This window comes from Coturnix japonica, chromosome 6 (assembly GCF_054131305.1).
Source record: "Coturnix japonica strain WE chromosome 6, WE-NBRP24, whole genome shotgun sequence".
In the NCBI taxonomy this organism is placed as follows: domain Eukaryota; kingdom Metazoa; phylum Chordata; class Aves; order Galliformes; family Phasianidae; genus Coturnix; species Coturnix japonica.
Window position 1 is genome coordinate 34,755,558 of NC_140668.1, and position 288,358 is coordinate 35,043,915.

The window sequence follows — 288,358 nt, forward strand, 5'->3', positions numbered from 1 at the left end:
AGACATAAGGCTGACTATACTTTGGGATCAGTGTGTCACATCATCCCTTAGAAAGACTGAGCTTTCAACATCATCACATTTACATGTTGTCCTTGAAGTATGGCTGTGGAAGTTCAAAGTGGAATATTCACCTGATTATGGCCTTAATATCAGTTATTATTATTGCTTTTGAACCAAAAATGTGAGCTTTAGTCAATATGTTAATAGTTTTCTTTCTGTCAGGCACTGAAGTCTGTAAAGTCCCTATAGCTGAACCAAAAGGACTTTTCCTCTCCACAGAAAAGAGCAGTATGTTTCATGAAACAATTTATTTAAAGAACATCTGCTTGAGTTTTCAGAATGTTGCTGTAGGATACAGTTACATTAAACTGTAAGACAAAAATGTCTGGTTTTACTGTGTTCGGTATCTCAGTTATTAAGTCAATTTTATAGGACCACTTATGTAGGCTGAAAGTTTTCCTAATAAATCATTATAGGATACTTAGGCCTCTCTCTCAGTTTGTGGTCTTTGTTTGTTTTCCAGTAACCACAAAACATCTGAATTAAATTATCTGGCAAATTTGATTACTTGTATTCCAGAAGTTGTACATCCTCAAGATATGTGGATGTCATTGCTACATCAGCAATCTTGTTTTTTGACTGCATTTAAATCACTGAGTTTCTCTTTCATTGTGTTGCTATCACAGAGGTGTTAAATCATGTATAGCAATGTAGCATGGCTTTAACTTCTTCTAAAACTGAACATATAAATTAAAAAGGAATACTTATACATGGATTACGTCACATTCCGTTTGACCCTGTTTAGCCATGACCCACTGCTCCTCCAGCTGAAGCAAAAAAAAGTCTCACCTTGTATAATGATACAGACTGTGTGGTTTCATCAGGAATGGTTATGAAAAAAGGTTTGTGACAATACCTCTGTGACAGTGTTTTATCTATTTCCACAAATTCTCTAATGAAACTAGAACAGTTACATTTATAAGTGCCTGAATGATGTGTCTGAATATGCCTTGCCTTAGAGAGACTTGATTTTATTGGACATTTTGAAATGTTTTGAGGAGAACTCAACTTCTTACTTTTCAGAATTTAGATTCCTCAAATTAACTAACAGCCTACATTTTCACCTTGATTTAAAATGATCTTCTCTTCATAATTTCAATATGTTTACCATATATTTATGTTCCAGACGGATGTTTGTTTGCTTGTTGTTTGCATCCATGGTGTAGATGAACTAGCACAGCAGGGATGGCAAATGCCTCAACATGGGACAGCAAATAGCAAGTAGTAGTCCACCTTAATTTACTAGAATTATGATATCTTGATTTAAACATTACTTTTTTGGAGAAAGTTTAGAAAAAAAAAATACCCTTTTATTTTTCTTTCTTTTGCTTTTTCTGCTTGATAGTGAGCTATAACTCTATGCAAAAACTCTTAAATCTAAAACAAAAATCATCATTTAAAAACAGCTTAAGCCTCCAGAGAACAAGCATAACCTATGAAATTCATTTGCTATATCCTGGGAGGTGTCTTTCCATGTTATCTTAGGGTATACAAAAGCTAAGTAAATTAGTTATTAAACTAAGCATAGTTTTGACACAATACAGTGCACTGGAATTTCATACAATAAGCTCCCGGAATTACTCAGGGTCAATAAATAATTACCTCGGCAGTCCCCCATGGCACACACATTGTCCCATCAGGCAAGAGAAGAATGCTCCATACATTCCACAATTCAAACTGGGCTTTTAAATGTTTAGATTTTTTGGGTGGGCTACAAGGACAAAGAAAAGGAAAATGAACAGTCTTTCAACAAAACAGTTCGATATAGCATAATAGGAGCAAAGAGCCTTTCTACTCCACTTTGCTCCCCTGGACCATACTGCCAGACAAATGGGCTTTCAGGCACTCTGTCACACTCCAAGCTACATTCCACATTTCCTTGCTTTGGGTACCATCTGTAGTTCACGTATTCCTTCAGGACACTGAACATCCCAAGGAAAACAATGGCTAAAAACCAGTCACATGTAATGCGTTGCTCATTTTCACACAGCAGAAGCCTCAGTTGACAAATCTAGACAACAAAAGCTTTAAACAAAAAATATTATCTCTAAGCAGAACTGTATTTATCTGGTCCCCTAAAGAATTTTTCTTCTTTCTGGCTTTGGATTTTTTTTGCCAGTGGGTGCTCTGCTTCCCTGTTGCTTGAGGTAAAGAAATCTACAACAATGTCTCTTTCTCCATTAAAATGTCCCTGCAAATGTCTAGAGATAAATTCACAGTATTTTTAAAAGCCTAAGTGGATGCAGAGCTGGAAAGCTGATGTTGTTTTAGTGCCACAGCAAGGATGTTACACAGCATTAGAAAACCTAATGAATCTTCGTTCAGAGCACACAGGTTGCTTCATTGCGACACAGCTTGCCTGCAAGCACAAAGCCCAACAGCTTTGCCCACGTCGATCTGCCTGTGCCAGGCCGAGGTGCAGGGGGAGGCTTTCTTCCGTATGCTCAGTGTTTGTAGAAGCTTTGGCTGCTTTCCCACATGCATTTGACAGCTGTTTTATCTTACAGATCACTCGGTGCTTTCAGGATAAGGGAATGTTTCTAAGGAGGAAGTTGGTGAAAGAAAGCAGCAGAACACCCTTCCTTAAAGCGTCCCCGTTTTCATGCAGTTCCAGAGGTAAATTGTTGTGTATTACATATATTATTCACCATGTTCACATCCTGGGTTTCCCAAGCCTTTAGCAATGCTCCACTCTGTGAGAAGCAGAATTCCTGCATTTTACATGCGTTCTTTTTTTGTTATTATTTAATGTTCATAGCGTACAAATTGTAGAACCTGTGCCTGTGGCAAGTCTGCTGCAGGTCTGAGCTCTCGTGGGTCACAGTGGGATGTTATTGCAGCCTATTAAGTCTTTCCTTCAGAATAGGAACAGTGTGGAACTGCTTAAAAGTGGAGTTTTCAGAATAGCAGCAGAATATAGTGTGACACCTCAGTTATTCTGCGCTACCAGGGAAGCAGCAGCAAGGAATGTGGATCTTTAGCAATTCATGAGGACCTGGAGGTACTTGTTCTGAACCCTTTGCTATTTAAGCATGGCTCAATTCAAGGCTTGTCATAACTCAGTTTCATTAGTTGTCTTGTTTGAAAGTATGATCAGGATCTTAGTTCCTTCATTTGGTCCTCTGAGGTGCCTTGCACCAGCTCTTTCCATTCAAAGATATCTCACAGAACAGTACCAGATAAGCTGATCTCAGCAAGGGAGCCTGTACTTGACACAGGAGGGATGTACAGATGGGTGTATTTTTAACATCCAGGGTATGTGCGCTTCTGTGTTTCTCTTCCTATGGGCGCACGTTTTAAATCACGCTTTAAAAGACTTCTTGCAGAGGAGAAAAACGAGAGTTAAGAGGATTAGAGGAAAAGGAGTAATAAAAATCTGTGTTAAGTCTTACTTCTGTTGTTGCTAAGAAAAGCGAATATGCATAAGAAAGCAGTCTGCATGCAGTTTTATCTGTCTTCTCTCTGAAGCTGAGCTTCACTTTGTACTTCATTATGAAAGAACTGAAGAGGAGGAAAGACAAAGATCTGTTTTACTTTGTCATGTATTTGGTCTGGCTACAGCAATAATAGCCCCACAGAAGAAACTCAGTCCGCTGACTTGCTGCAGACATGGCTCTCTGTTTACATGTCCTACAGAACATTAGGGGGTTGCTTTGTTCGATTGTTACAGAGTTCACCACAGCCTAGTTCTGAAGCCCACCAACATCGGAATTTTTGTTTTTCAATTTGCACCAGGTTTTCCTGCAGCTCTTTGACTTGTATGGATTTGTATTTCGTTGTTTTCATTGGTCAGGAAAAGCACAAAAGGATTTCATAGGGAAACTTAAGAAGGTCTCAAGAATCTTTGGTTTCAAAGATATTAGTAGGGTAGTTCTATTAAATTTTTGGGTGGCTCCAGGCTCAGAGCCCTCCTGTAGTAGGCACCCTATGGTATATTACTTGTTGTTTCCAGTGCACTCGTAGGAGGTGATTTATTAAAGAAAATAGTACTGTAGAAAAAGATGCTGTCTTGACTAAAGGATCTTTAACCTGTTCAGTATCAGTATAAATCTGGTGCTGAGCAATGCATTAACTAATTGCATCATGTTAGGTTTGGTATGGGACAGGGGAGATCACTGTAGCACATCTCTGAAATACACTTCTCTCTCCATCAAGTATTTTGTTATATTTAAATTACATTATCATCAGTCAGGGATCTGCCTTTATTACAGATTTGCATTGGGGCCAGTGGAACAAGCTGCTACCTCTGGAGTGTTCTACAATGCAACTCAGTGATGGCAACTCTCCTAAAACCTGGACACAAAAGGACATTATGATTTGCAGAAATCTAAGTCTATAACCCAGAGTTAGGTTATAAAGCAGGTATGTTTTTATTATGTCGGGTGCAAGGGGGATCGCTCCTCCTAACCTGCACACCTACAAGCAGAAGCACTACATTTTTTAAAAGCCGAGCTCATACATAATCAGCAGATTTCCAAGAACTCATTTGCATATTCTATCCTTTTCCAAGAAATCATTTACATAATGTCCCTTCTCCTGGCACGTGTTGTAGTCTTCTCTGGTGGTCATTGGATGAAGGCTCGATGTCTTCCTCCCCATTTGGTGGTTGATCTTGGATGAAGTCAGTAGTCTTCATCATCACTGTGTCCTTCCAACCTTTGTCCCTGTTTAGAGCGTTCCCCTTATCTTGCATGCCTCTGCAACTCCTTATCATGTTTGTTCCCCTTTCCATTGTTCTCTCATTGGTCCCTTCTCTGCTGATGGGAGATAACTTTCCTTTGGGGATAGCTCATGGTGGTGCTTCCTTGGGCCAACAAAAGTTAAGCTCATCAAGTGCTTCTTTGGGCTAGCAAAAACTAAACTAACCAAACATTTTCCTGAGCTCGCAAAAGCTGAACTAAGCAATGCTTTTAATCTTCCAAGTCCTGCATCCTCTAACTCCTTACTTCAGTTATGTTTGTGAAGGAAGTATTCAACAGCCAGGCTTGAAGTTTCCTCTGTACTTGCCCATGCAGTCTTATTTTGGCATGAATGTCTTAAGGTATGAACTTACTGCAATCTCATAGGCCTTGTAGAGAAACAGGCAATGCTCACTACTTGACCAGGTCTCTTCCTTCATTGCATAACCTCCTACATTCTCTGCTGCACCTCATCTGTACTCATGCAGTGCCAAATACACTCTCTTGCTTTGATTGCCTGGTTTGACTTTTAAAAGCAATTACATTATCCAGTTAGAACAGATGACAACAGACATCTTGACACATCTGCAAATCAGAAATTTTAGCTTAGATATCTCAAGTTGGATACCCAGAAAACGAGGAACACAACCTTGCCATCTCCCAAACCCTAGTTTAAATCGCTTACTTGTATTTATTACATGAAGTGTCTGCCAGACCTTGAGAATCCAGTTCACTAGACAAGCACTGAATTGTCTTACTACTTGAATCCTCTGTGCCTGTTACTGCAGCCATGACACATCTCCTCAGAGATCTCTTTGAGTTGTCAATTATTACGTAGCTTCTTCTCAGGGCTAAAAGCTTATTTTAGTCTGTGTAAACTGAGCAGCTGAAGATAGGTGCTCATTAGATTCCTATCTGGGAGGAGAATTTGGCATTCATTTACTGCTTTGCCTCAGTTTTCAAAGGAAGTACCTGTGTGATCCTGTCATATTCCTAGTCCAAACAGATTGGAAAAACGTGGCCTTAGAGCATGTTCTGTCCCATACCTGTGGCAGGTCCAGATATAGCCTCAGTAATAAAATCAACTGCAGCACTCCAACACTGAATTCTCATAAACTGATGTGACGCAAAATGCATAGGAGTCCTCTTCAGTCCACCAGAGATTGATCTTTTATAATTCTGCACAGCTCTAGGACTTCGCTTGGACCTTCAATTTCTTTGACCTGAATTTTAGCCTGCCATTTACCTACTTGTTTTATTCTCCCTTTCTGTTTCAGGCTGTATGTAATGATCACATAGTGATGTTACTTAGATATCCACAGAGCAATGCTCTCCTACCAGCCTGATCTGCCTCCAAATGTAATCAGCAGTTCCCTTTCCACAGTGAGTGTACTATGCAAAAGAAGCCTGATACCTACCCTGTCTGCTTTCAAGTCCCATCCTTGCAAATCTTTTCATTTGTTCAGCTACTTTTTTGCCCTTGAGCTCTATATTCTCCAAAGCTGTCAAGCCAACTCTGAGGATGAGAAGAAAAGAGCCCCAGTTACATGCTAAATTGCCTATGCCTGCAAAAATAATACATATGGGCAGAAGAGTGCTTATGTTTTAAAGCTTATGATATTGAGAGAAAGATTCACTCTCCCCTGAAGGAGATGGAGATAAGAGTATCTTCCCGTGAAGTTTATGTATTAATTAAAGAGAAAATAGCACTCCACTGGAGCAAATCCTTTGTGTTACTTCCTAATCATCAATTTACAAGAGCAGTTTCTAAAGCGAGACCACCCATGGATGGCTCTGAGATCATTAACAAGATATAAATCTTTTAATAAATCTCATAGGCATGGCATTTTAGGAAGACTGGTACCAATTTCTACACTATGTTAAAGCCTGCTGTGAAGTTAGGCTGGATGCCAGTGCTGGAAAAGAACAGCCTGGAGCTTGGCATGGCAAACTTCCAACGAGCAGCTTTAGCCTGTGCGTGGTCATATTGTGCTCTTCTGGGGCACTGCTCTGCGGATGTTATCAGAGGAAGAGGCCTATATACTGTAGTGGATTCTTCGTGATGTGTAAATCCAAGTGTTTTCATGCTGTCAACTGAAGCCTACTTAATACAGATTGTGCACATAGCATGTAAAATAACAGGGTGAGCATTTCCCTTCCCCATGTGCTACAGGCAAGTCCTTGCAGCCAGAAGTGGGAAGAAAAAATAACTCCCCTGTCAATTTTGTTTGAATTTTTTATTAAAAATATGGTACAGCGTCTTCAAGGGCACATGTGTCTGTAGCAACAGCAAAGGAGAGAGAACTTGAGAAGGAACATAATTATGTCTGTGCTTTCCCTGCTTACACAGCTTTAAGCGTGATGGGTGATCTCAGAGGTAGCTGAATACAGTGCCTTTCTGACTGGAATGATAATGCCAACAGGGAGATAACAAATGAGATGGAGTATCCAAAATGCCTTTCATAGGGTGTGAGCAGTTGCCAGAAGAAGCAAATATATAAGATCTGCCTTTCTGCTGCTTTGTGTATGGAAATGCAGTGCTGGAGCAAGGAGATGGGTGTGCATATGTTAATTCTCCTCGAGTGTGCCAGAGTAGGTAGAAAAGAAGCCAGGGAGAAGAATTACAGTAGCCTCCCTTTTATTTTTGTGATTTCACTTGTAGTCAGCCTTTTTCTTACAGTCAGTTATTTATAGTTGTGTTGTTTTTACTGTTGTATTTACTGTTTATACTAGGCCCATAGTCAATGCATTTTGCATGGAAAGTGTATCTTTCTGATGTCTTTTAGCAGCCTTTCTTTTCTCTGTTCTAAACTGCTTGGTCAGGCTATCAGGTTTGAATAGTTAACATATAGTTAGTCTATTCTAGGGACACTAGCACAAGGCCTAGAACAGCTTATTGCGGTGTATTACAATCTAAAAAGACCTGAACCAACTTAAACAGGATGCTTTGTGTATTCCCTGCTCCAGCTGACTTAACTGTTCGTTAGGACAGAAGCACAGCATGTGGTCAGCCTCTTTATATGCTTCACATTGTCTTCCTTGAGACTGCTAACACTATGTTGCTGAGTACAAGGGTTCATTTGTTTATGCTCTCCCCCTCACCTCCGCCCTGGGAATATATATAATGGAAGAGAAGGACTTTGACCTATTTTTACGCTTCCCAGTATTCTGGCACCAGCCAACCTTCCAAATGTAGCTGTTATGGTTACAAAAACACTGTTAGACCAGCACCTCAGCAAGTAAAAGAGGTAATGAAGTGCTGGTACTGTAAGACATGCAGTCCCCATGCAGATGACTCTGACAAGCCCAGCTGTAAAAGATGCTTTTCTTAAGGAATATACGTCGAGCTCTCTTCAGTTCTCAGACTTTGGAACTTCAACGTTTTGCCTACTATGGTAGCTAGAAATTCAATCTATTACACTTATTTTATGCTGGTAACACTTTTTCATTTAATGCTGATCAGAGATTCATTCACAATGTTATAAATGGGTTTTGTTTTCAGGCAAACACAAATTCAGTGGCTTAGTTCAAATACTGTAAGACTTAGTAATAGACATGAGGCTTTAAAACCATAGGAATTTAAGTTTCAAAGGAACAAGACCCAGAAATCGTATGACCTGTAGTCTGTGCTACACGCTACAAAAAGACATCTAATTTTATCAACAGGATCCTGAAGCTGAGTTCTGAAAAGGCCTATGAGTAGTAGCAAAAAAAAAAATACTTCTTGAACTATGAGTGTGCTCTCTTGTTTCCTTAGCAGCTAGCAAGTACATTCATTATATTTATTATTTTGAGTTATTTACATTCTTAAACCTATTACATTTATTGGGATGAAAAAGGATGGACCTGACTTCGTTCTTACTGATAAGTTGGTGAAATGGCTCAGAAATAAATGGGCACTAAAAGTGTGTTTCCCTATACTAATCTCATCAGCCATATGTCTTCTGTCCTACAACACTATGTAACTGTTCAGCCCTTGGAAAATCAGTCATTTCTTATGATGAGTTATTTAACCATTTTCACCACATGCCCTCAAGATAATCTCTCCAACAGGATGTGCAACTGATTTTGTTTAACAGTAAAGTATTCATAAGGAAGTGTTCAATAGTGATGCATTACAGGAGTTGTCAGAGCAAAGTGAAAGAAAGGAATAAATGTATCTCTTCTTCTATGTATGTGATTTAGTTCAGCATATTCAATAGCTATAAAGAATATCTAGATTCATTTTGCAGACTGCACTTATAGAACTATGTCCATTTTTCACCACTTCAGCACCTGGATGGACAAAAGCATACAAACCTTGTCTTAGAATGGGTGTTTATTTCAGGTAATTTACTTCTGTCCTTCATAAATATCCTTCTAGTTTGAGAGGGGATAGAAATAAAAATCATCCCGCATATTGTATAATTTTTCTAATTTCCTTTTCCTTGCAGGAAGCCTTAACAGAAGAGTTTGTAGAAAGCATGACAGAAACCCACTTGAGAACATTCTCTCCTGCAGATGTTGTCGTCCCAAGGGTAAGAAAATATCAGAAATTCTTTTACAATCCCATGTGATTATGTGACGAGCTTCTAAATGCATCTATCTCAGTTAGCCCACAACTGCTGAAGCATAAGATAAGAAAGATTAGTTTAGCTGAGAGCAGACACAATTTGAGGGTCTGCTTGTATACTAGTCATTGGTTCTGCTAAACTTGTGATAACAAAAAAGTCTTACTGTACTGCTTCAGATGTACTACAATCACTGCACCTGAATATGGCAACATATTACTTTACATTGTAGGATTTCAGCAAAACAATCCTTTCAAGTATGAATGGTGTAAGTTAAGTAAAATAAGGGTTTGTGGAGAAATAAACTTGAAGGACTAACATCTGCTTGTACAGTGTTACACAGCTTTCTGGCTGGCACTTGATTTGGGCCAACTCACATCATAAGATGTATTAAGTAAAGATTCAGGAGAATTAGGAGACTTGAACATTTATTATAAACCAGACTTGTCAAAAATGCAGATTATAGTTGTTTAAATGTGGTCTGTGATGTCAGCCTATACAGAAAAAAAAAAGTCAGTGACATGTAGACTGGATTTGCATGTGGGGGTTTTTAGCCAAGCAACCATAAGTTATTTAAATCAGCAAACTTAAACATGATTACTCCTGAAAGGCAATGTAACTGTTCTTCAATGAGCCATCATCAGCTATTTCTTCTTTCCACTCATATCTGATATTCTCAAGTCTGGGGCAGTACAGTCAAGACCCATCTGACCCTCCTGCTTGGAAATCTGAAAGTGAATGAAAAACTTGCAGCTTCTTTGCTCCCATCCTTCTCCAGTAGCCAGGTTTTCTGGCTCATTTCTTCTTTGAATCAAGAAAACAGGATTCCTTTCCTAACATTCTATGGTCAGCAGACAGAGCAGTCATGAATCCCAATGAATGCCAGAACAGAAAAAGACCTGGTTCTGCCCAGACTTCTGCCCAGAACTGCAGAGATGAGCAATGTTTGTAGACCAGTTGTAACATTTGGTGACAAATGTTTCAGTACTCAGTAGGAGGTTTTCTCACTGGCCATCCCAAACCACAGTGCTAGCAGAGGAGAGTATACTCCTAATTATTAGGTCAGTCTCTCAATTTTTCATTAGATATAAATGATAGGGTCCTTATAATTGAATTAAGGATTATTTTTATAGGATTAGAAACTAAGATGATCTGTGATATATGTATTTTTATATATATATATACACACACACACACGCTCTCTCTTAGGTGCCAAATGCTTTAATAACTATGAGAATCCCTTCTTTGATGAGAGATTTTAGCTATATGATCTCTTCTGAAAAATTTGAACCAGCAGCTCCCAGAAAAAGTAATTGACAGTGCTTGTTATAAGGAATTTTAACTGAGTAAGAGATAATGATATGTGGTTAAGAAATTAAAGCAGGTTATCAGAAGAAAATTCAGAGTGAGATCTATTAGACAATGAAAATATTGTTCTCAGGAAACGACAAAAGCCACATCATTTAAAATATTCAAAGCTGGTTTGTTTAAAGCCTTAAAGAGGATAATTGTATTGAAACAATCTCCATTCACAAAGAATGAAGTCAGCTTCATTCAGGGGCATGCAATAAATTACATGTCTGGCCATAGTAGTCTGTAACCGAGGTGATTCCGTGTTTTTGCTTATCTTTGAGGAGTGCTGCATCATTCTGTCTCTCTGTTCTATCAGTGTTAATGTGTTCATTCTATCTGTTGCAGTTTCTGTGGAAATAAATAGGAGACATTACTTTCAGAGTGACCTACATATATGTGGCCTAAGACAACTCCTTTTAGCTCAGTGGGGCTCAGGCAAGCTCAAAGGTTGGACAGCCATGGTCTATGCTGTGTTCTCCTTCAGTAAATTTCATAGGCTCATCTGAAAGCACTTTTTGCTTTTCCATAATGTTAAGTCTGAATTCTGCTATATGGATGATCACAAATTAGGCCCACCATGTCATTATATCACTCGCTCACATCATAAATTAGCCACAGATGGAAAACATTGAGGAGTAATTTATAAGTTTTCAACTCAGTTTTCAACAGTTTCCTCACTGAGATGTGCTGTAACTGTTTTGCAATTATTTGTTGGAGGAAATATATAAGCATGTTCATAGCTGGGGCATCAGTGTGTTCCTGTCTGAGAACAATGAAAATTATAATTAATATACAGGAGTTGTTTGTATGCTGTAATAGAGACTTCACATTGAGGGCTGATATCCAAGTGGAGGTTTTTGATGCAGACATCTGTTAATATAATATTTACTACTTAACTTTGATATGGAAATAAACCACCGAGTCTGGTTAATCCCTAGACAATCCATAGGGCAAAAAGCAAAACAATACGTCCCTCCCACCCCTCGGTATTAACTAAAATGAACAATTACACAACATTTTAGTTACAACAAGATTTCCACTGTAAAGTCATTTTCCAATGGCCCTAAGTGCCATGTAGCAAAATGATCAAATATTGCTAGAGTGTGATCAAATGTTCTAAGTAAGATGCACATCCATTCAAGTAAATGCTTATTCATTATCATTTAACTCACACATATCCCTAATTCTGGATGCACGTAGGCTCATATTTAAATAAGTCTTGGTGACAACTCATTGATAATAATGATTGTATTCACAGTGCAGTGGTTTAGGCATATGCAAAAATATCTACAGAAAAGGAAAATTAATTTTCTGCATAAATCTAATCCTGTGTTATATAAAAGTATTAAGGAGAATAGCTCGACTTTCCTAAAATGATTTCAAAAGGATTCTATGTCATTTTACACAATTCTTAGTGTCTGCATACACACATGTTAAGTATACGTGATGTTACCTTTTTAAGGAGAGATGTATATGTAAATGCTAAAATAAATGCACGTTTATCCACATACTTATTACTTAATTTCTGCATGGTCAGTGTGGCTGTGGCACACCTACAGCTGGGTACAAACAGATGATTCAGCTGGCATTAGTTATGTACACGAATAGTTTGTTTTGGAAAATATGCATTATCAGTTTGAATGGAATTCAACCTACACAACTCCTTTGGCTTAGAAGAATTCCAAATATAGTTTCTTTCACAGCCAATGCAATTCTATCATAGTTAACAATGTACAAAATGTGCTTCCTAGTCTAAATCAGTAATGGTACTAAAATAATACGCACTAGATCCCTGTTAGTGATTTCTGTTGCTAATATTATTGTACTCCTGTATCTCATTTAAGATGCAAATATGCCATGTACTGAAAGGCAATATGATTTGTCCACATTAAGACAGATGTTTGAATAGAAATCTGATTCAAACCCTTTAAATGTGCTCTAGATCCTAAACCATCATAGACTTTTTCCTGCAATATCTTCTGGCACAGCAATTATATGACATCTTTAGAGAACATTTTGCACACAACATGAGTAATTATTATATATAATTGCATAGCGTTTCCTCCAATAATTGCCTAATTTTTTAAAAACTAATTTGTTTCCACAGCATTTGGGGAGGAACAGAAGAGCCTAACATTTCTGGCCTACAAATTAGAACAAGCTGCTTGAAGTCTGATCATTTAATAAGCCATGGTAAGCCATTTTTAGATTTTGGCATGCAGAATTGGGCTGAACTATAAATTTTCCTTTTCTTTTGAGCTTCATTTTTTGTCAGTACAAGGCCACACATGTCTGTAAAAGTCATAAATTCAAGTATGGCTCTGTGTATTTGGAGGAGTCAGGAAAGATAAAATAATATGTAAACAGGGACAGAACGCTCGCTCTTTAGTTCTGGAAAACCCTAGAAATGCATCAAAATATATATGACTCCCATTGCTCTCTGCACATCAGCATGAGAAATGCAGAACTCCACAATTATCTGTGCTAACAGGCACTTGATGTTTCTTATTTGCATAAAATTTATATTTGATTTACAGTTTCAAAACACAAAGGGTATTACTGTTGTTCAGTTTTTCCATTCCATATTTAAAGGAGTTAGATATAAAATCCAGTATGAAACAGCATTAAAACAGGACTTTTGATGGAACTTATTTCCAGTGCTCCTTAAAAGTTGCAGCTGAGTTTATTGAATTCACTAAGGAGTACGGTATTACCTAATATGAGAAAGTGGGTGGGAGAGGGAGTCAGAATCTAAGCTAAATATCTGCCATCAGAATAAGCAGTGGTAGGTATATAATATGCAGTTAGCTTGTATACAGTGAAGTACAATCTTTGGAAGATATATGTGCCACACCCACAGGATTCTCTCCCAGCATCCCTTCAAGAAAGCTGTCCTTTTATATATACAGCATAGCCTCAGTGTTACTGTTGTATCCAACCAGGCTGGTTCTCATATTCTATGAGAAACCTGATGGATGCTTACAGCAGTTCCCCTTCATAGGGTAAAATAATTACCTGGCTGATATACGGGCTTCTGTTGTGGTTACCAGCACTTCATTTTTCCGTGAAATCATAATCGCTATTTCCCAAAGCACTCTGAAGCAAATACCTATCATCAGCCAGATAATTATATTTGTTTCTGGAGATTGCTAGGCTTCCATGTCACTCACTGTAACTGCCAGCCCTGGTGGAAGTTCAGGGTCATGAGAAATCTATGCAGGGAGGAATAGCTGAATTCACTGTTTAACAATAGTTCTTAACAGTTGGCTTTGGCTGTGTCCTGAAATGCGCAGCCAAACGTAGCTCCAAGAAAACTCTTTATAAAGCTTCCCCTTTTTCAGACAGGTGGCAGCTGCAATGCAAAGGCTCCTTTTTCAGCTGAGAAACAGACCACATTGGGAGCATATATTTAAAAATTTTAGACGTACTTTTTCTGCTTTTGCAGTTTCTGAAGCAACAGCTGCTTCAGCTGAGCTGCTGTGGTCAAAACTCTCAACATCCTTCTCACAATAACAGATGCATTATTAAGCAATATGAAAGACTCTCTCCAGGGAAAGGAGTCTGCTCTTGAGGTGCCAAAACCCACAGATATTAGTAAAATGATTTGTGAATTTGAAACTGCTTAGTTCTGTCTCTCCCTGTGTTAATAATGAATTCATTACAGGAGAGCTGTAGTTCTCTCCACTGTCCAAGTGAACTGCCTTTCTTTGTCTGGCAAGCCAGCAGTTCCTAGCAGTTCTGAGCTGATACTTAAAGAGATTGGAGAGAGATTCTCTGTGCAAGTAGCCACCAAGCTCCTGTGCAACCCAAAGGCTTACAGTAAGGTTTCAGTGCTACTGAATTCAGGTGGTTTCAGATTGTGCCATCTGAGATGTGGACAAAAAATATGCCTGTATACTCCAAATGGTTTGCTACCAAGCACTGCTTCTAGCCTGAATTAGGAACAATGACAGTCAGACCAAAGTGTAAAAGGTCAAGAACTGCATTTCTTTTTGGTCTTGCCAGTGATACTGCACTTCAGTTACTGAGTAGAACTACTGCTTTATATAACTTTAAAGTAGCTTGTCAGTCTATTAGAACTGGACATCCCTAAGGTTTATTCAGTGAATTGGCTTTGTTAATCTCATTACAAGTGGCAAACAGCAGTCTAAATAATAAAAGTTACTACAAGCAAAATGTTCTAATGTAAAGAAAGGGGTCTGGCAGGGATTCATTTTGTTGCTCATTCAGCTGTTCAGATCCTACTGCAAAATGGTAATGTGCATTGATCATTAGATTATAATCTAAGGAAACAGATGGTGTGGTCTTATAGCATGATGATGATGATGATGATGATAACATCCTTCCTTGTTGATTACTCAGAGGAATCAGTTGGGAGCCTGGTCATTGGACGGTCTAAGTTTTGGCTTTTCTGAACAACATATATGTGTGATGTTTTCTTTTTTCCCCTCTCAAAGACTGGTAAAGTCCAAAAACAATAGACACTGGTAGCAAAACATCTGGGAGGGAGTTTTATTTATTCATTTTTCCAGCATCAAGGTAAGGACCCCATCAAAATTTCCGTGAAAGATTAGTTATGGCCCATGAAAACTAGATAACTGTGAAAGGCAATATGGACAATTACAGAACTTGCTCTATAACAACATCTAAATGTTTCTTGAACAACTCCAGGAGCAGTGAGTCCACTGACCTCCCCCTTGCCAAAATCTCCTTTCAAAATAGTTATGACCCAAATGCGGGATGCAGCACTTTGTCCTGCTGAGCTTCATTCCACTGGCCTCAGCCCAGCAATCCAGCCTATCTAGATCTTTCTGAAAGGCTCTCCTACCCCCAGGCAGATTGATACTTCCTCCCAACTTGATGTCATCTGCAAACTTACTGAGGGAGCACTCAATTCCCTCATTCAGGTCATCAATAAAGATATTAAACGGGACAGGCTTCAATAAAAACTCCTGGGGAAAATCAATGTCTAACATAATGAAGTAATCCCAAACTATAATCTGTGTTGCTAAGGATATTGTAAATGGTCTGCAGCTGATCAACAGGTCACCTGTCTTACACACATGGAGGCCCTCATCTGTGAATGCATCGTAACATCTGCAGATACCAAGGCTTGCAGACTAGTGACCAACCATATGACAAGCCCCTAATATCATGACATCATGTGACACAGGCCACATGCTATCATATTTGTGAAGAATATTCAGTGCAGCAGCCCTATCCCTTCTCTCTAATACGTGTGGAAACAGATGCTGACTCCCATGTCTAATTGCACCATCTTATTAATTTAATGAAATTAAATTATTTTTCCTCTTAGAAAATATTCTACAATCAACTTGTCAAAATACTGAACTGCTTACTTAATGGATATGATACATTTGGATCTGAGTATTACCAACATACAGCCAAACATGTACAAAGTGTGCTGTGTTGCAGTAGCACAGTTGCAATGACACTTGCTTATTACATCTTTAAGAAATAAGAGCTTATTAGTGCATAATTTGTGACTATAAACAAGTATTCTTTTGGGATGTATTGGTAATATTAGGAAAATACTACATTAAGATCAGAATGATAACATGTATTATACTTGATATTTTGCATGCAGTGATGAAAAGTTTTTATTCTTATTTTTACACAGACATTCTCTTCTCCTCAAGCGATTTTCCTAACTTCTTTTGAAGGTCAGACCAGCATGGAAGCAAGTTGGCCTGAGTCAGCACAGATAGTAGCTGTATCATTCTTTACGCTTTAAAGCCTAACTCGTGTATTTTTTCAATTACAGAAAAAGAGTTCGCAACAGCTTTTTCAACATATTGCATTTCAGCTTTCAAAAATAAGCCTTCAGATATATGCCCTTTTAAAAACACAAAAGGGAGATTTCAGTTCAAAATGAAAAACCCATCATTCCAGTTAATAAAAAACACTTGTTAAAGCAAAGATGAGACTTGGTGGAAATGTAAGTTTAAAATTATTTGGACTACATGTATGTGTAATAAAAAACCTCCCAACAGAGAGGATACATTTTTACAACATATTTCTGTCATTTCTTGTTTTGTAGAGCACAGAAGTACTTGTAGAACTGAACAGACAGAAGATCCCCTGGCAAACTACTACATGGAATCATACTGAATACTAATGTAGCAACACAGAATTTGCTCAGAACAGAAAGAACAACACATTTGCAGTCACTAAAATAATAAGCAATTTATTGTGATTTTGCTAATTAGAAATATTTCTATTTCTATGATGACTAATGTGAAAGTAGTTACAAAATGCTACCGTTGCTATTAAGAATAGCTGGGTTAATTTACTAAGGAGATTTCTAGCAACTTCAGTTCAGTCGAAGTGCTTTCATAATAACACAGAGTAATTTACTTAAACCTTTATGCTGGCATGCTGTCAATATGTTTTCACAGGACTTGACTCATGACAGTCAGAAAAACAGTTTATTTAATTCACTCAGTTTTTTAGAATGCTTAAAAGTGACAGCTCCTCTACATGACCTTCAGTATTATATTCAATATTTACCCTTTTTTCCCTTCCAATTTTCTTTTCTTGTCCCCATTAAATCAAAGTAAGGTAGCAGAAAATAACAAGGTCAGTGATGGCTCTTACCCCAAAGAGTAAGATCTACTCTCTTCTTGAAGTACTGTTGGCTAAGGACTCTTCTCAGTTAGTGAGAATACTTTAGGCATCTTTCATTCTTTCCATTCTAAAAGTGGAGAAAAAGACCAACTGCCCTTGAAGCAGCAGGAAGCTCCATCCCAGCTGCTAAGACAGACAGAGATGATAGCAGCAGGGGACCTCACTCACTCCAGCAGCTGGGAAACATCTATTTGGGTGTGTGGATTGGACTTGTGTGACTATTTGTGGAATCTGTTTATGTGCAGCTTATGAATCCTGCATTGATATTTTGAATCTGTTGCTATTAAATTTCTTGAGAACTGGAATGCCATGGTGGACCACATCCAGACTTTAGGTGGACTTGAACTCTAACGATGTCTCCCCATTATCTATACAGGCAGCCTACTTATATGCAGACCTAACTCATAAATACAACATGGTTGCCTCAAGGTAAGTAGAAAAAAACTGTGTCCTCATTTGTTGCCAGAATTTCTACCACAAGATCAGGAACAAGGGCAGATGGCTAACCTGAATTTTGTCAGAACAATTAGTGTGTGAAGGAGATGAGGTTAAAAATGCTGGTGATCAGAGCAAATAACTGAAAACAAACTTTTTTTAGTTCAATCTTGCACTGGAAAGTGTAGTATCTCTTGGAAGGTAGATACATGCATGCTCTATGGCATAGGATTCAGAGAAAAGATGATAACATATTTTCCATTCATCAAAGGCTTATATTTCATAGTAGAGTTGTATTAGAAAGCAGGGCTTTATCTTGTGCTCAGTCTCTCAAAATATACTCTCATCAGAAGAGAATTTATGGTATTCAGGTACATGCAGAGATGAGAAAGGGCAACTGTAGGTGAGGGGCTGCTATCACTCTCAAAGCACACATTTTGACTTTGAATCTTCTGAGGGATTCTTTTTCTGTTAAAAACACTGTTTCTTTCATTCTCCACTTCCAGATTAATTAGGTGCAGCACTTATGTTGATAACAACAGGATTACAAGTTAGTTATTTATCTCTCTTTTCTTCTTACTCCACATTGTTGCACACTGAAGCTGTTGTTTTATTCAAATTCACCTACCTTAGTAGTTAGCTTTGTAGGGGCCTTTCTTTCTCCTGCCTTTCAAACCTCAGTTATCTATTTATCGCTCCATCTCAGTCTCCACTTTTTCAGTAAGAACTCTGTTGGGCAGAAACTATTTTTGGCTCCACAAAGTGCTGAACAGTCTAAAGGTGCTTGAGACAAGGAATTTTTGATTCTCTGGGGGTCATGCTGTTACAGCAATATTATAATTTATCAAAATATGAAATCCAAATCTCAGTTCATTTAAAAAAAAATGCAGCACAGATGCCCAGTTGCATGAAATGTCTCAAACCACTTATGAATTTCTTACAGGAATATGTACTGACCTGTCAGAATAATATTATATCTAAAATTATGAACACAGACACATAAGTTAGATCTCCCTATTTATTGTATCTAAACATCTCACCTTTTTACTGCATTTTGCAGTAAAACAGAGGTTATATCATTTTATTGGTGAACTGAGCAAGAAAGTTTTGGCTTCAGTCCCATGGTGACCAACAATAATTCCCCAAGTCACAACTTTCACAATGTTCCTCAATTTCAAGGTTAAATTATAGACAGGAAAAATATCAGCCCCATCTTTATTCAGATCATCTTGAATAAAAAATTATGGTAATCAATCCTTCTCCGAGCTCCAATCCACAGTTTTCAAAGGAAAGGGCTGTTTTATATTTAAATATTTCAGATTTACAGACATACTGAAAACACATTTCAGAGATTTATTGCTCTTTTTTTCTTGCTGGTCTTATGAAGATGGGTCTGTGTTGCTGACACCACAAAGATGTAAACACTCTGGATAAGAAATAAAGAGTAACCCCCATCAAGAATGAGATCCAAGCCACAAGACCTATAAAATGGTTTTGGGTGTTGCAATGCTAAAAGCATGCTTGCTTGTAGACTGCTAAACTTATTTTAGCAAGAATTTGAACTGGACTTTCAAAAGTTTGTTGTATGACATGTACAGTACAGTTCTGTGCTCGTGCTCTCTGAAGAATATTTACAAGCTTTTATCAACCAAAAAATACAACATAGAAATTAAATACTACATGACTGCTTATTTTCATTTTGTTTTTTTCCCTCTTTCTCTTTCTTCATTTTCTGCTTCATTATCCTTGCTTTTCCTCAGTTTTCCATCTTAAAGTATATATCTTTGCTCAATTTTTCCCCTTTGTAGTGTCAGCTTTGAATCTCTGCCTGGCAGACTGACTGGGAGCAGAGTTCCTGTGCCATGTATGATGGCTGTGAGTACAGAACAAAGATTCTTCATAATTTCAGAAGAACTGTGTAATTCACCTTAAAAAATTACATGAACAGGTACTCCCCAAAAGATTATTTATGTTTGACTTTTGCTTTATGGGCACTGAAAAGATTAGTGAACATAAAAAAGCCTGAGGCAATGTGTGCAATGATGAACAGAGAAAAAAGAAAGGGAAAAAAGAGAGAGAGAAAGAGAGGAAATCAGACTTACTAATTAAAGTTGATTAATGATCAAACTTCTATTGTTTTGGGGACAACTCTAGGACAGTTTCAAAAAGAAGCAGTAATGAATTTTTATTCCAGAATCATTCAGACAACTCAGCTGAAGTCAACAGGGTGGCTTCATGAAAGCTTGTCTTAAATATCTTTTGGATACCTCTTTGGCACTGTGAAAAGTAATACGCTTTCTCTCAGATAAGGCTATGCATTGCTTCTTTAACAATCTGGTATAGTCCTGATGCTTCCAGAATTGCAGAAAATTCAGTATTTTTCAAGAGCAACATTTAATTCCTGTGCTAAAATATGGACATTTCTTTAGCTTCAGAAAAACAGCTACTGCCCGGAACTTTGATTTCCTCTCAGTCCACTGCAGCATGAGAACTAGCACACTGTATTGAGTTGATGTTCTGTTCCTCCTAAAAGGATTGAGCTGTATATTCTTCCTCTACTAAAACTGGATGATTTCGCTCCTGATTATGAGCAAGTAGAGTTTTCTTGCTTTCAGGAAACTGAAAAGAAGATAAGCTTCAAAGACCGTGGTTAGCTTTAAAAATGACCAGCTGGTAGTGAGGATGAAAAGAAAAGCCTTTACTCCTGCCCCTTGTGTTTGGCCAGGGAGAGAAACTATCCCTTCAACCAAGCATCACCTGCCCCAGCTTTCTTTAAACAGTACATAGACAACTCAGTGGTACTGCTTGATTGAGTCACCTACAACTGGCATTACAATTGGTACCATTTGGGCTGTTTTTTCTTCCTAGTAATGAACAGCTTTTCTTGCAAAGCACAGTCTAATACTCTGTGTTCAGTACTGTGCCTATTCTTGGAGCTTAACAATCTCTTCTCAAGATTTATGTAATCAAATGGCATCTGCTACATTTCAAGAACAAATATGGGCTATCCAACACTTTAATTTAAAGATGATGCCTTCAGCTGTGTAATACTAAATAATGTCATGTGTCTGACATACCCGTTAGAGCATGTGGGATACACCCTATAAACATGTTTTAAATTAATTTATGCTTATGGAGAAAAAATTGCTTCCTTGCTTGTGAGAATTTTTTATTATTATTAAGGAATTTCCTGGGCCAGACTTTTTTTAACTATAGAGCATGCTCATTTGCCTGTTGTTGGAGATAAGGTACATCTGACTACGTATTCACTCTGCATGTCAATATCATGCCAAGATCTCAAAAGACAGGATAAGGCAGAGAAAGGATCAACTTCACATTTTTGTATTTTTTTTCTCATGTCATAGCAGAATTTCACCTTGGTGCAACATTCTTAGTACCGGCATTAGTAAATAAGGATTAAAATGAAGGTAGAGTGCAAAGCAGGAGTTGAAGGAAATTTAATATAAATGCCTTATTTATCCTACATAGATTGGTAGTTCTTTTAAGTAAAGATACTTATCCATTTTAACAACTATGGGGTTAACTCAGACTCCCTTTTGCCTCTTCTAGATTGAGTATCCCCAGGAATGTGATCAGAAGCCACTGATCTTGATTTTCAAATGCTAAGAAGCAAAGGAAACATTTGAGAAGATGGGGTGGCTGTTGACTACCAAATTCAGTCTACTTCTGATAGCTTCTTAGAATACAAGTCCTCAGCTATTTGCTTACCCCTTCAAAGTGTTGCTGTAATATAGTGTAACACAGGTACCATTGTTCCTCTAATCTCTAGGATAAAACTATTTGAAAACTTCAAAAAGAACACTGATTTAAAATAACAAAGCAAAAGCTCTCAATCCCAGTACACTTTGGGTAAAGAGACAAGTCGATGTAGGGTTGTTATCACAAAGTTACTTCCTCTGACTAGTTTTTACAATGCATGCCTGTGATATATTGAATTATTCATGTAATTGACTTCACTATAGGGTACTACAAGGTTGAAAATTACCCTATTACCCTTTTACTTTGATCTTTAAATGTTATTCTTTGTAATCATGAGTAAAAATGCACTTGCAGGAGCTCAGAGTTGGTAAGACCCTTTGGACTAGTTTATGACCCCTTGCACTAACTTGTGAACAGGAACCTTCCTGTGATTAAATTGGGTGCAGCTACACAAAGCAGCTTGCTTAGCAAGGGTTTTGGTTTTGCATGTACTTTAGAAATGAGTTACTTGTGCAGCAGCAACCAACAGTATTGTGTTGACTGTCTTGTACCTACTGTGGAACTAATTCAAATACATTTAACAAATAAGAGTTGAAATTAGAATTATGGGTGAGAAAGGAACAACATAACTAGGCCCAAGAAGAAAACTGTTTCCTTTTCATAGAACCATAGAATACTCACAATTGGAAGTGACTTTTGAAGGTCATCCAGTACAACTCCCTGCAATGAACAGGGACATCCACAGCTAGATCAGGCTAGATCCTGGCCTTGGAAGTTTCCAGGGATGGGGCATCTACCACATCTGTGGGCAACCTGTGCCAATGCCTCATGACTCTTACTGCAAAAGGCTTTTTCTTATGTCCAACCTAAATCTCTCTTTAAGTTTGAAACCATTTCCCCTTGTCCTATCATCACAAACTTTGATCAATAATCTGTTCCCCTCTTTCCTGTAGGCCACTATCAGGTCACCTCAAAGCCTTCTCCAGAATGAACAACCCCAGCTCTCTCAGCCTGTCCTCACTGAGAGGTATTTGATCCCTTGGATGACTTTTGTGGACTTCCTCTGGATGTGCTTCAACAGATCCATGTCTCTGCACTGAGGACTGCACACCTGGCCACAGTACTCCAGGTGAGGCCTCAACAGCACAGAGTAGAGGGGAAAGATCGCCACCCTTGCCCTGCTGACCATGCTTCTTTTGATGCAGCTCAGGATGCGGTTGGCTTTCTGAGCTGCAAGGGCACATTGTTGCCTTATGTTCAGCTTACCATCCACCAGTACTCCCAAGTCCTTTTCAGAGGGCTGTGCCCTCTACCCCAGCTTGGTGGTGGAGATTGCCTTGACTCAGGTGCACAACCTTGTTCTTAGATATATTGAATCTCATGAGGTTCTCCTGGGCCCTCTGCTCAAGCCTGTGTAGGTCTCTCTTAAGCTTTCTTTTCAAAACTTCCCCATGCCCACTGGCTGTGGAAATTTCTGTCAGTTTTGAAGACACTGCATGGAACTGTTTATATCCCAGAGTTGTATTATATTGGAATAGATTAAAAACACTTCTATATTTTGAGAATTAAACTACTACTATTGTTCTGTCATTACTGAATAATTACTGATAACAAATATAACAGTCACTAGGGACTACAGCTTTTATGACACACACAAAGTGGAGCAGAATAGCCTTCCTACCGGGGCCACTGTAATAGCATAAATAATTACATATTTCTGAACTGCAATAAAATCGGTAGTAACAAAGTTTGTGAAACAAAAACAAGATTCTGCAACTGATTAAGCAAAAAGAATTGTGTTGAGACTACGATGTAAACAAAATGGAGTTCTAGCTTGGTAACATGACTCAAATCTGTACATCAAGAGATGGCTGAAGGTTCACATTTTTTCCCTCATTTTTTTTCTTTCGTGTTGTGCAGAAGCATAAAGAGTGGTTTGGTTCGTTTGAAAAAAAGGGAAACATATTGTATTATCTTTTCTATGATAATATTATGACCTGGGGCAGACTATCCTAAAGCTTTCTCAGCATCTAAGAAGCAGATGGATTTGTATCATTCTGCTCTTAGTAATCACTTCTTGTTTCTGATAGTTCTGAGCTAAGATGGCAGTTTGACTGAAATCATTCAGTCTTATTCAGAAAGGACCAAAGATTTACTTACATACACTTGCCTCTTTGTATCATAAATGAGCTAACTGTAATGACCAGACTGTTTCCCACTGACAAGCCTAATCCTTACACATGCACTTTAGCTTGCCCATCAAGTCAATCCCCATGAAACCCTGAGTTATATTTTCCCATCAATATCAATGACATGATCAAATCTTTTCTGGTACTTATCTTTGCAATCAGGTTGTCATTCCTGAAATGTCTTTCATACTTTCCCACAACAAAGACAATCAACAAAGAAACTCAAAAAAATTCACTGTTTGATGAGTGCAGATTTGCCAGTATCTTTTAAAGTTAGCTTATCCACTAAAGCTGTAATTAATTCTTATACACGATTATGTTTTTTCTTCTGATCCCAGCTTAAAGCCAAATCTGTGCAATAGGACCAGCCACATAGAAAATCCTTCAGCTATTAAACTAAAAACACACTAAATCCACATCTTAAAAGATGAAATTCAGGAACGTGTAATGACTACTAGATGAACAGCAATCCGAGTACATTTAGTTTCAGCTCAAGTGCCAGTAATTTCAAATAACCTAATTACGCTGGACTTTTTAGCATGTATTATTCTCTGACCTTTTTGATTGGACTAGGAAACATTGGGAGTCAGAATGTTAAATACTAAATCACGATGGCGAATGATGAGTCATTCTGAAAAATGAAAAGAGATATTGATGCAAACACTAAAATTCTTGAACCCCCCAAAACTTACTAAGAATCTCTCACACTAAAACTTCACAGTAAAGTATTCACCTGTAACAATAAAAATTCAACACAAACAAAAATTCCAATTGCATTCTTAAATATTAGACATCTTAGGTTTTGCTAAAAGAATGCCAGTCTCTTTTAAGTCAGTCTGTGTGGAAGAAGAAAATTACTTGTAGCTTTTGTTTTACCATTTGTACCAGAAGAACAAAATATATAAATTGAATAACAATCATATCAAGACTCCAGTGTTTCCTGAACAGAGTATTTTTATCCATAGACTTGAAACAGCGTGTTAAAGACCTGAAACAACATACACCGAGAAATAGACTGCAATGATATGACTGGGCTAAGAATTCTGCTTGAGTAGCTCTGTCAGATTAGTAGGACAGATAGGTTATTAAGTTATCATCTCTCAGCTACTGTTTTCTCATGATTTACACGTAAGTTTATGTTTTACAAAATAAACACAAAATGTAAGTTTAAACTCTGAGTAGAATTATATTCAAGTGGTCTCTTGGAGACGGAGGAAATCAAACCTCATTAACATTTCCTGCCTCTGAACATAAATAGTGACAGGGTTTCAAAGAAAGACAGATCTTTGAATGAAAGACTACAATAGTTATTGTCATCTTTCAAATGTGCAGAAGCCATTTTGAAATATAGGGAAAAAGTTTATACTTTCGCAGAATGGACACTAAGGCTGAGAGCAGCCTGTGTTAGGCCCTTGTCTCCAATTTTCTGCCCTGATTAACTACAAAGGCTGCTAACTGTGTATGGATGTTAGTTAAAAGCATTTGGTATTTGGTATCTGTCTAGTCATGTCAAAATTAAAAACTTTCAGTGTAAATATTGGGTCAAGGAAAGCACAATAGTGGTTTTTGCTCATTCATTTTTGTTTATAAATCCTTTCAAGTACAAGGATTTGTATTTATATCATACCAAATGTGAATGCAGCCAGTTAATTGTGCTTAAGAAAGCACAAATTAGAAAAAAATCAATTATAAAAATACTCAGTGGAAATGATGATTTCTGAATGTCATTAATCTGAGACACAGTTTGTAAACAAACAGATCTGATTTTCAGCAAGTTGAACAGACCATTATTCACGCATTGCACATCTAATTTCTGTTTGCTGTTATTATACATCAATACACTAGTGAGAAGCTAAATTCTGTCTTCTTTTCCTTGCCTAGTAACACTGACTTTCTTACACAGACCTTTCCAGGCATGATATAGCCAGTATCCTGCACAGTGACAGGACCATCTTTGTGCCTTACAGTCCACTGAATTTCAAGTTCCAATTCACATTTTTATATTGTTTGCCTTTTCATTCCTGCTTTTACACAACCTGATTGATTGGATGATTATTCCACAATGACTTACACATCTGGGAGTCCAACATCTGGATATGTTCCCATTTAGTGCATGTTCCCAAGAGCCATCTTATATTGTCAGTGGTGAACTGCATTTGCCTCCTTCTAAATTACATGAAATAATCCAGAAGCTGCCGAGTCCTGGGGGTAGTACTTCAGTAATAGTTTTACCTCCAGACTTAGGGTTTAATTTAGTGCCACTTGCATGATTGCAAGTCATCTGAATGGGCATTAAACCAATATATTAATTTTATTACAAGATTCAGAGATTCACCACAATTACTTGTGGTAGAAGAACAGAATATGAATTTGGTCCATAAACTTTAAATCTACCTGGAAATGACGCGTATGCACAGTAACTGTTTATTAACTGTTTAATAACTGATGTTTTAAGCTTTAAACTGATTTCTTAAAATCAATTTTTAACAACCTCTTTCCATTGCAACAAGTCTTAGTCTAGAGCCTTGAAATTACCACTTGAAAATATTCTTAATGCATTGCACAATGAAGTCCAGTCTCAAAGCCACCCTCTCAAAGCTCTCCATGTCCCTGGGACTCTAAGACACCATCATGGTGCTATTTGTCTGCTCCTACAATGTACCTGCATTCTATTAATGTCTTTTTTAATGTTTCTTGGTGCTTATTGATTAAAATGTTCATTTGGACTTAAAAGGATCTGTGTTTAGCACTCCTATTTGTGGAGTATATTTTTGGACTTTGTAAAATAGCTTGTGTTCTGACATTCCCAAAGGGCACTTTCACACATCCCTTTTGCTCTTCACCCTCTACACTATTCATTCTGTTGTTTATAATTGATCCCTTTACCTTTCTCCTACTGCTAAAATAATTTCTGCCGCAAATAGTCATCACATTTCCATTTGGGTCCTTTTGCCTATGCAAATTAATCTTGCTCTTAGAAGAATCAAGACATGTTTTTTAGGTTTTCACATGCAGCTGCTTAAAGGGAAATGAGCCCTATGAGGTTTCCTGAGTTCCAAATTAGATGATTTCTGAAAATTCAGATGGAAGGGAAGGTTTGTATTTATTATTTGCTAGTAATTTTCTCAAGTGTTAGGAGTTCTTTGACTGAATTTGAAAATGATTAATTGGTAAAATGAAAGTAAAATCTTAGAAGTCGCTGTCTTACAGCCAGGTTGTATCCACTTTCAGCAAGGACAGGGATTTCAATGCAGTTGCAGAAAACTATCAGCAGTTCATATTGAGATCAGAATACTTGTTATATGAGGGCAAATCAAGAAAAAGTTCAGAAAGCAAGGCCAAAAATATTTGAGTTTAGATGGCCGAGAGACATACAGTCATCAAAAGTGTTGAGCTATGTTGAAGATAAAATACAAGCATGAAATTGTAATGTATCAAAGTAAGTATAATGGCAACTGAGATAATTGTTTTTAATGCTGTGGCAAGGAGGCTGAGAGCATTTAAATGAGTTGTCTCTCCCTTCTGTATCAGAAGTCATTGCTAGGAATCTGCAGGAGGTACAATTCTTAGTCTTAAGGACCATTATAACAGCATTATCCAAAAATAATATAAATTCCACTTATGCTTACCTGAATTCTCTTCATCTACTGTCTGTTGTCCTGAATATTAGGACAGTCACTTGGCAGCTTTCAGATAAATATCAATCTTACGTCAAGGAATTACTTTTTCAACAAACCAACCAATTGAGGACAAAAGACTTCACTGTTTTAAAGTAAGCCAGGTTAATTGAATAATGGGATATGGATTATACTTTATGTCTCACCAAAGTACAGATGAAGAAATTCTATTCCTTCAGTTCCAAATATACATCTCCCAAGACTAAGAACAAGAACTGCCGTTTACCACAGCAGATATGCTAACATGGCCTACAAAAAAATAAATGCTTAACAAAAGATTTGGAGTCTATTGAATTCTATAGGGAAGTCAACATAATATATAACAGTAACTTCTTGTGACTACCTCACTACCTCCTTGTGACTCCAATTCCTACAGATTTAACTAAGTATGACTTAAATATGTAAGATTATTGAAATATAAAGGCATTTAATTTCCAAATTATCTCTATATTATTTTATTAAACTTATTTTTTTCCCAAGTTTCACAGGGGAACAATTTAGATAAACAGCTCATCTATCTTTTTTCATACTGTTTTTTTTTTTGTTTTTAATCACACAGAGATAAACAGATTAGTGGGATGTGTCCAAAATACACCATAAAGTCTCATAAAAGCCTAAGAATAGAGCCACATACACAGTCACACGCACAAAAGCTCAATTTGACACATCTAAGCAGAAAATAAAGGGGCAAAACTAATGTAAGCCACCATTGTTTTCCCTTAGAACAGGTGAGGTCCCCAAGGGGTTCCCAGAATTATTTAGAAGAAACTGTAGGATGCTCTTAATTTGTCTGTTAGACTCCAGGGCCACACCTGCTTCTAATGGCCTGCAGCACAGCGTTCCCTTCCCTCTTTCTTCATGTAATGGTATAAGAGAGATGTTGGCAAGGAAATGTGGTTAGAAAGCTGCTGGAGACAGGAACTGCTGGAGCGCAGCCAGGCCCTTGGCCATAAGTTTTCTTCCGCACAGCCAGCACACCTGAGAATCTGTTATGTTGACAATGGGAAATAGCTGTTGCTGGTGAAGAATGCTGCTGGTGATACAGAAAATCTTATTCTTCTACTTTCTACTGTTATGCAACATAGATCCATACTCCTGCACTGAACATACAGCAAAATTCTAACAGCAAGGTCATTATCAGTGTCCAAAAAAACAAAAAAGCGAAAGTGGTTTGTTTACATAATTTCCTTCCTTATTAATGCTTCTTCAGCAATCCCCTTGCAATTAAGTGCCAACTCATGTCACTTAGCAAAATTTAACAAAACAAGCCCTTGAAGCAAAACATTTTTTGGATGTTCTTTACACCATTTAAAACACACAGAAGCTGGCTTAGCGTACTCAAAAGTCAAAATGAACTATTGTTCACAGCAACTCCCATATAACAATAATTTAACGGATGTCTATGCTGAAATGTGAAATTACACCTAAAACACTGTAGACTTCATTGCCATTAAGTTTTCCAGCCGCTCAAATGATATAGAACTCCAGTCTCCATGATTATACTGTCTGTAACATAGTACGTGACAAGAAGTGCATTTAATTGTTTGAGTGGAACTGAGCAACCTGTATTGATTGCTCCGGTGCTTGAAGTGCAAGATGATATCAGGGACTGACACATAGACAGGCAATCAGGCTAGCCTGACATGCATGCTGGTTACCTGGAGAGACAACAGACACTCAGCCCACATTTAAGCATTCCATCTTTGGCCCTGTAGAGACAGTTTAAAATGAGGCATAGATTGTTGCCTGTACTATTACCATGCTTTCAAAAATCATTCCTTACTGAGATTTTGCAATTCAGTTCAGATACATGCACACAATAGCCTATGGATTCCAGATCTCTGTTGTAGCACTCCTGGACTTTATTTGGCAGTATCTGGCAAAAAACCTCTATCAAGCAGGACATGATTTTACTTTATGCTGTGATAACTTCTCTAGAGTGCCATTGCATAGGTTCTTCACCTTACACTCAGAGATGCTAGTGATACTAGAGAATCTACAGTCGGATTAAATGATCATAGAGGTCTTGGCCAACCTTAATGAATCTATGATTCTGTGATTCAACAGATAAAAGCATGCATTTCTTTCATGTGCCAGTGTGCCCTCTTGAAGGCAAACAGAACTCTGCTTTCTGAAAATGAGAGCACGGACTTGTCACTGTCCTTTGATTGGAAATGTTCTTCTAAAATTTCAGTGTTATGATCATTCTTCTTTTTTGATACTTAAAAATTCTTAACAGCTAGGAGATAACCATCATGCCAAGAGGGTAATGGTGTTTGTTCTAGCATTAAGATAAATTTGAACTAGAAAGAATTCTTCGTTAATAAATGAATGTGATGAAAGATACAAACTCTATCGTTTTAAATGAGGTTCATTTAGCAAGTATAACCTCTACCCTAGACATATACCTTACATCTGTTTAATTTAATCAGAAAAGACAGACAGTGTTAATTACTTTCTGATGGCTGTTCTGTACTATGGCTTTGGCAAGTGAGAAAAGACAAATTCCCATGGCTTAAAGCTAAAGGAAATGGTTTCTAAGGGATAAAAACCACTTAGGCTGCATGGCAGTACACTATTTAAAGTGCAAAATCTTTAGGGTTTGTATTTACAATATGTATATTATGATGCAAAAAAGTGCTGAGATAAGCAGCACCTACTTCTTCATTATATTTTTGTATGAACTCTGATTTAGGGGAATATAGCAAAGAAAGTATCTGCAGTTCTGAAAGGTGTACAGTTTGACTACAATTGTCAGAAGTTTGCCACCACTTAAATTAAATCTTCAAGAAGTCATATTTGAGTGAAGACTGGATTCTGAGTTAATATTGCAGAGAGATTTGTATTTAATGCATTTTGAGTTAGCAATAATGAAGCATTCATGCTGGTCTTGTTTCAAAGAGTCAGGCTTACCAGGAAACAGAAACATACTATCTGGTATGTGCCAAACTAAAGCAATGTGAACTATTAACTGTTCACAAAGACTCATTTGTCAAATGATTTCAAATGGAATTATCCATAATCATTCCTGTGTCTCACAGGAATTTGGGTCTATTGATACTTTGAGTCTATTGGTAAACAGAGTTCTTCACAATTTGGTCCCTGCAATTTGTGAACAAACAGGAAAAACAGAATGAACAAAGAACACTGAACAAGGACTACTGATGCCAAGACTGCAGTATTTCCACATGATGAAATATTACACTGCAAATTTAGGATTGCATTTGCTTCAGTCACTACAATATGCAGTTGAACCCTACTAATATGTTACATGACTATAACTTGTATAACAACTTAAAAATAACTTTTTTTTTTTTTTTTTAACTTTAATGGGCATAAATTTAGATATGTCACCCTAGAAGATGCTACAGTCCCAGATATAAAAGTGTGTTCTGTGATGATGTTTCATTATTTGTCATATGAAGACCATGGACAGGAATCTGACTTTTCCATCTGGTTCAACTGGAATGCTTTTATTGTCTAACAAGTTTAGAGGAATGTATGATTCAAATAACAGAATATAACAAATGGGAACTTCTGTGAGGAACAGTATATTTATTGTCACAGATTGTATCCTTAGCAATCTATCTGCTACCTCTATGAACAATTGGATAAATACCTTCTGACACATCATGCACATAGCACGTGCAAAATTCTGATTCAAACATAACATTTCCCCCTCATCCCCTACTAAATACGACACATTTGTTGTCTTGTGCCTTTGATGGTAGCAATGCTTCTCTTTATAGCAGTACTCTAAATCAGAAAAAAAAGTCATGAGTTTTTCTGCACTGCATCTTGAGATATCAGTTTTTCAACAAGCTCCGCTATCATTCATTTCATTATTCATTGTTTAGCTCTCAGCCTTCAGAAAAAACAAAACCAGCTTTTTCCATAAATTTCCCAGTCTATATTTTTCTTCTCATGAACGAAACACTACAGTTTAAATCTTTAGATGCAGCTGCAATATTTGGATTTACTAACACTCTCCTTTTTTTCTGACTGCTGATCACATGAATCCAGATGCTGTGCTGAAACATCCCAGAGGACTGTCATTGATTTTCTTTCGTCTAGCCTTTCCTTTCAGCTTGCCGCCAAAAGTTTCACTTGAGCTTCTAACTCTTATTCTGATAATTAGACTTTTATGACATTAGGGCCTCACCCTAGTGAACTGCCTTGACTAAACATGTTTGATTTTCTGTAGAAACAAAGGACTGGAACAGAATTCCTAGATCTTTAAGTCTTCTGCTATTGTAAGCAACACATCCTATAATATTTGTCATAAGCTCTTCAGGTTACAGTAAGAAAGAACAATGCTACAGGTTTCAATAGGCCTTCGTTCTGGGATGAACATCTCAAACGTGTGCCATGCAGTCACTAAGTCACTAGGATAGGCTATCTTTAACCTCTTGGCTTTAATAACCTTCTCCCCACAGAACTACAGCTGCTGTAAATATCCAGTGATGGATATTTACACATCACATCATCTGTTCCCCATGTGGCCACAGACCAAGAAATTACCATCAGTCATTCTTTGTTAGCATCTTACAAATGTGGAAGCTGCCTGATTAAAGAGAGGTCATCAGTGCTATTTCCAACACAGTTATGTTAGACATTTTTTGAAAGAACAGTCTCTATTCTACTCTTAAACAAAGCAGCATCTTCCACAACTTTCATTCTGGCTGCCTGGCAGACTCACTGCAAAGTGTGCACATGCTCCTTCAAACAACTACTTTACTTTGTATTCTTGAGTATGTGGGGTCTCCTGTGATACAGAAATTACTTTCTGACAGACGTTTGTAGCTTTAGTAGGCTTAAAGGTTTGCTGCAGGTATAATGCTTACATGTATATAGGCAGATTGGTCCAGTTAAGATGAAACCACAGACTGACACTTCATGTAACAATGTTTACTTCTGTGTAAGTACCTAAGATCTAGTAACAGTAAGGAACAAACCCCAAACAAGGCAAGGTGGCCTATCTTTGTGGAACTAAACAAAATCTGTGTGGCAGTAAGAGTTGGTGAGCACATAAGTCACTGTCTAAGAACACAAACACATTTTTTCCTAAATTCACACAGGTTTTATTATTTTCTATTTAAATACCTTGGGAGAAACTTTTTTCCTATTACATAAATACAATTACAAACATGACAAATTTGTGTTAAAAAGACATAACAAGAAAAAAAATGTATGTCAATCCATGAACACAGAAGTTTTCCTACTTGCAGAACTAGGTCAACCTAAATCTTAATAGAGAAATGAAGTGTTTAGTAACTTCTGTGATAAATACAAACAGGAAACTATTTCATCATTCCAGCACAGTTTGTGCTTATTTTGGCACATTCTGCCATCACATTCAACAAAACAGAGCATTTTCAACAGCCATTGGCTTTTTGAAATCTGTGCTGAGTCAGAACTATTCAGAAGCCAAATACAGCTTGTACAATACATGATATTTATAGATTTCTTCTGGCTGACAAGATCTATTAGAAATACAAAATGAATGTTCCAGAATGTAAATGTCTATACTAAAAATATTTAAAATATGCTTAGTAGAAACATTTTAATGAAATCAACAAGACATTTTTTTGATACATCTGGGAATTTACAACAGAAAAACATAATTGTGATAGGATCTGATCCTTACAAAGATCAAAAATGTGGCTTTCGACACTTTTTAAATTTGCAAAATAAACCACATTTCAGGAAACCTCTTTTTCTTAAAAAAACACTACTTTCCAGTAGATGCCAAGACAAAATTGGCCTTTGCTCAATCCTATGATAAAATATACATTAGAGCGTATAATCCAAAATTGAAATAGCACAAAGTTAACTAAAAGCTTATCTACACTCAAAGTGAAAAGTACCTATACACTTAAGTTAGTACAGTCTAGAAATAATCTGTGACTAGTGAAAGCAAATACAGAATATGTTGAAACTGCTTAATGGATAAACAATACTGGGCAAAGTCCATTCTCGCCTCTATTCTTCTTGTTCAACTGGACCTGATGCTCATAAATTTGGGCTCTAAATAAAGAAGGAAAATGAAAGATATAGAACATGCCTTTTTAAAATGTGGAAATGAAGGTATCCTGAAAAATCTATGTGAAATCAAATTCTTGCTAAGAAAACTCCCTGGATAAAAGCAAAGGTTAGTGACTCTCCTTAAGCTTTCACTATAGCACTATGTACACCACAGCATACAGAAACAATTCATCAAGATATACTTAAAATTTAGCTGTTCTGTTTTATAAGCCTGGTTTAAATTAATGTGGTGTATTCTCTAAAATATCTTAACTCAGATCTAGCTAATGAAAAAGAAAAATCCTTCCACTAAGTTGAAAAAAATATTATCCTGTTTTGTTGTTGTAAGAGGAAATGTTGAATCACGACCTGAACCACTGATTGAGCACCTGGGGAAAGGACCCAGTCAGCCCCAGGAGCACAGGTGAAGGCAGTTCAGCCATGTGACTAGAAGGGCTGCAGCCTGGCTGCACCTCTCTGAGATGCCATTTAAGGGCTGATTGCCACTGGAGATGGATGTCTTTCTGGAAATTCCTCCTTGGTGAAGTTTTTCCCCTGTGAACCTGGAATCTTCTGATACAGGTGAGTGATCTTCTTCCTTCCTTTATAGCACCTTTCTACGGTGTACAACCTTCTATCATCGTACCTCTGTTACAATGCCTTTCTCATTGTATTGTTCTGTCCAATTGCTTCAGTTGTATGTTACATACAACAGTTGGAAGAAGTGTGTGTTTTCCATACACTTGAAACCCATATATTGTTTGGTACAAATCTCTTTAGGAGGTGATATGTGAACAGTAATCTCTGAGGTGGTATTTATTCTAGGGAAAAGGGGACATATTCCAGTTCTGGATGGAGATGTTGATTGTTTTGTACAAAAAATGCTCAATAAGCAAGAACATGATCATTAAATACACTGAGCTCCTGCCACTTCCAGTGAAGTCAGTGGGAGGTCAGCATTTCTTGGTGCAGTGATCAAGAAACTCATCACTCAGAGGATTTTAAACAGCTCTGTGGGCTCTCAACTGTGCCATAGCATACCTGATAATCTTGTCATGCCAGAATGCCATTTATGAGTGTTTGCACTGCTGTGGGATCATTTCTGCTGCACACAGCGTTCTCAGTGGTCTTCCAACCACATCAAATACTCCTAATAACCATGTTAGTTATGGGCTACAGACACAGGGTAGGCCTCTAGCTCTGACTCAAAATGTGAGCCAGTTCAAAACTTTACATTGAAACTAGGCTAAACTAACAAATGATAGGATTTTTCACAGGAGAAAAAAAATTACTTAATTTTAGCTATTGCTGATTCTGATATTTTTCATTCACTTGAAATAGTTTTCAATATAATATAAATTATATAAATATTTAAAAAATTATAAAGGATAAAGAGTTTTAGTTATTTCCTGTTTATGCAGACTATTTCAGATACTACTAACTGTAATAAGCTACGTATTGAGTTATTTCTATATTCATCTTATTTATGATATGGAAGTCAAGACAAAATATCTGTTGTTGTTTGTGGACTAAAATATGTAACACTTCTAGTGTATTTTATATGTGGGGTATGGAAGACTGTTTCTTTACTTACAACTTTCTTACATTTAATGGCTAATGTCTGGTTTTTGTAACCAAAGTAGATCTAAACAAACTAGTTTGCTAAGCAGTTGAACTAATGAAGTCCTGGATGTCTTTAGATTCCATTGAATTTTTACCTCAAGGTTTATGTTCTGGGTTTATTTTTCTTATGTTTAATGTGTACTGATCTTAAACATTTGACAACAGTGTTTTTTCTTATACCTGGTGTACCAGTCACACAAAGCATGTATAAGGGCTGCCTCTGCTTTTCTTCCTACATCTAGCTGTAATTGCACATAGTTCGATGTCTGATAGTGATGAGGAACTTGAATATGGCCAGTCTATTAAGAAAATGGATTAAGCCATAAGCAAGACTATTTGTTAAATATGGAATGGAATGCTTCTCATTCAGCAATATGACTGTTAGCATGAAACAATTGATATTCCTACCATTTTTTCCTTTAACCAATAGTCCCTTGGCTCTTTTTATTTTGACACAAATATTTGATCACTTTAAAATTACAGTGGATAATATAAGACACATGTGAGAAATTCACCAAGAACACATTCTACCTTTCCAGGCTCAATCAGTAGCATTTATTTTTCAAATCTGTCTGTTTTTTGTTGTCTCCATTCTTTGCAATTTGTCAACATTTTCTTTTAATCAGTCACAAGTTACGGTTTTTTGCAAGTATTCTGACTCAAGAAACCTAAGGTATCTGGTATTTATTAGGTTAGGAAATTTCACTGAATTCGATTTTAATTTAATGCAGAAATCTGGTATTACGTTATTCTCCTATGTGTGACAATGAGCTATCCAAAAAATGCATTCACTTTAGAGAATGAAACTTTCTTTTTAATTTAGCCTCTTGAAATACAGCTTTTTAAAAAATGATGTATGTTTGTGATGCACATTTGAAAGCAATTTTAAACTAACACACAACCAAAGCAGTAGTGTATGGAAGCAAAAGCACTGTGAGTGTCCCATGGCAATAAGTGATGTGACAGACCTGCATGATTGGAAGCCAAATTAAATGATTTATTACTTCGGAATTGAGAACAGTATGCAGAAAAAGGAAAAAAAGGGTATCTTGACTTTAAGGTATTTACATCAGGAGGAAAACAACTCAGTGCTAACTACATTAGTTGATTAATTAGTTGGGAGTGTTACATGTGTTCTTTTGTGCAGCTTCACAGAACTAGACTTCAGAAATCATGTCTTGGTGTACCCAGTTGCTGACAATGTTGCAGCACTTCCACAGTGCTGCTGACATCAGTATATGAGAGGTTTAGGCAAATGAATATATGCTCAATAATTCCAGACTTTGCTATCTTTTTTCTGCTCACATCAGCAACTATTTTACTAAGTAGCAAGTTCCACAACTTGGAATCCTGTGAATGTGTAGAACATGCCAGTATTCAAGAAAATTAACTCTGAAATACATTTTCCAAGATGTGAAGGAAAAATTTGCTGAGCTTATAATGAACACTAACAAGCATCTAAAATATTCTAAAACATGCCTCAAGCAGTACTTCCTTTAACCTCTGCGATAAGTGATAACACAATCTTTCTACATATCCCTTTACATTTTCCTACCTACTTTGTGTCTGAGAAGTCTGACAGTCAGATATACTCCAAAGAGTAATGGTTTACAGGACTTTCTTTGAAGGCAGGTGTTTCCTTAAGTTCTAAACATGAGCATAGAATTTGTGAGACTTGCATGCAGGGTTTCCAACAGAACAAATAACTGATTATTGAAAGTAAAAGTCCTTTATTTCCCTTTTGTCTTCCTTGGCCTGATTTCAAGTGATATACTTCTCCATTGGCCAGAACAGCCAATTGCCAGAACATCTTTGTTTAGGTCCCCTCATCTGCCATATATACTGTTGTGGGAACTCCAGCTAAACAAACAGGTTCCTGTGTTTTAGCTCCCTCTTAAAATAGATACATATAATATTCCTTGTTTGGTTTATTTAGTCTGCAAATTAATCAGGACAAGGAGATTGTCTCAATCCATTTTGTGAAGTGCAATGTGAATACACGATGGTATGTACATGATTGTTATTAATAAGAAATACTTTTAGATTTGGGAGTGAAATCTGATTTTTCTTGGCAGAACTGCAATTTCAGGGATATTGCATTCTTTTACCATATTTCTAAAGTCAGCACCCCAGGATAGGTGATATCCCTTTGGGGAGGGGCAAGTCATGATGGTTTTGGTCCTTAGTAAGTTTAAATGGAGATGTTAGCAAAATGAAATGCTGTAAATAAATGAAGTTGATTAAATACAGAAGATGGCTTGAACTGCCTGGTTTTTGCAGGCCTTTCAGCTTTTCAGCCTAGGAAGGTGATTTACATATCCCATTCCATGGTGTAAAATGGATAATGATATGCCCTAGTGGCCTTAAATTCTATATTCAGCACTCTGGGGCTTTCCTCATGCCCTAATTGGCTCCCACTGACCAGTTCATGGCTATAACAAAGCCAAAGTCACTCAACTCATTCCAAAAGACTAAACTGAACTCTGATAAGAGGAATTCACCATCTGGATTTTAAAATGGATTTACTGTGCTTCAGAAACTTCACAAAATGTTCAGTGCTCCTGCTTTGTAAATAGGAAGCTGCTGCTTGTGATCAAGTTTTTATTTGTGTGTATTTCTGGTTTGGGTTTGCTTTTATTTTAAGACTGACCCTAGTATGCATTTTAGTTCCGATATGTGATTTATTTTTATTTTTTTTTGTTTAAGCATCATAGAAGCAATGTAAGGCTGGCCCACTCTAATTAACATACTCCTCTTTTGTTCCAGAGGTTCACACTTTTCCTCAAGATTAAGAAATGGTTGTGTTTTGGTTGGTTTGTTTTAAGTTATATAGAATCTAATGCTCCCCTCAATATGTACTTGGCATACACTGAGTTTGTCTTTTTGTAAGAGATGCAAGTTGGCTGAATAAATAAGTACTCCATAGTATTTCTCTATCTGGCCCTACTGTTCTGTTGATGGGTATCCCAAAAAAAATGTTTCTAGAAACTGGCTTCCAAAGCCTGTTGGCTTGCACCACAAATTAGCCAGTTTCTGAGACTTCTGTTTGAGTTTGTCCTGTACACATGTGGAGAATAACAGTCTTAAACGATGACAAATTAGAAACATAACTGAAGATGCAACAGGTCATCTATAGCTGTCAGCATGTGTAGCTGCAAAGCAAATGAGAATTCTTTGTAAGTACGCAGCTCTTTATTGAAAAGAATGTGCAGATATGTTTAATTTCAGAGCCCCATGAATCATACTTATTTTCCAGCAGCTTAATACATCTTTCTTTATTGCAGCTTGATAGATAGTCCAAACAATTTCATATTTTTTTCTTGCTAACAAAATGTGGACTGATACTTAATTATAAAAAGCCTGAACAAACTTAATCTTTCTCTCCATCTCTTTCCGTCTCTCTTTCTCTTTTTCTTTCTTACTCTCCTTCTTTATTTCTTTCCTTTCTTATAACCATTACAGCCAGGACAGCAGCAGGGAAATAAATAACACAGTCTGAATATTTAACATTGGTTCACAGTAGAAAACTGATGATAATTAATCCACTGAAGTGAAGGATCAGTCTCTCACTTCAGAAATATAAAGGAGACTGCAAAGCATCCATCAGCAATGCAACAGGCTTTTTGTGCAATATTTTTTACTAGGAATTATTTTCTCAGATTTCAGTATGAATTTGGATTTAACTTCTTGTACTTATGTGTTATCCAATGAAATTCAACAGCACTGAGGATCATGTAAATTACACAAACTGCTGATGACTTATGAGAGAATGTGCTAGAGGAGACTGGCAGCTGAAACTACCAAATAAGGGATCTGTGCCGTCACTCTTAGAAGGTCATGAAAAGGGTTTAGAGCAAGCAGAAATTACCTGAAAACAGACCTGTATCTTGTAGTTGCTTCTTGTTATGAAAGACCTCACCTCCCTGACTCGGTTTACAAAGACATGAAGCATGAGCACTATTTCAGAATTTAACTATGCCCTGAACCCATTTCACGGATACTTAAGTTCCTTCAACTTTCTATGTTCTCAGTTTAAGAGACTATTTGAATCAGGAGGAGACATTAAAATAGTAAGCTTAACTTTCTTTCCTCTGAATCTTGATAGGAATGAGAGTGTTTGGCCCAGAATCTCTAACTCCTGGTCATGTAATTCCATCAGAATTAATTCCATCTGTAATTTAGAATTGCATTCTAAACAATTCTTGTTTAGGATATTAGTTTCTACGGTGTACTTTGGGGAATATGGCCTTTCACATTTAAGATCAGATGGATTATTCCTGATGATATTAAAATTAGCTGTAATTCTAAAATGAGTAGCAATTCATCAAAACCAGTATTTGCCACCTATGTTTCCCTATCAAAATGTGTATGTAAAGTACATAGGGTACAAAACAACAGCATGAGATCCATTATTCAATTACAGGGCTGCCATTAAATCAGGCAGATAATCTGAGATTTTCAGTTACTGTGGGAATTTTCAATGTAATTAACGGGGTTTGGACAACATGACATCATTGCTATGACTGACATTTGGTTGAACTTAATATGTCACTTAGCGTTCACTGCTAAGCAACCAGGCTTCTGGTATGCTGAATGTCTGAGACATGAGGTCAATGTCTAAAGTATATATGCAACACAATTACAACTCTGTAACAAAAGTTCTCTGACTTAAGTCATTATTTCAATAATTCTCTTGTTTCAGGAAAAATTTAATCTTTAAGATTGCCTTTCATACAGGCAAGTACATTCCCCGTAATTCATAGTTCTGCTCTTGTTTGAAATGTAGGTACCTTCCATTTTTGATCTGTGCTAGTGCTTGCTGCTTAAATACAGCGAGGTATATCCTGCAAGTAATAAAGACAAGCCAAGATTAGCCACTTTAATTTGGATGCTAGTTATCTTTAAGTTTACTTTAACTAAGGATTGAACTATTGACCAAGATGGATTTTCAGGAGGAAAAGGAAAATCCAGTGCTTGTTTTGATGTTAAGCTTCCTCAGTAATGGACTGAGGACAGTGATTCAGGCCTGTTTGGTGAAAAATAATTTTAAATAGACTCTATAATGCAACAATAACTCTGATCGTATGATCAGAAAGTCATATTTATTAAGGAATGAACTGGACTTACTTCAACCTAATATTCCAAATGAAGAGCTAACTTTGATGGATTCTCCTTATGACATATGTTCAATTTTTACTTCTTAGTCTGCCTATTCTCAGGTCTTTCTACATAGCGCTGCCTTATAGAAGATCAGTGAAATGTTACAGCTTTTCATCAGATAATTTTTTCCAGTCACAGCATGTTGCTTCAGGAACTGGTCTCACCTTTTCCGGGAGTCATTTGGAAAAAGTCCCACCTTGGCCAAACTTGACCTCTGACTGATTGCTTCAAAACCTACACACCCCAAATGAGAAAAACTGTCCAGGATAAGACATGTAATAATGATCTCACCTGACAGAATGAGAATGGTACAACTGAAGTAGAGGCTAGAGTAGTGGAAAACAGGTCATTTTCTTACTTGCTTATTTTCTTTGCCAAATAAGCTCAAACAGGAAGGATAATATAACAGATGATGGTCTGAGCTCCAGAAGCCAAGGACAAAAGTATGTGATTCATACATACTGCAGCTAGTTAAGAAGAGATATATTAAGTAATTCTGGAAGGAAAGCAGCACTTGTCAGTATCATTTTAGTGCTCATACAAGAAATCAATAGCTCTGCTTAAAACGTATGAGACAATTAGTGTGATATACCTTCCAGGTAGTTATATGTGCTTCTTTTTCAGCAATATTACTATAAACTTATAGGTATTTTTAGCATTTAGTTATTATTAAGTTATACTTCAACCATTCTAAAATATCTATAAATGTCAACTTGATTCATATATAGATTCATATATAGCTGTCTGGCTTAGCTGCATCTAATACAAATACATCTATCACTTTAATCTTGTCAAAAACAAAACAAACACTGAAGACATTATTTACCGATAGCCTGATCTCAGCAGTCTTATCTAAAACTGGGGCAAGTGCTGAGGTACTGAACAAGTTGCAAATGTAAGAATTTTGCACAGAAATATGTGGGTATTATATGCACATTCCTATATTCTTCATCTTTATATGTATTCTGCCCTCAGCTACTTATTCTCCACTGAGCCTTAAATTCTGGGTCTTTAACAACCATCTTAACTATACTACTGACTTTGAGTGCAGTTTTTCATTTTCTGGAGAATTTATATCAATTTAAATAAGAGTTGGATATGCCCAAAGGATTAATTTTAACCTCAGGTTTGTGTCTGTTTCTCTGCTTTTTTTCACAGTGTAGTTGCTTTTCACTGTTAAATACTTACAGTGTTGTCTAAAATTTTAAAATAACCCAGATAAAAACTGTAGAATTTCCATCGATGGGGTAGGACCCAAATAAGCACCCAGTTATACCCTAAGCAAATGGCAAAAGGAAGCCCAAAGTTATCTTGCTATGGATGGGGTCTTCTCAGTTAAAAGACAGTTGTGAGGCTTTGAGAAGGCCTTAGAATTATGTATATGGGTCAAGCATGACTGATATGACTGATTAATCACTTTTTAATGGATAGAGAATTGCTTTCAAGCAGCCAGCCTTCATGGAATGGGTTAAGTTTCAGTTATTGTTCATCCTGCTTTTTAACTTGCTGATTTTAAACTGGATTTTAAAAAGACGTTTTATGTGGTTGGACTTTATAGGTCATATTGCAACTGCACTTTTAGTTCACTTCTTAGAACATAAGAGGCTCTCTTGTTGCATATTCTGCAGTCCTCAATGAAAAAATGTACTCATGGCTTACAGAGAATCAGATTTGGGTTTCAGGACTCCTGGGAACTCTTCCAAGTTCACTCCATATAGGCCACATGCTTCCATGAAGATGACTTGTGCCCACACAGCTATGCAAACAATTTTGCTATGATTGTTGCAAAGGCTGTCTTTTAAGAGATCATAAAAGCATCCATGCATCCAGCAAGTCTTTTCATAGTTGGCTGCTAACAGGGAACTTTTTTTCTGCTCTTTAAAAATGCTTCCATGTTGATATTGTTCTCTCAGTTTTGCACACAATGGAAGGTTTTAATTCTGTTTGCTTTGCAGCTCAGTATTCATATTTACTTGCTGCAGTTCTCAAACACGGGAATGTTACACTTGTCAATAATTGCAAAATGTTGAAAATCATGTAAGTCCTGCAGTTTTGGGGACTCATTTTACCAAACAAGAGTTTTCTAATATCACCTGCTTCATTTCTGGGGGCATTTCAGTTGGATTGAGGAAGAAACTGGGCCTGTTTCATTTTAGCAAGTCAGAAAAAAATGTGGTTGATCTTATCGATAAACATTTAACAGCTCGACTGAAAGTATCCTCTACACACAGAGAAGATTAAGGCTATGCAGCAATCTTAATCACAGTGATATGAGCTGCTCACACCACAGCACCCTGTTATTAGGGAAGTTGTTTAGACACTAAACAGCGTGGGCACAGTATGAACTGGTCTCATAAGTAGAAGTATTTGCTTAATTGCAGGGTTATAATCTAGGCCTACATGTTTTGCTTAACAAAAAGGTTAAATTATAAAACTGATTTTAAACTCTACTTCAAAAGTAAATAGATATCACCTCATCAGTAGTTTTTAGAAGGCAAGTGTTCTATATCTCCAGCCAGCAAAGTCACATATCAGATGCTAGCTGATAAACTGGACTTTTTTCATTACTGAATGAAAATGGGAAAGCTTATTCCATTTTGTTTGATTTCAGGTTTTCCCTTCAATATATATTTGTGCATATATAGTCAAGGATGTTTTAGTCTTCATGTTCATCTTAATATTAGACTGGGAGGTTTATTGTTCACTGTCCATTGCTCTTGTTTCCAAGGTACTTCCCTTTGTCAGCTATTTGTATCATTGCTTAGCTTTGTAAGACAACCAGTGTCAGTTATATGCACGGCTGAGCAGAAATGTGAACGCTTTGAACGCTCTTCTTTCACAGCGAGTTGTTTAATGTCTATTACGTTGCTTTTTAGCTTAATTAGGTAAAGTTCAATACTCAGACAGCTGCATTTGTTTGGGACAATGGGGACATCTGCTGGTCAGTGGGACAAACGGCCCCACATCCCAACATCATGGCAAGTATCCCTGTGCCGTTTTTAGAAGGCCAGTAACAGCTTGCAGTAATGTAAATCCATTCAGGTCTCCATCACTTACAGGATTGGTCGCCAAATCACTACTTCAAAATAATACTAGAAGTATCCTAAAAATCATTTGAACTAGTATATCAGTAAAAATTGATTGTATACTGCCAACGGAGCAAGTTGGCAAACTCCGTATTCAGGGAAGAAACTTGAAATCATTCAAGCTAAAGCCTTACAACTTCCAAACAATATAAATTAATTAGGAGAGGATGACATGTGAACAGAATTGTCCAGAGTAGTAACAGCAACTAAAGTTTCATCCCAGACAGCAAAAGGGGTAAGAAAAAAGTCAAAAGAAGCTCATTCACATATTACACCCATCCTTGAGCAGCTCAAAACCTTATTCTTTAAAAGTAGCCATAAATATTCTTCATCTTTTTCAAGGAATTGTTGCTCAAGACTTCTGGATCCAGCACAGCATTTACCGTTGTTACCAGTAGCAAGAGCAATCAGGGGGAAAAAAAGAAGGCAATATATGTACTTTGTTTGTCTTTTGGATAAAATGGCACATAACATTTTTGACTTGCTGTACTATATCATAATTTCCCTCTTGACTTCAGCTGTCAACATGTCAGATTGTTCTGATCTCCTTTCAAGCTTTCATGACAAAAGCCCCCAAGAGATTAATTCTTTTCATTCATCAGTTTTCTACTTTAAAGTCTTCCATGCCTTGAGGGAAGGAGAGCAAACACAAGGGGGTCAGTAGGGGGTTAAACATTCTTCGACCATATGAAACTAATGTGCAGGCCTACTAGTTGTCATAGGCTGGTAGAGGGGAGAATTGATTAGCAAATGAAAGAGACAAAATGGCTAACTAATTCTGCACATTTATCTGTGAGAGTTCAACACTGTAGGCTACAGCTTTCTCATAAAACATTTCTATGAGCCTTTCTGATTTTAACTGCTTTGACGCACTTTCCACCAGTGCTTTGATTTTTCAGCTAAGTGGTTTCTACTTCAGTGAAACATCTCTCCCTATGGAGCAGCAGCAGGTGTTCTGTTACTGTTTTCCATGCCTTGACCTGCTGGATAGTTTTCTTTTGATTTTCATAGTGTAAATGCCTCAGAAGCGTAATGCTTCTCACAGTAACTAGTGCTAGGAGGAGAAAAGGAAGCAGGATCCAGGAGTTCCTACTGTTAAAGTGTTAAGTTTTAGCAAAATACATAAAAATAATCTAACATAAGTCCTACCTTAAACTGCTCTGTAGGTTAGATGTTGTGTGTGAAACATTTCACACAGCTTCTTTTGGAAATGTAAACTGCCTGCAGTAGCTCAGAACAGGAGAACTCAGGGGAATATCCTTTACCAGGTCTGCATTAAGAGCATTTTCCTTTCCAGATGACTGAAAATGATAGCAGTTTGTATTTGGTTTGAACTCTTGTACAAACTGAACTAGTTTTTGACATGCAGCAAGATTTAAGTCATTTCTGAGAACTGGTACCAATAAGGAGTCAAGCTTCATGCAGCTCTCTGATTGATTTCCATTAGTCTCAGGTTTAGAGAAGATCATTACTGTGATCTAACAGGTATTTGACTCTTCAAACTGTCTTGACACGTATGTTCTCAGCAACTTGTGCATGACAACTAAACTTCTACTTCAAAATGAACTGTACTCAAAACATTGTTAGAGTGTATGTGATCAAAGTGAAGTGAAAAGTCAGAAAAACAAGACAGAAAAGACAGATCAAAGTTTTTTCTTCTCCACGATGCCTACCCAAATAGTAACTCAGCATAAGTGCAGCTACAGTCCTTTTAGACTTCTTAATGTATTCTGCTAAGAATGTGGCAAACAGTGTTCTTTGCATTGTTATCCTTTTTAATGTCATTTGGCATCATCTCTGTGATCTTGGAGTGCAAGCTCTTGTGAAAACCAGTATCACCTTGATTCCCTGTTCACTTAAGGTCAGATGTTTAAGGAACGAAAGCACTTGAAACTGCAATTACGTAGGTGGTACAATTCCAAAAGGTGTCTAAGTTCCTAATTTTCTCTGTATTAGAATCCATGTCTGGTTTGAAAATTCTATTAAGTCTGTAATAGCAATTTTATGTGCCTTTCAAAGCTGGAACTTTAAAATTGGACTATTAAAACATTTAACTGTTGTTCTTCTCTATGACTGGAATGATATTGCATGCTATAACTCATTCTACTCTCTGAAATTTTACAGAATAGAAAGAATGACAAGTAAGGAGGAGACTCTGAATGCCTCACCTGGAGGCAACCTATCTTGTTATGAAGGAGCAGCTACTTGGTAGCCACTCCATAGCATTTTCATTAGTGAAAGTATGAATGGGCAAGTACCATAGGCATGAGATTTTAGCATGTGCAGCTCCAGTGATAAGCACATGCTCTCTGCAGTACCAAGCTCTGTCAATAACTTATCCACCCATAGATAACATCTTTGAACTTTGCCCGGAGAATCCCACCTGAGCTGCATTTGCTCAGTTCCAAACTGCCGTTAGCTGAATCTGTCCCCTGCGTGGTTTGTAAAAGCATTTATCTGTTATCACCATTTCCCTTTTGATGTACATTATAACTGAGACATTTCTGGTGCTTTGCATGAACTTGCAAAACAAGAAATTCTGGAAGTGAACTGTATGAACAATTCACACATGCATAACTGGAAAGGCAATAGTTACAACAAGTGCTGCTCTAACAGTCTGTATGGCTGTGTGGACTTCCTTTGAATATAATGAATTTGTAATAATGATAACTGCCTGCATACAGAATATAACTAGCGTACTCTTGGCATGGGAACCCATTCAGTATACTAAGATATGATAAGAACAAATTTATTGCTTGATTTTCATGTGCACTCTGGAAAATAATTATCACAAAATATTAAAGTGTGCAACAGTAGCAGTTTGATTTTCTGTCTTTGCAGAAACATACAGCCTATATACCTCTAAAAGCTAAATATAAACTAACATAATACATTTGTTTAACTATTAGTACAGAACATACATAGATGTGGAAATGCAACAGGTATTCAGTGCTCCAGGCAAGCAAAGCAAGCTCTATGGATAGCTATGGCACAATGACTTTAGCTTTTCTTTTGTACCATCTTGTGGATGGTAATTAAAACTGCACCAGCACTCCTCAAGACACCATAGGTGAATGAATTGCTTTTGGTATCTTGAACTCTCTGATCTTGATCTGTTTATATCCATGCAAGTCAGAGGCCCTCTGTACTCTTCTGTACTTCAAACCTTAGAGATCATCTGTTACATTATGGTTTTTACTTATAAGGACTCCAGGATAGAATGAAAGATATTCATTCCTGGGTTTGGAATAAATGATGAGCTTACTATTGTCAAAAACATTCTGTCTCTTTCTGTGCAGAAAGGTTTGCAAGTGGATATGTTAATATGTTTTTAGATTCTGCTTGAACAGCTGACAAAGACAAAATAATTGATAACAGATGCAAAGCTAGAAAGTGACAACTGAAAGTATCACCATAAGCCTGGAAGACTTTGCATGGGGAGTTGGAGGAAGATGGGTAAAATAGTCTGATTTCTGGGACTGAGTTTCATATGTATCTAATTGTTAAGAGAGTCAACCTCAGACTGCTTTTATTTCCATTTAACACCATGTGGAGTGCTGGAACTATGATAACTGGTTCTGGCTGAATGATCTTTGTTGGTTAAAAGGCTAAAATTCAAAGCCTGGAATCAGTGATTTAAGAAAACTAGAGATTTTACTTGTGGACAGAAAACACTGAAGACTTTACAATTATTTTTTAGTTTAACAACAGGTCAAATCAAGTGACAATCTGTAACAAGTGACTGTTATTTGAATGCAGAAGATGCATTCAAGACAGACAGACTTAATTTTCATGAAAAGTTCAGATGAGATGACTGTGGTTACTTTTAGTCTTGGGAAATTCCTCTTATGCTGTAAACAGTTCATAGAGGAACATTCATATAGTGATCTTTAGTTTTAATATATTTTTGGCAGATCATAAATGAAATATATACTGTCTAAACATGTATAGGTTTCTAATAGCAGAAGAGCCTATACAGATTGCCTACAGCTGTCCTAACCACATGAAACAATTGAACAACTTCCAGTAACCTTATTTTGCTGTAAATTCATTCATCAAATGTTAGATGTTGGGCCACAGATAAATAATGAACAGTTTGGCTGCGTGATATTGTCTGTTAGTACAATCTTTCACTTCTACAGCAATCCAGTCCTTTCTGTAGGTTGTAGAGGAGAAAATATCAAAGACATGTTTTCTTCAATTGCTCTTGAACTTCATAAATGAAGATCGTGTTGTGGAAGAAAATGCCTTTGTGTGCACTGATTTTACAATATTCATTTAATGAAATTCTATGTTCTATCATCAGAGCAGATATTGGCAATAACATTGCCCATGCATAGGAATCAACATTACCATCCTTAAGTGATAAATTTAAAGCTTTTTTTGGTTGGGAATTATTGTATGTAACTTAAATCTGTATAAGTCTTTTAACTGTCTTCACAGGCAACTCTTACAACTGTGTTAGTTGTTAGTGAAGTGATTACTGTGTCTCAGACTTGAAAACATTTCCAGCAGTTCAATATTTCCAGTCTCAAGTTCAAAACCAAGAACAAATTGTGAGCCAAATTTATTCTGATGTAATTCAAGTGGAGGATAAATCTGGTCTCAAGATTCCAGATCATGTTTTGAGCAAGTTTGGAAATGCCCCCATTTCTTTCAACTTACATTTGTTTATAATGTGAAGCAGGATAATGGGCTGTGCAGTTTTTCGGTGTAAACTGGAACAAAATTGTGTATTATTCTTGATGACTTTTTATACCATCTTCAACAGGTAATATATAAGGCATAGAATGCACTGTTTTACCATAGTCTGATTTAACGTTTGCTCTCAACCAGGCTATTGTTGTCAAGTTCCACAGTAATGTAATATTCACACTAGTGAGAAAATTTTATGATAGAATGGATTTCACCTGTACTAAATTTTTGTGATGATCTAGAGAAGTTTCAGAAATGCTGCCGTGGTAAATATGCATAACTCATAGCTGCACCTATGTATGAAGTCCTTTCTCACTTTAACTAAATGGTTCATCTTCCCTTCTTCCACTTCCATTATCTGCAGCTGGTGACATTTTCTTATCCTAATTCCCAAGATATCTTCCCCAACCCAGTTCTTTTCTGCCCCTTTGACACTGTTCATCTCTCCAAGAACTGAGTTCAGAATACACTCAGTATTCTATTCACCTGTGTGATACTCAACAAGACACAGAATTCTTGCATTTTATTGTGATATTATCTTACTGAACATAAAAGAAAGAAGTAACAGAAGACCTTGCATGCCAGCTGGTTTGGAGCAAGGACACGGAATGCTTACTAATGTTTGAGGCTGTGACCCATGTCTTTTGACAACGTGAGAAATGTTCTATACATCATCAAGTACCCATATTTTTCCTCATTTTGTTACTGTGCCAATACTTCTCTCTGACTGTTTTGCTTTCTTCCCAATAAATAAATAAAATCCTACTATTTTTCTTGCATTTATATCATTCATTGATGTATATAACATTAGTCATCAAGTGGACAATAATTTAACCTATTTTTGTCCTTCTGCCACTTAATAATGCATGCATGTCTGCAGTAGAAGCAAAAAAAAACCAAAAACCCCAGCGTTTCCCACCAAATGATTTTTGAACTGAATTTACTCTTCAAAAATAGCTTTTACAAGAAAGCTGCGTCTCCTACCTCAATGTTTCCATGCTTCTATTGTCTATTCAAGAGATATATAAGCTCCTTGAAATTCCTGTGTCTGACATTCATATGCAAGAGTAAGTATATTGTTCTTTAGTGAGGACATCCAAAGCAATGTGAATGTCCCAGTCCACACCCTGTCTGCCATGGAAAGCATTACCAGAGGTGTCTGGAGCTGAATATACAAGCTGCCCAAACTTAAGTTATGATCATAAATGAGAACTATGATGAGTCTCTCTGAAAATCAGCACAGATGGAACCTGGAATGGATGTTTGCCAATAGGGTAAACAGCTCCCACAGTAAGAAAAAACAGAGCAACTCTTCAATTACAGGAATAAAATGTGATAAGCACATACAATTTGGTATTACTTCGGCATCTCTTGCCTACTATTTTACTACTCAGTATTTTACTGTAAGCTACCTCTGAGCCAAACCTGAAACCACACTGATTATTTTGCATTAGATAGTCTCCTTCATTAAAAAGTGGTAATGTGCGTAATCTGTCATTTTGTTAGGAATATTTTTGTACTAAAAATGAGCATTCCCGTGGTGGGAAACAGCCTGTGGGCAGCAGTTAGGTGAGGGTGCTAAGTGCTGCTGAAATACGGCCAGAGTTGAGGAAAACTGCTACATCACATACCAGAACTAGGTCACTCTTCTTATTTGGAATATGATCCATCTAACAGCCAGATGTCAGGAGCACTTTGTCTCCGTGAGAAATCTTTTGCTGAGAAAATAAGGGGAAAAGATGATCTGATATTCATGATTAGAGGCAATTAAAACAAGGAGGAAGCAAGGTAGGAGTAAGGCCCTTAAGAAGAGTACTTCAGATACATCACAAAGAATTTGCTCTGACAAAGCACCTTCTCAAGGCTTTATGATTTCTACACAAAAAATTACATCCTAAATATATGTCATGAGGATGAAATGGAAGTTACATCCTAAAGAAAACAGAGTAGAAAGGAGGAGTTCTGTGAAATGGAATACATTTCTATATATACTTGATCCAAGAGATATCAAAGAATAATGTAGCCCTAAAGTGCTGCCTGGACTCATATGTTCCTTTCCCCACTGTCACCAGCCAGAATGCAAACTTTGTGTAGAAATAATCTTTTTAAGAAATTCACTTGAGTTTCTTTATATTTGTCATTTGAAAACACTGTGAAACGAGGCAGGATAGATTAAACCACAGACAAGGCACTGTCTGCCCAGAAGAACTGCCTTCACTATCAGAATCACACAGTTAAAAAGTTCATTGGTAGTCTAACAAGGTTAAAATCACAAGGTAGTCATATATAGACTAGTCCAGAGGAGAGCAGACAGGTCTGCAGACTCCAGTTTTATTCATATATTTCTGTGTCTTCACTTCTGATGATGCTGAAATCATTTTAAGTTCACCTGGAATATGTGTAGGTGTGCAGGTCTGGAAAGAGATGGCTGTAAGTGTGACCCCTTCCCAGTATAACTGTTTAGAAATAAAGTTAGCAGGTTTGTTGAAAGAAATTTAGTCCTATTGAGGATAAGAGAAAATGAAACCAAGCAGGCTTTTGGTCTGACCTCATCTGAGCCTGCTGCACCACTACATGGATTGGAAGATTTTCTTTCTTTTCTTTCTTTCTCCACTACCCCCTTTCTCTGTCTTTTCTGATGCTTGGAAATAAAGGAACATAGGACAGTCTTGATTTTTGCCCTTCCTCTGATGCTTCCCCAAAGGCTCAATCCTGCTTTCAGAGACTGACTGCTGTCCTGCAGATGTAGGTCTGTGTTTCCCTATGGTGAGATAAAATGTGTTCCTATCAGTATACAAAGCCATACATACAAAAACATGTTCCAGTCACCAGGGAAATAAGATTGTGCAGAGGGGCATCGTTTCCCCTGACAGCCAGACAGCTGTGCTCCAGAAAGCATTACAGAAGTACTTTCAGCTAAGAATTCAATGGTCATACACTTAGGAAGGTTTGCGACTACATCGATCCATTTGCTCAGGCCTTGAAGATAAGGAACTGGAGGATGACATATATAACTGCTTCAGGTTGCAGTAATAACAGCAGTTTCACTGCAACAGGTATTTATTGTCACCATCCATCATTCTTTGTGAAGAACTGCTGAACAAATTAAGTAAAATCACCTTCAACAAAAATTCAGACCTGAGATTTGAGTTCAGATTTACTGCAACCTGTCCACTTCATTACATCAAAACTGATCCCTTAATAAAGGAACATTTATTCCCCAGGAAATGTTTCTCTGAGGCATTTACTCTTGAAGAAACCAAGCTCAGCATCATTGCTCTAGAAAACAAAGCTACAACATTGAAATAAATATTGCAAGGGAAAGTGATACCAAGTTCCAACAAAATAGCACAAAGTTGGGGACTGTTCTTAAATGGTATTCAGTATGCAATAATATAAATTACAATTGGGAACTATGTCTGCAGAACTTGAAAAAGTGAAAATGATTGCTTGGGTTTAGATTCAGCATTTGGTAGGGCAAATATCAAGTCACTTTTAATTGCTATGAGGTTTGCTTTGACTTAGGTGGGGTTTTTTTTGGTGGTGGTACAGTTTGTTTGTTTGTTTACTAGAAAGTAACTCATTCAAATTTACTTTGTTGTATATGTTTGGTAACTGCAGAACCATGGCCTGAAACACTGATTGAGCACCTGGGAAAAGGACCTGGTCAGCCCTGGGAGCACAGGTGAAGGCAATTTCTAGACCTCATTTAAGGGCTGACTGCCCCTTAGGGAGAATCTCTTTTTGGAGGTTCATTCTTTGTAGGGTCTACTCTACATGCTCTCTGTGAGTCTACATCTTCAGTGATAGGTGAGCAGCCTTTTCTCCTTCCCTTATAATACCTTTCTATTGTATTAGTTCCTCTGTCAATGCACCTCTTGTTTCTCCTTTTCATTGTGTTGATCTTTCTGATTGTTTCATATATTGTATGTCTTTCCATGGGTCACTTATCTTTTGTTTGGTTTAAGTGTTAGTTTAGATCTGAAGCTACTATAACAATTTTTTTTTTCTCTCCCATCTTAGATCTTAAGAGATCTAAGAAAACACCAACCAACAGTATTAAAAATAGCTTGTTACATGTTACTACTTTATTATTTAGGAAATTGGCAGGAGTTGGTATTATTTTGCAGGTATTCTCAAAAGGGAACTTTCTAACTACTCATAAAATATAACCAGGCAGAGCTGAACTGTGCTATAGCAGGTATTTGATAAAGAGCTGTTTGCCTTGTCTTCTTTAAGACTTAAGTGTCTAAAGCATATTTCCATTTTTAAACTTAAATATTTAATAACAGGAATATTTATTTACACTAGCAGTCTTCGTCTTGGCTGAGAAGTGTAATTGTTTATGTGATCGATCTTCTGTTGACAGTAGACAGGAAAGAGTTTTTTTCTCCCATTTTCCCAGGAATTGTGTTTCTCCCCAAATGGGTCAGTTCTTGAAACACCAATAACAGTCTTTTCCCCTACCACTATCTAATAGTGTAGCTGCACTCAGGGATGCTGAGCTACCTTTCACTCTGTACCTCCAGCCTATTGAAGGCACCCTATTTCATATTTTTATTTAGTTAACTAGAAAACTAACATCTGGAAATCTGAGGCAATAAAATCTAATTCAGACCTTAATTTTAATTAAAGGCTCTACATAAAGCACGCAGCAGAGCTTCCAAGATCAGAAATGTCTTGCTTCCTCTGGTAATAGAAAGGTAAAGGGATACAAAAAATGAGGTAAACAGGCATAGGAGATGTCTGTGGAAAAAACACAACTTTGTCTTTTTATTCTCCTGAGTAGTGAATCTTTTCTTTTTGATTTCTCTAATCTAGCTTACAACTTATGTAAGTAAAAATGAAAACGTGCTAGTTCAGGTGGATTTGATTATGAGTTTCAGGAGGTGGCACGTTTCCAACATGCTACTGAGTGAACTGACTTCCTTGCTATTCATGAGTTCTTCATTCTGTGGGATCTTATCATTTGATTTATAGGTTGTTGCAGTTCGTAGCTTTTAGACTTATGCTCAGGTTTGTTTAGTTTTTTTGGTTTTTTTTTATACTTTGGTCACTATTTATAAAGTCAGAGATCTGAGTAGGATTAGGGTAGCATTCCTGTCCTTTAATGATGTCTGGGGAACATTCTTAATAGTGCCACTTTGCTTGCAACATGCTAGTGAAATGCTGTTTTCCTACAAACATGATGAGGAATAGACAAGGGGGAAAAAGAACAAGACTTATCCCAATAAAGCTACAGCTGTGGAACAAAGCAAGCCTCAAAGAATACCACAGTCACTAAATATTCTAAAAAAATGCTGACCTTCATCCTGTGGTTTCTTGGTAAAATCAGTTCTTAAAAGCCTCACAAAGTGAAAGTCAGTCTCTTAAATGCATCAAGTAATTAGTGATGGAATACACATTAAAAGAATCCCTATATGATTTAGCTCAGTCAAATCCTGGACTGTCTGTCCTAGTGTAAACCAGAGCAGATTTTACTGAGTTCACTGTATCCTCTCAGATTTATTCCAACAGAGGTCTGGCCCTTTTTATTTACTCAGACATCTCAGTGGTTTCCATGTCCCTTATCTTCCTCTCTCTTTCCATCCATGCCAAACCAGAACTGTCTCAACTCTCCTGTTCCAGTCATTCCAGTTCTGTGACTCCCAAATGGCTCAGAGTTGAACTATTTCAGATTTTATACAGCAAGCAGAATTTGTTTTTCCATCACTTCAGAAATTGAGTTAAGCTGTGATTTTGCTGGTTGTTAATACGAGGGGGGGAATAAACTTTGCAGAGAATGCCTTTCTTCCTACAGATAACATTTTGGTTTTATGAGCATATTGATGCTACTACACTTGATTCTCTGGCATGAACTGAAGAAGCAGCAGTTAAATATCTGTGTGTGTTTTGGAGCCAGGATTTAGGAATGTATTTCTGCTGCAAAACAGAAGCAAAGCATTTTGTCCAGGCCTGAAAACAGCACCTCCAACTGATGGGCACAGAGTAAAACAGTAGTCATCCACAACAGGCTGTTTTCCCAGTGTGTTGTCACTGTTGTGCATGCCATGAGCACTGCCTAAACTAGAGAGCAGGTAACTTCTGTTATCAGCAGAGCTTGTGTTCTGAAAACATTTCAATGAATACAATGGACACTATTCTCACGGTCTGATCCCATGACACCAGTGTACATGTTGCCAGAGGGCAGTGGATGCATTTTTCTCTGAGTCAGCAAGCTGAGAGTGAATTCTATGTCAAGATGACTATAGAGCTTCCTGTTTGGGTTGGCAAGAACAAGACCAGCCTGCAATTGAGTCTACTTCTCCTTCTGTAATATCTCTGCATGAATTTTGTTTTGTGTTTCTTCTCTAAGTATAAGCTTGCCTCCTCTAGTATGCTTTATGCAAGGGGAAAATTATTCTAATCCCACACTACTTATAGGGATTGCAGTTTAAGAACTGTTTGTCTCCTGAAATTGCTATGACCCACTTTTAAACTGTGAATGATTAAACACAAGGATAACCATATAGTGAATGTTCACACACTGTCATTTGCAATGAGAACTAATTTTGATGCTGTCAGTAACGATGCTATGAATATCCAAAATGCTGAAGCACAAAAGTCTACTGCTGTGATTTGACACTGAAACATTTCAGTGAAATTATGGAGTCTCAGTTCTGCTGAAGTCAAGTGGACTTGCTGCTGATTTCAGTGGTACAAGATTTTTATGTGTGAAGTGATGGCAGTTCTTACTGTCCTAACATAGACATTTTATTTGCTTTAGAAAATAAAGCCATTTAGCTAAAATGAAGCTGAACATCTATTGTTACATTGCAGATGGAAGCAAGGTTGAAGCCAAGGCTGACATTAGAGATTCTCATCCCATTGCTGTGGCTTGGATGTTCACCATCTGGTACACTACTATGGTTAAGGACTTGAGAGCTCCTGCACTCCAGGGAAGCAAACAATTCCAATGAAGATCATTTTAGCTCATTATTCTTTCTTTCAAGAGTGATTCAGACATTTTATGCAGACAATACAATGCCCTTTTGGGGCATAAAGGCCAGAATATAAATGCTGTACTAGAAGTCCAGTTTGTAGTTAGTTTACTGGAAAGAAGATAAAATTGTAATGTTCTTAAATGAGCAACTTCTTGCCATAACTCAGTGGTGGGAACTACAGACTAGACATCCTGCACTGGGGCTTGACAAACAGCCAGCAGAAGCATTATTATCTATCCAACCACGCTCCGTTTCCAACATTATTTTTAGGATCAGTTTTTTTTTCATCATGCTAATTAACTGCATTCACAGTTGTAGCACTATAAAGTATGGCTTCATTTACTCCTTCTTTAAATGTTCCAAACAAGTGGGGAAAGGGGGGGAAAAGAAGGAAGCATTTAAATGTTAATCAAAAATTATTTGCTTTCTATAGATTTTGGAGCAGAAGAACTTGGTCAGCTTCTAATGCTGCATCTCATCAACAGGGCAGATAAATTGTTCCTCAGACTGAATTTTTGAGCTACAACTAGATATAGAGTCCTTCTATACACAGTTACAGGGGGATATTCAGTGAGTATACAAGTAAAAAAATACTGGAGTCACCTGTAATGTCAAATAAATAAAGGAATTAGAATGTGGCCCAAAGTTATTGCTATGACTAAGGCATATTCAGTCAGTCCCTGTATTACGGTACGAACTTGTCAGAGATAATGTGTAACTCTGAGTTGTCTTCTCTTTGGATTGCAAAAAAGTCTAGAGATGTTCAATAAAATACACAAATTAGTATCTATGCACAAAAGCTGAGAATCGGATGTGCTTCAAAAAGAAGGAAGAGCTTTTTATCACTTTCAAATCAGCACTGAAGTAAATCAGAAACAAACAAAAAAATATCATGTCATACATGGTGACAAGTTACATTTAGAACTGATAGAATAATTGGTTGACACGTAAATTAGTTATTGAATATTTTATTTCTCTTCTTTAGATATCAGTAGAGACTACCCAAGGGGTTGCAGAAAGCCTAGGACTGCCTGGCTATCACTTCACCTGACCTGTGGATCCATTGTTTGACTTGAGTGTGGACCTCTCATGACTACAACCTCAGCTGTGATCTGGACACTTTGTCAACATGAGCTGCCATCCACAGGTCTGCCTTGCCTTCCTCCCTGAGGTACTGTAGGATTAAGCCCTGGCATGTGGGGCCCTTACCCTGCTTGTTATTACTGTGCTTGGCTCCTTGTTCTTTGGGCAGGTGCTGTCCCTTGCAGCTCCCTGGAAGCCTAATTCTCAACATTTCTATTTTGAAAATACAACTTGATATCATTATTATTTTTTTTTAATATAGTTAAACATAACAATATACTGTGTGTTTTAATTCAGTGCAGAAGCCTTTACTTTGAGCCTACTGACACAGCTGTGTAAGAATACTGTTATATCTCCTAGCTATCTAAACCTTATTTTTCTTTTAATAGATTGCCATGTTTTTGCTGGGTAGACTCACTATATGCACCATTTTATCCCCACAGAAACCTCAGTGTTAGTTACAGACTCTTACTAGCAGAGTCTTTATTGGTTTAAATTATTATACTGTTTCAGATGGGCTTTCATACCCTTTTCTGAATATAACCATAAAGATTAGAAGTAAATGCCCTTCTAAAGCTAATGGACTGAAATGATTTCATTAAGGCTAAATGCTGTCAGCAATGAAAAGCCTGAGTGAGCAGTATGGTCACAAACACTCCCTGTCTTAAAAGCTCCTTTTTCTACTGGATGCTAGTTTATATCTTATTGCAAGAAAGAATATTCGCAGCTATAACATCATGAGTTGTTGCCTAACATTTAATGAATGACACATTTTCACAGGCTGTAGAAAACAAACTGTTGCAAAAATTGTAACAGTCACGTTGTTACTATCAAGTAATAGAATAGAGATGTTCTGCTTGTGTTTCAAAGCATAAATCATATGTTGATACAAAGCAGATATCCTGGTAACTCAGTTTGTTCAGCAGTACTAAGCTGTCACTTACCCTCTGCTGAGCTCCAAGTACGCCATGTGCAAGGAAGACACATCTGCCAATGGTGTAAAAGTCATAACCTACCTTGTTTGCCAGCTTAAACCTTCAACAAGCAATCTTGCTTCAAGCTGTTCAGAAATGCATAGCTACATTCTTCATAGATGATCTCTTTGAAGTTCAGTCAGATACTGAAACTCCAGGTTTTTATTGGAGTAGTTTTATGCAAATATGTATGAGTTTAATGAAGCCCTGTAGAAGGTCTTCAGTTCAGGCAAGCTTTCATAAATCTTAAGTAAAATTCCTACAAGAATGGCTGTATATGCAGACAGATGTATTTTATATTATGGGTATTCAGTCTTATTAAAACTAAATCAACATCTTCAGACTGTGATATTTGCGTACTGGCAAAGCTGTTCAGTCCTGTGGAGCATGAAAGGATCCAGAAGCTACATACTAGCTTTCTTCTGTCTTTAAATGCTGAAAATCTGAATATTATATATAACAGAATATTGTTAATAATTAAAAATAATGAATAGATGTAAATAAATGGAAGAGTTTTAGGGTATTTTTAATTGTGACTTCTCTTTGGTATATATTTCTGCAGTATATTTTCAGGTCTCAGTAATAACATAATCATAAAGGGGTAAGAAGTAATCCTAAATCAACTATGTACAGTTCTGTCTTGCAATTCACATCAAATTCTTTCACTGCACTAAGAATGAATTCAGGAAAATAAATATCCAAGGAGAAATATGGATTTAATTGTTACTGTTGTTACACTGCTAAAAGAAAACAGCTGTAATCACATACTCAGCCATTGTTCAACAAATATTTCTATTAAACATCTCTGTAGTGAAGATGAGTCCAACTCCCCAAGATCCAAGCAGACCACTTCCTGGACCACCCATTGCTCCCTAGGTAAAACAATTCCACCAGCTTTTGGCAGGGGAGACACGCTGAACACTATGGCAGCTCTGGAACAACTCATATTTGCTCAATGACATATCAAACTAGAACAACCATTCTTTAACTTTCAAGTAAATAGAACACAATCTTTTTTAAATCATTAATTTGACCACTAGCTAATGACGACAATGTTTTGTTTTTTAAATGGCAATTTCCCAAAAATAACTTTGACCTTCGCTGCACACAGAAGTATCAAAAAAACTATGGTCAGCTCATTACAGGAGACAACAGGGGAATAGCAGACACATAAGAAGGTCAGAGGTGAAACAGAAGCAGTCATGAAAATAAACTTGCCGGGGTCATACAGCAAATAAACAGAGTGTCAGAGCTGTGAATAAAACCCAGAAGTTCTGACGCTTTGTCCTCATGCTCCATTCCCTCTGTCCTAACCAGATTCTCTCTCAAAATGACTTTCTGACACAGACAGTCCGGGAGACTGAAACACTTCTATCTACAAAATGTGCAAAAATGTGGCAAAATATCTTTAAAGATTTTCTACCAACAGCCATACCAACATTTACTTCGTGGTTGGAAAGATTTGGTCAATAAATATTGTGCACTTCCTCCATGTCAGCAATCAAAATGTCTGAGTCCTCAGAATTGGGAATGAAGAATTGAAGTTGGGGTGTTCACAATAAATATTCAAACTTAAATAGGAGTCACCTTTTACTGGGGTGTTTCCTTCAACTTCTGCCATCAATCAGTCTGTATTTCCTAAGCATTAGAGTAATAGAGGAGCTGCAAAATGAGAAAACCTTCTCAAACATGATATTTATAGATATTTAATATTGGCTGAGACCTAGATCACTTTTCTGCTTTAATAAAATAAATAACCTTATATGTTTGCTAACAGGAAAACAGCCAAGGAAAGTAGGAATGTTCATACCAATCAGTTTTTTTATGTAAAGGAACTACGTAATCTATAGTAGTGGAATACAAAGACTGAATATTGTGAAATTGTTTCTAATTTCCAACAGTAAATGTGCACTGTTTGGCATAGATGTGTTGTGTGTGTCTTCCAAACAGCCTTTTAGCAAGCTGGTTAAGCAGCTGGTCTTATCTATGACTTAAAGCATCCAACAAAAACAGATGTAGGATGGGATCCAAATTACTGAAATAGAAATGTTTCTATAGCATATTAATCAGTTTGCTTAATAATACATTAGTCACTGAATGAAAGTTCTCAGCATTAATTTAATGCTTTATCAGTCTCTTATAGTCCTTGAACCAAGTCTTCAGTGGTGCCAATGAGAGCAGCTCTCCTATAATCTATCGTTATACACACTCAGAAACTGGTCTAAATATTTAGGAGGCCTGTTTTAACGTACCTGACTTTATTTGTATTTCAGTGAGAGATCTGTATATATATATATATTACTTGAACATGGTCTTATTCTTGAAAGTGTTTTGTTTTTTATTTAAATAATTTTTCTTTCCTCTTGGCAAGAACTGTCATCTGTGGTAGAGGCTTCCCTCTAGTGGACATTTTCTCTGATGTTTTATTTGTAGTCTTGGTAAAATAACGGAACAGATGTAGAATGCATCCAGCAACATGAATTTGCTTCCCAATTTAAAGTAATTAAATGGAAGTGCTGGTCTGAACTTAACTTGTACGTGTTTCTTGAGAAGATTTAAAATAGCTGCAGCACTTAAGAGTCCCTTCAAACTGTAAGAAAATGTACAACTGTTTAGCAAACCTACAAGTATGTAAACAGCAAAATAATGTCCTCTAAAAATCGCTTATTGATTCAATAGATCAGGGAATGAATGAAAGGACAAAAGCAACATTGTTCTGCATTGACTGGTTCTTGTTTTACCACATTATCAGTGCTGATATAATTAGTCTAGGTAGTCAGGCATTGGAATGCACTGCCCAGGGAGGTGGTGGAGTCACAGACCATTGGAGTGTTCACGAAACATCTGGATGTTGTGTTGATGAATATGATTTAGCTGGGAAGTATTAGTAATGGTTGGACTAGGTGATCTTCTAGGTCTTTTCCAACCTTGGTAATTCTGTGATTCTGTGAATCTCCAGTCTCTTTGTACAGGCTACAACTACTGGCTGAACTTTTCACCTGTAAATTTAGAACATGATCATAAAAACTTTCACAGTAGCACTGATTTTCATAATGTAAATCTCTGACCAATAACAACTGAAACCACTATCACATCTTCTGGCATTTCAAGTAATTGCCCAGTGGTAGTGTATGCATTTACTGTTAGGGCTCAAATAAAGATGACGTGACAAGTAGTTTCCCCAGTTTCAGAGTAAGCAAAGGATTCTTGAATCAGCTTTAAGTGTAATGAAAGTGTATATTTTGCCCAGTGTTAAACTCAATTATTCCAAGCCTCAAAGAGTTTCCAGGATCTTTTCTTTCCTCACACAGGCTGTCAACCTGACTATTTCTTATGAATCCATTCAGAAAATACTGGATGCCACACAGTTGCCCATTTGGCACTTCCCACCTATGGGGATATAAGCAGAATAGACCTATTTCCCCAGTTTAATGAGGGAAATTTCATTCCAGCTGTACAGTTGACTACATCAGAAAGCAATGTCAAAACAATAATCTCTTAGGTTGCCATCCCAGGTTTCTGAAGCCAAATTACTACCTGTTAGAAAAGAGTGTGTTATACTAGAAAATAGGAAAGCATGGCTTTTCACAAGATAGGGAGTTCACTTATGTCAGGTAAAGAAAATGATACAAAATTCATGGAAGGAAGATAATGTTAATTGAATAAAAATAGAGGCCAAGTAGTCTCAAGGCATTAATAATTCCTCAGTAGTGCTACTATTCAAGATATCAATGAAAACTGTGGATATGCCCATTAATTCGCTTCAAAGACTGTTCCTGCAATATTCCAAGTGTTATCAGCAACGATCTAAAGAGCTTCTACAAATCTTCTTTTGTTGCCCTGTCCTTCCTCCCCACCCCCACCATGAAAACACTCATACAGCTGAATTAATAAAATGTACTCAATCTGGTAAGAACATTCTGTAACTCAATGTGTGCAAGCTGCCTTTAGCTCATTTTGTTAGTAGGATTAATTTTCAAAACTCTAAGACTTTCATGTTAATCCCAGATAATACTGGGTTTGGTACATTAAAATAATCAGATTACAGTGAATGTCAATGCCATTTGATTTAAAATGTTATGGAGTACAGTGCTGGAACTATCGACCTCTCTCCACAGAGTGATGACCTGGGTTCACCATGTCTCAACAGACACAGACCTCTGCTTCAAGTCACTGTTAAAAAGCTGGCTTTGTTTATCCAAACATTAGTTTTCTATGGTAAGTAAAAAGTAAATGTGTAGACTTTATTAAGGAAAAAATGACAGTAAAAATATTGTATAAGAAATGGGTATACAGAACTATCTTCTACACATACACCACTGAACTGCCACCTGCTATGAGCAATTAGCAGATCTGTGCTGCCAGTTAAAAAAATGCTATCCTACCCAGTCATTTTAACTAATTTGATTCATGTGCTTTCCTTTTGCATCCTTCATTCTCCGTTATATTTACTCTTGATTGGCTGCAGCAGGACTAATGCCCATTTTATTTCTGGTTAATCTAATTAAGTAAAAACCTGGGATTGTGATGTCAGTACATCAGTAGAAGGAAGTAACACTTCCTCTAGGAAGGATAGCGGGTCTGACCTTGCTAAGAAGCGGGTCACGATCTTACTGCAGGATGAAAATAAAGCAAGAAAAACTGCAATAACAACACCATCTCATTCTCTGGTAATACAGTTTAAAGTGAGATTATGGCTTGTGGATTGCAGGTAAGAAAACACGGCGCATTCGTATTATCTAACTGAAGAGAGCTTTGAAAATGGGGGGAAGGTTAATTACAGCAAGGGAAAAAAAAGTATGCTTTTAGAAATAGAAATATTGACTTTAATCACGTGTTTTAATCATATTGACTTTAGTCATAATGCTTTAAAGCATTATTTTCTACTTTTACTAAAAAAAATCATCTCTCATAGCAGCTTTTATAGCAGATATATGTTTTACACTCATTTATTTACTAATGTGACAATCTGTATTTAACCTTAATGTACTTACATTTGTGTTTTTTCATTCTGTGCTGATGAAACAACACGTACTTATGAATCCCACTGTATTTAATTGTTGTAGCTTGTCAGTTTCATTTTTTCCCCTTTGTAACTATGAAATCTGGCTACATCAGTAAAAGAACAGAAAACAAGAATGAATCCCACTTAAACAACTGATTCCTTGAGGTATAAGCTCATGATTAAAATTTCAATGACTTTGTGTTACAGCTTCATAGGCTTCTTTATTATAAGAGGAGTGTATATATATATAGTACTGCTGTACTATTTAGCATGTGCCATGATACAAGTGCTTTTGTGAGCCTGTAAGGCAGAGGCAGCATGTTGCTATGGCGATGTGGTTCTCAAACTGAGGCAATTCTTGATGTTTTGCTCACGAACCTTTCAGTAAACCTTACTTTCTTTAAACATAATAGAAAACAAAACATTACTGTAATGATTGTCTAAAAAAAACTGTCTTAATAAGCATGTTTATTAACCAAATTAAAAAGTATTAAACTGTGCTATTGGAGAAGATGTAAGCAACTGTCACCATGCACACCTGTATGCTTCAAGATCTGTTCCATAGTTACATTACCACTGGCAATGCTGTACAGCTGATACAAGTGTAACAAGTATCTCCTGCAAGATTAATAAGGCATAAACAAACTTGCTTTGAAAACAACCCCTCACCTGAGCTTTCATTTCACTGATTTCAGACATGAAGAAAACAGTAACTAAAACAGGCAAAACAGCAGCACTGACATACTGGGTTGTGATCAACTGCAAAACTATTCTTGTAAGTTTAACTGCAAATATCAAGGCCTTTTAATTTTGAGTACTTGCAGAATGCTTAGAATCTTTTCCTGGCTGAACAATGTGTGTTACCTTGTATTATGAATGACCTTCTAGTCTTTTGAAACAACTGTCCATCTTATTTTATCCATAAGTGGATTAATGGTCAATTCAGAAGGTGGTAATTGATGATCTTATTGCGACTGTCACAAATTTTGCAAGTCATAAACTATCTCTGCTCACTACGGTCCGTTTTTGTTCCCTGATTCCTAAGCGCTCATCTCTCCTAGGTGATCACAAGGTGATTTTCTTTCTTTCTGTGCTAGACTGGAAGGCTTTCTTCTTTTTCTCCCCTTTGAATGGCTCCATCTTCACTCTTAGTTATTTCCTTTTCAGATAAAAGATGAAGACAGTGGCTATAACAAAAACCTGTTCTGTATTCCTAAGCATTATGAAGAAGATATAGAAAGAGTCTTCATTCCTCATGGACTAATCCTGGACAGGTATGAGAATAATAAACAGCAGTGATATTGATGGCAATGACTAGCTTCCCCCCAAATGAAGAGGCTGATGCTCTATCCTGTCTGTATAGCCCACAAGAAGTATGGAAACCCTGTGGTTCTAAAATTAAGTTCTGCTCTAGAGTTTAATACAAGAAATGTTTTACAGAGAGGACTCTTCTATAACCTCAGTTAAGCTTCTGTTACCTCAAATATCTTTAAGCTTTCTGTTTCCGTGTTATTTAGACATAACTTCAATCAACAGTATTTCAGATAGAGTAGTTGTCATTTGGTGAACTTAACTGCACATGCGAACTAAGTTTCCAGGGTCTTAATGTGGTCACAGTTTTGTTACTTAAAAATAAACAATGGCACAACAAACACTGATGGACAAACAAACAAATATGATGTACAAAACACTCTAAAGAAATTGGGGTTTGTTTTTTCTTCCAGGACAGAACGTTTGGCTAGAGATATCATGCAAGATATGGGAAGCCACCACATTGTTGCACTCTGTGTCCTTAAAGGAGGCTACAAGTTCTTTGCTGACTTGCTGGACCATATAAAAGCACTAAACCAAAATGGTGATAAGTCAGTGCCTGTTACTGTGGATTTTGTTAGAATAAAAAGCTACTGTGTGAGTAAGTTTCTTTCACTTGGAAAATTGATTCTCCCCATATGTTGCCATTCTGAGCACTAAATATTTATATGGAAGTTCCATGAAAACTGAATTTATCATGTTAAGAGCAGTCTATGTACTGAAAACAGTTAGTAAATCAATTTACTGATCTGCCCAATGATCAGAAGAATATTGTAAGTTCACTGGAATTGATGTACAGATGGACACTTCATGTAACAAAGTCAGGGTCAGGTCTTTAATGTCCTCCTCTCCGGCCTGTGGTTTCTGTATAGATTCTATTCTCTTTCATATTGCACCCTTTCTTAAGAGGGAGAGTGGACAAGAGCTCAGCATCAGAGACCTACTTACTTTCTCTAGGTGCATTGCTTGTCATTACTACAGCGATTTGGTTTTGAAATCCATGTACCAGGGAAGGGGAAGCTTGCTGAACCAACCCTGGCTGGCCTGAGCCAACCACTGGAAAGCAATGACTCTCTCAGTGTTTTCTCTATTTCACCTTTTTGCTTTGAAGGCTTAAGCCCTGCGCACTGATACAAATGTATCGCATGCTAAATACAAAAGTTCGCAATATATTATAAATACTTCATAAAACTCTAAAACAAATTAGAAGTAACAAAAATAGCCGAAAGCCATTTGGTGCCTATTCCAGGAATGTGGATGTATTTTTGTTCAGAAGCATTCTGTGCTAACATGCCTGTGTTGATATTTCACATCCTTGCCTTGTTCCCAACAGCTCAAAAGCTCTTTCACTGAAGAAGTGCTTTGTAGAGCTGCAAGTACCATTTCACAGGCGAACAGCCAAAGCAGCACATGTTTATATACATGCAGTGCTGTATTTTTGAGCATATTTTGTGTGAATTCCATTTTCTCCTTCTAGAACGATTCACCTACAGAGAAAATCAGTATTGTTGGAGAAGAACTGTCCGCATTAAATGGGAAGGTATGAACGAGGAACTTTGGTTTTTAAGAAGGAGCAGTTCTTATGTATCCTCTAGGAAGTCTGCCCTTAAGATTTTTCTACTATATAAATAAGCTTTAAGTGGCTGTTTATATTAATGATAATTCACACGTTTAAACAGAGTAATTCCCAGTGATCTCAGTGGAAACTTAACATGATCAACACTGAAACACTTCTAAAAGTCCTGTTCTATGTTTTGGTTTTATTTTTTTCCCACCACAACCTACAGGAATGAACCGTCTTGAACTCATTTATGCAATATGTTCTCAGAATGTTCTTCCTATGCACGTGACCTGGTAGTTGTCTCAATGTTTTATCTTTATATACACAATTTCATTAGGACTCTTAGAAAAGCAACAAAATCCAACTATTTAAGTAATTCCAAGTAGCTATGTGACAAGCTCCTTTGAAATCTAATTACATCTTACATGTAAGTGAAATTTCTAATACAAACATTTTCTGTTTAATTTGCTGAAGTGCTTCATGTAACACTTTATTCTTTCCTTCCCTATGTTATTCTCTTTCTAGAATGTGTTAGTAGTAGAGGTGAGTAAAGATTTATTTTATATATATCCTCTAAGGGGGGAGGTGTTGTTCTGCCTACTTTGCAAGGTTAATATTAATTACATTTAAAACAACACTTAATCACATGTTAGCTAAAGCATGAATATCATCTTAATGCACTGTCAGGGCTGCTGTTTTTTTTTTTCTGCTTTACATTAATAGAGTGAAAATATGCTTTTTCTTTCAGACTTGAATGATCTTTTTTTTTTTTATTTATTTTTTTGAGGATATTATTGAGACTGGTAGAACAATGAAGGCACTGCTTTCAAAACTGAAGGACTATGAACCAAAGATGATAAAAGTAGTAAGGTATAATCACATGGTTATTTATTAATGCATGGTAACAAGATACAGGAAAATCACTCGTGAATAATTAGGATATGCACAAACACATTCATTGTTAAAATAATAAAGAAATTTCATGGCCTTTCTTGCTTAGTCTATAAAGACTGATAGATTCTCTCTCCCCTAAAATCTTTAAATGCTGCTTGGATTCCCCTATCAGTACTACCCTACTTTGCTGATACATGGCTATATGGAGGGAGGAACAAAAGATTTGCATACAGAATTGAAAAGAATTAAATGTAAAGCAGTAAATACCATTTGGACTTTTCTGATGACCCTAGATTCAAGCTTTCAATTATCTCTCTGTTATAAGGCTGAAAACTACTTCTACAACTGTTCAAATAAAACAATAAAATTATTTTAACTACACTACTATAGAAGATGATTGGGGAAGAGTGGAAGAAGCAAAGAACAGAGCTTGGATTATGACATTTTAAAACTCTTAACCTTTCCTCCTCTTTATTACAGCTTGCTCATTAAAATGACAAACCGAAGTCCTGGTTACAGACCAGACTGTAAGTAACTGATAAAGATGGCATAAATTCTAACCCCTATCATCAATTTTCAGCTCTGATTCTTAAATTTAATCATTCAAAGTACCTTGAAAGCAGGATGAAACATTTCTTAGCGTTACACTTAAACCGTATGTTGAATGCAAACTGTGTACCTAAAAGATATTTCTACTACCTAAAAAGACTTGTGGCGTGTGTTTGTCTTACAGATATAGGCTTTGAAATTCCAGATAAGTTTGTAGTTGGATATGCCCTTGACTATAATGAATACTTCAGAGATCTGAATGTAAGTACATACGAATGTTGTGTTCTAGTTCCAACAGGAGAATGCAAGTAGGAATTTCTTCTCGGAAAGGGTAGTTAGGCATTGGAATGCACTGCCCAGGGAGATGGTGGAGTCACCAACCATGGGAGTGTTCAAGAAACGTCTGGATGTTGTGTTGATGAATATGATTTAGCCGGGAAGTATTGGTAATGGTTGGACTAGATGATCTTCTAGGTCTTTTCCAACCTTGATAATTCTGTGATTCTGTGTGATTCTGTGGAATATAACTTAAAATAGTCTTTATATTACCTTTGAAGGTAAAGTTTGACTTAAGTTGTACTTCTTATTTATTTATTTTAGCACATTTGCATTCTCAAAGAGAAAGCCAAAGAGAAATACAAGATCTGATACCATGAGCCTACTGGAGTAAAAGCTCCCTGGCCTGGACTGTGTGTATGAAGAAGTGATCCGATCACATGCTTATTTCACTGAAGCACTACACTGAAGAATGAAATGTATTTGTAAAATACATTCATGTATTTGTAAAATATATTCATGTATTTGGTATTGACTTCTACTGGAACAACACGGACACAGAAAGGATGCGCGTGTAAATATGTCTGAGTTTTTATTTACTGTAAGGAACAATGCGTGCATTGTACACAAGCTATTTTAAGAATGTAAAAATATATGTAAGTAGTTAAATAAGCTAAATAAACACCTAGCGATACCTTCCCCCTGGGCTGAAGCCTCTCCTCAGCGGCCACCTCAGAACCTCTTTGAAAAGGCTGATAATAGCAGGACTAGGGGAAATGGTTTTAAGTTTAAAGAGGGAAGATTTAGGTTGGATGTTAGGGGGAAGTTCTTCACTAGGAGAGTGGTTAGGCCCTGGAACAGGCTGCCCAGGGAGGTTGTGGATTCCCTGTCCTTGGAGGTGTTCAAGACCAGGTTGGACGGGATCCTGGGCAACCTGATCTAGTAAAGGTGTATGTTTGGTGGCCCTGCCAGGCAGGGGGGTTGGAACTACATGATCCTTGAGGTCCCTTCTAACCAGGATCATTCTGTGATGCTGTGAACCGCCACACTCCTCTGGGAGGGAAGGGGGAAAGGCCGAGCCCGTGTGCTGACTGGTGGAAGCGGTTGTCAGTCACAGGGGCGGGCTGTGGGAGGCAACGGGAAAAGCCGCTCTCGCGTTGTGGGTGATAAAGATGGCGGCAGCGGAGAGGAGGGAGGTCGGTGGAGAAAGGTAGCGCTCCACCCGGCTCGGGTGTAAAGCACGGCTCGAAGGACGGCGGCCGTGGGTTGGAAGGAAGAATGGAGCCGGCTGCCGCCTTCCTGGGGCTGCTGCAGGGGAAGGCGGCTCCGCGTTTGTTCTCCGCTGGGTACAGGCCGCGGTGGGGCCTGGCAGCAGCGGGACAAGGGCAGCGCGCTGGGAGCCGGAGTGTGGCCGTCACCTTCTGTGCTCCGCTGCGTCCCCTCGGGCCGCGTACGGTGCGGGGCGCCGCAGCTCTTGTTCCGTTTCCTTCTAGAGAGAGTATAAAAGGGAAAGCGAAACTCCGCTTGAAGGAGTGCGATGTTGGGGACAAGTTCTCCCACCTGCCTCTTCGCAAGGCCTCGGTGCTGCTGCCGCTGTTGCTGCGGGACGGGGCGCTGTACCTGCTGCTCACAGTCCGATCCATGCAGGTGCGTGTGGCCGGACACTTGAGGGGCCTCTGCGGAGCGAGGCCGGGTCCTGAGAGTCGGTGTGACAGATAGAGATGATTTCCAGCTCTGAAACGTTAAAGCAGAAGGCATAGCATGAATTACGTGATATACAAGCATGTAAATGCACATTTCTAATAGTGAAGGCCTATAGATTAGTTATGTATAGGCCTAGTGTGAGTAAAACCAAAACCTTAATGCATAGCTCTTTACAAGGCTCGTTTCTTCTCATCTACAAAAACTTCTTATCACAGTGTCTTCAGGAAGATAAATCAGGCCTGAGGTGGTTCTATACCATGAGCTACACAAGGTGAAACAAACTTATTATGTTTAACAGTAGCACTCCTTTAAATTCCAGCTGAGAAGATCACCTGGAGAAGTGTGTTTTCCAGGAGGTAAAAGGGAAGAAATGGATAAAGATGAAATTGATACTGCCCTCCGAGAAGCCAAGGAAGAAGTGGGACTGCAGCCGGAGAAAGTGGAAGTCATCTGTAGGCTTGTGCCAGGAATTGATAAAGTAAGCAATAAACTCAGTCAGTCAGCATATCGTTAGAAAGCAAGTAATTTCCTTTTATATGTTTGATAGTGGCCTTTTTAAACCTGTAACTGTAAATGATCACAGGTTCTTAATGTATACAGCCTGTGCTGCCAGCAGAGTGAGGGGAGGAGATTCTTCTCTTTTTGGAGTTTGTGAGACCTCATATGAAGTCAATTTAGGCAGTATCTGGAAGACACTGGTAAATTGGTGAGAGTCTAACAGAGCCAAGGAGATGCTGAGTGGGCTGGAGAATGTGAAATAGGAGTAGAGGCTGAGAGAAGCAGGTTTGCTCAGCTTGAAGTTAGTGGGGATCTCGTTGCCGTCTTCATGTACCTCCTAAGTGGTTATAGAGAAGATGATTCTAGACTTGTCTTAACGCGATGGACACAAGCAGCAACAGGTGATTAGGTACAAAGAAAACAGTCCATGTGGTTAGCCAAGCAGTGGAGTAGATTGCCTTGACTGTTTTAGCAGACAGGCAGAATTTATCCAGGCACAGCCCTGAGCAATGTGATGTAACCTCAAAGTTAACTGATTCAACTGCAGGCGCAGAGCAGGATTAATTTAGACTGAAAGGGACCCCTGGAGATAAATAATTTTAATATAGATAACAAAAACCACACACTTAAGAAGCTGTATGTAGAAAGGATCCCTTTAGTTTTTAGGTTATGTAGTTTTGAGCTGCACAAGTCTGAGCTCTTAGATCATGCTGCGTCTTCTCTCTGCATACATTCAGTTTAACTTAAATGGAATTCCTCCAGACTACCATCGAATAGCACAAATCTTGAGCTTTACCATCAGAGCTTTCTGTTGAACAGGGATGCTTTACTGCTACTAATAAATAGAATTAGTGATATATCTGAAAGGGTAACAGTATCCGATTTATACAAGCTACTATTCTAATAGATTGTGCCCACCTTTGAAAGAAGGATGATCATAAACAACCAGTTCCAAACAAAGTGTATATATTTTCTAGTTCAGTTTGTTTCCTGTGCTCCTTTTGTAACATCTGAAACGTTTTTAAAATAAAGGAATTTCTTTTGCTTGGTACAAACTTAGTGTTTGTTTTCTGTCATCTTTTTTTCTTCTTGTTGTTTTTCTAGATGAATCATTTGGTAACACCAGTTGTAGGATTCATAGAGGATACCTTCCAGGCATCTCCTAATCCAGATGAAGTGAGCGATGTTTTTGTTGTGCCATTGGAGTACTTTATCAAGCCCTTAAATTACATGGCCATGCCATTTAAAAACTCGTCTGGTTACTTAGACTGGATGCACTGCTTTACATATGATGACCACGAACATAAAAAGTCCTTCAAGATATGGGGACTTACTGCACATTTTGCTGTATTTCTTGCTATTGTAGTTTTTAGGATGAAACCCACCTTTGAAGTTCATTTTGATCTTGACAACTTAATTGTGTCTGCTGAAAATTATTTTTTGAACTTATATGCATCCATAAATGAAAGAAAGAAGAGTAGTCTATAGGAAGCCGGTCTGACCATCTCTGTTGAAGGAAGGGTAAAGTTTGGGTTTGTGTTCTTTGTATCCATTACTTGATTGAATTTCACATTTGCATTCCTGCTGAATTGGTAAACTTTTTAAAATCAAACCAAGTTGTCAAACACTAACTAGATTCACAGATTTTATCTGGTTTTCAGTTATCAAAAGCGCACAGTTGGTTATTTTATGCACTTATACAGATTTAAAAGGTCGGGTTCAATTTCTGCCTTTGTTTTGTGTGATTGAAGACTGACTTTCTGTGCTTTTCTTCCATTTAACAAACTAAAACTGATTTTTGCCTGTTTGAAATAGAACATAAAAGCTTGTTGGGATCTGTCCACATCTTACGATATGACATATTGCATATCTTCATTGCATACGCATGCATAATAAAACATAATAAAAACATAAGAGGTGGCAAGTGCTTTCACAGTTTACTTTGTTTTGGTTGGGGTTGTGGAGGGAAGGAAGGTGGAGGTTTAATGAGTTTTATTACTGTTGCCCTATTTAATATTTCTCCCTGAATTCCTTAAGGCTGTGGAAAGCTTAGTGTACATGTCATAGTACTGAACTTTACTCCTCAGCATCGTTAACATCATTCTCTCAGCTCCAGCAGTATTTAAGGAGAGAAAAGTGGCACTTGGCATTCATGAAATCCTATAGTGCTTTTTCTCAGTGTATGCAGGAACAAAACTAAAGTTCTTCAGACCATCTGAGTGCCCAAACACCCCCTTTGAGCACTAAAACAATAGAAGGAAACAATGGCCTGTTCTACAGCTGCAATTCTGCAAGTTTCACAGAAACTAAAGGGAGATTGTTTCTTTGGGCAATCTTCAGATAAAACTGCCACAGTTCTTGAGGCAGAAATGCAATGCCTTGCAGTTTAACACTGAATGTTACAGTGCCTAAGCTCATGTCTGTCTTTAGTCACGTAATAAAGCCATTACCAAGAACAGGGTGTCCCATTGCTCTCTCTTGTATCATAGCTGAAAATTATTAAAGTAGACGTGTATTTTGTTTTGAATATAGTGATTTAAAGGACCCCTTTATTTTGAGTAACTTATTGCAAATGCATCTGTCCCATGTAAGTACAGTATGTTAATAACATGGCTTCCAATCTGAAAATGCATTTTATATTTATTTACCCTCTGTGTTTATTCTCATGTACTGCTCAATGAGGTCTTAACTGAAAAAAAGCTATTGAAAATATGTTCCAGAGTGCACTCTCTAATTATGGGTAAGCAATGCTAACGTGACAGTGAAATGAGTGCAAAGCCCTACATCACGTCACGAAAATTACTGATATGAAGCTAACTAAAAATAAGTAGAATACAGTTTAATGTGAATTGTTAGTCACTCTTGGAGTTAAGGTGCAGTGATTCAGCATTAACATCTCTATATTTTTCAGTGCTCAAGTAATCAGACTTTTGGTATTTAGCTTTCATGTGAAAAATTACCACGTATCTGCATTGGATGTGTACATTAGTATTTAACAATTGTAATAAAGAACATCTAGTGAAAATAGCTTTAAAAGGGCTGTACACTGGGTGACAGCAGTTTTGTGTCAGAAAAACAACACATTTCATTTCAAGAAGATGGGTGGATGTAGTTTAATTTAAATTCCTGTCGCTGTCGCATGGCTAGAGTTCACGCAGGGTTAAGGCTCTTATAGTTAGATGAGAACGTAAATATCCAAGAAAGGAGATTATTTATATTCAGCCTAAGTCATATAAGCAAAGAAAATTTGGAGATGGTTTTGTCTTTCAAGCACGAGCCCATGTGAGTGCTTACGTGCCAATGTGTGTGATGTACCTACTGAGATTTTTTTAGTAGGTTGCCATAGTGATGCAGCTTTCAAAACAGTACATGTTGAACCATCTCCAGTTTGAAAAAAAATAAAGACATATCATAAAAAAGGTCAATAGGTAATTCCTTCTTCCCTCTAATCATACCACTTCCAAAATCTAATCTAAGAAATAAGAAAAACAGAAGGAATCACAATTGTTTCTCATTTCTAGCAGAAGCTACAGTTCTGTAGCCAGAATGTTCCCTGTGTGAGATTCTGAGTTGCAACTCAGATTTCTTTATTTATTGACAACTAAGTAGTAAAACAAATGCTTTATGTTTGTAATTATATTTCCTATACCATACTGATGTCTGTTCCTTTGTACTTCAGATATAGGCTAGGAACTGCTTGTTGAAGTGTGATAGAAAGGAAAATATCCAGGTAATAATGAAACACTAATGGAGAATAATCATCCTGTTTGTCAGAACCTGCTGAAGGGGAACAGTTGTTGACTAGCAAGCAAGAGACTCATTGTTTTGGACATGCTTACTTCTTCTAAAGGATCACTGCAGTCAGGATGAGAATGTCCAGCTGTGACCATTCACTGACAGACCATCTGTATTTGAAATGCTAAGTCATGGCCTGAAGCAAGGAAGGGCCAACCCAGGGGAGCTCAGGTGCATGCAATGTGTCTGAGTGATCAGAAGCAGCAGGGCCAGGATCCACCACTTCCCAGCCCTCAGTTAAGGGCTGGCAGTGAAGGTGAAGGCATCCCTTGCTGGGGATCTCTGTCTACCTGAGGCCTTCTAAAGGTAAGCAGCTCTTTTCCTTCATTTTTGTGTCTGGTGCATTTGGGTTTGTTCTCATTTGCTGTAGCCAGAGACTTTGTTACCCTGCTGTTATCATCCTATTAAAATGTTGCATATATCTTTTTTGATCTCCAATCTATTATAAACCACAGTATTAAAGATACACCTCTGTATTTCATCTTACAGCTGCTACTGTGTTTATCTGCTAGCCCAATGGCTTTAAACTATTTGCTTGAGGAGCTGGCATCCCCTTTTATGCCTATAGTAAAATCAGAACTAACGGCAACAAACATGGGAACTGCTCATCAGAGGAAAGCTAAATTTGCCTCTGATATCATCATGGTCTTCCAGAGTCTGCAAGAGTTTGATACTGGCTTGTTGAAATAAAAATGAATGATCTTGGACAGAAAGCTCAATATATGCTGGAAGGATTAAGGATACAGAGATGTTAATCTGCATTCAAATAGATTTGCAATGGAACCTAATGCCTATAGGATAGGACTTGACAAGCCAGACATTTAAATGCTATTTATTTCATTCTCCATTTTAAAGAAAACGAATGGAAGTATTTCTAGTAATTTAATTACAGCTGATCTGTACTTGGCATAAATCACAACAGTTTCATTGACTTAAGCACAGCTGTACTGAATTACATGCTTGAGATATTAGTTTGTACAGCAATATCTACTTTATCAGTTAAAGTACATTATCACAATTATACTTTGTAACTTTCATTATTTTCTCTCTTAACGTTGGCATAATAATCCTATTGTTTAGAATATTGAAGTAGTTGTTTTTAAAGTATTTGGGTGATGTTCTAAATCTAATAACAAGGTATTTTTAGATCATCTACAGCCCTGATTGGATGATATTTATGGGAACTGAATAAAATGGGAGCACAATATTTCAGTGCCAGCTTTCATGCTAAAAATGGGAGCTATACAGAATTCATTGTTTGCTTTTGTCTATTAATCAGTAAATTGGAGGTAGAGTAAGTAATGAATTAATAACAAATGTAAATGAGATTATGCCAATGGTTGGAAGATTCAGACTACTGTTATCAGAAAGGAAGTTATGTTAAACACCTGGTATCAAATTGTTCCTTACTTAAGTAATTCTCTACCATTATCATGTACAAAATGGCTAAAAGACAGCAAATCTTACTGATTAAGGGCTCGTAACAGACTTACGAAAGCCTGTTAACCTGGACAAAGGCTGAAGAAAGACAGATCATTTTGACGTAAGAGCACAGGAGTTCTGTGGCTTGGGGACAGGATCTACCTGGTGAAGGGAAATGGAAAGCAGTGGTCTAACTGTGATTAGATTTTCCTCCCAATGAGGGAAAAAGATTTTTTTAAAGAGTATTTGTAAGATGCTTATGCAGGAGAGCAATGTGCATCTGGAGAAAAGGGAAGAGCAGCCAGCATTGCATGTGCGCCACAAGAGGGTGCCAAACTCCCAGGTGGTGCACAGCAAGCCTGGCTCAGCAAAGCCCCGATAAGCCTCACTTTGGAGAGGGCAGAACCACGGCCTTGGATGGGCTTTTGTGGTCTGCAGGCAGCCAGGTATGGGATTATCCAAACAGTGTGGTTTAAAGCTGTTTGGAATAAGGCTGTGTACACTTATCTCCCCAGCAGCACGACTGACACACATACCTGCCTCTCTGTGTTGCTCATATCATGACACTAGGAACAGCATCAACCCTGTTTGCCAAATAATTCTCTTGGAATATGTTCTAACATGCTAGAAAGAATAATACTCTTCCACTTCATTCAGATGAACTGTACAGCAACAGCTGAGCTAGATGGAGATATGCTGTCAGCCTGGATTTGTGCTTTTCCTCCAGACTGAATAGCAGATCTTGCCTACCAGATGATAGCCTACCTTGCTCGTAATGTCTTATTACTGCATTATAAGGCTGCTTAGTGAAGCCATGGAAATGGGTAATTGATTCTCTTAAGCCCCAGTAATGAACAATAAAGTGCACTCAACTAAGAAAAATGTTTCTATCAAGCAGGAAAAAATCTGTTTAGTCTGAAAACTGTCTTCCATATATATTCCTGTTATTTAGAATTGCAATACTGATTTTAATTATTCAAATTTGCTGTTGTTCTCTCTCTAGCTGTGACAAAACGTAACTGATTACCGCACTAGTTTATGTACTACATTACACAGAAATTAACTCCATCAGTCAAAATAAATACTAGAGTAAACCTTTATTGAATAGGGTTGTTAGATTCTTCCCAGGTAGCTATATTATTACATTTTAACAAAGTATGTGTAACTGTTTATTTGATGTCTTCTCTCTAGGTTGTTAATATCCTGCCATTAAAACACCAAATTTGTTTATTTTTCTGCAACTTGATGAAAAATCACCTAATTCCCAAGCTTGTTTCCTCTTTTGTTTTGTGTGGTTTCAACCTACTAAGTGAAATCCTGTTTACAAGCAGGGTTTCTGAAGTTTAATTTCCATTGATTGCATCTCTTTCAGGCCCACGTGAGCGTTCAGAAGTCCTGCTTAAGATATGAACACAAACACAGGAGAAGTTTTGCTCTTGAACCTTGCTCATTCCAAAAACAATTGGTGTCAAAGGAGTTCCTCGGTGACGTCTGCAGAGGCAGAAATGCAGCTGTGTACGTTCTGTTGACTATTTTGTGCTTGGCAACTGTGCAGCCTGCATTTTCTAAATATTTCATTTACTTATTAAACATTAAGGCTAATTAAGCAGGGCAGAGACAGATGGTTCACAGTTTCGCATAGGGGGCAGTTATATGGCTCCCAGAGCTGTTTTGTGGAGCTCAGGATCTAAGGATGTTTCAGTCACTTTTAGGTGCTGTGAGTCAGATCTGCAGCTGGTGGAAATTAGTGCAGTTTGAGAGATGCTGATGATTGTCTACTGTGTGAAGTTGTCCATTAAAAAAGCATGGTAAATTGTAGCATTATTCAATACAAAAATATGCTTTGTTCAACAGCTTGAAAAGGTTTTGCTTGCTTTCAACGAGACTGATCAGATAAGTAGGACCAGACTGAACTGGGAATCTGAATTCTCTCCCAAGTGCCAGTCAGAACAAGGCCTTCTACACTTGAGCAGAAGTCAGCCATTCAGCTACCAGCACTAAGCCTCCTGGGCCGCCTCACAAAGGTACACTGAATTTCCTTACACCCTCCTGGGCAGCGCAACTAATCCTTGTTGTAATTTCTCATAACATTTCTGGAATTCTTCAGAACAGTCATCAGTGTTTCACTCCTAATCTATATGATTAAACTTCCTTGAGCCTGATTTCCTTCAGTGTGGCACTTTCTATTGACTTTCAGGTATATGTGTCTTAGAACAACACACCGAATCCTTAAGGTTTTGAGCTTTCACTGTGAAAAATGAGGGATGCATCTTATGTAAGTGCGTAGTCCATCCATCTTTCTCTGCTTGAATCAGACTGCCCAGAAACATGGCACTGCAATGTTAACTGCTGAGGCTACAGTATTTAAGCTTTATGTGGGTTCTTGGAGATGGTTAATAGTGGGATTTTTGCACTAATTCTCTAGCTATGTGTTTTTTCTCCTGTAGTAAGTACTAAAAGTAGAATTCATTCCTTTTTTTGTAAGGAAAAGATGTAATTAGAGCTACTCCAGGTAAAGTTACAGAGCAAGCCTGTAAAAAAAACGTTACTGGCTAAATTGCTTGCTATGATCTGTGTCAGGAAAAAAACCTTTATTAAAGCAAGAGTGTTTAATTTTAGGCATGGGGAAAAAAGCATTGCAGGTAAGAAGGGTAAAAGTAGATTATTTGATTGCTTTCCTGAGTGAGATCCTCTGTTCTATTCTTTAAAATTTCCACTATCCCTTCAGACTCGATGCTGGATAAAATTTACCACAGTGAAATTTGTGCAAACTGTTCTGCACAAAATAGTGCACACACATTAAGTATCAATTAAGACTTTTTTTTTTAAGGCTCAAGTGTGGCTAAACTGAGAATTTCCCTGGTCAAAATAGGTCTTTGTCATGTATTTGATACTTCTTTCAAAATCAGAAAAAATGGCAATGGTGTAGAGCACCTGACAGACTCTGTTAAGACTCTGGCATGTACCTTTGTGCTTTGCTGTGTTAGTTCTCTTCTGCCTTATTCACCCAGGTTCTGTCTATCGCTGTTGTTAAGGCACACCTTTTCTGACTTACAAATACACAGCAGGTAAAAGATGGACCATGGAAATAGATGCTCTCAAACACTAAAAAAAAAAAAAAAAGCCGTTGTTGACAGATGATTGTGGATGGATGCTATCTGTTCTTTATATTGCATTTAGTGCCTCAACTTGTTGTAACCTCGACAACTTTCTCATTTTTGTTTTCTTCTGTGCTTTGTGGGAGGTACTGGAACAGTTATTCCTGTACCAAGCAACATTACATTCCTTTGTAATGAAGGCAATTAAAGCTTAGTTCTGACCTGAGCTTTCCTTAGATATGTCAATTATTCCAGAGTTCATGTGGAGGTATCTAACTTAAGTTGCTATGCTATGTATTTATAAAAGAGCCCGTATTACCCAAAGCTGCTAATTTAAAGACAATCTTAGACAATCATATTTGATTGTGCTAGTTCTATTGGCAAGCATGTTGTTTAGTGTTTATTTATTTACAAACTGCCTTTGTTTCTTTTAATTTCAGTGGCATTAAAAGGCAGTCCTGGAAAGGTGACCTAACTGCTGGGTACAGTGCGGAGAAGAAGGAAAAGGAAGGTGTCAGTGACTTGGCCTGAGTTCCTGCACTGTCAGAAGTGGCAGCACTCCTGCTATGATTCTATTTGAGATGCTCAGGAGGAATAAGCAGTATATGTGGCTCCATGTTTTCATCATTGTCCAGCTGGGAGAGAAAGAGGAAAAGGAATGGGTGAGTGAGGGGGAATTCATTTGCGCATCTACTCAAAATGCTCTGTGCTGAGGTAAAGATGATGCGGAGGACATGAGCTGCTGCTGCATACAGATATGTTTGTTTAGTTAATTGAGTTGTCATGGCAACCACTTCATCTTAACTGCCACAGTGTATAGGTTGTCACTGGCACCTGATGGCTCTAAACAAACCATTATACTTCCAACAAAATCAGCAAATTGTTTGGCTGGGTTACAAGGTAAAGAATGTCATTTTGATCCCCCCAGAGCACACAAACAAAATCTGACTTACTTAAGTGCAAGTCACCACAGCTTTACACTGGTAGCATTTTTCTGGCTTATCCAGAAGAATTTCCACATCATCTTGTAACTCAAGAAATATGAAACAATGCAGTTGTCCAAAACCTACAAAAGAAGTCAATCTTCAGAGAATGATGGTGCTCAGGTGAATCTCTGAATACATAATATTGTAAACTGCTCAAGGTTAAATTTGCTGAAACCTGAAGAAAACACAGAATGGTTTAAAATTGAGTCAAGACCTGAATTTCTGGCCAAGTGGTGCTCTATCACAGCTCTCTGCTTCCTCTCTGTTAGCTGGAAGCAGAAAGAGGAAAACAACTCAGAGCAGGAATCTCACACCTTTGCTTGTGCTCAGCTTGGCACACAGACTGACAGATACTTATGAGAAGTAAGGGCTGTGGTAAATGAATAGGTCTGGGAAAGAGATCATTGGCTAAGAATGAATAGAAGCTGCTCCTCTAAGTTCTTGCTGGATGGACATTTATTTCCATGTGCCTGATGCTCTGGGGTGTTCTAAGCCAAATGGAGTCACTGGTGGGTTTCAGTGTGGCCTTGTAAGCAGCTGGGCCAACACAGCTGAGGCGGCAGCTCTTGGGAATGAGCTGCTGAGGAAGGGTAAGTGGGAATACCAAAGTATTGGAGACTTTGTCTCTGTGAGTTGCAGAGTGATTTATAGTTTGTCAGTTCCTGACAGATTGTCTCCCGTAACTCTTTGTGGACTAATCTGTGTACTCTTCCTACCCAGCTGTGAGATAAAATGTATTAGGCTAATTGAAAAGAGTTTTAGCTTGCAATTGGAGGGTTGTGGAAGTGCAAAATCTGCTGCAGCAGCTCAGAGGATAGGAAGTAACTCAGCAAGCTGTGACATCGATCACATAATAAATCAATGAGCAGAGCTGCAAGGTGTGACCTACGGGTTGTTCTAAGCTCTGTCACTGACAAGCAGCATATGCAAGTTGTGTAGGTGGTGATCCTGAGGTCATCAACACTGGATGATGTATTGCAAGTCCTGCATGAGAACTTCCTTCTTAGATGGCACTGTTCAAAGCAGAGCAGATTGTGAAGCATGTCCTGTAATTCCATCAAGAAGCAAGCACATACATTAAGGGTAGGGATATGCTGTTATTTAGGCTGGGCTGACCCTTTCAGAAGGTTGTTTTGTACAGGTTCCTGTCCCTCTTCTAATTTGATTAGCATAGCAGCTATTGTTTCTAAACTGGAAGAACGTGGAAGTAATTTAGGGCTTCTGCCATCCTCCTGCGAAGGGGTAACTCCAAGGTGACTAAAGGTTTGGCATCTTCTTAGAAAATTTCCTTCTATTGTGGTCTTTTGGGACTATGTGTGCCAACCCCATTGAGGAATTTGGATGATATTCAGCAGCAGTAAGTCTGATGCTGCAGCTTAACCAAGATAACAGTGACATTTGGTTCTGAATTAGTAACTTGATCCTTTCTCCCTATTGCAAAGCCAATCTGCATCACCTTTACCTGGGATTCCAGATACTACTCAGCATCTCTGCATTTAAAGGTGGATGCTGGCTAGCTACCCACCATGAAAGGACACTGCTTAGCTCATAGCTAAAATATTATGCAAAAAAAGCGTGTGTTTACTTACTCAACAAAAGAAGGAAGAGCTTTTCTCTTTGGTATTACAAAACACTTCCCAAGAGATCTCCTTCGTTTTAACTTTACTCTCCATGTTAACCCTTCCTTTTATTTTTTACCTGTAGTTGTAGACAACATTTTGAATTCTCACTTTAAAAGAGTAAGACAGGTGCCTGCATTTGTGCGATCCACCTGCCATGAGCTAAAGTTTACAGGGAAAATACCCTTGCCCTTTAACAACAGGAGCAGTGAGGAATCATTTAGCAAGGTTTCAACTGAGATATGTAAGATTTGAGTTAATTCTGCCTCCAGAAAATCACCTTTATCTAACAATTAGTTGATTGATGTAGAAAAGCACATTGGAAATTAAGCCTTCAAAGCCTCTAGGAAACAGAATGGCAGTCAGTCCTCTTCTGTGGGAAGAGGGCAAAGCAGCCCCAATTCAGATTACAATAGTTGTTGTTCAGGGGTTTTCCTGAACTATGAAATATTGCTACAGATGCAATAAATGGTAAAACTAGACCACACATTCTAGTAGAAATACAAACATTGGCAACAGCGCACTTACTGATAGAACAAGCTTACCTACGGTATTTCACTAGTATGCTTAACTTCAGTCTAAAGCAACACTTCCCCAGCTGCGAAGGCATTACAATTTTTCAGACTTGATCTCACCTTTCTAATGTATTGGTTTTCCTGAATAGTTAGTCGAAGAGGCTGCTTTGGCTCACAAGACAGGCATCCGCCTTCTGCCTGTGTTGCAGGTTAGCCCTGGCAGGCAGCAAAGTCCCACAGCTGCTCGCTTACTCCCCCACACCGCGACTGGGAGAAAAACAGAAGGGCAAAACTGAGAAAATGTGTGGGTTGAGATAAAGGCAGTTCAATAAGTGAAGCAAAGCTGTGCATGCAAGCAAAGCAAAAGGAGGAATTTATTCAGTAGCTCCCAGGTAGATGTTCAGCCGCTTTCCTGGAAAGCAGACCATCGGTCATAGCCCCAAATGTTCCCCTCTGCTCTCTACACCCTCTGCTCTCTACACCCTACACAGCATCCCTTTGGTCAGGGCAGGCTGTGCTGGCCATGCAGCCTATAAAACAGAAACACCTTGGCACTGCAAACACTGCCCAGCTAGAACAAAAACATCTGCACTTTATCAGTGCTGTTTGGCCACAGACCCAAAACACAGCTCCACACCAGCGGCAGTAAAGAAAATTAACTCCAACCAAGGTAAAACCAGTACTGGTTGGAGACCCTGCTTGCAAACTCACATGCTTTCATGCAGTGATTGCCTATTCCAAGAGGAGTCTAACCCAGCAGCTTTGAAGCAGACAGTCCCATTAACATGAGCAGTGCTCAAAGCAAACCAACCTCCTAACAAGCTGGGGATGAGGGCTTTTTAGAGGTTTTTTGTTGTTGTTTTTTGGTTTCATTTTGTTTTGTTTTTTTTTTCCTCTCCCAGTATCACCTCATAGAGAAAAGAGTGACATGCTTATGAAACTCAGGAAAAGAGATAATTAATAGCCTGATAGCACACTCCAAAGAAAGCAGAACAGTGCTGAAGAGCATCCTGTTCCACTCTTCAAAGGCCCATCAGAGAGGGCACAACTGAAGTGGTACTGAAAGCTGCATCACGAGGCTGTGGGGTGAAGAGTTCTTTGTGCTTTCTGCTGTAAGCCCAGCAGAAACTGTGCTGTGAATTAGTAGAATGCCTCCAGGCCTAAATGCAAGCCAGAAGCACCACTGCTTCCAGAGCAGCAGCACTTACATCCTGTGCCACTGGACTGTAACTTACACAAAACTGTTCAGCTTAGTAAACCTAACAGCTCAATTCTGTTGTGGATTACTTTGTTTTCTTTCATTTTCAGTGCACTCAGGAGGCACCTTTATTATAAGTACTTAGTGAGGTAAAAAAGCACAGCTCACAAAACCATTCAATAGAGTGTAGTTTGTTGAAGAAAACTTTAATCAGAAATACAATGCATTATTAGATGCAATCAGTCTGGAAGACAACAATCACAGACAGATGCTCCTAACAATAGCACTGTACCATAACCAAGGATATCACCTCCTTAAATCCAGTACAACAGCTGGATATCCTTTTCAAACGTAATCCCACGACAGTTGAACTCTCATCCTTCTGTGCATTTCAGCTCTGTTGTGTGCTTCAGAGACATTTTTTCACAAGCTTCTAACAAGTTACTTGGGTTCCGTAATTACTGAGACCGAACTGAGGCAAAATGCCAAGTGTGATTACTCTTTCTCAGTGCCTGGAGCCACACAAAATAAGTGCATAATGAACTGTGTGCATCCCCAGAGAGGTAAGTGGACAGTTACTGACCACAGTACTTTCAAGAGCAGATCTAACAACTGCAACGATTTTTAGCTATGAATTACTTTAAAGAACAAAGTCTGAATAATGTCCTGAACATATCTGATATTCCCAGATGGCATTGTAATATCCTGAAAAAAAAAATCTAAGGCAACTGAGGATTCGAACAGTACTACATGTGAGTTGTAAATGTCTATGACTGGTTACAACTCATTTGGGGTAAATAAACAGGGAAATAAGTCATACAGAGTTGAAATGAAGGAGTCGGGACAGAACAGCCAGTCTGCTCACATTCTGAGTGATGCTTCCAGGAAATGACAGTCCAAATGCACTCATCTCCCTTAACCTTGCTCATGGTGATTTACCTTTCCTCTCTCACTAGTTGCACAGACAGCAGGAGAAGAGACCAAGTGGTAATTTTTCCCTGCACCAGGTACTCTGTTAATCAAACAAATGGATAGTGTGGCTCTAAAAAAAAAACCACACACAAGCCAGTCATAAATGAAGTTTTGTTAAAACTTCGTGATCAACGAGTGCTCAATTTATTTAACTTCTATTGCATCCATCACTGAATTATCTGAACACAACTTCTGTACAAGACAAGTGAAAAAATCATGAATAAATGAAAGTCAGTGTGGTCACAAGATAAGTCACATTAGCATACCTTGGCCTTGCCAGATCCTCTGTGACTATTTTGTTTTCTTGTCATTTTTAATTTAAAATGCAATTCCTGATGACTCTGAGGAGCTTAAAGCTGCTTCTATCTACTGAAGAAAAAGGTACAGTTCTTTTCAGTGACTACAGACAGAATTGCTTCTTTTGCCTTTATGATTCATACATAGCTGTACCAGAAAGAAAAAGCCCCTGGCCAATATAAGATAAAATAGTTATCTCAATGTGAATAAACATTAGGACACAGAGGTCTCCCTTGGTTGCAAAAAGCAGACAAAGAAATAAATCTAGTATGCTGTATTCTTAGAGGCTCCTTTGCAAACGTCTTTGTTAATACAGCCAGTGCATGGATACAGAGGAAAAAAAAGTCAATAAAGCCATTTTCCTATTGGTAACAGATGTTGTGGACTACAGGTTATAACAGCAGCTGAAATAGGTATCGGAACATGCTCTCAAAGCACAGAACATGAGATGCATCTTCTGTCAAGCAAGATGGATGCTTTGCAGTGCACAATGCTGGAAGGAGAACGTGTTGAATAAGATGGAAAAGTGAAGAGTCCTGAGGATTTGTTTTGTATCCCTGCACTAAACAGACTTGTGTTTTTTTAAACAGAAGATTGTAAAGAAAGCAATATTTTAGAACATAAAGACTGCACAACTTTTACATTAAAACAGACCAAAAAAAAAGTCCCACTGTTTTACTGTTTTCACAAGAAAATGTATCACCCATCTTAAAAATGTATTTGCTCCTTTTAAATTTGAAAGAAAATGTAATTTGATTTGTGTCTGAATGAAAACTCCGGTATTCTCCATTCTGGGGGCTTGGTTCTGCCATCCATACGTTACTTCCTCTCAGCAAAGCAATGAGCCATTATTCAGGATCTTAATAAAACCAAACCTTGCACTGAGCTACTGCACTTTTTGATTGATTTCCATGAGGTCTGCGTTTCCAGTAATAAACATCTCTTACCCTGTCTTAGTCCAAAAGTGTGGTAGACCAGCAATTACATTTCCCCTGCAGGGCAGCTCCCCTCCATGAAATCCAGACATGAATGCTCAGAGCAGTGTCTGTGGTGAAGGTAGGTTTGTCCCTGACACAGTCACACACAGGACCTGTCGCTGAATAGATGATTATGTTCTGAAAATAGAGCATTGGAATCAATGAGAACTATTGGTGTTCACTGCCAGCATTCCTCCAGAAGTATGCTGTTCCATTTTCCTGTGTTTTCTAAACACCATTTTAACAGTCACTATTGCAAAGAATGACAGCACTTGACCAGCAGGTAAAGATTGCAATCAAAGAACTCATAATTGCCTTTTGTTTAGCACTGCTGCAAAAATAAGTGTTTCCTGAATTGCCACAACCAACAAAGACAAGTCCTGCTTCTGTCTTGAGCAACACATTCCGACTGTGGAACAGCCATCAGTTCTTCAGGTATACTGACTGGCAAACAGGATAGGATTAAATAACTCAGGATAAACTACAGTCAAAGACCAAAGAGGAAGAGAGACAGCTTTAAATCATTAGTCAGGGTCAATCAAAACATTCCCAAATAATCAGCATATAGTGGGACAATGCTAGCAGGGAAACCAGTGCAAAATAAATATCACCTCAGTGTCCAGATTCACCTGGGGATGTTTCACACCCACAGAGTGATGTCAGTGATCCCACAACCCTGGATCACTTGGGATGCCACTCGGCTGACACGTGCTACCCATCTTACTTTCCCACTGCACTTCACCATCTGAACTAGAAGTGTAATAAGATGCCAGCTGAGTGAATCATCAGGAATCAAATACACGTTATTCTTTATTCAACTGCTGCCTGCCTGGCCATGCATTCAAATGGCCAGATCTAAAGCGATAGAACCTTGTTTCCTTTTTACAGCACCAAATTAGCTGCGTATAGCGAACAGGGAGAGGAATATTGATGCCATTACCAGGGGAGCAAGGGAAGAAAAAAATGCTTCCTGACCTTTAAAGTAGCAAGATGCCTCCACACGCTGCTCAGAGCAAAGGGGATGGCATCATTCTCATACGGCACAGAGAAAATTCTTGATCATGTTAATGAACAATTTGAATCCTTGTCCAAAAAAGGACAATGTAAAAGACATTTAAGGCATCAGACTTCACTTTCCATCAAATCTGCTCAAACTTCTCAAGTTAACGAAGGCAGCAAAGCTCCACTGTGGCTGACATTCCATTTCCTTTGCTCCTGAGATATATTTGTTTACTGCTTCATTTATAGCAGACTTAGACTCTGTAGCAGGGTCTGCTGCAACAGGACAAGGGGATATGATTTCATACTAAAAGAAGAAAGATATAGACTTGATACAAGGAAGCTGTTTTTTACAATAAGGGTGGTGAGGCACTGGCACAGGTTGCCCAGGGAGCTGGTGGATGTCCCTGGAGACATTTGACATCAGGCTGGATGGGCTCTGAGCACCTGAGGGAGCTGTGGGTGTCCCTGTTTGTGGCAGGGGAGCTCGACCAGATGGCATTTAGAAGTCCCTTCCAACTCAAGTGATTCTGTGATTCTGTGAAATATTCATCACAACTGCTTCAAATTCAGGTTGCTTGCTTACAATGCTTGTGTCAACCGTGAGGCACCTGTCCACCTGGATGCTGAGAGCACCCACTCAGCTGCTGAACTACAAGGAATTAGTGAAGAACACCTGACCTGCCTGGCGCATCAGTGATGCGAGGGCAGCCCTGGGGGAGTCAGTGATTTGCAATCCCTGAGGGGAGGGACAGGCTGGAGTTCAGGTGTCAGGCACCTCAATTAGAGACCTGAGCGTTGTGAGTAGGGATCAAGATGGACCGTAGGGAGCCCCAATGAGACCAGCCCGTACCACCGCCAGCCCGTGAGGAGAAAACCCCTTTTCTGCGCCACCTCCGGGCGTGCCCGCCAGGTGCGACGCCGAGCTCCAGCTCCGTCCCATTTCGTTCCGTTCCGCTTCTCCGTCCTCGGGGTTCCCACCCGCCGCGTGGAGGCGGATGGTGCTGCGCATCTAGTCGGTGCATTGCGGCGGCGGGCGGACCCGCGCCGTGCCCGCGGCCATTCCACACGGCGGCACCGCTCCTCGCACAGCCGCAGCCGGCGGGAGCCGCATCGCAGCCCCGCCATGGCCAAGGAGGGAGCGCAGAGAGCGGAGGAGACGGAGCAGATGATCGAGAAGGAAGGCGGCAAGGAGACCGCCGAGGGCAGCGCGGGAGGCAGCCTGAGGGCGGCGGATACCAAGGAGATGAGAGCCGTGGTGCTGTCCGCCTTCGGGGGGCTCAACAAGCTCCGCGTGTCCAAGAAAGCCATGCCGGAGCCGCAGGAAGGGGAGCTGAAGATCCGCGTGAAAGCCTGGTTCAGTATCGCTTCCCTGCCGGGGCGGGGTGTGCGGGGCTGGAGGCCGGGTGGGGCCGGCGGGTCCTTGAATCACAGAATGACCCGGGTTGGAAGGGACCTCAAGGATCATGTAGTTCCAACCCCCCTGCCTAGCAGGGCCACCAAACATACACCTTTACTAGATCAGGTTGCCCAGGGCCCCGTCCAACCTGGTCTTGAACACCTCCAAGGACGGGGCATCCGTCCCTGGAGGGGGAACTTCCCCACTTGTGGCTTCCCGTTGGCCGCCGCCCGAGCCCGGCATGGAGCGGGGGAGCGCCGAGCGGAGGTGCGGGCGGGTGATCAGGAGCGGCGCTGAGACAGAAATCATCGATTTTCGTGGTGCCGTCAGGGAGATACGGGGACAATCCGCGCCCGGCCGCGTTCAGGGTTTTGTTTTGCTGAGAGCTGTCGGTGCCGTCCCGTCCCTGCGATGCTCGCTCAGCCGGTCCCGCTGCTGGGTGCCGGCACGGCGCGGTCCCTGCCCGCATAGCGGTCTGCTGCCGTCCCGCAGTCAGCTTCCCAGACGGCTTCTCTGTTTTTTCCCCGGACAATTGGAGCAGATTGTGCTTCCTAGAGAGCTCGTTCTCAGTGCACGGGTTCCTTTATGAAAGTAGAATTGTTTTCTTTTCAAGTGGCAGGAGACAACGTGAGGGTCTTCCTGCACAACTTGATATCTAAGAGATCAGGTCGATGTAAGCCAAAGTGCAGGTTGGTCGCCCTCTGTTCTGTTCAGTTGGGCAGCATGATGCTTCCAGAAGGCGAACACAGAGGAAGGCTGAGTTGTGTCACTGGGCAGCACACTTGATGTGGGCGATGTGCACCTGTGGATGTGCTCTAGATCTGGAGCACCCTGGTGGGTTAAGGGATGTTGCAGCCTGGGAGATGCTGGCATTAGGGGACCCTAAGGGTTGTGCAAAGGAATAAAGTGTTGCCCCCACAAGAAATGAGATCCATAGACCTGAACAGGGAGAGATACTAGTAAGTATCCAGAGAGATACTAGTAAATATTAGTATACTTACTAATGAAGTGTTGCCCACAAGAAGTGAGATCTATAGACCTGAACAGGGAGAGATAACTATGACTTCTGTGTTGTTTAATTTTTTGACTCTTGCTAGCTGTGATGAGAAATGCAAGTTCCAGGCTAGAAGAAGTAATGGTAGATGTTTAGCTCTTGGGTAGTTCATTCTGCTGTCAAGCAGGGCTATTATCCCACTGCGGAACAGGTTCTGTTGTTTTCTTAGTGGCTGTAGGGCTGATGTGTGCTCAGGTCACCAAAGTTTGCTTCCAAACAAGGCAAAATCAATCAGCTAATCTTCTTCACTGTAAACACAGGAGGTTGGTCAGGGTGGTGATGGGCTTGTGGTCAAGTCTAGGACTCCAAGTGACAGAAGGGTCTGTTGGATTTGCCCAATGTGGCATCCACCTGTTAATGCACACAGTGCTGAGCATGACAAAGATGAGCTTCCTCTAGGTTCTACTGTTGCCAAATGAAGCTTAGTGAAATAGGGCTGCAGTTGACTTTCACGGTAGGGTTAACTTGTAGAGAAAATAATTATTTTAAGACAATATGTGTATGCATGATAAATAATACAGATAGTAAAGGCAGTTAAATTATGTGTGTATGTGTATTTTGTAGTATGGCACTATAAATAGAGGCAGTGGAGGATACGTTGCTGTTAGCATGTTGATTTATCCTTTTGAAGGCCTGGCATATCGGTGATCCAATTGAAAATGTCTCGGTTGTGATGAGTCATGTGTTAGCCTCATTCTGTGACTAATGGATGGAACAGCCATCAATGTCCAAGCTGAGTCACAGCTTCTGCACATCTGAAATAATTTTGGGTTGGTAATGGCAGAGCAGTCGAAATTGCTCTATTTGTTTTTACTGCTGTTTGCAGCCTACAAAATATTAGTGTACGTTATTTGATAGATGAGACGAATGGCTCGAGCGATCCCAGACGAACATTTCAGATAAGATGTGTGAGTAAGGAGTGATGTGCTGCAATTACCTCCTTTATATTTTTCTTTGCTCTGTTATAATTATTTCTTCCTGGGGAATGAAGCAGAAGTGATCCTTCTGACCTGCTGATTCTGAGATAGCAGCACTTAAAAACTGAGAGCAAATAATAGAAATCCTCAGCGTAGGAGAGAGCGTATCAATTTCCTTTGTAAAAGGAGTCTTGTTCATGTACTCTGGCTGTTTCTGGATGAAAAGCATGTGATTTTCAGGCAATTTACTTGCTTGCGTAAAAGGAGACATAAGAACGCAGAACTCAGTGCTCTTCTTTGCTCTGTTGTACTTCAGTGACTTCAGTGTTTAATATCAGCGGAATCTTACAGTGAAATAAGAAAGATCAGAAGCAGCTCCTGTCCAAACCAGAGTGCTGATGTTGGTCAGTGTGATCTGATGTTTTGTAGTGAGAGTGCTGGGCATCCTGCAATGCATGGATCAGAGCAAAGAGAACCAGGATGACCAGTGCTGATCTGATGGTGGAAGAAGATAATAAGAGTAGAACACTGCACCTACAGGGGTCTTATAGTTTTTAAAAGATGCAGAGAAGTTAAACCTCAATAACAGAAGTGAATATTCAAGAGCCTCAAAGCTATTAAGGCAAAGCATTGCAGACTTGGAAAGTCAGATTCAAAGATAATTCAGTTTTGATAAACAGTGGCTTTGGAGATGAGATGACCGTGTAAGTCAGTCTGTAGCTCACCCCACTGTCTGTGCTGTTTTGCTGAGAGCTCCTTGCAGAGCCCCTCTGTCATGCTGGTAATTTATGTGCTTCCTTATCTCCACGTGCACACAGCTTTTCATTTAGGATGTAAAGCACATGATTGCAGGAAGCTGTGCGTTGTTCCTCACTGGGTCACTTAGAATTTACTCTTTTCCCTCTGCATATGCATGTATGGAAAGTTCAGCAGTAACTGTCTTGTGTTATACACCAGAAGAAGCTGTGCTGGTTTGTGCTGATGAAGGAGATGAATGGTGTTTATTCTCTAGAATCTCTGACATTTTCTTGTGATATTCTTTGCAGCCAAATTCCCCTTTTCCTTTATCTGCTGTTGGTTGAATCTCAATGAAAGATTTGACAAGGTTGGATGTCCTGGAGATAGTTACTAAGATAGCTACTCATTTTTGGGCTCTCCATCTGATTAAAAACAATAATAATTTGCTGGTTTTATCAGACAACCCAGTTGTATTTTCAGCTTTGTTGTGGATAAGACTTGCTCAAAGCTGGCTAATAGCAACTCGTTTATATGAAAGGATGCAGAGGAGCGAAACCAAATGCATAAATGAGAATAACAGGGTCATGAAAACATGTAGGCCCATAAGAGACTAAAGGTGATTGCTTAGCAGTTTGGTTATGGTTCTTTTGTGGGTTTTTTACGTGCTTGTTTTGTTGCTGTCATCGTTCTCTTTTCACATGCTGACTGCTTCACAGGCATTTTGTTGTTCAGAGGTTCTGTTTCATGTATCAACTTCTCAATGGCAATGCAGGGCTGGCCTTGACCACTGGATAGGAAGTGCTCTTTCCAAAGTAATTTCAAAGCTTCCAACCCAATTGTGCCCAAGCTCTCTCACCCTTCCACATGGTAATATGACGAGCTTTGTGTATATGCATATGGTGTGTTTGTGGGTTTTGTTGTTTAATTTTCCTCCTGAGTTCTCAAGCTGGGTTGTTATAGCCATGCTTTCAAACAATAATCAGTAATTCTCCTTTTGGAGCTTTTTTAACTGTCCCTCAATTACAAATATTTGCATTCAGTGGAATTTTTCTTCCTTTCTTTTTTTCCCCCCCTCTCCCAATTGACCTACATCTCATGAATGCTGTCTTGTCCTCATGTTGTGCTGTGTGTCTCTTCTGTCCTTTTGTTTGTTGGGTCTGTTCAGTGTGTGAGTGTCTTGATTAGTGTCTGACTAAAGCTCCATCTCATAAATACTTGTACACACCAGTAATTTTATGCATCAGAGCAGTTGTTGGCATCATATGCGTGAGTAGGACTGGCATTGTGCATCGCTTCATAGACATGGGGGAGTCAGTATGCAGCAATTCCAGCTAACAATAAACACAGGGCTGTGTTTTACAAGGGTGGATTAATGCTGGAGTTATTGTTAGAATGTTGCTATAAGTGTTAGAAGTTTTAACTGTATGTACAGCTTTTGTTCCAGGAATTGGTATGTACACATCGTGGATAAATGTGGGACTTTGTTGTTGGTTTTCTTGTTCGTTTTGGAGCCTACCTATAGGAAACTGCATTCTATTAAATAAAACTGGAAAGCATACAAAAGGCAGAGCAAAGCTCAGGCTATAGGGGAGAGCTGTAAGCTACTTGAGGATTCCAAAGACCTCAATAACCATTGTAAAACAGTTTAGAAATGGTTCAGGAGGAAATCTGAAAACAGTGGCCTAACTGAAACGGAACAAGTTCTCATCACAGTTTGGACTCCAGCCTGAGATGAACGCAAGATGAATTCCTGGGGTCACTTCTGGATTTAGGACAGTTCCATCAGGTTACTTTTGGACCAAAACACCTACAGTGTCTGAGGGTTCTTTTGTTTGTTTCTCAAATAGAACTGGTTTTATTTGCCAACTAGTGATGCCTTCATGGAAATCATGATGTTTCCCTGTTAGAAATTTTAAATGGCCCCTGTCAGTTTCTGCACATGACTCCTCAGCAGCCGATATAATTTAGAGTTCTGTTTAAGGATGGGATGTGGTTGCTTTGTGCATGTTCTGCCCACAGCCTGTGCAGCACTGCTATAAAGTCAGTCTGCTCCACACGTGAAGGATGGGGATGTCCTCTGGGTTACACCTGTGCTGTAGAGCCCAAGTTTTTATGTTGCCCAGAAGATTTCTGGCTTTGTTATTGCTCAGGTCAAGATTTTCCTCTTTGATATAGTTCTGATTTATTTTATTTTCCTGTGTTTTACAGTGGTTTGAATTTTATTGACTTGATGGTGCGACAGGGGAATATTGACAACCCCCCTAAGACGCCGCTTGTTCCCGGCTTTGAATGCTCTGGAATCGTAGAAGCTATTGGAGACAGCGTGAAAGGATTTGAGGTAATATTTTCTTTAATTTCAGGGAAAGACTAAATAAGTACCTTTACACTGAGATTGTTATTGCTTGCTTTCTATTCTGCCAGTGCCAGCAGCCTTCATCACCATGTTGAGATCTGAAAGAGCAGTTTTCCCTTTCTGCTTCCCAAGTGTGGGAATGACCTCTTCAATGAATTTCTAAAGCCACCACTCCAGTCTTCTTCAAATCTTTCCTGAAAAGTCACCTGTGCTGTGTGCATACCTGGATGGTTTTGTAGGAACTTCTGAGCTTTAAGAAAGAAATTGAGTTAACTTTTCTTGGCCATGTTTGCTATTGTTATAATTCAGTTCCTTGAAACCCATGCGCTGCTGATGCTAGTTCCAGTTCTTGATCTTTAATTAACAAGGTCCCATCTATGATAAGCATTTCTTACAGCTGTGTGCGTTCATATAGTGCAGACAATAATGGGACACTGATTCTGGGTATGTGACTTAACTTCTTGAGTGATCAGAATCTGTTTTGCCTAACAGAGTAATGATAAATGACAGATAGTTAATGTGTGTAATAAAGCTATCAGAACTTGTTGACATTATGTACTCTTCAGTGTGTTGTGTATTAACAGCGCTGTGTTCTACCTACTGTTTTCATTACTGATACTGAACACCTCTATTCCCTCCAATCTTGTACTCTGTTACCTTTATTGGATATAAAAATTCTGAAATAGGAAATAATCAAGTTAATGCACGTCAGTCTGATATCAGCTCTTTGCTGATTCTGTCATGTCATCAGGTATGATTGCACTTATAAATTCTTACTGTTTCTTAAGAAGGCAATTACCTAAAATTTATTAAAAGTAATAATATTATTGTTCCAGGAAAGCTTCAGAATTTCTCTCTTGAATACAGATAGCCAATTTAGTTTCCAGTAGGGTGTCAATGGTAAGCTACTTCTAGGACATTTCTCCATCTCCCCCCTCCTGCCTTGTCTCTGCCTTGCAATAAATAATAACCTTTCAGTGTTTTTGTGATAGACAGTAACTGAACAGAAACTTAACTATTTGAAAAACTCTTCTGCTTCAATTGCTAAGCACTAGTGTTCTGTTAGCTGTAGTCCATATGGAGGAATGTTTTATGAAAGGACAGTAGGAAATTTTCTGATTAGATAGCATTCTTAGTTTAAATGTTCCTGCTGTTTTTAAAAGGCATCATATAAGGCTATATCATATGGTTCTTGTTTGAGTAATGTTGCACCTGAATGAATATACTGGGTCTCTGAAGATTATTACTTTGTTCTGACCATAAAACATGGTTGTTCTCTGGTGTGCTTCCTGAAATCAAAACAAGTTCTGGTATTTTACTTTTTACATATAGTCTGCATAGCTGTGGTGGTGTTTTAAGTAACCTTGAAGAAGATCTGAAACTTGAAATGATGCTGTGCACAGGTATGAGCCCATCGCCAGGGGAATGTTCCAAGATGAAGATGTAGTGATGCTCTGTTGACTTCTTTATGGGATTTTTGCACTGAATAGGAGGATGCCAGATGCTCATTGTCTTGTTGACGTATGCTGTTACCTCTGTTTGTAGAGACTGCAGGAATTGCTGAGATTGCACCCTATATTTTCTGACCTCCTTTCCCTTTGTAGATCACGTCCTGTTCAAGTTGCATCATGCTCAGGCCATCTTACATTTGAGATATTGCCGGCTACTTATTGTCTTCACTAGCTGCAATTGCATTATTGTGTGATGTGATGACATAAAGTGACAGTCCATTTTTGATGCTTTACATTGAAAGAAAGCCCTTTTTGTTGTTGTTGTTAGGGAGTAGTAGAGCAACAGCCTCTTCTTCCCACCGAAAGCAAAAGCTGATTTGTGCTGAGCTCAGATGTAACAGGCGTGATCTATAGTTGTGGAGATGGTTCTCAGGAGCTAATGTCCAATTTGACATGATGTACAGGTTCTGTATAATGTTCTTGGTAAAAATATGATCTTTATTATTAAGAAATCCCTTAGGAATCACCAAGAGGGGTCTCTCACCTTAGTATTCTTTTTGGTAATAATTTATGTTTGTTTGCAAGGATAATAAGACTGTGAACATACTCATTAATCTGAATAGATTTTAGATTTTATACACTTTGCTAACAGCAAAAGGAAACCACAGAATGGTTACCAGTGATGCACTGCTAATTTGAATGTGAATTTCAAACAGAGGAGACATCTCAGGGAAACTGGAATGACAGTTCTGTTCCAGTATTTTCATTCTAAGAGAGATATAAACCTTTCAGAACTGTCAGCAGCACCTTGGCATTTTGCTAACCCACAAAATCCTGAAGCCAAAGTGATGACAAGTGCTTGGGAGATTAAAATGTGCCTGTTCTGTACTGCTGTGTTGCCAACAATATGGACCACTGTTATCTTTACTATCTGTCATCCACAGCTTGAACAAGAGAGTTGCAGATCTTAGAAGTTCCTACCTACAGTTTTGGTTGCACACATATCCTCAGTGGGTTTTTTTGTCCTTATTTGTAGATTGGAGACAGAGTCATGGCTTTTGTAAACTACAACGCATGGGCTGAAGTTGTTTGTACCCCGGCAGAATTTGTCTACAAGATCCCAGACGACATGAGTTTTTCTGAAGCTGCTGCATTTCCCATGAACTTTGTAACTGCCTACATGATGCTCTTTGAAGTTGCTAACCTAAGAGAAGGCATGTCTGTGCTGGTTCACTCTGCAGGAGGTGGGGTGGTAAGTTGGACCTTCTCTTACTTTCAAGTCACTGAAATAAGCCAGATGCTGTGGTTTGATTTGAAATCAGTCTTTCCTACGTGAGGGATTGTGGTACAGGAGATACATCAGAAAGCAATGCAGGCTTTTGGTGAAATGAAATTGATCTGACAATCAACTCTACCCCAAAAAGCACAAGAAGCCTTTAGAAGGGACTCAGAAATCAACAAGTAGGTTTTACCTCAAACTTTGTATCCCAGCCTTTCTGTGCTTTGTATTTGTTCATTGTGAAAGAAGGCTGTAATGAAAGGATTAAATAAATCAGCTCCCTGCGTAAGGTCTTCATGGTAACCTTAATTCTCCTTGAAGTAAATGGCCCTATTGGAATATTCCTGCAGATGCCGTGAGCAGGTGTGATGTTTCTTTGTGAAAGTCAGTATACTTTTTTCATTTATTGGGATTGAAGGCAGTGGAAAATATTATTGTGCCAAATCTGAGGAAAATGCCATACAAATTTGAATTAGTCAGAGGTAGCTGCTGCATGCCATGTTTTGGGTTGTCAGTAAAGAGGCATTGTACTGCATAGGCAAAGCAATGGCTGAATGGATTGGTTGGAGCCCCACGTCACGTAGTGACACGAGAAGCCAGCATTTGGTGTTACCAACTTGAAATATCTTTGGAAAAATCTCTCTTGAATAAAATATTAAGAGACCTAGAGGGAAATATGTTTATATTGGAAACTCTGCTGTCCTCTTCCGTAAGAATGATTTTATGACCTTAGAACATGAGCAGATCTCAGCCTTTTAGAGAACCTCCTCTGTCTTACAATTGTGCCTTATTTATGCTAAATTAATATTTTATTGTCTACAGAAGTGTCTGGTAGGCAGCCCCAAACACCTTTTCTCTGATTCTGTGCCCTTAGACCTTCTTTTAGTTTCTCATGAAAATGAAGTCTGTAATCAAAGGAATAAATTCATCAGTTCCCTGCACAAAGTATTTTTAGCTAACAATAATCCTACTTGCAGTAAATGATCCTCTTGGAAAACTTCTGTAAATGAATGGAATTTATAATCTTATTATGTTTCAGCACAGTACAACCTAGAGCATTATGGCTGACTTTATTGTTCTATAACATTAAAGCTTTTCATGTGGAATTTAGGACTGTTAAAACAACTGGAGGCCACACACTGGGGGAACTGGATATTCGGTAGGACTTTAAGGTTCTGTGTTTACCTGTGAGGCCACTAGCCCAGCTGACTCTGTGTGGACCCAGGCTGAGCATACTGAATTAGCAAAACACCCAAGAATGTGTGCATATGCATAACTTTAGAGAAAATGGACTATTAGAATAGACTGTCTAGACTGTCTCTATTAGGATAAAGCGTCCTTGCTACATTTTTCTTTCTTTTTTTTTTTTTTTTCCCTCTCTCCCTTTTTTAGCTTCACTCATCTCTATTATTTCTTCATCATCTTACTTAAGCACTGTTAGCACTCTACTAACCTATGCAGTCTTCTTCACTAGGCAAGCCCTGTGCTGGGCTGTTCTTTTAAGGCGTTGCTGTCTTTCTTCCTTTCTGCTATTGCAGATGCCCAGTGAGCATCTTTCTGATGTGTTACTTGTGGGCTTCCTCAGAGAGAAGCTGAAGTGGGGAATGTCCTGTGTGGCTCACAAGAGAACAAGAGAAATGCTTTTATCCCCTGTGAAGTAGTTAAATAACAGAGCTTCCAGAGGAAAAAGCAGAGGTGCAGGAGGTGCAGCCAAAGTGGGCAGTATTAGTGTAGATCTGTGTGATCTGGGGAGTGCTGCAGGTGAAGTGGAGATGCACTGGTTAGCCTGTAGGGCAGGATGCTGATGTCACAGGGGCAGTGTCTTATGCAGGCTGTTGGGTTTGGTGGTAGAGCATGTGTCATTAGGACCCAAATGGAGAAGCTTCTTCCATTCCTTGGTAGGTATTACAGGTAAAATCTCATACTGTGAAGTGATTTTTCCGCTCAAGATTTCAGAGGAAATGTGCTGAAGGCACGTATTCCCCCTTAAACCACTCTTATACTCTGTCTGTTAATCCTTTGAAAAATATAACAGCCTCAACCAAGGAAATTATTTTCATGAAGTGCTTTGCTAATAAACCAGAAAGCTGACACTGGAGTCACTATGGGAAGAGATTGTGTGTGTGTGTGTGTGTTTTTGCTTTAATAGATACCAGGTCTGTGAACATTTTCAGCATGTCCAGTTTGTTTTTAAATGCCATAGAAATTCCAGAATACTTTAATGAGACAGCGGGCTCCCTGTGGGACTAGAAGCTTGTAATTTTCTTTTCTCATTATACACGATCATTATTTTAGCCATTTCAGGCAGTTTATTAAAAATAAAAGAGAGAGAGAGAGAGAACTTGTTTTTTCAAAAAGCTTTTGTGAGGTTCTTTGTTCTGGCTCTCCAGCTCCCTTCAGGAGAATCGTGCAGCTTTCTCAAAAAGCAGAGTCAGGGAGAATTCTCAGAGACCTTTATTTTTGCATTGCCTCCATGTATTTATGTGGCCTTGTTTTTGTTTGTAGATATTTTTGGTAGGGAGGAAACTCCCAGACTGCTTTCCCATCTGTGCTTGGGGTTATGTTTAGTATGTGGTGGTATCGTTTGGTATCTGACCGGGTATTTTAGTTAAGGTGATTTACTCCTGGAAGTTTCAAAGGATGTCGATAGATAATGTAGAGAGAAAGTGGAAGGCAATGAGCATTTTCTCAGCTAAAAGGTCAGGGAGTTGAGTGATCTTCATGGTAGGAAAGATGACTGGCTGTAGGGCAGCATCTTGTCTCCAGAACAGGAGGAGAAGTACAGACAGTCACGAACTGCTTGTAACATTGTATATTGTAGCCTTCCATCTAACGAGAAAGACCTGCTGCAGTGCTTAGATAAGGGAATCTGAAAGAGAAGATTGTGTTTACTTTGGTTTCCTAGGGTCAGGTTGTTGATTTTTGACTGTTTGGAATGGAAGCTGCAAAGGGTGTTCTGGTTTTCCTATCTCTTTTTATCTGTTGAGATGGGAGAAATTAAGAGAAACTGACTGTCAGCTGTCATCCTGGAAACTGAAGTAGGCTGGAGAAATATTAGGGGCCGTCTGGCTCACATTTCTCATCAGACATAGATAAGAAATTAGTATTTTGCAAAGCATTCTCGTATCATACTTAAAAACAAGGCTGGTCATATGCTATCACTTAACACTTCCAATTAAGCAGACTATAATACAGAGCAGCAGGGCAGTTCAGCGGTTAACAAGATAAAACTGTATACTATGTATGAGGTTTAAATGCTTAAAGCTAGAGAAGTGTGTAAGTGCCCTTCTGAACTGATTGCTGAAACAGTGAGGTCAGCTGACAATGAACTTGAAAAACTTCGGATTATACACACGCAGAAATCAAAGCTCAAAAGCATGAGTGGTTTGCAAGAATGCAGCTTACTGCAGGACAAATAACCAGGTGAGAAAGTGGCTTAATTTAACTGTAGAACTCTATAATTAATGTTTGTAAGACAGTGGTAGAATAGGTCCCATCACAAATGTACTCAAATGACATTTTTTTTCAAGGGTAGCTAAGTGGCAACTGAAAAAATAGAGTGAGGAAAAGCATTAGCATCTAGTCCTCTGGGACTGATCTGCGTGAAGCAATTACTACTCTAAAACAGAGACTGTTCAAGTCAGTGCATTCAGTGTAAGTTTCAGTACAGGCATGTATGAGATTACATTAATAATATGAAGAACAACTTCATAAACTTGTGAACTGTATCCTGGATTAATTGAATTGGTGTATTTTACAGGATTACTCTATTTAAAAAAAAAAAAAAAGAAGTGAAAAAAACATTATCATTTCTAGCTGCAATAAATCCAGTTTCTCTGTCTATTATATCTGCTCGAAAAATGAATTCTTTCATGGGTTTAGATTTGCTGGACACTGCTGTTATGGCCATTTGCTCGTCTGTTTAGTTTTTATATACTGCCTGTTCCAGCTGCTTAGAGCATAAAATATTGGTCATTTACCACAATCGTGTAAACGCTTCAATTTCAGTGCTTAACCCCTCAGATACAAGGCAGAATTACTAGCCAGTTCTTTCATGTTTCAGTCTCCCAGGTGCTAGAACCAAGCTGCAGTATTGACTGCTGTCCTGAAGCTGTGATCTGACCTTCCTTCTACACTTAGCAGAAGAGGAAGTAAAGGAAGATACAGATGCAAGCTCTCCTGTCTGAGTTTGAAGGATAAATCTGACTTGGCAACAGATTTAGGTCATCCTGGCAGGATAGGTTACTGCTTGGCAGGAGCCCTTCTTTTTATTTCGTCTCCCCTGTACAAATTGCAAATATTTGAGGATGTGTTCCAAAATGAATCACCAAAGTGGCAACACTGATGTGACAAAGAACTGGCACTCTTTAGCAGCTGATCTCACAGTATCACAGGAACTCCTTCAAAAGAATTACCAGATCTCTTCCTAAAAGAAAAACAAACCAAAGTTTCCCTGCACTGTCTTGCATGATAAGAAGTCTTTCTCAATTTCCAGGTTTAATTTGTAGCCAGTTAATGTATCTCTGTATCTTCTCTGGCCCCTTCATTTAAATTAGCTGTTCTTTCATTTTGAGACAGTTCATTCATATTTTTTTGGTAGTATGTATATATGGTTAGAAAGTAGATGCTTAGAATCAAACCCTTCCTGGGCCTGTGTTTTTCATGTTGAAAGCAAGTTTGCTTGTGCACACTCAGTTTCTATAATAAGGTCAGATATCTGTTTCATTGAGTATCCTACTATACACAGTAATCCATACAGAAGTATTTCATGGGCTTTGAGCTGAGTGACTGCAAAGCAGCAGTGGGCAGTCTGAAAGCCAGCCTTCTAAAACAGGTCTCCCAGCATCTCTGATCCTTTCTAACATTGTACAGGTTGACTGAATTTAGGTCTGTCTGCACATAGCAGGTAGGAGTAAATTAAGTAGCACTCTTGAGTTGTATTTGAGTTCTTCTTGAATATGTGTTATTGGAATTTACTCCCTTCTTCTGATGGTCTTAACTAGTATATTGCACAATGGCATTACAGCTTCCCAATCTGATAAAAATTTTATCTAGTACCTTCCAGAACTGCACTTGCTGTTTTCTTCTCAGTAGTTCATAGGATTTCTGCACTTAATAAATACACCCCAATTGCTTTTCTCCTATTTCATCTCTGTCTGAAAAGGAAGAGAATAAATCAGCCCACACAAAGCTGTGTGTAGCTGCTTTCAGTATCCTAGCATTTGAAGCCAGACAGGGTGTCTTTACACCGTGATGCCCTGTGCCATGTGAATGCCGCTAAAGCAATGGATATGCTCCCTCAGCAGCACAGGAAAGTCCCAGTGCCATGCCCGAGTCTATTTCCAGACACTGCCTCAGAGCATAATCTGTTAATCAAACACAAAAGCTTGGCACACCATACACAAAAAGCAGTTTCCCTGACCAAAGCAGGTTGTGGTGTCTGAAGGCCTTTCTTTCTGCCCTCCCCAGAGGACATGTCCTTTTCCTGAGTCCCCTGCTGAATCACCTCACAGGCTGCCACAGCTGAACTTTTTCCTCAGCTGTTCTGTCTTTTCCAATTGAGTTTGCATGCTTCAAGCAAGAATCATGGCAGGTGGATGCTGGTGTAGCTCCCTTTGGTGCAGAGGGTTTACACCAGATGTAGATGGAGCCGTGAGTTTTGGTTGCACACAAACTTCACAGTTTTTCAAGGGGTGAGGAGGAAGCATTCCCTGCTGATTCTTGCAGGAAGTCAGGATAAATAGAGCTTGTTACCTCACCATGACCCTCCTGCTGCCTCTCCTCCAAAACTTACTGTGCTGCACTGAGTGTAACAGATGCTGCCTGAACGCTTGCTCTGTTTGTCCACTCTGCAGTGTTCACTTGGGTTCTTGGTTTCCAATTTCCTTTGCTGTACTAGAAAATTAACACCCTCAGGAGATGCTGTACTGTGCAGCTGGCTTCTCCTGACACTGCAAGAAAGTTCTCCTTGATGCCAGAAGATCTGTAGATAATCCTCTCTTGCGGTTTTCTTACTCTTTGTGTACTTCGTACCACCTTCAGGTATGGGAATGTGGCTTCAGAGCATTTTGGAAGTGTGAGTTATCTTCATGTTCAATTCCAGACAGCTTTTGTGTGCAAGTCTGAGTGAGTTTTGAAATGCCAGAGCACCTCAGGGCTGCAAAAATATACTCCAGAAGTGATTGTTTCTTACTATTGATTCTCATAGATGCCATTTTGCTGGTTGTTATCTTGTAGCTGGTTTGTTTGTTACTGCCGTAAGGCTAGGCTCAGGTTATAACATAGCAAAATATATAGAGCAAAGAGAGTGTGGAAGACTACTGATGTGGGACTGCTGTTAGTATTAATAAGCTGATTAGATGGGTAAATTTTCATGTACTTGTGCTTTTCATACTGACTTCTTGATTTCCATGTTTTTAGCTTTGAAATTGCTTAAATGAATGAAGTGGTCTGTTTCATTTTTATTTAAAATCTGCTTTTTTTTTTCTTTTCTCTCTTTTTTTTTTTAATATATGACTGTCTCAGCATGAGCAGTTTCTGATCCTGCAGGGTTTAAAGTTGAGTTTTAAAGCAAGCAAACGTATAAGAATTTCAGTCTTTTTACTGGAACTGAAACCGATAGAATTGTATCCACTTAAAATAGATTCTATAATAATCACATGTTGAGATTGGGTTCAGCACACTGATGTCATGAATTGTTAGGATCCCTTGAAAAGGAATCTGTTAGACAGACTTTGAGGTGAGATGCAAGACTCTTATGCCAAGACCAGTACATGAGACATGCTTTGCTTCCATAGAACACTGTAAACCAGGCTGTATGTCAGAGTGCAGTTCTGTATGATAAACAGTGTGTGTGTGTGCACGCAGCTGGATTACTCTGAAGGTAATGCCTTCTATTGATTTCCATGGAAACTACAACAGGTTCCAAGAGCACAATAACACTATTAATAGAGGAAATTCTCAGCTACTAAATGCTGTTTTTAGGTGTAGTCACCACCATTAGCTGTGCATTTTTGCCAGCGATGAACAAGCTCCACTGTCATAACAGCAACATCCATTTGTAATGTCGTGGGTTGAGATATTAAAGTAGGAGTCATTACTTTTGGAGCAGTCCTCATAAATAGATTTTAAAGCAGGTTACTTCCCTTGTAAGGAAGTTATTTGTGATCACATCTATTACTGCAGTGAAGGAACAGATTAGTTTATTCAAAGGCAGCTTAATCTCCTTAAATGTAAATGTAAGTAGCCATATGAGAATGACTTTTTTTGCCCTCTGTCAGTTTTCCCTCCTTCAGGAAGTATCTCCATGATAAATTTGAAAGGTTGGCCCACGTGAACCTAATGAGGTTCAAGAAAGCAAAGTGCAAGGTTTTGCTTTTGAGTCTGGGTTATCCCAGAAACATATAAGTGTGTACACACTGAGTGAAGGACTGCTACAGATTCTGTCTGGGTGGGGAGCTAAGAGAAGACAAACAGCTGCCTTTCTTTTGTCTACCACGGGGCATTCCGAACACTGGGGCCCCTCACACTTGCAATTAGCATGTGTAGCCCTCTAAAACGAAAGCTGCTAATCCAAAAGTAGCTAAATGACTTGAGGGATTAGAAAAGAGACTTAAGAGCAACTTGCATAGCTGCAGTGCTGTTCTGGAGCTTAGTCGAATTCCACAGAAATTAGTGAAACATTTGAGTTTGTAGGGTGAAGTTCAGTTCTCCTGTTTAGGTGGGGAAATCTTGCTAAGTCCATTATCTACCTTTATTCCGATATTTTTGCAATTCAAATATTAGGAATACTATGCACAAAAATAAAGTGCAATCCAAGGTCAGCTTCAGAAAGCTGTAGAAGAATGTTTCATGGAAGTGCCAAAGAATAGTTTGATGATCTCATTCATCCAGTTAGAAAAATACTGGTCATGTGAGTCAGTTTTAGGGTTTAAGTATCCACAGAAAATATTCTCATGTAAGGTCTTAGATAAGCTTATCTCTATTGAGGGTGAAAGGAAGAAAACGGGTTATGTACACTGTGATGTTTTTATGCATTTCTCCTATTCATCTGATGGTCGTTTAGTTAAATGTTAATCAGGATAAAAAGCGTTTCCTACTCTAATATTAGACCTTTTAAACATACACTGTCTTTGATTCAGGATGCATTCATTATCCCTCGTATTCCCGAGTTATGCTGAAAATGCAGAAAACTAATTAAAGAATAGATCAATAATGTCAGAATTTCACTCAACTAGAATATGTTATAAAATACTAATGTAGGCATGTAATTTATGTGGGTAATGATTTTCTGGAAGGCGTAGAAAATGAGAAGTTGATTACAAGGTAAAATAGCTAAGAAAAAGGGAGATACAAAAATCAGATTATTATTTCTTGTCACTCTGTGTTTTTGGAGGTGATAAGAAATAGAGGAAGGCAGCATAAGAAGAGTGAAACTGTGCTGCTAGAAAACACCTCATCTTGTGATGTCTTCCCCCAGGAAGATGCTTGCCTACGATTTCTATTAGGTTAAGGATTCCAATCCAGGAAAATAGTGGGTGATTTGAAAAAGGAAAGGTCATTTATGTTTGGTATTGGATTATTGTGCTATAAATCTACATTCAGGTCTGTCCTGCTATAAGTTTCTCTGAGCTGCTGGGCATGCTGTTCAATTTGCTGTGCTATTTCCATTTCTCACCAGTAAAGATTAGAATGCATCTTCTCTTGTTCCCTTCTCTTTACCTGTTGGTACCTGCCCAGAGGATCACAGAAAATGCTCTTGCTGTAGAGCTGTTTACTGACTAACCCTATTTGCATGCCACCATGTAAAAATAATACTGTTGTCCTCTTAAGATGTTCAGCTTTGATGATTGTCACTACCAATTACATTCAGCATTAAATGAGAAGATGCCAAGACCCCGGGGTATGCAGGATTATCCAATTATTCTACTGTAAATAAAAGCCAAGCACTGATTACTGGTATTTACATACTAATAATCAGAGATTTTGGTTTGAATGAGCTGAAATGTGTTTATCCATGGATGATTTTACTGGTCATGCGTGCTGTTTACAAATGACAATAAGTCATAAGGCTGTAAGTGTAAGAAAGAATCTGCTAAATTCAGCTAGATGTTATTTCCTGAATCACAGTGCTGTTTCCTCCTTCTGGGCATATACATGTAACCCTACTATCTCCAGTGGAATAATGTGGTTGCAATGAGAGGTGGAATTTGGCTACCAGAAATCTGTCTTCTGTTCATTAGTGCTCTTCTTCCAGTTTCTGTAACTGAGAGATAGTTGTATAGTTTTACACCTGTGTGTGCCAGTAGATGTATGTGTGAGTGTGTGTATGTAGTTAGAAAGTCAGACATGCCTGTCATGAAGTATGATGAACTTCTCCTTCTCAGTATTGTAATTTCCATCATGGCAGTAGCAAGAAACTGAGGTTCTGTTTCAGAGCTCAGGAATGAAAACCATAACATGGAAATATGTATTTTATTTACTGCAGGAAATTCTTACAAGCTCAGTTAAACATAGGCATAGGGAAGCATAAGTTTACGTTGTGAAGTCATGGAACTGAGAGGATGTACTAGAACGATTCCCCTGTCTGTGCTCTAGGCCATTTTCTCCTCTTCCCTACTGATTAGTTTTGAAGATGGGGCACTGAGCTCAATGAGCCTGTTATTGTGACATGTGGCTATTCCTGCTTTCTAAAATGCTCATAATAATAATGATTGTTATTAAGAAGAGGGAAAACAGGTTAGCTGTACTGTGCAAGATTGGCCACACCAAACTGGTATCTCCTACTGAAACAAGAAAATGTGATCACTTAAAAAAATTAAAAAAAAAAATAAAAAATAGACTGTATGTTGTACTGGGACCGTGGGAACCTGAGGAATAAAAGCTGTATCTAAGTATAAAAACCAGTTATCTGCCATAAATTTTGTTATGGCATAAAGGGCTGTGAGGCCTTCTTGTGACCAGGGGAGGTTAGAATCACACGTGGAAGCAGCCACAACTGCTCTGAGGTATGGAGTGCCAATGTTACTCAGAGATCTCTGGGGAAAAATGCAGAATAGAAAGTGTGAAATATTTCTGATGTTCTCTTCCAGCAATCGTTTTTATGTTCCTTGTAATTCATGCAATTTCCGCTAAATTACCCTGCCTTTGTTAAAAGAACAAGAACTCCTTTCCAATTCAATTCTTGATAGAATGAATTCATTTAATCTTTGTAATTACTTTGTCTTCAGGATATCCATCTGATTTTAATGTGTTTTTTCCTGTGACTCAATTGCACTACACTGGTAAGAAATTAGTTTGGGAAGTGCTTGCACGTTTGGTGTTGGATTTTGCCCTGTCATGAATGAATTGGTAATTGCAGAGTCTGTCTCCCAGTTTCCATATCAATGAACTAACATAATAATGTGCTCGCAGGGTCAAGCTGTTGCTCAGCTCTGCTCAACCATTCCCAATGTTACTGTTTTTGGAACGGCTTCCTCTTTCAAACATGAAGCGATCAAAGACTCAGTAACTCACCTGTTTGACAGAAATGCAGACTACGTGCAAGAAGTAAAAAGGTATTTTTATTTTCTCAAGTAAGCGTTATACTGTCTGACAAAGTACCATGAAAAACACTGGGCTGGCCATATATATGGGGAGAGATTACACTATTGAATTCAGGAGCTGAAGTTATTCAAGGAAACAGCTTAGATCTATGCACTACGAGGAACAAAATAGCAAACATCCCCTTATTTCTTTATAAGCAGCATAAGATTTGCAAAGTAAACACAGTGGGAATTAAAATACAGATGTTAACAGGAGACTCTATGGTTATCTGTCTGTGTAGTAGCTCACCATAACTTAACAGTGTAAGTTTTCAGTGAATCTGTGTGCTATCCAAGTTTTAGAGGTGTTCTCTAGTGTGACTCCATCTGCCTGTACTTCTGTCTTCTGCCAGGGACTGATAGCAGAGCATGTGACGTCTGTTTTAGTTTCAGATCCTTAGGTTTTGTTTGTTTGCATTTAGATTAGAATCCTGTTGCCTTCTGAAATCCTGTGTGCTTTGTGTGCTTCTGTTTCCATTTATATGCTTTCAAATATCTTTTTTTGTTGTTGTTGTTTCAGTTTACCTAACTGAATTTAGATAGGGATCTCAGTAAAAAGGTGACAAAACTGTGGAATTAATAGGAAAATCTTAGGGAAAAAAATGTCTTTTTTATTTTACTTGTCAGATAAATAAGAGAAAATGCTTTTTCCTGTATCTTCTATCTGTTAAAATACTGACTTATTCAGTTGGGCATAACAATAAATTTCTCCAAGGATCACTACAAGGCTTAAATTCATGTGAATCCTATTTAAAGTGAGGTTTCTTTCTTCTTTTTTCAGAATCTCAGCAGAAGGGGTAGATATTGTTTTGGATTGTCTATGTGGAGAAAATACCGGGAAAGGCCTCAGCCTTCTCAAACCACTTGGGACTTATATCTTATATGGTGAGTGAAAACAGACACATACATATTTCAGAACTAAAGGGGGGGAGCATAGGGGAGGCTTTCAGAGAGTAAACTGTCATTTCTATTGGCATGACTTTGAGCAATTCAAGCCTAGGTCTCTGTTACTAAATTCCCAGTCACACACTGAGTGCTCTGCATACTGAGTAAGCACATCTTGCCCGCAGTTCTGCCAGGTTGCCTTGTTGTTTATCGGTAACGTCACCACAGTCAACCTACAGGAGTCAGCTGAAGGGATTGCTCAATTCTGCAAATGAAGAATATATCTCTATTGTAGTGGAAAGTGCAATGGCATCATCAATAAGCGTTTCTGCTTCCTTGGTCTCATATCCAGTGGCAGTAAAAATGAGTGAGTGCTGTCACTCAAGTATCTGCTTGGAATGTACAAGCCCGGTCTGTTTGTAATGCAGTCCCTGCCAGTGGATTTCCATTGTTTGTTAGCAGGTTAAAGTGGATGATATGTGTACATTCAGACTTGTAGTAGTCTGACCTTTGATGGTCAGATATATTTATCTATTGATGGAAGAAAGGACATTACTGTGGTGATCAATGCTGTGTATTTATAGAGATTAATGTTATTTTATTGGAATAAATGGAGAGCTACAGAAGAGAATAGTATCAGAATGACTAGCGGCACTTTACCTGTTCCTGGCTTTGAAAGAAAATATCTTGGAATAGAAACAATTCTACTTATAATAAACAGTTCGATTGTCAGTGTGTATTAAGTTGTTTCTGTGTACTCATCTTTTACAGGTTCATCTAACATGGTTACTGGGGAGACAAAAAGCTTCTTCAGTTTTGCAAAATCAGTGAGTGTCCCAGCACTGTGATTCCACTCTGCTTTCCTCTAACCTCAATCTGTTCTAAAAGATGTTGCTAAATAGAAGTTTTATGGCTGCATTGTGATCTGACAGGTTTAACTTAGATATGACAGCTATATGGGAATTGAATCTGTGTGCGATGCGTATTCAAGTTGTTATCTATCAGACATATATCTGTAAAAACAAAGCTGGATAAGCAGTGTATAGTTTCCTTGTTTTGAGAACAGTCAGGAACTGCTTGCAAAGGGTTGGAGATCCATTATTTCTAGTGCCAAGCCCTAAAACTTGACACAAAAATGGGGTTTATTTCTGCATGTCAATCATTAGCTACCTGATATTAGCCTGTTAAATAAATTCCTTACCACTTCTCTTGGCTGTTGTTTGAGAACTGACAGATGAGTCATGTAGCGTATCTGCACAGATAGCTTTCTCTGTCAACTTTTTAGTACAATTTTTGAGGATTCTCTAACCTTGCTGCTGTTTTATCCTTTACAGTGGTGGCAGGTTGAGAAAGTGAATCCTATCAAGCTGTATGAGGAGAACAAAGTCATTGCTGGATTTTCCCTGTTGAACCTACTTTTCAAACAGAATCGAGGTGGCCTGGTCAAGGTTGTGATGGACAAACTCCTAGATCTCTATAACAATAAGAAGATCAAGCCTGTGGTTGATTCATTATGGGCCTTGGAAGAGGTAGGAGAAAAAAAGTATTTCTACCTGTTGAGTTGGGTTTTTTTATTATTATGTATATGCATTCTTACATGCAGAATTGGTATGTGATCACTTAAGAATGTAGAATGTGAATGGTAGTTGCATGGTTTCTCTTGAGAAGGTGCTGTAACAAAATTCTGCCTGTTTCTTAGTACATCAGCTTGTATTATCATGCATCTGTTAGGATGCAGTAATCATCAGACATAACAAAATGCAATACTATTAATACATTACAGTTCCAAATGGCCTGTGGTTAGCGTTTGGAGGCCGGGCTGCTGACTGTTCAGGTGACACTGAAGAGCATGCGATGGATACAGGGAAAGAATACTGAGTTGTGTTGGGACTACATAGCCTTAGACTGTTTATGGAGCATGATGCACTGCGGAGTTCACTGTGGCTTCAGGTGTTAAAAGAAGAAGGTGTGCTCTGCCTCAGGTCATGCTAGTAAGGGAGCTGTGAGCATCTTCATGCAATCTCTGCATCTGCTCCTAATATGCCCCAACATGGCACTTGGTGTTTCCCAGGAGATGCAAATAATCCTGCAGGGTATGGACTCTGTTTTTTCCTCTCCAGCAAAACAGAGAGGAATTACAGCTTCACCAGCAAGCCCTCATCTGTATCTTTCCTGAAGAATGTTACCATTTGTTTAAAGTGTCTGCCTGCACTGTCATTAGCAGCAACTAAGTTGTGCGGTAGCCTTACTAGCCAGTGGCATAAGGAGTGGCCTTCAGCTCGCCAATTGAACTAGAATGGCTAACTACTGGAGGGAAATCAGGTGTTGTGGTTCAGAGCTCTGGCAAGACAAAAATGCACTGTCCTTGTCTGAATGGGAGAATGCTCTAAGAGCCTTCTAAAGTAGAACTGCATTCATGTTTTGTTTTTGATGTGGTTTCCCTTATTTACTTAGTAATTAACCTTACAAAGCATTTAAACATTCAAGTGGCACAAGGCTAGATAGGCGTTCTGCCTATCTGTTTCTCAAATTTTGGTAATAAAAGGATCATAAGAACGTGAAAAATTACACATGGTAGGCAGATCTTAATAGCCAACATGATGAGAATTTGTTGGGAGACTTTTGTTTGATAACATTTCATCTCACATTTGGCAGTAACATGTACCATCCCTAGCATTAGATTGCAAAATGTGTAAATACATCTGTTAAAGAGTGCAGTCTAGAAAACTAGAGCTCATTTATCATGTCTGCTCATTTTTCATGAGCTATCTGGCAATTTACGAAGAAATTACTGGCTATATCTTCAGGGATATAAGAGTACCAGAGATGTCAATTGCAAAGTATTTCTGAGTGATTTTTCATTCTGGGCTTTATCGTTTGAGGATAAATTTTTGTGGGAATAAAAATAACTTGGGTCATATTCTCAAGATAAAGTTAATATGATGCACAGAAAAGTGTGGCATAGATAAGGAGTAATTGGAACCAGAGTTAGGAAGGGTTGATGTATGTTTTTGATCAGAAAGGTTTCTTTCTCCTTTTTCTTTCTTTCTTTCTTTTCTCATTTAACTAACATCCTTTGGCTCTGCTGTCCGACGTTTGGTTGCTTTTCCTTTCCTATTGAGTAAGCCTGATTTTCTTGAAATGTCCACATTCATTCAACTGTTCTCAGTCCTGTTCATTAGACAGTAACCAGTACGATCACAGTTTTTACCACTGCTATTTCCTGAGCAAATATCCTGACCTTAGGAGCATTGGGAATAATTGTGTTTGAGTGTGAGTGGCAGATGTGGACTTCAAGCATGGCATTTGGAAAGGAAGGATGTGAATATTTTCTGTGGCAGAATGTCACCCTCTCTCCAAAGGCTCATGGAAGGATGCACTTGTCTTCTGACTAGAAGTTGACTCATAGAGTTGAGGCTAAATCCATTAATTGACATAAAAAGGAACATATTTTAAGGAAAAGACTCAAAGGAGCCTTAACCATGAGGCATCATTCCTAATGCTTAATATTGAATGCCTAGTTGTGTCATCACATCCAGAAAAGTTTATTACTACATATGAAAGCATTGTCTCCATCATACTTTATTAACTCCGTGTCTGTGTTTATTTTCATGTATTCTTTCTTTCTGCAAATATTAATTCACAAATGAATTGGGTTCCATCCAAAAGCATAATACAATTCCCATGTCTCTGTCAGATTGTAGAACAGATGATGTCTAGTTGATTGCTGATTAATATTCAAGGTAGTGTTCAAGGATTGTTATAGAGACTTAACTTGATACTATTTGTGTTGAGCAAGTAAGGTTTGTCTGTGTGTCAACGAGGTCATTCCAATTAGGATGTAATCTTTTCCAGAGTTCTAATTTGTCTTTTTGGGCCTTATCCAAATGCTGTGGAAGTCAGTGAGAGGACTTCTAGGTTCACTGGCTTTTGTTTAGAATGAGAATTACCCTGCCTCTTCAGTACAGTTGGCTTGAATAAATTTAGCAGTGGGACAGAACTTGCTCTGGATGGAATTGGAAGTGACTTAATTTTCTTCAGTGCATCCAATTATTATTGACTCAAAGGAGTTCAGGTTCTAGACTATGGACTATTCTGATGGTGTAAAACTATTTCTTCATGCTGTTGAGTGTTTAAAATACCAGATAATTTATAGATGAGGCATGCTTAACATACGCTTGTGAAACAAAAAGCTAAGTGTCTAGAAGGATTGCATTTCATCAGGAATAGTAGAGCTTAAAGCAGAATTAGTATTCAGTGCAACATACTTAAGGTAGAGCAGGTTATAGAAATAGAAGGTACAGGACTTAGAGTAGTTAAGAGTAGCAATGATAACATGTAAAACAGAACTGCCATTCTGTCATGAAGGTGACTGGAAAATACAGGACATATCATCTAAACTGTGGGCCCATTTTTCTCACACTAGGCTTCAAAAATTTCACCTTTGGTGTGTCAGAAAGTCTTTAAATCTGGAATACTTTTTTTCTGCTGATACTATTAAAAAAGCATGCTGATTACAGATTAGTTTTGTGTGCCTGAAGATTCATTGTCTCCTTCTGTCTGAAGTGATATAAAGTGTTATAGTATTCATGTCATGGTAATGGTATCAAAGACCTACACTGCTGTAGGGCCAGTAAGAATGATGAAAAGCCTGAAATCTGTGGAACAGAGTTATTACTTACTCTTTTAAAAAACTAAGAGGATAATCTGATAATATTACTAGATCAGGTACCTTGTATTTGTATTAGGCACTGAATGTTACCCAGTGTCATGAGGTTGTAGTCATAATGTACTATTGATGTCTGTACCAACGTCTTACGTAGGAAATATGCAACAACTGGAGCTTAGATTCAGGAGTATATTGGCACTCAGCTGTGATTGGAATCAGTGGGATCAGAGCACTAAATACATTTCAGAAGACTCTAATTACTGTGCCTTGTGATCAGTGCATCAGATATGTTTGAGTGGAGAGGCACATATTAACTTAGTTTGTAACAATCACCGCATCATCAGTCTCATTTTTCATCCTGAATCACTGTAAGAGATGCTGCAAGTCTAGCCAGCTCTAAATATTATTCTTTATGCAAGTGGGATTCTTCTTTCTTGGAGCCAGAGCTTTTCCCTGTAGTAAGTTGCTAAAGCAAAATCAAGCTGTGTTTAAGAACCTAAACCTGAAAGGAGGGCAGTGCAACTGATCACATTGTGATTTCATTACAAAATACCTGACTTTAATTTCATCAAAGACAAATCATGCCTTTCAGTGATCTCAGCTTTAAGGGAAAAAGCCTTTCATGTATCAATGCGGGACAACATGGAGAAAACCAACACATTAATTACTTCTAACGTAGGAAGAGGAAAATCTAGTAATATCAGATTAGGCTGGCGCCTTGTTATTAATGCTAAATGTCATCTTGTGCCCTTTTTTTTTCCTTTCCTGTAGTGACACTATAATAGTGGCTTGTGCAGCTGTTTCTTTACTTTTATCTGCTTGGTGAAAACAAATTCCTCCTTAAAGAAATGACAGCTTCAATGCAACAAAATTGAAACAAGCTTCCTGCATGTATCAGAGCTTACAAAAATTGGTTGAGCTGATGTAGTAGGTTTCAAAGTATAAAAAGTGGGAAAAGCAAATTGAGAAGAAAAGCTTGAGTAGTTCAGGGTAACTTGCTGCTGTGTTCATGGTTCAGCTGTACTCAATTAATGACACTTTAAAATTCAGTGAGTAAGGGAAAGACATTTCACTTAAAGTTTACTTCATTAACATTATACGGAATGGACACAAGTTCTGAATTTATGAAAACTGAGCCCTGAGTAAGGTGATTTCGATAAAGGCTTTGCAAATAACCTTTTTTCCCAAGGTACTTAAGTATTAATTAAAACTCCAAATAATTTCAGTGCAATATGTTTACAAGAGTAAACTGTACCTTGGAGGAAAAAATATACCTTAAAAGTAGTGTGGATTAATTCGGCACTGCAGTGTTTTGTGCATATCTGATTATGGAGTTCTTGCTGCTCTTATGTGAATAATTTAATTCCTACCTAATACCTATATAATCTAATTTACTTTTCTTCCCCATGCAGTGCTGCTTAACGTGAGTTTGTATTACTTCCTAATTCTTTCTGCCCTTCCTGGCTGGATATCACTGTGTGATGATGTAACCCAGTAGCTTGTTTGTTTTTGCACACTAATGAGAGTAGTGTAACATCACCGTGATTTTGTTGTAAGCATGAGACAGAGGAAATAAGACGAGACTTAAAGACGGGTCCATTGTAACACCTCATGTATGCGATATTAGCTGTGATTGTCACAAAACAGGGTTGGGTAAATGAGCTGTTTTAGGAAACTCGTACTTCACTTGTCAAGTCTGTTAAATGTGTGTGCAGAAGTCAGTTATTTTCAATTACTACACATTGTTTATAAACCCTGCATAAAATTTTAGCTACGTAAATGGTATGTAATTTAAAAAATAATTTATTTTAATTTTGTGGGTTTTTTTCTTTGCAGCTTCTGAAATTGTGTAGGCTGCCAGTTGAATTACCTGTGTATATAAACAAAAAAGATTTGTCGTCTAGAGTCTTCATAATGTTGCTTTGCACATGCTGAGATTATTAGTTCAATAGATAGATAACAAGGCAGAGCATGACGTCACTTCCCTGATGTTATATTGCATGTCAGTGGAAAAAATCTTGGGTGAGCCTGACATCTCTGACTGCCAGTTCTGGCTTCCAACAGCTGACAGACAGGGTTCTGTCTTAGTATCACCGAGGGCCTTTGTGATTCAGAGCATGCACTTAGGGGCTCTCATCAGAATTATACCTGTTTCAGAAAGCTGGGTTTTAGCAGGTGAACAATATCTTAACATTTAGGAATGAAGCAGCAGGCATGAAACAGTATTATTTTGGCAATATTTCTGATAAACATTGCTTCGGTATTCAAATATTGCTGTTACAAAGGTTGGAACCTGACTAGTGTGAGACTGAAACTCTTTCAATTAACATAAACACAGCCCACAGCTTCAGTACTTTTCTAATCTACTCGGTAAGCACTCTGCTAAGAATTAATTAAGTACACAGACAGAAAATACTTTTGTAGAAGACATGAGACACTGGAAATTGGAAGTACAGCAGTGAGTCATGGTACGTGTTTTTGGGTCAGGACAGATTGCATTTTTGTTTGCCATTACGTGCCACAGAGATAATGGCTTTCTCTAATGGCGGGTCAGAAAACAACATCTAGACTCAGTTCCTTATGGATAAAGTGAAGCTGAAAAAAAAAAACACAGTGAAGGAAATAACATAGAAAGCATTGATGGGTTTTGCTGAGGAAAATGTGCAGTATTAAAGATAAACTAGTCACATGCTTCCACTTAATTAAATTAACAACAGGAGATTGTATGTGTGTTAAACTAGTATGTCACTTCTTGGAAGGAACAAACTTGTTAAGTGGAGTACGCTGCTGATTAATTATTGTGAAGAAGCAATATTTTACAAGAGTAGTCTGCTTACTGAAGTACATTAGCTGGCCTTTAAGTAATAAATTGGCACCCATTCCCTGTGTATTAAACTGACATGATGATATGGTACCCTTGCAAAGATACCTAGCTAAGGGGACCATGAGACATAGCTAAGGAGAGATTTACCAAAGCATGGTGGGTATATTTAGACATCAAGGACAGAACTATGAGAGATAAGAGGATGTTTATTCTATGTTTATCTTGGGTGTTTGACTCAAACGTGTTTTCTTTACAATTCGTTGTTAATGTTTATGCCATAGAATTTAAGCCATTCTCAAAATGTTAAAAAAACACTAAGTTTCACAGAGATTGTTTAAAAAACAATGTATGGAATTTTTATTTTATATAGTAGTAGAGAACAGAAGCTACTTGTTTTATACTCTTGATCCTAATATGCTGCAATCCATTCCTTTTTATTTCTGCCTAATACTGACAATGAAAAATCTGCCTGTCTTCTAGCTTTATGTAATGGTAGATTAAATGTCAGCCAATGCATTACATTCATCGATGGAAATAATTTTAAAAGGAATCCCAAGAAGTTTCCTCTATCTCCTTTCAGTAGAGTTGGTAGTAGAAAGACATATCATTCAGTCACATTCTGTCATTCAGAAAAATAGCTGTTGGATGCCATGAATGAGAAACTAAAATGCAGGTTCCAAAGGGAAAATATCAGAAAATAAGCTTTCAAAGGCACATTCAGACACTATTTTAGGCTTGTGCTGTGCACTGTTAGTGGGCTTAGTTTAAGCCATGGAGCCTATGAATGGAGCGTAGGATTTTTATGTGCGTCAAAAATTCCACTCTTGCTTATTTGTTAATTAGTTCAGAAAGAATGCTCTCAGTTGAACTAGCATGGACTGCTATTGTGAGAAATCCAGCTTTTCTCCCTGAGCATCAGGTTTGTGTCTGGTTTGTTAGTGACTGTTTTCATCCTTTCAGGGGCTTTATGATCTCTGTTGTCCCAGGTACTGAGGATTGTCGTAAAACTGAGATGGAAGTGCTGAAGGTGATACCTGGTGATACTTGGTGATGTTGAAGGAGCTGAGAGGTGTCATCCTCTGTATGTGTAACACAATACAGAACATGAGCAATTTAGTCTTCTCTTGCCTTTGAGGCCTTCCCATTTTCAGACCTGGAAGAGAATCCCTGATGATATCAGATGAGGTTTTGTCCTCTGATTTGCAAACCAGTTGTTTGATGTTTCGGTTGTGGTGTTCTTTGTTGTGGGTTTTGGGTTTTTTTCTTGGTTTGGGGGTGGTTCTGACTAAAACTGAGGAGTCTAGTACTACATTAACCAAAGAGTGCCTGGAAAGCTACCCAACAAGTGATTTAATCAACTCAAAAGGGAGTGGGAGATGAGAATAAGGACAACACCTCTCTATATTTAAATGGTCCATTTTGCCTAAAAGATCCTACGTTGGCAGCATTGGCCCCCATGGCCATTTTCCATGGCTGGTAGTGAGCAGAAAGATTTGTTAGAGCAGAAGAAAATGAAATCATTCGTGAGGCCACAAAATTACCATGGTGATAGGCGTTAATAGGTAATTTGCTTTCAGCATTACTTCTCTATATTTTGCTTTTCTGAGTGCAGTAGGGAGTTTTCACTGGAAACAAGTTTACTTTTCTGGTTCACATAATCTTACCCTGAATAAAATGATTGTATCAAAAATAACATCTTAAGTTGGTGCATAACAATCATTAATCAAGATGAATGTTCTCACCTAATGAAAATGGCTCATAAATCCTTCTCAATCACTTTAAACATAGATGAGTTTTAAAAGAAAAATTACTCTTACACTTAATGACATCTCTTAGATTAATACAATCCAATTTTAATGTCATAATTGAGAGTTTTATTTGGTATTGCAGTTTTTTAATGATATTATTGCTTGTTACAGATAATGATATCAATTAACACCAAAGCAGCAAGACAGATGTATTACTGGTAGTAAAGTGTTCTTACATATATATGGCCTGCTGTGAATGATTGAACACAAAGATATTTTGTAGGGAAGATTTGTGTATTATGATCACTGACTCAAACAAAATAGGCAGCATAATTTAGGGTCGTCAGCTGAGCGCCTGACTCTCGGCTTTTATGTTTTTACTCAATATGCTGGTTTGAGTATCAAAGTTCAGTTTTTGGATGTGGTATTAAAGTATGTGTGCTTGAGAATGTAGACTGTATCTGTAATCCTCTCAGTCCTTAAGCAGAAGTAACAAATTGCTGGTTGGTTGAGTCTGTTTGCTTTTGGTTTTTGTTCAATGAGTGTTTCAAGTTCTTGCCTGTTTTGTTGAACTGTAGCTCATACACGCATCCGTTGAATTTTGGGTGCATCAACACCTAATTGAATTAGATTAGAAGTTGTCTCAGCTGAATCAGTGGTGTTTTGTTACACAAACACTTCTGCTTTAGCTTCCTTGCTATGAACTGCATCACAATTTGATGTCAATCAATATAATACAAAGCCAAATGAGTATTCATGCGTGGTCATTAAAATTGTAAACTACATCAGTCACGTTGGTACAGGGTTAAAAGATCTTTAACAGTGTCTCAGAATGAAACATTTTTAACTGTGCCATAAAAAACATTAATGAATAAAGCAAATGGGGCTGAAAAGTACATTGTAAAACTCATCTGGTAAACAACAAAATAAACTCAAATACCTTCAGTCTTACCTAGATGAATGACTTTGATCTTACTGTTAGCGGATCCAGCTCAAGCTGAGGATAAGCACAAAAGCACTGTCTAACGTCACAGCTGTGTAATGATTTAATATATTGGTGGTTTTTGGTTTTGTTTATGTAGAATTTTAATGAAGGTACAGAGCAGCACCCAATGGTCAGATCTGGCTTAGAGAGCTTCTTGAATAATGGAAAAATATGACTATGACTTATAAGTAATTAGATTTGCAATCCTCATGGCGCTACTTTGTGAAACCAGAAAATTTAAACAAGAAAGCAGAGAAGAAATATTTTCTCATTTGGATCTTTAGAGTCCTTTGGTATTTACCTCACTGAGATTCAAGAATCTACATAATTGACTTACTGTCTAGGGAGGGAGTTTATTGGAGAGCATCCATTGTTGTGAAAGAACAATTGTGTGGTTTTTTGACACAAAATTAATGTGCTTTTGTAATCTGATCCTAGTTGGTGGATTTGTGTATATGGAGCTTCCCAGACTTTGGAAATGATAGTGTCAGTCATTTTAATGATTACATCTCTATTGTCTAGAAGACTAAATGTCTGCTCCATTTTGTAACCAGTAAGTTAAGTTTCCAAGTTTGGCAGTATTTTATACTGTAGTTCTGGAATAAAGAATAGTTTGTTCTCTGTACTTGTGTTAAAGGAAGATGCTGACTCTGGATGAGGTTTTACAGAAATTTTAAGTGTGTTTTGTTTGTTCGTTTGCAGTTTCATATAGAGACATGAAGCTCAACATTGTCCAAAGAATACATCATAGAAGGTCTTTGGGAGTAATCTTTGGTCAGTTTCCTCCCTTGAAATATTTAGAAAGCATGATTAAAAGTTACAGTGGCAGAAGACATGTTCATCACAGGTTCTGTGCCTGTCTTCCAAAAGGAATCATTTACCATTTGAGAAGAAGCACGTGTTTTCATGAGGCAGTATGTTAACTTTCAAGAAATAGGAGAAAGCAAGGCATGGTCAACAGCTATAACTACTGCAAGGCAAGGTAGCGACAGTCCTAAGTGTTACTTTGATGGAGTCCTGTGGAGAAGAATTTAGTATTTGTCATTTCAGTTGTCATCTGGCATAACTGTGTGTATGTACAAAAATGGTAGAATCAGCATTGGTTCTTGATAAGCACACAGTGAAAAATCACCTAATATGGTGCAAGCTGATGTGGTTTTAACCCATTAGGCAACATCCATCCATTTGCCCAGAGGCAGTTAAAGCATGCATTGACTTGGAGCACATTGCAACTAGTTTGCTTATAGAGGCAGTTAGGAATATGGTGAAAAAGATTCTTCTGTCTCTGAAAAATGCTCTGCAAATGTCTAGACAGTCCGTGTGAAACACTGCAATTCTGGAAGTATTTCAGACTTGGAGTTCTCACATGGCTGTGAAACAATACAGTTCCAGAAAGGCTGTCTCTAATCTTTCACTTGTGTGTGAAGAGAGATTTGTGTTTGCCAGCTTCCCACAGAGAAGCAAGCAGACGGGATTGCTGCTGCAAGGCTGTGCTGAGGAAACCAGCAAGGTTGACCTTCTGCAGTCTGGGCATTATAATTAGAAAGACAACAATGCACAAAGCAGTGCACTTGTAATTAAGGGTGTGTTTTCTGGGAGTGGAGGAGGGGGGAAATTAATGACTCTGTTAACTATTAGAATATGCTTATGGGAGAGAGAACGAATGAGACATAATTGTGAGTTGGTGCAGTATTTTTCCAAATATTTTTTCAAAGAAATCACAAGGCAACATGGCTGAGGCAAGAGTTTAAAAACTTGCGTTATGGAGCTCAATATTCAATAATAACATAAAATATCTGCTTTTAATTGCAAGGTGATGAATGTCATAAACTATTTCCTGCTATAAATTGTGAAGACGCTGTGTTGAAATGGACCAAACTGAACTTCATACTTGAATTCCTTTTACACAAGAGACTTCTACATGTTAACCAAATACAAAAGGCTTGTTTCTTTTGCCTGCAACTGCTAAAACTCCTTTGCAGCCAAAGGACTTTCACAGCATAAGAACTGCTGCTGCTCCACAGCAAACCAGATTCTTGCTGGAGTGGAATGTGAACCACTTCACCTTTGAAATATCCCAAAATCAGGAGAGTCTGAAGCATCCTTGTGTGAACAGTTGGCTGCAGCTTAGTATAACATGTTATTACTCAGAATGAGGGAAGCTACCATAAAGGCAACCAGTCCTAAGATCCTGTATGTGGGATTTGGTGTCCTGGTAAAATCTGAGGCCTTGCTACTTTAGTTTTTTTCACCAAATCTCCCTTCAGAGAACACCCTTGATGTTGAGAGTAATAATGTGATTTTTATGGTATTAATTTCTGTTGCAGAAGATTTCCTTTTCTTCAAGCTTATGCTAATAATACATGATAATGAGAGAAGCTACACTGTACCAGTTCAAATCAATAATTGCTTGCCTTATCATTCAGCAGGCTTTTCTAAGGTAATACATGTAGTCTAATAGAGATGTTCCTTCTACAGTCCTTCTCTTACAACCAAAATGCTTTAACTGTTGAGGAATTTTCTGTGTTGGAGGATCCAACTTCAAAGTCTTTTTTCCTGTGCTTACTGTGTAGGAAGAACTCCCACCAGATTTATAGTCTAGGTCCCATTTGGTAGTTCTAAATATTGAATTTGATATTGGTTCTTTCTTTTTTCTGCTTTGTTCCAGTAAAAGCTGGCAAGATTTGGTTCAGTTATTCAGTCACTGTGAGACTTTAAATCTCTATTTCTTTGAGTTTCATCAAGGCAAAAACAAATACTCATTGGTGTCAGCAGGCACTTGTTGGAATAAGGCAAGAGTGAACAGTACAGTTGTGCAGCTGTAGTTCTCCCTGTAAAAAACACATAATGTAACTGATCTCTTTGGTAGCCAAGGGAGGACTTGAGTCAGAATTTGCCTGTAGCATCAGTTTTTATTCCTTTGACATTTTTTCTCATCTTGGGTCTGGTTTTAGTCTTGCTGCCATGGCAACATACAGTGAGACAACAAGGTATTCCAGCTAAAAGGTCTCTCCTTGCTGACGGGCAGCAGGAGGGAGTGGATGTTGGAGCTGCTCTTTGCAGCTGTGAATAGCAGTGGAGGAATGAAAGGGATTTTAAAATGACCTTCTATTTGCATGTATACAGGAAAAGGCATGGGTGCAAATGTTCAGTGTAACAGCAGAAAACAGGTGAGTCAGATTCAAATCATTGTTGGTTTTAGATGGGTACTAGCAGGATGATGCAGGTATTAGCTGCAAGGAAGCAGACTCCGTAGCTCAAGTTATCTTCTTCCCATGTCTAAAAATTCTCTAATCAGATGAAAATAATTGCTGACTGTACTGATTTCTTAACGTTTCAGAAATTAATTTTGATTGTATCTCAGTTTTCTCCATGCTTTTATCCCTGTAGCCATTGGGCCCCAGGTACCCTAAGATCAGCGTGTCTTCTTGCATATGGTCAGTGCTTGATTTCTGAGGTAACAACTAACACGAGCAGGAGTGGAGCCTATTCAAAGTCCTGTAAATACCAGACTGCATTTGGACAGAAGTCACTTTGAGGAGCAGGCAGACACGGTCTGTAGTGCAGGGGAGCTGCTCACTGTATGTGCATTACAGGAGGGCTGCATCCAGAGCACTAGAGTTCTGTCCCTGATCTTAGCACAAGCCACATTAACTGGGTTGTTGCAAATGCAGCCTAAAAGGGAGATATACTTTTGCTCTCTACGTCCCATGCCCTAGTACTGGCAAAATCTGCATAGGGAGGAATATCGATTTGCTCTGCTTAGAGCTACCAGCAAGGTGGTAAACTACTGTCCTTGGTTCCTTGAGCTTCCTCCCTTCCACAGACCAAAGCTAAGAAACATAAACCAGAAGGTAGAAACTATATAGGATTTTTTCTTTGTACGTACTACTGTGGTTAGTGTGGAAGTTCATGTATCCCAGTGACATGAAGGTAACTTCTTATGGTCTGAGATGAGCATCTGCCATTGTAATGCAGCTCACAGTTGATATTAAAGACAGCATAGAATTTAATGGACCACACAGCATCTGATGTTAAAAATCATGTTGCCTCATGGCTCTTATTAAAGCTGTAGTATGAAATGCTTTGCTTATGGGGTATCTCAGCTAGGATAGTCTGCAGCATGCATCTTTTTCTTCATTACTGCACACAAATCGTGCTTAAATAAATACTATTGATATTAATGTTTGTAATTCTAATGGAGATAGCTCTGGGCTCATGAAAATAGTGGCTGTTATGAGCAGCAGCAAAGCAGAACTGGTCCTAAAATGAAAAAGAACCAGATTCTTAATTCAGATCATTCTAACATAAATCTGAAGAAGATTTGGATCATTACCTGTTACACTTGGGTTGCCAAAGTAACCTTGACTAGCCAGCTGATGTTTGCACACCGCATGACACTGTCACCATGGAGATCCTGTCCATGTGATTTTGCAGACATGATGCAGTTGCAGGCACTGCTGACACACTGCAGTGAGATAGAGAAGAATTAATTATTGGTAATGAATGCTTTTGCCAGCCGCTGTCTTTCTGTCAGAGTGAGCTTGCACAGATGTACTGCAGAAGCTGCATTTCCTACTGTTTAGCTGCATGTAGCAGAGCAGGATGAAGAAGCTCTGTTGGCTTTCACAGGGAAAATTCTGAATTCTCCTGATGGGAAGTTCATGCTCTCCTGATTTTGGAGAAACCATCAGAAAATACTGTTTGAAAGATAACAGCCATTTACAGAATGCATGTTCAAGTAATGGAAGCCAATTGATCACTGGTAATATTCCTTGATCAGCTGAGGCTTCCATCCTCCCAACAGCTGCTCTTCTCATCCACATGCAACTTAGTGATGTTAGGAAAATTGTGCCAATGGAACAGGGGGTGAAATGTGTTCCCACACCCAGCACCTACCAAACCTCACAGTAGCACTCCAGCACAGATTTCAGACTTATTTTGCAGAGCAGTACCAAATCAAAGGCCATGCTGAGTATTAGAAAGATCTTATGAAATAACCTCATTTTTATTAATCTTTTCTCAGCTGTATAACCAACTTTCTGCTGAACCAAGGCTTGTCATTTTAAGTTCTAGCACGTCTGTATGTTAAGGCAATTAGCTAAAACCTTTCGTGCTTGCTGCATTTCTTTTGTTTAGCCCCTACGTTACTGCTATTTAATTTGCTTTCGTAAAACATTTTGTTCTACTGGTTTTGATTATATGTGAGAGTGGTTGTGCAGTGACAAATGGCTATAAGGTGCTGTTGCTGTTTTCTGTGATACAAATATCAGGAGTTCTCTGAAGATTTAAGTTTTGGGTATTGGTAGCACAACATCTCTTTAAATGTGCAAGCGTTTGTTATTAGATGAAATATACAAAGAGATGTTAAAGCTGCTTGATTGCCTATAATGCTGACGCCATGCAATGGTTCTGTATGTCACCATTTAAGCTCTATCATTGCCTTTCTACCTGGGTCTGGCAAAGTGGTACGAGGAAGGAGTAGAAGTGCTCACACAGCTCAGAGAATGTGCAGTACTTGGGGAGTTATGGTGGAAGACAAGTTTTGAGTGTTTCTCACAGGACTTGGTAACTGTGACTTGTTATTACATAGATCTTAACTTCCGCATTTATTGTCACTGCTCAGTGGGGATATTTAATAACATATCCACAACTGTGTCACTTGTAAGGCTGAAAGGGATGGGAGAAACACGCTTGCTCAAAATTGTTTCTTCAATTATAAAAGTATACTCCCTAAAGCAAATGCAAATTGTTTCTAACTGGGTTTGAAAATTCCTTTTCCTGTGTTTATTATCATTTTCCACTAGACTGAAAAGATACGGAACGCTATTTATGCTGCAGAGAATGTTTAAAAATACAGTACATCAAACTAAAAGAATATTGATGCAGAAGCGTGAATTGTGCTGGAGGGAAATGGCAAACCTGGGATTCCTTTAATTTCTCCTTTGCTATTATTGATTGTTTTCTTCTCTTGCTTCCTGAAAGGGTTTTTTTTGGGTTCATGGGACTGCATGGCTTCTCTTTCTTTTCAGCAACAAGTCTGACAAATTTCCTTAGACAAATAATGTGGGAAATTGAAAGCATTTTTGCATTGTCCACTAATGTATAAAAATCAGTGCAAAGCTTTATTATATGGGCCTTGTGAATGCTATGCTTCTCAGGGCTCAAATCTGAAATTCAGCATTAGTTCAGACACAACCACTGTAAGGAGTGAGTTATCCTGAAAGGACAATGGCAAATTTGTCCTTTATTCCAATAGAAACTCCTTAAATTAGGAAGTGCACCCTAGCACTGCTTGCAGTCCAAGTCTTCCGCTGATGATACTGCATAAGAAGAAACTGAATTTACTCAGTTTCCTGATTCCTTTACTTTGACTTGAGATGACAAATACAAATAGTAACAATTGGTGCAGGACTTTAAGATGAGGGAAGCCCTCTTGATCCTTGCCACTGGAGGAGATGTGTCTTTTGAATCAAGCTAAATTCAGCACTTGAAAGTTCACACGAAAAAACAAATACTTTTGGAGCCTGCACTGAACAGCAAACTGTAACCATGCTTAATTTTTAATGTTCTCTTCTCTACAGTGGAAGAGGGAATGGTTTTAATATTCAGTTGCATTGGGGAAGCAAGCAGTTGCAGTCTTGGTTGAATAAATGAACTGATAGCAGCCATAAACTTTAAAACAGAGTTGACCTTCTATCCAGTGGGATTCATATGATAATGTTTTCCAAGGTTAATTTACAGTTATGTCCTAAGTCAGAAAGTATTTTTTTTCCTTACTAGTTTTATTTCATCGTGGCAATTTTTCTTTTGTTCTCTCAGATTATTTTTTTTCCCCTTAATGTCTGGGTGTTTACTAATGGAGTGAACCACTCAGTAAAATTAAAGTTGTAATATTGAGTTCACTGCAGCCAGCTTTCAAAATAAGGCTGACAGATGGTAAAGACATTTTGTGCCCAGTATCCATTAAATTTAATTGAAACTTGAAAGCTGTATTTGTTTAGTGTCTTCAGAAATGTCGTACCACCTTCTGTATTGGACGTTCACAAATGATCTTGGGTGCGTGGACCTCAATTAAGCTTTTAATGTACTGTGGAACCCACATGTTCCCAAGTCAGCGTTTTGTTTCTAGCTTCTACGCCGTAATTCTTAAAATAGTAAATAAAACTATGTCACAGATGGCAGATCCTATTAACATAAAACTTTCTTGCCTTGATATGTCCTGTTATGCCAGCAAAAAAATAAAAATAAATAGAGTGATAAGGTATGGCAAAGCCAATACCAAAGGCATTCAGGATTTTCTATAAATGTGTGTTTGTAAATTACCAAGTTTATCTTTCTTTCAGGTGAAGGAGGCCATGCAGAGAATCCATGACCGAGGTAACATAGGAAAACTAATTCTGGATGTGGAGAAAGCACCCACTCCCCTGGTGAGTGCAAAGCACTTCATACACGACGTTCAGTCTCACAAGGTCAAGCGTGGTAGTGACATTTGGAGAAACATCCCTTACAGTTTTGTATACCATTTTCTTCTAAATCCATAGCACCTAAATAGAACCCATAATTATTATCTGTATTTTTTAAACTAAGGTGGAACGCAGTTGTAACTCCTACAATCCCAACAGTTACATTTCTCTGTGGCATAGCTGTCTCCCTCTCCAGAAATGTGCCACTCTTAAATCACGATAAAACTGCCAAATCTATTTGTGTCCCTGTGACAGAAAGCAAATAGACATTTAATGAATACAAAATTCCTGTCTTAATTAGTAGGTTGAACAGAAAAAGACACGGTAGTATTACTCAGTGTACAAACACAGAAGTGCTTTCTGATTACCATACAGAAGTCAGGGAGTACCTCTGGTAGGAATTCTTTACTTCTCAAAGGATCTAAATGCTTCCCATCCATGAGCTGCTTTAAAGAATCATATCATCATATCACTGGAAGAGCACGTTCAAAGGTTTACATACGTTTTGTTAACTTCCTATAGAGTTTTGTTTCCTTTCTGAGAATCTTAATGCTGTTTTGTGACAAAGTCCACTTGTGCAACTATCCTAAAAGCAACTTCCAGATAGATAATTCAGCTGTAATCCCTGAAGGAGCAGCTCAGTTTTAGCTGAAAGTGATGTTGTACCACCAAAGGTTTTGTACCGACAGAACATTTGTTTTTCTTGCTCTGTCCATATCTTCTTCCATTTCTAAAGTCATTCTGTGAGGTGAATCAAACTGAAACAAGACTGGTTAAAACAATGTAATAGGTGCTCTGATTTTCTTCATCTTTCATCCTGTAGATGGCCAATGACAGCACAGAGACAAGTGAAGCTGGAGAGGAGGAAGAAGACCATGAAGGGGACAATGAGAATAAAGAGCGCATGCCATTCATCCAGTAACAGCCAGAGGTGATGGAAGCAGAATGATTGATTCAGTAGAAGGGAACAAGACTGGGAAATATTCTCCGCATCAGTGAACAAATGCTGTAGTACAGTGTGTGTTGTATTTGTCTGCAGTCAGCTGAGCTATGAGCTGTTGATCATTGTTGTTTTGAACTCAAGTGCCATTCTCATCCAGTGCAGTATTATGACATTCCTGTGTAATACCCAGTTTCCCTGTAGGAGTCCCATGGATTTTTTTTGTTTGTTTCAGTTTCAAAGCCTCATTAACTTACTGTGTAATTTTAGATGGGCATTGTTCTCATGCAAATTCCAACTTTTTGCATAAAGTTATTTGGAGGGTTGAGCTTTTTTTTGCAAGTTGACAACCACAGTAACAAGAAGTATTGCCCACTTGCTGTCTTGAAGATTCTGCTAATTGGAGGGAGGATTCTTACGTTTGTGAATTTTCCAGTGTTAAAATGGTTTTCCTTTTCTGAACCACAGATAAAAGTTTCAAAAATTGTAAAGTTATTTTCCTTTATCAGGCTTCCTCATTTTATAAGCAATCCCGTCTTCATCCTCAAAAAATACCTCATTTTGAATTGTGGAATCGGAAATCGTGTGAGACACCAATAATTGACAGACGTTGATTAGTACTGTATGATCATATTAGCAATCAGCACCAGTAATTAAACACTTCACTCAGAGTGCCAGCTATTTTGCTTTCCTGTCGATCTGAGTTAACGCCCCATATGTTCTAGGCACCAGAGGCCAGTCAGCCACTCGTTTCAGGGCCAGAACAATTTGCACTGTTACTGACAGTTCAACATCGTGTTCTACAAAGGACGCATTGACTCATCTCCGTCTAAAAGCCGAACCATTTGTAAATGTAACTTTTAAATCCTATTAGTAAGGATCTCTGCAGTGTGTGGAAAGAAATTTGTTGGCAGAGTTTACTACTCTGAAATCACTACGTATTGATCAACTACAAAGCTGGAGCTGAACAGAAGTTAACCCTTTAAAAAGTGACTTTTAGACCTTAATCCCATTAGAAATTATGCGTGGGGATAACTTTATCTGGGCTAGTAATTCCATTAAAAGCTCTGCTCCATATGTATAGTTATATTTGTGACTATTTGAAGGATCAAATATACAAAGACCAGCTAGTCTATCTACCTCCCACTAGTGGAAACTATGTCTGAGCATGACAAAAGTAAATATTTTTTCTTGTCTTTCACCTATCCAAACAGAAGCTACTCAGGTCCTCGGTGGTCTTGTTGAAATAATCATTTCAAAATAACTGCAAACAACTTCAGTAGAAATGCTAAAAGAAAGTCAAAGACCTTGCTATAATGCCATGTATCTTTGAATTAATATATTTTTAGTATATTTTTAGCAAAAGAAGATATTTCTCCAGGCAAGGCTAGTTGTGCTCCTAATTCTACAAATATGTAGTAGTGATAGAAGTTAAACTATAGAGGGAGAGGGATTGCTTCTCAGGCTTTTCTCAATGTGAAAGTAATTGTGAGTCTGGATTACTTTTATGTGTGGTTTTAGAGGATTCTCTTGTGTTGGGTTTCTTTTTTCTTTTTTTTTTTTCTTTGCTGAGTATTAATGTCCATCTCTTCATACTGTGCTCATGAAGTTGCCGTTCTACTGTTCTAATACTAGGTAATTGTGCAGTATGTTCATCCTAAGCAAGTTTGCCTTGAGTTAAACAAATTCAGAAATAAGAAGAACAAACTGTGGAGGAAAATGCCAAAAAAAGCTTTTGTTGAAATATGAATCAAAACAAACTTCAGTTTTCCTTAGATATTGAAGCAGAACTTCATTCTAGTTGATTTTCTTTCTGTGTTGGACTTAGGCTTCCAGTGTCATATCGAACCCAAACAGGAACTCAATATGCAGAAAAAATTATATCTATTTAGTGAGTTTTCCACGTGTTGGGATTGCCCAGTGAGCTTTTCAGAAAGGCCATTAAGTTCTCACAATTCAGTAGGAAACATGCCTGACATTGTTTTGCAGTTAGTGTAACAATGTTGTCCTGCAACAAACCTTCACATAATGAGAAGTTTTGATTTGACGCCAAAGTGAGCAATATTGCTGGTGACCTTTGAACTGGCAGTAAAGTGGCATTCTCAAGGCCTTAAAGTAGTAGGGCAAGCAGAATAGCGAATCCATTCTTCTGTTTATAAACCACAGTATGGTTGGCTCTACAGTTAAATTTCCCCTGTAGATAAATAGAGAGGGGTGATGGTGGTCATGGCCACGGGCACCGTGGGGACGACAATCGGATGAAATAATGCTGGCTGGTCTTTCTGGTTTTGTTAGCAAGGTGAAAATACTTTTCATGCTAATTCATACCAATTTCAGGGCCGTTTTCTGATCAGCAGAACATCAGGTAATTGCAATTAGTACAGAGGACTGTTCTGGATCTACCTAAGCACTACACAGGTCAGTATTAACAATCACTGAGCTGAATTCTGCTCTGTGTTTTAGCGGTATTAATATGGTGCGTGTGAAGGTTACTACTGAAACAAATGGAAAGCTTTCAGGTGCCTGTTCCAGAAGCAGGGTTTGTGCTAGCAGAATTTGGCCCATAAGCCCTAAATACTTACTAGAATACCACAAACAGTAGTATCACGTTTGAAGTGGTAGAGGGCATGCTATACAAAATGATGGTGAGACTGTTGTTACTGAACAAGTCTTATTGCAGTAGAAATGAAGGTTTGTGTTTACTACTAACACTTGTGTTTAAACAACTCTAAGACAATTTGATAGTTTCTTCAAGTGAAACAAATTATTTCTTAAATTGCCTTAAAGGAACTGTGAAAGCTTCTCTTTATCTTAAGCCTGATTGAAGTGAACTGAAACACTGTTTAATTGTATTTGTTGCTTTAGAGCTTTTGTTATATTGTGCCTACAAAGCAAATTATGTTTACATAAAAATATAAATAAAATATTGAGCATAGCATTATCCTTGGCTTACATATTTTATTCTAATACTTTCACATTAGGGAGCTGACTTGGAATTGGTTAAGAGGAAAATCTGAGGGCTCATTTTCCATTTCTGTTACTGAAGGATAAACAAATATTTGTTTTTCTTATTACAGAATACATCAAGGCTGTTAAAATGGCTTAGCGTGCTACTTTACTGAACATTAAGAGTTTAGTATGAAATGTTGAATGTTACTATCTAAGAACTGCAAAACATTTTATAAGCACCGTTTATGAAGTGTCAGTGAAGTGTGTTATTTTGATGGGGGGATGCCCTCAGATTGCACTGGGAGAAAGCTTGACATGCAAGTTATCTTCAGAGAAAAAGTTCTATTTAGAAAGGAAATCACTCAAAGGGAATAATCTTAAAATGGGATCCAAAACAGCCACCACCAGATTAGCTGGTAGAAAACACAAAGACATTATTGAATCAAAAATCCTATTATTCTTGGATCTTAGACTTAACTGAGGGCTGCAAGGAGGGTGGTTCAGTTGACATGGGATATAAGGTTATCTCTCCTGAAATAATTCGTACGCTTTTTCTTTCAAAGTACTCTTTATAGTTACCAAACTTATAGATGCCCTCAAGTTTGTACTTGAGTACATGTCTTTAAAGATCTCCCTGCATGAAAAAGAGGAAATGGTTCATTGAACTTCAGTTTAATATCTGAATGAAGAGAAAGTGTTAGCTTTGGTTAATTCCAGTCATGCCAGACTTGTTCTAAAGCCTTTATATCCCTGGGAAATATCACTGCAGTAGCTACTGGATCAGTCCTGTAATCTAAGAGATGTGAACACATGTTGATTGAGAAGAGGTTTCCCAGAGTTGATAAGCAAATGATGGTCAGTGCATCCCTGATCACAGGCTCGGGATAAAGCTGAAAGCAAACAGCCTTTTTCAGGCTCTCTGTGATTACTAACAGTGCCCTGCCTTTTGCCAGCTTTTCCACTGGACCATTTGGGCATAATTGTCACACAGTTTAATACATGGAGGCTGCTGCCAGCCAATCTGGGATGCAGATTTTGTGTGGTTTCTGACCAGACAAAGTGCAAAAAAAATTATCTTAATTTGCTGAGTATCCCTGATCCTTGTTCTATTCCATCTTTCTGTGCTTGTCTCATTTTCTGTGAGCTTAGCCATTAATCCTGGTGGCTTTTGCCAAAACATACTCTCCTACCGCGATGGTGGCTGCCAGCACACAGCACAGCAGCCCCAGCAGCCCCAGCTCATAGAGGACTATGTAGGAGAATCCCTTGCCAGCCCTAAGCCCCTCGGTGTGAACTAGTGCTTTGTTTCTCTAGGAAAGGAGCCAAAGCAATCAATACTCTGTAACTGATATCTGCACCAAGGCTTCTCTTTTCCAAGTAAATTTTAACATCTGGGCAGACATTCCAATATTTTCCTGTGAGAGAACAGGTTAGAGGATAAATGCAAATGTGGCTTCATCTCATCAGCCTGTACTGTTGTGCTGCTGAATTGCCTGCAGTTGATCCTAACTCAGCCACTGCTTTCATGTCTGCCTCAGCTTTCTCTGTCATTCGTTTCTGCAGCAAGTGGCGTGGCCTGATCTCAGCCATTTCCAACAGTGCTGTGTTGGGCACCTCACCACCTGCATGCTGTTCAGAAACTGGAAGGGGTGAGAACAGTGCAGCTAATAAACAATTAGAGGATGAAAGTAAGAAAATAATTATGTATATTTCTACCCAGAAGTAACAAATGAGCAGAATTTACAGATTATCTGTTGATTTATTAATACGCTTTACATCTATCCATTATATGCCTGATTAGATTAATATACTTTTGTGGTGATTATATTTCTCTTCTAAGGAGGCTTGACCTCCTTCAGCAGTGTTTAAAAACCTCATCCATATATTCAGGGGCGATGATGAAGAAGCCATTTGTCAAACATTCAGCACTATCTCCACTAGTTTCCGGGGTCAGAAAAATTGATGCTTTCTTCATCAGCTGATTCCTTTTGCTAAGTATACATCTAAGTAGCAACCTTGAATCACCAGTTAGGAAGGGAGAGGGCTGAGAAAGAGTTGGAATCCCCCATAAATTTGTAAACACAATCATGTTTTGGACAAGGACTTTCTTGTGTGCAAGTCTGGGCTGCAAAAATACAGGTAAGAGTATGTGTTAGGTGTTATAAATGTTGGTATTTATTATCTGAGAGCTTCTCCCTTTCAACATTAGTACTGGAGAGGATTGTTTCTTCATGTCAGGAAGTGTCCATTGCTTATAAATAAGGGCATACTCTATTGTTTTGCTTTGTTTTTAATTAAAAAAGCTGGCTTTTGCCCCAGGGAGCTGGTTAGCTGGAGCAGCTCATGCTCCTGCAAAGCAGAGTTAATCAGAGGGAAGCTGCAGGGTGCTGTGCGTCAGTCACTGCACTGGCACTGCACAGCCCTGCCCTTCAGCCTCCAAGGGTTTCTGCTTTTGCTCTTTTTTACCTCATTGCTGGAAATCTGACTCAGTTCAAGGAAAGTGTTCAGTGCTCAGTTTTGCTCCTGTCTCTGCATAAGGACACAAGTTTGCCAGGCAGCAGAACAACCCAGCAACAAGGACAGGACAGGTAAGTTGGGCAGCTCCACCATCGCTCCCTTCTCTGGCCAGCCAGGCTTGCACAGAGCTGACAAAGGGGAAGAAGGCTCAAAAGTTGCTGACTTCTGCAGTGTAAAGGGGTACCTGATGCACTGCTGTTGCTTAAAGCCTTGTCCTTAAAGAAACACTTAACAACCACTGTCTTGCATCAGGTTGACATGGGGGTCCCAGTCTTCTCTGTGGGGTTTCTGGAGGCCCTGCAGTCCTCACTGATTGCTCTCATTCTCTGGTATTGCCTCAGGAAAATTAACTTTTTTACCTCCTGGAGAATACTGGGTCATGCCCACTTTGATCCCCTGCAGAGAGTGACAGATGAAATCTTTGTGGACTTAACACAGGTAAATTAGTGCTGTGGGAACCTCAACTCTCTTCCCCCAGGCATTTAGGGTAAGATGAGAAAATAAAGCCAGGAATAAGCATCATCCCTCTTCACAGCAATTGGGAGGGCCACAGGGGCATGGGCCTTCCTGTTTTCCTTCAGAGCTTAGGATGGCTTTGACTTGTCTGGAGGAGCTCCCAGCACCAGGACCCCGCTGCCATCAGTCAGCTCTCTGCTACCTGCAGCCCCGGCAGAAGTGGGAGTGGGCTACGTTCTGCAAGGCATTGCCTGTGTCCCTGCCAAGCATTGTTTCCCTGATAAGCTGCAGGTATCAGTGCAAATCATTTTGTGCTCTTCATGAATACATCTCCCACGTGGAGAGTTGTAAGAAGTGCAGCATCCCAGCTGCTCTAGAAGAACAGAGAGAAGCTGCAGATACATTAGGTGCGTTATTTATAATAAGGATGTCTGTACTTTCACCGAAATGCCTGACCTGTGGGCTGGCTGGGCAATGAGCTAATAACCAAATACTACTTACAAAGGCTGGGGGGGAAGCTGGCTGACTGGTATCTTTCTGCTACTGTCACCGTGTGGCCTGAAGGACGTGTCAGATCTGTGATGTTTTCCAGAGGCCACTAGGAGAAAACATTCATTTTATTGTTAGCACAGGAGAGAGATAAGCAAAGTGTTTTTCTTTTCTGCCTGTTTGCTTTGGCAGATCATTTTTCTGTATCTTTGCTGCAGTTTTTTTTCCCTTCTGGTGTCTGCATTTCGAAAAAGGAAAAATTTCCCACTGTTCAAAAAGAAAACAAAAAGAAGAAGAAAGAAACCGAGAGTCCTGTGACTGGTCAAGTGCCTCACTGGTCTGATAAAAGCAAACCGTCCCCAGGGAGGTGGTTGAGTCACCATCCCTGGATGTGTTTTAAAACCTTTTGGATGTGGTGCTCAGGGACAGGATTTAGCAGAGGTCTGTTGGTTAGGGGAGGATGGTTGGGTTGTGTTTGGACTCGATGATCTTTAACGTCTTTTCCAACCTGAGCGATTCTATGATTCTCAGTGGTGCCATTGTGTTCCTGGGCCACTGTAGACAGGAAGCAATGAAACTGAATGTTTTGTCCAGTGCCAACTTATTGCTGTTAGGTTTAAGGATTTATAATTCTCCAGGATTTAATTCTTGACTAAACATAAAGAATCTTGACTAAACTTAACAGCTGAGCTGGAAGTTATTCCTTCATGGCTGAAAGCTGTGTCTCAAATCCTACTTATTCCAAGGCAAAGGAGATGCACAGAACCTTGTGCTAAAAACCTTCAGCTGAGACCCAGCCTGTACAGCCCCATAGAAAAATATGCAGTCGAAAGACAGTAGTCAAGATTTTCCTTGCTCTTTCTCATCAAGCAGGTTAGCTCAGAACCTGAATTGGCAATGAACATTCAAAGCATTTCAGTGGGGCACTGCAGGAAAAGGAGCACCTTGGATTCCTGACCCCATCCTTTTCTGCCAAGCAGTGCCTAGGTTAATACAAGAGTGCAGATCCAGCCCTTTTGGCTCATCCTCACCTTGTGGGCAGAACGGGGATTGCTCCATCTGAGGATCAGATGGAAAATGCTGTTGCATACTGGGCTGTAAAAATTAATGCTGTAATTAAGTCTGATTGCCAAATGATGTTGGACTCCTGTGTCAGGGGTGTGTTTATGCAGTGTGGCACTGATTGAAGCACTGCTTTGGGAGTCTCAGCCCCATCTTTCCCATAGGCACGCAACGACAGATTTACACAAGGAATTGTCTTCAAGTTCCCACCTGAGCAATCAATCTGCAGCTGCACACCTACACACAGTGGCTGTGTGCACAGTGCTGCTCTAACCAATTCTCACAGTTCACATATTAAACATTAGCCCCGTTTCAATATTATCTTGCTTGCAGCACATTCCCTGGAATTGTAGGTTAACTTAATAAAGCGTACATAATACGATTCATATGAGATTTTTGATCTGCATTTTGTTCAACATGACAGCAACGGATAAAGTTATTACACAATGTTCTGTTTGCTAATCATCAAGCAAAACAGGATAATAAAAGGATAATTATTACAAGCTTCCTTCCTTATTCCCATTAAGACAGTAAATTCAGCTCAAACTGGAATCTCAATGGAGTTTCACCACTGAATTTGATAGGGACCACATCAAGCTGATTGGTCCCCTAAATGAACCCAGTATTAAAAATTCAGGCAGTAATATTAATTCCATGCCACAGCTTATTAAGAATGATTCTTTTTTTAATCCTTACTTAGTTCTCCATATTAAAATACATTGTGTGCATTGCCCAAACCAATTGTCTTTCTTGAGAACATGGTGCTGTTTTATACCGGTTTTATGGAGCCTCTGGAGCAAGTAAAGAAAGGGCAAAATGAAAAATCCCTGCACAGAGAATACAGCTGCTCCTCTGCACTTACAGCTGCGCTGCTCCTCATGTTTTACAGCCCCTGCTCTACCAGAGTCTGCACACAAAGGCTGCCCAAATTCTTGCAGCGAGTGCCAGGTTGTATAAGTACAGACTGGATATGTAAAACAATTGTATTGCCTGGTCACATTGGATACCTTGTCAAGAGAGACCATTCACTGCTTGCAACCTGGGGAGCATCTCCTCCATGCTGCACTGCATGGAGCCAAGATCCTCATGCTCATAGAGTCTCAAGTCATTAAGGCTATGCAGCAACATGTAGCACTGCTCAAACCTGTCAGCCCATATCTGGAAGCAGCTTTGCCATTTCAGCAGGCACCAATTGAACTGCCTTACTTCTGCCCTTAGACAAGCTTTTATATTTCCAGCTCTGGTGACATGGTGCCAGTTTACTGCTGTATGGGGAGATGATCCCCTAATTATCTAATAATCTGGCAGAGAGCAAAGGCTGCTGGCCTTACTCAGGCAAAGCTTTGTAGCCTTTAGAGAGGATTTAACTCCCAGGGACAGAGAGCAAGGGGAAGGCTTAGTAGGTCATGTTAGCTGCAGGTCTGGGGTCAGTGGGGATCCTAGCGTGTCAAGGAGGGCTCTGAGAACTGCAGAGTCCTGTGGCTGGTGAGGTATGAAGTGTGTGCATGGCAGTAAATATCAGATCAGGCAACCCTGATCACATTCATTCCCCCAAAGCAATGAGGTGGTAACAGCCATGCACTATCTAGAGATTCAAAGATCTTCAGAAGATTAATCAGGCGGTTTAATCAGGCAGATGTCCGTACAACTTGGGAAATCGTATCATCTTGTTAGATGAAGTTGATTTAGTCTATGCATAACCTGTAGCATTATTTAAGGAAACAGCATTACCAAAGCCAGTACAAACAGCCTCCTGTTCCCTTTGAAAACCCTGTTATAAGAATATGTTAGGTCTGAGAGATGCCTGTTTCAACTGCTCACCCTGCAGTAATGAAGCCTCAAGAAAATGCGTAACAAGACGGATCCTAACCCTCTGCTGTGTAACCCCAGGGGAAAGCCATGCAATGCAATGGATTTATCCTGAGCATCAAGCAGAGAGGGAACTTCATCTTTTCTGTTTCATTTGGATGGAAAAGCAATACAAAATCAGACCCGTCCTAACAATTCCTAGGGCACTTAAGACATCTGCTGGAAATGGAATAAACTGCAGTAAGAATTCATGTGGCAATAACTAATGGAAGGATTAAAAATCCTGTGATGTTTACATCGATGCAGTGTCTAAATTGCTTGGCAAATGCCAGAACGATTTCCATTTGAAACGATCATGTGAAAATATTAGAATTAATGTGCATAGTGAGTTGTAGCTGGGCTGGCTTTAGTATTTGTCCTGCCAGGCAGGGCCAGCTCCACTTTCCACTGCTTGACTTGTCTGTAGACAAGCAGACATCAGCCCAACATTTGCTTTCAGTTCATTTAGATGCTATTTTTCTTTCCTGATCAGGCAGATTAAAAATTCCTTTAACTTTTAAAAGAAAAATGTTTTACTTGGACCACATCACACATTTTCCAACCCTGGGGCCTGGTGCATGAGCTGATCATGCCTATGCATGGGGGTAGTGCTGCCTCCAGCACATGTAAAGCAGGGTCAGCTGTTTGCAGATCCTGTGACAGCACTGGGCTGCAGTGCTGCGGTTTGGCTCCATGCCCCAGGCCAGGCTGGCAGCCCCCAGCTGAAGCCTCTTGTAAGCAGTCAGGGGAGCAGCAGCATTCAACAGGGGCCTCAGTGGTCATACAGATATAGCTGAGTGGGATCTCAAGCTCCTGTGTTGCCAAAGCAAGGGGTCAGCCCTTGAGCAGAGCGTTTGAGTACTCTGTGAAGCGCAGTGACCAAAGCGAGACATGATCACACTCTTGAGAAGGTCTGTTTTTCCATCTGCTATAGGAAAATCCTACAAACATCTACACAAGCCAGAATGCAATCCTTCCTCTGGCCAGCCCTACTGGCAATAAGCAAAGCCACACTGTTAGTAACCTGCTATGAACCTGTGAATGTGCATTTCAGACTGTCTTGTGAGCTTCACAGGGGCTAAATTAAGGCTTTGTCCAAATTGCTTTGTTTGGCATATATAAGGATGTGCAGACCTATTGACACCATGTTAATGTGAAGCTGTAAAACTTCATAGCAAGGAGACTGTGGTGATCAAAACTAAAAAGTTAAGGGGAGAAAATAAGCTCTCAGGATGTTTTTAGTTCATTTCCTGAAAGGCAAATAGGTAGCACACATTGCAGGAGAAAAATTAGCACAACAGGTATTTGAGGTTTACAAAAGAGAAACAGACAGATTCTCACATCCTCCCTGAGGGCTAAACAAGCTGTGCTGCCGCCAGCAATTCCCAGCATGGAAATCTTGCCAGGTCCACAGGAATAGCATTTCAAAAGACCCCATTCAACAGTTTTATTTGCACCTGGATTGCAAGGAAACCAAAGCTTTAAATTTTCTCCTAAATTCCCTTATCTTTAGAGATGACATGGAGTCACCTGGTTGTGAAGAAGTCGTTTCTGGTTTGTGGGGGATGGCATTTTGCTTTTTGCACGTTTTTCATGGCCATCAAAACATGTAACCCTAGATGAGAAGCCATTTCCTTGGGGTTTTTCCTGTCCAAAGACAGAGGCAGTGGCAATCAACAAAATGCTCAGTACTGCTTATTATTGCCAGAAGTGCTGATTTAAAACAAGACTTGGCAACACTAGAAGAAGGCAACTTTATCAGTGCTCAGCAGCATTGGGTAGGTAACCAGAGAGCGCAATTGCCTTCCTAGCACTGGTTTATGTAGATCCGGTGAATCTCTTCTGAATTCTGAATCTCTTCTGAACAAGATCAACAATACTTTTTCAGATTTACAACCCATAATTTGTATTCACTGCCACTGCAAGAGAATGAAAGTAATACAATGATGCGGTTTGGTCACATATAAGATAATGATATTTACCTTAAATATATATGATAGACAGAAGTTACTGTGCTGCCTCTCATATACAATTTACTGTCCCCCGCTTGCTATGGTTCAGCTTTGAGATGAACCTGTTTTAGCAATAAACTGGTAACTTCCTTTAATTTTAACAGACATAGCAAAACTCTTATAGAGAGCAAATTTCCTTTTAAAAAGCAAATTCTTATGACAGGAAAAACATTGAACTGACTGTACAAACCCAAAATATCATTAAGAATTTTCACAGAACCTCACATACCATAAGGTTAGCCCTTCCCTTTTCCAAATACACAGCTTACTTGTACAAATTTCCCCCAAATAACCTTGGTGTTGGGATGTCAGCCATAAACCTGCCTCATACTTGGTTGGACTGAGACAAAATCCTTAAGAAAGAGTTTTTACGACTTTTCAAGGCCAAAGAAATCAAGCACACTGTATTTTTCCAAGCATGACATAATCCATAGCTAGCAGAATTTGCAAAATCTCTTACATTTAATAGAAACAAATGAGAATCAACCCATGGATCCCATATACTACCCAAATCATTCATAAAAACTGATGCCTGGGAGGCAGTCAACCTCTTTCAGCTAGACTGGCTCTTAGGTTTACCCCACTTGAAATTCCTTAGTCTGGCAACAGCTCTGATCTGTTCTTATTTCCTGTTTATACTCTGAGTAGAACAGGAAAATAATCACCCATGTACAAGATTCTTTCCCAAATCTTACATTGAGCTGAGATTTCTGTAACTGTAATGCTGCAGAAACAGTAGCTCAGATTTCAGTAGCAGATACAGCCCTTCAGTTTCCCACTTGGTCCAACAGACCATGATGCAGTCAACTCTGAAACCTGAAGGGAACCATAGACCTCAGTAGATTGGAGACATTTAAATAGCCATTTGTGCGTGGTTGTTTTTCGAGATACCACTGTACCTTTCTTTAAAGATATTTTTGCAAGTATTTCCTTGTAGCTCCACTACTCCAGGGGACAACAAAGGACATGATCACCTTGCATAGATCCTATTCCTCATAACAGGAAATTACTGCTGCAGTCAGACTATTTCAGGATCTCAGCTGAGTATCCAGTCCACGTCTCACACTGACTTTTCATACTCTGTGCCCAGTTGCATGTTCTTTCCACAAGCTCAACGATGGCTGAGAATGGAGAGGAAAAACAGCTGTACAAAGAGTTTTTCTAAGCCAGTTTACAGGAGCATATAAAGGTGGAACTGTCTCTGAGGGGAACAGACTTTTTACCTTGAAGAGACTCTGTGGAGAAACTGAAATGAACTTTTCACCAAAGGTTGCTTAAGCTTTGAATGGTTCAGTTGTCTGAAAGCAAATGGAATGAGGCACGGAAGCAGAAGCCAGAAAACCACCCAGGTGCCTGTGCAGCACAGCAGCTCTGGATTCTGCAAAATGTTTCTTTTCAAACCAAACAATTCAAGAGAAGCTGCAGCTTTGTCTTTATGCAGAAGTTCTACTATACTGGTGTGAATAAAATGTACAAGTATATCCTAGTCTGGTCACAGCTATAAAAGCATAAGTATTTATATTTGGATAGCACATTCTCATACAGAAAGAGAACTAATTTGTCCCAAGAAAAATTACTTTCATACATATATAACTTTGTTCACTCTCTGGGCTGCATGATATTACTCTAACTATGCTTGCAAATGACAAAATACAGCTCTAAATGACACTGTTATGCCAGTTTCAAGACCATACACAGAGCATGTATTTACTCTGGTAGGGCTCTAGGCCTCCAATATGGTTCCATTTTCTGCTTCCTCACACTAGCACTGGGAGTTTAAATATTCTAAGCAACATATTTTGCAACGTACTGTTCTCTGACTCTTTTGCTCACACACTGCATGCAAGAAGTTAAACTTGCTTAGTTGCTGTTGATTATGCATAAGTGTGAAACCTATTTCTCAGGTACTCAAAACAAATTCTAGATGAACAATCCCCTGTTCCCTTGTGGGTTTTCACAGCAGATGCAGGGACAGCTTTGTGATTCGGGTTTTAGGAGTAAAGTCCAACAGAGCAACTTGCATAATGGTAAAATGTCCAAAAAACTCTACTGAACAAATTGGGTGAAGCTTTCAAAACAAACTTCAGACTGTTCTTTCAACACTTTTCCTGAAGTTTCCCTACACAATGTACTTCAATACTTTGAAGCAGAACTACTGAAAACAAGCTTTAGCAAATCACTGAACACTTTATAAAGTTTTATAAGCATTTTATAAAGTATTAGTTCATGATTAATAGAGGTGTACCAGCTATAGAGAATCCAATTTGTTGTTTGGGGATATCTGAAACAGCTGGTGTTGGTGTGTTTTACATTATGTGAGCTGAAGTGATTTTAGACTCCATGTGGTTAGAAAAAAGCCAGTATGCATTCATGTAGTAAAACAGCATGCCTCTAAATCTCAGCTTTCTTTTAATAAGGTAATAAACCTCTTGCTGTTACAGTTCTAGAAGAAGAATACTGATAATATGAGTATAATGTAACCAAGGCAGAGGGCAAAGAGGGGTCTGGAATCATAGCTTCAGAGTGGCATAAACTTCTGCCTGCATCCATTGCCCAGTGATGACTTCAGCATCAACATTTTAAAGAAGCCCTCTGGTTGAAAATCACATTTATCCACTAAAGTGAGTGAGAGATGATATTGCTTATAGCAATCCCAATATAAAGGGATTCACAGAAAACTCAGTCTCAAGGCAAATTAAAGAGCTCCAAATGCAGACACCTCTCCGCAGTCTAGATAGCACTGTCCTGCTTCCAGTATCTTGTACTTTACTGTGAGCAGAATCTCTTCCCCTGGCAGTGTAGTGAGGACTTGGGAAATTTTATAAGAGGGTCAAAATGTTTTGTTCCCCTAACTAGACCCTTCTGATAGCACATAATGCTCTTATTCAGAAGCACAGTAATACCTAGTAGGTATTTATGAACTCTTAATACAACAATAAATGAACATCTGACAATGTGATCTTATTGTATATATACTTTGTGTGTGTGTGTGGCTGCCATGTTTACTAAGGGGTGTTTCAATGTAAATAAGATCGTGACCACTGTCCGTAGTTAACCAGCATGGAACAGAACCATGCTACCCTTTCCTGAGGCTGGCATAAACAAGGCATTTTTGAGCATCCATCTCCTTTTACATACCTTTATGCTTCAAAGATAAAGCGTTATCTCTGAAGAAATGGCATTCATTCACAGCAATTGGAGCACTGTTCAGTGCCCTTAAAAGCAACCTGTCTCAGTTGAACCCAAAAAAGAAACAGGAATTTCAGATGAGATGTGAGAACAAGGGGGCACCTTATGCTGCAGCCAGCTGAAGTATTAAACACATTTCGTAAGCAAGGAGTACAGCCAACCCTATCACTACACTTTTATAAAACTGACCTCAGTCAGTCCTGCCTGCGATGTGTCTGTGTGAGTTGCTCTCACAGCTGCTGAAGAGAATCTCTTGAAGATTTTTGTAAAGTTCTTCAAAGGAGAGATGGCACAAACTGGATTTATGATTTTTCTACTCATAAGCATATTACTGCTGGATCAGACCATCAGCCAGGCTTCCAAATTCAAAGCTAGGAAGCACAGCAAACGTAGAGTGAAAGGTACTGGGTTTTAAATGGGAGGAGGGATAGAGGTTTATAGACCATGCACGTTTACTATGTACTGAACATTGTGTAAGTAAGAAAGTAGCCCTATTCAAATGTTTATTAACAAACGATAGTCAAGTCTATATTATGCCTGTCTTTGAAATATTTTATGTGAGTTAGTGAAGCCAAGAATAATGTGCTGGAATTAGTTATAGGAATAAAACTGCATTGCAGCTTAAAAATGTCTTGCTCTGTTACGTTCATCTCTGTTGACAGCCAGCGTTATTTATGATACAAAGGTAAAGATGAATAGAAATTCATGTACACATGATGGAGAAGAATAGAATGAGACATTAAATCTTCAAGGAGTATTGTTCAGGTTTTTGTCTGTTTCCTAATTGTAACAGAACGTCTGCGTAACATTTGTGGGATACTACTTGTATGAAAGATATGGTGAGACTGCAAGTGAAATCAATAATAAAGAATTTCCAGAAAAAAAAAAAAAAAAGGATTCAGTTCCCAGGGCAAAGATTACAGAGCAAATACAGAACTACTGGCTGTTTGGAATGCTCTCTGTATTTAATTTAAAGGCTTATTTCTAATAAAAGTGTGCATGATGGAGGTTACACTAATGGCAAATATTTAAGCTCCTTGTCAGTAAAAAAAATGGAGCCTTGATAAAGTCACTGTACAACACAGTTATACTGCTTTGGAGCTATATATTCTTATTTATATTATTCTTATATATTCTTATTTTTCCCCTTGAATCTTTTCAGTTCTTAGCTTGATGTCCTAAGGATATGCTGCTTGTACCCTTGTGCTGCCAGCACATTTTTCTGTCGGCTTTCCACTGATAACTTCTGCATTTGAAACAGTTTGTCAAAATATTGGGTGTCCTCAGGACAAATTACCCAAAATTATGAAATTCAGGATGTGGGTGCAAAAAAAAAAGATCTGCCTAAGTGTGCCACTAGAAAAAATTTGTACCAGGAGCTCATCTGTTCTGCTTTTTGCCTCTTTCAAAGCAGAGAAGGGTCATGGAGAGATTACTGGGAACTAGGAATCACAGGGAAGAACATGGACTGGGAGTCCTGCCATGGGAACATAAAGGACAGCTGAGGTCAATCTTCCCTGATTAGGGAATATAGAGAAGGGTCAAGCTTTCTAGGGTGGAGCTGGAGGATTAGGTGATGTAACACAGATCTGTAGGAACTGTGGCTTTGTTAGTTCTGCTGCTTGTGAAAGAGCCTATTTATTCTACATGCTCATTACTGTGGCTTCTGGAAGGTCTGCTTACCACTGCAATCAAACTGTAAGCTTGTGCAATGGAATCCTGTCTGCTATCTGTATGATTGTGGTGAGCCATTATAATGTTTCAGAGGGAAAATATGCAAAAGAGAACATGAAAATGGAATTGTTATGTGCAGTTTAGCATCTTTTCTTGTCTCATTGTTTTACTGGTACTTTTGTCAGTGTCACAAAATGGTGTCATGAGATGAATGTTGGGTGATTCAGGTCACCAATGGGGAGGAAGGCTCCTCCTGGGGAGGGGAGATGGCAGCTCAGCAAGCCTATCTGCATGCATTTAGACATTAAACTTAGATTATATCAGCTATCCTTCACTGTGTTAAAACAAGAGCTGTGTAAAATTTATGTGTTCATAGAACCTTCTGCCTTGCTATTGTTTTTATGATATATATGTACACATACACCCCACACTACAGCATACAGGTTCAAATGCAAACAGGCACATTTAGCTGTAAACTAGAGATGAGCAACTAGAATACTGATGCTTTAAAATGGCAAAATACATCTTGGCAATACAGAGACCTGACAGCTGTTAAAATAATTAAAAAAAAAGAAAAAAAGAAAAAAAACTTTTTGCCTGCATATCTGCTCATTTCTCTATATTTCTTTTATTAAAGAAAAAGATGACCTCAAGACCCAGATTGACAAGTTGTGGCGAGAAGTAAATGCTCTCAAAGAAATGCAAGCACTTCAATCAGGTAAAGTAGCTTACACTGGTCAGTGGCATCCAAAAGCTACCACTGCCTTCTCTCTCTCATACTCCCCAGTCTCACTCATCTTTTTAAAGGTGATTGTAAAGGTCAATGTAAAGGCAGAGAACATCCAAAAACAAGATAAGCTTAAAGGATGGAGTCATCTTTAAATGATGGCAATTGCAACATTCAGATGTGAATATTACTTTAAAACCTCTGAGTAGTATTCACTGTGAATTCAGAAATATCATGTATCAACATGCAGTCCTTTAAGTATTTCAATAGTTAGATGGAAAATTCCAAGCAAAATAAGAAGGATAAATACACACACACCTACTAGACAGTTCTGCTTTTTCACAGCTGTTGACACAAAACCTGACATTTAAACACATTCAAGAGGACTCTACAGAGGAAGTGACATCATTCACTTGAAACAGAACATATTTTGCTTGGGAATGGTAATATGTGGGTTTATGTTGTTTTGTATCCTGGGTTGTATAGAGCTTTTTGAGGTACACTAAATATTTTTCTTTTAAACTTCTCATAAGAGGACTATAGAAATTTCTTAAAGAGGAAACCTGTGGTAGGCAAGTAACTCTTGTCTAAAAGTAGTTCTTGCATTGCTTCCAGAAAGAGCTTGAGAGTCAGTAAGCAGTGGCTCAGAAATGAAACCAGAGGCAGGAGATTTTCTATCATCAAAACTTATTTTGAGTTCTCCTCTAAATTCAGAACCCACACTGATCAAATGGATTCCAAATTTGGCTTAAAGAGACCTATTGCCCCTCCAGCTCTGATTGCATTCATTAATGACTTTATGATAGTTCAAAAAGTAGTTTATAGACGCTTTCAAGATATACTGCAATCTGATTCCTTCTTTTTCTTTTTGAATTTCCCAGTTCTCCTTTGTACATACTGTGAAATGTTGCCATGTGCCATTTAGCAGCATGAACTTTCTTCCTAAAGGGGAATAGTCTCCATCATTACTGCAGAGTTGCTGAAGTGTAGATAATGTCCCTCTGATTTTCCCATGAATGTAAAGAACTAAAGAAAAAGAAGTTAAAGAATTCAAAACTTAGCAAATGTGTTAATTACTTTTCCTTGACCATTGTCTAGCTTAGCACTTGGAAAGAATGAAGTTTGAAGGATAAGTCCTAATACAAAAAGATATTGAAAATGCAGCTAAGGAATGCAGTGACTATTAGAACCGGAAATACTAAAGAACTGAGGCACGTAGGATATGGTCCAGAGTGGATTTCCATATCCTGTCGATCAGATACGTAATTACATTTGATTTGGTTTATTTATTTATTTGTTTTACTAGAACAGATGACAGGAATTAGAAACAGGCTATAGAAAACATCAGGACAGAAGATGTTCATACTGTTTTCATTGCTTTTCTAATTTAAGTTTAAGATGAGTTTAAGCAATAAATGAAATGGACTGGAAGCAGGAAGATGCAAGATTCCAAAAATAAGTATTTTAGTAGTTTATTCAAGCCCCTTGCTACCTTTCTCAACTTAAAAGTAAAACTCTTCTGAGGTGGCCTCTGTTCTTGTAAGCACTTTTCTTGAGAGAGGCAGTTTTTCATATATGTGCATTAGGAGAGCTGGAAAGGGAAGCCTGAAGACTGACTCCCACAAGCCTGCCTGCACAGACCTTGGGCTGGAAGAACCCTGCAATGCAATTCCAGTTGCTGAGCAGATGCCAAATTCATGTTTTAGTGCACTCCTATTTTACATCAAGACTTCCCTGTCTTGATATGTTCCAGTAGAACTAAATCCAAACACATTTTAAATACAAATGCTTATGTTACTTGGTTCAGATTGTCATGCAAGCTCAGTATGTTTTTCATAAAGTTTTTATAGATTTAAGTCACTTTACTTCATTTGAGTTTGAAGGGACACACTTTGGTGGAAAGACCAGATATTAAGAACTAAAGAGGTGAATGCCCACTTTACTGCAGGTGGGAATATACTTTTATCAATCCGTCAGAGAGAGATTTGCATTATGATTTTCAAATCATTATTTTTCTGGCAAGCAGGACATATTTAAAATAGCATTTCTAACATTTTCTTGCTATGAAATAGGCCTAGCTAATGTGTAACACTTTACTCTGGAACTTGAATATGATAAATATTAAAAGACCTTTAGATCTTCCTTTTTAGTATAAAGCCAAGTAAAGATTTTCAAATGACTAACTCACATCTGCCTACAGTATGAACATTCATACCTACCCATTCCACCAGTTTTCAGAGATAAAATAAGGTAAGGCATGTGGAAAGAGGACTATTTACAAAAACAAGTGAGAAGATGTTGACAACAGGCCTGAGCTGTATTTTATTGTTCAGAAGTAGCCAAATTAAATTTTAAAAACCCAAACTCAAAATATTTTTTTTCCACAGTACTTTATGGTGTTAAGATCACAACTTTATCTATCCTTTCTCCTTAAGTGACTTCTGCAGTAGCCCTAAGAGCATGCTAAGCTTTTGGCCAGCTCATACACCCCAAGGACCCAGCGGTGTGCCTGTGAACCATCTAGACTTCCCAAAGGCATGCTAGCATGTTGGCTGCATACAAGGTACTACAAAAATGGGAGTAGCAGGGAAGTCTGCATTAGATGCTACTACTCCTGATTCCAGACCCACTCTTCAGGTGCAAGAGCTTTTCACTTGTTGAGTGACCTGATTAACCACCAAGATACCTTTAGAAAATCCTCATTTTAGGAAACATCATTTAAAGCTCAAGCTTTTACTGAACTTGCAAACTAATATCTATTCACAGTCTGTCTTCGAGGGACAAAGGCCCATAAGAAGTGCTACCTCATATCAGAAGGCACCAAGCATTTTCATGAAGCTAATGAAGACTGCATAGCCAAGGGAGGGACACTGGCTATCCCAAGGAATAGTGATGAAACGAACGCTCTTCGAGACTATGGAAAGAACAGCATGCCTGGAGGGTCTGAGTTCTGGCTAGGTGTCAATGACATGGTAAATGAAGGGAGGTTTGTTGATGTTAATGGCATGGCTCTACAGTACTTCAATTGGGATCGTGCCCAGCCGAATGGGGGGAAGCGCGAAAATTGTGTGTTCTTTTCAACACAAGGCAAGTGGGTGGATGAGGTCTGCCGTACTGCCAAAAGATATATTTGTGAATTTCTGATCCCATAGTTCCATATAAAAGTGATCATGACTATATTTTGGGTTATTAACATGCCATTTTTTTCTTGTTAGCAGCCCCTCCCACTTAGACAGTGGTGAGTTACAAATATCCATCTCTTGCATTATACTCAGTCTTTCCTGAAAAAGAATTTTTCTTCATTAATTTATTTTCTATTCAGATGCTTACGATGTTTTATGTAGTGAGTGCTCTCATCATGTACAGGAATACATGCTATATTTTAATCTATATTGCATCATATTTTGCCATATGCTTCCAGCCTGGTGTTCAGGTTACTGGGGTTCACCTTTGTTTCTGCATTTTGTATCTCCATGGTATTATCGCTTGATCTCAGATCTCTAGTGAATATATTGAAAGTATACAAAAAGATTGCTGTATGGAGACATATTCTATCAGAAGATGTAGTGCTCCTCTTTGTTCCAGAGTTTAAGGAGGACACTGGGGTTTATCCTGGGAAAATGGCCATTCTCCTTACAGAGCTTAACAGGATGGATTTGTGACCAAGACTTTTAACTATGGGATAGGAAGGACAAAAACAAAAATCTGATGATAATTTTTAAAGCACACAGGGTTAAATAAGACACACTGCTACAAAATGGGGAAAGTGGTTATTCTAAATATCAGGTTGAAGCATGGTTGCTTCTAAATGTCTCAATTATGGTTAAATATTAGATGTCACCTGGAACATTCCTGTAGAAGAAACCAACCTGGGACTAAATTGTACTGTTAGTATGTAATCTCTTAGATGTGCAAATGCCTCTCCTGCAGGATCAGAATGAGGCTTTATAATTCAGGCATGAATGAAGAGGAAGGGTCCCCATTCAGGAAAAACGTATCCCCTCAATCACCTCTCTCCATATTGAGGGTAACATGCCTTGCTGGTACAGATGAGTGGGGCCAAACCATCACTCACTGGGCCACATGCAGATTTTCTTATTTGATGCCCAATATTTGAGCTAGCTATTTTTTTGCTGTTCTTAACATCACAGTACATATTTGCCTTCATGTTATAAACTGCAGTTTCTCTGTCATATAAGGGAATTTCAGTAAATGATTTAAAGATATTGTTGCTTGGAGGCTAATTTCTACTTTTTCTCTTTTAATTGTGCAGGATTTTCTTAAATTGCACAATAAATTTGCAACTACTGGTATTTAAATGTAGTAGTGTTTTTGAGAGTTTTAGCGTCCATGCAAAGGCCATTACTTCCAAGTTCTTTCCTGAGTATCCAAAAGATCTTTGAGTGTACTATACCACATCTTTACTGTACATACATGCCACAAGACAAAATTTGGGTCCCTGCTTGCTGGAGTACCATTTAAGATGCAAGCTCTCTGTGCACTCCTGAAATATGTATTGCAGTTAACACAATGTCCCAGCACATACACAAAATTCTGAGTTGTCTTACTTGGCTCCCAAGTCAAATACCCAGTCTCTTTCAGTTAGTTTGTGAAATCCTCTGAGGTCTCCTGGTGAAGTTTTCACTGCAAGATCCAGCTCCGAGTTCTTCATCTCTGCATCAAGTTGAGCAACAGGATGCAGCTGCAACTTTTAGGTACATGACTGCAAATCAACTCCGAAAAAAGCTGCAACACTCCCACCCAGTGGTACAGCAGCAGAACGCAGAACACAACAAGTTGGATGTGCCGCTTATATGGTATTTATTGTAGAAAACACTGCTTTCAGCCCCTTCCAGTTATTTTCTAATAATGTTCGCAAGAAAATAGGAAATGATATATTTTTTTGAAATATTTAATGATTTTCAGAAGTGCTTGTCTTTGAGCAGCTAAACATACATTATTTCTATATTTGATGACAAGTATTAGCAAATGTTCATTTGGGGCAGAATCTGAATTCCAGATATGTTACATGTTCATTTGGGAAAGAAACTTTTCTAGCACGCAGAAGTCTGCTTCTGTGTCCATATCTGCAATTTAAATTACATTGATTAATACCAACGCCACCCATTCTACCATCACTGCACTTATCAGTTCCTGCTCTGAAATCCTCTGCCCGAAGCTCAGCGGTTGGACCCGGGACGGCGCTGTCCGCCCGCACCCGGTGCTGAAGCTGAGCTCGCCGCCACTGCCGTGTTCCTGTGCAAAGAGGGTCCTTCAAGAGGGGAAAACTGCCTCTAACTGCATCTCTGTGGGGTTCTGTCCCCAGATCGTCCAGCAGCAGGGCTGCAAAACTTATCCCCAAGTCTCCCTTTGGTGACTTTACCCCCCAGGCTCTGCTTTTGAATGAGGACTATATCTCCTACATCTCTGAAACACATGGAATTTATGATTAAGTTTATTTATTTATTTATTTATTTATTTTCCCTTGAGTTATCATGTATGCCAGGAGTTTTGCTCTACTGTGAGATGTTTAAGACATCTAGAAAATTGGTTGAAACAGGTATTTTTGATATCACTTTCAGTGTAAATAAAAAGATATTTACCACATATGAAGTATATCATTAGGAAAATCTATCTCAGCTGGTCATGCTTTTGGAAGGATGGAGTGCAAAAATAACGAGAGGTGGAGAAAGAAGAAATGAGGGACTATCAAGGAAGGAGAGAAAAAGGATTAAAAAAGCACAAGCCTTTTTCTTAGGATAGTATCAGCTTTAACCAGTAGTGCCCAACAGCAGCAGAAATAACCTTTCTACAACATGACTAATTTGTTAAAATTTTAACTATACATAATCAGATTGCCTTTTCTAACTTATAGTACTATCATGTTCTTGTTTTCAGGTCCTTCTTGTGTACATGGTAAAACAAAACTCCTATTTAAAAAAGTTTACAGTCTAAATAATAATAATAAAAAAAAAGATTAAAAACTCCATTTTACACAGGAGAAGATGAAGCATAAGTAAATAAAGAACTGAAATAAAGGAAGACATAGAGTCCTCATGCCAAGAGTACCCTGTCTTCCAATAGAGACCCTGAATTTTCCTTCTATGAAAAAAAGGCCACATCGTGTCCACTTTATTTTTGATTCTTGGATCAGATAATGCTACACCTAGCATTCAGTTAACATATACTGTACTTCATATTTACTCCAGAACATCTAGAGTACATGTTAGTGTGTGCTACTTGATTAGCACAGTAGGTGAGTTACTGTTGAACTGCTCTATAAATCTAACATACTATTAAACAAATTATCATTTTACAGATTTATCTGAGCACTCAATATGAGCTAGCTAAAGCAGTGTGAAAAGCAGCAAGATTGAAAGCATAAAACAGAATGTGGCTAGTATCTAATTAGTCAGAGAACAATATGGTGAAATGAAAATGTGAATAATGCATGCAAAATTATTATAGGAAATCTGTTCAAATTTGACAGGACACTATTACAGTTAATTTCCATTGAAGACTGAGGTATTTTCTTTGTTCAAATATATTTTTTGTGTATATCTACAGTGCTATGATTTTAAATAATTAGAGAAGTGGTAAGAAAATAAAACAACTTCTGTTTCACCCCAAGTATATTTCATACATACTATGCAAAGTTAAACCATTCCATATAAAAATATGGCTACTGTAAAGATTTAAGATTTTTAGTTAAGCAAATAGATTCCTCTGCTACTTTTGTCTCACCTGGTTAGAATTTACACCCATGTTAAAGTCACATCTAACTTAAGTAATAAAACATATGCCAGAGCAATACACTAAAATGCTGAGGACAAACTGGAATTGCTAGTAATTTTTCTGAGCATTCAACTCTAAACAAACAAACAAATAAAAAGAATTAGAACTGCTAATCTGTTTTGGCAATGCTAGGATTATTTGTTCTGAAAAGTGTATATATGCTTCTAAGAAAGCACTGGTCCTTGCATCCTGCCTACTCCATAGTCTGCTGGTGAAATAAAGTCTTGGAATTCCTGGAAGCAGACTATCACTAGTTTATTCTGCATCAGTTGTGTAATACTGCAAACCACAAATTAGTAAAATCTGGTAATCTCTATGGGAATTACTTATGAAGGCTAGTGTACACTGAAAGGAAGACAGGTCAAGGTACACAAGAATAGGAACTGCAAAACAAACAGCTCCCAGTGGATAAAAAGACACGGTGCCAAAGTAAATCTAAGAACTAACAATTGACTGAAAACAAAAATAAGAGGAAAGGAATTGAATATATACTTATCACAGTATTTTCTTCTTCATTTGATTTTTAGATGTTGAATATGCAAAGCTGTCTGAGGTTTTTACTTTACAGGGAGCTGATGACCCATATACTGAGAGATAATACATGTGGTAACATCTTGTGTTTTACCTGCAACCACTTGATATCTTCTTTTGCTGATGAAAACATGGCACTTACTATGAATATTGCATCCTAAAAATCAGTGCTTGCAATACTGACACCTTTCTAAAGAATTGTGTAAAGTGTTTAGTCTGGACATAGAATCTTTCAAACTAAGTCTAATATTCTTGTTTCTGTTTTCCTATAACTTATTCTAAATTAATTTAAGAGAAGACTACATTTCCACAGGATGTTTTGTTGGCATGTCCATTATAAAGAATGTGAACTCCTTTTTGCATGTAAAATCACATATAAATGTTCTTTTAAAATTAGTTTTCAGATGATTTTGTAAGGGAACATTTATCTAGAGAATGGGAAGAAACAAACAAACAAACAAACAGCAAGCCTGTGGCAGTGCATGGATTTGTCGAGAATCTACTTCAGTTTTTGGGATGAGGTCAGATGACATTGTGGAATCCTGTAATGCATATGGAGCAAAGGAAGTACTTGTGATCACAGGTAAAGTAGTGGAAATGTAGTGGAAATGCCAAGCCATTGTGTGAAATAGTGATTGAGCACTTGGTGGGAAGGTAGGGACAACCCAGGGGGATCTCAGGTGCATGCAATCCATGCACCTGAAGGGGTGGAGCCACATCCACTGGTCCCCAGCCCTCATTTAAGGGTTGGCAGGTGAGGGTATTTTTTGTTGGAGATCTCTGTCTGCCTGAAGTTTTTTAGAGGTAAGCAGCTCTTTTCCTTCATTTCTGTGTCTGCTGCATTTGGGCTTGTTATTATTTGCTCTATCTATAGACTTTGCCACCCTGCTGTTATCATTCCATTATAGCATTGCAGGTAATGAAGATAACTTTTTTTTTTTTCTCCATACTTTTATATATATATATATATATATATATATATATATATATATATAAATATAATATGTTTTGTTTCTATAATACTATTAATTTTCCTACAGTATTTTTGTGGATATGTTGCAGTTAGGTTACACCCACTGGATCCTGCTAGCAAAGAAGAGACCCTAATAGACTTAAAGAAACCCTTATTCATCAAAAGGAAAGCTTTCCTCCAGTTTTTCTAAATCCAGGTTTCTCATTTTTCACTATAAGTCCAAACTGAAACTCTATTATTCTATTAATGTTGAGTTAAAATACTTTCTTAAAAAACATAAACTCTAGCTGTGTGTGTGTGTATGTAGATGTTCAATAATGTCAAAGACTGGAATCTAAGTCCATAAGTACACTCCCAGTGTGAGTTAATAAATAAGCTGTTAATAGCTCCCTACACAAGTGGTGCGTTCCATATACCACTACCTCAACCTGAATCACTGATAACTTTCCAGATATCAGAAAGTAGCGTGCAAAAATAGTCTCTCCACCTTTCTAAAAGCAATGTTATAGGTAACCCTATGCATGTGACCAAACCATTAAGGAAAAAAAAAGAAAAAGGGATATGCTTATAAGGACAATAAAATACAATAAAGTCATATGAAATAGTATGGCAGTGAAAATAGCCTGTTTGTAAAGGGCCTGGCAGTCAAAGCATTTTTTTTCTCCAGGATGGTAGGTGGCCCTTTGTTTTAGGAAAGGTTGGGAAGCACTCTTAAACATTAAGTTTCTATAGTTATGAGTAATTTATTGGTTGGCTGGTCCATGTAATAGCTGTTTATTGTCATACATTAATCACACTGTAACCTTTAACAAATTATTTAGAAGTGTTAATTAATAAATAACATCTTTTTGTTAGAGTGCTGTCAGTATTATTAATCTGTTCTCAATATCCTGAAAGACATATAGCCCCAGTAGTCTCATTCTGCTTTCTTGGCAAGTAGCAATAAGTAGGAGTGAATAGGCAAGGTTAAATTTGAAACATTGATTAGAAGAAAATGATTACCATATGAATTGAGTAATTCTACTGAAAAATTAAGAGAAGGTGATAAGAATAGAATGTTCTGGAGGTTCTGCTAGTTTTCTTTCCCATACATTGCATTACTACCACTGCAATGTTAATCCATTCAGTCACTGAAAGAAAAGAAGAAAAAAAAGACCATTGGTGAATAGGCAGGGAAATGTCAAGCTTTACGCAGGATGCAGATGTTCTTCATTATGCAGTGTACAAAGACTCTGAGAAAGGAGCTCATTAGTAGTGCTGGGTGAATAATGTGTTGTCTGGTTTTGTGGTCAAACTGAAAAACCAGGAGGGGAAAAACGATTAAACTCAGCCAAAAGTTTTGTGTGTTGTCTTTCTGTTCTTTTCCTTGGAGGGAAGAAAGAAATTGGGTGCAGGGAAAAGGGTGAAGGGGAAAAAGTAGCAAAAAATGAAGAGCTGATCTCTGAACAGCTCTGCCTTTTAACAACTGTACAAGCTATCCTCTTATTTCAGCTGATGAGGACGTAAACTCTTCCAAGCCAGAATGTATCTAGTATGCTTATGGAATCAAATGACTTAAGTTACATGTTCCAAGACAGCTAGACGTGATTTTTTTCCTTTTTGAGAACCTATGTAGTTGCTAAATATGCATATACACTATATATATATACCTGAACTAACAAACTCTGCTGAGAACAACTGTGCATCTCACATGCTAAAGATGCACATGTTTGTCTTTGAACTGAATCATGAGAAAGTGAGCACACCAACTGCCATAACCTGTGATTGGTTTATACTCTCCTTAGATGTAGTGTCAGGGAGCATTAGTGTTGAACTCTTCACATCCTTCTGAAACATCAAGATACAGTTAAACTGTATTGAGGAGAAAGAGAACCTCTATTCCCAAATAAATCACGTTTGTTATTAGAAGCTAATGAATAACATGAAAAACGTTCAGGAATACAACTGAAAGCTGTGAGGACTGAGGTCTGCTTTTTAATGCTGTCATCTGTTTATGTTTGAGTACTCTGAACGCTTGTTGAATGTTCGTTGCAGAAGATCCCTGCTAGAGCCTTGCATCTGACCTAGGGATACTTAAGTGTGTGTTTGAAGATTTTTATTAGTTCATTTAGGATTTCATTTTACCACCAATGATAGAATAAACGTGAAGAGTATTGTGAGTTTGATCATATTTAAAATGCTGGATTCTCTTCAACTGCAGAAAAGAGATTCCAGCATAGAAGTGTTTTGTGCCAAGAAAAGCAATTTAAACATGAGTAATGAGGGTACATTGTTAACCATTACTCTTTAAAGATCTATTTTTCATTTTTAAAGGCTGCACAAGCACAGACTATTTTTGGAAGCAACCTCCCTGTGGGTCTGTCTTCAAAACCACAGAACATATATTCTCATTCAGAAAGGAAAGGTAAATACCTTAATTCAAACATCTTGTACAATAAAAGCCAGGCTTTCAAGGGAAGTCATGACCGGTGTTTTAAGAGTACATTCAGACTCAAGATCCAAGTTTCAACAGTATTCATCACTCAATAACTTATGCCATTTAGAAAATCCAGCCACTTAATGCCAACGTGAGAATTCAGCCATTTGAATTTTTTCCTCTGATACATACATAATCATTCAGTGAAATGCACTATTTTCCAGGTCATTACGTAACATTTGATATTAAACTCAATGTATCTATTAATTTGCGCCTCTGAATGCTTTTGTTCTCATTAGATCACCGTAATACTAAGTTAGTAGATTAAGTGACTGTGACTTTTTTTTTGTTACTAAATTACTGAATCAGAAGATATCAGGAATGCAAATGAATATACTGCTAACATTTTACTGAATTCAAATTGATATGCAGGCAGAATGAGAATTGGCTGAAGGATCATAAAAAGAAGATAATAGTCCACTGAGAAGTACCCAGTGAAATGCCTCAGGGACATGCATTAGGCCTCATGCTATTTAATTTATTTTATTTAGATGGCAAAGCGGTCTCTACAGGATGCATTTTCAACTGTGTGATACTGTGGAGTGTTTCTCTTTAAACAAAGAGATGTAGCTAATGATCAACACAGTTGTTAAAAAAAAAAAAAAGTGTTTGTCGTGAGTCTGTGCCGCTGTATTTCTCTTTATCCCTTGTTAACTTTAGCAAACCCTTTTATGGGGGCTTGTTTCAATCTTGTCTATCCCCACTGGCTAGCACATCATAGACTACACAAGTCTGAGGAATTGCTTTGCCCTGGATTTGTTGTAGGTGGCCTTACAGGATGATTTGCATGATGCCTTTTTTGGAGGTTATGTTCTATAGAAGTGAAATTCAGCTCAATTTTAATAGCTGGTCCCTTTCTCCTGCCTCCATGGGTGTTTTTCTAAGAGGCACAGTATAACTCATGCCAGAAGTATGGATAACCTGAAAAGGTTGAGAAAGCATCTTTAGAACTAAGTTCTATTAGCTTGAAATGATTTTGTATTATTGTATGTAGCACACATTAAGGAAGAGTTCCCACAGTTTCACTAAGGAAATAACATTTATTACCACAAACCAGATGTGATGTGCTATGCTGGGATGATCACTGGAGACTCAGAGAGAGAAGGAAACAAAAGCAGGTCATTTAAACAAATAAACAGTGCACAGCCATGTAGAGGTAACTGAGAGGGGAATGTAGAAACACATGTGATATTTCTTCATACAAATATATTACACACTAAAGTTCCTTTTAAAATATAAGCTGCACACAAATATCTCACAACTAAAATGTCACTGTCTATTATCAATGGTTCAGGCGTGATCAGAATCAGCTCAAGATTTCTCAGAGTAAATTTACTGCAATCCGTACTGCACTGACATTTCTGATACCTTAGTGCTGTTTTTTCTTGACATAACACAGCAGTCAGCCCAAGAAAAAAAAGAACCATGTCCACTATAACAATTTTGCAACATTTATCAGAAATTGCTTTTTGTGTAGTGCTTCTGTGGCTTTTTTTCTTTTCTTTTTCCAACAGTATTGTATAAGGAACAGAATGTTTTCTTTACGAGAACATCTCTCCCACTTGATCTTCTCAATCTTGTATTTAAACAATACACTTCTCTCTGTTCTGCTGTAAACTGATGGCATATCTCCAGTGCTCTGTACTTACAACGTGTTACTTTCATAAATAAGTCAGCCCTGGTCATTAATCTGCAAGAACGAGGGAAGGGGTATGAGGTTACTTAGTTATCCTGAGCTGCTGTGTTGAAAGAATTATAAGAACAATCTTTAGGAGAGAAAAGTTTTTCAAAGTAAAATGCTAAACTTCAATTAACAGCTGTCTAAGCTGTATGTACTGTCCATAGACTGCATCCACTGTTATAATGTGAGGAAGCTCATTAAAGATCAGACTAATCACGAGTGATAGCTCATTTTTCAGGAAGTGGAGTAGTAATTAATATTTATAAACATTTATAATTATTTTTCTGTCTTCTTTTCATTGTGCTTCATCTCTTTGATTTCTTCTGAGTAATTACATACAGATCATTTGAATACTTTAAAATCTCTCACTATGAAAACTCCATCTTTTAAAGTCCGTGGTCAAATATAACACTCATCTTCCTTTTAAAATATACTGGTAATTCCCCATCTCCCATTTCCAGTAATGCTGCACACACATACTCCAGCTTTCTTGTTTCAGTTAGGAGCTGGACTAATGAAAACTGAACCAGGTATTCTCCCATATTCTCCAGGTCTGACGATGTCTGTTTTTAACTTCAGATATGTAAGTAGCATCTCTGAACTCAAGGAGAGAGGTTGTAAAAACCAAGAGCGAATGAAAATATTTGCTGCATTGTGATATAAGAATTTTATAGATACAGAAACACTTATGACAAAGATTCCAACTTTGCAATTTCTACATTGGTCTTGTTGATAGCTTCCATATGCATTTTTCGGAAGGCTGTCAAAAAGAAGGCCTATTTGAATACCATTAACTATGAAATTATACTGAAAATGATGTTTTTATATGTAGGAAAAGAGGATAAAATTATTGGAATTCCTAAGAATTAACTTGTAAAAACTTAAGGACTTTGTAAGTTTAAACAGTTCTCAAAACTTGAAGGAAAGTTGAAAGTGACCCTCTCTGCATTTTGTGTAGAGCAGAGTTTACCTCTACCAAAGCAATAAATACTAATTCCTTCACTTGAAGGATGTGGTGCATTCGTACTGTGCAGCAACTCAAATATTCATTTATCATGTCCTAATGGATCATGCAGAACACAGCTTCAGTCTAATGCTGAGGTTAGAGAGGCATGAGTCATGGAGGTAGAATTTTTCTGAGAAGAACCAGCTGCAGCCTATGCAAACATGTTTTAGCAGCTGCTGAAAAACTATGATCCCAGAGCTGTTCAGAAATCTGTGATATTCCTAAATCATGGTCTCTAAAAAGCAAACATCCTCAATCAAAGGGAAGAATCAACATTTTGTTGAGTTATCTGGATGCTTTCGTGATATCATGATCACTTTTCTCTTGCCCAGATAACTCCCAGTGCCCTGATTGCTGTCAGATCTATCAGTACTCAGATCTTTGACAATTGCCACGATTCAGCAAAGAATGCGAGTCTGAAACTAACTTTAAAGTAATGTTAAGTTTTTGCTGTCTTAGGCTTGGTAACGTAGTTATTTGGCCAAATTTATGTGGAAGTTTATAGCAGAGAAACAAAACAGATACATTTGATTTTGATGGCTTAAAGTACAACTAACACAAAATGAGATTAAGATTCTAATTGACATTTATGCTACTGTGAAGTCAACAACCATTTCTAAATGCCTTCCTGTTTTATCCACATTCTGGCAGACTCTGGAATTAATCTTGGTCTGCGAGGCTTAGAATCATCGGAAGAATTAATATCCAGTATTTCTGCAGTTGATGGATGTGAATAACAATTTTGAGACACTGTTTGCTATAACTCTTAAAGCAATAAGAGAGGATTTTAAGTAGAATGGATTATTTTCCCTTGCCTGAATCTGAAATTGAAATACCTGGTTGTATTTCAGCATGTTTTGAAACAATTAAGTAAATGATGAGCCACCGAATTATAACAAGTTCCTTGGGCTGAACAAGCCCAAACAAACAGGGAGAAGAGTAATCTGTGGAAAAAGTATTATAACTATTGCAAATGTCTGTCAGTTCTGAAGCTTCAAAGAACAACTTGTGGGGTTTCTCAAATGCCTTTGTAGAAACAGCAAATAATATGATACCACAGTAGTCATATGGGCTAATATTACTCACGTAGTGCAGACTTCAAGAAAGTTTGTAAATATCCAGGCTGCTTTGCCAAACAAAGGATTAGCCTTCTCACACACAGCATAAATTTTGTTATAAGGAAGGCATCGGTGCAACCTAATGCACTATATGTATATTGAATAATGCACTTATCAGATCTGATTTTTCTTGATATTCAAGAGTACATTATATTCCCTTAGCACTGAAATACTGCAGTGATGCTGTTTACATTTAGGGCATAATGTTTACTTTATGCAACACAGTTGGGATGTCTCTCAGACCAATGATTTCAACATTCCCACAGAGCACAGCTCATGGAGTACTGGATACTGCACACTAAGAGGCTGCGATAGGAGAAAGCCCAACAACTAGCTCTGCCTACTATGCTAATTAATGCTGTTTTTGTATTTCGAATATTGACTTAATCTGTCTTTTTGAAACCTAGCATATCCCTCTACATTGTCACCTAAGAAATAGTGTGGAAGCTTCCTGGATCAGAAGTGAATGTGTCTTTGTTTTGGTTTTTTAATCCAAGTGAGTATGGTTACAGCCTGTTTTAATACCCCCAGTCATGACTACATGGGAGCTGTCCCTCGATGATGCATGTGTTTTTTATCCCTAGCAGAAGGGGATGATTTACTAGGTGTAATTTCTCAGAGGAACTTGCAGTGCAGTGGGAGCAGCAGGGCAGAAACAAGTTCAAGATACTTCTGTAGACAGATATGAATGCTGTTAGTAGGGGGGGGTGGGGGAGAACCATATAGGTCAGTGTCTCAAGTAGTGCATAAAAACGTTACCCATGGGAGTCAGAGCATTGATGCACGTTGGTGTGGCTGTACTGCCATCTGCTGCAACTTCCTGAGATTTCAGCCTCTCTTCGGCACTGTGGTTGTGTGAAACAGCTGCCAAAGCAGAAGTGGGAAGATGCTGTTAGGTTATTACATAAATAGATGCAAATATGACAGCACGTGAGCATAGGATCAGAAGCAGCTCAGTGTTTATACTGTGGTCAGCTGTCACAGCCACAAGCAGGGTGCTTTGCATTAGATGTGAGACGGCACCATAAGTGACTCTGAACTCATCAGCACGCAGTGCTCTGATCTTTGCAGATGAACCTCCACCAGAAGGGATGGTTTTGGTGGAGCAGCCTGTGTGAGGTGAGGCTGCTCCTCACAGGTAGGGGAGCAGGGCCAGGCCTTCCTGCTTCACAGAATCACAGAATGACCCGGGTTGGAAGGGACCTCAAGGATCATGTAGTTCCAACCCCCTGCCTGGCAGGGCCACCAAACATAGGCCTTTACTAGATCAGGTTGCCCAGGGCCCCGTCCAACCTGGTCTTGAACACCTCCAAGGACGGGGCATCCACAACCTCCCTGGGCAGCCTGTTCCAGGACCTAACCACTCTCCTAGTAAAGAACTTCCCCCTAACATCCAACTTAAATCTTCCCTCTTTTAACTTAAAACCATTTCCCCTAGTCCTGCTATTGTCAGCTCTTTCCAAGAGTTTACTCCCCTCCTGGGAGTAAGTTCCCTTCAGGTATTGAAAGGCTGCAATGAGGTCACCCCACAACCTTCTCTTCTCTAGGCTGAACAAACCCAACTCCCTCAGTCTATCCTCATAGGGGAGGTGCTCCAGCCCCCTGATCATCTTCGTGTCCCTCCTCTGGACCCTTTCCAAAATCTCCATGTATTTTTTGTACTGAGGGCTCCACACCTGGACACAGTACAACAGATGGGGCCTCACAAGAGCAGAGTAGAGAGGGACAATCACCTCCCTATCCCTGCTGACCACCCCTTCCTATCTGGAAACATTTCAGTTCACCCTACATCTCCCCCGCTGATCCGAACTACGTTTCCCGTGGTGCTTTCGGACCGCCCCACAGCACCATTGGCCGAACCGGACGGAAGGGGCGGTTCGGGGCCGGCCGCGGTCCGGAGGGCGGCAGCTGTGCTGTGTTGTTCGGTACCGTGCGGTGCATCCGTCCCAATGGCAGCGCTGAAGTACGCGGGGCTGGAGGACACGGACAGCGAGGAAGAGCTGCCGCCGGGCTGGGAAGAGCGCACCACCAAGGACGGCTGGGTTTACTACGCCAAGTAAGGCGGGTATGGGGGGGCCCAGCTTAGTTTTGCTCCTTGTAGGAGCAGGAAAGAAACGCGCGTGCTGTGAGTTGAACGCAATAAACGCGTTCCTCGGGATCTTCCGTGTACTACGGCTCAGGATGGAGGTTTGCATTTGGCACCGTCTGCTACGTCAGTGAAGCTTGCAGGGGTGCGCTGCTAACTTAGTGGGGTGTGCGATAATGACTTTTCTCCTCTTTGGTTGTTTCTGTAGCCGTGATGCTCTTACAGCCGTTCTGCTTCGAGCTTCAAGGGGTTACTCTTTTCCTCAGGGGGATAAGCACCGTGTGGGGTCGCTTTGCTGAGCTGACTTCATCCCCTGAGCTCGGGAGCCGTGCAGGTGCAGCAGTGGGGGACGTGGTTAGTGGGCGTGCATTGCTTTTGGGCTGGATCTTTTGCAACCTTAACGGTTCTGTCATTCAGATTCCCAAACTTAAATGGCTTTGAGTTTATCTGAAGCTTTGTTTATAAACGCTGAGGATTTGTAGGTGTTTGTTTGTTTGTCTTGGGTCCTGTAAGTTTATTTTGACGTCAGGAACTCTTTTGGAAAACAAATTGCTCTTGAGAGTGGCCAACCTACGGAGTAATAAAACGCTGTTTCTTGGAACGTGTGGTTGTTATGCAATTAATTCAGCCAGTTTGTTAGTGGTTGTGAAACTGAAGCAATGCCCTTTACATCGGTGGTGTGATGCATCTTTACGAGCTGAGGATGCTTCCCAGCATGTCTGAACATAGGTGTGATGAAGAAGTGTTGCAGTGCTGTTGCATTCAGTGCAAGCTCCACACCTGTGTTAGTTCTACAAACCCTGGCAATCTATTTTCATGCCTCGTTAACAACATGGACTTTAAACTGGAGTAGTAGGGATACTTTGGTTTAAGGCTTTTAAAGCACTTTATGATGATGAGTCAGTTCCATGCCAAGCTGGTTATTAAAGTTCGGTGGGCATGCGTTTGTTAAGCTATGTTAAGGTGGGGATGTATTCGAATCAGATCTCAGGATCTTATTTATGTCACCTGAAGCATGAGTGCTGCTGTGGGTCATACAGGCACTTACTGAATCTCAGACCACCTGCTGCGGTTTCTCTAATAGAAAATGCTGTGAACTGCATGGTTGCTGTAAGAAGGAAGCGTTGCATGTGTTGTGTGCATTTTGCTGCTTGCTAATGATGTAGTGATTTTTTTTTGTGTGTATCTATCAATAACGCTGTCAGTTTTTATTTTGGAGCACTTGAGCAGCTCTCAGCGGGGGCACTTTTAAGAATCATCCCATCCTGAGGCTGAATTCTACCAGAAAAAAGATTAATAGACAATTATTTTAAACTTACACTTTTTTTTTTTTTTTTTTTTTTTTCCCTACAGTCACCTGGAAGAAAAAACGCAGTGGGAACATCCTAAGTCTGGGAAGAGGAAACGTGTTGCAGGAGGTTTGTGTTAAGCTTTTGTAATGAAGTGGGAATGTTAAAGAAATCAGTTGAAGATTGTGCAGGAGCTATATTGATCTCTCAGCTAGACAAGCTTTCCCCTAACTGTTGAACTTTTGTGTCAGAGCAGAACATACCCTGTCTTGCAGAACTCTTCCAAAGCCATGGCATTTCTCAAAGGCCCTGGCTTCTTCCCAGAAGCTTCTGTGCAGTGTATTTAGGGATACCTCTGTGAAGTAGGGAACTGAAGCCAAAAAACCTCATGATGCCCTCTTTACTTTATCTGAGGTAGAATGTGGAGAAAATCAGACTTTGTATTCTTTGGTAGGACTTTTTAATAGGTTGACTGACTGGATATTGGAAGACAAAGATTAACTAAATGCTTTTTTAAACAAAGATATTGCAAACAAACCTTTTCATCTGAAGTGTTTTGTGTGAATGGATAAATGGTGCAGAATTCTAATGTTTTAAATACACTGATACTATATAGGTGATAATATAAAAATCACTGTTATGCCTTGTTTGGGTATCAAAAAAGGAGCGTGGCATAAAAGAACATACCAGGTGATACTGTTACTATACAGTTGAGGTTTTGTGTTTTATACTTTGCTTGTATCATTCTGTAAAAGAATTAAAGCCCTTAAGGAAAGTCTGTTGACAGTCCATATTTGTTATTTGGGCCTATAACTTAGATGTTCTCACTAGATTTTGAGCTGATACAGTTATAACTGGCTACTTCCACCTATGTTTACAAGTTTTGCGAATACTTCCTGTTCCATATGTATTTTCCAGCTTTGATTTAATATATCCCATACCTCCTTCCTTCAAGGTTCTGATCTTCCCACTTTAATGTTGCATGTAACTTTTCCTATATTTGCTTCAGTGTTTTGGCAATTTACTTCGTCAGGGTTAGGTAGGAAACAGTACAGTTTAGTGTACAAGTGTACAGACACTTGTATATGCATGTACCTGAAAGTATGCTAACATTTTGCTGCTTTGTGCTATAATGTATATAATGTAACCTGTATGAAGAATTACTTACTGTGCTGGTCATTTCAATTTTACCAGCTCGCTTTAGGATGTACTTGAGAGACAAACTGTGTGTGATCAAGGAAGCAGCTCTCTTTTCAGGTTCCAATGTTGAAGTGCAGCAGGTGGCTGCATTACATACAGAAATAACGTGAACAGTTGCCAACATCTATTTGAGAAATCAGAAGTTTCAAATCTGATTGTATTCATATGCTTGTACAGGGGTAATGTTTTATGTTTTTCCTAGGTCTGCCATATGGATGGGAGCAGGAGACTGATGAAAGTGGACAGGTCTATTTCGTGGAGTAAGTATTATAAAAATATGGAACATCGAGAAATAGAACAGCTGTTTTAGGCTGGGTAGCCTTTTTCAGTTATGATACGGTGACACTATCAGCTAGAAAGACTAAGATATTTATAAGTAAAACTTTTAAATCAGTGTGCAATTATTATGGATTTAGCAACCTCTGAATTTCCATTTGTGATTTACCGAGTTCTTCCACGTGTGCAGAAATACTAATGTGGGTGGCAGATTGAAGCGACAAATTGTCAGTGGATCTTCAGGCAATGTTTATGCAGGTGTATTCAATTTATTTAACTTCACTAATACACTCTATGTATGTAAGAGTGGCCTGGACTAGTGATTGAGCACCTGCTGATGGAGGTGGCTAGCCCAATAAGCACAGGTGCAAGCAATTCACCTGCCCTTCCCTGCTTATTTAAGGGCTAGCCTCCAAAGGGGGAAAGAAGTGTTCAGTGACAGGGTCCTCAGTTGGATGAGTCAGCTTTTTCCTGTACGTGATTAGTGATATTCGTTATGACACTTTGCATAGTGTGACAAAGAACTTACCAGAAGGCATTTCACTGCTTCCAAAGACCAGCAACATGTAACTTCTACTTGGGAACTTCATGACTTGGTATTGTTACAGTGTTTCTTTGAAGAGAAAAGATGGGAACAAAATTGCTGCACCTCTGACTTAGTGTAGTCGAAAGAACTGAAAGAAAAGTGAATGAGAATTAAGGTCGTATAGAACTTTAGAAGGCTGAGAAAGTTCACAGAGGCAGGAAAGGATTTCTGGGAACAGTTCCTTCCTGTGTATTTTCAGGAACAGGATCAAAAGGAATAGTTATCTATGAACTGAAATAGCAGAATTAAGAATATTTACAGGCCAAAATAGCATAGCCTCTTTATCCTGTTACTAAGGGCTGAAGACTGAAAGTTATTGCTCTTCCTGATAACTGTCTGAAGAAGGCTAACCTATGTTACAGGAAGGTGAATCTGATCAAATAATGCCATTACTATAGATGATATGAAGCTATTTGTTTTTAATTGTTTAAAGGAGAAGGAAAAACAAAGTACTGAGCTATATTTCTTGTCGGTATGTTGCTTCAAGGAAGTAGTACAAGTCCCTTTTGAAGAGCTCTGTAGTCTTCCCTAGTATAATGTGATTTTTTTCCTGTGACAAAATACTGTTTGTATGTGAGTGTCAAGTCCAGAATCAAATTGTATTGAATTTGTATACAGTTTCTCACGGACACTGTCACCATCAGAAAAATAGTTATTAAAATAATTAGTGTAATTTTAACAAAAAAGATCGATTTTGGGACATTTAAGTAATAGACTGGAGTAGTACAAAACAGTGGTTGACATACACTTAAAATTGTATGCAAGTACAGAGTGGTCAAAGTGGTGTAATTTTTCTGTTCTTTTACAGCCACATAAACAAAAGAACTACCTATCTGGATCCAAGATTGGCCTTTACAGTGGAAGATAATCCAGTAAAGCCACCTACTAGACAAAAATATGATGGAAACAGTACTGCGATGGAAATACTTCAGGGTCGTGACTTGAGTGGAAAAGTGGTTATAATCACAGGAGCAAATTCAGGACTAGGTAGGTTACTATTACAGATACAGTAAAATGTGTCAACCTTTATCTTACGGGCTAATTTGACATTATCAGTTTTTGTCTAAGTATCTATGTACTTGTGGTATTTGAATGTGCTTCACATCATATTCACCTAAAACCTCTAGATATGCTAAACTTTGTTTGGGCTTTTGTACTTTTTGTAATAAAAGTGCAGTTAATCTGGAGCTTAGAGGATAGCCACATGGATGACAAAGTTTTGAAACAACCGATTTTTTGGTCCAGTAAATATTGAAGTATTTTATGTCTTACAAATATATCAAATGTAACTGTTAAGGGGAAATGAATAGTTCCCTTTTTCATGACCTTGGTGGCAAGAATAAGGTTTGTAATGCTGCAAAGGAGTTCAGATAAAATATTGAGAAAGACTTTCTAATGGCAGCAAGTAAACTTGTGTAAAGGTTTTCTGCAGAGGCTGTGGAATCTTTATTTCTGAAGATACTTTCAGCTTGATGATGAACCTGTGGTTAGAATTCTATAGTGGTTGATTGCTTGAGGCAAATAGTAATGTGTGTTCTCTTAGTATTTTCTGGCTGGTTCATAAATCGTTTCAGATGTGCATTCTGTCTAAATATCCGTTAGATGATGCTATTTCTATAGTTCATGTGTATTTGAGAGCTTTTTATTTAGTTGCTTTGCTTTATTTTTATACTGAAGTTTCAGCTCTTGGGGCTGTTCTGAGGAGAGAGGATTCCTTCTCCAGTGTAACTTGCTAGGCTGTTTGAAGTTCCCTTTAGCAAAGAAGGAGCCACAAATACTGGAATCACCAGTGTGGGGTTGTGTCAAGTTTGAACGCTTTAGGTAAACTTAGGATCCATTTAAATCTTAGATAAAACTTTTTTCCCCACTTGCGGGGACTGTCTTTTTTCCATTGTCTTCATGGTGGGACCTTATGAATACTGAAAACACTTATGGAAACTGTCTTTTAGTTTCAAGTGGGGTCTTGACTGAAATACATCCAAGAACATTGGAAAAGCAGAGCGTTATCTGACAACATCCAGATGGAACATTTAAAGCTTTGTTTTAGCTAACAATTTATGCACATGTCTTATAGTCTTTGCTTGTTATAGTCCTGTAGATTAGTATTGCAGTTAGTGCAGCAAACATTGAACCTCCACCAAAAGTTTGTGTTTTTTCAGTAAGATTTATGCTCCATGTTTTTAGTATAGAATGTCTTGAAATTGTATCCAGCTGTAGAATTTGCTTTGTATACAACTGTGCAGTCTTAGAACACTTAAGGATTATGAGTGCTTCATCAGGAGAAGAGCTGCTGCTCAGACTTTCTGGTGGAAGGTTAATATGAGGTGTATGATGCTTTGGTCAAGGCTTTTTCATATGTTTCTCCCTAAGTTCATAATCTGGGGCGATCACAAGTAAGCAAGCTTTCTTCATGTCAGGTCTTGTTTTGCCTGTGGACTGTTGACTATAAGAACATGTTGTAAAATGTGATTAGCATCTGAAGTAACAATGATGTTATTTATTGGCTTTATTGATTAATCAGCTGCCTTGGTACCATGCACGTGATTTCTTTTTTCTTCTTATTCGGCCTTTTCTTTCTACTTAAAGTTAATCACGTAAGCATATTTACACAGATGTTTATGTTCAGCCCCATGAGTGTGTTTATGTTCATACACTCTTAAAGTTTACTAACACAGACTTACTATGAACTGTGTACACATTTAAGTTTTACCGCTTGTCAAACGCATAGCAAAGAGCTGAAGCATTAATGAAATAAACCTTAGGCGTGTACTTCTTTATGAAGCTAGTACATAGAGAGTACAGAACTATGAAGCTGATGTGGTAAATATATTTGATTAAGGTTGTGTTATGGGCTGTATAGCTTAATTCATGCATACTACGTTTAAGTTAGTATTGCTCTAGTTCTAGGCTTCTTGTTGGATGTTATTTACTGGTTGCTGTTGGAGCAAGGCTTAAGAAGAAAGCAGTTCTGAGGTTTATGCTTATGTACATTAAATGATAACAGCAGACTTAGTGTCTTAGTGGCAATGTGCATTCTGGCTTCTCAAATGTTACTTTGCCATTTATATTTCCTAGTTTGTCTGTAACATTGGGAGAGTGCTTCTACTCTATTCAGATTAGGTCAGAAAATATAGATCTTCATAGAATTCTATTTCCTTATACAAATTCAGAACTGTGAAGAATTCAGGTAGGCTATTCCAGAGAAGTGTGTGTAGAAACATTGTGGTGCTTTCTGAAATTCTTGATCAGATCTGTTCTTCCCACTTTAGTTTGTTTTAATGTTCAGCTTCTGGTATGCAGCCAGTTCTATTTATTCCTATTCATTACAAAACATGCATGTGGACTATATGAATATTTTTAGATTGCGTACCTACTTTCTTATCCTTGTCTTTAAAATTGCTAGAAAAGTGTTTGGAAAAAAATCTATGCTAGAAAATATAGAATTGTATAGATATTCCATTAAGTTTCACTAGCAACTTGAAGAAGGCCAGAGTTACTTTGTTCTTACAGTAAAAGCAGCTCAGAGGAGGGAGATCAAGAGTTATTAGTGAAACATTTCTTTTTTTTCTTTTTTAAGTTTTGGTAACCTTCTGCCAGTGTAGTAAAAGTGTTCTTTGGATTCCTGCTCCCCACCTCTTCTATTAAGCTAAATTGCATATAGCCTGAGCATCACTGTGGAAATGGGGATAACCTGGCTTGACGTGTTGTAAAGCTGGTGTAGTAAAACAAAGTAAGTCTCCAAATGTGAACAGGTTAAAGAGGTAGTAGTTCTCTGGCCTGCTTTTTGGACTGATAAAGTCATGCTTTCTGATTTTTTTTCACTAGAGGGCTCTGTTGCTCTTTGGAAATGTTGAACAAAAGAGACCTGGCGGTTTTTCCTGTTTTGGTAAATGCTTCTGAAATGTTGTTGTGAATGTATTCTTAATTATCAGAGGTATAATTAAATAAATAGATAATAATAAATTTAAGAAATATGCTAGGTGTTATCTAAGTTTTATTTTGTAGTATATGTGGCACTTTTGACTATAAGTAATCTATATAATTAAAGAACAATTGTTTTTAATGTCAGGGAAACAGCGTAGCAAATTTATTATTCTGAGTCTTATGGTATATATTGTAGTCTGGTTTTAAGATTCACACAGTGACATGACCTTGAAACTACATGTTCTATTTCCTGTACCAGGTAAAGTTGTGTTTAACCGATTATGACTGTTAAAATGAGCAGCAAATTGAAAGTACTGTGGCAGTATATTATGGACTGGCAAAATGTGTATTTTCTGTGCAAACAGGTTCCGCAAAGGACTTGGGAAATCCGTTTCCCAGATTTTTTTCATTATCACACCCAAACTGTAACTCAGACACAGTCAACTACCAGTGCAATACTTTGCATTTTGTGCTGTGTGAAAGTCAGAAGACATTTCTTAATTGCCTTTCTGAGGGGCGCAAGCACAAATTGTCTCCAGAAAATGTAAAACATTTTTGGCTTTGCTCAGTGTAACTTTGTCAAATACTGAACAAAATCCATGAACTTCAGTTATAATGTCACTTGTTATAATGTTTCTCTTGATGATACTTTATCAGAGATGGGATTTAAAAACAGAAAAAGCAAAACAACAAAAGTTGTCAGTTGCTGTTTTCATTAAATAGAATTCTCTCTCACCTGGTGCTTTTGTTGTTATGAAATGAAGAGGCCTTAGATAGGAGGAAAGTTATATAAAAGTGCTATTAATCAGTTCATAAAATGTGACTTGCTACTCCAATGAGTTTTCAGTCTCCAAATACTTATGGTGTGAGAAACTATCTTTATTTCTTCTATTTATTTTGGACAGAACTTCAACATTAACAGTTTTCATTGTACCTGTGCCAAAGCCTGGGAGATGTACTTATTATAAGCACCTGCTTTATAACTTGGGCTCTCTTGGATAACTGATCTCTCTGGTTTGTAAATAGTAAAAACAGAAGATTCTGTTTTATTCCTGTCCCATAGCTCTCTTCTTTCTGCTTTTGATTCTGATGGTGTATTACATTTTGTGTGGAAAGTTAAAATACAGTTAGCAGCTGCTTTTTCTTTTGTCCTCCTTTTTAAACTGGTTTAAGCTACGTCCATTTCATCCCTTTAAACAAATATAGTTAATTCTTCAGGATCCAATATCAACTATCAGGGGAAGAGAATTAGACCCGAAACTCATGTTTTAAGTTCAAATACCAGAACAGAATAGAGCCTATGAAGGTTTTGAAATGCACTGTAAATGTATTTATTGAGCTGTATTCCCAGTATCAAGTGTCATAACTAATTGCAGTGAGAGTTTGTATAATTACGCACACATCTCTGAGCACTGAAACTGTAGAAGGTAACATTTGGACAATGGGTAACTTGATCATTTACTTACATGTTACTGTGATGATAATATTAACTGATTACATCTTGTTCACCTGTGCTGGTGCCTTTGTGGTAAATATGGATTAAGTGGCCATGTAGTTTCTCATGTACCTTTCACAGTATTACCTGCCCTGAATTCAGAAACCGTCCTCATGCAGGCGCATTACACATGTGGTTAGTATTTGTTGCATTTCTCACATCAATTGAAGAGTACTTAATTCATCAATGGGTTTCTAAGCCACTATGTAGGGGGTGCGAAGCTAAACTTGTAGCGAAGATCACTGAATGTCTGTAGTGCATGGTGGAGAGCTTTTACCCAATGCATTCTGTTGGGAATGGAGAGAGATGAGTAGTGTTGATGCCGGAGAGCACCTTCACTTCTTAAGAAATGAAAAACTGCTCTGTCCAGGGAGAGTTTTGTGGAGGTGACAAATCTTTCTAGTTGCGCAACTTGCTGGGATTACTTGTATGGCATTTCACTGAGGCTGGCTTTTATCAGTCTCGTCAAACAAGGTAATATTTGCTGAATCCTGATTAGAGCAGTGAATGGTCTAATTTGACTCAAACTGAGGTCATAGAAAAAGAATAAAACATACCCTTACATATATCACTGTGGACTTATATCTTAATAGTATTAGTCTGAGTGTCTTAAGTATGTTCCTTGTCTCTTGCTGTAGTGCATGGTGTTTGGTGGTCTAAGCCTGCTGATGTCCGAATCTGTCAGGGAGAAATAGTTCAGCTCTATTTTTGATCTTTGTTCTTGAAAAATTGTTTCTCCATTGCTCTGTTTCAGTTTCACGTTATGGTTTCATGCATGGTTTTAGAATTCTTTTCCATGCTGTAGCACCTGAATTTTATCATCTTGAAAAAGCAGCCTGTTTTTGTTGGATATTTGTATTGGACAAAACAATTTCTAAGATAAAATACATCTGTCTGGCTTTGGTCTATAAGGTTATTTTTCTCAGTTCATGTGTTGACTTTGCTCAACGTTTTCTTAAGTATAAATCTCTTTTTTTGTGTCTCTTATAACAGCAAGGGGTTTAGTTCCTAGTAATTTCCTATTATTTGCATCATTTTTTTTCCTTCATGAGAACAGGAAAAAAAAGGGTGCAGTGTTGTGGAACAAACTTCTGGCAACACATCCTGAATGGTCTTTTCCTCAAACCCATGTATCATTTTTTTTTCTTTCTATTTAATGAAGAGTTTGATTCAAAGGCAAATTTATTTATTCGTGCAGATTAACAAAATGAAACCTGTTTTTATTAAGAAGGCTCTCTGTGCATGTGTTGTAGAGAGATGTGCAGAGAGAAGGAAAGAATAGAGGTTTTGCTGAGGAGGTAGATCTTGTGTTGTCAATTAACCAGCATAAGTTGTTGCACTCGATGAATTATTACAGCCTTTGCATGGTTGTATGTTTTCATGCTGGAAGTGTCTCACATGGGAGAACAGAAGTGGATGTTAGTTGTATTTGATTTCAGAGCTCATTGTGAGACAGACATATGTATATATATGTAATATTACGTTTAACTTTGAATTATTTTTCTTGGCTGAGTCCTAGCTATTCCTGAGTTTATTTTAATGGGATAGTTTTGTATTTACTGGGCTTCTGAAAGCACAAGAGAGTTATTCTTTGATGTATATTGTAGCTTTTCCTTCATGAACCTCAGCAGAAAAGCCTTGTTGGCCTGGGTGCAGCTGGGGTGTGTGTGCGCTTTGTCCTGGCGGAATCACTGGCTGATACGCAAGCTGCTGTGATCCACATGTGTAGACCAAACTCAGCATGGATTATCTTAAACCATAGAAGTATCTGTACTATAAAATATAAGCCTCTACAGAAGAGTTTTATTTTATTTTATTTTTTTTTTAACACATTTTAAAAACCCGAGCTTATTTACTAATAATTTAAAGGATGTCTTTTCAAAGAAATCCATTACTTTCTAGTGGGCATGAATTTTGTTGTACCAAAGTATTTGGGGAATACGAGTACAGTTATTATCTATCTGAGGCTACTTCTTGTGGGCATGACATGTTTTCTTTGAATTTTGTTTATTTATTACTGGTGTACATTATGTGGGTAATCAGTATGGAAAAGCATAGTTTAAGAAAGGGAAAGTGCCCGTGGGATGGACCTTCTAAGTCATTCTTTTGCTGAATGTTAATAACTGTCACATTAGTCTTGATGTGATTTGAACAATTAAGCTAATAAAAGCTATTTTTTTCGAGGTCTGAGTAATCTCTGAAGGGGCGTTATTTTTTATTTTTTATTTTTGTATGGCTTTAAATTATGGTGTGAGTTCCACAATTTATGGTCGGTCACAGTGATTAATTTTTTCATGAGTACCACTGCTCTAGTTTTACTCTGGCTTAATACTGTTATTGCTGTGTTTCACATAAGGCTGCTACTGTCCACTTGTTACCTACTGTAAATATTAAAAGGTCCTCTTGGACTTACATAATTTATTTTTCTTACTGAGTAAGCTGAAAATGGTGTCAGATGTTCATATTGCTTTTCATGCCCGTTTTGATGAATCTATTTGTTACTTCTGTAATGAGTGGCACACATGGTTGGTTAGCCAAGTTACTGAACTTCATCAACCTTGGCTGAAATTCACAATGCATGTGAAACTTGTTGTAACATGTAAGAAATTGCATCTGAACGAAAAGGTTCAATAATGATTACTTTTTGTAATAGAACCTTTTTAGTAAAGGATGGGATTGAACTGTATGCCTGTGCTTATATTTTCTAGAATCCATTTTACAGGAGAACAGGAGTCATCTTATGTGGTGCTCTTTTTCTTGTCCTTCTTGCCTTTTAACTTTCTTGGCCGTATCTGTGTGAGTGAACAGCAGTTGCAGTTCCGTGTTGATTGTATGTATTTAGATCATTTGCATGTACTCTGACTTAAGTGTGTATATATATTGCAATATATTGTATATTCAGAGATCCAGAAGACTTGAGAAGTTTTGATTATGTTCTTCTTCTGCCACTGGCAAGCATGAGAATTGTTTCTTGCTTCTGCTACAGACATTAAGGGTGCTACTTGGGATTTTGGGAAATGCATAATTAACCTTGTTTAACATTTATAGCAACGTATGGCTGCGGTAATTGATCAAAGTGTAGAGATTATGTCCATATCCATGTTCCAGTTCAGAATGGGAACTGTTTTGTTCTGTTTTGTGTTAAGAAGCGTACTTGAGAGCTAGTCTAGTTCTGTAGTAGATTGTATAGTTAAGGTATATTGAATAAAAATATAACTACTAGAAGTGAATAAAGTTTTTTTGTTTTTTGTTTTTTTTTTTTAAAGTTTTTTATTTCTTTAGGTCTAAATCCAGTTGCTGAGAGGTATAAATATTGTTGAATGATTGTTTTTAATGCCAAAAGTAAATTTGGATTATTTTCTACCTTAGAGAAATGTGTGGTGAAGAGCATGTAAAAATGCTTTTGACCTACATGACAGCACACTTTTAGCATCCTGAGTGAATGGAGATAATGAATTAATTGTATATATTTTTCAATTTAATCTGTGATCAAAGGAATATTGATTGGCTTTGTATCTGCTAAACACTTAGGAAAAACAAAGAGTTACGTGTCTGCAGAGTAAGGCAGAGCTATGCTTAGTAATGGTATATAATGTAATTTGGTGAATAAGTATCAGCAGACTCTTCACTCACAGAGTTATTTACCTGGGGAACTTGCAGATAAAGGAGGCTGAATTTCTGAAGCTGGAAGTACGCTTGCTGGTGTCTGGATCATTTCCAGTGCACTATTCAGTTTGATCCTTGCTAGCCATAGATAACTATAACGCTTTTTACCAGCTTCATAACAATGTCATAATGTATGACTTATGTCAGAAAAACAGTGGGTTTTCAGAAATGTCTGGTATGCTCATTCTCCTGGCAGCTCTTCCTATGTTAGACGTTAATCTTTTTATGCTTAGTCATTTTTAGATTTAACATTCCCTTGCCCAAACTAGCAAGGTCTAAAAGTTTTTGGTAGATGAACAAATCATGCGAGTTTAAAATTGGTTCGATCAGAAATCCTTCAGCTTCTGTATGGTTTGCTGGTGTTCAAGATAGGCAGATAGGCCATCAATGTGGTCATCTAAGCAGATATATCCCAGTTATGGTGGAGAGTATAATTGATATATTTTCATGCCCTACTTGAAGATGAGGTGAAGAGGACTTTAAATAGATTATTTATTTATTTTTGTACATGGCTTTAGACTACAGTTTAATGATCCTTGTTTTCCATTTTTCTTTCTTCTGTGTGGACGGTTTTTGTTAATACTTTTCTTGTTCTTCATCTTGTTTCAGAACTCCACTTTCTGCCTTACTTTCTATGTCAGAACCACATGATGGATCATTTGAGTTACATAACAGCTTCTCATCTCCCTCTTTTCTTTGTAGTTTAAAGCACACCCAACAGGTTTGCCAGTTTTGAACCTTGGGAGGTCTGACCCGCTATGAACTAGAAAAAGTAGAATTCTAAGGAAGTAATGCAGGACTTTAAATTTCCAAACCCCTGTGTCTCTTATCTTTCCCTTTTCTGGCCATCTCCTTTCATTTGTTTGCAACAGAACAAACAATGAACTGCATCTATCCTGTACTCAATTATTTCCCCAGGATCCTGAAGTGACTCTTGTATTAAAATCTTCAGTTGCTTAACTGAACAAATTGTATTACCTCATTTTCCCTGAAGACAGATGTGAGTAGTGACTGCCAGAAATCAAGCAGTGCTTTACTGTTCACTCTGCTTATCTGTTCCTTTTTCCCCACAGCACAACTGTGAGCTCTTAAGAACAGCACCTAGCTAGCTGCGTATGTTTGATTTAAAGACACATTCACTGACCTATCTGTGAGCTGTTCAGGACAGAAACTTGGCTTATTATTTAGTTGTCTTGTATGTGTTCTAAACTGTTTGTGCATCTAATCTAAATAAATATCAAGTTTGTTTTAAGAAAAGCAGTTTGCAGCATGAATTGAAACAGTGCTTTTTCAGTATCTTTACATACAACTGAGTATTTCTCATGAAATAGAGATTAAAGCTTGGAGGATCTAGTGCTTTAGCTGACAGCACAGTATGTCTTTTAATTATTCTGCCTTGGATGAAATATTTCTCTTTATTAAATTTACTTCTTACATTAACATTGCACCGTGGTACTTGCCAAAAGGAGATTCAAAACATGCAACTAATTTTTTTGTTATGTTTAATTAGGGCTCAGCTCAGCAGTACAGAAAGCTATGATACTGTTGGCTTATAGATCTGAAGTGTACTGGAAAAGTAACTAGAAAACTTCTTGTTTTTTTTTTATCCTCCATTTTTGCTTCGGTGGGAAAAGCTGTTTTGTTGCCTAAAGCTACTGCTGATGCAAAGAGCAGCTTTATAGAAAGAGAGTTCGCCAGTCCCATTTCTCTCTCCACTCAGAATGAGCTTTTAAAAATGTGATTAAAAAAAAAACAAAACACAACAAAAAGTCTTGAGATTGTCAAAGGTATTTTTTTAAATTCCCTGGCCATTTTTCAGCTATCTGAGAGGGCCTGTGTGAGAAGGTGTTTCAAAAATAGCAGTGGTGGGGAAGAGAGCCCCACAGACTTTTTTGGGGTGAATTGAAGGACGTATGTGTCTCTTAAAATAGCTTTGAAAACCTCGTTGATCCTGAGTATCTGATCAGGGTTTTTAATAGACCCACTTATGAATGCTTTTATGATGGTAGTTCTCCTTATGCACCCCTGGATAGTTTGCACTGGATTAGCTGGAAACTTGAGTCTCTTTATGACTGGCCTTTGATACTTGCTACTGATGTTAGGTAAATCCTTAATGTTTTATTATGTGTGTGGGTGTTGTGAGTTTTGTTGCTGCAGCTTCTCTTTAGCTTCACACAACCATGTTATATAAAATATATATGAAGCTACAATAACATGCACGAGAAAGTTATTTGTTTCCTTAATAATACATTTGAGTAATGGTGCTCCTAAATAGACTGTTTTTTGTTTAAATTAAAAGCTGTTTGCTTATCCCTTAGTGACTAGACATTCAGAAATGGTTACTTACTGGGAAATCATGTGCTGTAAATGCCATGTCAAATTTGATGATTCAGTTCTGATCTAGGTTCTTTTTTTTTCTTTGAGATACGGCTTTGATGTTAACTTACATTGTGAGCAGATTTTTTTTATTTATTTATTTTTTTTTGTACTCTAGATTTTAGTTAAGTGTTTAGTTTGGAAGTGTTTATTCTGCATTAAGAATAAAAGGAGTGTATTAACATAACTGTAGTCTAACAAAATATTTTGTTTGTCCATTATGGATATGAACAGATGTAATTCTGAGAAAAGGAATTTTAGCTTTTCATTTAGTAAAATTGAGACTATACGTCTCACACTAAAATAACTTCTAATTTTAGGGCAAGGTTGGTAGCTCAGGTTGCTTGTAAAAATACATTCAACTTGTTCTTCAACATTGGTAATAATATATGTAGAACTTTCTATTTAAAGTTTGTGGGTTTTTTTCTTTCCTTAGACAGTTGTTGTGCACTGAGTTGCTGTATATACAGATGCTTATTTTCCCTCTGTGATATGTTATCTGTAACCAAGGAAGTATTTTCTGAAAATGGGAGAAAACAAACAAACAAAACCGTTTTCATAAAGCCTTGAATTATAAAGCCAAATCCTAAATTCTGATATATTCAGTTTAAATGCAGTAGTTGATTCATGTCAGGCAAAACTGGCTGAGTTGCTTGCAGGAATCCACACAGACATATTTTTATAGATAATCAAAAGAAAACATGAACTTATTCTATGCTTGGAGAAACACTGAAAAGAAAAAGCTCAAATAGAGTAATTTTCAGTTGCAGATGTAGTGCTAAGGTCTGACATGTTGTGTTAATGCTTGAAAATGATTTTAGAATTGGTGGAAAAAAGGCTGCTGTAGGGTAACTTGGGCACTGAAAAAGTGTTCAGACAGATTGTTTGGAGTTTGCTAGAAACTTGATCCTATCATTTAATAGATGAAAAGCAAGGCAAGACATTAAGGTTGAAGCTTCTCTATTATAGCAGTGTATAATGTTGAAACAGTTTTGGCATAAGTTGAAATGGAATATTTGCGTCTGAGTCCGCTTTGACTGGGATTTCTGATAGCTGATGTACGTCTGATGGAAGGAGTGGGTATCAAAGATAAAATGGGATTCCACAGTTAGTTCTTGACCTGCAGTTCTCCTCTTTTGTCTAATTTCTTGCAGAACAGAACAGTGGTTCTGTTCACCTGATAGAACTAGCTGATAGTTCTATGACTGAGAAATCTGAGTGATCTATGCAGTTTTGACTTTATTCAAAACCACAGCTTTGTAAGCGTCAGGGTCTCCCTGTATTTTAGGGACAGACATTTAGTGGTCTATGGGAACTGCATTTACACAACTAGAATAAGGTCTTATGGGAAATGTGAAGTAACTTGTGTCTGTATGTAATTATAATGTGTGTATACCTCTCACAGGACAGTATGTTCCAGACTGTTACTGCAATGCTTGTTCTGAATTGTAACACTTTACAACATGAGGGATAGGACATGTGGTTTTGAATCTGAGCTAGGCTGTGCCTTTGGATAGCTGATACAACTGTCAGCATTAAGTTATAACAGAGCTCAGGAGATTGAAGTCCCTGCTGTGTTGATGTGCTGAGTTTTTGAGGTGGATTTGTAGCAGTCTTTGGGCAGTAGAACAAGAGTAGATACCAGATCTGACTTTAATTTTGTGGCTCTGAGCTGTGGTATATTTGTAATGTTTACACTTCGTCATTACTTTTTATTTGCTTTATATGTTTTCAGTTATGGGTTTACCTTTCTTTGCCTCATATGATAGATATTTTTTTCCTAGAGGAACAGAGTCACAAATCTTAAAAATACCATCAACATAAGAATGTTTTTCTTGTTCATCTCGTGTTACGATCCCTTCAGATCAAAGTATCTTGAGCACCGACAGTAGCAATGCACTTATTTGGAATAACTTTTAATTGCCCAGAGCAGTATATTGCAAAGCATAGTGTGTAATGAGTTCATATTTTTAAGTTGGCTCGATGGAAAACAGAACTCAATCCATTAGTCATCCTGTTACATTTTAGTTGGCTTTTTACAGTGGCTTATGGCTCCAAGAAAAATAGCTTTGTCCAATTCAGACACAAAGGGCGAGGCAGGATCTACCTGTCATATAACATCGCACTTCTAAATGAAAAAATCAGTATGTGTTGTTACCATTGCCTGCAAATACATGGAAGCAAAGGTAGCGTTAGTATTTTGTGTGAAAACGTAGTCTGTTAATACTTCAGTCTTTTATTTGCTTGCAAACTTTCATTTGTAACAACTTTAATAGTGTCTCTCTAAAACTTTATCCTAAATATCTCTATTGAAGCAGTACAGTTGTGGCCAAGTTATTCTGATACATTAATGCATGGTGGTTTTGGGGCTTCGAAAAATCAATAATGTTGTGATTCACACGTGGCTGCCATCACTCCAAATCGATGTCAGGTACCCTTAAGCTACTAACACAGGCAGAGATGATCTTGATTGCAAAAGATTCTTCCCTAAATCACATGCTGTTGTTGCAGCGTGCAACTAGAAGAGAAGTTTACGTAACTTCAAAATTCACATCACTTTAGCATGTTTGAATCTGTTTCATTCCATCTATTGCATGAGCAGATTGGGTTTGTTTCAGTGATACTTAGCTGTTCCAAGTTGAAATAAGTGTAGGGCTGCATAGGAGAAAAGTAGTTTCCATTTATATGTAGCTTTCTTGATCAGATCTCAAAAGACAAAAGCATCCAGTTTGTTTTATGAGATGTAATGTGAAAGTTTGCGAACAGTGCAGTGACAAAACAAACTGAACAAAGCTGTGAAAATAATATACATGTTTAATGGTATAAAATGTTCGTGCTTACAAAATCAGTTGTTTTTCACTTTTCTGCAGTCCGTAAATCTGTTAGTGTATGAAAGACCAGGAATACATAACACACAGGCTAATGCATTTCACTTTCAATTCTGAAAGTATTTTGTTCGTTTATTTGATCTTGCTATGTTTATAGTAGCGGAAGGTAAGAAGGCTTTCTTCTGGAATCCCTTGTAGTTTACGTTCAGATGGCCTGTGACATAGGACTCAAGGAAGGCTGGAGTCATGACAGCTTGAAATCATTACTGAAGCACATGGGAAGAACCTCAGGGCCTCCGGAGGCCTTCTATCAATGGAGAGAAGGGAAGAAATGATTTTTAAGAAGCTAAAGGCAAACAAATCCTGTAGGCTTTTAAATAAGGGACTGAGCTTTTAGAAAGAAAGATGTCAGCTCTGCCATTCGTCTGTGTTGTAAGTGACAGATCCAAGGTTTCGTGGAGTGTTTCAGAGAAGGGAGAGAAGCTGAAAAAGCCTTGCTGTTGTCTGAAATGTTTCTGAATGTCTTTTTCTGTTTTCACAATTTCTTATCTATGTTTGGAATAAAAATATGCTACTTCAAAACATTTAAGTGCATGATGCAAATTCTTTACAAAGTGCTCTACAAGCTAATGTTAAGTGGGCTCTATACTCTCCCCTTAATTAATAAATAATCAAATTACTTTTCCACTCAATGAATTATTTTCTTTGTTTTATAGAGGAGGTTGCACCGTGTGACTGACCCGTACACTCATCTGGCATATGTTGAGTTGGCATTAATTGAACAATGCAAACTGCTCATTAACTGAGACCATTAGCTGAAAATCTGTCCTCCAACTCACTGAGAGAAGTCAATTGCAGATAGACAAAGTGAGAGTAAGGTGCTGAAAAATCATAGACTATGAAGAGTGAAATCAGGTGCTAGTGTTTGACTCTTTGATGTAAGTAAAGGGCTGAAAGGTTTAAATGCTTGCAGGAAATCCTATACACTTACTGTCCAGGTAGCTCTTATTAGTTCTACTATCAGTCTTTTATGTTCTCTGCTGATGTGAAAATCTGTGCTATAGTATTTACTTAATGCGTTTCTGGAACAGGGTTGTCATTTCAGAGTGTCAAGTTAGAACTCATTAAGCAATGGGGGAGTAGTGACCTCAGGAAGGTCTTACTTCTCAAAATTTCCAGAGTAATCACTTAAAATTTATCTTAGTTTTAGAAAACGTTTGCTGAACAGTGTATTGTGTTTAGAATTGGAATATAATGTGGTTGCTATTCCAGCGTGTATATTGTTCTCCTGTCACATTTGGGAAGCGTTTACCTTGTGTAACTGGCAATCTTTAATATTCATGTGCATTCTCATGTGCTGTATTTTTAATGTGGTTGTATGTGCTTTTAAACTAACAAAATCACTACGAAACAAAACCGAAACCCAGCCTAACAACAACAAGCCCTGAAATAACAAACTCACAAACAGTATGTTATGGGTGATGATGCACTATGTTCTCTATGAAAGAATATTCAAGTTTTTAAGTTTGCAAGTGAAATTATTTTAAGTAGTGTTTGGTTCTTTTGAACTCTCTGAGTTAGTCTGATGGGTGGAATTGAGGTTGTTCTGTTCCATCGATGATGCGCTTCCTTAACACAATTATGTAAATTTCACTCTTTGTTTATCCTACTGTGACTCTTCTTGAATGTTTGAGCATGTTTTTATATTTGTAATTTAACTTTGTTGTATGAAACCACGTTCAATGTGTATTTTGATTAATGTATTTTCTTACAGAGAAGTAAGGTTTCTCTTCCTAGAACTTCAGTGGCTTTGTACTTAAAATACTCAGTCACTGTATGAGGCTTAGGTTTTAAAGTGGTTTGCTGAGTGTTGAAAACACTGCTACATTTTGCACAAGGACAAATAGTGTTGGCAAACTTGATTTAATAGGATGAGTCTGTTGATAAGTTTTCCACTATTTTAGAAGGTTCTCTTCCCCTTCTGTTATATATGTGACAGTGAAGGAGGAAAGAAGAGTTAAACTCTGCAGGAGAAACAAAGAGCTAAAGCTATAAGAAGGGCTTGAATACCAGGTTTTTTCCTAAATCTTGCTTCAGGAGTTTCAGTTTGAAGTAGCAGTTTTCTAAACTCTTGCCTAGTTTCTTCTGAAAGTTTGAAGGTAATTAATTTCACTGCTTATTAGGGACTTTCAGGCCTATTTCAATCTATTTTAAGGGCATATCTTAAAAATGCTGCCCTCTTGAGAGGGCTGTGCAATTCAGTAGGTAAATCTAACTCAATCCCTAATGAGTTCTATGATGCAGTCTTCGTGTTGCCTCTTATTCTTTGATAATTTTCATGTGGTAGACAGTCTGAAAAGATTATGCTTCGCACTGACTAAGAGAAAGAAAGATGAAGTTCTAATGGTCTTATGCAATCCCTACAAGGCTAATGATTCAGTAGCTGAATTGGAGTAATTGTGCGTTTTGGGGTACCTGGATTTATTTTTCTCTTTTTGCACAAATCTAACTGTTCTAAACACAGTGTGTTTACAAATGAGTTCGTAATTTATAATGTGAGCATAACAAATGAGCCTATCAGCACTTGACCTGTGGCTGTATTTTGAATGGAAGGAGGAACTGCTGGGTAAAAATTCAATGAGAGGGTTTTAAGTACATAATTTCATGGAAAGATTCAGAATGCATCTGCCTATGGGTGAAGAATCATCCTCTGGTAGAGCCAAGAGGAGCAAATTGTACAGGGAAGGTTTTAGTCACTGGCTTTGCAAGAAAAACCAAAGTGGTATTATTAACTGAATTTGGAGTTTGTAATTAGTTCAGTTTCAGTCATTCTCAGTTTAATTTATAATCAAGTTATTAACTGTAAATGAAAATGACATGGAATTTATTATTTTGTGCAAAGTGTGACATGGGGTACGGTTAGCTAAACATAATCATACTTAGCAAATTAAACTGGCTGTCTTTGTATAACAGTACAATAAATATTCCCAGGCATTTCTCTAGTTTTAGTAGTACAGCAGGATGTTAAGAATGTGTTGTTTTCTTTTGTGCAAAACAGGAAGCATACAGTTAGCTAACAGTGCTGTGGTACAATGTGTCTTGTATTCAGTTATATGAGAAATTCTAATTAAATACTCTTAAAGTAGAATTAGGAACAGGGGAAATCTTTGCTCATGCTGTAGCTGAATTCATATGCATGCATTGAATTACCTAGGTAATTAAAGTTGCTTGGTACAATGAATGGCTTTAAAAGAGATGGAAGAAAATTACTTGGACTTAAATACCATAAGTATGTAATTGCAGAAAATGGTCTAAATTTGTCTTGGTGTCTCTTGTTTCTATAATGGAAGTTACATCTTGTGCTCTGAGTTTTGTTGCTCCAGGCTGTTTTGGAAGTGAGACATCCTATCTTAATAGGTTTTTTTGGTAAACAAATTTTAAAATGAAAACATGAACGTGCTTTAAATATTCTAAAGCTAAAACAAATACCTCTTCTCCTTGACTTATTTACAAGCTTAAATTGCTGGGCATTTCAGTTCAATTCTTCATTTTCTAGTTTAAGCTTGTCTAATTTGAACTCATTAAGTTATGTTATGCTTCTTTCAGATAGTTTAATTGTTAGAGTTTTCCATGCAAATGGGCACCCAGTGGTACTATTGAATAGATCACAAACATGGAAGAGCTCACTCTGATAGAAACCTAGTTTCTGGCTCAAGTCTCTGAGCTCTGTAAGCTTTCTGTACTCCCAAGAACTCGGTCTCCTGTTGTAAATTGTGATAGATCTTTCTAATCAAATAAACTTTATCTTGGACCAGCTTGTAGGCAGCTTTTCGTTAATGAATTGGGCAGCAAAACAGAGCACACTTACGTAGCTTGCATATGATGCAAGGGTGGATAGCAGCAGCTCTCAGTGGATAATTCCATAACTTGAATTGATCTCATTAAATTTCAAGACAGTCCTGAATTAACAAATGGAAATTAATCTGAAGTGCTTTTTTGGAAAGGAGAAATTAAGTGCTCAGGTTGAGGATGGGGAAGAGCTGATTAATAGTATTGCCTGAAAGTTTATATACAGAGGCTAAGAAATTTACTGTAGAAGGAAAGAAACAGGGGTATTCATAAATGCTGCACTCCTGTGTGAGTGAATTATCTTTCCTCTTGTTTTGGATTTGAAAAGAATGTGGTTGCAGACTGTCATGCCCACTGGTTTACTCAAAAGAAGGATTTTTTTTTTCATGGATTAGTTTTTCATTGTATCGTCAGGTTCATCCAGTGAACCATTGAGTCTATGATACCCTGTGTATCAAAACTGCATGGTAGTTGGTTATTCATGAGACAATTGTGAGAACTTGCTAGGCATTAGGTGTTGAAAAAGTGAGTTTACTCTACACAGATTATTTGAATAAAATCTTAGCAAATATTTTAAAGTGCTTGTATAATAAAATGCTGTAGCAGATTATAATCTACCTTGTGCTCTTGCCAGACATAACAGGTTTGCAGTCTTACTGTTTGGCTTATTCCTGCTTATTCCTCACAGTCAGACGAGTAAGGGATTAAGTAGAGTTCTACTTTCTACAAATAAGGACACAGAGAAAAATTGTAATATATGTTTTGAAGACCACAAGCCTATCTTGAGCAAAATGCATACAATTACAGTCCCAATGACCTGCTTAAAGTGACATCTGTACTTTTTTCCCACTGTACTTGTAACAGCTGTGTCCAAGTGACCAGCAAGCTTGTTGTTAGACAGCAGGTAGTGTTAGAATACTTCAGTAGGTGCATCACCTGTTTTTCTAATGATATAGCTCTGTTTTGTTACTGAGATCTATTTCTGACCAGGAAAATGTTTTATTATAGGTTTTGAAACTGCAAAGTCTTTTGCACTGCATGGGGCTCATGTTATCCTGGCCTGCAGAAATATGTCAAGAGGCAACGATGCTGTGCAACGCATTCTTGAGGAATGGGTAAGTGAATGCTTATAATGTCCAACACTAAACTGTGTTTGTCAGTATATGGAAGCTTTTTTGATGCTAAAGAAGTTAAATAGGTATTTATGTTGCCATGCAAGAATCTAAGGAAAAGGGCATTTGTCTTACTTTGGTCACTTCCGCTTCAGTGGTGGAGATTTTTCATTTCATATGTTCGTGCTGGACTGTAAGGCTCGACATATTGTTATATAAGAATATACAAAAGCTTTGTGAGTTTGAAAGAACCACTGAGACATATTTCATAGTTCAAAGGACAAGGTGATTCCTGAACCAAAGTCTGTAACAAGCTGAAGAAGAATGTACTCATTGAGGTATCAGACAGCCATTTGTTTGCCTTTAGTTTTTGTACTATGGGAGATTACAGAGAATCATTCTTATACTTCTTGAAAACCAAAGGTGTTTTTCTCTTTTCTGTGTCCATCAGGCAAAACTCCACTGCTACAGGTAGTTTGTCTCAGTTCCTTCATATTTCTTCCCTCTTTCATTCATTTTTCTTCCATTTTGTTATGCACATACAAGCCCTTCAGTGCCTTCTATTCCCTTGTTTCTTTGACTCCTAGCTCGCCTCTCCCTAATTTCTTTTTTTTTTTTTTTGGGGGGGGGAGATGTGGGGGGGGTGTCTTCTAAGGCCCTTATTGTAATGTTTTCAGTGTTCTTAATTTATTCCTCATGCAAACATCTACTTGCTAGTAAGGCTTGTTTTGTCCAAGCTTGCTTTGGTTGCTGACTTTAGGAGTTAATCTCTTGATACAGCCCTGTATGCACTAAGTAATAAACTTCAAGGTCAAGTTCTTGGAATTTCATTTTTGTCCTGCTAGAACTATAGTGATGAATGTTCTAGCTCTATTTCTCAATCTCTGAAAATATTTTGGCTGCTCTGAGAGGATATGGAGTGGCATCTGTATTACTAATATTTACACGTAGTTAGTCTACAGATATTTATTAGTTCAAAACAAACAAACAACGCTAGCTTACTTTCCAAACAAGTAATGCTTATAATGCCGCTAATTTTTGTAATGATTTTCTTGAAGAAACAAAGTCTTTGGCTTTAGATCATATTCTCTTGCTTGGATGACTTTAATGACTTACAGAAAAGAATTGAGAGGCAAAAATATCTTCTTTTCCATACTTTATGATAAAGCTATCTGTTTGTTTCAATGATGTGAAATTCTAAGAGATTTCCTTTATGGGTGAGCACAGGGCACGAGGCTTGAAGTTTTCCTGTCTGTTTCCTTCCTGTGGGGAAGGGTTTGGAGATATTCTGTTGGTGAGTGTGTGGAGGTGTTCCAGGCCAGGCTGGATGGGCACTGGGTAGCCTCATCTATTGCCTGATATAGTGGCTGGCAAACCTGTCTGTGGCAGGGGATTGAAATTAGATGATCTTTGAGATTCCTTCCAACCCAAGCCATTCTATTTATTTATTTATTTTAACTTAGGATAAAAGTCATTTTAGTGTAAAATACCACTCTGCTCCCTTAATTCTAAGCTTATCTTAAGCATTTTGAAGGCCATGTGAGTTTAGGAGTACTAGTTTTAGAGCTTGTATTTCTTCACCAGAAGTTAATGAATTTGTAATTGAGAGAAGATCGCTGAATTTCAAATTACTTCAGAAGCACTACACTTATTTACTAACAGTTTTCAAATTCTAATTGTTCAGAAAATAATCTCATCTGTAAACTGGGTAGCTGGAAAACCTTCAATGCATCTTTGTAATGGCTTTGTTGTTGTTTATTAAGGGGGACTAATTAACTTTGATTATTGCGCTAATATTATGGCACTTTGACAGTCCTTCAGATTTATGACTCTGGGAAAATAAACAAATGAAATGCAGGTGCTGGAGCAGAAAGAATAAGTTATTACTGAACTTTAATTACTTGGAATGTGTAACCAGGAGAGAATTAGTTGATGAATTACAAGAAGCTTAAAATTTACATCAAATTGTAAGCAATCTTGAGGAAAACACAAAACTTGCCCTGTTTATTGAAAACAGAGACAAAGATTAATTTGGTTAATTGATACTAATATTAAAATATTGACATAAAATGTTATATTTTAGCTAATAGATGTCAGAACAGACCAGGAAGTTGTTAATAGATAATTCTTTCCTAAAATTTAAGTTCCAGAAAAATGTTAACAGTCTCTGCTATAAGGTTCAGATGAGTCATCCAAATGTGGCTGGAAGTACTGTGCTAAACAGAACTTCAAAATATCCACAGTGTTTTGTCTCCCTCGTTTCTAGGGAAAGCAAAATGATTAAAAGGAAATGGGCTTACTTGAGCTTTACTTTTCAATTTGGAATCAATTAAAAAAAGAAAAAAGAAAAGCTGTTTAAGATGCAGCCTTACAAAGCTTCACTTTCATTTTGCACAATGTTTTTGGCAGCAGTTATGCTACCTGCTTGCATTCAATTTGTTTCTGGGCTGTGCTATAAATACAGTCTTTGTGCAATATGTTGAAGTGTAGAAATTTGTTAAATAAGTTCCTGCATTTCAACTGAATGTCCAAACCCAAATTTTCTTCTAATTTGCAGAAGTACATTTTTACAACTCATAAAATTGTTGCTGTGTGGAATGCTGGTGTGCTGTTGTGCCTTGAGTGTACCATGTTGGAAATAAAATATCTTTAATTATAACAAATATCTTACCAAAAGGCATGTGTACACAGTGCTGGCTCTTCTGTGGAACAGTATGCCTTAAAACTTGTCATCCCACGGAGCATTGCAATTCCTTATGAAAGAAGCAACTGGAGGTCTTAGCAAGAAGACAAAATAATTCAAAGTATGTAAACTGATGCTATTTCCAATTTTGTACCACTATCTAGTGGCAATCTGACAAATTGATGTCTGACATGGAAGTGCCGATACGACCAAGAGGTGAAACTGTATTTCTCCATGCTGTAAAGATGGCACTTGTTGGCATTCATAACTTGCTGAATGTTTATGGAGGCCAAGCACTGCATGTGAGCACAGTGAGGTGGTGGGTGGGGCATTTCAGCATCAGTGACAGCAATAGTGGGTCACCTCTACTGGTGCAGAATGTTATAAATACAGGTTGCAGCTCTTCATTCCTGGCAAAAATGCAGAATGAATGATGGCAATGATGCTGAAAAACAGCATGTTGTAGCTGAGGATTTTCTCCATGGAATAGTGTTATTGTGCTCTTTGTTGTTTATTTCAATGGAAACTACAGGAGGCATTACTTTTGGAGTGACCTACGTGGTAAAAGTTGAAAATTAAGGTTATGTGTGAAAATTGGAAAGCTACGTGCACCAAAAATCCAGTTTTCAGGATTTAGAGAAAGAAAGAGAAATGATGAGAGAAAAGGTTTTTTTTCCTATTATTCTGGTTATTTTTAAGCAAATTTTCACTGATCTTATTTGACTACTGGAGACAAATCTAGAAAACTGTGTCAAAAGAGCTGCTTTATAGGAAGGTGGAGCTGCTTGTCCAAGGATGAGCCATAGAAACCTGCAAACTACTTTAGATAACTGGCATTTATTCACAAGCTGCAGTGTTCCACTTATTTTCCTACTGAAGTGCATTTTTTTGCTAATGTTGCAAATAGAGAAGTAATTGCTTTGTATGTAAAGCATTGTGACAAGTTTTAATGTGACTGATGGAGCTAGTCTGTCATATATAATTTTTTTAGAAAGGTATATTATATTTGTACAATTTAATGTCTTTAAATGTATGGAGAGAAAGCAAGAGAGAGTGTGTAAAAGCAGATAAAAGAGATCAGCATAGCTTTGCAGTTGATATCTTGAAAATGAATGTTGTTCATGCACGATGACATTCAAAATCAATTTAAAACTGTTTGATAATTTCTTGCTCAGAAAAGAGGAAATTAGAATTCTAGAGTTATGATTCATTTTAATCAGAAAGAAATTGTCAAACATAAATCTCTCCTTGAGTAGTGAAAAGGCTTGAAAGCAGCCAAGAAAAAAATATCAATACTTTGCAAAGGAGGAATGATTGTTCCAATTCGTAGCTTAATTGACTTTAAGGCTTAATGAAAAACACTGCAGTGCTGTTTGTACACAGATGCTTTGACAAACATTGAAATCTATGCTTTGGGAAGAGAAGCTAGGTAATTTATTTTACATTATTATTGATATAATTTTCTAATTGACTATGAGTAAGATGGTGGGATAGGAGTGCATAGCTCATGACGTTAGTGGTATTCTCAAGAAAGTTCTTAAGGGAACGAATAATAAAATGTTTCATAAATCATGGCTTTTCTTGCCAGGAAGCCCTCGTTTATTTACTCCTGTCAAATAGTCTCTGAAATAGATATTAAAAGATAAATCGCAAGTTAAATATATCATATTAAAAAAGTATAATATTTCTTTTGTAATCATTCCTCAGTGTTAAGCCTACAGCTAAACATCAAAGATTAGATTAAAATGTAAAAAGAAAATGTGGATTTCTTTTATGTGTAGTAAATTACAAGGTGTAGATGTGACAAGACAAGAGAGAATGCCTATGAAGAAAACCAACAAGGAAAACACGGCTACTTGCTATATTTCTTTCCCCCCAAGTATTCTCCACCTAATGAGTGATTTATATTCTTGCTGATTAAGTAACTGAATTAAATTAAAACCTGATAACTAAGTCTTTGTATTCCGATTGTAATTTTGCAAAGAACAGAGAGATAAGAAGCAAATTGGGTGCACTTACAGAGAACATGGGCACAATTTTTCATGTGTTGAGTACTCTTGTTTTCTCCTCAAGGAAGAAGGACTCATTACCCAAATGCTGGTGTCCCTGGATTATTGTTCTTCATGTATGTACCGGGAATACAGATAAAAGCAGCTCTGTGAAATGTTATTCTGATCTCTCAAAAGTAATGGATGCTAATTTGAAGCAACTACAACAACAAAAAAATCATTTTCTATATATTGGATGTTAAATTTTCAGAGCCATATCTATAAATCAGTCAAACTTCAATACATACCTTCCATACTGAGACTGTTAGAACCAATAAAATAAGTTGTTACTGGAAATGTACTCAAGTGGATGATACAGTGGCGTCATCTCATCATGATTAGTAACACATGCTTACAGAAAAATGTCTTTGGATGTGTGATAACTATGGAATGAAGCCACAGTCTCTTACTGAGTACAGAATTAGGGTTTCATAGGGGTGTGAAATGAAAGGTCTTAAATAATCTCTTTGAATATTGTATTGTAGAGCACACATTCCTGTGAAAATATTATTCCATTACTGTCATTTTTTTTTTGTAATAAGGAATAGTATTGTTTCTAGGAATGATGTTCCAAAGCTATGCGTTAGTGGTGTGCACATCATTGCAGCATAGTGTACATCCCCTGGTGCTTTGAATAGTGGCCGTGCTGAAGCACCAAGATAAAAGGAATTATCCAAACCTTGCTATGGGGAAAAGCCCTTGTAGGAAGAGGCCGTACGTGCTCAAATAACAAATTACTGCCATTGCTGAATGTGAATATTTTTTGAGTGTGATACGGGTCTTTTTGAAATGAGGGAATCTTTCAATTAACTGCAATTTGAATAGAATCAACCCTTATCTTACTATCAGAGAATGGATCCTGTTGGTCTTATTTAGGTGTTACTGTTGCTGATACTGGTTGAGACCATTTGGAATGATTTTGGCCATAATGTTAAGGAGTTCAGTGAGTTCCTGTGAGGAATGTGCTCAGCTGAGACGGCTCATGAAAGGGATGTGTGTTGCAAAGTTATTTTCTGGGTGCAGGTGGAAAATACACTGTTAAATAATAGGCGTAATTTGAAGCAGAAGTAGCATGCATATGCAGCACTGATCAAAACTGAGTATAATGCAGTCTGCTATTACTCTGTTAGTATAAGGTGCTAGTAAGCAGTTGATGTAGCATTTTGAAGTCTCCTAATGTGTTCTGAGGTGGCAGTTTGTTCCTGCGTGCAGGTGTGTGTTGGGTCTGTAGCTATCCACATGGAATGTCTCACCTGTCAGAGCTATTGATCTTGCCATCTGTGAGAAATCTAAGATCTTCAGCTGCTTCTGCCAGATCCATCTAAAAACTGCTAAAAATGGCTGAGTGTAGCAACGAACAAGAGCTCGAAGCTTTTGAGTGATTTGGGAGGAAATTCATGTTTTGAAAAACTCCCAGTTAAAAACATTAAACAGTTTAACCAATGTTTGCATGGATGGATTGTTAAGATCTATTTTTTATACACTATAAACATATGGCATGAATTTGCTCTCATTACAGATGCTGAGAAAAGGGAAAGGCAAATATTTATATTACATGCATGTTTTACAGTAAAAACACTGTTCAGTTTGTTTATACAGTTCCACTGTTACTGTTTTTATGGTTAGCAATGAAACCACTGTAAAACAGTGTCTGAATTATATAGCAGATGTGTTAAGTCCCTAACTTTTAAGGATGGGCATCCTTCTGAATACTGATGTCACTTGCACAAGAGTTGATGCACCGGCTGCAGCTGAATAGCTCCATGCCTACGTCCTGGTCTGGAGTTTGCCCCACACCATTGCTGTATAACAGGCAGAGTTTTACTGTCCAGATAAATGCTCTGATATTTTAAAATAATTACATTTATAAAATGTAAAGCAGACTGTGGTCATTGTGAGTGAATGGCAGAGACTTCAAGGATTTGGAATACGTCTGCCAAGCATTTAAGCGCTCACGTGGCTTATATTTCCAGTAAACATGGATAAATAAAATATGTTTAATTAATGTGATGCATGTTTAATTTCTCAGTATTGTAGTAGGAACTTGGAATTATTTTGATTCTTATATACTTGATGTTTATGATTCATAACAACGTATGGTACGTGTGAAAGTGGATTAAAAAAGGAAGAGTTCTCAAAAGGGTATTTTGGCTTTTATCTACTTGAAAGTGTTCCTAGAAAATGAAAATTTTTATTTGTTGCTAAAATGTACTCAGTGAAACATGGATTTGTTTGGCATTTGCATGTACGTGGCAATGTGCAGGAGAACTGCATGGTACCCATTTCCGTTCTGTCCTTTGCAGAGTTTAGCTTTTCCTCATATTTTGTACTCGCTACTCTGCACAGTTGCATTGATTTCTATTGTGCTGCTGGCAAGCAAAGACTTTAGTACTAAATGTTCTCAGATCTCTGCTCTAATTTAATAAATGAGAATTAAGGAAATAGTCATAAACAGATGTTGTTGAACGGGTATTTAAAAATTTATTTTCTTTTAGGAATGATCACTTCTCGAATGATGGTAACATAATAAATGCAGGAGAGAGTTTAGTAATGTCTGGCAAAATGTGGAGGGTTGTTGGAAGTGGTTTAGCACAACTGAGTTCTTTATGTGCGAAGGAAATTTTTTGTAAAAAAGGTAAATTTCTTCATTTTTATACTTTGTGGAAGAGATTGTGAGGATGGTATGGAACACATAGTTTATGTTCTGTCTTTAAGCTCGTGTTGTGGAATTTTGTGCTGATGGATTAATTCATGTTGCTGTAGACAACGGATAGAAACCAAGAAGTCACTGTGATGAGATTGCAAGATGTGCAGTTAGTTGTCATAACACTATTTAAATGCTGTATTAGCTTCTTAGTACAGAACTTAAGTTACTCCCTCCCTTGCTTTAAAACTGCATTTCATGCTTACTCTACAACAAAACGGCACCAGAAAATGCTATTTACTCAACATTGTTAAAAATCTCTCTAGATACCTATCTTGAAAAAGATCATAGTCTTTGGCCTTTTAACTGATAGGGTGAAGTTTGGTGTTCTCAGTACTTGTACTGGTGTGACTTGAGTTTGATTTCTGTCTGAGCCTTTCTCTCCCAGATTCTATCATCCAGAACTATGTTGTGTTGCTGAAACTGAAAACTCCTATTTGATAGGGTCCAGGTTGATACATTATTACATATACTGAGTTGTATTATCACTAGTTTTGTAACTGCAAGTTCGGGGAGTATAGAAGGGGTTATAATATTTTTTTTTTCTAAGCCATCTTTACAATTAATCTGATTGTAACGGAAGCTTGTAATATATTCCATTAATGAAGAAGACAAGCTAGCTTATGGTAAATACAGTACTAAGTGTTTATAGTGCATTTCATATTTTACATGATTCCCTTTATAATTCTGCTTATCTTTTCATTCTAATTCCCTAAAGGATGTATAAAAGAACCCCTAAAGAGAGTAATTACTGCTCTATTCCTTAACCAAGGCTCCTTTTGCAGAAAGAAATCTGAGCTGCTTTTTAAAGAAGGCAGTTTTAAATAAAAATGCAAATAAGCTGCTTTGTAACCACATTAATTACCCACCTAGCCTCTTATTACCATGTTTGTATTGTTTGCAAACACTATTTACAGTCGTGTGGAAATTACCATTCCTGGTCTTGAGGAAGGCTGTTGTTGGTAGGCTGTGCTTTGGAACCAATTAGAGTGAACCTTGTCTTCATTGAGGCTCATGGGAGAAAGCATAGCCTTGCAATGTCAAATAAAAGCATTAACTCAGACTATACAGGCATAGTGTTGTAATTATATTATTGGCCCTCTTTTGCTTCTGCAATGAGTTTCATTCTCTGCATTTTAAAACTAACAGGCAGCATTCTTTCTCACTAATTATTTAATACGTACTGTGATAATTTTTATGAAAGTCATGGTGAAATCCAGTGGGTCATTTTGTCCCCAAATTGGTGCTTTGCTTTAATTTTATAAAAAAGTAAATGAAGTACATTTATATTCAGGATCTCAAAGATTTTTGTGTAACTGATTTTCACAGAGAAAAATCAGTTTTAGGTAATTATTACAAGTGAATAAAGCGGGGTATCTGATAGCATTACTTTTAAACAGGATATTTATCTGGTAATAACTGAATGGTCATCAGTCTTGCAGCACTTTGCTGAAGAAACCGAATGCCTTGTGGTAAAAGGTAGCTTTATTTGTCAAGTGAAACACATACCTGTTGCTAACCTAGCATGTGTTGTTCTTTCCTTGGATTCCTAAGAATAAAACAGAGAGGCATCTCAGTGATTGTGTTTTTGGAGTTATAATTGTTTTTGGATCCCAGGGATTAGAAATAACTTTCTGCTGAAAATACATATGGTGCTTCATTTAATAAGAGGCTGTAAGCCTGAAGTATATCAAAGTTGAGCTTCTGTTTAAAAGTATAAAAGCACATTACCTTATTCACTGGAAGGTCTATCTCCAAAGCCTTCTGAATACACTAATTTTAGGTTTCCTTCAAGTGTTTTGGGTCAAACTCTAAATATTCATATGTTTGAATGTTTTTGTAGCAGGCAGTATTTTAGTTTTTTCTCCATATAATTGGCAAGCGCAGAGAAACCTGCCAATATCTGAGATAATTTGTGTTATTAAATATCAGATGTGAAAGGTGATTGTGTTTTCCTCTGCTTGTTGGGTGCTTTTGAAGAAACAAAACCAACAACTCTGAAGTGATGTTACTGAGATTTATTAGGGCTGTGCTGAGGGACTGCATGCCAGGTACAACTGCTCCTTCATTATGACGCAATGCAATTTAAAGATCTTTGTTGTTGCTTTCTGTTTTATGTCTCGGAAGGAAGTGCTTCATGTATGTGCTTTCCTGTTTGTGCTAGAGGGGAAAGCATGCATTACGTTTAAATGTCATTTGTTATGTTAAATATTAATTTTGGCTTTCACTTTATACTTGCTGTGTAAGAGCTCTGAAGTGGAGTGGGTTGGATGAGATGCTACCTGTGCAGTGAGGAAATATGTCCTTTCCTAGAGTTTTTTAAGCTGTAATGCATTCCATTATTAGTACCCTATTTATGGGAGAATATTCATGAGAAAAAATTGAAAATGCAGTCTAAATAGTTCAATTTTTGCTCTAAGCCACTATTAATTTATCCTAATACAGATAACGCATCATTTTGTGCAAGCTTTATTACTCAGACTATAACTTTCTGTTGTGGATAAAAAGAAGTAACAGTTCACTGAATTTTTTCTTCACTTGTGGTTTGAGATCACTGAGATACACCCTTAACATCAAGAGTAAACATTACACATCAATTAGAGACATTGAATTAATTCAATTAAATGAATATTTGGGGGTATTTTGGAATAGTTTTGCTGGAGGCACGTATAGCAATCCACAAATCACTTAAATCTGGAATAACTCTCTGAATATATATATATATATATATGTATATATATATATATAATTTTACTTTCATAAATGTGCTTTTAAATTATTATTTTAACTTTAAGTAGGAAAATACATCTGAGAATGCCTTTACCTTAGATTTGCTCTTTGCAGATGCCTCTTTCAGGTGCTCTGGCTTCTCAGCAGTATGTCAATGCCAGTTTGGTAACCTATAGGGTAATTCTGGACTTCTGTTATTCTATAACTGTCATGAGGGATACTTTGTGACCCAACTGGTTTTAACTGAGACACTTTCAGGTCTTCTAGGCCTTGAATGTGTGGTGATGGTGATTACAAAGAGCTAATTGTAAATGCCCAGGATGCACCATGCTAGGCACCTCCAGAAACCTTAGATGAGATGTATGCTACAGGTACAACTTCATATGTGGTAGACTGCTTGGATGGTGAGGTGTTATTTGATCCAATTTAGTTGTCTTTGTTTACACTCTTTATGAATCGCAGAAGATACAAATAAGTTGCTAAAAGTAAGCTTATGGCTGATATCTTATTTTGCAGTGGTGCAGCTTCATGCTTACATGGAATGCTATAGCAGTGTAATTGTGTTATAGATGTGGCAAGGAAAGTGCATTTCCCTCTTATTGGAAGAGATCCAAATTCCCAAGGAGCCAAGGTGTATGCAGTCTGTCTGTACTTCCTTGTCTAACAACTTCTGCACCTGTGTTTAGAAGCAAACTTCAATGGAGGGTAAGGATCCTTAGGCTCATTACATAGCTGAAAGCATTGAACTGAAGGGACCTGAAGCTTCATTAGACATCCATGAACCCTTGTGAAGAGGTGGGGAAGAAGATACAGAAAGCAATAAGGGAATGCTTCAGGCAGGGCTTGGATTCAGCTGTGGTACGCTGAATGCTGGGAGCTCTTGTGGAAATGCTAGTCCACTGTGCTGGAGAGCAACCTGTGTGCTCACCTATCTGCAAACTCAGAATGGGACATCTGGAGAATTTATGTGGTAGTGAATTCTGTTCCAGGTGATGTTTATGCCTTGTGTGGTCAGGGAACTTTAAAGTTGTACTTGGTCCCACTATTTTATCATTTTTAGGAACTGCTCGTAAATGGAGTCATGTTTAATATGATATGGTTACAAACAAAGACATGAATGTATATACTCATTTCTAATTAATTTGTGTAATTATGTTTTATAATCTAGGTGTTTGCAAAGCAGAACGTGGTACACCCCATTTACTGTCTGTTGTAGCTAATAAAAAATAATAGAATGAAATAAATCTAGAAACTAACTTTAATTGTAAGTATGGATTAGCTGTAAATTATATCTTTGTTATGTTTATTTTTAATTCTGCAGTGTTGCAGGTTTGTAGAGCATACCAATTAGTGTAGTTATTCAAAGTAATGATGAGTTAATTACTGTAAATGCAGAATGTTATTTCACTGACAATTTAAAATAGAGTACTGAGTTGCATATTTTAAATGTAGGACTAGAATTAAAGGGAAAAAGCAAATGGTGATGATTAGCAGACCAGTTGATATATCCTAAAACACTGAAGTGGCAATGTAGATAAAATAATTAAATGTGCAAAGTGTAATGACTAATAAAAGCTTAGAATCTCAACTCGTACTGTTAGAAATGTGAAAACAAATGTGGTAAACCTCTATATTTCACTGTGCATTAATGTACCGCTTGGGAAAAGGCAGTTGACTGGATTCATCTGCAACTGATTACTGTGCTTCTAACGCTGCTTGTGTGCGCTGAGTGAAGCCTCTCTTACTTGAGCTCGTCTCCAGCTTGTTGGGAGAGACACCAACATCAGTGGTGATACCTAAGGCAGTAAGTGTTGTCAAGTTTGTTTTTTGTGGATGTGTTTAAGGAGTAGAAAATGCCTTTAGCTTGGGGTGTTTTCCTTTCTGATGAACAGTAGTAAATCTTACCATTTTGAGAGCTGTGTAGTATACCTAGGAGAAATGAGCTGATTCACAACATTTCCTTGAGCATGCACACTGTAAGAGATATTAATAGCTTCCTTCAGCAGTGTCCCACTTAGAGCAACTTTGAAATGCAATATTTCATTCTGTCCTGGTTAAATTAACCTTAAATTCTTCTGTAAAATAGCAGAAATATCTAGAGAAAATATCAAGTGTACTTTGTATATTCATACTGTAGCAGGAAAATGTATCTAGAATTATTTACCTCCCAGTTGTGTGTGGACTCTGTAATGGATCCAGGTGCCATGCAGTTCTCTGGTTGCTTATTGGAACAATGAGAGAAATATTGAAAGATCTGGAATCACTTTTAGGGCAATTAGTGATAAGTTGGATTTTTACATCTGAAAGTTGTCTTTTTGTTGGTTATTTCTTTTTAGCTGCAGCTCTGTAAAAGAGTTCTATATCCAAAGAGAACTGAAATAAAAGGAAAGCGTATCTGTTTCTAGGGGTTGCTCTCGGAAAAACAATTTAAAGCCCTGATAAGACTGAGAAAAACAATGCAGAAACCTGAATATCACAGACACTCAGGTTCATCTGTTTGATCGTGTTATGACAGAAATCATTACAGGTTTGATAGATTTACTTATAAAGACTTGCTTCAATATTTAAAGTACATCTATTCCAGCATTCCTCATTTCAAGCTCAGCTGTGGATCAAGATGAAAGAAAAATTAAATTGTATATTGAAGAGCTGTTAATTGAACTGCACTGCATTTAGCAAGGGAGCATCAGCTTCAGGCAGTCAATACTACAGAGAATTTTTAATGTACTGTATCACTAGATTGTCAGTTTGTATTGGAGAATGCAAACAGACTGCTTGGACTGGTGATAAAACCCTGGAAACTTAAGTTGTTGAGGGGAGAAAATGCTGTTATACTTTGATATGATGTGATAAAGGTGTTAATAAAAGCAGGACTGGCTTTTTTTTTTTTTTTTAGGTTAATATTAATTTGAATATTTTCTTATTATTAATCAATTGATTCATAGGTGCAATGCCTTTTAAGAGGGTAAAGATTGTGTACAGATTTTTTTAATGTAGGCAAAACAAGTCCTACAGAGTTCTCCAACTTGCTCAAATGCTACTTTGAAACTTGAGCAGCTTCGAAAGTCTCATTTAAAATATTAGTTCTCTGCAGATATAATTCTAGAAACTGGCATATCAAAAAGCTTTAGAAATGCTTTAGAAAAATGTTATCTCTCTTTCCTAAGGCAGTGTTAATTTCTTTTGTAGTTAATCTTTTGTGCTGGAATTTAGTACATTTATAGTTAAAGATTCTTTTAACAGCTAAATTATTTAAACACGTCTTCTGGGATAACGTGGTCTGTTTGGTGTTAAGTATGAAATACTTTTTATTCCATTTTCTTCACTGATAAAAAATGAAATAACTAGAGGCATTTGTAGAACCAGAACAGATTTAGGATTGTGGTGTTAGATTGAAGATGTACTGTTCTAAGACACAGCTTGTTTCAGCTGTCATGCTTCGGGATAAGATTCTTCTTACTTTTGGTGGTCTGTTAAAGGCTTAAAGTCCACCTTCAGAGTAGCTGGTATGAGCCCAAAACTTGCTTACTTATGACTTACCTATTCTTACATGTCAATCTCTGGACTTTTTTTCTATACATGTGGCAGATTTCATGTAGTAAACTTCTAAATGTCATATGATGCTGGTGCATTGTCTTTCCTCAGAGAGGAAAGGTCTTTCTTAGACGCTGGATGGATTTGACCTATTTTGGCACCCTTGTAGTGACTGGAAAGACTAGGAGTGCCATTTTTATCATAATATCCAACTACTGTGTACTAAATCACAGAATCAAATTATGGCTTAGGTTGGATAGACCTTAAAGATTATCCAGTTCCAGTCCCCCTGCCGTGGGCAGAATTGCCAGCTTCTAGATCAGGCTGTCCAGGATCCCATTCAGCCTGGCCATGAATGCCTGCAGACATGGGAGTAAAGAGTTTCAGCACAGCTGTGTGCGGGCCAAGCGTGAAACTCGCATTAGTAGTTTAGTAGTGGGAAAACATTCTTTACTAATATGAAAATATGGATGACTTTAAATAACTTAATTTCCACATACTTTTGAGGTCCGATCAGAATAGTAAATGTATTGGGACCTCAAAAAATTGAGTAGAAAAGCAAAAAAGCGCTATAAGTGCTATTTGATAACTTTCAGAAAAACCATACTTCCTCTTGGAAGCTATAACTGCAGTACTCAGAATGCTTTTATGCAAACCAAATAAAATCACTGTGCTCTGTGAATCTCAGTCTGAATATTTGCTTCAAGTAGTAACGTCTTGCAACATATTCGGTGATTTTGCTGCACTTGTCAATGTGAGGAAAGTATTTGGTAATTTGATTGCATACAATAATGTTTAAGTGACAGCTTGACTATCAGAGTAATTATAATAAATCAGAACAACTTGAATTCATACAGAAATGAAATAAAATTAGTTGGTTTTATGTTCATGAAGGTAAATCTTGCATCTTCTGGATAGTGTTCAGTTGTCTGATATGAAAGCCTAATTCTGAGAACCATTCTAATATAATATTTATAGAAGTAAACCCATTACAGTAGATGAAAGCCTAGGCAACACTTCAGCCTAGACAACAACAGCAAAAAAATTCAATTAACAGCAGGTCTTGATAGAATGAACGTTCACTTTAATTTTTGGAAGAAATAAAGATCTCTGGATTCCTGTTGACCTCTCTGTGAACATGACAGGACTTCACTTGGTAGCTGGACCTACTAGAATTAGAAAAAAGGAAAATGTGGAAAGGTTAAGGCTGGGTTGCTTCCCTAGAACTTTAAGGTTACTGAAGTTCAAGTGTTAATAGGCGTGCTTTCTTCGTATGTAGACTAGCAGTTAATTTGTGTGGATTCCTCATCTCTAGGCAATCTGGTTGAGAAGTTGCGTGTTATATGTTTCTTTATGCACTGTGTGGCTGAATGAGGCAATGGCTTTAAAATGTAAAAAAGCCTACAAAACGCACAGTCTGATAACAACAACAAATCTAATCTAAAGTGACAACTGGGAGACTTTCCCAGGCGTTTTTCTCTTTAATGTAACATGACTTTAAATTGATGCAGCCCCACAGTGATTGAAAAACTCTCAGAGCTTGTCTCCCGTGATTACATTTCTGATCTGTACAACTTAATTTTTTAACTTGGTGAATCTCACTTTTGCGAATGAGCAGTTTGTTTATGTTTTAAGAGGGTGAGTTTCAGTGATGCAAAAGCAATGGAACAGCAGTACTTCATGGAGTATTACTGGTAGTGGTCAGCAGTGTGTACCCGTTCTTTATCTGAATGACACAGAAGTCATCTGGTGCACATAAGGCACTTCTGTGTGTGCTGCTTCATACTGATTTAGTGAATTTAGTGTTAAATTGACATGGAATTGAAATTAAGAGATGACGAACCTTAGATAACCTTCGCTCCCTGTTCCCTCATTTGAAATACTTCTGTAAAGGAATTCAAATCTGTTTAATGTTCTTTATATCTTGACAGTGGGTTCAGTTTTTTTGAATGTTATTAAAAAAATGCAATGTCTGTTATGCACTCCTAGTAAAAAAAAAACACCCTATTAGAGTTCCTGAGAAGCAAGTCCCTTCAAATATAATAATAAGCTGAAGCAGTAAATGTTCATGACTGATATAGCATTTTATAGAGACAAGTTATAAAGAGTAAAATACCATTTTTTTTTTTCATATTTATTTCTTGATTATATCTGGAATTATGTCTGTAGAATGATTTTTGAGTTTCTGCTTATAATTAAAGCAACTGATGGTAAATTTTGAGTTAACAGAAGCATTTATCAAGTGGGAAAGGAGCACAGCTCCTTTAATCAAGGTTACCTTCTTAGATCCTCCTACTCCAGCTCCCAGGCTCTGAGCTTCTGGGTCAGTACAGTGGAAGGGACAGTATTGCACCAAATGAGAGGGGAATGAAGCATTCCAATTAGGAATGTGGGCTAGTTAAAGATCTGAAGCTGAAAAGAATGATAAAGATGGATGAGGAGGCAAATTTCCATAGTAAAGTGGAAAGGATAGAGAAGGTCAAAAGCCCCTTTTTGATAGTGGCCACAGTCTTTGTTTAGAGTGTTGTAGGAAAGCAAATAATTGGTTTATAACCTTTATAATCAAATAAATTGTTGACATTTTGTATTACTTTTGATAAACCTCATTTTGTTCTGGTTTTCTCTTGGTACTTTGCTGGTATGTGAGTACATAAATTTTCATTTACCTTTTCATTTACCTTTTAAAAGTCTGAGGAATGATATATTTAAAGCAATACTTTATAATACATATAACTGCTTCTGGGTCTGCTGTTTAGAACGGTGTGCAGAGAAACGGTCACGTGTGAGAAGAAATGGCCTGTGGTCAGTTTTGTAATACAAATTCTAAAAATCTGTTATTTATTTCTGTATTGCTACTCTCAGAAGCAGAAAATGATACCCGTGGGTAGGTATAGTGATTGGTGGAAATCACCTGAAAATAAAAAGAAATAAATGCCTCTGAAATGTAGTAGCCGAGTTTTATATCAGTGATGCATCACAGTGTTTTGTAGTTAGGAAATAATGCCTGACTTCTGCCACTGTAGGAAAAATAGGTATTCAGAAGGTCTTGGATTTAATCTATGAAATGATGAATGCTGTACAAAATGAGGAAGAGGCACTGTAGATAATCTTTTGTGAAGGAGAAAGGTGAATGTTGTAGTCTTTAGGAACACTTGAGCTGCCTTAGTTGAAGGTAATAATGCTCTGAAGTTGCTGCAAGGGAATAAAAAAAAGTAGTAATGATTATTAAAATGTCAAATTTCTGGAATCCTACAAGAGAAAGTAAAGCAGATGAAACTAGATTAGCAATTTAAGATGTCTAATATTAATCCTTTCCATAAGCTGTAATAACTAACCATTTTATTTGATGCATTCATTGCCTGAACACAAAACTTATTATTCTGCGATCTACATCTCTGAGAGATTATATCTGATGGTGATGATTTCAGTCCTGGGAGCTGCATTCCAGTTCTTCCTACTGTATAGTTTGCATAACCAGCTTGTAAGAGTATGATTTCATAATACATCTAAACTTAATTAACAGCTCAGAGCCACACCAAGGTAGTTCTCTTGCCAACTTGTTCAGGTTGTTGGCGAATATAAACATGAATCGAGAGCGTTCCTGACAGGCACCCACAAAAACCCTGGAAATTATATACATGCAAACATGCCAGAATGCATAGTTGTATTTTAATCTAGTTGAGCTACTTCAGCTGTTCAGGTTCATAAATATCTCCATGTGTCTTAAGAAATGCATTACCAAAAATGTAGAGTTTTGTTTGTTCAATTGTAGTGAGAACTTTGCCACCAAGAGGAGGGCTTTCAGGATCAATTTTAAAGAGAAAATATATTTTTAGTATTTCATTGTATTTAGTCTGTTTGAGAAATTAGCTTACTATTACCTTTTCCCTTCAATTTCTGTATTTCAACATAGCCATTCGAGAAAGGCCATTCGGTTATAGAAAATGGAGGAATCAACATTGCACTTCAAATAGTTTAAACTTGTTTTTGAACCTGTTTCAAATCATATCCGCTTCAGTTATTCAGTCACTGGATTGGGCACATGAAGCCTCAGATGGACTTGGAAGGCATTTCTTTTTTCTCCTAGTGATGAGCAGTACTGGAATTACTTGCAATTTTTCTTTCATTCCCATTCAGTGTCAACTTCTGGAGAAATGATCAGGGAATTTGAATAATCATGATTTCCCCCTTTCCTCTTATCACCAAGTCCCACAGTTACAAGGAATGTACCCTCGCAGATCTGTTTTGTGTGGCGAGTTGGTGCAGATTCCTTCGCATGGACTTTCTGTATCCTCTCTCTCATCCTGTGTTCAGAAGCCTGTGGAGTTTGCATATTGAGACCTAACCTATCTGCACCAAGGTGACTGCGGGTTTATCTGGATTTACCCTCCAGGATATTTTTAATTAGATATAAGGGAATGAATACATTACTTTAAATTATTTTGATGAAAGAATTCTTGCACTGTCATTAACAATGAGTTAAATGAGCTAAAACTTCCCTCTAGTTCCCTATCGTTTGATGAGGAAACAAAGCAGTTCTTTGCATGATTAAGATTTGTGGTATCACGCCTGAAATGAGAAGCTGTAATATATGCTTTATAATTTATGTAGGCTTTTTTTTAACTCCTGTGTGACCACTCTTCTTTCTCTGACTATTTTTACAGCTGGCTTTGTCATGTTTTCTTTTGGTTTCAACCTCTGACATCATACGTTTACATCCGTTGTTTTTTTTCTCATTTTCCTCTATTGATAAAGCAACTGATAGATTCAATGAGCTCTTGAAAGAGAGTTGGTCTAGAGAATTCCTGAGCCTCTTTAAAAATTCCAGATCTGCTTGTTTTTAGAATCCTTAAACTTGGTGTGGATTTTGACAGTTTAGGATGATTAAAACCACAACAAAGTGCAGGAGAGCGTAAGGCAATAAGTGAATCCCTTCAGCCATTTGAAGTGTGCTTGGTGCTTGGAAACCTGGTTACTGGTAGCTGTTTTACAGGACTTTACTAGCACTGCAGTAAAGCAGCATTTTCGAGAGTAATTGCAGAGATGGATACAATGGGTAGTTAAAGAAATAAAAAAAGTTTTTTTTTTTCTTGGAGATGTATAACTAACCCAGTGCACAAGAGTAGAATTCAGTTTTGTCATTGATAAGACTCTTGACTAAACTTCAAAATGCTTTATTTTGTAACAACGGGATGTATCTGTTGGCCTCTTCACTATTGATGTTGGTGTCTGTTACAGAACTTCTCACAGGTGTCCATAGTAGCTGTACGTTGATAACCAGAACAGGGATCAGATGGCCTTATAGGCCTTAGGGCCCTTCAAAAGCAGTGGGTGATTATATGCTCTATGGATTTTGATTCATCTCAGTTTTAAGCTCTGTCTTTCAACTGTGGAAAATCATTGTATTGCAAGATGCAGAGTTTTCTCAGTAAAGTTGCAGGAGCATTATTACATCCCTCATTTTGTGAATGAAAATTGATTTCTGCTTTTTTAGAGCACTGGGCCCATCGTGCATCATTTTGAATGGCTCTTTTTGGAAAATGTAGGGCAGAACAACGGAGATATTATATCTGGGATCAGTGGGTTGTTGACACAGAGTATTTTCCTGTTGGCTTTAAGTTCAGTCTCAAGCACTATAGAAGCAAGCATAATTGGCTTAAACTGCAAGGTGGGAGATGGCAGTTGTTTGAAATATTGAAGAATACAAACTGTAACACTAATACCTGAAGAGCAACAAAGGTGCATATTCTGCTAAATAAACTTCAGTAATTACTTTAGGGGTTTTTCCTTTGCAACATTGTAATTTTTCTAGTTTATATACTTCACAGACTGCTGACCACAGTGACAGTTTTGCTGTTCTTGTATAAAATAACTCGCACATGTGTGCACCTGGTCTTCATTATTGTTACACTGCATATATGGTAATGGAAGAAGGGATATTTTCTTTTCTGTTTTCTGCTGATGACGCCTTGTTTTTAGGTACAGCACTTCACAAATAGATTCTTCATTAAGTGTCACTATCCGTTAAGCAGTGCTAATGGGCAAAAGGACTGTACAAAACATTCACATCGTTTTTGTAACAAGAAATATTTACTATAAAATCTTAAAAAGAAGGGGGGAAAAAGCACCCAACAAAACACCCTTCTTTATTACCTTTTCTGATCTATTAACAATATGAACCATCTTTGCAATAAAAAAACATAAAGATAAGCTTCCAAACACAACTTTGAAAAAGATCATCCTTCTACATAATGTACTGACTAATCAGAACTGAAACACCGGAAAATCTACTTATAAAAAGTCAGTTTTGAAAGTATAAGTAGGTGTAAGTGGATTCAAGTCTACTTGTTAGCTAAGTGAATTCAGTTCCCACTGCTTAGTTTGCCAAGTATGTTAAATTTGGTCCACTACAGTTTAGATAATATTTCTTCTTATTGATTTAATTTCTTTTCTTGCTAGGATTTTTGCTAGGAATGCACAGTTCTGAGAAGTTACTTCCCAGCTGAAAACTTTCATTAAGTATGTGGCTGCCACACAGCAACAGTGAAGGGACCAATTTGCTGAAGGCAGAGAAATGTGGTGTTCTCTGCAGGGATGACTGTAAGAGCTGAACTGTGGGATCTCTGGTTCCATTTCGTACAGAAATGATACCTGACTACAGCAACAGATGTTGGTAGGGTTTGGATTGTGTTAGGAGCAGTGGGCTTGTGAGCTGTTTCATAACAAGGCAAGCTGATGTGCCTGAGCTAGAATTTCTGAGTGTCACCACGAGATGTCACTATGTTGTTAGAAAGAAACCTATCCAATGCTATTGGCTTGAATATCTGGAAAAGAAATTATATAGTCCTAAAGAGTGCAAATGTAGGAAGTTAAGGGAGAGGATACTTGAGTGCCTTTCGATGAAGTGTGTGCCCCTTCAGTAGGCACAATGTGCTGGCAATAACATTGCTATTTCCAGGTCTGTTAGTGTTCTTGTTTTCCAAGATGGAAGGACTGTAACAGATTTTAACTCTTTTTTTTTTAGTCAGTAAATAAAAAGCTTGTAACAGGTCAACTGAGGCTGATAAGTGTTTATTGTAACCTTATTTATTAAAACAAACAAAACCTGTCTGTCTGCCTCATGTTGCCTTCTGGAGTGCAGAGTACTGAGCTAGCCAAGTCTGTCGCTCACACACCTTGTGGGAATGGTATAAAAATGAGACAAATAAAAGCTTACATCTGTAATCATCCTGAATTTATCCAGAACTTGAATTATTCCATGTAATCCTTTCTTATTTTTAAAGGCAGTGTCTCAAAAGTAAACTGATATCAATTCAGAACGGTGATTAGAGCATCATAACTTTCTCTGCTTTAATTTACGCTGTTTGGGAGCATGGTTTCTGCTACAGCAATGCTCATGCTTTACTGTGATCAGTACTGGTAATCTGAGAATATTAATGGAACTCAAAATTATATATTTTACTGATGTGCTAGGATGTTCTACATGTGTTTTTCCTTCAAAATTTAAGATAAGGGATCTTTAAATGAAATCCAAGTAGTTTATTTAAATTCTTTTGAAATTATTTTTATTAAAAGGCTAAAGAAAGACCTATAACGTATTAAAAACGCTATATTTAATAAAAAAGTAAGCGCTAAATTAGATTAGTTTCAGGTTACATATTGAACCATGCAGCTGTATTACTGGTTTACAACAGAAATTGATGTTATTGGAATGATTAATCTTAGTCTTTTTTTTTTTCTTTTGAACATGGATTGAAAGACTATTTAGTAATTTTAAAAAGAGAAGTGTTTAACCTTGTATTGAAATTCATTACAGACTTCCAATAAGAAACTTTGAACTGCTTCTGGGATTTTTCTTTATTCTTGTTTAACAATGTAAATAGATAAAATCATAGCACTCACCCCTCGTGAAAGTATTGTTTACACATCTATCTAAGGGCATTATCTCCACTGAGGTTATCAGCATCCTTCTCTCTGTGTATCCAGTGGGGAGTTTTAATAATTGACTGCTTGGGAAACTGGAAAAAAAAGAAAAAAGGAAAAAAAAAAAAAAAAGAGGAATATTATCGAAGTTAGCCATACATACAGCATCTAGAATAGGCTTAGGCTGTGTGTGGGAACAGTTGGTAAAAAGAAACATAATAGATGGTTATTAGTAGGTAAATTGATACCTTTGATATTGCCCAAAATTGCAATCGTTCAGCATTAATAAATCAGAGAGCACAGAGGTATTGCTGTATTTTACAGCAATTTAAATTATGATTAAAATGATTATTGAAGGAAGAAAAACTTATATTTTTGGGAGAACGGTATGTGAGGGCTGCAAGGTGTATCCTTGTAAAAGCTTTGTGGCAATGTTAACAAAGGTAGCTTAAAGCAAATCTCCTTAATGTAGTTGTGGCCTTTTTTCTAGCAGGTTCCAAACAAGTCAGTAACTTCAAAGAGATGGGTGGAGGATTCTTTCCCCGTGTATGTGAAGGACTATGGAAGTGACTGATGAGCTTAAATTGAATTTTAAGTATTTCTCTGTAGCCTCTGTTAATACTGTTTTGCAACCCATTCCTGGCAGATACCTGTGAGAAGCAGATGGCTCAGCTGTGTTGACTGGAAGTAGATTTTTCAGATGCTTTTTGCTGAAGCTCTCTATAACCAATTTGCTGGTAGCTTAAGAGTTACTCATGTTCGATTTTACTGCTGTATTTAAAGAAGCATAATCTATTGGGCAAATGTACTTAAGCTTTTGTATCTGCAAATGACATTAATTGTGGGGAGGATCTGTTTATTTAAGAATGCTTGAGAAAGATTGGAAAATTGAGTGTGATTGCCAAAAATGAATCAAATCCTAGAGATTTTGTTCAGGTTAGTGAAACAACTTTTTTTCTCTTGAAGTTCATACAGCTTCATTCTCTGTGCAGATTTAGGTTTCTTCATTTAAACTGAATAAATGCGATCACTTTAATGGTGTAACTTGGATTTTCTGGTTCTGCATTTTCTTTCACCTTTTCTTATTAAGTACAGTTCAAGTTAAATGAGTGAATTAAAGTGGAAACTGAACTCTCCAAAAGTAAATAGAAAAGCTATAATATTCTAGACCACATGGACCAAAGCGAAACTAGTCAAACTAATTAAAGGCAAGTTAATAAAAAGAGCTGTTCCATAGTACCAAGGTACCATCTCTGAATTTGAATGTCCCAAGCCTAAAACTTGAGTTAAGAGTGTAGGAGAGTATCCCAAGGCACTGTCATATTTTTGTATTCTTCCTTAGGCATTACAGAGTGAGAACTCTGTTTCTGTGCTTATGTGGGCGTAGGATATATTTATTTTTGCCTCGGGATCTGTCAATAGTTTGTGCAGGCAGGATTTGAGAATTTGAGGGACACCACAGCAGCCTGAGTCGTGGTGGGCAGAATGAGTGACCCTGTGAGGGCCAACTGGTGCTCAGCATTCAGCTTGTTCTCCATCACAACATAATTCTGTTTCCCTTTATGAATTTAACCCACAGAAGAGATACTGAGGGAACTGTTTTTCTTTTGGAGAGTCATGTGTTTTGAATTTGTTCTCGATTCAAAGCTTTAGTACTAGATATTTGTACAAGAAATCTAATGGTATACATACTTAATTATGATATCAGTAAGAACCATGAGTCTGATTTTCTGTGAAGGCTGTGTTACTGATATCCCGTTTGCTTGTGTTCTGTCATGGCAGAGAAATGTTATTTCCTTGACCTAAAAAGTTCATAGTATTTCCCAGTAACTCTCCACTCTTGTGGGTCACTAATTTCTTTTGCTGTATCCAAACTAAAAACCTTGGAAGAAAACTCTTGTTTAAAGCAAATATAATTATCCTTTTCTCTAGTGGTTCATTTCTTCTAAGGCAGTTGTGGGATCATATGGGCCAAGAAATATTCCTCATGTCTTGTCAAATACTCAAACGTTTGTAAAAGTATACTAAGCACTTTAAATTATGTTAGTGTTTTTGTAAAACACAGCAGAAAATGTGTATGTTTATCTGCATAGAGTAGTAATAGATGCGTGTAGTGATAACGAGTTTGGGGGCTGTGGAGAAGAAAGTAGATGAAAAGGCAAAACAGAACCAACAAAGCCCCAGCCATCTCATTCTGTCAGTAGTAATCTGAGTTGGCTGCTTTTTGTGACGAAAGACAAGAAGAGCTAAGTGTGCAAAACAGCATCTCCTCTCCAGTTAGAATGGGGCCTGGTAATTGCTCCTAGTTTAGTGTTGAAAATCTGATAACTTCTTATAGATGTTTAGATGGCAGATGGATGAGGCCCAGTTCTTCTGTAAATCTGCTGGTTAAGTTTGAAAGATATTCAAAGTTTCAGTATATTTAGCTTGTCTGTAAACTGCTTTTTGTTTTATTGTAGTTGAAATTAATCACTCAGAGGTTAACTTCAGTTTTATTGGATTATTTGTTATGAAAGATGACCCTAGATTTCAAAACTTCATAAAGTATGATTTTGTATACTGTTCCCAGCAGCCATTTAAATTAATAGCTGATGAGGTCTTGGAGATGCAGCTTAAACATTTTTGTGTTATTCTTAATTTATTTGAAATATATGCTGTCTTTTTGGCCTGGTTGCTGTAAAAAAAACCCCAAAAAACAGACCCAAAAAACAACAAAAAACCCAACTACATTCTTTGGCAAATATTAACCGCTGTGTGTGGTCTAAATACATATTTAGCTAACATGGACCAAGCCTTGCTTTGGATCAAAAGATCTATTTCCCCTCTTTTCCTAAGTTGAACATTTTTATTATTGGTGGTTTCACCACAAAGTTCCAGAAAAAACAGAGCACAAATCCTTTTGCACGTAAAGCATTGCGCATGAAATGTTCCTTTGCATTTTGTTCTTTATTGTAGTAAGCATTGTATTGCTTCTTCTCAAAACAAAATAACCCAAACTTTTGAAGAGATCTTCTTAGTGTTCTGAAGGTTTTTTTTATATATATATATTTTGTGGTATCACTTTGAACACAACATCTTTATAGATATATGATATTTATAGTGTAAAAGTTCTCTGTGACATGACCTTTTTCTGAATCACTTTTTAATCTCAAGTCATTGACTGGGTCTGGAACTGCAACTGTGCTGAGCTGTTTATTGTTCTAACATAGACAATTCTTCAAGTGACTACTTTTGGAAAGGTTTGACTCAAGGGAGAACCTTTAATTTGCACTACCTGTGTGAACCAGGGCAATACGAGTAGTTGCAATATTAGTAAGAATTCTACATGGTACTGTTTATGACTTTTAATTGAGAAGGGGTTTTGTTTTAAAATGTATTAATACTCTTGATGTTGCTTATATGTTCCACAGGAACACAGACAAATTGTCTTGTGCATCATCATCTCCAAGCAGAATAGATTTCAGAAAACTTTATTTCATAATTTTTTCAGTCTATAAATATAAATCAAGATTAAAAAAACATAATGCTTATATGTAGTGTGCTCTGTTCTTTCCTGTTTTCCTTTCTAGTGCCTTAGATTTTATTAACGTATGTATCACTTTCCCATTTTAATTTAGCACCTCTTTTGCCTAAGTTATAAAATCATACCATGCATAGCAATAGACCTTAAAATACCTGTTAGGATGTGCTGCATTCCAAGTTAAAATCTGTCTTAAAGGCAAAATATCATTACCTTTGCATTACAACTAGTGGACCCTGCTACTTGGAGGCAGTGCAAAAAGTACACCACTGCTGGCTGGCTTCTGAATCTTTTGGCCAGATTGTTCTACTAGGTTTTTGAAAGGCAGGGATCTTGTCCAGACTCATTGTGTGAGTCATACGAACCCTAAGCAGATAAATGGTATCGACTTGAGAGACTTTGTGAAAGAAGGGGGAATTTGAGGTATTTACACAGGGAGAGTGAATAGTAAACTACTACATGAAAGAGTATGGAGTGTTGAGAGTGGGAAAGATGATAATAGGAAATGCATTGAAAAATGTAAAGACTGAGTATGAAGAAATACAGCATGAATAGGGAGATTGTTTGTCAGTCTGTGTGTAAAGAAAGCATGGATGTGATATTTGAAAATATATTTTTTCCTGTTGATTGTCTCTTCTTTCCATGCCCTCAGGTGGAAGGAGAATAGTTTGACACTTGCCAGTTCCCTTTCCTTGCAGATTGATTCCGGTTTCTCTTGTTTTCCCAATTTCCAGAACTGTAAACAGCATCAAAAGAGTTTTTAGCCTAAGAGTTAGACATCAAATCTATATAGGAAGCATTGGCTCTCTGGTGAATGCTGCCAGTGAGATAATGTATTGCAAGGTTTCCTGGTAAAAATAACACCTGTCAATATGAGCAACTATTTATTTTCATCCTGTTTTGGTTAGGTTAGCAAGATAATTGTGGCAATTTAATTTTATTTTCTTACCAGACAATTCCTTTGACTGTTTACAAACTTTTTTCTGAATTAATCCATCAATTACATCAAATATTCTTATTAATCTTCCATTACTGAAGGTGGAAGCTGTAATGCGTGGTAGGGTTTCTTTCAGCAGACTGTTATCATCTATCTGTTTAGTCTGAAAATGAATGTGCAGCATTTGGGAAAGTTTCTTCTGATAATACCAAACGTGTCAAATTTAAAATGGTTGATTGCATTTTCTTAATGAAGCAATATTCCTACTAGCAGGATCAGAGAAGAAGGCCAAACTGATACAGTGAGATATTAATTTATGAAGTGACTCTTGTGTGAATACTGAAATTTGATGTGAGATTGGCTGTGAGTTTAGTAGAAGCAGAACTGAGAGATCTTTAAGACTACTACTACTTGTGCACTGTTTTTTTTTAAATGTGTCTTTCTGTTGTTAAGATTAAATAAGAGTGAAAACTTCCCTTGAATTTGTGCAAAGAATTTGTTGGTTCACGGTGGACTGCTCTGTGTCTGCACTGTTTCCTTCAGAAAATCATAACAAATCCTAAATCCCTTAAAAGTGGTGGCCTTCAGGTGACAACCTGTTTTGTTGCATGCTATTTAAAGGAAACACCTCGTGACTTCTTCATCAAATTTCAAATGATGATGGTTAGAGAGAGTACAGATATATGAAGGTGTGAGCTGTGTTTGTCTGCTTTCCATTCTTAAAGCACATCAGGGTTACATCCTACATATGTTTGTCAGAGTGATTAATGACTTGTATTTGTACATTAGAACTGAGAGTATTAAGATTTATTTCTTTTTGTTTGGAAAAGCAACAGCAAGCCCATAAATACTGTCTGTACATCATCTGATGAGCATGCAACCCACAGTGGACATATACAGTAAATGGCAAAAACCCATTTAGAGCTTTTTTTTTTTTTTAAAGCTATTAAGTACGCTTTCAAATATCATAAGTTGTCATGAACCATGTATGTAAAGCTGATATTTATATTTATCTTACTCCTTAAGAACAAAAAACTCTTATCTTGCCAAACATATGTGTTTCTTCTTTGCTTTCTATACTGATAAATGTATTACTAATGATAGTAGATCAGGATAGAAAAATACAGGCAGTGAAGGTCCAAAGCTTTTCAAGATTATTCACAGTTTATTCAAAGCGCCATAGATGCCGTAACTTGGTAGTGAAAAAAGGTTCTTTTGCACGGAGATATTCTTTTATCCATTTTTTTTCCCTGTTCAGTTGTGTAACAGGGATGAGACAACTCTTGTTTCTGTTAGAAACAATGGTAGTCAGTCTTAATTACATCTTACTCACCCAGTGCGCACTAACACTGAGAAGTGGATGTGTTCTGGAGCAGATGCACCCTTACTATCTGCGTTACTTGGCCAACAAAGAGTTCCAGAGTACTTTAGCAAACTTAAGCAAGGTATTAGGTTTTGTATAATTATTTTTTATTGTTAGGGTTTGTGAAATACATTCAAAAATATATATACATTTTTTCCCTCACAAGTTAAAGGTTCTTTAAATGTAATTTTGGAAGTCTAGCTGTTTTTTCAAATACTACAGATGGATTGAAGGTACCTAAACTGATAGAGGACGAGCTGCATAAGAGTCTTTTTTATGATACAAGGGAGTACTGAATGATGGTAGACTTCTTTTAGTATCTCTGAACAGTACAAATTGCATCTTCACATTTCTGTATGAAGTACCTGCTTAGGGCCCTGCGGGGTTAAGAATGTTGTTTACTCTACTCTTGACTCCTGCAATATAACAATAAAAAAGTGATTAAAATTTAAGTACTCATGAGAGATTTTCTCTATATCTAATTTGAATGCTGGAGCGCATTAAAAACTGGATCATTGCATAATACAGTTGTGGTATTACTGTATTACCTTCTGCAGCAACCAACAGAAATAAGAACGGTAATTTTTTTTATAAGTAGCCTTGTCCAAATGTTCTGAGTTCAAAGATTGTTTAGCATTAAGGTTATGTTAATTGCTTGCTATATAGGTTTGTATTAATGCTTTTCTCCATGGTCTGTTTTCAAGTAGTTAACATACTACAAAAATCTTTTACATGATGACATTTTATACCAGGGATCCCACATCAGAGGATGTTTCCAAACTCTTCTGGGTAGGTGATGATTTATGTGGATTACAGAAAGAAAGCAAATGAAAGGTACACTTTTTTTTCCAATGTCTTTGCTTCTATTCCTGTGATTCTGATCATGGAATGAAAGAGGTATATATTTTAAAGTTGGCACCTGCTGATATGATCTAGATAATTCTTGGCATTAAAATTATTTTACTGTAAGGGGAATATTAATGTTTTTTGAAAATGCACCGTAGTTCTATAAAAATAACCTGTTCAATGTAATTGAATCTGGATTGAAATGATTTTTCATATTCTTGTGCTATTGTCTTGTATATTCAAACCATAGTAACTAAGAAACTGTCATCTTAATTTACAGTAAGATAATACAGCATCATCCCTACTGTCAGGTAAAAAGCTTTGTGAAAGTACTCGATAGCTGTGGATTCTAACTGCTGATACAATTAATATGTGTCTAGAAGATCTAAAGTTAAAATTGTGGGGAAGAAATAAGAAAGTATCTCAGAGATGGCATAATTTAGAAGGGGAGAGAATCCCACAGCCAGGCCCAAGTCAGTCATTTGTTGTGGCTTTCTACATTCCATTTTTGGACTTCTCTTGAGCTCTGTACACAGCACGGTGTGATTGCCTACAACGGAGATGCACTTTGAGTAGCTCTGAGCTGCATTCAGGGGGGCCTTGTGCTACCTCTGCATAGCTGTGTGCGCTGAAGGCTGCAGAGCAAAGTTTGAGTTGCTGACCTGTGTCGATGGCTCTGTAGTTGCTGGGATGGTTAAAGCTCAGCAATATGGCTATAACAACTGCATCAGAATTAAGGTGTATTCCCTGTACTTTGTTAAACATACAAAACTAAGGAAGGTTAAGGTTTAAGTAGATGAAGTCGAACTAAAAAGCACAAATTATAATGATAGGTTAGATCTTGTTGCAATATTTCATACTTGAAATATTGATGAAAATGTTATTCATTTCTAGAATGAAGAACATTCAGAGACAACAACCAGGAAAATATCAGCATCTTCTGGCAATTTGCGTTATGAGAACTTTTATTAAAAGTAATGGAAACACGCATGCCTTATGTAGTTAAGCTACATCTATGCTGAATAGTTACAGTGCACGTAAATCTAATTACTCTTGATTGATAAGATACCAAGCAAAATTAAGATACAATTTTACTGTAAACTGGCCTAGAACAACACTAGTTTGAAATGTTCATTAATTTTATTTAAAAGAAAACCTTTAGAGCCCAGGATGCTTCTCCTAAGGCACATGCGGTGATTTATTCCACATTAGTTTCATTGATGGCACGTTGTTAAACACAGGGATTTGTGAGATGATGTGAAGAAATGTGTATTTTAGCCACTGATTTACTGGTCTGCAACATGGAGATGTTTAACGTGAGGATGCCTCCATTCGCAGATAGGATAGCATTATTTAAAATTGATTAGGAGCAATTCACAGCAGCCTGCCAAATTGCTAATGGAAGCCATTTGAATCAATTCTCTCATATAATTTAAATGCCATTTCACTGCGTATAGTTTAACCAGGAAAGAATCCCAGCCTGCAGCCAGTGAAATTAATTATTTATTATTCTTTTCATAAATATTTTCTTGGCCTAAAAAGAAGTAAAAACAAAATAAATGATTGCGCTCTGAAACTTTTTCAGCGTATGTACACTTTAAATGGCCGATTTGAGAAACGTCATAGTGTTAGTCTTTACTTACGTGTGTCAGAAAGCATTTATATCTACGTGTCAGATTTTTTTTCTTACCTGATAGCTTTTTGTGGAGTGTGCATTTAAGGCTAAATTGCAAATTGGATTCTGCTGTTAACTGAGGGGCCTATTCAGCAGAAATTATATATAGGCATTTTTCAGAAGGTCGTGGAATCCATCTTTGCTGAGGTGATGAAGGGGGAACTCCTTTTGGCTGCAGTCACTTCTGTCGGGATCTACCTGGCCCTCCCATAGGGGAATTCACTACGTGGGCTTTGGCGTTTGCTGTTGCACACTCATCCATCACTGAGAGATTGTCCTACCTGTGGGTTCATTTTATCGTTATTTGCTTGAAAATCAATTGAATTAAACCCGAGAACTAATGGTATATTGCCCTAGTTTAAAAATAAACATTCTGGTGTGTGCCGGCTGTTGGCTGAGATTTTGCACAGTCAGCATTAGCAGGAAGAATGCCTTTTAATTTCGTGCTTTGCCCACTCATCTACTGCACTGCCAACTGCAACCACTGTGGTGCCAAACAAGTAAAAATGCAGATTGTGTAAAAATGCAGAGCAATGTTGATACCACAGCAGCATAAGAAGTGCATTACAGGGGCAGCTGTTTTTCAGCTGGAAATAGCACATTGAAATCCCTTCTGGTCGCTTATAGATGCTGTCCATTGTGTCTTAGAGAAACCAAGAAACAAGCAGTACTGTCTGTCATTCTACTTTTTCAATGTCCTTTGCTTATATATGGTAATGGATATTGTAAGGGTTAAAACATGCCTGAAAATTAATCAACCTTCAACTGGCCTTTTTCACTAGAGTTGTGATATATAAGCTGACCTCAAGGTGTGTTAGTAATATATGTCAGAGATATTTAGAAGGCTTTTGCCATGCATACCTATATAGATATAGTGGGCATGTGGCTGAACTGATTATGGACCTGAAGTCTCTTCCCCTACAAAATACGTACATCACATCAAGAAAGGTTATCCTTCAATAAGGGTACTTGAGAAATAGCGCTTCAGCTGCATTGGCACAGTTGGAAATCTAATACCTGTTTAAGCAGCAAGGTTTTACAAGTGGTCAGGTGAATCTATTTAAAAGACTAAAACTCCTGAGTAAAAAGGGGGGAGAAAAATCTGAAGAAAATTTGGTGAAAATGTATGAAAATCTTTGGTACAGAATGTAAATGATAAGACTTAAATGGTGTTCTAAAAGACGAAAGTTAGCCAATGTCTGTTAGGTGTTGCTCCCTAAAATAGCATGCAAAAAACAGGGCTGTAATGGAAATCATTTAGGCACAATTTTTTTGTTCTGCAATACTAAAAAACAAATGATATAGAAATGTGATTGTGTTGGAGGAAAGAGAAATGGTGATGACAGATGTGCCCATCCTCCACAGGGCCTGAGATCTGCTGGGGTAGAGAGGAGATCTGCTGCCCCGGGAACAAAACCACCTCTCTGGTTGTTCTATGGTGCTTGTGCCGTACTTCCCTCCTCACCCTCTCTTTTTTTTTTTCCTTTTTTTTTTTTTTTTTTGAGACTGTGATAGTTTCATAGAAGAAACAGTTCCTTAACTGTATCCACTGGCATTTTAAGACTAATAAATAATTCTTCACAGTCACTCAATCACTCTTGGTGCAGACTTCAGAAGATAATTTATTTTGCAGATAGACGTGTCTGACAGCACTCTGGAGGCCGTCCTTTCAGACAGAACCACTTTCAAGAAACCAAAAATAAAACATCCTGCTCGATCAGGTTTTTCTGGGATGAAGCCCCTCCTTGATAGAGAAATCTAATCAGTACACTGGGGAAGGAGAAGGGCTCTTCTATTTTTTTATTTATTTATTTATTTTTTTCATTATGGTTTCCTGTCCTGTTAAGTAAGGAAAGAGCCAGGAATGTGCTTGCGGATCTCATCAGCTCATACACAAGTGCCAGCTGGGATAGGAGAGTTTACCCATTGTATTCACGTATGCCCAACGTAGCATGGGATGTGTTAACACAAAATAGTCACTGAGGTAAGCAAAGAGGAATAAAACACTTTATCAGAATTAGGAAGCAGAGAACAGTTAATGGTTTGGGAGACCAAGCCTAGAGGAACTCACGATGTCCTGCAGGTTCCAGATGCATGAAGGAGGGAAATGTAAGTGATAGGAAACAGCTGAGTGAGCAGAGATGTTTTGGAGCAAAATAAGTGACCCGGATATGTATCACAAGGCATCACTTTGCCAAATTGGCTGGAGGCCATAAGACCTTTTCTAAAGTGCATAGGTAGAATAGGTTAAGTACTGTCTGTCTTGGGAATGTCCTGCATCTACTCAGGCTGCGCCTCCTGCTTTTTATCTGCTCATTTTCTCATCTCATGACAAATTTCAGCATCTCTGGTGATGCCGTTTGAGTGGGGCTGTCATAATGAGCTGCTGTGACACTGTGCTTGTACTCAGACATCAGCGTGGTCTTTTGGGCAAGATTAGGTAAATGTATTCATAAACATAGGGAAAGCTTGACTCTTTTGAAAAATGTGTTGCTTATTTCTCTTCATATTGCAAAACAGAGTTTACTGCATACTGGAAAATTAAAGCCTTCACTGATAAAGAGATTCTCACGTAACTGAAAATAATTTCTTTCTATGCATTTTTCTTTTATCCGAGTAAATGAAGTTCAGGGAGATATGCTGCTTTATTTCTTCAGAAACTTTAATTCTTAAGGGAAAAGAAACGGATCAGGAACTCTGTTTCTGAATATCTAAGGTTACAACTTTGCTGTAGCTGGAAATGTAACTCACTACTATGGCAGTATTTGATCCACTTGCCGATTTCTGAATGCTACTAAGATGACTTAGAAATATATCTCACCATTACACCTTTTTTTCACTTTTCCGTTGCTTACGGTAACTATTCTATAGAAAGACTCTTCTATTTTAAGCTCTTTTTGTAAAGTTTTAAAATAACTAAAATTTACAGCCAGGGAAGAACATAGTTTTTACATACTGGACCTTATCTCAGTAACAATTTTTTTCTTATGTCTCAGAACTCTCATTAATTTTTCACAGGCTTGTGATGGATAGTTTTTATTTATTCACGTCTGAGGTTCTGTTGTGTGAAAAGGACTCATTTTATAACATTACATATTCATGGCTTGGGATAGATGGGATAAGGAACTTATTATTAATGTGTCACAGTGGGAAACTTACTCTGGGTTCATTTGTGAATCTTGTTAAATGTGGTGTGGTCAGCAGACAGTAGTACTGAGATTTTTGATATGTTTTATTGGAGAAGGGCAAAGAGCTTCAGTGATGCTTCCTTATATAAATGCTGCGAGTAAGACGGTGTCTTTCTAAATGTGTTGGAAGAATTATGTCAGTAACATAAGGGTGGAAGCAAAATATACCTGAACGACACTAGAAATCAGAATACCGCATTCTTCTATTGACTGTGTTATTTAGTACAAAGTTAATTTAAATACAGTAAGCTTAATTAAAAATTGTTTTGACTTCTAGCAAAAACCCAGTATTTGCTTGCTACTGGTAGAACATTCCCTTGACTTGTAGGAAGTCAGTGTTACCTGCAGCAACTCACTGTGGGCAAATTTCACCAAGATTCTTCTGTTAATGCAGAGTTTTACTATGCAAATTCTATTTAATATATATGCAATATTGTATTAAAATTGGTAGACTGTCTATGTATTAAATGAATGCAGTGTATGTAATAAAAATGAGAAAGGTGGAGTTTGGTATGAACTCCTACTTTAGAGTTTTAGAATTTATCGGTTCACGAAAAACAAACCAACCAACAAATATCCACATTACAGGATCACAGAGATACTCATCTTCAAAGCAGAATGTTTTGTTCCTCTTAAAATTTTAATGTAGAGGACTTGTCCTATGTACTCATGTATTCAAGACACTAACTATTCTATTAAACGACTCCATCGTGATTTTCCTGGGTACAGAAATGGACCAAGAGAGGGAGTCTGTAAGTTAGCTGTGCTTCTCCCTCTATTAGTTAAGAGCTACTGTTACCTTTGTACTAACACTATTGGTGGACATCTAGAAAGAGATTATTTTTTAATGTGCTGAGAATGAATTCATCTTTTAAAATAATGAATTTGTGGATGAATCTATTCCTGTTGAAGCTGTCAGCAATTGCTCAAATATTTAAGAACATACTGTCAAAATCCAATTATAGTTTCATCCTGTTTTTAATTATTCTCTTTCTTTTGAAAATAATACCAGCATATCCTACATGACTTCAAGCTTTTAAACATTTAGAGATCATGAAGTCAAGACAATTTACGATCACTGTATTTTAACAGAAAAGTTTCGGTGTTGCTAAACATTGGCTTTATTAGTGATCCTACCAGTAAGTCAACAGTATAATACTGTCATTTATAACAGAGGAGCTGGGCAGTGAGAGAACTGTAGTCTATTAAGAGTTTGTGAGTATGTGTATACAGTGAAATAATATCTAGTGTAATGTGAAGTGACAGACAAAATTACAGCTTTTCTCTTGCCGCAAGGGTACTTCTCTGCCAAGTATAGTAATATTGTTGTAGCAGTGTTCAAGGTTGTCAGCAGTTCTTGGTTACTCTGCAGAGAGCCATAACTGTGTGTGGAAGCAAGGAGCTTCCTGTCAAGGGAGATGCTATAATTTTGATATACATTTGTTGGTGCCAAACTGCAATTAAATAGGAGGCGTTGGAAGAGGTTTTATTTAACCAACTCAAATTCATTGATTAATTAGTTAAAATCAAAACATCCCAAACAAAACCCTGCTCTTATATGAACTCAAATTAAATTTTAAAATTCTCTGGTACTTGTCCATGAACAAAGAAGAGTTATTTTTACCAAATAAACTTTATTTCTTCTGATAAATTTGGGATCGTGAGGGTGTGTAGGGCATACTGTGTTTTGCTAAGGTACGGGCACTGAGGCTAATTGTCTATCATAAAATCATTTTAAGGGATAGCTATTGACTTTAGTTTTTCAGATGTTGGCATGAGATTGTTTCTTCTATAAAGCACTTTTTTTGTTTTATCACAGTATGTCTGGACTTGGAAAAATATTATCACCAAACTGGGTATTATCCATTTTGGAAACAGTAAAGTTTTACAATTTTTTTACTTTAATGATAACAATTTCAGCAATTTTATTCTGTTGAAAAACCATTTTTCTTGATGATTAGATTAAATAAAATGAGATGGAGGGAAGAGATGCTTTGGAAAACATTCAAGAAAATCAGGAATTCCTCTGCTGTTCTTCAGCATGAGCATTCTTACAGGATCTTACCACTGGCATGTTGAAAATGTTGTAATATGCCAGTGCAACTTGCTGGATGGAGCATAAAAGATTCCTTTCCTGAAACCCCCATTGACGTTTTCTGAATACTTTCCAGTAGGGCTGCTGACACACATTGTAAGGTCTTCCTCTCTTCTCCTTTCTTCCTTGATTTTGGTACGTATGTATAGCCTAAGATGCTTGCCTGTATCTTGCATTGTAGAATTTAGTGGTACTTAAAGCTAAACGGAAGCCACAAAGTAGCCTTTTTTCAGCACTTTTTTCAGATGTGTTTAAGAAAAGGTAATTCCAAAAACATACTGCAAATCGCTTCCTTTTAATTATTTTTCCTCAAAGAAACCTGGTTTCTCAGAGGGGAACTTGCCCAGTTGGGATAAGTTTTTCTGCTATTGTCTTAAGTGCTATTGGTTTATCCCAGAACAACAAGTTCACAGGTGTGTTAGAGAAATGAAGTCCTATGTTGAAGAGGTCAATAAATAAGCGTAATTAATACGCTAAATGTAAAATGTAGCGGTAAGATTGTTCTGATTGTCTGATGCCCATCTTGAACAGAAGGGCTCATCTCTTACCCTTGTTCAAAGAAGTTGGCCAAGCACATTGTGATAGATGATTTCTTATGGGAAATAGGAAAGAAACTGCAAAGAAAAGTTATGGAAATTACAGGAAGCATCTGTGTTCTGATGCTTCTCTCTGTGATTTCCTAGAACGCTCCAACCAGTATTTCTGATGCTTGTTATCAGCAGTGTGGCAATCTTTCCTCGAGCAGGACAGTAAGCCTAGAATCCGGACATGGTAAATACCTGCTTTACAAATGCATGTGATAATTTTCTACCTGTCGGGTTTTCAGAATGCCTTCTGGCAAGCTATTGTGTTTATAAGCATATAATGACATTACTTCTACCTCCCTTATGTCACTAGAAATTCTGTCTTTTTTTCCTGTGAAGCTGTGTTTCTTCATACAAAACAATTAGTGCTCAAGAGGTGATCATACAGGCATAAGTTCATATGCAAAGATGCGCTTACCAATGTAGATCTAGCTCAGTGTTGGTAACTCATGTAGACTTGGTGTTTGTGACAAAGCACGTTACCAAATGTAAATTTTTTCAGTGCTACATTAATATGTTGGGTCTCCTTTTACTTGAAGAAATACATTATGCAGCGGGTCCGATTATTTTCTGTGTGGCCTTGCTTGTTGCTGTTTGAGAACAGATACTATCATCTTCAGCTGATGAAGAAAGCAACATCTGTTCTTGGTTTCCTGCAGCTTTCCTTCTTCAGACCTCACGTTTAGATACACAGTTTGAATTCCTTCTGAAGAAATAGGAAAATGAAAAATTTGACCCCTCCTTCAAAGCAGCGGTAATGCTATGACAACAGTGGGTTGAGCTAAATTCAGCTATGTCAAGCAAGAACTATAAAAGCAGATAGATTGCCCTCTAAGCTTCACTTTATTGGATATTGTAATTGACATATAGTTGTCATTTATAATCATCTGTCCATTCCTGTGAGTTGGGAGCAGTAAAGTTAATTGTGGCTGCTCATTTGCATTAATCTCACCTCTGAAGGGTACAGTAACCCATTAATATCATGTCATGATGAATTATCACAAATAACATTGAACATATTGATTAATGATCTCTGAGATTTGTATCTCGTTAAAACATTTTGTTAGCTCTTTAAACTTTTAAGCAGACAGTCAATGTATGTGGGAGAGGTTTAGAGATCACCCAAGAGGTGATGAAAAGTTATGGCATACATTTTGGGTCACTAATTAAAACTTGTTTCAAAGGTTTCATATTAATTTTTAGAGTAATTTCTTTTTCCTGAAAGCGTGGAGCGTGGAAGCTCTTTAATCACAAAGATTGTTTTATGATTACTCACTGTTTACGTATATACTTATTTGTGTTAGGCTTGGGACAGTGTGAGAAATCAAGAAGAAAACTTGGTAACAGTTTATTTGATTCTGTTATAAATTGATGCTCCAAGTAACATATATTTAAAAAATATAGTTTCCTTCTGCTTGTATTTTGCTTTTAATACAAAACTGTTTCTTTACTTGTTTGGTACGTAAATTTACTTTGTCAGTCCCATTCTCTATACATTTTTATACATTAGGATGAGTTAAATATCATCCAGTTGGTGGCCATGTAACCTGAAGTAGCTGGTAATTAAGTATTTTAACATTTTTTCTTATTACCTGCTTAAATTTCTGTAAGTTAAGAAGTACGAAGAGTAGAGGGAGGCAAGGGAATTTACCCTGTAGTGCAGGAAGGTGACTTGGCTGGATAGAAGCAACTCCTCTGCATATCTGAGTATTGTGTTTCAAGAATCTGTGTAATGCTTTAAGTCATTCAGCAGTCACTTTTTTCACAATGATTTCTTTGTCTCTTTCCATGCGAAGTTGCTGTATTTGAGAGGGACCTTCATAAGAAATTATGACTCCAGCAGACCCCAGGTTTCCCTTTCTTCCACCTGCAGTAAGCTGCCAGTATAATTATTTGAGGGGAAGTTACTGAGAATGATTATTTCTCACTCTTATCTGAATATTACTGGGTTTTTTTTTTGTTTTTTTTTTTTTTTTCAAAACTGGCAGAAAACAAGGAGGGAGTCTGCTTTTTGTGTTTGCCCCTCTCAAGAGCCAATTACAGCACCACTGCTTTTCGTACTGGGAATGAAATTCACAGGCTCTGCCAAACGTTGGAATAAGCTAGTTTTGTGCAGGAACCTAATATGAAGATTAGAGCAAGAAAAAAATCATCCTTTCTAACTTGCAGATGTGATACGGCAAATCTTCACAGATGTGCCATGACTTCTGCTGCTCCGGACGTGTGCAGTGGCTGAGTTGCTTTGCCCTTCTCCAGACTGGGATTTTTTGTGTGCGAACTAACACAGTTCTAACTTATTTGCTTGCTCTCCCTGCCAACCCCTACAATCTTCTTTCAGTAATTCCTGAGAGTCCGTTTCACTGGCACACGAAGCTGTAGAGTCAAGGATTATATTCTAGCTATAATTTATGATTAACTAGATTTACGGCTGAGATCCCAAAACAGCCTCGGTAGTGTGGCCTGAGGAATTGAAGACAAAATGGAGACTATCATTCTGAATTGTTTGCTTCTCTGGATTTCAAGAAAAGTCTCAGTTATTAGATTTTCTTTTCTTCCTTCCCCCCTCCTTTTTTTTTTTCTTTTTTTTTTTTTTTCCAAGTATGTGATTTGCTGTTGTGAAATAAACATTTCAGTTTCATAGAAAAAATTTAGCACTAAAAGACATATTACAATGCTCAGCCTTTATATTATTGAACCTTACTGTCACCTAAAGCTGACACAGTGAATAACACACATTATAAGTGCCCCTGTGCTACTGCGGCCCCCCCACAAAAATGTGGGGGGAACACAGGTAGGGTTCGTTTTTACCCAGGGTATTAATCCTTATTCATTTTAAAACCTGCTAACGGAAATATTTCCATTCAGCTCATTAATCAATTGTGATTTTCATTCCCTTGTTTTGTAAAAGCTGTTGCAATAAATACTTTTTTTTTTTTTTTTTCACAAAGCGAAAATCTAAGAGATGGATGCAGCAAGCGTAATTAATAGCACCCAGTTACAGAAGATCAGCAAGTTTGTGAGATTCACATGCTGCTTTACCATATGGCTGCCCAGTAGGCGAAAAATTTGATTAATGTTTTGAAGTAGTTTTTTTTTCAGCAAATATTACAGCCCCAGATGAGGAATTTTACTTTCTAGTATTGTTAAACTTAACTAAGAGAGCAGATCTTTTGATTTAAAGCTAAATAATATTTTGATCTCCTGATGCTCAACATGCAAAGGAATTAGTCTTGCTGTGTAAAGAGTGGACCTTATAACTTACTTATAATTCAGCCAAAAATGGGTACAATTTTGCTTAACCTTGACTTTTAATTGCCTGATTTAATATAGCAGCACAAATGCATGAGTTTTGTAAAAGGGATTTTCCCTATCAAAAATCAATAACAAAACTGATTTCACTCCTTGTAACTTGTCGTGGCATTTTCCTGTCTGCTTATTTATGTAGAAAACCAGAGTTAAGCAATTTGATGGTAAACAGTTAGGAAATAGTATGTAGTCACAACAGGAACACGTTTCTTTAAATAATGTTATGTTAGCAAAACTGTTCGACATATTCACTTTGCTTTTACGTATGTACTTACTGTGATAATTGTAATCAGTACTTAATCTATTGATTTCCTCACCCCCTCCCCATGCCCTGTTTTCTTGCAATGTAAAATATTTACAGAAACGTACCCTAAGAGTATCACAATGTAGGACTGAGTGCTCTCATGCAAAGCTAACACACAGCAGGAAGTTTTGCTTTTCTCACAAATTCTCAGTTTAATACAGGGCACATCAGCAGCTGGTAACGAACAGATTCAGGGTGCTGAGCCGAAATGGAGTGGAGAGCAGCTTTGGATGGAAGTCTTGCTGAGCTTCCAGAATGCTGAAGATAAAGCATTACCTAACCCTACTTTGCCACTTTGATTTCATCTAATTGCTTCAGGTAATGCTGAGGTTCAGAGTCTGGTCGGGTGATGCTAAGACTGAGAAATGAGAATTTCTGCATTTAAAGAGAGAGCTTTTTGCAGTTTGCTGCTTTTACAGAGGTACCATCTTAGAAATCAGTGATTGATTGTAGGGCTGTGATAATACAGAAAATAATTCAGATTTGACGAGCTGATTGGTATATTCCCAAATCAGAGTTCCTGGCACAAAGCAGAACTACATGTAGTGCTAATTTCAGGGGGGAGTGGAAACTCAAACCTAAGAACAACATAAAACTGAATTAAATAAAGCCCTCTCTTCTTTCAAAATGAAACTTTTCACCCTTGACAGTTTTACGTAGGGTTGCAGTAGGTGTCCAGTTGCTTCAGTTCCTGTTGTTAAACAGTTCAGGTAGAAAACCTGCAGTGAGGTTTTTTTTTTAAATGTAGAGCTTAAAATGGAACATTTCTGATGTAGTGAAATTACAGGTTATTATGTATGGAGAATACAAATGCCTCAACATCTTATGCTTTAGATAAATAGACAGCTAACAGATGACAACACGATGTCACCAAATTCTTAACAGAGGGACAGACTGAATTGTTATATTCAAGGCAGGGCACTTAATGAACTTGGTGTGAGCTCCCAGGTTTGCTCTGTTTGAAGGCTGGCACTAGAAATGTATTTAATTTTTCAGAAGACTCCTACATTTACTTTGAATTGTACCAACAGTCTTATCAGGTTATTTTACATGTATTGTCTTATTTTCTGTTCTATAACATTTTGTGCTCTTAAACCTCTGTAAAATGCACCTGTGTTTCCCATACCTCGTGACTAAGCTATGTACTGATGTTGGGATGTTCTGTTCTACACTCATCAAAATGTGCAGAAATTGCTCTATTAGGATTTTGTTTTCTTTCCTCTTAATTTTGGTTCAGTTACTTAAAAAATAGATATTTTCTACAGTTTCATAGACTGAGTTTCTTTACTCAGTAGTGTCTTCAGAAGAAGCCGCTTTAACTGTGTGATGAAATGATACTATTGGATGCAATTCGTAATTAATCTGAAGGAAAGGGGGCTCTGGGATGGCACTGTGTATCCTCCTGCCTGGCTCTTTAATTCCTTAAATAAAGGAAAGCCATGACTTTGTGCTCTGACTGACCTTTCCTGTTAATGCTCCCAATTTTAACTGTTTCAGAGTTCCGGTTCTGCTTCAAATCTGTCAGAGCAGCCGTCAGGGATTGTCTCTGTAAAGAGGCTAGTGAGTGGTCACTCTAAAAAGCTCCTTAGTGTGGTGCTTTAAATTTTAAATCCCACGCATAATTCAAAGGTAATGTAACATTCAGCGTTGAACTTTAGTCCATTTGGTTAAATGGAGAAAAATGAGTGACATAAGCAATGAGTTATTGATTTGTTGGAGGAAAATGACTTCTGTAATATAGGAAGTATGGTAAAAGGAATGGCTTAATTATTTAGGGGGTGCAGTTGGAAAAAAATAAAGTGCTTTTGCAGCATTGCAAATAGTCTAAATAGGAGTTATACGACTAGGATTTCTTGTGATTCTTTCCCTCGCACGATGGAGCTCACACGGCTGTTAAAAATTTCTCTATTTGTGCAGCTGAAGCAGAAAAGCCGGCAACAACAACAACAAAAGTGCTTGATGCTGAAGGCGCAGCAGCTTTCAGCTGTGTTTCGCAGTTATTTGCATGGTGTGTATGTGTGTGTGTTTAGTGGAATCTGTAGTGATGGCTGAGGGCTGGGTGGGAAGCAAACACGAAGTTAATCTGAAGCTCTTTTTTTTCTTACTTAGGTGACATGAACTTTCAAAACACGAATTTATCAAGTAAATAAATGTGGTGGTTTATGTCTGTACTAATAAATTTTTGAATATGGTATTTGACAATTTCAAAAATATCAGATAAGATATTTGCTTTGGCTTTTTCCATATGGCCTTTCTTTTGATTTAGTGGTATTCTTCGCAAAGAGACTGTAGTATCATGTTATTTTGACTGCAGCTGACCAGTTTTTGGCAGCATCTCAGATAAACAGAATATTTGTGGTTAATTGGTTGAACATGTTCAACAGTTGTAATTATATTAAAACTGTAATGTGTTTGAACATTTGCCCACTGTAGGCTGCTAATATGTGCTAACTTAAATTTCTGTCTTTATGACTGGAGCTGGCTTGTAGCTGGTTTTATTGAAAGAAGCTGTGCAAGGTTTCCATGTGAATATATTACAGGGTAGCTAATAGCACCAGTCTCCTTTAAAGTTTGCCAGTGTGTCCTATATATAGGCCTTTGTTTTTAGGGATGTGGAATTTGATCTTAAAATTTCTGTTCATCCTGCAATGCTGTCTGTGCACTCAGTGTCAGAAACAGGAGTCAGTATTTTTATTCAGTAAAATTTCAGGGATGATATTTTGCCTTTCTATCAAGACTTCCAAATGAAATAAGGAATTGGAAACTTCTACTCTTCCAGAGTTTTGTTAAGTCCCAAGAATGTGATATTTGCTACTGTACTTTAAGGGAACAGCTGCAGGCTGACTACATAGTTAATAGAAAAAGTTAGAGATTAAATTGAGAACGGTAATGGAATTAGGTGTGCAGGCTGAATTTTTGGTGGAGTTTGAGTGCGTAATTTACTTTCTGTATATGTTTGTTTTATTCCAAGCAGAAGTATCAACCTAATCTTCCTCTTGAACTGGAAGTTTTTGTTATTGCGGGGTAGGTAAATAGTGCTGGTATTGACTTAGAAGCTTTGGCACTTGATTACCTGAAGAACTACCACAGTGTCATCTGGATGATACCCTGCAGCTCCAAATAAATAAATAAATAAATAAGCAATTAAGCTGGCAGCCCCTTGTTGTAATTGAGTTGAAGCCTAATGACTTCTCTTCTATAATGCTCTGTGGACTCAAATCTGTGCATGAGAGAATCCCCAGGGACCTGCAGCATAGCCTTTCCCAAACACATGTTTTTGGGGAAAGTAGCTGAGTGGAGGGGTCAGCCAGAGGCTGATGCTGGCACAGCAGGAAGCGAGAAGCGGCACCCGCTCTGTCACCAGTGATGCAGTCCTCCTGCTTTCTCTCCTCTTTGGCTGTTTTATACTGAGCTTCAGCCTTCCTGTTCTCTCTCCGGTCCTTCCCTTCTTATGTTTCTCCTCAGTAGTTTCCTTTGTTCTTCTGCATCATATTATGAAAAGTTTTCTCTGTTTATAATCACATAGTAAGTGGTTTCCTATCTTTTGCCTGTATTTTTTTCATTTAAATTCAAAGATATTTAGGATATGGGCTTCTTGCTTGCGTTTCTGCCCCCAGAGAGCCTGCAGTTTGTCACTGGAAAACCAAATTACTTTAGTACAGTAATTTCATCTTTCCGTTCCTGACTTTCCGTATCTCAAAAATGAATCTATTTTTGCATGTGGCCATGGTACAATGGTTTGAAGGATGTTTAAGTAAATGATAACAAAAAAGTAAATAAAGCAACCAAAGTACAAAAATACCCCTGCAGTATAATATGTTGCATATATGGTGATTTTCTCTCCGGTTTCTACAGGTTGACTGAGGGGTCAACAGGGTGAGGTCCCCCTTTGCACTCCCTATGTTTTACCAGCACAATGTATTCTTGCTGGGCAGGAGTTCAGTCTCATCCAGCCTGGGGACTGTACTCACAGAAGCCCACTTAGTGCAGTATGGAGCCCAACTTAATAAAATGCTGTGAAAAGACCCAAGAGGAAGAGTGGTGTTGTAAATGCTTTGTTTGATGCATGTGATTTGTTAGGAAAACACACAGCTTGCAATGGGTGAGACTAGAGGACTGGAGCTGGATGTGTAATGACTCTGATAGAAGGGGGCAATTCCTGAATAGTGATATCTGTGGCCTTGGCGCACCTAGCCTTGGTGCAGGCCGTGGCATCTTGCTTTGTGGAATGTGAAAACACTCCTGTGCTTCTCCTTGATTGTGCTTTAGTTTTGGTTTAATGTTTGTTGTTTTTTCTTCTTAAAAATGAGTGAGGTAGTGATTTTGAGGGGAAAGCTGTTGGTGTTGAGCTATGATAGAGGTCAGCACATTCCACCAGAGAGCTCTTACCCAGTTAACCAGAACTACCTTTTCATCGTCTTGGAAGTCTTAACTAGGGAGATGCTGCTCTGCTTTTTCCAAAGCAGAAGCTGAGCCTCTTTCACAGAACTACAACAGACAACTGGAGAGGTTGCACGTGGGATAGAAGGAATGTGCAAATCAAACAGCAGTATTTGGTTGGTTGGGTACTGGTCCTGTGACAGGCTGGAAAAGCATGTTTGCTTATGGAACTTGATGGAGCAGAAGCTTTGCAAGCTTTTTTGTTGACTGAATTATTCTTCATTTCTTTTGAGACTTAAATACAGAATCCTCATCATAGACTCATACAACGGCCAGGATTGAAGGATGTCAAAGATGATTTAGTTTGAAACCCCCCTACTGTGCACAGTGTCGCCAATCAGTAGACCAGGCTGCCCAGATCCACATCCAGTCTTAGTATTTCATAATGTTAGGAGCTAGGACTAATTGCTGTCTCAGAACGTGGGTGAATTAAAAACATTCAGAATTACTTGTTCAAGTAGTCTCTGTTGTGTAAGTTTGCACTGGTAATTATCTTTGGCTTCTATATATACATGTTACTGTTTTTTTGTTTTTTTTTTTTGACTGCTGATATAAAAATGTAAGTTTCTCTTATTATTTTAATATTCTCTTTTCTTTCTGCATGGATCATTTATTTGTGAACTGGTTATTGCAGTTAGGGCTCAAAGGTAATTTCATGGTTTATAGAATTTATATCTGAGGGCTTAATGAGGAAAACATATTGTTTCTAACACATGAAACAGAATCTTTCATTATATTTTTATTTTCCTCCTCTAATATTACATGTATATCAAGTTCAAAGCCTTGAATACACCTAAGTATAAAATTACTCCTTTTTTACACATGGGAAATATGAATATTTGCAACTCAGAAATCAACATGCACAGACTAAGAGGTGATTTCATTTTTAATGAGTCGGGATGATATAAATGAACTACTCTTTTGTTTGTACATTCTGCTATAGTATACATATGGAAATACAATAACACTATATTACTTTTCTGTGATTTAGGTTAGGAATTAGTGCATTCAAATGAATTTAAGAGCCTTGGGTATAATTCATTCAGGATAGAAATTCCTCAGTAGACCTTTCACAAACATTAACAGATTCAATACTGGTTGCATGGTCAAATGCATTAAAATTTGACCAACCCCCTCTTCTTGTTCTACACTGAACTCCAGGTTCTATTTGGATGGCTTTCTTCTTAATTATATAGATAAACTTGGTTATTTGATGTGGTAAAAATTAGCAAAGACAGTTTATGTTTATGTTACTTGGTGGAACTGTCCCATTCCCAATGTGATTTCAGGTCCTGTTGGAATCAAGGCTCCAAAATGTCAGATTTCTTTGAGCCATTTCTATGTGTATTTCCTAAGCTAAATTTTACAAAGTGAGTGGTGTGTGGTTGCTGGAACTGGTGTCTCTGTGTCTTCTGTTCATCATTTGTTGTGTTATTCTCCAAGTATTCTTACTGTCATGGAGATAAGTAAAAACCTCTGTGAAGTGCCCCTGCTATATTGCCAAGGGAATCGGGCCAGAATGGACACACAGGCTATGTGAAGTTATTTAGTCTTTGCTAAGCAGGCTTATGGATATGTGACACAGAATAGGCCTTATGCTTCTGCCAAGGGTAGTTTTCTGGACAAGTTCAGGCTGCTTTACAGGGCTTAAAACTTGCCCTAATGTCATGGGATTGACAGGTGGTAGCTATCCACTCTGTGAGTTATGGAGACACAAACACACTCTTGTTATTGCTGTTCTTTTGGCTTCTTTAGCCCACAGTTAGTGTGAATGATAAACACCCTACAAACAAAAATGCCTCTGCTTTCCTTGGTGGCACTTACACTGTGCTGCGGTGAATATGAGATGAGACACTGCTTAGTTAAAAGGGTGAGGATCCCAAAAGCTTATGACATTGACCTTATTCTTTTTGCTGTTGTTTTGTTTTGGTGTGGGAGGAGGGGCTCTGTGGGTTTTCCATCCATCCCAGAAGCCGAGAGATCTGAATGCGTTTCCATTTCTTCTTGTTGCCAGATGTGATTGATCACCCGAGGAGGAAAGGACTAGATGTATAATGCTCATTTCAGGGATCTCCAGAAAGCTTCGTGCTTTATAGGAGATGTATACTTCTCAAAGGACTTCTTGTTTGATTGTTTTGTTGTTTTTGGGGTTTTTCTTTAGGATGGCAGCCTCTTGCTTATGTAGCTTTCATGATGATTTAGTGCTCGTAAGACATCACTGAATATCAAGGAAGCCTTAATAAATCTGAATTGGTCTCAGTGTGAATGGAAATGAAGATGTGTTTTTATTTCATGTTGGGATGATAGAATGAATTATATCAGAAATGACTCCTAGACAAACTGGGAATTCTTGAAAAAATAGAAAGAATACAATAAGCAGAAACGAAAATCCACAAAAAAGATCCACAGAAAGTTGTAGGTTGTTTTTATTCTTTTTCCCGAGATAGATCTGTGTGGGCAGTGTATTATGGTAATGATCTGAACGTATACCAGTGCTGCTGCCAGAGAGCAGCAACAGCAAGTTTGTTTCATCAGTTAAGAGTCAAGGGCATCCACCAAGGCCCAAACCCACTGTGCCTTCTGCACGGCAGCAGCAGGAGATGGGGCCGGAGATGAGACGGGAGGAGGCATGACTGGAAATGCAGCCAGGGTGCACCCAATACAGATGCACCCATTACAGATGCAACCAAGGTGTAAGCACTGGTCTGGTAATGGAAATAGAAGTTTCTAATAAAAAGTAAATTTGAGATTTCTGACTCTATAATGGGTGTAAATTCTGATGTCCTAACTTTCTTTTATAATAAAATATAACCCTCTGATTTCAGAGTAATACTTTCTTTTTCTGTTATACCCTCAGTTGTAGCACTTTAGCATGTATCACCACGTTTTTTGGTTTTTTTTTTTTATGTGACAATCATTTCTTTTTATTGTAACTTTTAAATTTTATTTTTTTTTCATTAAATATGTTTTATTGACTTAAGAAAAACACACAGGTTTTCAGGTAGATGAGTGTGCATCCGGAAGAAGTGAATTTATGCTGTTTCTGTACCTGTAAGCATAATGTGGTATTACACTGTTGGAAGCAGAAAGAAAAATACACTGAAATTGTGCAGTCAGAGCTCCTTGTTATAAAGTTCTTGATCTGTACAAGTGCTATTGATAAAGAAGCTAAAGCTCTCAAAATTGATTTGTCAGCTCAATACAGTTTGTCTGAACACCAATTTTGCTTTTTTTGTGTGTGTGTTTGTTTCTTCCATGTGATAAAGATGTTTGCCTACATTGTAAAATCAAAGTTGAGCTTAAGCCTGTGTGGGAGCGGAGCTTGGGACTGGGCACCAGGATTTCCAGAACTTTAACTCCTGTTTCTGTCTCTAATAAGGTTGTGACCTTAAGCAACCTCTTAGGTCTCATTTGTATACAGTGCTGAATTCCATTAACAGTTTATTTAAGCCACTAGGAATTCAGCATCTTATGAGATAAGGCACTTTAATATTTATAACTCTTGGTTCTGAAATGGTAAAGTGGGACTGCAGTCCCCAAGTCCTTTTATGGGCTGCATAGCTGCAGCAAACATGCTACTCCAGCTGTACAAATGAGGAATTAATGTGGGCTGGAAGTTCAGAGTATTTCAGGGCTTTATTTTTTCCTTGTGCTGATTTCTATAATTACCTGAATTATTATATTTTGCTATATTAATTTGTCATTTTGTGAAATGGTGAGGAACTGATTATTATTTCAATGAATGGGGCTAAAGTTGCCCCAGCCACCAGCTTTTCCTCTCCTTTGCCCAACAGATTTTGTAATCTGGAGGAATGAGGAGAAATCATCTTCCTCGTTCCCTCCCTTCCTGTGCTGATGAAAGAGCAGTTTTCCCCATAACTCCTTTGCAGTGGCTGCTCACAAACTTCGAATGGTTTATCCACTGCGCAACTGGGTTGTGAAGGCACATCCTGCAAAGAGTGGCTCTAATTGCACACAGTTAAATATCTGCTTATGTCAGTCTTGAAGCCCATTTACAAGAGCATGTTTGAAAGGGAAGGAGCAGCACTAAATATCTTTTTCTTACAGTGCTTGAAAATGGAGTGCAGTCTGTTGGTTTCTCTTGTATTTATTGCCACATTTTCTGTGTGTTTCTGCACAAAAGTTCCTCGCACTTTTGGAGTAGGAAGGGAAATGTTTTTATGTGTGGCTGCTTTGTTTTTTCATAATACTACGTGGTGTTTTTCTTCCTTGCATTATTTCCTGCCTGTGGCTCAGAAGGAATAAGAATACCAATAGGGCTTAAGCATGGCTGCATGCTTATGGCCACAGATGACTTGTTGGAGGCTTTGCTTTTCTCCCCAGGTTTGTTTTTTAAACCAGTGTTTTAAAAATCGAATCACATTTTATTTATACAAATAATATGATCTACTTTTTGCATATAGCAAAAAGTTTATAACTTACGTGTGACCTAGTTTGCATTTTTGTTTGACTCTGTAAATTACCTTATGTTTTTCTCCTGCTATTGAGGTTTGCCACTTGTCCTTCTGAAAAATTAGGTTTTAATCTTTTTCTTCCTTCTAGCCAAATAAACACAGAGAATAGTGAGAACGCAGGAGTTGGGGCTGGATTTATGGCTTCTTGGAGTCAGGTTTTATTCCTCCTTGTGCTGCAACTTCAGCTTTTGATGAAGTTTATCTCTGCTGTGACTTTACTCATTCCAAAATGACTAATGTGCATAGGTTGTTGGTGTTTAGCTGTTCTGCCTGCATTTCTTGATGTGTTGAAATCTTTTGAAGCAAGTATCTAGATAAATTGGAATTATTTTGTAAATACGTTAGACGCGTCTTGTGCCATATTCACAATGCTAACAGAGTTATTGACATTATTCTGTTGTTTTTTTGTTGTTTTTTTTTTAACTGGTTTCATTGAATGAACAAAATTCCTGAGCCCATGTTATTAAATTATCACATTTCTTCATGCTTGGCTCTGGATTTTTTTTGAGTTAAGGCTGACTGACCTTAGTCTTTGTCATTGCTCACAATGTGGCCATGGTGCACAGCTTAGATGCTGGAAAAGGAAGTTTGTATGTTTGTGGACTCCTGGTTTTAAAAGCAGGAAACCAATTTTATATCCTTTATATGATAGATATTGAATCAATAAAGTGTCAGCCTAAGGTTGCCCTTGATGTCTCCAGTGAGATGACAATAAATCATGTTATGTGCATACAGGTGTATTGACACATTTTCTCTGGGATGCATATGCAAAACTGAGGGTGACTGAAATAAAAAAATAAAAGACTCATAATGGCTGATATAAAGGCATTTATCTGCATTCATAATTCGAGATTCAGTATTGAAAAAAATCTAAGAATATTATAGTTGAACTGTCTCAAGGCAACAGTCAATAGTACATAGTTAATGAGGGAGAGCAAATAACAGAGTATGTACAGTATGATATTTGTTTTGGTATCCCCTTATGGTCTTTGGCAATTAACAGACCAGGTACTTTCAGAACTAGGGGGTGTCCCTGCTTAGAGTTCAGTGTGCACCTTTGGACTCATCTTACATGAATTTCTAGTTCTTAATTTCCACTCGTTTTTATTTTTGCTTTGCCAAGTGATTCTCACACAAACTGTAGGACTTAGGTTGGAATGGGTGGGTAAAGAAAGCAGTCCATTTGTTCTGTCTCTTTTGAAGAACTTTCTGAGAATGTAAAGCCCAAAGAGTGCTCATGGTTAGAGTATGTAGAGCTGCTGATGCAGGCACTTTTATTGCCATTTGCTGACTTGAAAGAAAGAATATCTGAGAATGAAGTTGGGTTACTAATACAGCAGGTCTATTGGTAATAATTTATTTTTTCTTGAGATTTTTGTATCTCAGTGCCAGACAAGAGTGTGGATAAGCCAGCTGAATTCAATCAAGTTGAAAGATTACTGCTGTATCATTTAAAAAAAAAAGAATAACAGATGTAAGTGAAGAATGTTTTATAGTGCTGCATTACTGAGAATAATTTCCTTGTTTTAATACTGACCATTCTTTTTAGTAACTGGACTTGACACAGGCTGGACAACTGCCTGGAGTATTGTAGTTATTGGATTATGGACTGAAAAACTGGCTTTACGTTTGGTATATGTAAACATGTAACATGAGCTTTGTAAATTATATGAAGTTGTGTATTTGTTGGTGGGGTATTTCAGGGAATTACAGTGGGATGTGTTTACTCCTGCTGCTCACTTACCTACTGATCAGGTGGGCTTTTTCCACGTGTTCCTGTGATGTCCACAAACTCTAGGGGTTGACCACAGCTGCCAATTTTAACACCGGTTGGGTTTGATTCTAAGTGGTGTGAAGGTCTTCTCAAGAAGAATAAAGTCTAAAAGTAAGTTAGAATACATATAATTGCATATCTTATATCGTACTAATAACGGTAATAAAAGAGATGAATAAATAAGATCCTTTCTATTGCTGTATATTTAACTCATGTACTGTAGTCATTCAGGGACTGTTCTCTGACTGTAAAATATTTCCCATAGAGGTTTGCCATTGAAAACTTTATGAAGTTATGATTTGTAGTTAGAAGAAGAAAATTAAGATACAATTTTCCCTAAATTGAATATGCTATTATCTTACACATCTTAGCCTTCCTGACCTGGCCTTGCATGATGCTTCTTGACTTCCTGTCCTGCTGTCATTTTATTTTCCATATTGGTCTAGCACTTAGGCTCAATGGGATCGATAAGGTTACTCACATACAAGTGTCGAATAAATAATTAATTAAGGTATTACACTTGGTGCATCTTAGCAAAGATAGTCCGGATAACTGTTTTTTTGTTTTTTGTTTTTTTAAGCAAAAATATCTTTCTTTTTTGTTGATTGCTGCTCATGTTTTGTCCACCAAAAAAACCTTAATGATTTGAACTGGAGTATTCCCAAAGTGATGACATTGCTCAGTGTACATAACAATTGGGAGAACTGGGCATTCTGCAAATATGTAGTGGAAACCAAACTGCTTTCTGATATTTGTCTTTTTTCCCTTAGTTTTAAATGGGGTAATCTAGACTGGCAAAGCCTGCTTGGAACTCAGTCATAAAACCTGATTACTGTGCTCATCAGATCCTAAATGAAATATTTGAATAGCTTGGTGCTATAGGGAAGCTAGATAGAAAATGACAGATAAAGTAGTACCTATTGACAGGAATAGTCCCAGTGAAGGTAGCTTGACTGCTTGACTGAGTTTTGTCTATTCATGCTGATAGGTAGAATTGCAATAAAAATGGAAATGTTTCTTGACAGCAGTTGTGTGTTGTGACATGAGATTGAAAAAGGCAGTTCTAAGTTTTCTACACATCTCCTCAATACAAAGGTTTTCTTATAGCTCCTACTATGTTAGTATAGTTAAACTGCAGTGAACTTTCTATAATGGGAATGCAGGTACACAGAAGACAAGGTTTCTGTAGAAGATATAAAATAAGCAATAGACCAAAGCAAATAGACACCTGATGGCTGTGCCCACTGCACTGACTCTACCAGTATGATCAAACCTTTTTTTAAGATTGAGTTCCTAAGTGTTCCAGTAAAACAGTGTGTAAATCCAGTCTTGTTTAATGATTCCACAAATACACCGACTCTCTGATGGGTCTGATTTCATCTTCTGTATTGTTTTGGTTCAGTGGAAAAAGAGATGAGGTTAATTACAAAGGAGTTTGCCCACTGGTTTCTCTGTAGTGCATAGCTGTGGTGCTGCTAATCTCCTTTCTTATGTACAATTGCTAAAAAAAAAAAAAAAAAAAAAAAAAGGTTAAGAGAAAAGGATCAAATATCATTACTGGAAAATGCATTGATGTACTTGAAATTAAAACATGCATTTTGTCATCCTATATGTTGCTAGTTTATTTTGAAGTAATGTTTCATTATTGCTATAGTATGATTAAATATTGAGGGTATTGCTTTTCCAATTGTTCTAGCGCAGTATTTAATGAGTGCAATTAAATGGAAAAATTGCCTTTTTAACTGATGATAGTCTATTAGTGTCTCTGTCTGTTCAGGAAAGAAAAGAAGTGAATTATTAGAATGACAAATGAGTCAAAGTTACCACAGTGATGGAGAGGTGCGATTCCCCTCACATAATCTTCAATTAGTGATCTTTGTAAGAGGATGTTTTTCAAAAGGGTAATAGAGAAGTAATGAGATCAGAAGGAGGTCAAACCCAGCCTTCTTCGTTTGGCAGTTTGATTAATTTATTTCTCCTTCTTGCCGATTGCTATAAGGGGCTTTTGTCACCCAGTGTTTTCCTGGGACTCTAGCCGAAGTGACTGCTTCTATTAGCCTTTTGTGTATCAAAGAATGTTCATCCACTTGGAACTGAAGGTTTCTGAATGGTTCAGATTTGATCTTTTAGTACAAACACTCATGGATGCTTCTGAAAAGGAACTTTTTTTTTGATGCTCCCATGTGCATTGTTATGAAGAAGAAGGAGGGAATGGCTGACTGTATGGCTTGCATGCAAAGCAACTTCTATCTTTTTGAGGTGCAGTACATTTAAGTCAAAGGAAAAAGTGACCTGAGAATATGAAGTTGCAGTGGAAGAGCTTCTTCCACAGTGTATTAATAAAGTTTGTGCTTGACACATAGAGAGTTTTGTACATACTTTAGTCATTATGTCCTGGCATTTTCTTTCTTACCCCTTCTTGTAGTTTTCCTTTATAGTGATTGCATAATGGTAGTCATTAGACAGAGTGGTTATAGCTCCCTGCAAGTTAAGTCTACCTTGGCTGTCTACGCAGCATTTACATCCATGTTTAATTTATTATCTAGTAGTAATTCACCTCTTTTTAAACATTCAAAATAATCTTTCTACAGAACTTGAACGTGCCAGTAGCATTTGTCAGCCTTTTTCTCAGCTTTACTTATGTGTGCACCAATCAACTTCTCTCTGCTGGGTTTCAATTTGGATGTGAAGTCAGTATTTTAATGCAAAGTAACATGACAGCAGAGGAGCAGGAGATTTTAATTTAATATGACATTCTCTTGCTTGAATGTGTGACAACAACAGTTTGATATCCAAAAGTGAGCTATGTCTGTATTATGTCAGTTTATGCCCAAGATACTCTTACAACTTTTATTATTGGCTTTGGTGAGGTTATGCTGTAAGTTTTCGTACCCTCTCCTACATCTTTGTAGCAGTCATTGAACAGATACTCAGAATAATCTCTTCAACATGCTTTGACAATTAAAAAAACCCTACAGGTTAAAAGGACACAGAATGGTTGTTTGCTATTGCTGACATAATACCTTTGATTCAGTGCTATACAGGCTTCTGAGCGACAAATTTACTTGACTAGGTCTCCATATCAGCAGAATAAAATAAAGTTTGGGTAGTATTATTGTAGTGTGTCCTGAAATATTCACCTGCATTCATCACTGCCCTTTGAGGTATGCCAGCAATGAATGTGGCCTGTTTCCTGTGCCTCAGTAGGTGCACTACAGTAAGCATATGGTAGTCTTTGATCTAGGAGGAAGCATTACTGTCTTCTGTTTGATGAGTGTAATAATATAATATAGCGCTTATGACTTGACTTAGTAAAATTTACATTTCTGTGAACTGTAAAATTCAGTGAGTTGGACAATGCAGGTTTGGCTTCGGTTAACGCTTCTGCTTTGCCCACATATCTGGAATTCAGCTCTCAGGAATGGCTCATCTGCCCAGGACACTTTATCTGATGATGCTTTTAGTGGATTATTTTCAACTTCTTTTGCTTCTGATTATTTTCCAGTATGCCTCAAGCTGTGTGTGTTAAGAAGAAATGTGACTCTTCTCCAAACATAAGCCCAGACCCAGTTACAACATTGTTTATGATGCGCAGAATGAAATGTGGAGTCTATCTGTATTGTATATATACAGTGATATTGCAGATAAAAAGGCTAAGTACCAAAGGATCTTGTGATTGCAATGTTTATAATTGCAGTACACAGAGATAAGAAGATTTTGTGTTCTTTTCTTTTTGGATGCTGTCCTTTTGGGGGAGAATTTCTACAGATGCATTTTATATATGAATGTGTCACATCAAACTTCTCTCAGAGAACATAAGAAGTAAAATTAGTTTTTTTGTAAGATGGAGTGATGTGCATGTTCTTATTTTCAATATATGGTAAAGTAAGCTTTCAATTTTAGTTTTTTACAGTATCCTATAATATAAATAATCTAGTCTTTTCTTCTGCCGACTGTTTAATTCAGACAGGTTGAAGTTGCCTCCAAAGATTGGCGTCAAATTGAGGAAACCATTCATGTAGTAAATAAGATAATTTGTTTCCACCCAAAAAGATTAAAATATAGATTTTTTTTTTCTTCTCTGTGTGATTTAACACATAGAATACCTGCATTTCTGTGATCCTGAATGCACTTTGGAATTAACTGCTTCTACATTAAATTGCTTCTTAAATTTCTGCATTGCATTTTTTTACACGAATTTCCTGAATTTTAATTGATAAACTCAAAACTCTTTTTCCAAGGTGTTAATGAACATCTATGCAATTTCAAAATGTGTTGGGAAACTGGCACTCATTATGAAAGCAGAGCTATTAAAAATGGCTCAAGTGCTACAACTTGAGAAGTACTGTATATAAAAGAAAAAAAGGAAAATGTTTTGAATTCTGTTTTCTGTGACATCCTGAATTCAAGACTATGCATTTCTGTGCTTCTCATTTTTGTATCTTTATAATGTCTGTTGTTAACCTTCAGTGAGTGAGTGAGAAATATGAACACACAGGTAAGATGTGTGTAAATGAAAAAAAGCGAATCCTTACTACGTAAGTAGTTCTCCAGCTTGCAGTAAGAGCTGCTTATCCTTAGTCTTGGTTAATAGCACCCAATGGTGCACCCTTAATTTACTTATGCAATTTTCTGTTCTGTGCTTATTTTGTTTTGTAATACTTATGGAAGGATTTGGTATTTTGTGTGGGTTTTGTTTACTTAGGAAAAAAAATTGAAGGTAGCGATTAGCTGCTGCAAGTTTGCCTCTTATTGCAATGTAGTCTGCTTGGCAGATCCTAGCTGTTCGATGGTGCGTAATGGTGAAACATAGTGTTTTGTAGCTGAGAATTTGCTTTAACAAATAGCGTTATTGTGCTCTTTGCTGTAGTTTCTGTGGAAATAAATAGGAGGCATTACTTTTGGAGCGACATTCATATTTGTTCAGACCATCTTCCCCCATGTTGTCCCTACATATGAATTTCTGAAAGCTTTTCAGCCTTTCGGTGTTGGCACATCTAAAATACAAGTCTGTGAGCAGAAAATTGCACTGCAGAAGTAAGATCCAAAAATGAAAGTGATTGTTTTAAATAAAGCCATGCATCAGGGGATGGTTTTCCGTAGACTCACTGAAGATGGAGTGACAATTGGATTACAGTCTTGGCTGTTATTTTTTGCCACGTATTGACTTTGATTCGTGCTTCTCTGGCAAATCTTCTTAAATCCCGCAAAATAAGTATTTCTGAACATGGTGCCTGGAATCATGTCTCAGCTCTTATATTGTTAATTTTCCCAAATTTTCCTAAAGTTTTATGAAACACTGAACACTTTTTGTACTTTGCTGTATATTACGCCGGTAGTTTTCAATGACAAAACCACTTAGACTCAGTGAGTGTTACCATATGTTTTTGAAAGGTAAAACAGAACATTATCATCTTCTTAATAGGAACACTCCTTGATTCATAGGTGGTGCATATTTCATGCACTTTGCAGCTGCCTTTGAGCAGGAAGGTAAATGGAAAGTAAATCCATGTGTACTTTAGACAGTAAAAAGGCATTACTTTGTTTCATCATATATAAACATGTAGATTTGATTCGCTCTTTACTCATGCTGTAAAAAGTAAGTTTTAAAGTGTTTAGGCATACCTGGAAATGTAAATGCACCAGCCTAATGTAATGCTGGAGAAAAATTAAGACAAATGATACTGCATCCCTGCCACAAACTGCAGCTTGTACAAAATTCACTTTAGTTATTATACTGTGAATACGTGTGCTAAACCTCCTCTGTGTATGCACAATTTATGTTGAATGCAACATGAATCATTTTAATAGACCAAGCAAAAAGTCCCCAAAGTCAATTTTCAAATTATGAACCTTGGAACAGAATATAACAACAATGAACAACAAATAGTTCCGATTTTATTCTGAACTACAAATGAACCATTAAAGGTACAGCGTACTCATTCAGAAAAACATGTCCTCCTTATCGTTGAGGAGGCTGAAAAACATAACAGGAATATTTTCTAAAGGTCAGCTCTAAATTTTCTTTCCTTCTGCGCCTTATTAAGAGGGACGTTTGTGAAAGCTGATGTTGTGAGGATTTTAACATTATTTTGTGACTTGGATGGCTCTTGTTAGATTCCTCCTCTGATCTGCTACGTAACCTTGAGAAGTTGTTCTGTACATCAGCTTTTGTCCTCATCCTTAGCTGGGGTGCTTTCTTAGCTTCTTTTGGGGAAGTGCTGTCTGTTCGTACAGTGCAGAACACAGTGAAGACCTGATTGTAGCTGTGACCTTAACACTTTAAAATTCAGGATTGCTTTCGTAATTACTGCTTAAGCATGGCTTGGCTGCAGCTGGTCATTTCATAAAGTGGATCCTCAACACCTTCACCTTAAACTCTTGAAGAACCTGGAATTCCTAAGCACAAAATTTTGCAATAAATTTCCCTGGTAACTTTCATACTTGGTTTTGTGCTCTGTTCAGCCAAGCCTTACTTGGCGACAGCTCTTGGATATTGTTTACTGGGTGGAGAACCATGTGAAATTTTGCCAGGAGATAATGTATTTGTTTTCAATCATAATGGTTCGCAGAGATCTGCATTACTTTCTATTTTGAAACTCAGAATAATTTGATGTAGAGTCCTCTGTTTTACAGGAGTGAGCATTCTGAGAAAAAGGTAATTGTATTTGTAATTGTGAACCTTCTCCCTATTCCTTTACTTAAAGCATCTGTTTCACCATTCTTCAGGAGAGGCTAAAGACTGCGTACCTTAGGATCAGGGATGTGACATTCTAGGCTTGGATTCTTTTATGCAAGAAGCGTAAAAATCTATAGCTATAGAAGGCTACAGAGGACCCTCACTTGCCCATGTGTTAGTGTTCAAGTACCAGTTGTACTTCAAGACTGTACCTTTGGTGAGGACCATGGGTACAAGCTAAGTGCTCTCACTGAGAGAGCATCTTAAATTGGTTGCCTGAAGCACTTCCATGAATTTTGCATGGGCAAGACAGTGGAAATGCTGCGAGTTTCATACAAGGTGTACAAAGAAGTGGGCTTGGCATCTGAGTATGGCAGCTGATGTTCCTGGTTCTGTGGCCTGCCTGTTCTGTCAAGTGTAAGGATGTTTGTCCAGTTTTAGTTCTATATGATTACACTTTTCAAACACAGGCGGAGAAATTATGTAATTAGTGTGTTTCACTGGGCTGAACAGAAGACTCAGCCAGGTGCGGAAGAGATTGGATGGTATTTATGAATGAATGTCATTATTTTGACAGGATGATGAATTAACATTTCTAGCTTTGGGGCCAGAGTTTGAGCAGTTTCATGTGGTCTGGTCAGTGCAGGGGGCTGCAGCTTGTAGCTGCTTCTAAACATTATAGTGTAGCTTGGGAGAAACCAGTGATGTGAGGCAGAAAAGTGGTCTGATAAAAATCAGTCCTTTACTTTCACTGTCATCCTTCTCCTCATGACATAATGACATTTCTGATTGGATTTTGAGTCTTAGTATTTTCTGCTATTTAAAGCAAGCAATTCAACTTCATTTAAAAGAAAGATGAAATTTGGTGTGTACTTTGGTTCATGTCAATTCTAATGAGAGCTGAGTACACTAATAAGCTGTTCAAAAGTTTAAAGGGGTTGGATATGCCCATCTGTTTATATTTACAAATGCATATAGTTGCTTGCTAATGTGCTGGGTTGAACTAGGGAAGTTAAGAACTGGATCTTTGGTAGTACCATGCCCTTTTATAGTGCTGGCAGACTATGGGTAGAACTTCAGTTTTAGGTGCATGACCATCCAGGTCTTTAGGAACAAAACAAGAAAGTTAAAACCTTCAGAAAATTCTCATGCAACTCTGTACACAGTTTTGAGAAAAAGCTCAGGTTTTTATCTCATCTGCTTGTATAGATTTTATTTTTAATAGAGATCCAGTGCCACAGTATATGAGGTGTTTTTAAACTCAATTGAAACCAAATGCTCACAAGTGCTAAAGTCATCAAAAGGGTTGGAGTACATATGCTCATTGCCTCATCTACTTCACTGACTTTTTTTTTGTCATTGGTGAATAATTTCCCTTATTAAATAATCCGTGGATGTTGATTAGAGGAATGATGTTTTTTAAACAAAATTCAATACTTTTGGAACTTTTTCATTTTCCTTTAACTTGTCTCTGTCCTAAAATTGCCTACTTAATCAAAGTCTTATAAATATAAACCTTCTCTGCCGTATGTTGGCATGTCCCTTTCAGAAGGGCCTAAGAGAATTAGTGAGTCATGCCTGGAAGTGCTGTGTTGTTCCTTGTGAGTTTTGCTGTGTTCTTGAACTGGTCAAATTCGCTCTCTAGATTAGAAAAGGCAGAAAAAAATAAAAGGAAAAAATTCTCAGAAATTGTGCTGAATGATTCTATGGGAAGGGAGAAAAGGGTTATTTTCACTTAACTTTGTCAATCACGTGGTTGAAATTGGCAGTAGTTGTGGGCTTTTCAAGCTGTAGTGTATGATAATGTCACTCAGAAGTTCACAGCCATTGGGTATCTTTGTGAGTTCCAGAAACTTTTGGAAGGTACACTGTGGCTGTGAAACTTTTACCTGAAAACAGTACAAGGACAACGGGATTCTGTAAAGTACTTGTCATAGGAACTGAGTTTCATATGAGAACCTGCCTAGTTCTGGCTGCTGTTGTGACCGAAAGCAAGTGATGAAACATTTGCTGCTGGAGACCCAACTTCCTGCTCACACTTACTTTAAGTATTTTAGTATGGACTGTTTATGAAATTGGTTTGATAGATTGTCTGCATTTGATGCAACAGTTTGTCAGGAATCTTTGCTGTGTTTATTCTTTTCTCATTTATTACCCCCTGGGACACTTTCAGATGACTGAAGAACAGTCACAGTTAGTGAGAAATCCATTCCTCAAAAGCTGCTTGTTTTTTTCGTTCCTCCTTGTCTTTTTCTGTGGGTAATATTTTGCTAAAATTTAATCTGAAAGCTGGAATTGTTTCCTCTCTAAACAAAATTGGGACTTAAAAAAAATATAAATAATCCATTATATCATTTCCTTGCAAGTCAGAACATGAATTTTATGCAGTTAAACAAATTTACCAGCTACTAATCCACTAAGCTCTAAACTGAACTAAGCGTGTATATCAAGTCAAAAAATATGTTGGGTGACTTTAGGATTTTCCCGTTTGATGTTTTGACTTGAATTCATGTCACTAATGGTATGTCAGTTGCCCATAAAGGTCTAAGTAAGCAAGATAATTAGGATATTGAATTCTGCACTGTGCTGAAATCTCAGATCTCAGCATGAAAAAAAAAAAAAATCAAATTGAGACTGGTAAAGAAGCAGTATGGGCAAGCAGTCCTTAGACTGTAGCTAAAAGCAAACCAGCAGTAAGACCAGAAGAAGATCCCTGTGATTCTGTGTAGACCATGACCACTTGGTCATTCCAGTCTCAGCTGCAGGAGTTCCACACTGACTGCTGGAGAGATGAGAAAATCTTGCTACAAAAAAACAATAGAAAAAAATCGAAAATTCTCTCTTTTTCTTGTAGTCTGTGACATTTAAAACCTTTGGAAGTTATATGTTTATGTGGGAATATGTTGTATATATTTCATCCGAGTAATAGTTATTCCAATGTATTTAGCAAAAAACCCCTTTATTTCTCAGTATCATGTATTTTCTTCATTTTGTGGTATATTATATGGATTTTTGGTGTAACTACACTTCTTGTCTCATTGAATATAATTTATGTGTTTTCTCATAGAAAATTTCTTTCATAATTCATTAATTATTTACTATTACTTGACCTTACAGTACATTAAAAAACTCCATCCCGTAGCTAATCTCAATTCTACGGTTAAATCAATCACTTTCCACGTCTTTTATATTATTTAAAATGTGAAATGATGAAATTTTCTTGTTCATTTCTCTGGAGTTACTGAGAACTTTGAACCATGAGTGTGTGGGGGATATGCAGGGCGATGCCTGCAGACCTGGGCAAACTCACATTGCACTGCAGATTGCATGGAAATGTTTGTGGAAAAAAAAAGAAATATATATATATATATTTTAAAGCAGAACAGCTGGTTGATGCTCAAAAGAGTCTTTGGCTGTTTAAAAAACAAACAAATATTTTCTAATAATCTGTTTCATAGGATTTTGTTTTCTTGTGTGTGTGAGTAACAGATAATAGATTACTACATAGCCTTTAATTGATACTTTCTCTCCACTTCATCTCCATCTCTACTACCTGATGCCAAAATAGGTTATGCTAACAATACTAAAGAGCAAGTTAGACTTCTCCAGGCTTTAAAGCTGGTGGGAAGTCTTTGGCAATTGGATAACTGGATAGGTCGCTGCTAATATCTGTGCATCCTGTACTGTGTGGCTAAGGTGATGTGTCATATTTATATTTACACTTCAGAAACAGTGTAATGTTTTGTTGTAATAGGACTTGATAATGTTTCTATTGTCCGTAATAGGAAGTGGTCCGCAGTAAACAGGAAAATGATGAGAGTTGTATTAATGATGATGAGCTATATTTCCATAATACTTAGAGAGTAATTTTTAAAAGCATGTTAATTGATAAAAGGAATGGAGAAATCAGGATTGCATTTGATATTTGGAGGAATTTTATTTTATTTTTTCTCCCTGAAAAGCCACACTGGAAGTATTATAATAAATCAGGGTCTTGAAATTGTATTTTAAACAGTAGAAATATGGTTTTTTTGGAAACAAATGATATTAGTGCCTCAGCCTGCACCAGCACAGAAAACACTTCCGTACTTGCCAAAAGAATCCTCTCTCTCAGTGTTGTTTAATTCCTTTTCCATGGTTTTGCCTCTATGTCTCTCTCTCTCTCTCTGTTTTATGTGGACATATTATCAACAAGATATTGGTTTTTTTTTCTCCCTTAATCTTTTGGTAGTTAAATGTGACAGTACTGCATTTGTTTAATTCAGCATATTGCGTACTATGCAAACTCTTGATGATGGTGTCATTTAATTGTATTAACCAAAAACCATTCCAGCCGTTTGTGTGTATGCTTTTATGAAGATGAGATGTAACTGGCAGTATTTAATTTTACTTAAATGACAGAATCTTTTTTAATATAGATTTTCCTGATGCACAGACATAGTTAGGACAAATCATGAGAGTATTATATTATGATATAAGGAAGTGCAGTTAACTTCCTTGAAATATGCGGTACAATGTATGTATGGTGTTTGGAAAAATGGTGAAATGAAAAGTATAATGCTATTTTCCTAAGCCACATTTGCTAAATGCAGACTTCTGCAAGGTCAGCAGTTAGCCTGGATTTGAACAGAAACGTCTTCAGTGGCTTTAACTTTACCAGTGCCCTTGATGAGGTGCAGAGTTGTCAGTACTCTCGTAAAATTCCTCAGTGATGGCTTCTTCTGTTCTCTTTATTTCCTTAAGTGAACATCTGTCTAATTGTTCACCTCCATTGCTTTAGTGCTTTCCTCATGCTTTCTCTGTTTCCAGACAATAAACTTTATTTTCTTCATAAGAATTCAGTCTACGCAAGGGTATTAGGCAGCTTGTTTGCACCTTTTAATTTCTGGAAGTTTTCCAGAAGGGCTTTTTGCTGTAGTTCCAATGGGTTCATCAGTGAATCATGTAACATAATGCAGCATTGTGTTTGGGTTTTTATCCGTTACCTTCTGTTTATAAACATCTGCTTGGAAATTTTCTTTTTGATTTTTTTTTTTTTTTTAATATATTTTACATTTTTGCATGTGGCATATGGGTAAGATATACAGTAGCAGCTATTTTTTTCAGGTATTCAGGTAGGTACAGCCAATATTTACCTTGCAATTTGGGGAAAGCCTAAGCTATTAGCTGAAAAAGCAAAAGATGTAAGGTAGAGTATATTCCAATTATTTAGCCATATCTGACAATATCAATGAAATCAGAATCAATTCAGTAACTGAGTGACTACAGTAAGGGCTGCTATTAACCCTTATGGCAGCAGAACTGTGGAAAGGGTTTAAAAGTCTTTATGTCCAGCAGGGAGAGTACTACTCACAGACTTACCAAGCTGCTTATCTTTAGTTCTTTGTGTTTCAGTTTTGCTTCTTTTCTTAAGGGGAATGAGAGCAAGAGGTATTTTCTTTTTAACTTGCTTCTCCCTCCCTCTGAGCTACGAAACATTCATATCAATTTTGTGTGCTTATTCTTCAGGTAGATATTTTTGGTTAATATCAGTGTTGCACTTTGCTTAAAAAAATGAGACACTATATTGGATTCAATTCACGTTTCTGCCAAAGCTCTTTTTGGCTTTCTTAGTAGAACTATGTGACCTGGGCTCGTGACCCCTTCTGTCTGTACTGAATGCAGTTGGCTTTATGCACCTGTAAAATACATGGCCTGGACTTTGAGCTCCAATTTTTAGGCATCCCTGGGATTACACTGGGTTTTAATTAAGGCTTTACATTCTTGATCACAAATAGAATAACACAATCCCTGAGATGGACCACATTTTCAATGAAATTTAATTCTAGCCCATTTGTTCATGTTTTCTCTGTCATATAATCTTTATTTCTTTAGAAAGAAGGTGTAAAAAACCCCAGCAACTTCTTTTGTGTGTCATCAGAACACAAGTGGCATAGAGCTGGGTTTCCGTATTCCAGTTCAAATATGCTTGATATTTTCTTGTGCATACAGAAAGACTTCATATATTTCATCAAAGTCCATATTGTGAATATTGGGTTTGTATTGAGAACCTGATCCTGCCAACCTTTATTTGTAGAAGAAATCTTTACTAATGTGATTCAGCCCTTTTATTTCACTTTCTAAAATTACGTAGATGGAAATGTGACCTGAGATGGTTTTGTTTGGTGTCAGTCTCTTAGCCAGGAGATGTGAACAGTTGTGGAAGTCAAAGGCCAAGTTTGTATCTGCATTTATTTCTCTGAGGATAGAGTCCTGTAAGATGTCTCTATTATCGTATTCAGAGTTAGCAGATTATATGCTGTGAACTGCACATTATAAAGTCTTTAATTTTTTTTTCCCATTTCCTTGTTTGTCCAAGTATTTCTGCTGATGCTGAAGCACCTCGGAATTGTTATTAAAGAAGTAATGACTTTTAAGAATATCCGCATTTGTATTTTTCCAGTATTAAGTGGGTGTGTGTGTACTGTACCCTAAACCTATAGGCAGGATTTGAGGTACTTTCTAACAGCTGCAGTGCGTTTGTAAGCCTGCAGACGTCACTGTGCTGCCAATTAATTGTGCCGCACTGAATGTTCCTAGACAGAGCGCCCTGTGCCCGTGTTTAAGATACGTTGCTTCGATATCGCAGCTATTGCACTTTGCTCTTAATCTGAAACAATTTCTCAGATTTACTTTAAAACTATTACTTTGTTTTCGGCATTGCATTCAAAGAAATACTAAATTTTCCTTCTATCTTACATGAGCCTCAGCGCAAGATTGTCTTTAATTGTTAGTTATTGTTGTTGCAATACAGATTTATGAACTATTTACTTTGTGTCATATAACATACCATTTTTAAGCAGCATTTTTCAATCTGAACGTAGCTTCCATGAGGGCAAACTGCCCAGAACATCAGTGATCTCACAGTTATTACTTTGTGTCATATATAATCTTGTTTTTTTCCTACAACAAATAAATCTTTGGCCCTCCCTGCAAAAAACACTTGTGGTTACAGTATAATAAAAATAAACTGTTTGTCGTGACTGCAGCTGACATTTATCAGCCTATTTGTGGGTGCTCTTTCTCTCTCTGTATAATACGGAACATAATTTGTCACTTTGTAAATACATTCCAGCCTAAATCCCTGCCGGCATCTGTTAGTGTTTGAAGGATTAATGCACTGCGCAGTGCATGTCTGCACTTTCCGGCAACAACATGGCTTATGATTATGGATCATGAGAGAACAGGGGAAAAGGGTTCGTTTCGTATTTACTTAAACATTGTCGTCCTTTTGACCATCACGCTTTTCTCGACTCACTTGGCATCTGTAGTAAGGACATTCACGTTTTCTGTGTGTGCAAAGTCTCAATGAGAAACCCTGTTATAAGTTTTATTCATCCCTGTATGTGCAGCTGTACGTATAAGATAGCACGTCTTTAAGGCTGCGGATGATTAGCAGCAACAACCTCAAACTGAGCATTTTTTTTTTTTTAGAAGAAAATAGTCTGTGGCTTCTAAATTATCCCAATGCTGTTTGTGTTGTTGCTGTTTTTGACAGTGTGTTCTGCTATCACTTCAAATCTTTCAGAATGAAAAGAATTGAAAGCATTTGAATAGGAGGTTCTCCACAGTCCAGATCCTGTTACACGTTCCCAGGCTCTCTCTATTATTCTGTAAACAAGAATATATGTTTATTAGAACAGTAAACCATACACATGTAATATATTGCCAAGATTACTTGAGATTCCCCAAGATGAATTTAAATGAGCTTTACAGGAATGGGGTTTGGAAATGGAAAGAAATGATCCATATCCAGGGAAAGAAAAAAATCCAGCTATAAGTAGGCTTCCAAGGAAATACCAACAGTTTGTGTACATTAAGAGCTAGACAAATTCCTACTGCCAAAACCTATGGTAGATATATTTTTTTAATGCATGTACTTTCTTGTTATTGAAGCAGATGTGTACTGCGTGCAATGGAACCACACGTATCCAAGAAAAATCAAGGACATTTGGAGCCTGCAAATTGACGTGTTCTGAAATTATAGTCTAGTAATTTCTGTGTGGTTTTTTTTTTTTTCTTCTTCTGTATGGTTAAGGAATAAATAATTTTTAAAATGGCCCTTGGAGACTGGCTTTAGTTACACTTTGTAAGCATGATTTGGGGTTGTTGTAGCTTATTTCTACAAAGATATCTACATTTCTTTTTGAGATTAACTCCTCTTCTTTTTACCTTTATAATTGTCAATAGTATATATATAGAAGACCAAATTTGCAGAGATGCTGATCTAAGCGTTGGCTAATGTAAAGATTGTGAAAAAACAAAACATTGCTCACAGTAGTGGTATTTATTACTGAAGACTAGTAAGTATTGAAACCTGAAGAAAACTGTGTGGCTACAAAGAAGTAGATGAATGTATTTTACATTTCTCTTTGTATGTAGGCACACAGTTCATAAATTTTGGGGAATTAAAATGACCTATTGCATGACTAAGAAAGCACTTCCGCGTCCAACTAAAATTAGAAATTATAGCTAGGGAGTTCTGTAATATAGCTGCATTTATGACATAACATTTAAATTATAGGTAAATTAAGTGTTTGGAAGGAGGAAAAATATGGCTGTTCTTTGTTTCAGTGTGGGGACTCTCAAAAACTGAACTCTTTTGTATCAGGTCTCCTTTACTACTCTTCCGTATCTCTTGTCTTTGGAGTTTAAATTGTTCATCTGATGCCTTTATTTTCAATCCCTAGGAGGGTCCGGATTTCAGTATTGCTTTTATAACCAAACTGAGACTAAGTCTCCAATTCAGAAGTTTGTTCTAGGCTAGGGAACTGCCATTTCAGCTGTAAGATGTGCATTTGTAGTCCAGTCCTATCACAACTTGATGGCTTCATGTTGTTCTGAAGGGGGGACTCTTACTGTTATAACAATATAGTAGAAGACACCAACAAGGTAAACTTTTCTCTACCAGACCATCCATAAGTGTTCTAGAGAAGGGGTCAGGAAAGGGGAAAGAATCATAAAAATCTATTCTTCATGATATAAGGGAAATATAAAGATGATCATTAAGTGTTCTGGTATGTATCTCTGGGACTCTCTTCTAGCAAAGAGATGCAATTGTCCAATTCAGATCCTTGAGAAGGAGTTCTGTAGCATTCAAAGCACACAGCAGTATGAAAGCAGGCATTACATAAATACAGTTTTGCATGAAGTACCAAATGTTGAATATGTGAGGGACAATAATATTTACAGTCCTAATCCTGACTGAAAGCCTTTTTCCCTATAATGTTCCTCAATAAATACTGCATGGCACTGGCTATTGGCTGTCATGAGCTATGTGTGTTAAATTGCTAGACATGCTTCCAAAGCATCCTCTGCTTTGCTCTTAGCATGGAAATGGGGCTTTATTTGGGCACTGTCTGTCAGATGCTGAGTTTGGGTTATTTATTAACTTTATGTATTTTAAGATAAATATTTTTCTTGAAGATTTTTTTTTAATTATTTCTCACACTGCATAAAAGAATTACTTGCATAACAAGACAGTCATCAAGATAATTTTTATCAAACTGATTTTTTAACCAATTTATTGCATTTTCAGTCCCTTGAAGTCAGATATTTTTAGTTGTTCTATGTATTCAGCTTTGAGTTTGTAGCTTTTAAATGCCACAGATATGTACATGATACCTTTTGAGAATGAAATTATGCAGTAAATTATCTAGTGTCCACTATGTTACATTTTAAGTAAGCCCTCACCAAATGACTTGTACTTACATGAGATACAGGGGCTACAGCATATTTATTAAGACTCTTCAACTCTGTATGAAACTGGAGCAGTCAGAAGTAATGGTGTCTGCTGAAAGATTCTTTATCATATGAATTTACTTTTAGTCATCTATTATTTATTTCAGCTATTTTATATGCCATTATAATAAATATTATGACAGAGAAAGCTTTTATGCTTCAACTTATTGTACTGCTCTTCACTTCCTTGCAATCCTTCAGGAAAATGCAGCTGTGCTTTACCTATATTTAACGTAAATCATCACTTACATTTGAATGAAAAATTCACTATGAAAAAGAGCTTCTTCTTCAATACCAAGACACAAATGCACAATCATGTTTACTGCCAAGCTACTCTACCATGCAGTGTTCATTTTTAAACAGTTTTTAAGCTGTAAAGTGAATACATTGCATATAGTGAAATTGCTTGCTTTCTGGATGTTTTCACTTTCTTGTTAGTTTCTGCCTCAATAAGCATTTTTCTAGGGTGAGTGCAAAATACAGCCAATTGCACATAAGTATTTTAATATTTTTGCTTCAATAGGGAGCAACTTGCATACAAAACTAAACACAGTGTTTTCTGGTGTTATTTCTATTTAGAGCAATGAAACTTATCTGGAAATATTGGTAAATTGCTTTCAGAACTGAGCATATAACCATCAAAAATTTTTTACTTAGCACTTTTCAAAACGTTTCAGTGTTGTTGGAGGGGGCCTTGTTAGGACCAAGAGAATGATACATCTTGGGCGGCTTAGTCAAAGACACGATGCTGGTGCCTACATCTTGTTAGCCTTGAACTGCTCTTTAGGCTTCAGGAAATGCAAGTTCCTCCCCCCCCCCCCAGAGTCCCTTTTTTGCACTGTGTAGTAAAGGCCCTGTGAGCTAGAAGTGAGCTATGTAAATGGTTCTACACCCATTCTGTTGTTTAATTTTCCCTTAGATGATGTAATTGAAGTGAAAACAGTAGAAGGAGGATTGATACATTTTAATAATTTAATGTAAAAAACTGTAGAGTTTGCTGTCTTAGCGGGTTGAATATTATGATGTCAGTTTTAAGCTTGACTGTCTTTTGTATTTGGGAAAGTGACAAGTCCCATTTAAGACTTCACAACATAAAATGAGGCATAATTCGGTACTGAAAATATGTGGAGTAAAATGGTGAGAGACATCAGCATAATAAAATTATGACACATTAGATCAGGATTTGCAGCATACCATTAGCAGTCAGTTCTGACTGTGGATTACAATTACAGTTTTCATGCCTTTTAGAAATATCTTTTTGTTTTTACTATCTTTTTAAATAAGAAATGCATGCTTTCTCTTTTAATAAGTGCTGTTATACCTGCTACCCAGGCATACAGAGAAAGAGGGAAAACATTAAAGATAATGCTGGGCTACTGTAAAACAAACAAAAACAAACAAACAAAAAGGCTACAGCCAAAATCCTCATTCCTGTCACTGATTGGAATTATTCTGACATTATTAGCAATGTAGCTTTAAAGTACCTTGCCTTATTCATAGCTTTCTTTATTTCTTTTAATATTATTTTTTAAATTGTAATGTGAAAGAGTGTGAAAAAAAATCAGGTGTGAAAGTGTGTGTTGAAAGTAAGGACTTAGTGTTTCTGTCCTTCAGGAGGAACTGATGGTCTCTATGAGAAGTGCTTGAATCTGGCTGGTGCCTAAGGTTAGCGCCTACAGGTTAACCAGTCATTTTGCAGGATTGTGCATCCTCTTCTTAATGCTGACTGTAATATCACAAGCTATTTGTTTAGTAAACATTTTATCCTGTTAAACTGAATGAAAAACTATGTAGGCTGATAGGTTGTTTTCTACAATTATGTATCTCCTGCTATGAGTAACAGATTGTTTTAGGTTAATATGCAGGGTTGTTTTTAGCTGGTTTTATAGAGTATTTTTGAAATCTATTTCCATTGGCTTATTTAAAATGCACGCATTAAGAATAATGCATACTGCACCTTTTATTTCATGACTTACATAGAAGTTTCACCAGCTAAAGGGAAGGAAAAAAGGGTACCATATTAACCTTAAAACTACCTCGTGTCAATTCATTGCATTACTTAAAGCTGTGCACTATATGGTCTTTAGCAGAACCACAACAATAAAATGCTATTTCTGGCACTGAATGTTGTGCTCGTCTATTCCAGTTGATGATTTGTATTCGCTTTGGGGTTGTAATGTTGAACAAGAGACTCAGACTTGTTTCATAATACATTTGCTACAATATGATACTGTGAACTATACTTGCTGTTATTTGTCTTTTATTTATTTTATTTTCTCTTTCTCTAGCATAAAGCCAAAGTAGAAGCGATGACCTTAGACCTTGCTTCTCTGCGCAGTGTGCAGAACTTTGCTGAAGCATTCAAATCCAAGAACATGTAAGTACTCAGAAGATTACACTTAATAATTTCTTGTTATTTATCAGCTGAGCAAAATTGGCAGAACTCACCACAGCTGGACTGATCAGTTACCACAGTAGGTAAATTGAGACACTTTGTTTTCATCCTAGAAAATAATTGCAGATCTCCCAGAATTCAATGTGTGGCCATATCTTAAGCCTAAAGGAGGGCATCAATAACACTCCAGCTATTGAGAAAGGCCAAAGATGAACTGTATAAAAAACAGCTTGGGCAAGTTTTATCAGCTCTGTTGTGGTTTGAAAGTTTGTGGGTGAACAGTTTGCACACTCGTTGTCTTGCTTTCTTGTCTAACCTACCATATCCTTTTCCAATTCTTTTGTAACAGTTTTTGTACTGTCTAGCATCTTCATGTCTGCAAATCGTCATGAAATAGAAAGACAAAAAGCCTCGCAATGTTAAAGCTTTAATACTAACTCAGTTTTATAACATGTTTTAATTTAGAACAGAAAGATTAGAAAGAAATTTAATTTAATTTCTTCATGCTTTTAGTATGCTACATTTATTTAAAAAGAGGATGTGGTACCATGAAAAGCTAAAACCACCCTTCCTTCAGATGCAGTTCTTAACTTGATTTGTGCATTGCCAATCATACCGTACGCTCATCCTATGCGGTCCATTTGGTATGCATGTTATAAATCTGTTGAAGTGAATGTTCTTAAATCAAATTTTGCTATAGAAATTAGAAAATGAAAAGATTTGGAATCAGTAAAACCTGTTTGACTTCTGTTAGCATGCCTTGTTTTACCAGCGTTTAGCTGTGTTGCCTCTGATCGAGTTTCCTAATGTTTTGCTCTTGTTTTATTCTGAAAAATTTTAGTCATTGGCTACAGCCTGTGTCTTGCCTTGGGATATTTCTGTCTAGAATCTGTGCTCAGATGCGTGTGTGTCTGGTGGAGCTGCTCTGAGCATTACTGAAAAGTCAAAGGCCCTGTAACTATTGAGAAGTGTGTGGGGTTTAGACAAAAATGAGTTTCCAGCTATATTTTAAACTTTGAGTCTGAATGGTAACCAGGCTCCCTCACTGCCTGTCGCAGTGGGTCTTATATCTGATACAGATACAGAAGAGTTACCTTGCAATCATCAGCACAGGCAGGAGAGTGGACGGGAAGACCTACTGATTTTTTTTTTTCTGATGCAACTGTATCTAGATATGGTCAGAAAAGCAATTATGTGGCAATGGCATCTTATTACTGCAATGCCAGCCCTATGTGTTTTCCAGCGCTAATATGCACTAACTACTTTTGTCTCTGTTTTGCAGTCATGTCCAGAGGCCTTTGTCAGATCAGTGATTCCTTTGCATTAGTAGCTTTTTGAGCAGTTGAACAAAACCTTACAGGCTTCAGTGTCAAGCTGAATGAATCTTGTACTTTATGCTTTGGCAAGTCCATAAGCTGGTAGCTTAATATCCATAAGACCTTGGTATCTCTGCTTTCCTGGACCTGGGTGAGAGGGTGTACTGTGATACATTCACAGTTTTAGCGTAGTAGCTGTAAATCTTAGTTACGAACATAGGAGATACTGGATAAGTATACAGTTTTTCTTACAAAATCTTCCTACAGATTCTTTAGCAATAAAGTAGAAGAAAAATTAAGTTGTTGTTTGGTTTGTTTGTTTGTTTTCTGAAGAAGGCTCTCATCATTTGAGTTCTGAGTTTTATGGTTCTCAGTTTCTTGGTCCTGAATAAGAAAGCTAAAGTGGAAGTACTTTGGATAAAAGCATCCCTAAATTTCTTTTCCTTAACAGATCAAAACTTCTTTTAGGTGGGGAAGGGGATTACCAGGGTTAGAGGGAAAAATGCTAAACTAGTAAAAACCAGGAGAAAAAGCTGCTTTCTTGAATGTGTTTGAGAACCAAAGAGATCCTGAAAACGACTTGAAGAATGGAGAAATGTCATCCTCTGCTCAGCAGGAGCTGGTTGCATGAAATAACAAATAATGCAACAGAGGGAGCACTGAGAAAAACATAAATAATAAATGGGTGGAAAGGTACTCTGGAAAGGAACTTTTAATACAGTTTGAAGTAGTAGGTAAGAGCTAAGATAAAAGTAAAAAGCAGATGATCAATCTTAGAAGCACGAAAACTCAAAGAGATTTGAAAGGAACCTTGTATTCCTTTCTGGATTTATTAAGTGTTGCAGCCTTGTCCACAGATAAAATTTGAGCTTAGAGTGTATAAACACTGGTAAATTATGCTGTGTTCCTATAAATATACTCCAGAAAATTCTTTATCCTCATAGGAAAAAAAAATAGTTTTTTGTTTCCCATTATTTATACTCTTCAGTAGATACAGCTGCTTTTTCCTGAGACTTTTCTTTATCCATGTAGTCTCAAATGAAACTTTGGGATAAAAGGCTATCCTAGGTCTTGCAGGTCTGTGATTGAAGCTGAATACAAGCTTACCTTACCAGAACAGCACTTCCCAGTTTTAATTTCTCTTTCCGTTAAGAAGATTCTGTGGGAAGGAAAAGGTAAAGGTAATAGTTGCTGTTCAATCTCCCAAAGTCTTCTGATGGAATATGATAATATTGCAGATCTACCCCGTATTTCATCATGGGACTGCAGCACAATCTGGACACAATGTGACTGATGTATGAAATGGTAGTCTGACCTGACTACCAGGCAGGGCCAAAGTGTTTGCAAAACAAATTGTTTAGAGCAAGCATTCATTATGGCACAGTGATGGTTACTAATTTTAGGTTTTCTTGAAGTTTTGAAATGCAGTGCTGACCTTTCTGTGATTTTTACTGTTATCTGTGACACTCTTGGAGGACACCCAGCTTGTTGTCTCTAGGTCGGTTTCTCACTGTCTGTTTCTACCAAGGGTGGGTGACTTTCACTTCTCTCGTGAAGATGGTGGTAGGGGTAGGATGAGAGCAGGAAAAATGGTCTCAGTGCACCTGAGAGCTAAATTTGCTCAGGTTATTTCTACTGTCTGTCTCTAGTCTTTCCCCTCTGCTAGTTTTCAGCTCAGGCAGTTGATTGAATGTCTCTGTTAAGGAAAATCAAATAAATGATCTGTTTTTAATAATGTTCTGGGCTACGATGGATTTGCTATTAGCTGCTTTTTGTACAGTTGGATGAGGCAGACAATCCAATCTTTCATATTAGGCTTTTGGAACTAAAAACACTGAATTGAATCTTCTCTACATTGAGTGGGCACAATGTGAGGAATTATGGTTGGTATTAATCCCACTTTAAGACAAATGACTGCCCTCCTGTGCTTCTATGCAATGTAGCATTTAAATCTAGCAAGCATCAGTATTTAGCAGTTCATGGACAGAAGGATTTGAAATTTTTAACAGAACTTATGTTTGATATTTTGGTTATCACACATTTGACTACAGCCTGCATGGTTTAATTGTGAAGGAGATATATTTCAGCCCTAAAATGTACAGGGTAGGTATTGGTTTTTTTTTCCAATGCCTACAATCATTTTATCATTCCACTTGCATGATCCTCAGCATAAGAACTGTGATATGATCAAAACAGTGGGCAGAACTGAGCGATAAAGTTGCAGATCAAATTTTATGTGCATCTTAGCTTGGAGTGGTGTGCGGTACTGCTTGGTTTGAATTAAAGTTTTCTTCAGCCAAACAGTAAAACATCAATTTAATGTTCTCCATGTTTAAGATAAAGAATGAGATTATCCTGAAAAAACGTGGTTTACTTCAAATTAAAAAAAAACAACAGCATTTGCCAATAGCTACTACTGAGAGTTTGCTGAGTTGGAATCAGCAAGTCACAGTTATGCAACTCAGTTATGTAGGACTTCTGTCTGTAGATTTTCACTTCTGTTTCTTTCCAATACTTTAAAATACATATTTATTATCGTTATTATTATTATTATTGTGGTAAGAGTTTGGCAGATGTTAACAGTTTATTTGTTTATACTGTATATAGGAGTATAAACAGACAGCAGTTACAAATTATGATCCTCTGTTTGGAACTTAGTCTCTTCTTGTTTCCCCAACCAGACCCCAAATGGAGAGGGCCAGATTTTCAGTTGGCCTCCTTAACCAAGGCCACAGACTCCATAAGTGCATACATTTTTCATGCTGCAACCAGAAGTGTTATGAAACCTTGCAGATGCAATTAAGATTTCTGAGCCTGCTAAAAATTCACCGCAGAATTCTGTTTTTCTAGATCTACATGTATGATGACTGATTTATTACATGCCTTATTTTCTTTCTTTTTCTTTTCTTTCTTTTTTTTTTTTTTTTAAATTCTAAGTTAACAGCAATTAAATCACAGAGGTCGTATGAAAAATTCTATCTGTACCTATAAATACATATGTAGAAATGGGATCTGTTCAGTGAGTTGTTTCACAGACAATTTAAAGGGTCCAGAAAAAAAGGAATATACAATTTAAAGGAATTATTAGTGATACTTTTATGCCAATACACCAAACAGTTCTGTAGTAGAGTTCTCTTTGTTAGAGACAATTGTTGCCACTGCGTAATGTTATTCAAAGTGTGAATATATTTTCTAACCTGCAGACATCTTTGAAATTTATAGACACGCGTCTTGTGAATTAAATCTAGAAACAGTTGAACTATTAAATTTGTCTTTTGAACTCAGAATATGACTTGCATTCTAACAGTGCTACTCAGACACAAACTTCTGGACAGCATTGTAAGTTTTGAGATATTCAAAAATATCCACGTTGAATTAAGTATGGAAACATGCATAACTTGGAAGTTATTGTTGCAGACAGCATGTATCTTAAATTTAAATAAGATCAAAGTTTGACTGAATTTGAAACATGCGTAATAATATTAGAGTGAAACACTTTGTTTTCCTTATGTGGTGGTACTGTGTCTTATTAAAGCCTAGGGATTGGCTTTCTGCATAAATATCTTCTTTCTTTCCTTCCTTTTTTGTTTTTCTTTCCTTCTGTCTTTAAGCTCTTGTACACAATTACCCCATTATAGTAGCATGTGTCAAGTCATGTGCATCCAGAAACTATTTCCAGTATTTTTTTTTTAATTAGGAATCTTTCAAGCTTAATCCCTCCCCCACTTTTACTGGAGGCCAGAGAACATGATGTTTTCACCAGATCACCTTATCTGCTGCATTGGAACACAAGAAATATCTCCATTCTCAGAACATTTTCTTAAAGTCAAACTCTTAATTAAAATATACGATGGACTATAACATTAATTAAACATTAACTGAAAGTACACCTGCAAATAAAATTAAATGCTTTTGTGCATTGACAGCAGAATGAATCATAGGTGCTTGCAGTTTTATAACTGGACTGCCTAAGATTTGTGAACTTGCCACTCATCTTTGCAGGGTTATCCAGATTTCTTCCTTAAGTTACAGGGAATAGAGTCTCCCTCCTGCATTTGGCATCTGAAGATGTGTGGCTGTTTCTGTTTCTCTCAGTACCTGGATTGGCTGTTTTGGTTGGCTCAGACTACCTTTAGCTCTAGCACTGGAAACAAAATGGAGAGTGGAAAATGAAACCAACTGCTTTGGAAGTACTTTTTGATTCCTCTTCAGTGTGTAAGCAAGAAGAAATTTGAAGCCAATTTTGATAAAAATCTCAGCTCCAGATTTCAGCATAATTTGTAATGCTGATGGGAATGCTGCCCTTCACTTGATCTCAGGGAAGGCTATTTGGCTACTGTTCATCTTCAGAGTCAGAGCAGACCAAAACTCTCACAGAAGTGCCATAAATGTCACTGTGGCATGGATCTGGACTATAACTTTGAACTAAGAAAACAATGTCCTGTTAGTTATTTATTCTACTCAGCTGTAGATGACGAGGTGAACAAAGAGATGAAACTGCAGGTATGCTTAAATACTCAAATTACAGTGGAGGAATGAGGGAATGAATCTCCAGAGTCCAGAATTATGTATTTAAATAGGAGACTGGAACCAAAACTCTGCTCACTAGTGACTGCCCAGACCAAACTATTAGAGTCATTTCTTCTTGTATACACAGCCCGGCCCTGTAAATGTTGTGTTAATTTCTGGAAAATGATGTGGTTTGGGTAGAAGGGATGGAAAGTATCCCTTTGCCACCACCACCCAGTCCACAAGCTGGTGCTTAATAAGTGCTCCTGAAAGGTAGGAGGTGAAGGTTTGGAGGCTGTCGTATTGTCACACACAGCAGCATGTAATTATGCAATGGGGATGGCACTGCTGCCATCAGCAGCAGCATTTTGTAAAAGGCTGAGCTCGGCCTAATTCCTTAGGATTTGAAAAGTGGCCTGTAAGAAAGTCAAAAGAAAGGAAGCTTCTTGAAACAGACCTGTTGTTCTTGAGAAAATTTGGGATTTGCTTTGTCCGTCTATTTCTTTTCTGACTTACTCTAGCCAGGTATATGTTAGGACCACGAATCCTGAGTGGCTTCTGCTCAGCACACCGGTGGTTTTGATTCCTGTTTTGAGCCATGTGTTTATGCCAAAGTCTAAGACAGGTCTAAGGCAGCCCATAAAGTGTTTTGGAGTCCATTTCTAGAAGTCTCCAGAGGCACTTTCTTTCCACAAAGTTCCAGAAGACACATCAGCTGCAAAGTGTGTTTTGAGTATCTAAGGAAGTCAAATATATATGACTTAATCTGCTTAATTAAAATCTACTCTGTTGCAAAAAAAACACCAAAAACCCAAGGAATTTGCTGTTGTATAGCTTAATGGATTTTAAGATTTGTGTGTAAATGATGTTGTCTTCTAAAATTTCTGAAATATAAGGCAAATATATTTTAATGCTTAAGCAGTTGATTAAAAAAATTAGTTAAAGCTTTTATATGGGAGATAATTGAAACACATGAAGGCAGAGTCTTTTGGCACGTGAGTATGATTGCTTTACTGCTGACTTTAGACAGACTGTGCATAGGCCACACGTGTCTTAATCTTAGAACCACAAAAAATTGTGTTATACTCTGCAAAGGTTGTATTTCTTCATTAGCTGCTCCCAAGGCATCAAAAATCCCTGAGGATTTCAAAAGACATTAATTTTTATCACAACATGGAATCTTTCAGGTCTGAATGGCAGCACACAGCTGCTGTGGGCTTGATTACAGCTCTATATTTCTCTGGGCAAAACAGAGGAAAGAGTTGTCAGTGGCAAGTGAAATGTTCAAAGTGCATAAACTGTTTTATTGTTTAGATGATCAGCCACGGTTCCTAAAACATATTCCAAAGGGTTAGTTGTTTTCAATGGAAAATACCATGATACGTAATGAAAGTAGTAACTGGCCTTTCTTGTGAGTTGTAGCTTCCTTCTGTTTTCTATTCACAGTCACACAGTGTGTGCAAAAGAAATTTATATCATTAGAAGTAAAGTACATGTGAAAACAACAAATCATTCTGTGGTTACTGCAAGATAAATGTTCCTTTAGAGCTGGCTTATACTTACTAGTAACTGCTTGTGTATGTTTGTAAATGATGCTTTGCTATAGGGATTTTGAGAAAGATAGGTTTGTCCCTATGTGAATTGCTGAAAGGAAATTACCAGATTATACATATCTTCTAAGTGTCACTGATATTAAAAAAAAATAATAATCTTTGCAAGATGTGGCAAATAGTGGAATGAGGGGATCCTCATACTGTGCCAGAACTTGAAAAAAGAAAGAAGAGAGTGCAGAATGGAAACACTGAAAGGTTGAACAGATACAGAAACTAAGTTTCACCACCTGGTTTGGTCTCCTTTCTACCCTGACCTGTCACCAGGAACTTCAACATCCGTATGCATTGAGGCATTTGCAGAACTAGCAAAGATGCAATAATTTGACAATGGAAAATATGGGTTTTTGGGTGGATTTTGGTGTGCAGTCATGCTGGGCTTAGGGACGAACAGCACTAATGCTTTCTCATACCAATTCTATGAGTACAGTGTTTGCTGTCGGAGATAATACAGGGTTAGATTAGAGCTGTGCAGAAGGAAATTCACAGCTCTGGATAATGGGCCCTAAAAAGGCGGAAGTGTCCCTGGTATGAACACAGTGGAAGAAAGAAACTCCCCACGTGCTCATGAAATATAGTTCTTCCTTCTTAGTAAGAGGTGAAGTATGTCTGAACAGGAAGAGGAAGGCTCATGGATTGAGTTCATTGATCCTTGTTCAGCAGTTTGCTTCTCCTCAGATTTACAGCGTCACATACCTTGTTTGTGGTGTATAAAACAGCAAAGTGTAGGAGACAGATCATGTCAGTAACTTAAACCTCATCCCTACATTTCTTCATTTTGTGTGTAATCTGTGAAATTCATACTGCAGTAAAATGTTAAAATCCCAATTTGGATCTTTTTTGAGGGAAAATACCTTGGGAAGTGTAGGTTTTGCTAATGTCAGCTTGATGGCAACATTACAGATGTTTTAGATATTAATGTTAGAAGTATAAATACGTATATATTTTTAATTAGGTCTAAATTTCTCTTCAGAAGTTCAAATTAAGATTTTTACAATAGTGGAAATTGCTTCTGCACCTCCACTGAATGGAAAAGGAGGGGCCTCTCTTTCTCATCACCCTAGAACTAAGTCTTCAAAGCGTAATCACTTATTAATTTCTGGAAGTGTAACATATGTGACTCTTTTGTTTTTCCCTGTATGTTTACAAAAATGAATACAAGGAAAACCAGGACTAATGGATGTTTTCTGTTTAGATCTGAATCTACTGAGACCTTTTTTCCTTCTCCAAACTTTTAAGCAATTGCACACTCATGATTTTATAGAGGTAATTAATAATGATTGAGAGATGGTTGACCTACATGGCAGTATGTAGGTGATATTTTATGAACATACAGGAGCAGCTGCTCATAATTCCCATGTATTAGGTATGAAGAGAGAAGCAGAACAATTTCAGTCCATTCCCATTAATCTCTTGGAAATGGGGCAGAAGTACTTGCTGATCAACAGTGTCAAATCCTGCAAAGAAATCCAGTTGGAAGAGTTTTAGAGAATTTTCCTTGCTTATAGCTGGAGGTCATCCATCAGGACTCCAAGTCCTTCGTTAGTAGCTTGACTTAAAATGAAGCCCATCTGACAGGGATCCACTATTCTGTCAGCTGACAGGTGGCAACAGAAGCTATTTTTGGTATCTTTTCAGTCAGTGCTCTCAGAAAAAGGGAAATTAGGCATGCATTAAGCATTTATTTCCAAAATTCATACAGTTAAGCAGTGCTTTTTTGTGTGTGTGTTTAAGTTTTCATCAACGTAGTAAATATTTTTGAGTGGAATGCAGATCATGCATGGTGCCAAGATCTCCTGCTGCTCTTTGACTTTTGGTGATTTCCTTGTCGCTCAGTTTCCCTTTGCTGCTTCTTGCACGATTGAGAGAAATTTCTGGAGATTATTGTTTAACTCATTTTTGTTTTGTTTTCTGGGGAGTCGTATGACTGCATTTTGGTTGTCCTCTTTGTGTAGACAGACATTTCTGCACAGAAGTAGTCGTCTTTTCTAGCTCTGCGAGGAAGCAACCTGGGTGTTCAGAGTTATGGGATGGAAAAATGTGGTGGGCTGTGACTTTGCTTCTTTCTGGAAGAGAAGTCACATCTCTCTGCCTTCTTTACTGGCCGTGACATAGGTCTACAGTTGCTTATGGGACTTGGGGGATATGGCAAAGCCTTTTCTGTTGAATTTCTGTGTAATTCCAAACAGTGTGAACTTTTCAAATCACTTGAGAAGTGCCCCAGATGGTGTGACATTCTGCTTCATGGGAAGATTTGAAAGCATTCCCTTTGCATAATTTCTGGTTAACTATTTCATTGCATTTGCAATGGGAGAACACCAAAGCCACGAACTCTGTTGACATTTTGGCAGTGTTTGTTTAACCTCCTAGTGCACAGGCTGCATTTGTTGAAAAATATTATTCTTACCTTTGCAAATCATCGGTAATTAATTCCCTTGGAAATATCTACTGCTTCACATAGTCACCTTGGGAGTCTGCTGGCAGATCATAGTTTAACATCAGGTGCTAACCAAATTGATTATTACATTTTGTAACTGACTGATTTGTAGCAGCAACTTCATTTCTGTACCCCTCTAATGTATTAATTTTTTCTGTTCTAAAATAATGCAGAACAGTTGGATTATTTTGTGGCTTCTAGTGGTGAATTTAGCACAGCATGCAAGATCCAAATGACTCGCCTGGTACTAGGGTTAGTGATGTGTCACAGGCTTGTAAAGTGCACTAGATATTCAGTGGTTTTTGACTGAGATATTCACAATTAAAGATGTCCTTATTAATTCTACATGCTTTTTAACTTTTAGTAAATTGTTGCTACAATTACCAACATGATGAGAGTTTTCTACAATTGCTGCATAGCTTGCAGCTTAAGCAGTATATTCTCTAGTCTCGGTCATGCTGTGAATGAGAAGAAACAGTGACTACATGCTATGGTGGAGCAGCTTATGTTCAACTCCCAGTACATACTTAAATTGTAATGGTAGAACACATTAGCTCACTTGGTGTGATGTAAGTCACTGACTGAAGACATTTTAAGGAGACATAGGGGTAAATTTGCAAAACACTCTGGAAGGTTTTAACTGCACGGAGCTTCCAGAAAGATCAAGTAGGCGTCATGGTTAAAGGGAACAGCTTGGTAATGTCAATACTAAGAAAATTTTCCGTTGCTGATGATATTTTTTGGTTAGACTTAGTTGTTTGTAATTCTACATCAAAGGCACTACTTGAAACCAAGGAGAGGGTTGTTTTTTTTTGTTTTCTTTTTCCTTGGGCTCAGGAGGAAGCCTAATATAGATCACAGCAGTATTTTTAATGAACTTGTGAAATCAAGGTCATACTTCTGCTATCACTTAAAAATACTCCTGTCATAAAGCAAAGCTGTAGTGCCAGATGTGTGGTGTGAATTGTCAAGTATCTTAAGAATTTTGTTCCTGCATGATGATACGTTCAGTGATACAGAGCTCTGCACCACTGAGATTAGAATCTGTCATCTGTGGCTGAAATTCATAACCACGTGATGACTGTTACAGAGGTAATGTGGAACGGCTATGTAATCTCATTCTGTTCCTGGTGTGTAAATGTCCGGATCGCAAAAACTTAGGTGACAATTTTCAGTGATTGGACCTTGGTTAGTATTGAGACAAGAAACACCGATATCTTTGTACTGATGGATGCAGACCTGAGAGATGGTTCTTTCTGAGCTGAGATGATGAACAACAGCAGTAGCTGCTGGTATAGCCCTTCAGGTTTTTTTGCTGTGATGTTTACTAGAGAAATCACTTTTAAACCATTTAAAAACACTAACGCTGAGGACAAATATAGGTATTACTTGTTCAGTAGCATATTCATTTAAAATGTTTCTGTATTCATTTTTATATGTCTTCACAGATTTTTAATAGGGTAGTGTAAGTATTTTTAACTTTATAGTCTCTTTAAATTTCATAACCTTTATTAAAAAAATAGGACAAAATATTATTCAGAAAATAAAAAGCTCACGACTGAGGCATAATTTTATTTCTTTTATAAAAGCCTATTTAATGGACTTACAGTTTAATAGTGACTACCGTTTATAGTTTTATAATTTTAGAATCCTCTTTTTAATTAATTGAACTGAGAGATTTAGGTGTAGAGCGCATATTTTGCCTCTGGTAGTTACTCTGTAATTAGTATTAATGAAGGGTATGACAATTTGGATAGGTGGAATATACCGTTGGTTCATTTGCGGGTCCTTTCTGTCTAACTGTGGTCTGTTATTTCATAGTACATATAACAGTTATTGCATAAAGTTAAAATCCTTCTATACAAACATGCCACATTTGCTTTCTCAGGGAATGATGATGGTATTTTCTATATTACTGCAGTACTCAGGTGCCCCAGTTCTCAAAGAGGAGGTTCATATACCAAAACCAGCATCTATGCTGAAGAAACTTGTTCCTTTTCCCAGGAAATTTACAAATCTGTAAATTAATTCTTGTCAGAGCTTTCCGTAAACTTTAAGAAGAGATGATGAATCATCCCAAGTTTCCCCACGTGCATTCTCAATCTTCATGAGGCTTTGTTTTCCTCTTGGCAGATGGATCAGATGACAGGCAAGATGAACTTGAGTTTAAAGCATTTTGATAAAATATGTCTCAAAGGGTTGGATATCTGTTTAAAAATACAGTCTTTTATACCTCAGCAAATAGCCTGATTGCGCGGTGTTGAGTGAGATGGCAAACGCACTACCTTTGTGCAAAGTGGTTTGAGCAGAAAGGGAGATATGTACCTTTCTGTTTTTGTCAGTGATGATGAACAAATCTCAGTGTTCAGTTAAGGTGTGCATGATTCTGCCAGAAATGTTTTGAAATCTGGACTATCAAAATCAGGACTTTTAAATGTGCCTGAAGGATCCTAGATTCAGTCAGGTCTGTTTGACGATCCGTGCCTTTATTTTTCATCTTTTCCACAGTTCCTTTTGCAGATGTTCAGAGCAGATGTATGTACCCTTTTTAACCTGAAAGTAGTAGATCTGATGCTGGATCTCCTCTCATTTACATGTAGGGCTGTGAGAAGTGCTTGAACGGAGGGCAAGCAGCTGCTTTTCCTATCTCTGCATCATTTGTTATGTTTAAACATAAGGTTTACATTGGGTGGTTGATTTTGCGTTTATCACAGGATTTCATCCATTGCAGTGAAGATGAAATAAGCTGGAAAAGGCTACCCAAACAAATGTAATGATATTAATGTTGATGTTAGTGTTGCAATTCATTCTTCACTACGTTTTCCCAGGGGTGGCTGTGCCTCAACAGCCCTCATGATGGGTTCTGTGTGCAACCAGCAGCGGGCAGCCCTGCCTTCCTCACACAGCTCTGCCCTACAGAACTGTAACCTGCACCCACTGCGTGCACTTGATTCCCCCAGGAATACAACTAAGTGCATTTCATTGAGCTACATTTCTGTTTTAACCCTTAATGCTTTTGTTTGTTCAAGGCCTCTTCACATCCTGGTCTGCAATGCTGCCATATTCGGGGGTTCGTGGTGCTTGACGGAGGATGGCCTGGAGTCCACTTTCCAGGTGAACCACTTGGGGCACTTCTATCTTGTCCAGCTGCTGGAGGACGTCCTGCGCCACTCCTCTCCTGCCAGGGTGGTTGTCGTGTCCTCAGAGTCACACAGGTTGGTTAATTTTATGCTGTGAATCACAGAATCACAGAATTACCCGGGTTGGAAGGGACCTCAAGGATCATGTAGTTCCAACCCCCCTGCCTAGCAGGGCCACCAAACATACACCTTTACTAGATCAGGTTGCCCAGGGCCCCGTCCAACCTGGCCTTGAACACCTCCAAGGACGGGGCATCCACAACCTCACTGGGCAGCCTGTTCCAGGACCTGACCACTCTTCTAGTAAAGAACTTTCCCCTAACATCCAACCTGTGGTTTGGGTTTAGCTGAGATCTGCCATCCTTAAAGCAGAAAGGGTGATGGCAGAACTGCGTAAGCTTTTAAAAAGGAAAGGCCCTGGTCTAAAGCATTTGGTGTTTGAAAAATCTCTTTAAAAAGAGCATTGCCAATGTCTGTGGTTGTTGCTACATTGCCATATGTAAAGTGTGTTCTAGTTTGTAGGTATTTTTTGATCATTCTTTGTATGAATGCAGATTTTCACTGCATATCAGACTACTTATTGATTTCGCTGGGAGATGGAATAATAATTGATTAAATCAGAATGGCATGACCTATATTGATTTGTCATTCGACTACTTCAACATCTTACCAAGAAGAATGTGCAGTTATTTTAGTAGGAGAAACAATGCAATTAAAAACTACTAGATGAAATCCAATTGTATTATAATGAGAAATTAGGGAATTCAATGCAGACATTAGCTGGATAATGTAACTGGGAAATAGTATAGTTAATACATATTAGAACACTGGCCATGCCTCTTTTGGTGAAAGTTTTAATTAAAATATTAGATGCTCGTATTTCCTACTGTCATGAGAAGTGCAGTTGGAATACAGCTGTGATGAGGTTTGCCTTATTTCGGCTGCGCTGGAAGTGTTTGTTTTAATAACTGGGAAGAAGGTTTTGATATAAATTAGAGAATTAGAGAGTACCTCGTGCAAAATGGAGGCCCCAGTTCTAAATTCGAAAGAGTACAAACCACTTACTGGCTTCTGATTCAGTTCCGGGACTCTAAGATTAGACTTCTGTCATCTAGCTTTAAACATTGTCATTGATTTCTATTTCACTTCTGGTCATGTGTAACATCTTTGGCAAACCCAAAGAAAGAATATATGAGCATTTTTATTCTTTTTCTTTTTTTTTCTTCTTTTTTCTTTTTCTTTTCTTTTTCTTTTTCTTTTTTTTTTTTTCCCCCTGCCTTCATATTTCTGAAATGTTTTAGTGACCCAGCATGAAGCTTATTTTTTTAATCATGTTTCCATAAAATGCAACCCCAGAGACCTGGTAGAGAGAGACCAGCCAAGGGTCAGGCTGAAACCTTTATCACTTCCAAACACAGGGGCTTATGGTATAAATGACACACTGCAGATAGATTTACTTTTACCATTTTAAATTTATGATGGCTGAAATGAAAGAAGCAATAGAAAATGCCAGTAATAATCCTCCCCGGTGTTAAAAGACACAAAATGTCTAGTAATTAGGTGGTAACAAAATCTGGACATCCTTATCTTTGCAAATCACACCAGGTCTGTGAAAGCAAGTAGCAGAGTCCTGTTAGGAGTGAGGGAGGCTACTGCAGGGCAGGCAAGATAGCTCTAGAAATAAATCTGCCAAGTCCAATCACTTGCCAGATGTGGATGGCACAATGGGATATGTATAAATGAGCTGTTATTTAATGGGAGATTATGTTGAATTGTCAGCTGCTTGTTCCCCTTTGTAAGTTTGTGTCTGATGATATTTTAAACGACATCTTTGTTTTTCACTATACTAAGTGTTACATATAACCAGAGCTCACAGCTCTGAAGATCTCTTTTTGTGTTTTCAAAAACATTTTTAGAAGTGTTCGTTGCTAATTTCATTAGATCAGCCGAGGTTTTATAGAAGCTAGTCAAAAAATAAGCAATGGCCTATGCTTGAGTAAAATAATAAACACATCTACTTGATTTCCCCTTCTTCCAATTCATGTAATATCTTAGCATTTAAAATGATCATTGTAAATAACTCTGGTATTGCCCCTAATCAGTTTAATGGCAAGGAGTTGATGTAAGAAGTTAGTTGAGACATTAGGTATTATTGGTTTTGTAGTACTTTCTGACCTACTTGAGAACTCTGTGCCTTAAACTGTGTTGTAAAACAGAAGTGTTGGTATCTAATTACTTCCATAAACCTTGGCTAGATCTTTTAGCTGGAGTCAAGACCCCCTGTTAGGGAAAAAAAAAAAAAAAAAAAAAAAAAGTCCCATGTTTGCAAAGAATATTTTACTAGACTGCTCCAAGGCAAAATATTTATTTGCCTCTCTGGTTCCTCATTCTTTTCACTTATCTGGATTCAACACAAATGAAATCTGTTTAAATTAAGCTTTCCATACTCTAAGCACATTGTATGAAAATCAGAATAATAAGTAGGTTGACTTTCCTTCTGTCTTTATTTCTGTGTACTTAATTTGATTGTGCAGTCCTTATCCTATGAATTCAATGAGTTTGCCGACATAAGAAAGATTGACTCACTTGAAGGATGGGCTTAAATTATGCCCGTGTGTTTCCATTGTACAGTATACAAAAAGTATTTTATTTATAGATAATTTTGGTGTCCTAAGAGGTTACTTGAGGAACGAATATAGGAAATTCCTCCCAAAATAGCCCTGCTAATTTCAAAGATGTCTGTTATCTAACTGAAAATTATGAAAGAGATTATTTTGTTTGTTTAAAATGAAGGGCCAATTCTACAAGATATAGGCCATTTTGGGTTCCTCTTGAGTTCAAATACTATAGTTGCTTTTCTCTGAATGTATTATAATCCTGCTCTCAAAATAGATGTAGAAATTCCAGCTGATCTCTTCATTTCTGGGTATGAGATGCAAAATTGGTAAAGATATTTTAAAACATTTTTCTAGTGTGTACTATAATTATGTTTATCCCTGTTCTCCCTAGCTGATTCTGAAAACTCAGTATTAAAAAGAGCTTGCTAAATCTGTTTTATTTTTAGTAGCTCTTATGGGTGGAACGTGAGGCTGTAACTAAATATAGTATTATTTTCTAATACTATGGTAATCTAGTAAATTGATACATCAAAATTGTAAGAATTGGAAAATATAGTATACGAAAAATTCCTTTTCTTCAGCTTTAGAACATTCCCTGCTTTGTTATTTAAAAAAAAAGAAAGGAAGGAAGAAACAAACAGCTGGTGTTTAATGACTCTGTCAGACCCAATTAAAAAACATCAACTAGTTACTTTGATTTGTGTTCAGCCATGCCATGGGTATACTTAAAAACATTATACTCTGCCAGAACTCATTTTGGCTTTGTTTACGTTTGTCTTTTAAACATATAAGACTATTGATGGCAAGTTACCAAGGTTATAACCCCTTTATATTCATCAATTTTTAATCTAAAAAAGAGTCTAAGAGGTATTGAGACTCATCCATAGTTACTTGAACACTTAAATGAAAGTGTTCAGTATATGATGAAATAATCAGGGGAATGGATGAAATGAAATGCTGTATTTCTCTGCTTCTATTTTAGCCTACATTAATTGTGCGTTTTTGGAACTATGGCAAATTTTCCTTTTTTGATTAAGAAGAATGTAATTTGTAACTTCATACAATGCTTTTAAATCATTAAATCCTTTTTTTCAACTTGCTTTCAGTTATTATTTGTGTTTGCTAAGTATTGAATAATTTTACTGCTATATATATGGGCTATTCCTTGGGCCTTGAGTAATTTGCAGTAGATACTTGCAACTGCCAAATAAACTGATATTTTATTTTGGTTCTGGCTAAGTTCTACTCAGTTATCTACGTTTTATATTGTTCTTAATGAGAGCAAGATTAACTCTGGGGTATTTAAGGTACGTTTACTGTTTTTCAGATTTACAGAAATTAAAGACTCCTCTGGAAAACTCGATTTCAGCCTGCTTTCTCCATCTAAGAAGGAGTATTGGGCAATGTTGGCCTACAATCGTTCCAAACTTTGCAATATACTGTTCTCCAACGAGCTGAATCGACGCCTTTCTCCCCATGGGGTGACGTCTAACTCAGTCCATCCTGGAAATTTGATTTACTCCTCCATTCATCGTAGCTGGTGGGTGTATACCCTGCTGTTTACCTTGGCTCGACCTTTCACCAAATCCATGGTAAGTGAATGACTTAACATTATTTTACACATCTTCAATTTTTAAATCAGAGGAGTAAAGTTATAAAATTCCAGATGTATGTATTTGCTTTGACCTTTTGCCTTTCATAACTACAGCCTTGATTTTGACGACAAACATAATGTCAGGATCATGAGTGGTCTAGTAAAAGTTCCTTCAACCATTTTAGCTTAAATTTGTCAACCTGCTGCACAGGTAACATGCTAGGTGGATTGAGTGATTCCAGTGTTTGAATACATGATTTTCACTTGCTCCGATTTAAGGCATTTGTATATTTTAGGTGTGGGATAGTTCAGAGTTATTTCACTGCTCAGTATACGTAAAACACCACAAACTTCTTTGGTTTTTAAGTGGGATATGCTCGACTGCATTTTTTATGTAAACAGATGTCCTAGTTAGAAAAGATACTACAGACATTATTAATGGCTGAGGGAAAGTGCTTTCAGTGGTAAAAGCACCTTCATTCATATTTAAAAATAACAACAGCAATGATTTTCTAGTTCTTATAAAGCACTAAAGGCGGTGGGGCTTTTTCCTTCATCTTCACACTGGTCTTTGGATTGGAACAGTAATGCAATGGAAGCCTGTGCTATTCTTTCATATCCAACATTATGGAGCTTCATTATATAAAACATTTCAGCATCTCTAGTGCTTGGAGAAGGTTACTCTTCTCTCTTGATCCTCTGCCACAGGATACTTTTTAGGAGTCCAAAAATGACTTTTACTTCATTGAGGACAGTCTTCTTTTTAATGTTGTTGGCTGTTTTCCTTTGAGTATTTGCAGGTGGAACCCAGGGAAATTGAAAAATTAATGTCTATGCTGAACGTATCTAGCCATGGCAATTTGATCAGGCTCAAATAAGGTCCCTTTTACAGAGGACTTAATGATCAACACAAGTAGTTGTTTTGTAATGTAACTATCTCCTGACATAGCAATAGAGGCCAAATTAATTGCTTTTTGAAAGAGAGCAGAGCACAGAAGCAATTGTTGCACCTGATTGTATTACCAGTAGAAGTGGAGCAGACGGTCTTCAGTTTTACTGGGATAATGTAAGTGGAAAACATAGAGTATTTAAAACTGGCTATGTGTCCAAACATGAACAGCTTTTTGAACAATACTGGGTTTTCAGTAACACTAATGGGGCAAAACTATAAATACCCTTTCAAGCAGGGATGTAGTGACAATGAGGCAGTCAGAAGAGTATTTGCACTTCTATGCTCAACCTGCAGTTTGCAGCCAAAACTTGTTTATGTCTGTGAGTTTGGTAAGTGAGCTTTTTTGGCACCTTGAGACAATTAAATAATCTCTTTTGATTGCATGTTTTGTGAGCAAAACCTTTAAGACAGTGTCTCTGCTGAGTTAAGGATAGTTTATAAAACAAATTCTTTAAGTTCTACTGAGAATGGATTAATGTATGGTATTACCATCCACTGAGAAGGAGCCAGTCTGTGGAGCTTTTATGAACTGTTAGTTTTATTTCCTCTGACATATTTTCACAGAGGAACTTTTTGTATTTGTTGCTTATGTAAACTTATCCTCTAGGGAACAAGATGAAACAGTGATGTTTGTTTTGAAGTCTTTACACTGTTAGGTTTTTTGATAGTGTCTTTTTATTTATGAGTGGTATGTAGAAGGGAATACAAATTCAGTACAAAAGATAGCAGCACTGAAGAACAGTGCACTCTTTTCTAAGCCTGATTGCTTCAGTAAGGTTTCAGTTGAAAAGAGAGAAGACTTAAGTTGGATATAAGGAAAAACTTTCTTTGCATTAAGAGTAGTGAAACACGTTATCCAGAGAGGTGGTAGATGCCTGCTCCCTGGAGACATTTAAGGTCAGGTCAATCCAGGCTCTGGACTGTGTGATCTAGGTGTTGTAGGGTATTTGGACTACGTATCCTTTCAATGGCACTGTGATATGGTCGCACTTTCTCTCATGTATGAAACTTTCAGGTATATAATTTTAGTTGTTTCTGTTCATGGTTTATATCATACTGAAAGAAATGCAACTTTATATTCCTAAAAGTGTTTGAATGCTTATAGCTTAAAAATTATGGTTTGTTTGTGCTGCTTATAAATAACTTTTCTGTTGTATCACAGAATGCTGTCTGTAGCTTTTGAAACATTATACGATATTTATATTACTGGTGGATATAGGTGTAAAAGAAGTGCTTATATTCAGTAGAGTGCCGGAAACTGATAGATTCTTCATCCTTCCTTCTCCTCCCCCCATTTTCAAGGTCTAAAATATACAAGGATTTGTTAGAACTGGAGACCAAGTATTTTTGGTAGAAAGCAATAATTGTGAATAAAGTACTGTTTTATTACTTTAGCAACTGCATCTCTACTAATGTTGAAAGAATCTGTCTTTTACTTACCACTTTACAGTTACTCAGTAAATTGGAGAAGCTTACAATATAATTAAATGTAAATTGAAACAAGTGCCCACTGTAAATAGCAAATTGGAAGAGAAACTCTGAAAGGAACGTACTCACAGGCCATGAGGATGCTCAAGTGGTTTGATCTAAGATTTGGGTTTTGTTTTCTTCTGTTTTGTTTTTTTTTTTGTTTTTCCTTCTCTTTTCCTCTCTCCCCAACCTCTCTTTCTCCCCTTTTTCTTTTTCTTCTATTCTAGAACTAAGTAGCTTCATTTGTTTTAAATTAATGCTAGTCATTCAGAGTCCATTTGTTGGGCTTTTTTTTCTTACTAGTTACATAGAAGAATAAAATTAAAAAAATCGGTTAGCTTTCAGCTTAATCTCAGTGCTATCTAATGTTACCTGCAGATGATTTTGTGAGTGTACAACAGCATGTAAAATAAGCAGATTGCCATTATCACACACTTGTGGTAGTCTTATGTTGAACAAAATATTTTTGTTGGCAGGTAACCGAGCAGAAAGAGTATCATGTGCTGGTCTAGCAAGATCTTAACAGATGTTTCAGTGAACTAAATTTTCAAATCCTTTTACATTAAGAAATGGCCGGGGTTTGTAGAAGTGCTGAGACTATTGGGTTACATTTCCTGTTGCAGTGCAAAGCCAGCCGTTGTACTAGAGTTTTAGCAGATGTGTTACGTCCTTTTAATGGTTGTGAATAAAACATTGGTCCTGTTGCTGAGAGATAAATTACAACTATAAGAGCTCAACCTGTCACCTGTAACCCTCCAGTTAGCCACAGTAAGACCAGTCTGCTCTTAATTTTTCGGTGTGTAAGAGGCTGATACTTGTTCTATACTTTGATTTCCATCTCCTCTCCCAAAGATAGTAGCTTTTCAGAGTTGGAGCTTGTATTTTAAATATTTCCTACTGAGAATTGTAAGGAATATTATTCAGGATCCCAAATTCCTCTGCATGTCTTAGTTGATGTAAAATAATGAGTTCTTGATGTTTGGTATTATCCCAGGAGTGTTTTAAGCAATTGGTGTGGATTTCAGTGCTCATGTGGGCAGGAGGAAACTCCCTGCACCTACAGCTGCTTCAGTGGTTTTACTTTTGTCATGTGTTGAAAGTGCCTAAACTTGAATTTCTTGTGATGATTTACATTCACACCTGACATCAACTTAGAAATACAATTCTGGCAAGAAATGAACCTTCACCTACAGAGACGTCTTGCTTCTTAATGGTTGCTCGTATCTGTTTGCTTTGATAGAAGGCCCAAAAAGGCCTTCTGTCTTATCATCACTTTTCTTTCTCCATTCTTCCCTGAAGAAGCTGGAGTAACCCTTAAGTTTTCCCTCTTTAAGTAAGCATTTTTTCTGTCTAAAGATTTGTGCGGACTTAATTGAATTGATCTTGGCTTCTGTTATTGAATTCACAGTTCAGGCCAAATTCTGCCCTCAACTGTGCATGTACAATTTCAGGAGCAGTCTTGGGCAGCGTGGGTATCTATGTGTTTCAGACTGATCTAAATGGCAGTTTCTTTTCTCAAATGGGAGTTTGGGCAGAAGGTGAAACAGGAAAAATGAAGGGTTCTGCCATGTACTTAGAGTTTGTATCCTATCAAGGAATATCATATAGACTAGCTTATTATCAAACCTATGTATTTTAGCTTCCTGCTAAAATAAGTGTAGCATGAAATATGAGGGTAAAATAAATTAGTCCCCCATAACCATCACCGCAGGAATGGAAAGTCATTATGAAAGCCCATCCTCAGGCCAAACAGACCAGCTCAGGGTCGCTGCATGCAGAGCAGCGCTCAGGGAGAGTGGTGGCCAAGGAATTTGCTGTGTACTGCACACCCTCAAAGCTCTTTGTGGAGCAGCTCTGTTACATCCCAGAGTTTTGTGGGGGAAGTAAGGAATTTCTTCCTCTCTCCCCAGATCCTTGCAGGATTTCAGAATGTCCTGCCAAGTATGTGGGCTGTAAGGCAAGCATACGTTTGGTCCATAAAGTTTTATATTACAAGTAATTAAATTAGAATTTGAAATTAAAAAGCATATTTTCCTATTTTCAGCCTGAAAAAACTTTCTTGAATTAGAAAGCTATATATACACCTTGTGGAATGTCTGCATGCAGGTTTGTGTTGCCCACAAATGCTAATCTGTCCAACCTCACATCCAACCCCAGTCTGCTCTCTGGCTTGAAATCTGGAAAAGCTTGGCCTCGTAGGTAGGCACAAACAGAACAGAGCCTTTTTTTCCTGAAATTTGTAGAAAGTCAATTTCACATTCGGTTAGTTGTGTTCATTTATTGGTTCGGATTCTCACACTATCCAGAAACAAACTTCCTTTCTGAAAATAGAGAGTGTCAAATTTGTGGCTGTAACCTCTTTCACGAATAAAATTTTGAGTTCTTAGCAAAAGATCCTTAAAATTCTTTTTATTTTCCTGCTTTGGTATGATTTGTCCATAATTACTTTCTTATATGAAAGCCTCACTCTTTCCTTCACTGTAAATTTTCAGCTATGTTATTTTGTAGTGTAACAAAGAAGATTTTAAGTTCCTATTTTTTCTTACTTGTTCTCTTTTACTCGACATGTAGAGAATGCTGCAGCTGAAGTGCCATGCAGTCTCTGAGCTGTTATCCAGCATCAATCTACTCAGAGTATATTTGAGAAACCACAAGGAAGTAAATTTCAGTTCTATGTGAGCATTGAGGTGATTAGGTGACAGGCAAGATGCTACAGTTTGATGGAAGCAGCTGAACAAGACATTCAGCTTTTCTTTCCTCCCTTTAGTTTTGTATGTCATTACTATAGAAGTTTTTAGAAATTTGCCTTATCCTTGGAGTGGTGTTCTTGAGAACCCTTGCTGCACTCCCAAGCCAGGGTTGCATTCTGTGCAGTTGCCGTAGATTAAAAGACACAATCCTTCTTCTTACCCCAGGGCTTCTCATTTGTGTGCCTTAGCAAGGTCACTTAGACAGTTTGTTGTAAATAACACTGTAGGGTCCAGACCTCTTTAGTTACTAGCTAGCACATAAATCACAGGATTATTCATTTTCTTTAGTAACAAGAGAATAATAGAGATAAAAGTTTTATGAATGAGGTATCTCTTATTAAAAGCAGAGTCAATGCAGTGCGGTTCATTTGTAATGATCAAGCAGTCTTTTGCAGATTTAAAAAGTTAATAGTCTCAAATATTCTCAGCAATAAAACTTGAGCTTATAGGTGGCAATGATTTGGTAATCACTTTTTGTAATCAAAAAAGAAAAGAAAAATTCATACACAGACTGGCAACAGTCAACTTTTGTTTCCCTCTGATATAAAATCTTCTAGATATCAAAACTGCTGATCTATGCATCTACTATTCAGAAAAAACAAAGTTTTTGAGCAAAGATTAATTTTTGTCTATTTGAACGCTAAAAGTTAGACTCATATGCCTCAATTTGAGATGGTAAATGATACGTAAAACTCATTAAATTACATAATTGTGTGTTGTTAGCCTGTATAGTTTTGAAAGTGTAACTCTCAGAGCAATATAAATCTGTGGATTCTAGAACATGGTTTGTCTTTCCTTACATTTGTTGAAGTTATTTATGAATGGACAGATGTTCAGGAAACCCCAAGCTTTTATTGGCTGTATTTAGATTAGATGAAATACCAAGTTGTTTAAAACAAAATACAGCATAGATCCTATTTTACAGAGCTATCATTTAAATAATACTCTTTAATTGGAGGATACGGTGCTTAGTGACATTACCATTTCTCTAGAACTCCTTGGATATCTGAGATGCTTTACCATAACATGGTCTTTTTATTTCTCTCTCTATCACCTTTGAAGAGGTGCCATACCGCTTTAAACAGTTCACCAATCACTTTTGTATGATGGTTTCTCTTTAATCATTTACATTCTGAGAAAGTCAAATATTCCTTAGGAAGCCAAAGTAATCTAACAGAATGTATAGTGTTTGTGCAGCTGGATATCTTATTTATTTGAATTTCCCAGGGAAGTCTCTTCTGACTTTAGAAAAAAAGATGGAAGAGTAAACAGTAAGAGTGTTCAAGTAATCTGAGCTAGAAGGTTCCGTGTTTTAGAGCAAAGTCATTAAAAAAGTATATTTTTAAGGTCCAAAAATAATACAGTATATCAAACACAGTGTACTACATGATGTTTTTTCAGTATTTTCTCACTATTTTTACATATATATGTGTGTATGTGTATGTATGTAAGTATGTGTCTATATAAATGAGAAATACTTGGTTTCTTAATATGTTTAATATTCCTGAATCAGGGAGCACAGAGTCTGTTTTCCTGAAAAATCGATTAATCTATTTTTGTTTTTATTTCTGTGTGATGTGTCATTCATCAGCACGTTGGCATGCCCTGGACATAATAGCTGCGTAAGTGAATTAACATTCCTGAAAACTTCTTGGCAAGAAAACTATTGAAAATGTACAAATATGCATGTGAGTCTATAAAATTTGTCCATCAAGGCTTTTGGGAGGCTTCTTGCTGTGAAATAAGTAGTGTTACTTATTGGTGTCAGTTTTCTCTTCAAGTGTTTATTCCAGTTTGTTTGTGTTTGAATATATATATGTTTTTTCCTGATGTAAATGTGAGAGGAAGCGTGTAGCTTTTTTTTTTTTTTTTTTGTTACGAATATGAGTGTAATAATTTTCATGGTTCTAAAGGCAAGACTTAAAAAGCAGGATGTTCCTTGGCCAGCTTGGAGCGTTGGCGAGATTCCTACATGGAGGGAAATGGTCTGTGGTTGTTGAGGCTGTCATAGGAAGAGTGTTCTTAGTTCTTCCACTGGAAATTCACTGGTGTTTTGTAGTTCTGCACCTTTCTTTGTATATCATTCTCTGAGATTTATGGAAGAAGATAGTTAAAACCTGTTCAAATCCTGAATGTGTTTCTACTGTAGTTCAAATGGTTTTTACTTTTTCCTGGTTAAGTAAGCATGTATATTTTTGTAGAGAAAAGTGAACATCATACATAGTTCAGTGTAGATATGCACAGCAAATGATCCAATGCACATCAGTTTAACTGTATAATCTGTATGAAGATTCGTAATTAGAGAGTTTCCGAATGTACTTAGCTTTTGCAGTTTCCTTTCAATATTTCAGCATTTATATTTTCCAGTCCCTCTGTTTTGCTGTCTCTGGTTGTTAGAATAGTAGCATCAATTTTTTTTAGTAAGGAGGATGACAGTAAATATAAACATCAGTCAAATCCCATCCATTATTTTAGTGACAACGTATTTTTGCAATTAAAAAATATCACTATGGATATAGCACAATCTTCTATGCTCGCCCAAAAAATCTATAAAAAGTATTTAAGGATTTTATTAATTTCAAGAGCGTCACATTGAAATGAGTTAAAGATAGCAATATTGGATGATGAATCTTAGATAAAAGTATATTTGTTTTCGAGATATAATTATTTTTCTTGGAAAACAAGATCTACTTGTCCTGAATACACAGGGCTGCTTTGACAGTGCTGCAGGGCCCATCTTTTATAGCAGTACTAGGGCTGACATGTCTAAAAAGACTTTTCATAAATATTCTGCCTCTGAGGATGGTACTTTATATGAAATGGATATTGCTCTTAATTCAGAAGAGTTTCAGTCCAGGCATATAAATTTCACCTTACTACGAGCTTGTTCACGTTGGATCCAACTCCTGTTTGTGTCTTACATTTCTAATAGATGACTGTGCATACGAATGGCTTGTGAGGTGCTTAATTAGCTGGTCATGAAAGTATTTACTCATGTGTTGGGTACCAAACTCTCCATAAAGGGAACACACTTGAAAATACTTCTACTGAAATAGTACACCATTAGACTTTTCTGATTGAATACTGTAACTGCCATTGTGGAAGGTTAACATTGAAGAACATTTGAAGATTATGAGCTAAAGCACACTAGTACTTGGAAATGTTAGGGTTAGATTTTTTCACTTTAATTCAACGCTCTTGAATGTGGGTATTTCTTTCTTTTTTTCTCTTGGGGTTACCTTGCCTGCCACTGTAATCTATTAATGAGTGTAATTAGTTTTTTCTTCATTTTGCTAGAAAATTGAGAAGTGTATTTCTTTACACTGAACAGCACTACAATTAAACTGTTGTCTTGAAATGTCAAACTTGCTTTATGATGAATACTACCAGTACAAGAAAACTCATTTAGCACTTCAAATAAAACAACTGTCTTGGCAGGTTTTTATGATAATGACTTTGTAACAGTGTCATTTAGAATCTGATCATCTCCTTATGTCAAACAGTTCATCTCATCTGCTCACCTGATACGGTGTTGATCTAACAGTGTTAATTAAAGGAGCAGAGGGAAGACCTGCAAAAGATTACTGGGCATTCTATGCCTTCTAGGAAAGGAATTTTTCAACTGAAGTCATATATCATGTAAACTGGAAGTGAGTTAACTTGCTTTGCCAAGAAGAAAGATATTAGTTTGAGTTGCGTGATTTTAGGGTTATACCGATGCCATTTTCTGAGCTGGTGTGTAAAAAGTGAGTATCTTTCCCAGCTCTTGCCCTGAAGGTAGTGGTTTTGTATTTGTAAGAAAAATGTATGGTTTGAGTTCTTTCTTTCTTTGCTAAGAAATGCATGTGATTTTCTAACTTCTAAGGGAATAATAGCAGAAAATATCAACGAAGCTGACAGTTCCGCTTGTGATGTAGTATTTTTTGTCTCCTTTAGTCTTTATTGCCAAGGAAGTTGTTAAACATAAAAAGTCAGAATAGACTTAAGAGAAGAAACTGCTGATTCCTCCTGATAATGATGTCCATTTTTTCCTGTGAATTAATATTGTTGGTTTTTGTTTTGAATGACAAGTACTGTCCTGTTTTGTTTTGTTTTGTTTTTCCCTAATGTATTTTCTTCATCATGTAAATAGCTAGAGAAATGATTTTCCAGTTACTTCAAAGGACAAGTCGTTGGATTTCAGGCTCAGTATAGTAATCTTCAGCCTCACAGGTAACTATTTCCAAGATTTCCATGCGTGGTCATAACTCCATTGGTGCAGGCTGCTTTCGGTTTTCAAAGCAGCAGATCTTGATGGCTGCCAATTAAGTGTGTTTACATATGTACTTCTGTTTCCCCCCATAGCAACACGTGGGGCATATGGCATGAGTTATATTGACACGTATTCACTGTTGTTCAGTTCTTCCTTTTATCTGTGCACTTTTGAATTATGAATTATACCAATCCTTAAATCTCTGTTTGTTTAGGGAAGGTTCTTTTTTTCCTCTTGGCACTCCACATATGCACTAGGAAGTGCTGGTAGTTTCAGCTGCATTTAAGGAAATATTGTTGCAAGGCTTTTATGTGCTGTACTTCAATCAGCTAGTGCCAGCAGTATCCCAATAGAAAGACCCTCAACAGACCATTTTCAGCATTTTGCTGCAATTAAACTCCTCTGGTTTTAGCCCTCAGGCAATTTAGTACCTTTTTACATATGCACATTATGAACTTTTGACCAGGGCCTGGTAGTCATATATTAGATAGAAGCTTTTGAAAGCAGCCTTAACAAGTTCCTCAGAGTATTAAACTCGGAGTCAGTTGTGGAAAAGGTAATTTAACCAACTTGCAGTGAGGCCATTCAGAATCTTACTGATGATCCTAAATATGTCTCTTTTTTTTTTCTCCTTGTTTCCTCTGGAAGCTGGTAGCAAGAGCTCTCAAAGAATGTGATTGATCTTTTATTCAGTAGCTAACGAGGGCTGTGATTCTATTAGTGCTCTACAAGGCAAGGGAACAGTGATTTAATGAAGTGTCTAGTGAGCTGGTCATAGATTTATCCTGTTGTCTCTAATTTGCAGCGCCGTTGTGAGTGTAAAAGAAACTGCTCTCTCACTGCCATTAGGCAGGTATTTCCTCAGTAAATTGTTGTAAGGTCAGGTGTAGTTATCTTAGGAAAGGCAATGCCTTACCTCCTCAATGTCTCAGGATGACAGCCGCTGTGCTGAGCACTCGCTGGAGTGGAAACAAGAAGATCAGAGGTCTGTCTCCAAGTCCCCCTCAGCTGATGCAGGAGCAGATGAACTGCCAAGTAGGACTAATAGAGTCATAATTGGCGATTAGAACTGGAAGGGTGCAATAACATCTTAATACAAACTGGCGTATTTTATAGTTGGTGTCAGTTGTTGTAAAGTTGCATGGTAGCCTGAACTAGTTACATTTCCTTTTTTCCTTTTAAAAAAATGAGGTACTGCATCCCAATAGTGGCAGTACAACAAAAATAAAAGGACATCAAAACTTGAGTTGCTTTAAAGTGACACTAATGTCTTTAGTACATTTACTTGGGCATGTAACCTGTCAGTCTTACTCAGAGATGATGTGGTAAAATTTGCCATAGAACTACAGATAAAAGAATCTCATAAATATGCTTTGTTTTTCACCTAATTTTCACTAAATAGTGGCTTTTATTTCTGTCTACTGGAGGCCACTGACATTTTGTTCTGTATATCTTTGCTAACAGAAAATTATTTTGATGATGCCTGTGGGATAGAAAATCTCTTTTGCACTGTAACAATTTTCACATTCCACTGAGTCCACGCTTAGCCAAAAGTGACCACTTTCAGGAAGAAGTTATCTTGGCATTAATTGTTTAATAATTTGAGAAGTAGGATAATTATCGCATGTATTTCCAGGAAGTTCAATATTCCCTGTTTCAATCAAATGTAATATAGGGAAACAAGGAAGCAGATTTCACGTGTGATTGTTCTCTAGATGACCAGAGAACCATAGATAAACAATTATCTTGAGATTTCTGTATTGTTTCCTGGTGGCAGATGGAGATCCCATGTGCAGGAATGGTCAAAGCTGACAATTGGAGGAGAGGCAATCGCAGTTGAGAATGTGGGAGTGTTCGCCCAAATGTGCCTTGTGTGTGTCACAAGACTGACTGGGATCTCTGCTTTGTATTCCAGTCTTGGTGCATATAGGAAGAGAAAATGATTCTGATGCAGATGATGCAGAATGTATTGAATCTAATTTAAAGCAAACTACTAAAATCCCCAGTGCAGCAGGGGAAGCTTGCATTGTCAAACAGTAATGTCAAGGCAGTACAACAATAACGTGTACCCTCATGTAGTTACAGCACATGCATCATCAATTGTTTGTCACATGCTCAGATGGGTGATTTTGGCTTTTACAGAGTGAATGTATTTTCTCCTGGATGAGCCCTTGAACCACTGAGAACATGACACCCTGTGGATGTTGTCTGGGCTCTCTGTTAAATATACAGATGCAATTAGTCTAGAAAAAGGTGCCAGGCTTTTAAATGAACAGCAAGAGGTTTTAAAATAGCAAACTTTCTAATTCCGTAATATTGACACTTGTGTCCTTCACAATCTTATTATAGTATTACTCTCTGCTGATCTACCATTTCATCAAGAAGTCTACAAAAGAACTAAAAATCTAAGCCTTTTAGCCCATAGATCATTGCACTTGGTAAATGGCTTATTGTAGATGAGATAATGTGGTTCATAGCACATCCAAATCAATAAAAGGCTAGTCTGAACGTAGTAAAGTGCTCTCAGTCTGATTCTTTTTATTAAGTATATCTGCCATGAGAAAAGTAAAAGTTTTTATTCCTTTTTGCTTAGTTTCATGTAAGAAAATGGTGTTGCTTAAATTTCTGCATGGTTCCTTTTGTTATGTAGAACTTCCCATAGTATAATGTTTTATTTGAATCAAAATGAAATAAATTGTATGAAAAGAGATAAAGCTTAGACCCTAATGGAGTTTTCCCATTCATATCCCACTCAAGAAATTGAAAACTAATAATTCATTTCATGAATAATCAGTCGTGTCTGCAAAATAAATACTTCTTGAAAAAAGTAGATAAATCCAGATCACCAAAAGCTGGCAACTTCAGCAACAAATGGAAGTGGAAAATAATTTCATTTGGTAGAATTATGGAAAGGGTTTTGAGGACAAAATGAGTGATACTAAAATAAGAATTGACATTCTAATAGTGGTTAGTACAGGCACAATATTCACCATCAATCCTTTGAACACTACAGAAAGTTTCTATGTTAACAGAGCATAGCACTGAAAGGGGAATGTTGCCGAGCTGCTGAACATGACCGAGATGTTGTCACAATTCACAGCTTTTCTAGTGAGTGTTTATAAAAGCTCTATTCAAAATCCAGTGAGTAACTTGGAGTTTCTTGCAAACAATAAAGTCGGATTAACTGTAATTTGCTGTAGAGAGATGCTCTTAACTTATAATCTTTGACCATGTTATTGACCAGTATCTGTTTGCCCTTGCTGTTAATAATTTATCCTTTGAAAAAATCTATGTGCATTATAGTCTTTGATCTTCTCACAAATTTCCAACCTGAAGATGATATTTTCTTTTTCCTTTTACATATTTTCTTTCTTCTAAAACAAATTTTTAGAAAAGAGGCTGAAAAATCATTTAAAAACTTTTTTCCCCTCTTTATTTTAGTAGGAGAGCTTACGGTTGACACCTATCCTTGGTAATGAGAACTGTACTTTCATACAGTAAGAATATATATGAATAAAAATATCAAGGCAAGCATACTGTACTCTGCAGATGAAAAATATTTGAAAACAAGACTTAATGCATCTAGTAGATTAAAACAGAAATTAAAGACTTTGGAGTAAGAAGAGATCAAAGGCTGTCTTTTCATTGTTCTTTTTATTGTTTATTGACTTCAAAAAGACTTTTTAGTTTAAGCTGACTTTAATGTCTCTTGAACGCTCTTTTGTAAAGTGACTTTGAAAACTCACGGATAATGTCTTCATTAAGTGAGGAAAAATCTTGGTAAAAATATAACTGTAACTTTGCTTTCATTATAATAGAAACAGATAACATTTTGCTTAATTAAGGTCTGTTTTCCCTCTGTTCTGAATTTTACGACCATTTTTTTTCCGTTGAAATTAGTGCTGATAAAAGCCTGAAGTAGACACTGCTAAAGTGAAACTCTTAGTTTTCAAGAGAAATAGAGTTATGTGAGCTATTCATCTGTATTTGCTAGTCAGTTAATCAGGATGTTGCCTGGTCTGTAGTAGCTAATTTAGGAAACAAAAGAAAAATCCCAAACCACGTTCAAGTTGTGTTAATTCTAAAATAAAACGTACTTTTTTGCTCTGTTGGGAAGGTTAATTTAGAGACTTTCTGCTTACATTCTGTTCCCAAAAATCTGTGCTTTTCTTACCAACTTCCTGATAATTTGATGTCTTTGGATTATGGTAATACATATGTAAATAGGAACAATGTGCTTATGAAGATAAAGATCATAAATGTATGGAGCTAAACTGATAGACTAAGGATACGATCCTGAATAATTCCTCTGCACTGATTTCTCTGCGGAGTGTTGGGTATTTTGCCCCATACTTTGAGGTCTGAAAATGCACTACAGGAAGAAGACTACCTTGGCCTCTACTCTCTTTCCCAGTTCATCTTTAGAGTATGCTGATATGAGACTCAGTTCATGCTGTGTTTAAATACAAAGGGGGTTTTTCTGGGTTTCATGACGTGCATACCATCTCTCGTAAGAAACTGTATAGCAAGCTTAATGGTTCCTGATTGTTTGAACATGTACAATGTAGGTGAAGTGACCACCTTCTTTTGATTGTGTTTGCTGGTGTTGATCGAGGTACGTTCTCATTTTTGGTTGGTCCCTAAATTTTCTGCAGTTACTCGAGAATATAAACTCATTTATTTATTTATTATGCAGTTTTTTAATGAGATCAGTTGTTTGTTACTGACTAAGAGTGCTAACTGATAGCTTGTGGTGGTCATGTTGTGAGTGATGTCCTTCCCATTCTGCCTGCTTGCAGGAAGATGCATGAAAATGTCAGGCAGCCTGCCTTTTACTGAGGATCAAAGACTCTGACTTGCAGTCTGCAGAAGTTGTTTGCAAGACCTTTTTTTATGTATTAAAAAAATAAGTAAAAAAAGAGTGTGAAGGAAGAACCCCTTTTAATGTGATAACTGAGTTTCCTGAGGTTTTTTTATTTTCATGAGAAATGTGTATTGCATGTTTTCTGTAACTGGGAAAAATGCTTAACCTTGCTTCAGCTTTAAAGGAGATTGTTTTTCTTCAAAAGGGAAGCCAACATTACACTTGTTTCCCCTTGCTTTCATTTGTGGCTAGGGACAAAGCAGAAAGCTCTCCTATGCTTGATTTATTTTTACTGTCTTTCAACTCTGGTGTACATGTTAGGAATATTATGTCCAGCTGCCCAGTGCTAAAAAGAGACATTGGAAAAGTGGTCGTCTTTACTGCTATGTGAGTCAAAAGGCAGCTCTTTGTTTTGGTTTTGAGACTGGCTAATGGCATGTTTTCTCACATAAAGGGTTTGTAGTTTTCACTTACCTAATTCTGGTGTCGGCAACCACCTTTTGGATTTGGTGCTTTAGTATGCAGCACTTATGTCTTGTAGAGTATCAGTTTTCATATTCATAGGTTCAAACAAAAAACACAATGTAAACTTTTCTATGACACAAATGGTTAACTGTTTCTACAAGTGTAATCTTCCTGGATGGCTGAAAGGCTTGATTACCCATGGAAATAGAGGTAACAAATGTCCTGCAGGGTTTGCTTTTGGATCCTATGACTTGGTGGGTCTCAGCTCATTGCTGATAATTCGTACATTTATGCAGCTTAAATTAGCAAATGTGAGCCTTTGTAACATCCAACATTTGGTACCACAGTGGAAAGATGGCTGAAAAGTAACCCAGGACAAGGGAAGTAACAAATATGCTGGTAGCAACTGATATGATATGGAATCCTTCTTAACTGATTGAGTAGTTATTGTGAAGACTGTTAACATTTTGATGCTTATATGGTTATAATGCAGGTTGCATTGCACATCTGCAGTATGGGGGTCTGAGGGACTACAATTTAACTGTAACAAAGTAGCTGATGTTAAAGGAAGGAAAAAGGAACAATGAAGCAAAATGAAAGAATGATGTGAGCAAGTGCCAATCTTCCTATTGTAATTATTGCCGCATTTGTTTTGTATGAGGATATGTGCAGTGGTCCTACAGTGTGAGAAGTGAGGTTGCTGTGCATTTTCTAGATTTAAATTTACTTGAGCTAGAAAAGAATAGGAACCAAGGATACAGAGATCTTAATCCTCTGAAATTAGACAGCCAACATCTGTGCTTCATTAGCAAAAAGAGCTGAACTTTGTTCCCTCTTCAGTGCTACAAACCTTGATGTGCACGAGAGCTGAGTCCGGTCCAAGTGTTGGATTGTATATTTGAATGCTTTGATTATATTATCATTGAGCAAGCCAATTTTTATTTTTTTTTTTCTCCTGCCTTGTACATGCAGAAGGACCGCTTTAGTAGTAATGTAGAAAGTGGATTAAAAGGTCTAAAGCGAGAACCAAGTACACTGATATAGTCCTGTTCATAGTTGGGCTGTGCTCCGAGCTGAGCAATACAATATATTCCTCAAAGATGGAAGTGCTGGCTACTTATCTGTATTTGCTGTTATTGCTGTAATTGTTTGTTTTTAGCAACACTGAAGGCATGCTTCATTGTTTGCCTGGTTTGGACACTTTGAGGCACTTCCACGCCGTCTTTTTAGGTCCATTGATTCCCTTTTTCTACAGAATTTGCTTTCAGATGAGATATAATAGTGGTAGGCAAGTAAGCTACTACGTTTTTAGAAGCAGATAACTTTTCCTTAAGTTACAACCAATCAGTCCACATCACCTCAGATTTTTCTTTACGTTCCTATGTATAGTAAATATCCTTTCCATTTAGTTTTGGAGTCCTAATGTTGTGCGTGTCACTCTTTCAAAGGCTGAGGTTAGTGTCACCTTAGAGAGGATTTGCAAGGCGATGTCTTCTTTTGGGGAAGAGACAACATAGGAACATGTTGGCTTCCTGCTTCTGCAGTTTCTCAATGTAAATTCTAAGTAAGATAGTTAAATTTTTCCCTAGCCATTTGTGCCACACATGAGAGTGGACATAGCTGCCTGTGCAGATTTGTCCTCTCTGGGGGCATACATTTTAATATTGTGTCCATTTACATCACTGTTGTATTAATTACATTTAATGCAGTTTTGAGCTAAGGTAGCACAGCATTATTTCAGGGAAGAAAGTGTGTGTGTGTGTGTGTGTGTGTTGTAATGAGGCTTGAGTACAATCGATCTATGACTTACATGTAAGGGATTCTTAAGGGAGTTTACTGATTGATGTAGAAGACGGATGTCTTTGGCCATTAGGAAACACCAGTTTTTATTACCTATCAATCTCTTAGAAAACCTATGGCAGCAAAATCTCCTGTAATAGATATCTAATCTGTTAAATTAGAGATTAATGAAATGAAAACATTAACAATGAGAAAACACTTCTACAAAGTGGACAGTGCTAGAACAATACAGAGAACCAAAAAGTTTATACAGGAGCACTATGAAGAGTGAAAAAAAAGCAATAATTCAGTACACGCAAACCTTAACACATTATTTTTGATTTCAGAACTGTTTGTGGGTTTTAAATGCTGAAAACATATGTGAATGTATTGGTTAGAGCAGTGGAGCATGTAAGACTGATTCCAAAGTAGAGAACCATTGAACAGGGTATTTAGAATATCAGTACAGTTTAATTGCTGCTTTCAGACTTGTATCAAAATGTATCAGTAATGTTAAAGAAAAAGCTTTACACTGCATGTAGCTGTGACTGTTATTTATGACAACTGTTTGGAGACTGAATCTTTGCATGGGAAAAATGAAAGCAACCAGCATCTAAAATGTTTTGAAAGGAAGTGACTGTGTATCTTCTATCATTCTGTTCCTGAGCATCTAATCTTTGGTGTGTTCTGAGCACTCATTTTTCCTTCCAGATACTGTGTGCACTGGGATATAAGACAGAAGGAGTTTCAGAAAACAGTTGTATTTATCTATACATAAAAAAGAAGATACTATTGAGGTGACCGTGTGCGTCAGTACATCACTTTATTTCCACACCACCTGCTGCAATTAAAAATGAAATCACCAAGCAGCAAGTACAGTAACTTCATCAACCAGCTGATACTATAATTAATGACTATAGAGTCTCTATTATTGTGTACTTCCAAGGCATCAAGTGGAAAGCTGTCGTAGTGCTTTAAATAATGAAAAAGTTTCAGGCCTTGATAAATGGCTCAGTTGGATGCAGTTTAGAAAGTTGAGAGCATATGCTTCTGTCATTAGAAACTAAGGACCCTCGTTACCCTTGCTATAACTCTTCAGATTCATCTGAAACTCTTTGATCCCCTTCATGTACTTACACTATGTTTAAAATGCAACAGTGTGGAAAAATATGGTGTGCATGAGAAATCCAGTTAGTTGGGAGAAAGATTAAAATAAAGCTACTGTTCATTAACATCTTTGTTTCAAACCTATCGGAAGAGATAGCATTCATCTGTATCAACACTTCTTTTGAAAAGAGAGTAAGCAAGCATCTTTCTTTGATTCCTTTGAGATTTTTGTTTTAAGAAACAATTGAAATCCACTAAAGAAGTGTACTTCAGAGAATGGTTATGAAGATATTTAACTGGCTTAATAGAGAAATGACAGCATGGATCTTTGTTCTTGCAGTCTGTACTTCATCATTTTCTCCAATGATGGATGCAGAATGGCTGTGAATAGGAAAGTACTGAAGCAGAAATTTTCAGCATGATCAGTGATGCAGGTTTAAACCATACCAACTTTTAAGAGCAATCTATTGATAGATTCTCCTCCTGAACAGTGTAGCGTTATTGTTAAATGTCATAATTTTCATTGAAAACTGACTATTACTTAGTTTTCAGCCACTGTTTATTTTTCTTCTTGCTCTGAAACTTTCCTATAGTGTCTTTGTCTCTGAGGATGTTTCGTAGCTGAAATGCTTTGCCTTGGCAGAGCACATGACAGATAGAGAAAATGTTGTCTAATCCCTGACTCTCATGGTTGTCATTTTGCTTTGTTTCGTGTATAGAAGCAGTATGCCAGCACCATTTTCCAAACCTCTTATAAAGGAATTATGTTTCTTCTGAAGTACTGAATTAAGATAACAAAACATACATGCGGAATACATATGAGTATACAATCAGCTGGTTGCTGGTGGTGGAAGATAACCATTTTTTTGCACAACAGAAACAAACGTTTCTTTCCCCCTATCATATGAGATAGTATAAGGAGTGCTGTTTTTCCTTATGCTTTATATTGTTTGGAGTTTGTATTTCATGAATGTACAAAACTAACAAAGCACTGTGCCCATGCATTACATGCAAGCACATTACAGGGGGATATTCTAGTTCAAGTGATTCTAAGTGGTTAAACTGTTCAGCAATCTGGTGCTGATTAAGGAGTAAAACGGCAAGATCTGTGAATGTGTGGAAAGAGACGTGTAAACATCTACCTGGGCAAAGGAGCCTTGTGTTTATCTTCTGATATGCTTAGACTGTCATGCTGCAGTAACAGCAGCAGCTTATGCTGTGAATGAATCCCTTGGGTTCTTTGTGTCGGATACCTCTTGTTACTTTCTTACGTTGGTGGACAAAAAGGACAGTTGGGTGACTGCTTTATAAGTACCGCAGAATAGTTACAAACTGCAATTGGTTAGACAGATGCAAGCGAAACGCTGATGCAATGGGTACATCTCCATTTGTATAGAAGGTTTGCCCACTTGCGTGAGCTGTGAATTTGTGATAAGTGCTGAATATTAACCAGGACATTTGGACTTTTATATAATGATCTTATATCACCACAACATCTTGGCAAATTAGATTAAACCTGAAGGACACAGGACCTGATCCATCTTTAAATTCATGATGTGTGAAAGTTGCACTTCAGACAAGTGTTAAGCTAATTGCTTCCTTAGCTGGTGACTTTAATAACTTATAAACAGAAATATTTGTCTCAGCGTGCTAAATAGCTGAGAAGAAAGATAGCAAGGACATTCACATAAGTAGGATTTTGCATATATTCAAAATAGTGTTAGATTGTGCTATGAGAAGGCTGGGTTTTTGATGTATTTCAGGACATTTATGCCCTTGCAAGTAATTAAATTAATTATTTATCCATTGTACACAGTCTTGAATTACTGTATGATTAGCTTGGGCACTTAAAAGTATAAGAACACTTGAAAGCAAAATCCAAGCATAGGTATTCCATAGCACGTCTTACAATCTAAATATTGCTCTTAGTCTAATCGAAGCAGCAAGAGTAGTCACAGCAGTTGATGGACTATTTTTCAAATTGATTTCAAAAATGTATTTAAGGGGATGATCTTCTACTCTAGATTACCTATTGATTTTTAATATGAAAAGCTCATTATATAAGCAGTAACTGCATATAAAAACCTAGCAAACCTTTGCATAAATCCTTTAATTGAATTTCCAGAGCCTGTGGTTCTCTCTCTCTCTCTCTCTCTCTTTTTTTTTTTTTAATTAAATCTATTTCTTTTTTTAAGTGTTGCTGTGTAATTTGCATGCTGTGAAGTGGCCCTGTCCCAGATAAAGTGCCATTGATCCTTATTAAACCTCACCTCTGGGCTTGCTCAAAACTAACTGGAAAAATTAAAGTGTTCATGCTGCAATGCACTTATTGCTTATGTGATAGGATTATGGAAAAAAAAAAAAAAAAAAAAGAAAAAAAAAAAAGAATAACATTAATTTCCAAGACAGAATTTATAATGTGAGATTTTATTTTATTTTTTCAATTTGATAATTAATAGCAAAATCTGCATTCGAAATATGAATCTTATTTCAGTCTGCAAAATGCAGTAGTAATTAGGAAAGATAATGTATACCTGATATAAAATGAGGATGTTGTATATGGACATTCCTTCAGTATATTAAAATGATTATGGATTCAACCCAACAGCTTAAATAGAGATTTCAGCTGTATCTTACATTAATAGCTCTTTCCATTTTATCTCTTTAGTTTAAAACTTGAAAAATGACAGTCTGCAAATATTCCTGCTTCCAATTTTTAGTATTAGACCTACGAGAAAGAAAAGCACATAAGCTGCAATAGTAGTTTCAAGTTTTAAAATGGCTAAGAGTTGCTTTTAAAAGCAATAAACTCTCCTAAAGAAATATTCATAATCAATAAGAATAGAAAGTATGGAATATATTAACAGAGTTATAAAAATGTTTATAATACAACACGAAATGAAAAGCACTGGAAGTTATGTATGGTTTAAAGTGTAATCAATTTTGCATACAAGGATATAAATGATAAACACGAGTAGTAGCGTTTTTACTGAAGGCTTTTGCAAAAAAATACTGTATTTATGGTCTATTCCATTCTTTTTATAGATCATTAATGTAGAAAACTAACGCGGTGTTTCCATCTTTTTTAGACAGTTTAAAATTCCATTAAGTGATCATTTTTAAATGGAAATTTGGAGCACATTTTACCTGTGTTTTTCGTACAAACACATGCTGTGCTGAAGGTAAGCTGGGTTTCCAGCAGCCAATGCAATAGAAGTTTTATTCTGGAGTGTTTCAGATTTGTAGGGCAAGTTAATGGGTTCTTCCACTTGCAGCAATGAACTGTGCTGTGTTCAAGAAAACAGTGAATAGCACGTCATATTGACTGTGATGTGTTATATGAATCCAGGCTGGTATTGTCAATAGTAGCAAACTTCATGCCACAGTTCAAGATGTGTTTCAGAGCATTTCTTCTATAGAGTAATTAGTGCGACCTGGTTTTTACAGTTTGCTCAGTTAATGCACAACCAGTTGAAGTACATCCTCACTCATCTATACCTAACTAAATTGTACTTACCTGTATTACCTGCTGAAATGGGGTATGTATTCGCTTTAAAGCTCCTATACTGCTTTCATGTAAGTGCTGCTTATTTCAAAATGAACCCATTGGTCTGTCAGGACATGATTCTACTTGCTCATTTCATATCGCTGATAACAGTGATTTGAAGTAAGTTATATTTTAGTCTTTTATTCAGTACTTCCTTTGTGTGTTTGTTAAGGCTTGGTTTGGGAGTCCCTTTGCTTACTGCTGAAGTCCTTGCTGCTGCCAGCATGTGTTTGGAACTGAGCCGTCATTTTGTCTTTGAGATGACACATATAGATGGCATCTTACAGAGCACCAGCTCTTTAAAAAAGCAAAGAGCAACAACAAAACTTAAATCTGTGCAATTTGCATAGACTGTTATAAAGAACTGAACACAGTAAGTGTCATTACTGGGATTACTTTTCCTATTACGCATCTGAGTACAGTTCCACAAGCATTTTGATATAGAATGGAAGAACTGGATACCTTTAAGGCTGTTTGTCAGTACTGTTGCCATGCTCGTAACAGAAATTTCATCTGGCAACAGCAAGGAAATGAGGTGAACGTGGGTTGTGGGCCAAGGGAATGGCTTGAGTGGTTTTGTTCAGTGCTTTGTGAAAGTGGACTGTCTTTGAATCTGAATCAGTGTAACAGTGAGCTCACGAGCATTCCTGGCCTTGCACATGTGGCTGGAAGCACCCAGGAATGCAATTCTTTGCGGAGGCAGCTGAGTGCTTCTTCAAAAAATACCCTGCCTGCATCAGTGTTTGCTGAAAAGGGGAAAAACAAATGGCAAGTGGAAGGATCCATCACATTGAGGAAGTGCAACAGCAGCAGCAGCCAACCTGCTGTGCCTTGGGCTGTGCTGCAGTTGCATGGCTGCAGGCTGCTCG

At 37.6% G+C, this 288,358-nt stretch overlaps 5 protein-coding genes and 3 long non-coding RNA genes across 20 annotated transcripts in view; all 8 read left to right on the forward strand.

Moving 5' to 3' along the window:
* The first annotated feature begins 2,559 nt into the window (after positions 1–2,559).
* Positions 2,560–16,808, forward strand: LOC146760571 (uncharacterized). 4 transcript variants are annotated; one of them, XR_014947804.1, is made up of 4 exons: positions 2,560–2,676; positions 9,173–9,256; positions 12,750–12,835; positions 16,704–16,808. It is a non-coding gene; the product is annotated as an uncharacterized LOC146760571 (long non-coding RNA). The 4 variants fall into 4 exon arrangements; XR_014947805.1 differs by lacking the exon at positions 16,704–16,808 and adding an exon at positions 16,428–16,563; XR_014947803.1 differs by lacking the exon at positions 16,704–16,808 and adding an exon at positions 4,272–4,422 and having other exon boundaries at positions 2,565–2,676; positions 12,750–15,429.
* Positions 16,809–16,973: 165 nt separating this feature from the next.
* Positions 16,974–54,827, forward strand: LOC107319360 (uncharacterized). Its single transcript, XR_014947807.1, has 5 exons — positions 16,974–17,719; positions 22,399–22,574; positions 33,685–33,917; positions 51,521–51,584; positions 54,719–54,827. It is a non-coding gene; the product is annotated as an uncharacterized LOC107319360 (long non-coding RNA).
* A 1,040-nt stretch (positions 54,828–55,867) lies between these two features.
* Positions 55,868–67,234, forward strand: LOC107319417 (hypoxanthine-guanine phosphoribosyltransferase-like). Of its 7 annotated transcripts, none has more exons than XR_014947798.1 (11): positions 55,868–56,053; positions 61,058–61,157; positions 62,640–62,719; positions 63,112–63,218; positions 63,669–63,856; positions 64,733–64,795; positions 65,342–65,359; positions 65,604–65,686; positions 66,191–66,237; positions 66,444–66,520; positions 66,860–67,116. XR_014947798.1 is itself a non-coding variant. In XM_032447111.2 (11 exons), exons 1-11 carry the CDS (start codon positions 56,012–56,014, stop codon positions 66,905–66,907), a joined length of 849 nt encoding a protein of 282 aa, XP_032303002.2. In that variant the 5' UTR covers positions 55,868–56,011; the 3' UTR covers positions 66,908–67,234. The 7 variants fall into 7 exon arrangements, 5 of the variants coding, with proteins under 5 accessions (XP_032303002.2, XP_085407974.1, XP_015729670.2 ...); XM_032447111.2 differs by having other exon boundaries at positions 63,669–63,852; positions 66,860–67,234; XM_015874182.3 differs by lacking the exons at positions 55,868–56,053; positions 61,058–61,157 and adding an exon at positions 61,523–61,650 and having other exon boundaries at positions 63,669–63,852; positions 66,860–67,234.
* A 466-nt stretch (positions 67,235–67,700) lies between these two features.
* NUDT7 (nudix hydrolase 7) lies at positions 67,701–70,651 on the forward strand. Of its 2 annotated transcripts, XM_015874166.2 has the most exons (4): positions 67,701–67,745; positions 68,029–68,182; positions 68,559–68,717; positions 69,842–70,651. In XM_015874166.2, exons 1-4 carry the CDS (start codon positions 67,708–67,710, stop codon positions 70,223–70,225), a joined length of 735 nt encoding a protein of 244 aa, XP_015729652.2. In that variant the 5' UTR covers positions 67,701–67,707; the 3' UTR covers positions 70,226–70,651. The 2 variants fall into 2 exon arrangements, with proteins under 2 accessions (XP_015729652.2, XP_015729651.2); XM_015874165.3 differs by having other exon boundaries at positions 67,701–68,182.
* Positions 70,652–72,632: 1,981 nt separating this feature from the next.
* Positions 72,633–83,524, forward strand: LOC146760572 (uncharacterized). Of its 2 annotated transcripts, XR_014947800.1 has the most exons (5): positions 72,633–72,838; positions 75,327–75,469; positions 75,809–75,978; positions 77,493–77,714; positions 81,075–83,524. It is a non-coding gene; the product is annotated as an uncharacterized LOC146760572 (long non-coding RNA). The 2 variants fall into 2 exon arrangements; XR_014947801.1 differs by lacking the exon at positions 75,327–75,469 and having other exon boundaries at positions 72,741–72,838; positions 81,075–81,376.
* Positions 83,525–85,676: 2,152 nt separating this feature from the next.
* On the forward strand, positions 85,677–126,847 carry VAT1L (vesicle amine transport 1 like). Of its 2 annotated transcripts, none has more exons than XM_015874167.3 (9): positions 85,677–85,971; positions 90,932–91,061; positions 93,564–93,779; positions 104,220–104,362; positions 105,171–105,274; positions 106,046–106,101; positions 106,609–106,803; positions 122,847–122,930; positions 123,790–126,847. In XM_015874167.3, exons 1-9 carry the CDS (start codon positions 85,742–85,744, stop codon positions 123,886–123,888), a joined length of 1,257 nt encoding a protein of 418 aa, XP_015729653.1. In that variant the 5' UTR covers positions 85,677–85,741; the 3' UTR covers positions 123,889–126,847. The 2 variants fall into 2 exon arrangements, with proteins under 2 accessions (XP_015729653.1, XP_085407973.1); XM_085551847.1 differs by lacking the exon at positions 85,677–85,971 and adding an exon at positions 87,818–87,976.
* An 11,727-nt stretch (positions 126,848–138,574) lies between these two features.
* On the forward strand, positions 138,575–145,142 carry CLEC3A (C-type lectin domain family 3 member A). The gene is made up of 3 exons (XM_015874185.3): positions 138,575–138,829; positions 140,740–140,820; positions 143,596–145,142. The coding sequence occupies exons 1-3, from the start codon at positions 138,715–138,717 to the stop codon at positions 143,979–143,981; spliced, it is 582 nt and encodes a 193-aa protein (XP_015729671.2). The 5' UTR covers positions 138,575–138,714; the 3' UTR covers positions 143,982–145,142.
* A 12,141-nt stretch (positions 145,143–157,283) lies between these two features.
* Positions 157,284–288,358, forward strand: part of WWOX (WW domain containing oxidoreductase) — a 438,054-nt gene continuing 306,979 nt past the window's right edge. Inside the window, exons 1-8 of the mRNA XM_015874118.3 lie at positions 157,284–157,465; positions 158,849–158,913; positions 160,187–160,244; positions 161,655–161,833; positions 179,993–180,099; positions 248,973–249,061; positions 261,981–262,166; positions 266,037–266,301. Coding sequence (XP_015729604.1) covers positions 157,359–157,465; positions 158,849–158,913; positions 160,187–160,244; positions 161,655–161,833; positions 179,993–180,099; positions 248,973–249,061; positions 261,981–262,166; positions 266,037–266,301 — 1,056 coding nt within the window. The 5' untranslated portion in view covers positions 157,284–157,358. The remainder of the gene's footprint in view (positions 157,466–158,848; positions 158,914–160,186; positions 160,245–161,654; positions 161,834–179,992; positions 180,100–248,972; positions 249,062–261,980; positions 262,167–266,036; positions 266,302–288,358) is intronic.

What these genes read in the sequence shown, in the direction of transcription:
- LOC107319417 (XM_032447111.2), top strand. Translation starts at nt 56,012, where the DNA reads ATGAGCTGCCATCCACAGGTCTGCCTTGCCTTCCTCCCTGAG. An exon ending in GCCTTGCCTTCCTCCCTGAG is followed by an intron (nt 56,054 to 61,057) that starts GTACTGTAGGAT and finishes CTCTCTCCACAG; the next exon opens with AGTGATGACCTGGGTTCACC. An exon ending in TCCTGGTTACAGACCAGACT is followed by an intron (nt 66,238 to 66,443) that starts GTAAGTAACTGA and finishes TTTGTCTTACAG; the next exon opens with ATATAGGCTTTGAAATTCCA.
- NUDT7 (XM_015874165.3), top strand. Translation starts at nt 67,814, where the DNA reads ATGGAGCCGGCTGCCGCCTTCCTGGGGCTGCTGCAGGGGAAGGCGGCT. An exon ending in TCACAGTCCGATCCATGCAG is followed by an intron (nt 68,183 to 68,558) that starts GTGCGTGTGGCC and finishes TTTAAATTCCAG; the next exon opens with CTGAGAAGATCACCTGGAGA. An exon ending in TTGTGCCAGGAATTGATAAA is followed by an intron (nt 68,718 to 69,841) that starts GTAAGCAATAAA and finishes TTGTTTTTCTAG; the next exon opens with ATGAATCATTTGGTAACACC.
- VAT1L (XM_015874167.3), top strand. Translation starts at nt 85,742, where the DNA reads ATGGCCAAGGAGGGAGCGCAGAGAGCGGAGGAGACGGAGCAGATGATC. An exon ending in AAGATCCGCGTGAAAGCCTG is followed by an intron (nt 85,972 to 90,931) that starts GTTCAGTATCGC and finishes TGTGTTTTACAG; the next exon opens with TGGTTTGAATTTTATTGACT. An exon ending in TACGTGCAAGAAGTAAAAAG is followed by an intron (nt 104,363 to 105,170) that starts GTATTTTTATTT and finishes TTCTTTTTTCAG; the next exon opens with AATCTCAGCAGAAGGGGTAG.
- CLEC3A (XM_015874185.3), top strand. Translation starts at nt 138,715, where the DNA reads ATGGCACAAACTGGATTTATGATTTTTCTACTCATAAGCATATTACTG. An exon ending in CAGCAAACGTAGAGTGAAAG is followed by an intron (nt 138,830 to 140,739) that starts GTACTGGGTTTT and finishes CTTTTATTAAAG; the next exon opens with AAAAAGATGACCTCAAGACC. An exon ending in AATGCAAGCACTTCAATCAG is followed by an intron (nt 140,821 to 143,595) that starts GTAAAGTAGCTT and finishes ATCTATTCACAG; the next exon opens with TCTGTCTTCGAGGGACAAAG.